At 37.2% G+C, this 288,358-nt stretch overlaps 10 protein-coding genes across 10 annotated transcripts; all 10 read right to left on the reverse strand.

The window, feature by feature from the left end:
- Positions 1-8,320: 8,320 nt before the first annotated feature.
- LOC145715595 (NKG2-A/NKG2-B type II integral membrane protein-like) lies at positions 8,321-18,595 on the reverse strand. The gene is made up of 6 exons (XM_081796026.1): positions 18,409-18,595; positions 18,000-18,077; positions 17,493-17,546; positions 16,860-17,011; positions 8,756-8,859; positions 8,321-8,499 (listed from the first exon to the last, which is right to left on the reverse strand). Exons 1-6 carry the CDS (start codon positions 18,593-18,595, stop codon positions 8,379-8,381), a joined length of 696 nt encoding a protein of 231 aa, XP_081652152.1. The 3' UTR covers positions 8,321-8,378.
- A 10,897-nt stretch (positions 18,596-29,492) lies between these two features.
- LOC145715633 (NKG2-F type II integral membrane protein-like) lies at positions 29,493-47,601 on the reverse strand. The gene is given in 7 exon segments (XM_081796293.1): positions 29,493-29,998; positions 30,255-30,358; positions 45,278-45,429; positions 45,973-46,026; positions 46,515-46,592; positions 46,982-47,176; positions 47,511-47,601. Coding segments are annotated over 7 exon segments (795 nt in total). The 3' UTR covers positions 29,493-29,877.
- Positions 47,602-56,669: 9,068 nt separating this feature from the next.
- On the reverse strand, positions 56,670-73,826 carry LOC132676008 (NKG2-A/NKG2-B type II integral membrane protein-like). Its single transcript, XM_078449196.2, has 7 exons — positions 73,604-73,826; positions 73,198-73,275; positions 72,686-72,738; position 72,295; positions 71,562-71,713; positions 57,047-57,150; positions 56,670-56,790 (listed from the first exon to the last, which is right to left on the reverse strand). The coding sequence occupies exons 1-7, from the start codon at positions 73,788-73,790 to the stop codon at positions 56,670-56,672; spliced, it is 696 nt and encodes a 231-aa protein (XP_078305322.1). The 5' UTR covers positions 73,791-73,826.
- A 10,723-nt stretch (positions 73,827-84,549) lies between these two features.
- Positions 84,550-111,897, reverse strand: LOC144616826 (NKG2-A/NKG2-B type II integral membrane protein-like). The gene is made up of 9 exons (XM_078449195.2): positions 111,828-111,897; positions 106,461-106,608; positions 105,699-105,781; positions 100,589-100,783; positions 100,122-100,199; positions 99,579-99,632; positions 98,906-99,057; positions 85,227-85,330; positions 84,550-84,970 (listed from the first exon to the last, which is right to left on the reverse strand). Exons 1-9 carry the CDS (start codon positions 111,895-111,897, stop codon positions 84,850-84,852), a joined length of 1,005 nt encoding a protein of 334 aa, XP_078305321.2. The 3' UTR covers positions 84,550-84,849.
- A 910-nt stretch (positions 111,898-112,807) lies between these two features.
- Positions 112,808-122,727, reverse strand: LOC132675644 (NKG2-A/NKG2-B type II integral membrane protein-like). Its single transcript, XM_081796027.1, has 6 exons — positions 122,504-122,727; positions 122,095-122,172; positions 121,588-121,641; positions 120,955-121,106; positions 113,473-113,576; positions 112,808-113,222 (listed from the first exon to the last, which is right to left on the reverse strand). Exons 1-6 carry the CDS (start codon positions 122,688-122,690, stop codon positions 113,102-113,104), a joined length of 696 nt encoding a protein of 231 aa, XP_081652153.1. The 5' UTR covers positions 122,691-122,727; the 3' UTR covers positions 112,808-113,101.
- Positions 122,728-133,927: 11,200 nt separating this feature from the next.
- LOC144616825 (NKG2-A/NKG2-B type II integral membrane protein-like) lies at positions 133,928-150,666 on the reverse strand. Its single transcript, XM_078449194.2, has 6 exons — positions 150,480-150,666; positions 150,076-150,207; positions 149,568-149,621; positions 148,939-149,063; positions 134,304-134,407; positions 133,928-134,048 (listed from the first exon to the last, which is right to left on the reverse strand). Exons 1-6 carry the CDS (start codon positions 150,664-150,666, stop codon positions 133,928-133,930), a joined length of 723 nt encoding a protein of 240 aa, XP_078305320.1.
- A 10,473-nt stretch (positions 150,667-161,139) lies between these two features.
- Positions 161,140-188,821, reverse strand: LOC132677306 (NKG2-A/NKG2-B type II integral membrane protein-like). The gene is given in 9 exon segments (XM_078450532.2): positions 161,140-161,768; positions 162,003-162,106; positions 175,644-175,795; positions 176,315-176,368; positions 176,858-176,935; positions 177,323-177,517; positions 179,316-179,409; positions 182,947-183,024; positions 188,711-188,821. Coding segments are annotated over 9 exon segments (987 nt in total). The 3' UTR covers positions 161,140-161,647.
- A 452-nt stretch (positions 188,822-189,273) lies between these two features.
- Positions 189,274-205,043, reverse strand: LOC144616824 (NKG2-A/NKG2-B type II integral membrane protein-like). Its single transcript, XM_078449193.2, has 6 exons — positions 204,841-205,043; positions 204,434-204,565; positions 203,927-203,980; positions 203,283-203,407; positions 189,915-190,018; positions 189,274-189,664 (listed from the first exon to the last, which is right to left on the reverse strand). The coding sequence occupies exons 1-6, from the start codon at positions 205,025-205,027 to the stop codon at positions 189,544-189,546; spliced, it is 723 nt and encodes a 240-aa protein (XP_078305319.1). The 5' UTR covers positions 205,028-205,043; the 3' UTR covers positions 189,274-189,543.
- An 11,240-nt stretch (positions 205,044-216,283) lies between these two features.
- Positions 216,284-232,198, reverse strand: LOC132675551 (NKG2-A/NKG2-B type II integral membrane protein-like). Its single transcript, XM_081796028.1, has 6 exons — positions 231,928-232,198; positions 231,524-231,655; positions 231,016-231,069; positions 230,391-230,515; positions 216,910-217,013; positions 216,284-216,653 (listed from the first exon to the last, which is right to left on the reverse strand). The coding sequence occupies exons 1-6, from the start codon at positions 232,112-232,114 to the stop codon at positions 216,533-216,535; spliced, it is 723 nt and encodes a 240-aa protein (XP_081652154.1). The 5' UTR covers positions 232,115-232,198; the 3' UTR covers positions 216,284-216,532.
- Positions 232,199-249,823: 17,625 nt separating this feature from the next.
- LOC144612719 (NKG2-A/NKG2-B type II integral membrane protein-like) lies at positions 249,824-268,027 on the reverse strand. Its single transcript, XM_078449191.2, has 6 exons — positions 267,574-268,027; positions 267,175-267,252; positions 266,667-266,720; positions 265,991-266,142; positions 250,699-250,802; positions 249,824-250,463 (listed from the first exon to the last, which is right to left on the reverse strand). Exons 1-6 carry the CDS (start codon positions 267,758-267,760, stop codon positions 250,343-250,345), a joined length of 696 nt encoding a protein of 231 aa, XP_078305317.1. The 5' UTR covers positions 267,761-268,027; the 3' UTR covers positions 249,824-250,342.
- Between the last annotated feature and the right edge of the window lie 20,331 nt (positions 268,028-288,358).

A 288,358-nucleotide genomic window follows, 5' to 3' on the forward strand; every position in this document is an offset into this window, starting at 1 on the left:
GCACAGCATATGATGTAGGGCTCGAACTCACAGTGAGATCATGACCCCCGCCAAATTTGGACGCCCAACCAGGAGCCACTCAGGAGCCCCTATTTTAATTATTTGTAACACAGTACCCATTTATCATTACTGATTCATATCATTTAGACCATGTAACAATTCATTGCATAAGAGCGTCTTTCAGTATTGAATATCTTTCTTGGCCAAATATTGTTTTATTTTATAAAAAGTCTTTGGGATGTTTATAGTTAAGTTTAAATTAGCATTTTTACACAAGGTACCTCATCTTGTGTTTTATGAAGAATCAAACTGCTTTCATTTATTGAAATAAATGTATGAGGAATTCCATTTGACCTTTATGGTGTAATGGATTCATTTTAGGGATTTATTTTTAAAGACTGGACCAATGTCGAATATATATAATATATTCTTGATGACAACTGATGACAAATCCAAATCATGTGTTCTTTGTCCTGATGCTTCTGTGATCTCACCTGAAATTATATTCATTTGCAAACCTATGCATAGGTATATGCATGTGTTCTTAATGACTTCTCCACAGGCAAGAATTTGAATATTGTAAGATCTCTAATGTATCTCATACTCTTTCTTCTTGTTACCCTGAATTGTTGGAATGCAGATACCAATGTTCTCTGTGATTTCATTGTATATTAGCTGTGCCTCAGATGCATCCCACCAGCATTTATAATCTCCCACTCACTGGGGTGACTACTAGAAAGGCAGGACCGTGGTGACACATACCTTCTGTTGGCCAGACAGTCATGCATCGTCCAGAGGGAATCAGGTTCCTCCCGTGACCAGACAGTGTCTGTGGTCTTCACAGCCTGCCGGCCCTGTGAGAGCTGAGAGTGAAGCAATAGTGGAAAAAGTAGATTTCTCATCAGTGTGTCACTTCAAATTTGAACAGGAAATTCTTACCCTTGGGCTAATTTGAAGACACTTTATCTCCTCACACACCTCCAGAATGTAGAGGCTTTGAGCTTGCAGTGTGGCATTTCGTTTGTGCCTCAGCAAATGCCTCTGACAAATTTTATGTTCCACGAGATACTGGGGTCAGAGACTTAACCACCCAGGCTGTTCACTTACTTCCATCTGAATGACAAACACTGAGGACTTAGGCCTTATGTAAAATATCTTAGAGGTTTATGTTTTACTTTTAGGCAAATTTGCAACATCTACATATTATGTATTTCTTTTTCTCTTTTTTTTTTTAATTTTTTTTTAACGAGCCACCCAGGGGCCCTGTATTTCTTTTTTTTATGCCCTTGATATGTCATTTCTATTTCACTGAAAATATTCTAAAATCAGCAACCCGTAGACGGGTGTTTAATTATATTTGACACTAAGAGTGAAAAATGACTATGTTTTCAATTTTTTGCCACTGCCATAAAGACATCAATTTCTGAATGGATCTTCTCAAATTCTACCTTCATTTTTAATATACCTACATTCCATTTGTATTATTTGTAAATAGGTTATTAAAGTTTCTCCTGGAAAAAATAAATGCCTGAAGGAATGATAAAACATTGAATAATATTGAGCCATAGCACCATTCCAGAGATTTGAATGTTAAATAATTATTCATGCTATTTACTTATTCATTCTCCAATGGAAACTACGTGTCTGTGTTTAAATAAGAATATTTGCTATAAACAAACAAACAAGCAAAAAACCTAAGTCTAACTGTATAGGAGGAAAATTAATGAATGTTTAACAATTTCACTTAACTCGAAATATTGGTGTAGGGCAGAGAATGTACTTTTAAAGACAATTAAATAACATGAACATCCAGGCAATAAAACTTTACCTCTAATTATATCTAAATTACCCACTTTGCATCAATGGAATTCTTTTCCTTTGTTTTCATTGTTGGATTTGATTTGCTAATAATTTTGGACATATCCATGTGTATGTTTCCTTTGGTGTGTAGTTCTGTTTTTTTTTTGTGTGTTTGGCAAAATGGTTCACAATACTATTTTCATTTTCATGTATTTATTTTTCCAGATGTATAGTTGACATGTGATATTACATTAAGTTCAGGTGTAGACATAATGATTCATCATTTATACACGTTATGCTATGATCATCATGATAACTCATCGTGATCACCCATCACCATACAAAATTCATACAATGGTATGGACTCTATTCCTCCTGCTGTAATTTACATCTCTTTGAATTATTTATTTTACAACTGAAAGTTTATACCAGTTACTTTCTTTCGTTTCTTTCAGCCATCCCTCGTCCCCACTCCCCTACAGAAATCACAGCGTTGGTCTCTCTGTATATGAGTCTATTGTTTTGTTTTTTTATTTGTTGGTTTGTTTTTGTGTCGGCATCATTAGGTAAATCATATGGTATTTGCCTTTCTCTGTCTGACTCATTTCATTTAGCATAAAATCCTCTAGATCCATCAACTGTGTCAAAAATGAGGAAAACGTTTTGAGAAACCTCCATCCTGTTGCCCATTGTGACGATACCAATTTAAATTCTCACCAACAGTGCATAAGATTTCCTTTTCTCCACATGCACACCAATATTTGTTATTTCATGTTTTTGGATTCAGACATGTGGCAGGTGCTATCTCATTGTGGTTTTGATTTATGTTTTCCTGATTAGTGATACTGAGCATCTTTTCACATGTCTGTTGGCGATCTGCATATCTTCTTTCAGGAAATACCTATTCAGGTCCTTGGTCCATTTTTTAATCACGTGTTTGCATTCCTTTTGCATTAAGATGTAGGAATTCTTCATATATTTTGGATATTAACCCCTTGTCGCATATATCATCTCCCATTCGGTAGCTAGCCTTTTTGTTTTGTTGACGGTTTCCTTGGCTGGGGAAATGCGTTGTGGTTTGTCATATTGTTTATTTTTCATTTTGCTGCCATTCTCTATAAAAACTGATCCAAAAGAATACCGATGAGACGATCTCCATGAGTTTATTGCCTATGCTTTCCTTAGGAGATATTGTTTCTGGCCTTACCCTTACCTCTTTAATTCATTTTAGGTTTCTTTTCGGTTTGGTATTAACAAGTAGTCCAGTTTGATTCTTTAACACATAGTTTTCCAGTTTTATAAACACCATTTACTGAAGACTCTCTCTTCCCTTGTGTCCCTTCTTGCCTTCTTGTCACATATCAATTGACCATAGGGCACAGATTAATTTCTGGGCTCTCTATGCCTTTCCTTTGATCTGTATGTCTACTGTTTTCCCATAATGCTTGGATTGCTAGAACTTTGTAGGAGTTTGAAATGTAAGAGCATGTTTCTTCCAGTTTTGTTCCTCTTTCTAATGATTGCTTTGGGTATTCAGAGTTTCTTGTAGTTCCATACAAAGTTTCAGGTAATTTATTCTAGTTCTGTGAAAATGCTATTGGTATTTTCATAATGATTACACTGAATCTATAGGTCATTTTGCATCATTGGGATATTTTCACAATATTATATTTTCCATTCCATAAGCACAGTATATATCTTCTTATTTATTTATTTGTGTCATCCTCAAATTTCTTCTAACAATAGCTTAATTTTCAACATATAAAAATTTCACCTCCTTGATTGAAATATTCTTTGGTAATTGATTCTTATAAATGTAATTATAAATGCGATTGTTTCAATTTCTCTTTCTCACAGATTATTACTACTGTATAACATCCAAAAGATTTCTATATATTAATTTTGTTTCCTGCAACTTGACTGATTTCACCTATTATTTCTAATAGGTTACTTTGGTGTAGTGTCCCATTTTTTTTTCTAGAAAATTAAGTCATCTGCCAATAGTGACTGCTTTGCATTTTCTTTATTAGCATGGATGTCTTTTACTGATTTTTCTTTCCAGATTTCTGTGTCTAGGACCTCCAAGACTGTGTTGAATAAATGGTAAGTGTGGACTTCCTGGTCTTGATCCTGATCTGAAAGGAAAAGCTTTTGGCTCCTCACTGTTGAGAATGATGTTAGTTGCGGGCTTGTAACATATGAACTTTATTATATGGAGGGAAATTCCTTCTCTGCACACTCTGGGAAGTTTTTTCTATAAATGGATATTTAATTCTGTCAAGTGCTTTCTCTGCATCTCTTGAGACGACCACATGATTTTGATGTTTCAGTCAATTAATGTTGTATGTCAAGTTGATGGACTTGCAGGTCTTGAAGTATCCTTGCATAAGTGGAATAACCCATGTAATCATGGTGTTTGAAACTTTTCTTGTATTGTGAAATTCAGTTTGCTAATATTTGAGTGAGGATTGTTGCATGTTGATTAGGGATATTGGCGTATACTGTGGGGTGTGTGTGTGTGTGTGTGTGTGTGTGTGTGTGGTGTGTTTGGTATCCTTGTTTGGTTTTGGTTTGGGTGTAACTCTGTCTATATGGAATGAATTTGGTAACTTTCCATTGTCTCTGCACTGAGTGTGGAACCTGCTTGAGATCCTCTTTCTCTCTCTCTCCTGTTCCTCTCCCTTTTCAAATGCTCTCTCTCTCTCCCCAAGATAAAAATAAATAATTAAATAATATAAAACTAATGTTTTCTTGTTGTTCTGCTTGCATGATTTCTACTACCTGTCTTCCAGCTAGTTGATCCTTCTGCATCACCTAATCTGTTATTGATTCATTCTAATGTCGTTTTAAATTTCCATCGTTGTACTCTTCAGGTCTGATTGTTTGTTTGTTTGTTTTTAATTTTCCATTTCTTTCTTGAAGTTCTCACTGTGTTCATCTACCCTTCTCTTGGGTTTGGTGAGCATGTGGATGACCATTACTTTGAACTGGTTATCAGGTAGATGGCTTTTCTCCATGTTATGTCCATCTTTTTCTGAGATTTTATCTTTTCTTTCATTTGGAACATATTTCTCTATCTCCACATTTTGTTTGACTGCTTCTTTCTATATATAGGTAGGATTCATACAAAGCATTAATCAATGATGCCAAATAATGTAAAATTCACTATGTCTTCTAAAGTTGGAGGTACTTATATCTATTATTCCTGCATTTATTCACATTTATGTTTAAATTAAATAATTTATATTATCCTTTGTTACACAGAAAACATGGGTTCCCATTTTTGGCTTTTAACTTTAATGAAATCTATGCCTCGCAGTGTAAAAAACACCACACTCAAAATGACTCAAAATAATATGGGTACTTAGAATTTACTTTTTATGATATCAGGTATCTAACTATTTCTAATAATGGCAAACCAGGTGACTTAGGAATGACGGATGAATTAGAAATGAACAAAAAGTGAAAATATCTTTGGAATATGATGGCAAGGTGAATTAGTTTTCAAGGACTCTTTTTAAAATAACTTCATTTATTTTGAGGGTGAGAGAGGGAGAGAGAGAAAAGAGGGAGAGGCAGAGAGAGGGAGAGACAGAATCCCAAGCAGGCTCCATGCTGTCAGTGCAGAGCCTGAGGTGAGCTCAGTGTCGTGAACCAGGAGATAATGAACTGAGCAAAATCAGGAGTCAGACACTAAACTGACTCAGCCACCCAGGGGCCTCCATAGATTTATCTCCAACTTTACACCCATTAATTACCAGAAAACAAAATTTTAATATTAGTAAATTTGGGACAAGTGATTTTGAATACACAGCTCCGTCCTCTCTGCATTCCGGGAGCCAAAAATAACAAGCCCAATATGTACAACACCTATGCATATTCTGACAAGGTAGACACAGAGAAAATTACCAATTTGATCTTGATATCCCTGACTTCTGTGTGATTCTTTCTATTCTCAATTTATTCTTAATGATCATCTCGCTAATAATGTTCCATATTTATATATCTCCAGTCGTGTTGGTGGATCCCCTAACCCAAGCTCATAAATAATTTCCATGGCTTCTTATGGGTATAAGTAATAATTTTTGCACTTTTTTATGTATGTATTAGAAATGTAAAAAATACTTTGGGAGAAAACTGGGAGGTGTTCTACATCAGAATGTATTCAGCAGCATCTCTTATATTTCTCCATTCTTTATGGTAACAGATGTATATGTGTGGATGGGATACTTCAACAATGGAAGGGAAAGGACATTTCAATCCCTTCTTCACCTTGGACCCTGTAGGATCCCCAAATCTACTAATCAAACAGGCTATCGTGTCACAGCTTGAAAATCCCCTTCAAATTCTTCAAATCCAAAAGAGACAGTCTTTACATATGTCCAAATAACAGACTTTGTGAGGAGACTGGGGTTCTTGGCCAATAAGGGAAAGAACAGTAATTGTGACTTGATCTCAAAATATGAAACACATATATGGAAGAAATTAGTGTCCATACATGATGTGTCTTGAATTTCTTACCTTTTTGAATGCAGATTTCTTTGGTGTATATGGTCGAAATGATTGTCTGGTTACATTTCTGATATCCTGCTATTTCACTGGGTGGAAGGAAGAAGACAGAACACCAGTTTTTTTGGAAAATGGCCTTTACTGAATATTGGGAAAAGCAAAGTACAAAGAGATCACAGACAGGAAGAACTTAATGTTCTTAGGCTTTATTTCAAGGATCAATAGGCATCATATTGTTTATTTTTATTTATTCCTACATAAGTTGTTACAATTAAGATCATCATGTCACAGGTGATGGCACAAAAGCATCAAGCTCTTAAGCCAAAACGACTGAGATCTAGTGAACACTCATGGGCCAAGTGGAACTGTTCAAATACTCTTCAAGTAACTATGAATAAGATACTATTTCTTATATTCCCTCTTATATTTGTATTAGGGTAGAAATATCTCTGAATCATTATCAAATTACTCAAGTTTGTCTTGAATTCTGGCAACAGCTAAACATTTGACTGACACTGATTTCTGTACACTTTAATTTTTTGTTTCCTCTATTACTGAACATTTTTTTTGCCTCAAAGTATTTTTTAGCACGGTTGTAAAGACTGACAGAAGTGTGTGCATAAAAACATTAAAAAAATAAATCTTTTCCAAAATATCTGAATCCTTATGAGGAAAACAACATGTAAGACACTGGTTATTATCCAATTAGAAACCAATGTCTACCTCGAAATGAGTGTAACCTTTGATAGTGTGGCACCCAGAGAGATTCAGAGAGTGCACTTTGGTTCCATTCTCGGAGGAAGTGGGCTGATCTGAATGGCTCTTACACAGAAACCCTGTGGTTGTTCTATGATAATCCTGGGGGTCCGTTCATTTAGTACTCTCAGCTCCAAATCCACCCTCTGTGCCCTGTTCTCAGATAATGGTGGAAGATCCTATCCATTTACTCTCTTGTCATCTCACAGGAAATTGACCCTTGTCAGTAAAAGACAATGGAGAGACAGTGCAGCTGAAAGGGCTCTTCTTCCTGGCTTCATGGTGTTTTTTCTCCTTTGGCCTCCATGGCTTGGTTGCCAGTGGCAGTCTTGCAGGAAGTCACGTGTATTCGTCCTCCAGCAAGTTCTTGTAGGCAATCTGTCAGTTTCCTGTCTTCTGGTCTTGTCTCCCGATGCTCTGACAGGGAGGTGTTCCTGTGTGCCAGTCACAGCCTGAGATCCTTCCTCACCAAGTTCAGCCCATGGAGTGTGGAGGTGCTCTGTCCCAGGCCATTTCAGTGCACCTGTCAGCCATGAAGCTTTGTGTAGCCACATCTTCAATTACATCTGAATCCCATCTTCAGAGAGTAGGCCTGGCTTCAGTGATCTGTCCTTTAATTCTAGGATATTCTTTGTAATTTTCTTTAACCAGTATCCTTTCCTCTTTGTAAGCTTTCCCTTGTAAGTAGATAATTGTTTACTTCAAGTGTCCCTTGTTTCTGTCTCCTGACTCATTTATGGCTGATAACCTTGTCACCCTGGGTGGTTCATTCCTTTTTTGAGGTCCTTTAAGGGCTAGGACAAATTAATTAACTTGGAAATACAAATGGAATTATTCATTTTGTTGAGAATTTTTACAGTAATGTTATGATTTGTATATATATGTATATATATACATATATATAATTAATTTTACTAAATAACAAAAGCTTAGGAAATAAATAATATATACCTGAGTATATATTTTTTACATTAATATAATTAAATTTGAAAAACAGTTCTATAACACAAAGAATGAAGCCTCAGTTACACTTTGGACTTTGGGTGATATATATGCATTGATGCAGATTCATCCTTGATAACAAATGAAACATTCTAGGGAGTGAGGGTGATAATGGAAGGGGCCATGCACGTGTGCAGACAGGGGCAATAGAGGGTTCTCTGGAACTTCCTTTAAGTTTTGTTGTGAATCTAAAATTACGCTAAAAAATATTATCTTCAAAATGTGCAACGAAAACAATTGTATGGTTGTTGAAGTAATGAGTGATGGATTCCTTATCAATGGTTAAATAGCATTATACCGAAATGAGGTAACTAAAATGCCTGGTGCTTACACACATATGGTCTTATTACTGAGCACGGTGAAAAATAAATTTTTTTTAGACGAAAATCGATATATGGACAATTCTTGTCAATCTCTGAAGATACTGACAACCTGAAATACAGAGCATTATATCTCATTAATCTTACCATAAGATTACTTATATCTCTTACTATGTACCACAGTATTTTGAGGAATGAACCATCCATTTTGACTCATACTTATATATCTCCATCTCAAGATTTCCCATACCATTTTTCTCTGGAAAACCTTCAACTACTGTGTTTATCCGATTGTTCACACATTGTTGTTTTTGTTTCTAAGAACAATTCTTGTGAAGCATAACATCAAAAGTTTTCAAGGGACTTACACTTTGGAAGAAAACGTTAAGGCTTTTGGCTGCACAGATGAACTATGATGGCTTCTATTGGAGCCTCTAATCCATGTTGTAGCAGAGAGTAAATTCAATAAAAACTATGAGAAAACAAATTTTACCGGAAGTCAAATACACGCTCTTATACTCATTTGAAGTCTGTAATAACAAACAAAAGTTCATCCTTTCTTCCTTTATAGAAACTTTCAAATTATAATATAATGTTATGCCCTGGACACGAAACTATAAAATTATCTTAGTAGGATTAAGTGAAGAGGACAAACTGACCGTGAAAACAATTTCAGAGTTTAGAAAATGGACTTAGTAAGTTATGAAATATGTACAGTGGAGATTCAAGTCAGAATCACATTTGTCATCTTCTGGCCTAGGATGCTCCCGTGTCTCCCCACCTGCCCACCCCTGGCTCAGTGATAAGAAGACTGAAGCTGTTACAACTAGGAGAAACTGCAAAGAGCAAGGGTGCTGGCGCCACAGGGGGAGACCTGATCAGCGCTGGGGATGGGGACGGGTACCCATTGAATTTCAGCTCCATGTGCTGATTTCACTTGGAAATGATGAAGAAAACCCATACTTGTCCTGGTCAGAGGTTGTTGTGTTTGTGTCAAGCACTGTGACCCCCATAAATATAATGGAAAGACACTGGATGTGAGAATATAACGGAAGTGTTGACATTAGCTCTCCAACACTCTTAGCTTATGGAAAAAATAGACACACATGGAGAGGAGACCAAGAGGAACCCAGGAGAAAGTAAGAGCACAAGGAGACTTGGGAACTGAGAGTAAAGGTCTGAACAGTCCCCTCCTGCATTCACACACAGGCACTGAGGTCACACTGCAGAACGTGGAAGCTGTACTGACCTGCAGTGTTTGAACACATCTTTTTTTAAAAACAAAACAAAAACAAAAAAACTAGTAATTAACATCAAGGCTTCAAAGTCACAAGGTCATAAAAGAAAGCAGTAAGAACATGGAAAAGTTGAAGAAAACTATCAGCAAACAGACTTTAGTGGAGAAGATGCTGACATAAAGTTTTTACAACAAAACAATATACTAAATCTAGGAAAAATGAAACAATGCATATTTACTACACTATACTTTTAAAAATGTCTACATAAAAAGTTAAGAAATGTGAAGAGAAATTGGAAAATGTCTTCCAATGAAGGGAAAGCATAGGTCAATAGAAACTTCTAATGGGGTCATTGTTGCACATATTAGAAAAAGCATTGAAAAGTCCTATTTATAAAGATATGTAAACTCTACAGAAAACTTAGTTGAAATAAATACATGAACATGTGATGTCAGTAATTTAGCAACTAGGAAAAATCAATAGAGAAATAAAAGTATATGAAGAAACCACAGAGGATCTGAGTGAACAAATACATACCTGAAATGGAAAATTCACTAAATTTTCTCTGCAGAAAATTTGGGATGCGGTAGAAAAGAACTGATGAATTTGGAGGTGTAAAAAAATTTATTTATACCTTAAGATGAGACGGAAAAAAGAGAAGAATTTACAGAATTCAGAGACTTTCAAAACAGTGTCAGGAAAACCAGCGTAGGTCTAAGTAGAATATGAGAGGAACAACAGAGGCAGAAAAAAAAAACAGGACAACAATCTTAAGGCATGACGAATAAACAGCTTACTAATATCATTTAAAATATTTATAGACACCAGAGACTTAACAAACTGCTAACAGAATGAGCACGTACAAATCCACGTCTCATGACATCATAATGAAATGACCAAAGAACACTGGCAAATACAGACAAAGAAATACAAACTCTTGAGGGAAGAGAGTGGATTGTGAAGTGACTTACGTCAGTGTGAAATCAGGGATGGGTGACATGTCTTCACCTCCATTAGCCTTACGCCACATTATCTAGGACAGAATCCGTATCCCTTCCCTGCACACTAGTTCCGACTGGAACAGGACACAAGCAGCAAGATGAAGGGACAGAAAGACACAGACCCTAAATCCCCCATGGAAACAATCCCTTAAAAATATCCAGACACAAACCCACATATAATCGGTCTAATCAGGTTTGATAAGGATGCCAGAACAATTCAATAGGGAAACAATGGATCTTTTCTGAAGGGTGTTTGGAAACTGTCTTCCCACATGCAGAAGAATGAAGTTGGATGTTTACATTTACACCGTATACTAAAATTAACTTGAAATGAACTAAACACATAAATGGAAGATGTAAAACTATAAAGTTCCTCAAAGAGAAAAAAGGGGGGGATAATAAACAGCATTGTAATTGGGAATGATTTCTTGGCTAGGCCACCAAAACCACAGAACACAAAGGAAAGGTCCATTGTAGACAACTGGGCAATATCAACCTGAAACATTCCTTAGCATTAAAAGGCATGATCAGCAATGAAAATACAGAGTGGAGAAAAACACTTGCAAATCATATCTAAAACAAGGGAATCATATTAAAATATACAAGGAATCTACAAGTCAGTAACGACTACAGCAAACACCAAAAATCACAACGAAAAAGTGGGCAAAGTAATGAAATACACAAACTTGCAAGGAATATATACAAATAGTGAAAAATCATATGAAAAGATGCTCAATATCGCTAATGAGCAGAGAAATGCAAATCAAATTCGCTATGAGTTATCACCTTATACTCATTATGATGGATACAACACACACACACACACACACACACACACACACACACACACACAGAAATGTGTCCGGGCGCCTGGGTGGCTCAGTTGGTTAACATCTGAATCTTGGTTTTGGTTCAGGTCATGATGTCACAGTTTGTGGGTTTAGCCCCACATCGGGTTTTGTGTTGATGGCGTAGATCTGGTTTCAGATGCTCTCTCTCTCCCTCCTTCGACACCTCCCCTGCTTGCTCTCTCTCTCTCTATCTCTCTCTCTCTCAAAATAAGTAAATAAACATTTCTTAAAAATGTGTCAGTGAGGAGGTCGAAAAGGAGGAGACCCACACATGGTTGTTGGGAATGTAAATCAGTCAGCCGTTATGAAGACATGTATGGAGTTTCCTCAAGAATTAAAGATACAATTACCACATCATGAATCAGGAATCCCACATGTAGGAAACTATCTAAAAGAATTGAAAGCAAGATCTCAAAGATTATATATATATATATATATATATATATATATCCATGCTCACTGCAGCAATATTCATAAAAGCCACGTGATAGAAGCAGCACAAATGTCCACTGATGGATGAATAGAAAAGAAAGCGTAATATACACATAACACTGTAATATTGTTCAGCTGTAAAAAGGAAGGAAATCCTATCACCTGCTACAATATGGATGAAGCTCCAGGACGTTATGCTAAATGAAATAAGCCAGTCATACATATGAAATAAAAATAAAACTCTATGATTCCACTTATATGAAGTATCCAAAGTAGTAAAAGTGATAGACAGAGCAAGTAGAATAGTGATTGCCCAGGGTTGAGGGGAAAGAGGAGAAGGGGAATTATTGTTCAGTGCCTTGAGTTCCCGTTTTACAAGGTGAAATTTCTAGATATCTTTTGGGCAACAATGTGATAGTTAACACTCCTAACATGTTTGCTTATGTTGGTTAAGATGCATGATCTAGCGAAATGCAATGTAAGATGTGAGACTGTATGATTCCCACTATATGACCATCTGGAAAAAAACAAAATTATGGAGACAGTAAATAGATCAGTGGTTGACAGAGTTTAGGGGGAAGGAAGAATGGATAAGTGGAGCACAGAGCATTTCGAAGGACGGGAAACTATTCTGTATAACTCCATACGTGTCCTTATATATTTTTGCAAACTTTTAAAATGCACAATATCACGAGTAAACCTGAGAGTAAACAATGGACTTTGGGTGATAAAGAGGTGTCAGTACAGGTTTATCAGTTGTAGCAAGTGAACCACCCACTGAGGGATTTATCACATTCTCACATTATCACATTTATCACATTAGCAAAGAAGATCAATTGATGTGATTTCCGTGAAACAGAAGGTAAATGATAAAACTAATATTTATTTTCATTTTAAAAAAACCTTTATAAAAGGTTGACTGGGAGGTTCCTTTGGTTGACTGTCCAACTCGTGATTTGGGCTCAGGTCATGATGTCAGGGTTTGTGAGTTTGAGCTCCGCATTGGGTTCTGCACTGACAGAGAGGAACCTGCTTGGTAGTTTTTCTATCTCCCTCTCTCTCTCTCTCTCTCTCTCTCTCTGTGTGTGTGTGTGTGTCTCTCTCTCTCTGTCCCTCTCCCATGCACTTTCTCTCTCACACAAAATAAATAAATAAATAATAAACATTGAATGAAACCTTTAGAAAGATAGAAATGAATAGGAAACATCCATGCAACGATCCTGAATAGGTAGCATAACTCCGAAAATGAACTTGAATAAATTCACAGTTTAAAAAAGGACAACTTTGTGGGCACCTGGGTAGATCAGTCATTTGTGCTTCTGACTCTTGATTACTGCTCATGGTTCCTGAGATGGAGCTCCAGGTCAGGCTCTGTGCTGACACCATGGACCCTGCTTGGGATTCTCTGCCTCTCTCTCTCTCTCTCTCTCTCTCTCTCTCTCTCTCTCTCTGCCCCTCCCTCTGCTGGCATTCTCACTCTCTCCAAATAAATTAATAACCATTTATAATAAAAAAAGATTATGTTTCAAGTACAAAACAGACATAAAAATACATAAGGACTGGGGCGCCTGGGTGGCTCAGTCGGTTAAGCATCCGACTTCGGCTCAGGTAATGATCTCACGGTCTGTGGGTTCAAGCCCCGCGTCGGGCTCTGTGCTGACAGCTCAGAGCCTGGAGCCTGCTTCCGATTCTGTGTCTCCCTCTCTCTCTTTCCTCCCCCATTCATGCTCTGTCTCTCTCTGTCTCAAAAATAATAAACATTAAAAAAATACATAAGGACATTAATTAAACAGGTGAGAAAGTGCAACATTTGTACCCACACAATATGAAATGCACAATTGCACAAAAATGCAAAGTCATTCAGTGGAGAAAGTACAGTCTTTCCAACAAATGTTCTGCAAACAATGGACTATCAAATATGATTAATGATTATATGCTTTATACTACATTAAAGTGCTCAAAATTGATCACACATAAAAACGTTCAAATATTTTCTAAAAAACGCATGACCTACAGTTGGCCAGAGATTTGATAGAGTACCAAAAACACGATTCATAGAAGAAGAAATTGATGAAGTGTAGTTCATCCAGATAATATCTGATCTTGGAAGAGAAAAGACAGTCATAAACTTGTGAAGAAACACTTACAAACCATACGTCTAATAAAAGACTTGCCGCAAGTGTACATAAAGAATGTTCAAAATACAATGAAAAAAAGTAAAACTATTAGAAAATATTTCAATAGATATGACACCAAACACCATGTATAGATGCCAAGTGAGTACAGAAAAATAGGACCAACACTATTAATCTTAGGAGCATTCAAATGAAAGCCACCCCACACCAGACTTTCTGTTCTGGAAAGATAAAGTGGATAGCCTTTTCCCTAGTCCTCCCACCAATACAGCTACAATCCCTGAGCATTATACATAAGATGACATAAGATTCAGAAAGGTAACGAGAAAGCTGACAGATCGCAGCCCTGGAGACCCGAGGAATGGAATGGTGGTGAGCTCCCTGTAATTTCCCTCTACCTCACGTAGACTGGTGTCAGAGAGCCTAGCAAACCACAGACATCAACAGGTACACACCCAAGTCTCCAAAATATTTTTTCTCTCTGGTCAAAATAAGAGAAAAAAAAAGGCATGCTAGATAAACAGAAAAGTTTTAGACACTAACTGGGTGATTCTAATAAAAAAACCATGGACTACCCACGAAAAGATTCAACAGGCATGCAAGAGAAATCAAGACATTCTCTGATCAAGGAACACTAAGAAAATGTATGACCACCAGACCCACTCTGGAAGAACTGCTAGAGAGAATACATGGTAAAAGAAGGCATTTTGGATCATAAGGAAGAAAGAGAGCACAAACGTAAGAATAAAATTCTTACCAGGTATAATGGACTTTCCTTCACCTCCTGCATTTTTGAAATTGTTTGATATTTGAAGCAAAAATGTCAGTTGAAGCAAAGTTATAACATGCATGTGATTCTCCATGTAAGCAGAGAAATATTTAGGACACTTACAGTATAAATGGGACATGGTAATGGACCATAAAGGCAAGTAAGTCTCTACATTTTACTCGAACTGCTGTGGGCTGTGGTAGACTGTGTAGACTGTGATCTATGAATATACAATCATCTATATAAAGATATATAATATCTATATTACTTATATCAAGGAGATTAGAGCACATGTGTACATATATATATACCTTTATGTATATAAAGTTACTGATGAAGAAAAGACCTACTTTGCTATAAATGATGCTCCGTCAATGAGGTAATGATGTAGAGATATACAACTTTCACTCTTATCTCACAGCCTCAGACATAAAGCATCACAAAAAATAAATTCTAATTGGATCATAAATCATAATGGAAAGTTAAAATATAAAGAAATAAAGAAAAAGGTAAATACAGGAAAATAATACAGGAAATTCTATTCATGAACTTTGGCTAACTTCTGAAATAGGTCCATAATACTCATTGTAACATACAAAACGTTAAGTAGGACCATGGTAACATTAAAATTCTGATCTTTAAAAGACTCCAATATGAGAGTAAAAATGCAGATGCAGGTATTTACATCTTAAAAGCTCAAAAAAGAGCTCAGGTCTAAAATACGAGAAAGACGTCTGAGAAGTGAAAAGAAGACACCGTCCTGGAGAAATGGGCAAGAGACACAACCCAGCACTTCTCATTCTCACCAAAGAGAATAGCCTTGAGATTTACAACCCAGGAAAATGGTACTGTTTCTACCCATCAGAGCCTTTAATTAATTTTCCTGAGACTGATGAGTTTTGGATCAAAGGCCTATTTGGTACAATGTATTTTACACAATAAAATAGAAAAAAGTAGGGGTAATTTAGTATAGTGAAATATACACATATCTATGACTGTGTAATTTGCTGCTAACGCTTACAGAGAAGTGTAGTATAATTATACATGAATATGATTATGTTACACTTACACATTATTATTTTATTATGAAAACCATACATTTATTTTAGATAAATATATAATACGTCGCTATGTGCGATAAATGATTATCAATATGATATGATATCTATATGAAGACATAGAAAAGACTTTTCCTAACATAATTATGCATAATACCCACTTACAAAAAAGGAACTAAATTTCTGAGAATGGTTTTTAAAATGTCATATTCATATGAGAGCAGTAAATATTCACAAACTGTAGAGAAGTGTGTTAATATAGATGGATTACAAGTAGCACCTGGGAGAGAAGGGAGACACACATAAAAATGCACCCTGAATGATTCCATTGATATACAGCCCCAAAATAAGCAGAGATATTTCATAAAAGGAAAATGGGCAGGCCTCATAAAGGCTCTAAACTTCAGTCTCATGATGTAATTTAGAATTGTGTGATTCTAAGTACATTGTAATCAGTGTGCACAATCATATGCCTAGTTTCCTTGATGTGTTGTAAAATGAAATAGTAAAGTTAATTTCAGACAAAAGAGCATTTATAGAAGCACAGGATCCTATGAAAAGCAAGAACTGGAAATTATCAAATGTACATTCAAGGTATAAAAATATAAATAATGTGTCATAGAGTCAAACCATGGAATATTAAAGACTTTAAAAGAAATAAACTACAAATACATATAAAACTATGGATGAATTCTACAAGCATAATATTAATTGCAAGCTTTTCCTTTTTAATTTTTTTAACATTTATTTATTTTTGAGACACAGAGAGAGAGCACGAGCAGGGGAGAATTAGAGAGAGAGGGAGACACAGAACCTGAAGCAGACTCCAGGCTCTGAGCTATCAGCCCAGAGCCCCATGTGGGGCTCAAACACAGGAACCTTGAGATCATGACCTGAGCCGAAGTCGGAGGCTTAATCCACTGAGCCACTCAGGAGCCCCATTTAATGACAAGCTTTTAATAGAATCTGGAAACATCTGAAAACTTACCTTGTCCTCTTCATCATCATAGTAGAGCAGGTTAGATTTCTTAGAAGTACAGGACGTCAAACTCTCCTTCCATGATTTTCTCTCAGTGCTAATGTAATAGCAATTGTTGGAATACGTAAACCACTCTTTCAGACAATGACAACAGAGACATGCTGGAGAGAGATAATACGAGATATTATCCAAAAAGCTTTGAATATTACAAAATGAAAATTTACATACTGTATATGGATACACGTATGTGTACCTACCATATTCATATACCCTCACAAGCTGATAAAGTTAAAACAAAACACACACACACTCAGAGAAGAGTTAGGCTTTCATCTCTTAATTTATGTGCCCAAAAAGGAACCACAAAAATGTCCACATCTACATGTCCTGAGAGTCAGTGAACAAAATCATCTTTATGGAATGATTTATCTTTTATCATGTTATGGAAGGAGGAAATGTGAGGCAATTGTTAACAGCAGGTACCGTGGTTTTGAATGAGTATTTCCCCCTCAGTCCAGAGGTTCATTAAGCGATATTTGAATTCACTTTTTCCAAAAGAATCTGTTATGATCTTTGCCTACTTGAAGATAGAGCTAAGATAGACACGAAACTAATAACACAAGTATGCAAGGGATGGTGTACCTTTCTGGATTGTCGTTTCCAGGGACGTTTTGTTCCGCTCTGATCCTTCAGTAGCTAGAACATTAAAGCAATTCTCAAAAAACATAATATTCAATGAAATAAATCATAATAGTTTGAGTTTCCTAGTTTAAAATTGGGTGTGCTCTTTTACCAGAAAAATTGAATAAAGTAATGAACATGAGGGGGAAACCAATTCAAAAGCTTAAAGAACGAAACCTCACCATCTCTTACAATATTTGGTTTAAGCAATCTCAAGAAATAATGTGTATTTCACCATAAAGTCTCTTGTATGACTTGCCTTTGAGTTATTAAATCCAAATATGTGTTTAATTCTGCCTAAACTTATTCTGTTATTTCTACTTTAGATAAACTCTAAATAATCATTCCACATTTAGAGCACACATGCATTAAAATGAGACAATAAATTCAAAGTGTTACACACTATGTCGAGGAACTAATGATCAGTAAGGTGAAAATTCCCTTTTAGTCATTCAAACACGTACTTACAGGGGATAACAGCTATTGTTACCACAGTGGACATCAGGACGAGGCAGAGGATTCCCAAGATACCAGCAATGAGCTTCTCTGGACATGAAGGTGAGTAATAGGAAGAGAAATGCAAACACTGAGAAAGGATGCCTGGAAATAATCATTTACGAGATATACAACAAGCAAGTAAACCGAAAATGCACTGGGAATCACATACAATAACCTGCACCTCAAACCCATCACTATCATTGGAATCTTCTCTCAGAATATACCAATGCATTCAATTACAATACCATATTCCAACCTCCAGCTCTGGTCCTCACAAATGAAAACTATGTGAGATCACTTCCTACTCTTTCCCTACACCCCTACACCCCAACTTCAAATCCTGAAATAGACATATTTGTCTGTATTAAGTGTTTTTTACCTTTGCAGGGAGAGTTCCTGCCATTCCCTTGAAGGGTCCCAGAAGCATTTTGAAGACTTAATTCTGCATAGGCTATCTCCTCCTCAGTTACTGAAATGGAACTTTTCGTGCCCTTAGGTTGCACTTGCTGTCTTTGTGAGCCCTTAGCATGATGGAGTTCCGCATAAGTCACGCCTTGGTTGTTCATGTCTGCAGCTGAGTAGTGTCAGCTACAATGTGGATGAAACTGCCCTGAAGGTCTTGATCAAGAGTGTGTGTCATGTGCTGACGACATTGCTAGTCCAGTGACACCGTGTGGGGTGCAGGGTGAGGAATACTCCTCATTTGCAGTTGAACAATATAAAATCTGGTACTAACTTGTGCAGAGATTGAAATAAGTGTTTCATGATAGAATAAATGTTTTTTATTTACAATAATAGCATAATACTGATTGGAAAACATGTAAAGCACTAAATTAGTGAAGAAGAAAGGAATTCATGAATAATAGTGTCCTCATTAAAGTAAGGTCAGATTCCACAGACATGTTTCAACACTATTAGAATAACCAGAGTAATTAAAATACTATATTAGGAAAAAAGTGTTGTATCAATTTTGACAATGTTAAAACCCATTACTGGTTAGAAATTAGGTGCTCTAAGATTGGAGAATATTGTTTTTAGTACATATAGGAATTTCCTGTTGCAAACGACTTTTATTTGTGGTTTGAAATTGTGTTTCTAAAAAGGACTGCAGTGCTATCAAAGTGATATTTTACTTTGAACATCTGGGGAGTTCTGAGAATAGTTAAATTTTAGAAGAAATATTTCATATGTTGCAAAATGTTACATGACACACTAAGATTGCCCAGAGCAGGAACAATAGTGAAAACAAAAGGAAACAAAGCATTTTTTAAAAGAGGACTTACCATCAGAAAGTGACAAGTGACTTAATGGCAAAGATATGAAAGCATAAAATGATAAATAAAAGGACAGATCATTTATGGAAGAACACAGTTGTTACAAACGTCTATAAAGATCTACGATTTCAATGGCAGTTAGGGTAACTGCAGTTGTTTAGATATACTAAAACTCACATAAATTTAATTTCAGACCTCAGTCAAGGAACTGTGCAGTCAGTGAAGTCTGGAATTATTCCTGTCTCTCCAAGTACAAAGTATCACCTTTAGAAATTATTTCATTGGGCACCTGGGTGGCTCAGTCAGTTGAGCGGTTGGTCGAGCGACCAACTTTCGCTCAGGTCATGATCTCATGGTTCTTGGGTTCGAACCCCACGCGGGGCTCTGTGCTGACAGCTCATGGTCTGAAGCATGCTTAAGATTCTGTGTCTCCCTCTCTCTGTCCCTCTCCTGCTCATTCTGTGTCTCTCTCTGTCTCTCAAAAATAAATAAACATGAAAAATTAAAAAAAAATAAAAATTAAAAAGATTTCTTTCATGTCTACCTATCTAGTTTAGTAATCTAAAATAGGAATTAAAAGATGTACACTATAACGCATATAAAGCACTTAAACTCAATCTGAGTGGTCTAAGTTCTCAATAATGTGTTAGTGATTTTAATAATTTTTATTAAAACAATTTTTTTGTTTCCTTTTGAGAGAGAGAGACAGAGAGTAATACAGACTGTCAGTGGAGGAGGGTTAGAGAGAGTAAGACAAAAATCTGAAGCAGGCTCCAGCCTCCGTGCTGTAGTACGGAGTCTGAGGTAGGGCTCGAACTCACAGACCGTGTAATCATGACCCCCGCAGACTTTGGACGTCCAACTGACTGAGCCACCCAAGCGCCCCAATTGTAAATATTTTTAACACAGTAACCATTTATCATTACTGATTCATAGCATTTACACCATGTAACAATTCATTGCACAAGAGCGTCTTTCAGTATTGAATATCTTTCTTGGCCAAGTTTTGTTCAATTTTATAAAAAGTCTTTGGATTGTATATAGTTAAGTTTAAATTAACATTTTTACACAAGGTACCTCATCTTGAATTTTATGAAAATCAAACTGGTTTCATTTATTGAAATAACTGTATCAGGAATTCCATTTCACCTTTATGGTATAATGGATTCATTTTAGGGATTTATTTTTAAAGACTGGACCAATGTCGAATATATATAATATATTCTTGATGACAACTGATGACAAATCCAAATCATGTGTTCTTTGTCCTGATGCTTATGTGATCTCACCTTAAATTAATTGATTTGCCTATATTTATAGATATATGCATATGTTCTTAATGACTTCTCCACAGGCAAGAATTTGAATATTGTAAGATCTCTAATGTATCTCATAGTCATTCTTGTTTGTTACCCTGAATTGTTGGAATGCAGATACCAATGTTCTCTGTGATTTCATTGTATATTAGCTGTGCCTCAGGTGCATCCCACCAGCATTTATAATCTCCCACTCACTGGGGTGACTACTAGAAAGGCAGGACCGTGGTGACACATACCTTCTGTTGGCCAGACAGTCATGCATCGTCCAGAGGGAACCAGGTTCCTCTCGTAAGCAGACAGTATCTGTGGTCTTCACAGCCTGCCGGCCCTGTGAGAGCTGAGAGTGAAGCAATAGTGGAAATAGTAGATTTCTCATCAATGTGTCACTTCAAATTTGAACAGGAAATTCGTGCCCTTGGGCTATTTTGAAGACACTTTATCTCCTCACACACCTCCAGAATGTAGAGGCTTTGAGCTTGCGGTGTGGCATTTCATTTGTCCTTCAGCAAATGCTTCTGACAAAGTTTATGTTCCACGAGGTTCTGGGGTCAGAGACTTAACCACCCAGGCTGTTCACTTACTTCCATCTGAATGACAAACACTGAGGACTTAGGCCTTGTGTAATATATCTTAGAAGTTTATGTTTTACTTTTAGGCTAATTTGCTACATCTAGATATTATGTGTCTTTTTCTTATGCCCTTGATATGTCATTTCTATTTCACTGAAAATATTCTAAAATCAGCAACTCGTCGACAGGTGTTTAATTATATTTGACACTAAGAGTGAAAAATGACTACATTTTCAATTTTTTGCGACTGCCATAAAGACATCAATTTCTGAATGGATCTTCTCAAATTCTACCTTCATTTTTAATATACCTACAATCCATTTGTATTATTTGTAAATAGGTTATTAAAGTTTCTGCTGGAAAAAATAAATGCCTGAGGGAATGATAAAACATTGAATAATATTCAGCAATAGCACCATTCCAGAGATTTGAATGTTAAATAATTATTCATGCTATTTACTTATTCATTCTCCAATGGTAACTAGGTGTCTCTATTTAAATAGGAATATTTGTTATCAACAAACAAACAAACAAAAAGCCTAAGTCTAACTCTGTAGGGGAAAATTAATGAGTGTTTCACAATTTCACTTAAAATATTGGTGTAGGGCAGAGAAACTACTTTTAAAAGTGCTTTTAAAACACAATTAGGGGCGCCTGGGTGGCGCAGTCGGTTGAGTGTCCGATTCAGCTCAGGTCACGATCTCGCGGTCCGTGAGTTCGAGCCCCGCGTCAGGCTCTGGGCTGATGACTCAGAGCCTGGAGCCTGCTTCCGATTCTGTGTCTCCTTCTCTCTCTGCCCCTCCCCCCTTCATGCTCTGTCTCTCTCTGTCTCAAAAATAAATAAACGTCAAAAAAAAAAATTAAAAAAAATAAAATAAAATAAAATACAATTAAATAACATGAACATCCAAGCAATAAAACTTTATATCTAAATTACCTACTTTGCATCACTGGAATTCTTTTCCTTTGTGTTCATTGTTGGATTTGATTTGGTAATAATTTTGGGCATATTCACGTGCATGTTTCCTTTGGTCTGTAGTTCTGTTTTGTGTTTGGCAAAATGGGTTGACAATACTATTTTCATTTTCATGTATTTATTTTCCCATGTATAGCTAATATATGACATCACATTAAGTTCAGGTGTAGACATAATGATTCATCATTTATACACATTATGCTATGATCATCATGATAAATCATCGTGATCACCCATCACCATACAAATTAATACAATGGTATGGACTCTATTCTCCATGCTGTAATTTACATCCCTGTGAATTATTTATTTTATAACGGAAAGTTTGTTCCACCTACTTTCTTTCGTTTCTTTCAGCCATCCCTCGTCCCCACTCCCCTACAGAAATCACAAAGTTGGTCTCTCTGTATGTGAGTTTATTGTTTATTTGTTTGTTTCTTTTTGTTTTGACATCATAAGGTAAACATATGGTATTTGCCTTTCTCTGTCTGACTCATTTCATTTAGCATAAAACCCTCTAGATCCATCAACTGTGTCAAAAATGAGGAAAATGTTTGGAGAAACCTCCATCCTGTTGCCCATTGTGACGACACCAATTTAAATTGTCACCAACAGTGCATAAGATTTCCTTTTCTCCACATGCACACCAATATTTGTTATTTCATGTTTTTTGGATTCAGACATGTGGGAGGTGATATCTCATTGTGGTTTTGATTTATGTTTTCCTGATGATTAGTGATACTGAGCATCCTTTACAGGTCTGTTGGCGATCTGCATATCTTCTTTCAGGAAATATCTATTCAGGTCCTTGCTCCATTTTTGAATCACGTGTTTGCATTCCTTTTGCGTTAAGATGTAGGAATTCTTCATATATTTTGGATATTAACCCCTTGTCAGATATATATCATTTGCAAATATCAGCTCCCATTCAGTAGGTAGCCTTTTTGTTTTATTGACCGTTTCCTTGGCTGGGGAAATGCCTGGTGGTTTGTCATATTGTTTATTTTTCATTTTGCTGCCATTCTCTATGAAAACAGATCCAAAAGAATACCGATGAGACGATCTCCATGAGTTTATTGCCTATGCTTTCTTTAGGAGTTATTGTTGCTGGCCTTACCCCTACCGCTTTAATTCATTTTAAATTTCTTTTGGGCTTGGTATAAACAAGTAGTCCAGTTTGATTCTTTAACACATATTTTTCCAGTTTTACAAACACGATTTACTGAAGATTCTCTTTTCCCTTGTGTCCCTTCTTGCCTTCTTGTCACATTTAATTGATCACATAGACACACATTTATTTCTGGGCTTTTTACTCCATTCCTTTGATCTATGTATCTCTTGTTCTATACTGCTTGGATTGCTAAAGCTTTGTAGTAGACTTTGAAATGTAAGAGCATGTTTCTTCCAGTTTTGTTCCTCTTTCTAATGATTGCTTTGGGTATTCAGAGTTTCTTGTGGTTCCGTACAAATTTTCAGGTAATTCATTCTAGTTCTGTGAAAATGCTATTGGTATTTCTTAAGGATTACATTGAATCTATAGGTCATTTTGCATAACTGGGATATTTTCACAATATTATATCTTCCATTCCATAAGCACAGTATATATCTTCCTATTTATTTATTTGTGTCATCCTCACATTTCTTCTAACATTAGCTTAAATTTTAAGCGTGTAAGAATTTCACCTCCTTGGTTAAAATATTCTTTAATAATTGATTTTTATAATTGCAATTACAAATGGGATTGTTGTGATTTCTCTTTCTCACAGATTATTACTACTGTATAAAGTCCAAAAGATTTCTATATATTAATTTTGTTTCCTGCAACTTGACTGATTTCACCTATTAATTCTAATAGGTTACTTTGGTGTAGTGTCTCATTTTTTTTTTCTAGAAAATTAAGTCATCTGCCAATAGTGACTGTTTTGCATTTTCTTTACCAGCATGGATGTCTTTGATTGATTTTTCTTTTCAGATCTCTGTGTCTAGGACCTCCAGTACTGTGTTGAATAAAGTGGTAAGTGTGGACTTCCTGGTCTTGATCCTGATCTGAAAGGAAAAGCTTTTGGCTTTCCCTGTTGAGAATGACGTTAGTTGTGGGCTTGCAATATATGAACTTTATTATATGAAGGGAAATTCCTTCTCTACACACTCTGGGAAGTTTTTACTATAAATGGATTTTTAATTCTGTCAAGTGCTTTCTGTGCATCTATTGAGACGACCACATGATTTTGATGTTTCAGTCAGTTAACGTGGTGTGACAGGTTGATGGATTTGCAAGTCTTGAAGCATCCTTGCATAAGTGGAATAAACCCATGCAATCATGGTGTTTGAACCTTTTCTTGTATTGTGGAATTCAGTTTGCTAATACTTGAGCGAGGACTGTTGCATGTGATCAGGGATATTGGCGTATACTGTGGGGTGTGTGTGTGTGTGTCTGGGTGTGTTTGATTTCCTTGTTTGGTTTTGGTTTCGGGGTAACGCTGTCCATATGGAATGAATTTGGAAACTTTCCATTGTCTTCATTTTTGAGATTAATTTAAGATGCAGAGGTGTCAACTCCCTTGAAAAATTTTTTAGAATTCAGACACCTGGGTAGCTCAGTCAGTTGAGACTCTAACTCGTGATTTCACCTCAGGTCATGATCCCAGGATCAAGGGTAGGAGCCCCATGTCCGGCTCTGCACTGAGTGTGGAACCAGCTTGAGATCCTCTTTCTCAATCTCCCCTGTCCCTCTCCCTTTTCAAATGCTCTCTCTCTCTCCCCAAGATAAAAATAAATAACAATAAAATAAAATAAAACTAATGTTTTCTTGCTGTTGTTCTGCTTGCATGATTTCTACTACATTGTCCTCCAGGTAGATGATCCTTGTGCATCACCCAATCTCTTGTTGATTCATTCTAATGTAGTTTTTAATTTCCATCGTTGTACTCTTCAGGTCTGGTTGTTTCTTTGGTTAAATTTTCCATTTCTTTGTTGAAGTTCTCACTGTGTTCATCTACCCTTCTCGGGTTTGGTGAGCATGTGGATGATCATTACTTTGAACTGAATATCAGGTAGATGGCTTATCTCCGTGTTATGTCCATCTTTTTCTGGGATTTTATCTTTTTTTTTTCATTTGGAACGTATTTCTCTATCTCCTCGTTTTGTTTGACTGCTTCTTTCTATATATAGGTAGGATTAATCCAAAGCATTCATCAATGATGCCAAATCATGTAAAATTCACTAATGTCTTCTGAAGTTGGAGGTACTTACATCTACTATTCCTGTACTTATACACATTTAAGTTTTAAAGTAAACAATTTATATTGTCCTTTGTTACACTTTTAAACATGGGTTCCCATTTTTGGTGTTTAACTTTAATGAAATCTATGCCTAGCAGTATAAAAAACACCACACGCAAAAGACTCAATATAATATGAATAATTAGAGTTTACTCTTTATGATATCAGGTATCTAACTATTTCTAATAATGGCAAACCAAGTGACCTAGGTACGACAGATGAACTAGATATGAAAATATCTTTGGAATATGATGGCAAGGTGAATTAGTTTTCAAGGACTCTTTTTAAAATAACTTCATTTATTTTGAGGGCGAGAGAGGGAGAGAGAGAAAAGAGCGAGAGGCAGAGAGAGGGAGAGACAGAATCCCAAGCAGGCTCCATGCTGTCAGTGCAGAGCCTGATGTGATGTGAGGCTCAGTGTCATGAACCAGGAGATAATGAACTGAGCCAAAATCAGGAGTCAGACACTAAACCGACTGAGCCACCCAGGTGCCCCTAGAGATTTATCTCCAACTTTACATACATTAATTACCAGAACACAAAATTTTAATATTAGTAAATTTGGGACAAGAGAATCTGGATACACAGTTCAGTCCTTTCTGCATTATGGGAGCCAAAGTAATGAGCCCAATATGTACAATACCTATGCATAATCTCACAAGGTAGACACAGAGAAACTTACCAATTTGATCTTGATATCCCTGACTTCTGTGTGATTCTTTCTATTCTCAATTTATGCTTAATGATCATCTCCCTAATAATGTTCCATATTTATATATCTCCAGTGGTGTTGGTGGATCCCCCTAACCCAAGCTCATAAAAAATTTCCATGGCTTCTTATGGGTATAAGTAATAATTTTTGCACTGTTTTAGGCATGTATGTAGAAATCTAAAAAATGCTTTGGGAGAAAACTGGGAGGGGTTCTACATCAGAATGTATTTAGCAGCGTCTCTTATTTTTCTCCATTCTTTATGATAACAGATGCATAGATGTGGATGGGATACTCCAACATTGGAAGGGAAAGGACATTTCAATCCCTTCTTCACCTTGGACCCTGTAGGATCCCCAAATCTACTAATCAAACAGGCTATCGTGTCACAGCTTGAAAATTCCTTTCAAATTCTTCAAATCCAAAAGAGACAGTCTTTACATATGTCCAAATAACAGACTTTGTGAAGACACTGGGGTTCTTGGCCGATAAGCGAAAGAACAGTAATTGCGACTTGATTTCAAAATATGAAACACACATATGATATGGAAGAAATTACTCTAGTGTCCATACATGATGTGTCTTGAATTTCTCACCTTTTTTGATGCAGATTTCTGTGGTGTATATGGTCAAAATGGTTGTCTGATTACATTTCTGATGTCCTGCTATTTCACTGGGGGGAAGGAAGAAGACAGAGCATCAGTTTTATTGGAAAATGGCCTTTATTGAACATTGGGAAAAGCACAGTACGAAGAGATCACAGACAGGAAGAACTGAATGGACTTAGGCTTTATTTCAAGGATCTATCGGCATCATATTGTTTATTTTTATTTATTCCTACATAAGTTGTTACAATTAAGGTCATCATGTCACAGGTGATGGCACAAAAGCATCAAGCTCTTAAGCCAAAACGACTCAGATCTAGTGAACGCTCATGGGCCAAGAGGTACTGTTCAAATACTCTTCAAGTAACTATGAATAAGATACTATCTCTTCCATAATTTCTAGCAGAGGAAACTGAGCCAGAGCAGTTACAAAACTGATCCCCAGGACTACAAGTGTGCACTTAGAAATTTCATGAAGTGACCGCGTTCACTGCCAATGTCCTTACTTTACACCTTTATGCTTATACGTTATTTGTAAGTTGATCAAGGACCGTGGTGAAAGCACCTATACCATTATGTCTGTCACTATAGAAAACTGCTTTATGAGGATTTTCAGCACAGAAGAAAAAGACCCAGTTGGGAAGTTAAGAAAGTACTAAATTTTTAATCCATTTCCCAATCATTTACTTTTGCAAACATATCTTTTAGAAACTATCCATATTTTCTTTTACAAACTTATCTAAATCAAGCAATATAATAGAAAAACATTCCTATGGCTATAATGGTAGATTAGGTTATTTCCAGTGAATCTACATTTCTTCCCTCTGACAACGTTGAAAAGAATACACTCTACAGACAACCACGAGAAGTTGGCCCATGTGACTTGTTTTCACAATATAATGTAAGGATGTGATCACTTGTTTTCACAATGTAATGTGAGTGGGAATGTGATAGCTCATGACTTCAGAGACCAGGCACTAAGAAACACATTTCTGCTAGCTGTTATCTCTGCTATAAAATCATAGACCAGGCAGCCTGATCTTCTCAAAATGAAATCTATACAGGGATCTGAGCTGAATGTGTATGCAGTCCGGAATAAGGTCCAGCCTTGATCAGCTATAACATGTAGTCTGGAGTCAAGTCCAGCCTTGATCAGTTATAACATAGCCAAACAACAAACAGGTAAATGAAAAATTAATGTGTAATTTTCAATGTCATTGCAAACATGGGTACTATGAAACACAACTTTAGTAATTAGTTACAGTTCCCATTAACAACTATATTCAATTCATTTTGAATATTCATATAATTTTTTCTAGAAGACTATAAGGATTATGTACAGAGAATATAAAGAATATGTCTCACTTCACAGATATAAATATATGTGAAATATGAATTTGGTTTGCAAATAATAATCAAGGTTAATCTCTTTCCCTCTTATAATTGAATAAGGGTAGAAATATCTCTGAATCGTCAACAAATTACTCAAGTTTGTCTTGAATTCTGGCAATAACTAAACATTTGACCCACATTAATTTTTGTACATTTTAATTTTTTGTTTTCTCTATTACTGAACATTTTATTTATTTGCCTCAAAGTATGTTTTTGCACGGTCGTAAAGACTGACAGAGGTGTGTGCATGAAAACATTAAAAAATAAATCTTTTCCAAAATATATGAATCCATGTGAGGAAAACAACAAATAAGACACCGGTTATTATCCAACTAGAAAGCCATCTCTACCTCAAAATGAGTGTAACCTTTGATAGTGTGGTACCAAGAGAGATTTGGAGAGTACACTTTGGTTCCATTATCGGAGGGAGTGCGCCGATCTGAATGGCTCTTATACAGCATCCCTGTGGTTGTTCTATGATAACCTCAAGAGGTCGTTCTTTTAGTACTCTCAGCTCCAAATCCACCCTCTGTGCCCTGTTCTCAGATAACAGTGGAAGATCCTATCCATTTTCTCTCTTGTCATTTCACATGAAGTTGACTTTTGTCAGTGAAAGACAATGGAGAGCCAGTGCAGCAGAAAGGGCTCTTCTTCCTGGCTTCATGGTGTTGTCTCTCATTTGGCCGCCATGGCTTGGTTGCCAGTGGCAGTCTTGCAGGAAGTCACGTGTATTCGTCCTCCAGCAAGTTCTTGTAGGCAATCTGTCAGTTTCCTGTCTTCTGGTCTTTCCTCCTGGCGCTCTGACAGGGAGCTCTTCCTGTGTGCCAGTCACAGCCTGAGTCCTTCCTAATCAAGTTCAGCCCATGGAATGTGGAGCTGATCTGTCCCATGCCAATCCAGTGAGTCTGTCATCAGTGAAGCTATGTGTAGCCACATCGTCTTCAATGACATCTGAATCCCATCTTCAGAGAGTAGATCTGGCTTCAGTGATCTGTCCTTTAATTCTAGGATATTCTTTGTAATTTTCTTTAACTAGTATCCTTTCCTTTTAGTAAACTTTCTCTTATAAGTAGACAAATGTTTACTTCAAGTGTCCCCTTGTTTCTGTCTCCTGACTCATTTCAGACTGATAACCTGGTAACCCTGGGTGGTTCAATTCTCATTTGAGGTCCTTTAAGGGTTAGGACAAATTAATTAATTTGGAAATACAAATGGAATTATTCACTTTGTTGAGAATTTTTACAATAATATCATGATTTGTAATATATATATATATATATATATATATATATATATACAGACATATACATATAATTAATGTTACTAAATAGCAAAAGCTTAAGAAACAAATAATATATACCTCAGTATATATTTTTTACATTAATATAATTAAATTTGAGAAACAGTTCTATACCACAAAGAATGAAGCCTCAGGTACACGTTGGACTTTGGGTGATATATATGCATTGATACGGATTCATCCTTGATAAAAAATGAAACGTTTTAGTGAATGATGGTGATAATGGAAGACCCCATGCACGTGTGCAGATAGGGGCAATAGAGGGTTCTCTGGAACTTCCTCTTAGTTTTGTTGTCAATCGAAAATTACACTAAAAAACATTATCTTCAAAATGTGCAACGAAAACAATTGTATGGCTGTTGAAGTAATGAGTGATGGATTCCTTATCAATGGTGAAACTGCATTCTACCAAAATGAGGTAACTACAATGCCTGGTGCTTACAAACATATCGTCTTCTTACTGAGCATGGTGCAAAATTAATTTTTTCTGTACGAAAATCGATATATGGACAATTCTTGTCGATCTCTGAAGATGCTGACAACCTGAAATACAGAGAATTATATCTCATTAATCTTACCATAAGATTACTTATATCTCTTACAATGTACCACAGTATTTTGATGAATTAACCATCCATTTTGTCTCATACTTATATATCTCCATCTCAAGATTTCCCATACCATTTTTCTCTGGAAAACCTTCAACTACTGTGTTTATCCGATTGTTCACACATTGTTGTTTTTGTTTCTAAGAACAATTCTTGTGAGGCATAAAATAAAAAGTTGTCATGGGACTTACACTTCGGAAGAAAACGTTAAGGCTTTTGGCTGCACAGATGAACTATGATGGCTTCCCTGGGAGCCTCTAATCCATGTAGTAATAGAGAGTAAATTCAACAAAAACTATGAGAAAATAAAATTTATTGGGAGTCAAATACAAGCTCTTATACTCATTTGAATTCTGTAATAACACAAAAAGTTCATCCTTTCTTCCTTTGTAGACACTTTCAAATTATAATATAATGTTACACAGTGGACACGAAAGTATAAAATTATCTTAGTAGGACTAAGTGAAGAGGACAAACTGACCGTGAAAACAATTTCAGAGTTTAGAAAAGGGACCAAAGGTTAGTAAGTTATGAAATATGTACAGTGGAGATTCAAGTCAGAAGCACATTTGTCACCTTCTCGCCTAGGATGCTCCCGTATCTCCCCACCTGCCCACCCCTGGCTCAGTGATAAGAAGACTGAAGCTGTTACAACTGGGAGAAACTGCAAAGAGCAAGGGTGCTGGCGCCACAGGGGGAGACCTGATCAGCGCTGGGGATGGGGACGGGTACCCATTGAATTTCAGCTCCATGTGCTGATTTTGCTCAGAAATGATGAAGAAAACCCATACTTGTCCTGGTCAGAGGTTGTTGTGTTTGTGTCAAGCACTGTGACACCCATAAATATAATGGAAAGACACTGGAAGTGAGAATATAACGGAGGAGTTAACATTAGCTCTCCAACACTCTTAGCTTATGGAAAAAAAAGACACACATGGAGAGGAGACCAAGAGGAACCCAGGAGAAAGTAAGAGCACAAGGAGACTTGGGAACTGAGAGTAAAGGTCTGAACAGTCCCCTCCCGCATTCACACACAGGCACTGAGGTCACACTGCAGAACATGGAAGCTGTACTGACCTGCAGTGTTTGAACCATCCTTTCTTAAAAAAACAAACAAACAAACAAACAACTAGTAATTAACATCAAGTCTTCAAAGTCACAAGGTCATAAAGGTAAGCAATAAGAACACCGAAAAATTGAAGAAAACTATCAGCAAACAGACTTCAGTGGAGAAGATGCTGCCATAAAGTTTTACAACAAAAAAACATAGTAAATCTAGGAAAAATGAAACAGAATGCATATATACCAAGCTGTATTTTAAAAAGTGTCTACATAAAAAGTTAAAACATGTGAAGAGAAATTGGAAAATATCTTCCAACAAAGGGAAAGCATATGTGATAGAAACTTCTAATGGGGTAATTGTTGCACATATTAGAAAAAAGCATTGAAAAGTCCTACTTATAAAGATATGTAAACTATACAGAAAACTTAGTTGAAATAATTACAGGAGCATGTGACAGCAGTAATTTAGCAAGTAGGAAATATCAATAGACAAATAAAAGTATATGAAGAAACCACAGAGAATCTGAGTGAACAAATACATACCTGAAATGGAAAATTCACTAAATTTTCTCTACAGAAAATCTGGGATGCGATAGAAAAGAAATGATGAAATTGGAGGGGTAACAAAATTTATTTATATCTTGGGTTGAGACAGAAAAAAGAGAAGAATTTACAGAATTCAGAGACTTTCAAAACAGTGTCAGGAAAGCCACTTTCAGGCTAAGTAGAACGTGAGAAGAAAAGAGGCAGAAAAAAAAAAACAGGACAACAATCTTAAGGTACAACGAATGAACAGCTTACAATAATATTTAAAATATTTATAGACACCAGAGACGTAGCAACTGCTAACAGAATGAGCACGTACAAATCCACGTCTCATAACATCATAATGAAATGACCAAAGAACACTGGCAAATACAGACAAAGAAATAGTCTTGAGGGAACAGAGTGGATTGTGAAGTGACTTAAGTCAATGTGAAAATCAGGGATGGGTGACACGTCTTCCACCTCCATCAGCCTTACGCCACATTATCTACCACAGAATCCATACCCCTGCCCTGCACAATGGTTCCGACTGGAACAGGATACAAACAGCAAGATGAAGGAAAAGAAAGACACAGATCTTAAATCCCCCATGGAAACAATCCCTTAAAAATATCCAGATACAAACCCACGTATAATCGGTCTAATCAGGTTTGATAAGGATGCCAGAACGATTCAATAGGGAAACAATGGACCTTTTCAAAGGGTGTTTGGAAACTGACTACCCATATGCAGAAGAATGAAGTTGGATGTTTACACTTACACTGCATACTAAAATTAACTCCAAATGAACTAAAGACATAAATGTAAGATGTAAAACTATAAAGTTCCTCAAAGAAAGAAGAGCGGATATTAAACAGCATTGTATTTGGCAATGATTTCTTGGCTATGCCACCAAAACCACAGAACACAGAGGAAAAGTCCATTGTAGATAAGTGGGCAATATCAACCTGAAACATTTCTGTGCATTAAACGGCATGATCAGCAATGAAAATACAGAGTGGAAAAAAAACACTTACAAATCATATATCAAACAAGGGAATCATATCTAAAATACGTAAGGAATCTACAAGTCAGTAATGACTACAGCAAACACCAGAAACACAATTAAAAAATGGGTAAAGAAATGAAATACACAAAGTTCCAAAGAATATCTACAAGTGGTAAAAATCATATGAAAAGATGCTCAATATACCTAATGAGTAGAGAAATGCAAACCAAATTCACGATGAGTTATCACCTTACACTCATTGTGATGGATGCAACATGTACACACACACACACACACATACACACACAAATGTGTCGGGGCACCTGGGTGGCTCAGTTGGTAAAGTCCGAATCTTGGTTTTGGTTGAGGTCATGATCTCACAGTTTGTGGGTTTAGCCCTGCATCGGGCTTTTGTTGATGGCATGGATCTGCTTTCAGATGCTCTCTCTCTCCCTCCTTCGGCACCTCCACTGCTTGCTCTCTCTCTCTCTCTCTCTCTCTCAAAATAAATAAATAAACATTTCTTAAAAGTGTGACAGTGAGAGGGTCGAAAAGGAGGAGACTCACACACGGTTGTTGGGAATGTAAATTGGTCAGCCCCTATGAAGACGTGTAGGGAGCTTCTTCATTTAATTAAAAATACAATTACCATATGAATCAGCAATCCCACATGTAGGAAACTATCTAAAAGAATTGAAAGCAAGAAATCAAAGATATATATATACACCCATGCTCACTGCAGCATATTCATTAGAGCCACGGGGTAGAAGCCACCCAAATGTCCACTAAGGGATGAATGGAAAAAAAAGCTTGGTATACACATAACACTATAGTATTATTCAGCTGTAAAAATGAGGGAAATCCTATGACCTACTACAGTATGGATGAAACTCCAGGACATTATGCTAAGTGAAATAAGCCAGTGATGCATACGAAGTAAAAAATAAAACTGCATGATTCCACTTATATGAAGTATCCAAAGTAGTAAAAGTGATAGACAGAGCAAGTAGAATAGTGATTGCTCAGGGTTGAGGGGAAAGAGGAGAAGGGGAATTATTGTTCAGTGAGTTGAGTTCCCGTTTTACAAGGTGAAGTTTCTATATATCTTTTGGGCAACAATGTGATAGTTAACACTCCTAACATGTGTGCTTACGTTGGTTAAGATGCATGATCTAGTGAAATGCAATGTAAGATGTGAGACTGTATGATTCCCACTATATGACCATCTGGAAAAAACAAAATTATGGAGACAGTAAAGAGATCAGTGGTTGACAGGGTTTAGCGGTAAGGAAGGATGGGTAAGTGGAGCACAGAGCATTTTGAAGGACAGGAAACTATTCTGTTAACTCCATACGTTATATTTTTGCAAACTTTTAAAATGCACAACATCAAGAGTAAACCTGAGAGTAAACAATGGACTTTGGGTGATAAAGATGTGTCAGTACAGGTTTATCAGTTGTAGCAAGTGAACCGCCCATGGAGGGATTTTGAAAAAGAGAGAGTCTACGAACTGCTTGTGCATTAACACACAGACAGTAGGGGAATGCAGAAAACCTCTGTGCTATGTCTGAGTTTTGCTATGAAACTAAAACTTCTCTAACAAAGTAGTCTATTTTTTTAACATGGGTAATGTGGTAAATGTTGTTTTGTTGTGTTTTGTTTGCAACAGCTTAAGAATAAAATGAAAGGCAAGCCAACAAAAATAGGTGATCATAGCAAGAGAAAGAGAAAAACAACTCAGTATATTTAGGAAAATAACAATATGATTAATAGATAAGTTTCACCAGGAAAATACTTAAAAAAACAAAACAACAACAACAAAACCAACTCCCTGCACACACACATAAAAATCCAAAACAAAAGAAAACAAAGCAAAAAGACCTGTCAAACAAGAATTATAATTCAGCAAAGCTGTCTTTCAGGAAGAAAAGATGCATAAAGACCCCACATCAAACACAAAACTTAACAATTTTTCTTAGTACACCTGCCTTTCAGAAATGTTCTTCAAGCTAAAAGTAACTGATGTAGATGGTAATGCATACCCACGAGGAGGAATAGAGATCAGCAGAAATGATAGATGTGTCAGTAAATTTCAAAACCTGTGTATTTTTCTCTCTGAATTTTGTTGAGAAAGAAGATTATCAAGGCCATTCTTATAACACTGTATGGTCGGGTGTATACCATATACCTTATATTTTTTAGCAGTTATAAATGTTTGTGTTGCAAAGTCACCACGAATGCCTCATCTCAGGTCTCTAATGTGAAATCATGAAAGCAGAGAAGGTACGTTGATGAATAACTGGTGTTCAGTAACCAGTGCTAGCTGGCCTCATTACAACGTGGGTAGAAGGATGGATTTCCCGTTCTCTCTGAAAGCAGATTGTTCCTATGAAAACTTTCCGAAGCTGAAATGGTGTAAAGTGAAAAAGCAAATAACATTGATTTACATGGAAAAATGATTGAGCATTTCCTGATATAAAAAGCAACCACCCCCCCCAAAACCCATAACACATATAACCTCCTTAGGCTTTTCTGACACCTCAAGACACGCCTTGTGAGTGGATACAAAAGATAAATTGAGATGAAGCACAGTCACTCAAAAATACAGTTCAAACCTATCCTTGATACTGATATACAGATTATATAGTTTCTGAGAAATGAACTTGACAGGACGAATCTTGCTGCTTGGGGTGTGAGCTGGCACTAAACAGTAAAACTAGCCCTGAACACAATTTTCACTTTTTGCCTTTTGTCCTAAACACAAAAATCCCCTTCAGATTTCTGTTGTTCAGCAAAAACTGGTATTGGTGTAGGGCTTTCAGAGAAGCAAAGTGAGGTAATCCAAATTTTTGGAAAGTTGAGGCATACCTATAATAGATGGTGGAAAGGAGCTTGTTAGTGGCAATTTAATGTATTTTATTGGAAATTAGTCAGGATTCATGGGGCGTAGATGACAATCAGTTAATTGTATATGTGTAAAGAGTGCCTTTAGCAAGATGGAGACTAGGAGGTCATAATGCTCATCTGCCCACAAAATCAGTCAGAACAGTAACTAAACAACTCCAAACTAAAAATGGCTCAGGGAAAGCTCTAAACAACAAAGAAACACCAAAAATCTGGTGCCGATCAAAAATACAGGATGGTCCCATGGAAAGAAAAGGAAGCATTTGGCCTGCATCACCCAACCCTGCAGCTGAGAGCCACTTGGCACCTGGAGGAATCCCCTCATGGAGAGTCACCTCATGGAAAGAAGGGGAGCAGGAGAACCCACTAAGCTTCAACTATGGGGATGTCTGCAGCTTTTGCAACAGAAGGGGCCTGTCCATTCTAATCCCAGTTGTTTGAGCAGCCCAGAGTGTGCCCTCTACACCTCCTCCCAGAGGATGGAGGTGTTGCTATGATGAGACTTGCCTTCAAGGGCTCCAATTCTGCTCTTAGGGATTGGTGGCCATAGCACGTCATGTATACAAGACTAGAACTGCGTCTGATTTTTGCCCACTCTTGGTCCCAGCTTAGGGCATTGTGTCACATTACTGGGGCTATTTCCTGAAACCTGACCCCAGATCCTAAGGTGTGCCTTAACTGCCACTATGGGTGCAGATATTTGCTGCCTTGAGCCCCACTCACCATGTTCCATTTAATACCCTGTGTCTTCATTGCCAAGGATGCTCTTGCTGTTTGGAAACCCAAAACCTCCCAGGCCTAGACACTGAACTGCCATGGCTAACACCTGAAGACTTTTCTCCACCTATGGTAGCTCAAGGCTCTGACCCTTCATTGGTAGGCCAAGTCACCACTGCCTTGAGTCTCTTCTCTCCGGTCCAAATGTAGGGCTCTGAATCATCATTGCTGCTGCTATACCGCTACATCCCCAGACACACTTTCAGCGTCCATTGAAAGCCTTAGCTGTCATTGGAGACCAAGAATCTAGAGGTCTGTGTCCAGATCCCTGGGTCCTGACACATGGCTTTCACAAGCCACCACTGGATCATGCTGCTGCTATCTTGGACTTGCCACTTGGGACAGAGTGGAAACTTGGACTCCCCATCCCCAGCATATGCTACTACCACACACTGCCCATGGCCCCAGTCACCAATGAACCTTGTCATCCAGGGCCTCTGTACTTGCTACAATCCTCTGCTAGCCAGAGTCGCAATGGTGAGCCACTGAGACACAGGTACATTTTGCGTGGAATATCTACACATGTCTACAACTGAGACCCCAGCACCACAGCCACAACAAATGAACCTATGCACCAAAAGCCAATTGCTTTGGTAGTTCCATCTGTGCCTGATCTTGGGCAACAGATCCAATACTGCTGTGAAGGCTCAGAGGTCAGCTTGCCATACCAGACCCCAAAAAGGATCATCTCACAAGATCTTCTTCCTGTAGAAAGCAGGAGACAAAGGGATGACATTCTGAAAGTGGTCAAAGGGGAAAAAAATCAACCAAGAATCCCTTACTCAGCAAAGCTGTCATTCAGAAATGAAGAAGAGATAGACCTCCCGGCATCCGAGAAGATGGTGCATCAAACTTTCGCCACAGATGGCAGTCTGGGGAAAGCAGCAGCATGACTCCAGTGGTGGTTGTTAAAGCCATGTGTCAGAAGACATTAGACATGCCCTACAGAAATGTTAATTGGATTTCATTAAATTGAAACAAAAAGACAAAAATTGGTGACATTAAAATATATAACAAATATAAAATCACTGGTATAGACCAAAGGAAAAAGACCCTTGACTTTGGCGTAGGCAATGATTTCAGGGATAAGATATAAAAATCACAGCAAAAGAAACTAAAAAATAAAAGAGGGACTGCATTAAACTAGAGACCTTGTGCCCAGCAAAGAAAAGAATCAAATAGTTGAAGGATCACGGAGAGAAGAGAAGAAAATATCTGTAAAGCAATATCAGATAAGGGACTAATATCCAATATATATAAAGAACTCATACAACAGAATAAAAACAAAGAGAGAAATCCAATGTCAAAAATGGGCTAAGTGCCTCAGTATACATTTTTCTGAAGGCATACAAATGGCCAATAAGTACATGAAAGGTGTTCAATATCAAGAATCAGGGAAATGCAATTCTTTGGGATTGCAATTCCTCCAGTCCTTTGGAGGAAATGTAAATTGGTTCTGCCACAATGGAAAATAGCATGTCACTCTTACGTATGTGTTTCAGAGAGTGATCAGTGGGGCACCTGGGTGGCTCATTCGGTTGAGTGTTCAACTTCAGCTCAGGTCACGATCTCCTTGTTCATATGAATGAGCCCTACATCAGGCTCCGTGCTGAAAGCTCAGAGCCTATAGCTTCCTGTAGATTCTGTGTCTCCCTCTCTCTCTGCCCCTCCAGACCTCAAAAATAATAAACATTAAAATTTTTTTCAAAATAAACAAAGTAAGTGATCAGTATCTCAAAGGTATAGCTGTACACCCATGCTCATTGCAACATTATTTGCAATAGCCAAGAAATGGAAGGAGCCCGAGTATCTGGGAACCAGCATAAGTTGTAGAAATTGTGATATATATACAAGTACAGACACACAGACACACACATATCCTCACACTGAAATATTATTTAACCAGGAGAAAGAAAGAAATCTTGCCATTTGTAACAAATGGATGGACCTTGAAGGCATTATGGTAAGGGACAAAAATCACACAGAAATAGACAAATACTGCATTGTCTTTCGCATGAAATCTAATAGACTGAACTGGTAAAAACAAAGATTAGAATGTGTTTATCAGGGACTGTGGGTTGGGGGTTTGTGAAGATGTTTAAGACCACAAATTTACGGGACTCCTGGGTGGTTTAGTCGGTTAAGCGTCTGACTTCAGTTCAGGTCATGATCTCATGGTTTCTGAGTTTGAGCCCCACATCGGGGTCTGTGTTGACAGCTTAGAGCCTAGAGCCTGATTCAGGTCTTGTGTCTCCCTCTCTCTCTGCTCCTCCACCAATCATGTCTGTCTCTCTCCCCCTTTCTCAAAAAATAAACATTGAAATTTAAAAAAAAAGAATACAAATTTACAGCTAGTAGATAATTTTTGGAGGTGTAATGTACAACATAGTGATTACAGACATCATTGCTGTATTATAAACTTCAAAGTTGCTAAGACGAATTCTTAGCTTCTCTCAACACATACAAAAAATGATAAATATGTGACATGAAAAGGTGGTATCTAACATGGCCACAGTAATGATATGGCAAAACATAAATTTATCAAATGAACATATTGTCAGCATTAAATGTATGCAATGTTAGATGCCAATATCATCTCCACAAAAACAAACAAAAGATAGATTTGTAATACCTACAACGATTGCTAAGGAAATAACTTAAGAATATACTAAAGACAACAATAGAGGAAGTAAAATGCAACACTAATGTAGCATGTGTTTAATACAAAAGATATGAGGTAATGTGGACGAGGCAAACAAGAGATAAGTATAGAATAAAGAGGAAATGGGATACTTAAATCCAAATTTCCCAGTAATTATACTCATGTGAATTAAATAAATATTCCAATTATAAGATAGAAAGTGTCATCCTGAATAAAAGACTAATACTCACCTATACGCTGTCTGTAACAGACACACTCAAAGACACAAATAGGTGAAAATAAAGGGATAACAAAAAGTAGACCCTACTAACAGTAAGCAAAGATGTGAGCAGAAATGGCTGTTCTAATATCAAAGCAGCTGTTAAAACAAGAAATAGTAATAGAAAGTACAAGAAACATTTCCAAATGTAAAGCCTGTCAATATAAGAGGAAGATCAAACAATTAAAAACATATATTATTTACCTAAGAACAGAACCCTTAAACACAGGAAATAGAAACTGACAGAATTAGAAAGGTAAACAAACAATTCAATGAGTATAGCTGAAGACTGAAATCTCTTCCTTCAGTAAGACCAGGTTGTCACAAAAGCAGGACGACTGTGGAAGACTGTCAAAACAGTGGAACCAGCTTGACTTAACCGACATATATAGAAAGTATTCTAGGTCATCCATAGGGATCAAAAAGTTTAAGGACAGAAGCATGGAAATATTCAAAGTATTTCCTCTGAAGACAAGGAAATAAATGAGAAGAAACAATGGAAAGAAATCTGGGAAATTTCCTAACATGTGGGAAGTGAGAGACTTCTGAAACATGTACAGTTCAAAGATGAAATCTTGGAAAGTTATCTTGTCCTGGATGAGAGAAATTACCTTGTACTGGATGATAATAAACTGAGAATACATCAAAGCTTTTAGGATGAAGCTAAAGTAGTGTTTACAGACAATGGGTACCTTTGTCAATCACACAAAAAGGAAGAATGTTATCAATGCACGATCTCAATTGCTTCCCTCTCAAGCAGCAATAAGAGAGGAGCCAGGTAAGGTTATAGAAGGAAGAAATGACACACATACATTTAGCTAAAAGCTGATTGTGAAGGATGTATAGTAGAATAACTCAAAGCAGCCCCAAATGACCAATACCCAAATATCCAAGAGCATCCGCAATAGAATGGGCGAATGCAACGTAGGACAATCGGACAACAGAACAGCAAAGAGATGTGGACCACTGACAACTTCATGCAGCTACATATGGATGAACCACACAAGTTTGGCTTCACCTGAAAATGCTAAAAATAAAATATGCATACTCTCTGATTCCATTTCTATAAAGTGTTTTTAAAAGCCAGACAAGAAGTTGATAGGGGCATTTCGCAGTGTTGGTAATATTCATTTTCTCATTCCATGTAGTGTGACACTGAAAACTCGGCCCTCTGTTGGCACGTGTACCATGTGACCCATCTGTATGTGCCTTGTACCACAGTAAAAGTATCAAAGGAAAATATTATGAAGAAATGCAAATATATTTAAAACTAGAGGGAACATTGGAAAAAGTCCTACCAAATACACAGTGTGAACCAAAAGAACTACAAAAAAATATCAGAAGTGTCTTAAAATTTCTAATACAGGGGGCGCCTGGGTGGCTCAGTCTGTTAAGCGTTCAACTTGGGCTCAGGTCGCGATCTCGCCGTGAGAGAGTTCAAGACCCCCCTGCCCCCACCCCCCCATCGGGCTCTGTGCTGACATCTCAGAGCCTGGAACCTGCTTCCAATACTGTATCTCCCTCTCTCTCTGCCCCTTCCCTGTTCACGCTCTGTCTCTCTCTGTCTCAAAAATAAATAAATGTTAAAAAAATTTTTTTAATAAAATTTCTAATACAATTTTGTCTGTAATTCAGAAAACTTTTCACACTCACTTAGAAAGTATTTAGATGTTTATGAATAAAGAAAAATGTAATGCCAGTTTAAAAAGCAAAAAGAAATCATTGTAGGGTCAGAAAAGGAGGCTAATAAAATATGTGTCATATAGATTTTGATGGGAATACTAAAAAGAGAAGGAAATTACATATCAGGACAATGATAAGTAGATTTATTGAAGTAGTGCCATTTGTAATTACATTTGAAATGCCATAAAGAATCTTCATTTATCACATTAGCAAAGATCAATTGATGCGATTTCCGTGATACAGAAGGTAAATGATAAAACTAATATTTATTTTTATTTTTAAAAAACCTTTCTAAAGGGGTGCCTGGGCAGTTCATTGGTTGAGTGTCCAACTCTTGATTTGGGCTCAGGTCATGATTCAGGGTTTAGAGTTTGAGCTCCGCATTGGGTTCCGCACTGACAGAGCAGAACCTGCTGGGAAGTTATTCTGTCTCCATCTCTCTCTCTCTCTCTCTCTCTCTCTCTCTCTGACCCTCTCCCATGCACTTTCTCTCTCACACAAAATAAATAAATAAATAATAAACATTAAATAAAACGTTTAGAAAGATAGAAATGAATAGGAAACATCCATGCAACGATCCTGAATAGGTAGCATAGTTCTGAAAGTGAACTTGAATAAATTCACCGTTTAAAAAAGGACAATTTTGCGGGCGCCTGGCTAGATCAGTCATTTATGCCTCTGAGTCTTGATTACTGCTCATGGTTCCTGAGATGGAGCCCTAAGTCAGGCTCTGTGCTGACACCATGGACCCTACTTGGGATTCTCTGCCTCTCTCTTTCTCTCTCTGCCCCACCTCTGCCTGCATTCTCACTCTCTCAAAATAAATTAATAAACATTTAAAGTAAAAAAGATGATCTTTCAAGTACAAAACAGACATAAAAATACATAAGGACATTAATTAAACAGATGAGAAAGGCAACATTTGTACCCACACAATACGAAATGCACAATTCCACCAAAATGCAAAGCCATTCAGTGGAGAAAGTAGAGTCTTTTCAACACATGTTCTGGAAACAATGGACTATCAAATATGATTAATGATTATATACTTTTTACTACATTAAAGTGCTCAAAATTGATCACACATAAAAACGTTCAAATGTTTTATAAAAAACACATGACCTACAGTTGGTGAGAGATTTTTTAGACAGAATGTCAAAAGCATAATCTATAAAAGAAGAATTGATGAAATGTAGTTCATCAAGATAATATCTGCTCTTTGAAGAGATAAGAAAGTCATAAACTTGTGAAGAAACATTTACAAAGCAAATATCTAATAAAAGACTTGTCGCCAGGGTACATAAAGAATGCTCAAAATACAATGAAAAAAGGTAAAATTATTAGCAAAAATTTTCAGTAGATACTTCACCAAACACCATGTATAGATGGCAAGTGAGTACAGGAAACGATGCTGAACACTATTAACTTTAGGAGCGTTCAAAATAAAACCACCACAGACAAGATTCCTGTTCTGGAAAGAAAGAGTGGATAGACTTTTCCCTAGTCCTCCCACCAATACAGCTACAATCTCTGAGCATTATACATAAGATGACATAAGATTTAGAAAGGTAATGAGAAAGCTGACAGATCCCAGCACCGGAGACCCGAGGAATGGCATGGTGGTGAGCTCCCCGGAATTTCCCTCTACCTCACATAGACTGGTGTCAGAGAGCCTAGCAAACCACAGACACCAACAGGTACACACTCAAGTCTCCACAATGTTTTTTCTCTCCAGTCAAAATAACACAAAAATGGCTGCTAGGAAGACAGAAAAGTTGTAGACACTAACTGCGTGATTCTAAAAACAAAACAAAACAAAACAAAAACAAAAAGAAAACATTGTTTTTTGATAAAAAAAAAATAATAAAACCCATTGACTATCCACCAGAAAAATCAACAGGCATGCAGGGGAAATCAAGACATTCTTCGATGAAGAAAATTGAGAAAATGTATCACCACCAGACCCACTCTGAAGGAACTCCTAAAGAGAAGAAATGGCAAAAGAAGGCATCTTGAATCATCAGGAAGAAAGAGAGAACAAAAGAAAGAATAAAACTCTTATAGGTATAATGGACTTTCCTTCACTGTGTTCTCTAAATTGTTTGATATTTGAAGCAAAATATCAGTTGGAGCAAAATTATAAATTCCATGTGATTCTCAAAGTAAGTAGAGAAATATTAGGACACATTATAATTGGGACACGGTAAGGGGCCATAAAGGCAAGTAAGTCTCTACATTTTACTCCAACTGCTGTGGGTTGTGACAGACTGTATAGACAGTGACCTGTGAATATGTAATTATCTATATGAAGATATATAATATCCATATTTTTTATATAAAGGAGATTAGAGCATATGTGTACATACAGAACTTCATGTATATAAAGTTATTTATGAAGATGAGACCTACTTTGCTCTAAATGATGCTCCGTCACAGAGGTAATGATGTAGAAAACTATAACCTTCACTTTTATCTCACAGCATCAGAAATATAGCATCACAAAAAATAAATTCTAACTGGATCATAAACATAATGAAAAGTTAAAAGACAAAGAAATAAAGAAAAAGGTGAGTCCAGGAAAATAATATAGGACATAATACTCATGAACTATCACTAACTTCTGAAATAGGTCCATAGTAATGATTGTAACACACCAAGTGCTAAGTAGGACTATGGTAACATTAAAATTCTGATCATTCTAGAGGGAGAGAAAGGGACATAAAGAAGGAAGTGGGGAAATAGAAAAGAAAAGAAGATTGACCAAAGAAACTATGCGGCTTAAGGTATTATGCTGAGTGAAATAGTCAGAGAAGGACAGATATCATATGTTTCCACTCATACTTGGATGTTGAGAAACTTAACAGAAGACCAAGGTGGAAGGGAAGGGGGAAAAATAGTTACAAACAGAGAGAGAGGGAGGCAACTCACAAGAGACTCTTAAATCCAGAGAACAAACTAGGGGTGGGTATCGCGGTGGGGGAGAGAGAAAAATGGGTGATGGGCATTGAGGAAGGCACTTGCTAGGATGAGCACTGGGGGGTTGTATGTAAGCAATCAATCATGGGAATCTACCCCCAAGACCAAGTGCACACTCTATACAATGTATGTTAGCCAACTTGACAATAAATTATATCAAAAAGTAAATAAATACAATCCTGAGCATTAAAAGACTCCATTATGAGAGTAAAAATGCATGTCACAAATATTTTCATCTTAAAAACTCGAGAAAGAGCTCATATCTAAAATATGACAAAGGCTTTTAAGAGGTGAAAAAAGGCACCATCCTGGAGAAACGGGCAAGAGACACAGCCCAGTACTTCTCTTTCTCACAAAAGAGAATGGCCTTAAGATTTACAACCCAGAAAAATGGTACTGTGTATAACCATCAGAAATTATTAATTACTTTTACTGAGACTACTGAGATTTGGGTCAAAAGACTAGTTGGTACAATGGATATTTACACAATACAATAAAAGATGTTTGGAAAATTTAATATATTGAAATTTCCACATGTCAATGACTGTAAAATTTCAGACTAATGCTTACAGGAAAGTGTATTACAATTATACATAAATATAATTATGTTGTATTTATAGGTTATTATTTTATTATGAAAACCATAACATTTATATTACATAAATCTGCTCTGTAAGATGTAGTTATATATAATAAAGGATTATAAATATGGTATGTGGAGGAAGATATAGGAAAGACTTTTCATAACACAATTATTCATAATACCCACATAATAAAAAGTAACTAAATTACTGAGAATGGTTTTGAAAATGTCATATTCATATAAGAGGGTTGAAATTTCACAAACTATAGACAAATGTGTTAATATACATGGATTACAAATACCATCTGACAGAGAAAGGAGACACATGTAAAAATGCACACTGAATGATTCCATTGGTATAAAGCCCCCAAATAGGCAGAAATATCTCATAAAATTAAAATGGGCAGGACTGGTAAAGGCTGTAAACTTCTGTCCCATGATGTGATTGGTATTTGTGTAATTCTACATATTTTGTAATCAATTTGCACAAATGCCTAATTTCCTTGATATGTTGTCAAATTAAATGTAAAGTTTGTTTCAGGAAAAAGAGAATTTCTAGAGACACAGGGTTCTATGAAAAGTAAGAACTGGAAATTATCAAATGTACATTCAAAGTATAAGAATATAAATAATGTGTCATACAGTCAACATGTGGAATATTAAAGACTTTAAAATAAATAAACTACAAATACATATGTCACTATGGATGAACTCTACAAGCGTAATAGTCACTCACAAGCTTTTAATAGAATCTGGAAACATCTGAAAACTTACTTTGTCCTCTTCATCATCATAGTAGAGCAGGTTAGAGTTCTTAGAAGCACAGGACGTCAAACTCTCCTTCCATGATTTTCCCTCAGTGCTAATGTAATAGCAATTGTTGGAATATGTAAACCACTCTTTCAGACAATGACAACAGAGACATGCTGGAGAGAGATTATGAGATATCCAAAAAGCTTTCACTATTAAAAAATGAAAATTTACGTACTGGATACACATAAATGTACGTAACATATTCATATACCCTCACAAGCTGGTAAAATTAAAGCAAAACACACACACACACACACACACACACACACACACATACACACACACACTGAGAGAAGAGACAGACTTTCATCCCCTAATTTATATGCCCATATAAAGGAACCACAACAATGTCCAACTCTACATGTCCTGAGAATCACTGAACACGAACATCTTTATGGAATGACTTATCTTTTATCATGTTATAGGAGGAGAACATGTGAGGCAATTGTTAACAACGGGTGAGCTGATTTTAAATGAGTATTTCTTCACATTGTTGCCTAAGAAGTTATACTCTCCTAGAATCATTATTTCTGAAAGTTCATTAAACGATTTTCTAATTCACTTTTTCCAAAAGAATCTGTTATCATCTTTGCCTACTTGGAGATAGAGCTAGATAGACACTAAACTAATAACAAAATTTTCAAGGGATGTTGTACCTTTCTGGATCTTTGTTTCCAGGGACGTTTTGTTCTGCTCTGGTCCTTCAGTAGCTTGAACATTAAAATAATCTTGAAGAAATATAACATGAAATTAAGTGATCACAATAAGTTGAGTTTCTTAGTTTGAAATTTGGTATATTATTTAGAATTAGAAAATGCTGCAATAAAATTGATTTTACCAGTAAAAATTTAATAAAGTAGTGAACATGAGGGGGGGAAATAATTCAAAAGCTTAATGAACCAAACTTCACCATCTCTTACAGTATTTGGTTTAACCAATCTCAAGAATTCATTTGTATCTATCAATAAAGTCTCTCAAATAACTTGCCTTGAAGTTATAAAAATTCTGAGGAGTGTTTAATACTCCCTTAAACATCGTGTGGTATTTTTACTTTAGATAAATTCAGAATAACTATTCCACATTTAGAAATGCGTACATTAAAATTGGATAATACAATTCCATATGTTATATAATATTTCAAAGAACTGATGATATTAACATGAAAAACTCCCTATTAGTCATTCAAACACTGACTTACAGGGAATAACGTTTATTTTTACCACAGTGGACATCAATCATCAGCAGATGATTCCCAGAACCTCAGCAATGTACCTCCCTGGACAAAAGAGAAATGAAAACACTGACAAAAGATGCATGGAAATAATCATTTAGGAAATTTACAAACAAGAGAAGCAACAACCTGCAGGGAATCAAATGTACAAACTCGGACACCAAACCTATATCTACCATTGTAATCTTCACTTAGAATATACCATTGCATTGACAGTCAACATACTACTCCATGACAGGTTGGCAAACAGTGTGGATTGTAACACCAGAACAAAGTGAGTCCCCAGACTTCAAGGACACTACCACATTCCAACTTCCAGTTCTAATCCTCACAAATGAAAACTACGTGAGATCATTTCCTACTCTTTCCCTACACCTGTGCACCCCAACTTCACATCCCGAAACAGATATACCTGTCTGTATTAAATGTTTTACCTTTGCAGAGATAGTTCTTGTCAGTCCCTTGAAGCTCCTGAGAAGCAACTTGAAGATTGAATTCCGCATGGGCCGTTTCCTGCTCAGTTACTGAAATGGATCTATTAATGCTCTTAGGTTTCACTCGTCGTCTTTGTGACTCCTTAACCTGACTGAGTTCTGCCCAGGTTAGTCTTGGGTTGTTCGTCTCTGCAGCTGAGTAGTGTCAGGCACAGTGCTGAATGGAACTGCCCTGAAGGTCTTGATCAAGAGTGTGTGTCATGTGCTGACGACATTGCTAGTACAGTGACACCAGGTGGGGTGCAGGGTGAGGGATACTGCTCATTTGAAGTGGAACAATGTAAAATCTCGCTCCACTTCCCTTAGAGCTTAAATAAGTATTTCGTGACAGAATAACAGGGTTTTACACTGACACAATGTTTGACACTGTAGTAATGGTTGGGAAAGTGTAAACAATACATAAGTGAAGAAGAAAATAATTCAAGGATAATACTGACCTCATTAATGTAAGGTCAGATTCCAGGGATACCTTGGAACACTATTAGAATAGCCAGATTAAAATTAAAGGCTGTATTAGAGAAATACTGTTGCACCATTTTTTGTGACGATTGAAAATCCATTATTGGTTAAAAATAGAGTGCTGTAAGATTAGGAAATACTAGTTTTAGCACATATAGGAATTTCCTGTAACAAGTGACTTTTCTTAGGGGATTTAGATTTCTTTACTAAAGGGTAACATAATGCTATCAAGTGATATTTTATGTTGAAAATTGTGGAATTCTGAGATTCATTGAATTTTAAAAGGACTATTTTATACATTGCAAAACATTATGTGACACATTAACTTATCCAAAGCATGAACAATGGTGAAAACAAACAAACAAAACAACAACAACAACAACAACAAAACCAGTATTTTTAAAAAGCACTTATTTAGCACCTGAAAAAGGATGTTGATTTCATGGCAAAAATATGAAAGTATGAAATGATAAATAAAAGTGTAGATCATTTATGGAAGGACACACTTGGTGCAAACTTCTAGAAAGATCTATGATATCAAAGGCAGTGAGAGTAGCTTTAGTTCTAGAGGAGTGGTAAGGAATCACATAAATGTAATTTCATACTTCAGTCAATGAGGTCTGCAGTCCATCAGCTCTGTAATTACTCCTGGCTCTCAAACTTACAAAGTATCACCTTTTAAAAGTTACTTCATGGGTGGGAGGAGTTAAGGTGTTGGAATGGCATGGAGACTGAGTTTGTCTTATCCCTAAAATGCAGCTAGAGAAGCACCAGATCATTTAGAACGCCTAGGAAATTGATCTTAATGCAACAATCTGCATAACCTGAGGCACAGAAGTCGGCGGTTATGCAGGGCAGAGAGGTGAACTGAGGGGAGAAAAGATGAAGAGAGTAGGGAGCCATTTTCATGGAGAGAAGACAGAGAGAAAGAAAGGGGGAGAATGTGGTGCATTGGGATCCTGAAAGAAAAGCACTCCCCCCTGAAAGTAGCTGGAAAAAAGAGACAGAAAGAGTGAAAATACGCGTAGGGGACTGAACAAGAAATCTGTCCCCCAAAGCCACTGACAGGGGGAAAGGAGAGGTAGTCAGTACTGCCAGGTTTCTATAAACAGTAAAGCAGAGTCTGTCGTTTCAGAGCTCAGAGCCTGGTGGTGCTCTGGTGAGGAAGTGGGGCGAATCCCCAGGAGCAGGCAGTGCTGTCTGAACGGTCTATGTGCTCTACAGAGAGAAGCTGTTCCCCTGCTTGGAGTGCAGTTGGTAGGGGCCATATAGCTTCACTGGGGGCAAAGGTCCCAGAGGACCTCAGAGAAGAGCTACATTTGCTGGTAATGGGACAAAGATGCCAGAGTGCAACAAAAATCTGGAGCTAGCTGTGTGTTATGATTTCCCATAATCTTTGAACCTCTGCCGCTGTGCAATCACATGAACATTTTCTGAGGCAAGCCGGCACCCGGCTATTGCTCAGCAACACCCTCCCCCAGAGAGTCAGTGCAGATTGAAGCAAGGGGTCTCTGAAACGTGGGGTTCTGAAACACAACCCTGTCTTAGATAAAACTCTGGAGAGAGGTTTCACCTGGAAGGTGGACAGCTAGACATGGACAGGGTAGAGGTGTAGAGTGGGCGGAGGTCTGCAGCCAAGGAGGGGTGCTTGCTAGTGGGGCAGTGAGAGAACAAATCCCTGTGCCAAAGAATGACACTGGGTGAACCCATTTCCACCTTTCCCACACATGCACATGGGTGATACACTGATCCACCACGGTAACCTAAGCACTGCCACCTAGTGGAGAATGGAGCCATTACAGCAACCCTGCCCAACTGTGCCCTCCAAGCACACCCCCCAGAAGACCAGCACAAGTCACTCCACCTGCTTAGTGCATGAAATAGAGGAGGCTTCATCGTTTCAGTTCTAGGGGAAACTGAATGTCACTTCATTTGGGTTTCATTGTGTTTGCTGGTTCACTTGTTTGCTCATTTTCGTTGCTTCTGTTATAGCTTAAATTTGTTTCCCTTTTATTTTCTTTCTTTTTCTTGGATACAGAAAAAAAATAGTTCTATTTTAAATTTGTTTTTTTTTTATTTTTTAAGTTCCTATTTTATATCGTTTTTGTATTTTATTTTATTCTACTTTATTATATATTGTTTTTAATTTCTAAAAATTTTTCTTACTTTTTCTCCTTTCCTTTCCCTTTCCTCTCTATTCTACCGAGACGTTTTTCAACACGCAAATCAAAACACACCTAGGATCTAGCTTCCTTCTTTGGCTTTTTGTTTTCTTTTAAAATTTTAATTTTAAATTTTTATTTTCTTAATTTTTTTCTTCCTTCAAAGTGACAAAACAAAGTACTTAACCCCAAAAGGAAGATATGACAGCCACAGACTTAGTCAACACACACAAAAGTAAGATGTCTGAACTAGAATTAAGAACCACGAATGTGAATACTAGCTGGGGTTGAAAAAGCATAGAAGACATCTGAGAATCCTTTCTGCAGAGATAGAAATAAATCCTAGTCAGGCTGATAGTAAAAATGCTACAACCGCGATTCAAAATGAATGCATGTCACGATGGCAAGGCTGCATAAGGCAGTGAAGCGAATCAGTGTCATAGAAGATAATATTATGGAGGATAAGGAAGCAGAAGAAAGAGAGAACAAAGGCAATGAGCAGGATACAAGACTTGGAGAGCTCAGTGACTTAGTAAAAAGGAATAACATCCAAAGCAGAAGAGTCCCAAAACATGAAGAGAGAGAGAAAGGGGCAGAAAGTTTAGATGAGCAACATACCAGAACACTTTGCTAATCTGGGAAGGACACAGTTGTCAAAATCCAGGAAGCACAGAGACCTCCCATTAGATTCCACAAAAACTGAACATCACCAAGGCATATCTTAGTAAATTTCACGAAATACACTGACAAGGAAAGAATTGTGAAAGCAGCAAGGGAAAAAAGTCCTTACCCTATCAGGGAAGACATATCAAGTTTGCAGCTGACGTATCCACATAAAGTCTGCAGACCCAGAAGGACTGATGGGATGTATTTAATGTGGTGAATCAGAAATTTATGCAGTCAAGACTTCTTTATCCAGCAAGACTGTCATTCAAAATAGAAGGAGTGATAAAGAGTTTCCCAGAGACACAAAAAATAAAAAAGTTCATGACAACTAAACCAACCCTGCATGAAATTTTAAGCGGGACTCTTTGAGTGGAGAAAAGACAAAACAAAACAAAAAAGACCAAAAGCAACAAAGACTAGAAAGGACCAGAGAACATCACCAGCCCCATCAACTCTAGAAGTAACACAATGGTACTAAATTCATATCTTTCAGTACTCACTCTAAGTGGATAAGGACTAAATGCTCCAATCACAAGACATAGGGTATCAGAATGGATAAGAAAACAAGGAATATGCTTCTTACAAGAGACTCATTTTAGACCTAAAGTCATCTACAGATTAAAATAAGGGGCTGGAGAAGCATCTATCACGCTAATGGTCATCAAAAGAAGCCAGGAGTAGCTGACTTACATCAGACAAACTAGATTTAAAAATAAAGTCTGTAACAAGAGTTGAAGGGCATTAAACCATTATTAAAGGGGTCTATCCACCAAGAAGATCTAACAATTGTAAATGCATATTCCCCCAATGTGGTAGCACCCAAATATATAAATCAATTAATTACAAACATAAATTTCATTGGCGATAATACCATAAGAGTAGGGGACTTCAACACCCACATCTTACAGTAATAAACAAATCACGTAAGCAGAAAATCAACAAGGAAACACTGGCTTTGAATGACACGCTGGACCAGATGGACTTAACAGATACATTCAGAACATTTCATCCTAAAGTAGCAGAACACACATTCTTCTCGAGTACACATGGAACATTCTCCAGAATAGATCACAGCCTGGGTCACAAGTCAGCCCTTAACAAGTACAAAAACATTGAGACCAATACTGTGCATATTTTCAGACCACAACACTAGGAAACTTGAAATCGATCATAAGAAAAACTTTGACAAGACCATACATACTTGGAGATTAAAGAACATCCTACTAAAATATGGATGGGTTCTCCACGAAATTAAAGAGGAAACAAAAAAGTACATGGAAGACAATGAAAATGAAAACAAGATATTCCAAAACCTCTGCGATGCAGCAATGGTTATAAGAAGGAAGTACATAACAATCCAGGCCTTCCTGAAGGAGGAAGAAAGGTCTTAAATACACAACCTAAAGTTACACCTAAAAAGGCTGGATAAAGAACAGCAAATAAAGTCCAAAAGCAGTGGGAGAGGGGAAATAAAAAAGATTAGAGCAGAAATCCATGATACTTACATTAAAAAAAAGAACAGATCAAGGAAAGCAGGAAATTGTTCTTGAAGGATTACCAAAATTGATAACCCCGTAGCCAGACTGGTCAAAAAGAAACACGGAAAGAACCCAAATATAATCACAACTGGAAGAGGAGATATTACCACCAACACCACAGAAATACAAACAATAATAAGAGAATATTATGAGCAATTATATGCAAACAAATTGGACAATCTAGAAGAAATGGACAAATGTCCTAGAAATAGTTAAACTACTAAAACTGAAACAGGAAGAAAAGAAAATTTTGAACAGACCCATAAGCAGGAAAGTAATTGCTTCAGTAATCAAAAATCTCCCACAAACAAGGTTCCAGGACTGGCTCCTTGTCCAGGGGAATTCTGCAAAACATTAAAGAAGAGTTAACCCTTATTCTTTTGAATCTGTTCCAAAAAATAGAAATGGAAGGGAAACTTCCAAACTCATTCTACAAGGCCAACATTACTTTGATTCCAAAACCAAAGACCCCTCTAAAACGAAGAAATCCCAACCAATTTCCTTAGTGAACATGGATGCAAAAACTCTCAAAGAAATACTAGCAAATTGGATCCAGCAATACATTAAAAGAATTATTCACCCTGATCAACTGGGATTGATTCCTGGATGCAGGTCTAGTTCAATACTGCAAGTCAATCAATATTTTACATCACATTAAGAAAAGAAATGATAAGAACTGCATGATTCTCCCAATAGATACAGAAAAAACCCTTTGACAAAATGCAGCTCCCATTCTTGATATAAGCCCTCAAAAATATAGGGATAGAAGGAACATACCTGAAAATTGTAAAGGCCATATTCGAAAGACCCACAGCTAACAATGTTGTCAATGTGGGAAAAACTGAGACCTTTTCCCCTAAGGTCAGAGAGAACGACAACGATCTCCACGGTCACCATTGTCATTCACTATAGTGTTGGAAGTCCTAGCTTCAGCAGTCAGACAGCAAAAAGAAGTAAAATCATCCAAATAGGCAAAGAGGAAGTTAGACTTTCACTCTTCTCAGCTGAAATGATACTTTCTGTGAGAAATCCAAAAAATCCCACCCAAAAACTGCTAGAACTGATACATGAATTCAGCAAAGTGCCAGGATATCAAATCAATGGATCTCTAATATATTGCATATTCATTCTGCTTTGTTACCCTGAGTTGTTGGAATAAAGATACCAAAGTCTCTGTGATGGGATTGCTGATTATTTGTGCCTCAGGTGCATCCCACCAGCATGTATAATCTCCCACTCACTAGAGAGACAGGACAGTGGTGACACATGCCTTCTTATGGGTATAGGTAATGATTTTTGCACTGTTTTTTGTATGTATTTAGAAACTTAAATATACTCGGGGAGAAATGGTAGGTGTTCTACATCAGAATGCATTTAGCAGCATCTCTCACTTTTCTCCATTCTTTATGGTAACAGACGCATATGTGTAGATGGGATATTCCAACATTGGAAGAGGTAGGGCATTTCAGTCCCTTCTTCACCCTGGACTCTGTAGGATCCCCAAATCTAGAATTCAAACAGGCTATCTTGTCACAGCTCGACAGTCCCCTGTGTATTCTTCAATTCCAAAAGACACAGCCTATACAGATGCCCTAATAGCACACTTTGTGAGGAGACTGGGGTTCTTGAGCATTAAGGGAAGGCACAGTAATTGCACCTTGAATTCAAAACACGAAACACAGACACAGAAAAAATTACTCTAGTGTCCACACATGATGTGCGTTGAATTTCTCCCCTTTTTTAAATGCAAATTTCTTTGATATATGATCAAAATGGTTGCCAGGTAGCATTTCTAATGCCTGACTATTTCACTGGGTGAAAGGAAGAAGACAGTTATAGGGCTTTGGTTTTATGGAAAATGGCCTTTATTGGACATTGGCAAAAGCAAAATATGAAGAGATCACAGACAGCAATAATGTCATGTGCTTGGGGTTTACTTTAAGGATCTGTAGGCTTTATATCATTTATTATTATTTATTCCTCAGAACAGCCCTATGAAGTTACTACAATTAAGACCATCATGTCACAGGTGATGTTGCAAAAGCATCAATTTCTTAAGCCAAAACCACTGAAATCTAGTGACTACTTGTGTCAAGAGGTACTGTTCAAATACTCTTCAAGTAAATATGAATAAGATACTATTTCCATCATATATTCCAGCAGAGAAAACAGCCAGAGCAGTTATGTAACTGAGTCCCAGGGCTAGGAGTGGGCACTTAGAAATTCCATGAAGTGACCGGTTTCAATGCCAATGTCCTTTCACTTTATAATTTTCTGCTTATAACTTATTTCCCCAAAGACCATGTTGAAAACATCTATACTATCATGTCTGTCACTGTATAAAACTGATTTACAAGGATATTTGGCACAGAAGACAGAAAAAAACAAATGGGAACTTAAGAGAGTACTCAATTTTTAATCTATTTCCAAACAATTTCCTTTACAAACTTATCTATCTCATGAAGTATTATTAAAAAAAAAATTCCTATGGCTATAATGGTAGATTAGGTTACTTTCAGTGAATCTACATTTCTTCCCTCTGACCACTGTGAAAGAGTGTAGTCTACAGACAACAAACGATAAGTTTGCCCCCGTGACTTGTTTCACAATATAACGTGTGTGGGAATGTGATAGGTTATGAGTTCAGAGACCAGGCACTGAGAAACACATTTCTGCCAGTTGCTATCTCTGCTATGCAAGATCATATACCAGGACCTGAGCTGCATCTGTATGTAGTCTGGAGTCAAGTCCGTAAATGCCCAGAATTGATCAAGCCTAACAGAGCCAAACCACAAACAGGTGAATGAAAATTAGATCCTGAATTTTCAATGTCATTGCAATCTTGGGTTGTATGAAACACAACTTTAGCGATTAGTTACAGCTACCATAAACAATTATATTCATTTCCTTTTGAATATTCACATATTTTTTCTAGAAGAGTGTAGGGAATACGTAGAGAGAATACAAAGAATATGTCTATCTTCACAGATATAAATGCATATGAAATATGAATTTATTTTGCAAGTAATAACCGAGTTTAATTTCTTTCCCTGTTATAATTGAATTAGGGTAGGAATATCTGTGAATCATTATCTGATTACTCACGTTTGTCTTGAAATCTGGCAATAACGAGCCATTTGACCTACACAAATATCTGTAGATTTTAATTTTTGGTTTTCTTATGTAACATTTTATGTTTTGCATCAAAGTGTTTTTTTAATTTTTTTATTTATTTTTATTTTTTTAATGTGAAATTTATTGTCTAATTGGAAGCTAGGTGAAATAAGTCACACAGAGAAAGACAACAAAGTGTTTTTAGCATGGCTGTAAAGACTGACAGAAGTGGGTACATAAAAAATGGAAAAAAACTAAATGTCATCCAAAATACATGAACCCAGTAAGGAAAACAACATATAAGAAAAGGTATCAAAGGGCACTGGTTATTATCCAATTAGAAACCAATCTCTACCTCGAAATGAGTGTAACCTTTGATTGTGTGGCACCAAGAGAGATTCAGAGAGTATACTTTGGTTCCATTCTTGGAGGAAGTGGGGCCGATCTGAATGGCTCTTATACAGCGAACCTGTGGTTGTTCCATGATAACCCCGAGGGGCCGTTCATTTAGTACTCTCAGCTCCAAGTCCACCCTCAGTGCCCTGTTCTCAGACAACGGTGTAAGATCCCATCCATTCTCTCTCTTGTCATCTCACATGAAGTTGACTTTTGTCGGTAAGAGACAATGGAGAGACAGTGCAGCAGAAAGAGCTCTTCTTCCTGGCTTCATGGTGTTGTGTCTCCTTTTCTGCCATAGCCTGGTTGCCAGTTGCAGTCCTACAAGAAGTCCTGTGTACTGGTCCTCCAGCAACTTTCTGTAGCCAGTCCGTCAGTTTCTTGTCTTCTGGTCTTTCCTCCTGATGTTCTGACAGGGAGTTCTTCCTGTTTGCCAGTCACAGCCTGAGATCCAGCCTCACCAAGTTCAGCCCGAGGAGTGTGGATCTGCCCTGCCCCAGGATAATCCAGTGAGCATGTCTGCCATGAAGCTGTGTGCACCCACATCGTCCTTGATGACATCTAAATCCCATCTTCAGAGAGCAGACCTGGCTTCCCAGTGATCTCTCCTTTAATTCTAAGATATTCTTTGTAATTTTATTGAACTTAGTAGTCTTTCCTCTTAGTAAGCTTTCCTTTACAAGTAGATAATAATTGTTTACCTCAACTTCCTTCCTTGTTTCTGTCTCCTGACTCAATTCTGACTGATACCCTTGTCACCCTGGAGTGTTCAAGCCTCATTTGGGGCCCTTAAAGGGCTAGATAAATCAGCTAATTTGGAAATATAAATGGAATTATTCACTGTAGTGAGAATTGTACACTAATGTTATGATTTGTAATTAATATATATTTTATTCTACTAAATAGCAAAGCATAAGAAATAAATAACATATACCGAGTATATTTTTTTACACTAATATAATGAAATTTGAGAACAGTTCCATAACACCAAGAATGAAGCCTCAAGTACTCTTTGGGCTTTGAGTGATATATATGCATTGATGCGGATTCATCCTTGGTAAGAAATGAAACATTCTAGTGAGTGATGTTGGTAATGGGAGAGACCATGCACATGTGCAGACAGGGACAATCCAGGAAGTCTCAGGAGCTTCTTCTTAATTTTGTTGTGAGCCTAAAATTACACTAAAAATATTATCTTAAAAATGTGCAAAGAAAATAATCATATGGGTTTTGAAATAATGAGAGATGTATTCTTTATAAATGGTGAAATAGCATTATACCAAAATGAAGTAACTAAAATGCCTGGTGCTTACAAACATACGGTCTTATTACTGAGCAGGGTGCAAAATAAGGTTTTTTTGCATGAAAATCGAAATATGGACAATTCTTGTCACTCTCTGAAGATACTGACAACCTGAAATACAGAGAATTATATCTCATTAATCTTACCATAAGGTTGCTTATATCTCTTACTAGGTACCATAGTATTTTAATGAATAAACCATCCATTTTGACTCATACTTAAATATCTCAATCTCAATATTTCTCATACCATTTTTCTCTGGAAACACTTCAACTACTGTGTTTATCTGATTGTTCACACATTGCTGTTTTTCTTTCTAAGAACTATTCTTGTGAGGCATAAAATAAAAAGTTGTCAGGAGACTTACAGTTCAGAAGAAAATGTTAAGGCTTTTGGCTGCACAGATGAACTATGATTTCTTCTCTGGGAGCCTCTAACCCATGTAGTAGCAGAGAGTAAATTCAACAAAAACTATGAGAAAATAAAATTTATTGGGAGTCAAATACAAGCTCTTATACTCACTTGAATTCTGTAATAACACATAAAAGTTCATCCTTTCTTCCTTTCTAGACACTTTCAAATTATAATATAATGTTACACGGTGGACACAAAAGTATAAAATTGTCTTAGTAGGACTAAGTGAAGAGGACAAACTGACCGTGAAGACAATTTCAGAGTTGAGAAAATGGATCACAGGTTAATAACTTATGAAATAGGTACATTGGAAAAAATCCTGGAGATTCAAGGAGGAAGCACATCCGTCATCTTCTCGCCTAGGATGCTCAGTGTCTCCCCACCTGCCCACCCCTGGCTCAGTGATCAAGAAGACTGAAATGTTACAACTGGGAGAAGCTGCAAAGAGCAAGGGTGCTGGTGCCATAGGTGGAGACTTGATCAGCAGTAATTAACATCAAAGGTAAAAGTCACAACGTCATAAAAATAAGCAATAAGAATTTGGAAAACATTGAACAAAACTATCAGTAGACAGACTTCAGCGGAGAAGATTCTGCCATAAATGTTTGGCAACAAAAAATAGTAAATCTAGGAAAAATGACATGCAATGCATGTTTACTGAGGTATATGTTTAAAAAGTGTCTACCTAACAAGTAAAAAAAATATAGAGAAATTTAAAAATGTCTTCCAACGAAAGGAAAGCATAGGTCAATAGAAACGTCTGCTGGGATAAGTTGTTCCACGTATTAGAACAAAAGTAATTAAAAGTAATATTTAGGGGCACCTGGTTGGCTCAGTCGGTTGGGCGTCTGACATCAGCTCAGGTCATGATCTCACAGGCCGTGAGTTTGAGCCCCGCATCTGGCTCTGTGCTGACAGCTCAGAGCCTGGAGCCTGCTTCCCAGTCTGTGTCTCCCTCTCTCTCTGCACCTCACCTGCTCATGCTCTGTCTCTCTCTCTCTCTCAAAAATAAATAAAAGCATTCAATTTTTTTTAAATAATAAAAATAAAAATCATATTTATAAATATATGAAAACTATAAAGAAAACTTAGTTGAAATAATTGCATGAACATGTGATGGCAGCAATTTAGCAAGTAGGAAATATCAATAGAGAAATAAAACTATATGAAGAAACCACAGAGGATCTCAGTGCATAAATCCATACCGGAAATGGAAAATCCACTCAAGTAGAAAAAAACTGATGAATTTGAAGGAGGAACAAAATTTATTTATACCTTAGGATGAGAGAGAAAAAAGAGAAGAATTTACACAATTCAGAGACTTTCAAAACACTATCAGGAAAGCCAGTGTAAGTCTAAGTAGAATATGAGAAGAACGACAGAGGCAGAAAAAAACAGGACAACAATCTTAAGGCACGACGACTGAACAGGTTATTAATATCATTGAAAATATTTATAGACACCAGACTTAGCAAACTGCTAACAGAATGAGCACGTACAAACCCATGTCTCATGACACCATAATGAAATGACCAAAGAACACTGGCAAATACAAAGAAATACTCTTGAGGGAAGAGAGTGGATTGTGAAGTACTTAAGTCAGTGTGAAAATCAGGGATGGGTGACACATCTTCCACCTCCATCAGCCTTACTCCACATTATCTAGGACAGAATCCATTTCCCTGCCCTGCACACTAGTCCAACTGGAACGGGATACAAGCAGCAAGATGAAGGAACAGAAAGACACAAACCCTAAATCCCCCAAAGAAACAATCCCTTAAAAATATCCAGACACAAACCCATGTGTATGCAGTCTAATCAGTTTTGATAAAGGTGCCAGGACCATTCAATAGGGAGAGACAGAATCTTTTACAAAAGGTGTTGGGAAACTGACTTCCCACATGCAGAAGAATGAAGCTGGATGTTCCCATTTACACCGTATACTAAAATTAACTCCACCAAAACCAGACCACAAAGGAAAAGTTCATTGTAGACAAATGGGCTATATCAACCTAAACATTTCTGGGCACTAAAGGGCATGATCAACGATGAAAAGACAGAGTGGAAAAAACACTTGCAAATCATATATCAAACAGGGAATCACATCTAAAATATATGATTAGTCTACAATTTAGTACCAATATCAAACACCAAAACACAGTTAAAATGTGGACAGAGAAATTTAAAAAACATATTTCCAAAGCAATATATATTGTGAAAAATCACATGGAAAGATGCTAATGATCAGAGAAATGCAAATCAAAATCATGATGAGTTATTACCTCATACTCATGAGGATCGATTTTATATATAAAAAAAAAAAGCTCAGGTGCCTGGGTGGCTTAGCTGGTTAAGTTTCCAACTCTTGGTTTTGACTCAGGTCATGATCTCACATTTGTGGGCTTGAGCCCCACATGAGGCTCTGTGTTGACGATGCAGAGCCAGCTTCAGATGCTCTCCCTTCCCTCCGTCTCCACCTGCCCTGCTTGCTCTCTCTCTTTCTCTCTCTCTCACAACAAATAAATAACATTTTTTAAAAAAGGGTCAGTGAGGAGGTCGACAAGGAGGAGACTACACACTGTTGTTGGGCATGTAAATCGGTCACCGTTATGAAGAAGAGAATGGAGCTTCTTCAAGAAATTGAAAATACAATTACCACATGAATCAGCAATCCCACAGGTAGGAAACTATCTAAAAGAATTGAAAGCAAGATCTCAAAGATATATATACACCCATGCTCGCTGCAGCATTATTCATTAGAGCCACAGGGCAGAAGCCACCCAAATGTCCACTGATGGATGAATGGAGAAAGAAAGCGTGGTATACACATAACACTGTAGTATTATTCAGTTGTAAATGGAAGGAAATCTATCACCTGCTACAACATGCATGAAATTCCAGGACATTATGCTAAGTGAAATAAGCCAGTCATACACATGAAAAAAAAAAAACAAACAAAAAAACCTGTTTGATTCCACTTATAGAAAGTATCCAAAGTAGTAAAAGTGATAGAAACAAGTAGAATAGTGGTTGCTCAGGTTGAGGGGAAAGTGTTGAAGGAGAATTATTGTGCAGTGAGTTGAGTTCCAGTTTTACAAGGGGAGAGCTCTAGATATCCTTTGCAACAATGTGATAGTTGGCACTCCTAACTTAAACTGGGTGCTTCAACTGGTTACGATGGATGATCTAGTTAAATGCAATGTAAGAAGTGCGAGAGTATAGGATTCCCCCTATATGACACTCTGGAAAAAACAAAATCATGGAGACAGTAAAGTGATCAGTGGTTGCAGGGTTTAGGGGGAAGGAAGGATGGATGGGGGTGCACAGAGGATTTTGAAGGACGGGAAACTATTCTGTAGAACTCCATAATGTTTGATACATGTCACTATCTACTTTTCCAAACGCATAAAATGCCCAACCTCAAGAGTAAGCTTTGAAGTAAACTATGGTCTTTGGCTGATAAAGATGTGTCACTACAGGTGTATCAGTTGTAGCAAGTGAACCACCCCACCGAGGGCTTTTGAAAATGAGACAGTCTATGAACTGCTCCTGCATTGACACATAGACAGTAGGGGAATACAGCATATATCGGTGCTATGTCTGAGTTTTGCTATGAACCTAAAACTGCTCTAAGACACTAGGCTATTTTTTTAACATGGGTAATGTGTTAAATTCTATGTTATGCGGTTATGGTATATTCTGCAACAGCTTAAAAAATAAAATCAAAGTCAAACCCACAAAAAAGGTGATCTTGACAAGGGCAGGAGAAAAGCAACCCATTATATTTACGTAAATAACAATATGATTAAAAGATGAGCTCTCACTGGAAAAATAGTGAAAAAAAAAGAAAGAAAGAAACCCACTACTTGTGAGCACACACACACACACACACACACACACACACACAACAAACAAACAAACAACCAAAACAAAGCAAAAATACCTGTCAAACAGGAATTATACATTCAGAAAATAGCTTTTCAGAAAACAAGATGCATAAAGATCCCACATCAAACACAAAAATGAACAGAATTTATTTTTACTACACCTGCCTTTCAACAATGTTTTTCAAGCTACAAGTAAAATGACACTAGACAGTAACGCATATCCACAAGAAGGGATAGAGATCAACAGAAATGATAAATATGTCGGTAAATGTTTAGATCTGCGTATGAATTTTCCTCTCTGAATTTCTTGAAAAGATAAGATAATTTGCAGCCATAATTATAACACTGCATGGTGGGATCTATACTATAAACCTTTTATTTTTAGCATTTGTTAATGTGTGTGGTACAAAGTCTCCACGAATGCTTCCCTTCAGGTTTCCAATGTGAAAGCACGAAAGCAGAGAAGGTAAAGAGATGCATAGTTTGTGTTCAGAAATCAGTGCAAGTTGGCTTCAGTACAGCACTGTCAGAAGTACAGATTTCCCCTCTCTCTGACAGTAGATTGTTCCTGTGAAAACTTTACTAAGTTGAAATAGTGTAAATTGAAATAGCGTTAATTTACACGAAAATATTGCTGAGCATCCCTGTGCCAAAAATTCATCACCACCCCCAAAACACAAAACAAAAAAAAAACTCCCTTAGGCTTTTCTGATACCTCAAGACAAGCCTTGTGAATGGAGAGGTACAGAAAGTAAATTGAGATGAAGCACAGACACTCCAAAATACAGTTCAAACCTACGCCTGATACTGATATACAGAGTTGATTGTTTTTTGAGAAATAAACTCGACAGGAACAGTCTTGCTGCTTGGGGTGTGAGCTGCTTCTCTAACAGTACAACTAGCCCTGAACACAATTTTCACTTTTCACCTTTTCTCCTGAAAGGGAAAATCCCCTTCAGATTTCTGTTCTTCAGCAAAATCTGGTACTAGTGTAAGTTTTTCCCAAAAGCAAAGTGACATGATGGAAATTTTTGAAAGGTTGAGGCATACCTGTGATAGGTGGTGGCAAAGGAGCTATGTTGGTGCTCATTTAATATATTGTATCAGAAATTAGTCAGGATTCATGTGACATAGATGGCAATCAGTTAATGATACATGTGTAAAGAGTGCCATTAGCAAGATGGAGACCGAGGAGGTCATAATGCTCACCTGCCCACAAAATCAGTCCGAACCATAACTCAACAACTTCAAGCTAAACACGGCCCAGGGAAAGCTCTTGACAACAAAGAAACACCACAAATCGGGTGCTGATCAAAAGTCCAGGATGGTCCCATGGAAGAAAAAGGAAGTGTTTTGCCTGCATCACTCAACCCTCCAGCTGAGAGCCCCTTGGCTCCTGGAGGAATCCCCTCAGGGGAAGTCACTTCATGGAGAGAAGGGGAGCAGGAGAACCCAGCAAGCTTCCACTCCATGGTTGGCTACAGCTTTTGCAACAGAGGTGCCCCATCTAGGCTGATCCCACTTGATGGAGCTGCCCAGAGGGCCCCCTCTATATCTATTCTCAAAGGCTAGAGCTGTTGCTATGGTAAGGCTTGCCTTGAGGGGCTCCAGATCTTCTCTTAGAAATTGTTTGCCACAGCACCTCACCTATACAAGACTAGAGCTGCCTCTGATGCCTGCCTACTCCTGTCCTTGGTTGGGGCTTTGTCTCACATCACTGGAGCTGGTTCCTGATTCCTGTTCCCAGACCCTAGGATGTGCCTTAACTGCCACTGTTGGTGCATACTTTTGCTTGATCCCCACTCACCATGTTCCATTTCATGACCCCGAGTCTTCATTGTAAAGGATCCTCCTGCTATTCAGAACCCAACACCTCCCAGGCCTGGACTCTGAAGTGCCATCACTAACACCTGAAGACTTTCTTCCACCCATGGCAGCTCAAGGCTCTGACCCTGCATGGGTAGGCCAAGTCACCACTGCCTGGAGTCCCATCTCTTTGGTTCCATTTTAGGGCTCTGAGCCTTATTTCTGGTACCATACTGTTGCATCCCAAGACATACTTTCAGCTTCCACATCGCAGCTTAAGCTCTCCTTCGGGGCTCTGTGGATAGGGGTCTGTGTCCAGATCCCTGTATCCTGACACATGGTTTTCACAATCCATGAATGGATCATGCTGCTGCTATCTAGGGACTGCCACTTGGGACAGAGTTGCAACTTTGACTCACCATCTCCAGTATATGCTATTAACACCTACTGCCCACTGGCCCCCAAGCCACCAGTAAACCTTCTCATCCATGGCCTGTGGGACCGCTACAATCCCCTGGTAGCCATAGTCACAATGGTGAGCCCCTGAGAACCAGGTCCGGTTTCCCTGGAATATCTACACACGTCTCCTCCCTAGTGCCACAGCCACAAGTGAACCTATGCACCAAGACCCAGTTGCTATGATAGTTCCATGTGTGCCTGATCTTGGACAACAGCTTCAATAGTGCTTTGAGGGCTCTGAGGTCAGCATGCCATACCAGACACCAAAAAGGAACATCTCAAAAGGTCTTCGTCCCATAGAATGACAGAAAGTAGGATGACATTTTGAAAGTGGTCAAAGGGAAAAAAACTGTCAACCAAGAATACCTTACATAGCAAGGCTGTCATTCAGAAATGAAGACGAGATAAAGACTCTCCTAGCACCCTAGAAAATGGTGTGTCAACATATCAATTCTCATCCAAGATGGCAGTCAGGTGAAAGCAGCAGCATGATTCCAGTGGTGGTTGCTGAAGCCAGGTGTCAGAAGAAATTAGACCTGCCCCATGGAAATGCTAAAGGGTATTCATTCAGCTGAAACAAAAAGACAAAATTGGTAACATAAAAACATATAAAATATATAAAATCACTGGTAGAGACAAAAAGAAAAAGATCCTAGACTTTGGTGTATGTAATGAGCTCAGGGATAAGTCATCAACCACAGGAAACAAAAACTAAAATAAAAAAGCAGGACTGCTGTAAACTAAAGGCCTTATGTCCAGCAAAGGGAAGAATCAAAACGTTGAGAGATCATGGACAGAAGAGAAGAAAATCTTTGTAAACCAGTATCAGAGAAGGGACTAATATCCAATATATATAAAGAACTCAAACGACAGAATCAAAACAAAGAGAGAAATCTAATTTAAAAAATGGGCCAAGGGCCTCAGTATACATTTTGGTGAAGACATATGAATGGCGAATAAGTACATGAAAGGTGCTCAAAATTGCTCATCAGGGAATGCAAATGAAGTCCACAATGAAATGTCACTTCACACCTGTTAGAGGCTTTTTCTGAAAGGTAAGAGAGAATTGATATGGTGAGGATGTGAAGAAAATGGAATCCTTTGGAGGAAATGAAAATTGGTGCTGCCACAGTGGAAACTAGTACGGCTGGTTTTCAGTAATGTCACTCTTACATACGTATTTAATACAACTCATCATTGGGGCAGTCGGTGGCTCATTTGGTTGTGTTGGACTTTGGCTCTGGTCATGATCTCCCCCTTCGTGGGTTCAAGCCCTGTATCGGGCTCTGTGCTGAAAACTGCAAGCTTAGAGCTTAGAATCTGTGTCTCCCCCTTTCTCTGCCACTGCCCCCTCTCAAAAATCAATAAACATTAAAACATTTTTTAAAATAAATGAAGGAACTGATCAATATCTCAAAGGTCTATCTACACCCCATGCTCATTGCAGTATTATTATCAATAGCTGAGAAATGGAAGGAACCTAAGTATCTGCCAATCGACATAAAGAAGGTGTGATATGTATACACGTACGTACATATATACACATACATCCACACATACACTGCAATATTATTTAACAGGTGAAAGAAGGAAATCTTGCCATTTGTAACAAAACGATGGACCTTGAAGGAATTATGTTAACTGACAAAAGTCAGACAGAGAGAGACAAATATTGTATTGTCTTACTTACATATGAAATTTTAAAAACTGAACAGGCAGAAAGAAAGAGTAGAATATGTTTTTCAGGAATGTAGTTTGAGGGTTTGGTAAGATGTTTAAGAATAGAAATTTACGGGGCTCCTGGATGGCTTAGTGCATTTAGCATCCGACTTTGGCTCAGGTCAAGATCTCACAGTTCGTGAGTTTGAGCCCCGCCTCAGGTTCTGTGCTGACAGCTCAAAGCCTGGAGCTTGCTTCAGATTCTGTGTCTCACTCTCTCTCTGTCCCTCAAAAAATAAATAAACATTAAAAAAATTTTAAAAAAGAAGACAAATTTACAACCAATAGATAATTTTGGAGGTCTAATGTGCAGCATAGTAATTAATGACAACATTACTGTGTTATAAACTTCAAAGTTTCTAGGACTAATTCTTAGCTGTCCTCAACCACACAAAGAATGACAAATATGTGACATAACAAGGGTGTTATCTAACATGGCCATAGTGATCATAAGGCAATATGTAAATTTATCAAATGAACACACTATTGGCCTTAAATGTATGCAATGTTAGATGTCTAACAATGTTAGATGTTTTTATCTCCATGAAAACAAACAAAAGATAGGTTTGTAATACCTACAACTCCTAAGGAAATAACTTCAGAATATAGCTAACACATCAATAGAGGCATTAAAATGGAACACTGATAGAATATATGTTTAATACAAAAGATTTGAGGTAAAGTGGAAGAAGAAAACAAGACATACATAGAGAATAAATAGCAAATTGTATATGTAAATTCACTTATCTCAGTAATTACACTCATGTGAAGTAAACATATTACAATTATAAGATAAAGCGCCATCCCGAATAAACGCTCAATATCCATCTATATGCTCTCCATAACAGACACACTGTAGATTCAAAGGCACAAATAGGTGAAAATAAAAGGAGAGCAAAAGATAGACCCTACAAATAGCAACCAAAGAAGTGAGCTGAAATGGCTGTTGTAATATCAAAGTAGCTGTTAAAACAAGAAATAGTAGTAGAAATTAAAAGAAACATATCCAAATGTTAAGGCTGTCAAAAGAGGAGGAAGATAACACAATTATAAACATCATTATTCACCTAACAACAGAACCCTGAAACACATGAAATAGAAACTGACAGACTTAGGATTAATAAATTAATGAGTATACTTGAAGATCGAAATGTCTGCCTTCAGTAAGTAAGAACAGCTTGTCGCAACATCAGGAGGACTATGGAAGACTGTCAAAACTCTAAGAACCAGCTTGACATAACTGACATATATAGAAAGTGTTCTACATCATAAATTTAGGATCAAAAATTTTAAGGATGGAAATATTCAAAGTATTTTCTCTCAAGACTAAAATAAAATGAGAAGAAGCAATGGAAAGGAATCCGGAAAATTTCCAAACATGTGGAAAGTGATACACTTCTGAAACTTTACAGTTGAAAGATAAAATCTTTGAAAATATCTTGTACTGGATGACAGAAATTCCTTTGTACTGGATGATAATAAACTGAGCATACATCAAAGTTTTTAGGATGAAACTAAAGTGGTGTTTAGAGCCAATTTGTACCTTTGTCAATTATGCTGAAAAGGAAGAATGTTATCAACGCATGATCTAAGTTGCTTCCCTCTCAAGAAGCAAGAAGAGAAGAGCCAGTAGTTCAAATATGAGACACATACGTTTAGCTAAAAGTTGATCATGAAGGATGGATCATAGAATAACTCAAAGTAGCCCCAAATGGACCAATACCCAAATATCCAAGAGCTTCCGCAATAGAATTGGTGTGCACATTGTAGGGGAATCCGACAACAGACCAGCAAAGGGATGTGGACAATTTATAACTTCATGCAGCTATGAGGATGAATCAGACAAGTGTACCTTCACCTGAAAATGCCAAAATACAATATGCATACCATATGATTCCATGTATAAAACTGTTCTTGAAATGCAGAAAAGACCTTGACAGGGGCATAGTGCAGTCCTGGTAATATTAATTTTCTCATTCCATGCAATGGTGACTCTGAATATTCAGCTGTCTGTTGACATTTATAGCATATGATACATCTGTGTGTTGTTAATTGTACCACAATAAAATTATCTAGGAGAATATTATGAAGTAATTCAGATATATTTGCAATTAGACATAACGTTCAAAAAAAACCTACTAAACATAACTTGTGAAAACCAAAAGAAAAAGAAATAGGAATATCAGAAGTGTCTTACAGCCTCTAATATAATTTTATCTGTGATTCAGAAAACTTTTCACACTCTGTTACAGAGTATTTAGATGTTTATGAATAGAGAAAATTGAAATACCAGTTAAAAGAAATCATTGTAGGGTCAAAAAAGGAGGATAATAAAATAAGTGTCTTATACATTTTGATGGGAATACGATAAAAAAACCAAAATTACATGTCAGGGCATTCATAAATAGGTCTGACAATATATAAAAATAATGGACTCAGATACAAGTAGAGTTATTCAAGTAGCACCATGTTGTATTTACTTTTGAAATGCCATAATCATAATCTGTCACATTGGCAATGAAGATCAATTGATGTGACTTCTCTGAGGCACAAGGCACCTGAAAAAAAAAATATTTATTCTTACTTTTGAAAAGCCTTTAGAAAGGAGTGCCTGGGTGGTTCCATTGATGGAGCGTCCAACTCTTGATTTTGGCTCAGGTCACGATCTCAAGGTTTATGAATTTGAACCCCACATTGGGCTCTGCACTGACAGCGTGGAGCATGCTTGGAATTTTCTCTCTCTCTCTCTCTCTCTCTCTCTCTCTCTCTCTCCCTCTCTGTCCCTCCCTTGTGCACTTTCTCTCTCACACAAAATAAATAAATAAATAAATATAACATAAAAAATAACTTTTAGGGGGCGCCTGAGTGGCTCGGTCGGTTAAGCGGCTGACTTTGGCTCCGGTCATGATCTCGCAGTCTGTGGGTTCAAGCCCCGTGTCAGGCTCTGTGCTGAAGGCCTGGAGCCTGGAGCCTGCTTTGGATTCTGTGTCTCCCTCTCCCTCTGCCCCTCCCCCCCTCATGCTCCTGTCTCTCTCTCTCTCTCTCTCCCTCAAAAATAAATAGACATTAAAAGATTTAAAAAAAATAATAACTTTTAGAAAGATAGAAATGAATGGTAAATCCATGCAAAGACTCTGAATAGATATGTTAAGTCTGAAATTGAACTTATATCAACTCACTGTTTAAAAAAGGGCAATTGGGGGACACCTGGTAAGATCAGTCAGTTGTGCTTCTGACTCTTGATTACTGCTCGGGTCTTGATCTCATGGCTCCTGAGAGGGAGCCCCATGTCAGGATCTGTGCTGACACCATGGACCTCTCTCTCACTGCCCCTCTGCCGCTTGACTTGTCAGTTGCTCAAAGTAAATAAATAAACATTTAAAGCAAAAGGAAGATCTTTCAAGCATGAAACTAACAAAAAATACATGAAGACATTAGTTAAACAGATGAGAGTGTGCAAAATTTGTACCCACACCATATGAAATGCAGAGTTCCACAAAAATGCAGTCATTCGGTGGAAAAACCATAGTCTTTTCAACAAATGTTGGGGAAACAATGACGTATCAAATCTTATTAATAATCATATACTTTATACTATATCTAAAAATGCTCAAAATAGATCACACATAATTGAAAACAAAACCTTTTAAGAGATGTTATAACAAATGCACAACCTACAGTGGGACAGAGATTTTAGACAGAACACCAAAACCATGATCCTTAAAAGAAGAAATTGATGAAGTGTAGTTCATCAAGATAATCTCTGCTCTTCGAAGAGAAACAGAGGTCATAAGCCAGTTAAAAAAAATTTTCAAATCATGCATCTGCTAGAAGACTTGCCGCCAGGGTACAACAAAGAATTCTCAAAATACAATGAAACAAATTAAAATTGTTAGCAAAACAGTTCAATAGGTACTTCACCAAGCACCATGTGTATATGGCAAATGAGTATAGGAGCTGATGCTCAACATCATTACCTTAGGAGTATTCAAATTAAAACCACCCCAGACCACACTTCCTGTTCTGGAAAGATAGACTGGATAGCCTTTTCCCTAGTCCTCCCACCAATACAGATACAATCCCTGGACATAATTCATAAGACGACAGAAAAGTCAGAAAGATAAGGAGAAAGCCGACAGATCCCAGCCCTGGAGACCCAAGGAATGACATGGTGGTGAGCTCCCCAGAATTTCCCTCTACCTCACATAGGCTGGTGTCAGAGAGCCTAGCAAACCACAGACACCAACACCTACACACCCAAGTCTCCACAATGTTTCTTCTCTCCAGTCAAAATAACAGGAAAACAGGCATGCTAGATAAGCAGAAAAGTTTTAGACACTAACTGGGTGATTCTAATAAAAAACCATGGACTACCCACCAAAAGAATCAACACACATGCAAGAGAAAGAAGACATTCTCCGATTAAGGAACACTAAGAAAATGTATGACCACCAGACCCACTCTGAAAGAACTGCTAGAGAGAATACATGGTAAAAGAAGGCATTTTGGATCCTAAGGAAGGAAGAGAGGACAAATGTAAGAATAAAATTCTTACCAGGTCTAATGGACTTTCCTTCACCTCCTGTGTTTTCGAAATTGTTTGATATTTGAAGCAAAAGTATCAATTGAAGCAAAGTTATAACATGCAGTGATTCTCCATGTAAGCAGAGAAATATTTAGGCCACTTGTAGTATAAATGGGACACGGTAATGGACCGTAAAGGCAAGTAAGTCTCTACATTTTACTCGAACTGCTGTGGGTTGTGATAGACTATGTAGACTGTGATCTATGAATATCCAATCATCTATATAAAGATACATAATATCTATATTACTTATATCAAGGAGATTAGAGCACATGTGTACATATATATAACTTTATGTATATAAAGTTACTGATGAAGAAAGGACCTACTTTGCTATAAATGATGCTCCGTCAATAAGGTAATGATGTAGATATATACAACTTTCACTCACAGCCTCAGACATATAGCATCACAAAAGATAAATTCTAATTGGATCATACATCATAATGAAAAGTTAAAAAATAAAGAAAGAAAAAGGTAAATACAGGAAAATAATATAGGATATTCTATTCATGAACTTTGGCTAACTTCTGAAATAGGTCCATAATACTCATTGTAACATACAAAAAGCTAAGCAGGACCATGGTAACATTAAAACTCTGATCCTTAAAAGACTCCAATATGAGAGTGAAAATGCAGATGCAGGTACTTGCATCTTAAAAGCTCGAAAAAGAACTCAGATCTAAAATATGACAAAGACTCCTGAGAAGTGAAAAGAAGACACCGTCCTGGAGAAATGGGCAAGAGACACAACCCAGCACTTCTCATTCTCACAAAAGAGAAGAGCCTTGAGATTTACAGCCCAGGAAAACAGTCACTGAATAACCATCAGAACTTATTAATTAATTTTTCTGAGACTACTGATCAAACGACTTTTAGATCAAAGGCCTATTTGGTATAATATATTTTACACAATAAAATAAAAAAAATGTAGGCATAAATTTTTATATTGAAATATACACATATCTATGACTATGCAATTGCATACTAATGCCTACAGAGAAATGTAGCATAATTATACATGAATACAATTATGTTACATTATACATTATTATTTTATTATGAAAACCATACATTTATATTACGTAAATATATAATATGTCGCTATGTGCAATAAATGATTATCAATATGATATGTGGAGGAAGACATAGAAAAGACTTTTCCTAACATAATTATTCATAATACCCACATACGAAAAAGGAACTAAATTTCTGAGAATGGTTTTTAAAATGTCATATTCATATGAGAGCAGTGAAAATTCACAAACTATAGACAAGTGTGTTAATATAGATGGATTACTAGTAGCACCTGGGAGAGAAGGGAGACACACATAAAAATGCACCCTGAATGATTCCATTGATATACAGCCCCAAAATAAGCAGAGATATTTCATAAAAGGAAAATGGGCAGGCCTGATAAAGGCTCTACACTTCTGACTCATGATGTAATTTAGAATTGTGTGATTCTAACTCTATTGTAATCAGTGTGCACAATCATATGCCTAGTTTCCTTGATGTGTTGTAAAATGAAATAGTAAAGTTAATTTCAGACAAAAGAGCATTTCTAGAAGCACAGGATCCTATGAAAAGCAAGAACTGGAAATTATCAAATGTACATTCAAGGTATAAAACTATAAATAATGTGTCAGAGAGTCAAACCATGGAATATTAAAGACTTTAAAAAATAAACTACAACTACATATAAAACTGTGGATGAATTCTACAAGCATAATATTAATTGCAAGATTTTTCTTTTTATTTTTTAACATTTATTTATTTTTGAGACGCAGAGAGAGAACATGAGCAGGGGAGAATTAGAGAGAGAGGGAGACAAGAATCTGAAGCAGACTCCAGGCTCTGAGCTGTCAGCACAGAGCCCACTGTGGGGCTCAAACTCACAAAACTTGAGATCATGACCTGAGCCGAAGTCAGAGGCTTAATCCACTGAGCCACTCAGGAGCCCCATTTAATGACAAGCTTTTAATAGAATCTGGAAACATCTGAAAACTTACCTTGTCCTCATCATCATCATAGTAGAGCAGGTTAGAGTTGTTAGAAGCACAGGATGCCAAACTCTCGTTCCATGATTTTCCCTCAGTGCTAATGTAATAGCAATTGTTGGAATATGTAAACCACTCTTTCAGACAATGACAACAGAGACAGGCTGAGGAGAGATTATGAGATATTATCCAAAGCGCTTTGAATATTACAAAATGAAACTTTACATAGTGTATATGGATACACATATTGTAAGGGTTAAATTGTAGTGTAGGGCTAATGCTTAGCTTGAAAAATAACAGCTTTGTGTTGACATTGAAGGTTAAGAGATAACAGCCTTGCTTTACTCTTATAAATTACGCCTCATACTCTTGTAAATTAGGCTTCACCAATTAAGGAAGCAAAAGTTCAAAGAAAAGAGCATCAGAGGCAGGGTCAAGGAGATCCACTGGTTGCAACTTAGAGGCAGAAAGTCTAAAGTAAACACCTCATTAGGCAACTGTTTCTAACTCATCTGGAAATTGTTTCTTTGTTCTGTTCCCAGGTGATGATAAAATGATGTGATCCGTTATAAAAACTCTGTACCCCGGCTGTTCGGGGCCGCACTCTTATCAAGAGTGTTGGTCCCGATCGGTCGGCCTTGCCTCTCATTGTAATAAACTTTGTTGTGACTGTCACTGGTGCCCGTAGCATTCTGTTTCAGGAGTCGTGTGTATGCAACAATATGTGTACATACCATTCGTAGACCCTCACAAGCTGGTAAAATTAAACACACACACACACACACACGCACACACACACACTCAGAGAAGAGTCAGGCTTTCGTCCCCTAATATATGTGCCCATATGAAGCAACCACAAAAATGTCCATGTATACATGTCCTGAGAGTCAGGGAACACAACCATCTTTATGGAATGATTTACCTTTTATCATGTTGTAGAAGGAGGAAATGTGAGGCAATTGTTAACAGCAGGTACGGTGATTTTGAATGAGTATTTCTCCATCAGTTCTGAAAGTTCATTAAGTGATTTTTGAATTCACTTTTTCCCAAAGCATCTGTTATCATCTTTGCAAACTTGAAGACAGAGCTCAAAGAGACACGAAACTAATAACAGAATTTTGCAAGGGATGTTGTACCTTTTGGATCCTTGTTTCCAGGGACGTTTTGTTCCGCGCTGGTCCTTCAGTAGCTAGAACATTAAAGCAATTCTCAAAAAAATAATATTCAATGAAATAAATCATAATACTTTGAGTTTCCTAGTTTAAAATTGGGTGTGCTCTTTTACCAGAAAAATTGAATAAAGTAATGAACATGAGGGGGAAAACAATTCAAAAGCTTAAAGAACGAAACCTCACCATCTCTTACAATATTTCCTTGAAGCAATCTCAAGAATTAATGTGCATTTCACCATAAAGTCTCTTGTGTGACTTGCCTTTGAGTTATTAAATCCAAATATGTGTTTAATTCTCCCTCAATTTAATCTGTTATTTCTACTTTAGATAACCTCTAAATAATTATTCCACACTTAGAGCATGCATTAAAAATGCATTAAAATGAAATAATAAATTCAAAGTGTTTACACACTATCGAGGAACTAATGATCAGTAAGGTGAAAAATTCCCTTTTAGTCATTCAAACACGTACTTACAGGGAATAACAGCTATTGTTACCACAGTGGACATCAAGACGAGGCAGAGGATTCCCAAGATACCGGCAATGAGCTTCTCTGGACATGAAGGTGAGTAGTAGGAAGAGAAAGGCAAACACTGAGAAAGGATGCCCGGAAGCAATCATTTAGGAGATTTGCAAACAAGAGAACCCACAATGCGCAGGGAATCACATACAATAACCTGCACCTCAAACCCATCACTATCATTGGAATCTTCTCTCAGAATATACCAATGCTTTCAATTACAATACCATATTCCAACCTCCAGCTCTGGTCCTCACAAATGAAAACTATGTGAGATCACTTCCTACTCTTTCCCTACACCCCTACACCCCAACTTCAAATCCTAAAACAGACATACTTGTCTGTATTAAATGTTTTTTACCTTTGCAGGGAGAGTTCTTGCCATTCCCTTGAAGGGCCCGAGAAGCATTTTGAAGACTTAATTCTGCATAGGCTATCTCCTCCTCAGTTACTGAAATGGAACTTTTCGTGCCCTTAGGTTGCACTTGCTGTCTTTGTGAGCCCTTAGCATGATGGAGTTCCGCATAAGTCACGCCTTGGTTGTTCATGTCTGCAGCTGAGTAGTGTCAGCTACAATGTGGATGAAACTGCCCTGAAGGTCTTGATCAAGAGTGTGTGTCATGTGCTGACAACATTGCTAGTCCAGTGACACCGCGTGGGGTGCAGGGTGAGGGATGCTACTCATTTGCAGTTGAACAATATAAAGTCTGGTACTAACTTGTGTAGAGATTGAAATAAGTGTTTCATGATAGAATAAATGTTTTTTATTTATAATAATAGCATAATAATACTGATTGGAAAATATGTAAAGCACTAAATTAGTGAAGAAGAAAGGAATTCATGAATAATAGTGTCCTCATTAAAGTAAGGTCAGATTCCACAGACATATTTCAACACTATTAGAATAACCAGATTAATTAAAATGCTGTATTAGAAGAAAAGTGTTGTATCAATTTTGACAATGTTAAAACCCATTACTGGTTAGAAATTAGGTGCTCTAAGATTGGAGAATATTGTTTTTAGCACATATAGGTATTTCCTGTTGCAAACGACTTTTATTTGTGGTTTTAAATTGTGTTTCTAAAAAGTAATGCAGTGCTATCAAAGTGATATTTTATTTTGAACATCTGGGGAGTTCTGAGAATTGTTAAATTTTAGAAGAAATATTTCATATGTTGCAAAATGTTACAAGACACACTAAAATTATCCAAAGCAGGAACAAGAGTGAAAACAGAAAGAAACAAAGCATTTTTTAAAAGAGGACTTAACATCAGAAAGTGACAACTGACTTAATGGCAAAGATATGAAACCATAAAATGATAAATAAAAGGGCAGATCATTGATGGAAGAACACAGTTGTTACAAACTTCTAGAAAGATCTACGATTTCAAACGCAGTTAGGGTAACTCCAGTTGTTTAGTTATACTAAAACTCACATAAATGTAATTTCAGACGTCAGCCAAGGAACTGTGCAGTCAGTGAACTCTGGAATTACTCCTGTCTCTCCAAGCACAAAGTATCAGCTTCGGAAATTATTTCATGGGGCACCTGGGTGGCTCAGTCAACTGAGAGATTGGTCGAGCGACCAACTTTTGCTCAGGTCATGATCTCATGGTTCGTGGGTTCGATCCCCACGCGGGGCTCTGTGCTGACAGCTCATAGTCTGGAGCATGCTTCAGATTCTGTGTCTCCCTCTCTCTGTCCCTCTCCTGCTCATTCTGTGTCTCTCTCTCTCAAAAATAAACAAACATGAAAAATTAAAAAAAATAAAAATTAAAAAGATTTATTTCATGTCTAACTATGTAGTTTAGTAATCTAAAATAGGAATTAAAATATGTACACTATAACGCATATAAAGCACTTAAACTCAATCTGAGTGGTCTAAGTTCTCAATAATGTATTAGTGATTTTAATTATTTTTATTAAAACAATTTTTTTGTTTCCTTTTGAGAGAGAGAGACAGAGAGTAAGACAGACTGTGAGTGTGGGAGGGTTAGAGAGAGTAAGACACACAATCTGAGGCAGGCTCCAGGTTCCGTGCTGTTAGCACGGAGTCTGATGTAGGGCTCGAACTCACAGACTGTGAGATCATGATCCCCGCAGACTTTGGACGCCCAACCGACTGAGCCACCCTGACACCCCCAATTTTAATTATTTTTAACACAGTAACCATTTATCATTACTCATTCATAGCATTTAGACCATGGAACAATTCATTACACAAGAGCGTCTTTCAGTATTGAATATCTTTCTTGGCCAAGTTTTGTTCAATTTTATAAAAAGTCTTTGGATTGTTTATAGTTAAGTTTAAATTAGCATTTTTGCGCAAGGTAACTCATCTTGTGTTTTATGAAGAATCAAACTGCTTTCATTTATTGAAATAACTGTATCAGGAATTCCATTTCACCTTTAGGGTATAATGGATTCATTTTAGGGATTTATGTTTAAAGACTGGACCAATGTCGAATATATATAATATATTCTTGATGACAACTGATGACAAATCCAAATCATGTGTTCTTTGTCCTGATGCTTCTGTGATCTCACCTGAAATTATATTGATTTGTAAACCTATGCATAGGTATATGCATGTGTTCTTAATGACTTCTCCACAGGCAAGAATTTGAATATTGTAAGATCTCTAATGTATCTCATAGTCATTCTTGTTTGTTACCCTGAATTGTTGGAATGCAGATACCAATGTTCTCTGTGATTTCATTGTATATTAGCTGTGCCTCAGGTGCATCCCACCAGCATTTATAATCTCCCACTCACTGGGGTGACTACTAGAAAGGCAGGACCGTGGTGACACATACCTTCTGTTGGCCAGACAGTCATGCATCGTCCAGAGGGAACCAGGTTCCTCTCGTGACCAGACAGTGTCTGTGGTCTTCACAGCCTGCCGGCCCTGTGAGAGCTGAGAGTGAAGCAATAGTGGAAAAAGTAGATTTCTCATCAATGTGTCACTTCAAATTTGAACAGGAAATTCTTACCCTTGGGCTATTTTGAAGACACTTTATCTCCTCACACAGCTCCAGAATGTGGAGGCTTTGAGCTTGCAGTGTGGCATTTCGTTTGTCCTTCAGCAAATGCCTCTGACAAAGTTTATGTTCCACGAGGTTCTGGGGTCAGAGACTTAACCACCCAGGCTGTTCACTTACTTCCATCTGAATGACAAACACTGAGGACTTAGGCCTTGTGTAAAATATCTTAGAAGTTTGTGTTTTACTTTTAGGCAAATTTGCTACATCTAGATATTACGTATTTCTTTTTTCTTATGCCCTTGATATGTCATTTCTATTTCACTGAAAATATTCTAAAATCAGCAACCCGTAGACGGGTGTTTAATTATATTTGACACTAAGAGTGAAAAATGACTACGTTTTCAATTTTTTGCGACTGCCATAAAGACATCAATTTCTGAATGGATCTTCTCAAATTCTACCTTCATTTTGAATATACCTACATTACATTTGTATTATTTGTAAATAGGTTATTAAAGTTTTTGCCGGAAAAAATAAATGCCTGTAAGAAAGATAAAACATTGAATAATATTGAGCCATAGCACCATTCCAGAGATTTGAATGTTAAATAATTATTCATGCTATTTACTTATTCATTCACCAATGGTAACTAGGTGTCTGTATTTAAATAGGAATATTCGTTATAAACAAACAAACATACAAAAAGCCTAAGTCTAACTCTGTAGGGGAAAATTAATGAGTGTTTAACAATTTCACTTAACTCAAAATATTGGTGTAGGGCAGAGAAACTACTTTTAAAAGTACTTTTAAAAGACAATTAAATAACATGAACATCCAAGCAATAAAACTTTATATCTAAATTACCTACTTTGCATCACTGGAATTCTTTTCCTTTGTGTTCATTGTTGGATTTGAATTGGTAATAATTTTGGGCATATTCACGTGCATGTTTCCTTTGGTCTGTGGTTCTGTTTTGTTTTGTGTTTGGCAAAATGGGTTGACAATACTATTTTCATTTTCATGTATTTATTTTCCCGGATGTATAGTTGACAAAAGATATCACATTAAGTTCAGGTGTAGACATAATGATTCATCATTTATACACGTTATGCTATGATCATCATGATAAATCATCGTGATCACCCATCACCATAGAAAATTCATACAATGGAATGGACTCTATTCTCCATGCTGTAAGTTACATCCATGTGAATTATTTATTTCATAACGGAAAGTTTGTACCACCTACTTTCTTTCGTTTCTTTCAGCCATCCCTCGTCCCCACTCCCCTACAGAAATCACAAAGTTGGTCTCTCTGCATGTGAGTCTATTGGTTTGTTCATTTGTTGGTTTGTTTTTGTTTTGACATCATTAGGTAAATCGTATGATATTTGCCCTTCTCTGTCTGACTCATTTCATTTAGCGTCAAACCCTCTAGATCCATCAACTGTGTCAAAAATGAGGAAACTGTTTTGAGAAACCTCCATCCTGTTGCCCATTGTGACGACACCAATTCAAATTCTCACCAACAGTGCATAAGATTTCCTTTTCTCCACATGCACACCAATATTTGTTATTTCATGTTTTTTGGATTCAGACATGTGGCAGGTGCTATCTCATTGTGATTTTGGTTTATGTTTTCCTGATGATTAGTGATACTGAGCATCTTTTCACATGTCTGTTGGCGATCTACATATCTTCTTTCAGGAAATACCTATTCAAGTCTCAGGTCCATTTTTTAATCATGCGTTTGGATTCTTTTTGTGTTAAGATGTAGGAATTCTTCATATATTTTGGATATTAACCCCTTGCCGGATATATCATTTGCAAATATCATCTCCCATTCAGTAGGTAGCCTTTTTGTTTTGTTGATGGTTTCCTTGGCTGGGCAAATGCCTTGTGGTTTGTCATATTGTTTATTTTTCATTTTGCTGCCGTTCTCTATGAAAACAGATCCAAAAGAATACCGAGGAGAACGATCTCCATGAGTTTATTGCCTATGTTTTCTTTAGGAGTTATTGTTTCTGGCCTTACCCCTACCGCTTTAATTCATTTTAGGTTTCTTTTGGGTTTGGCATAAACATGTAGTCCAGTATTATTCTTTAGCACAATATTTTCCAGTTTTATAAACACCATTTACTGAAGACTCTCTTTTCCCTTGTGTCCCTTCTTGCCTTCTTGTCACATTTAATTGATCACATAGACACAGATTTATTTCTGGGCTTTTTACTCCATTCCTTTGATCTACGTGTCTTGTGTTCTATACTGCTTGGATTGCTAAAGCTTTGTAGTAGACTTTGAAATGCAAGAGAATGTTTCTTCCAGTTTTGTTCCTGTTTCTAATGATTGCTTTGGGTATTCAGAGTTTCTTGTAGTTCCATACAAACTTTCAGGTATTTTATTCTAGTTCTGTAAAAATGCTATTAGTATTTTTATAATGATTACATTGAATCCATAGGTCATTTTGCATAATCGGGATACTTTCACAATATTATATCTTCCATTCCATAAGCACAGTATATATCTTCCTATGTACTTACTTGTGTCATCCTCAAATTTCTTCTAACAATAGCCTAAATTTTCAGCGTGTAAGAATTTCACCCCATTGGTTAAAATATTCTTTGGTAATTGATTCTTATAAATGCGATTATAAATGGGATTATTTAATTTCTCTTTCTCACAGAATATTACTACTGTATAAAGTCCACAAGATTTCTATATATTAATTTTGAGTCCTGCAACTTGACTGATTTCATGTATTCGTTCTAATATGTTACTTTGGTGTAGTGTCTCATTTTTTTGTCTAGAAATTAAGTCATCTGCCAATAGTGACTGTTTTGCATTTTCTTTATTAGCATGAATGTCTTTGACTGATTTTTCTTTCCAGATTTCTGTGTCTAGGACCTCCAGTACTGTGTTGAATAAAGTGGTAAGTGTGAATTTCCTGGTCTTGATCCTGATCTGAAAGGAAAAGCTTTTGGCTTTTCACTGTTGAGAATGATGTTAGTTGTGGGCTTGTAATATATGAACTTTATTATATGGAGAGAAATTCCTTCTCTACACACTCTGGGAAGTTTTTTCTATAAATGGATGTTTAATTCTGTCAACTGCTTTCTCTGCATCTCTTGAGACTACCACATGATTTTGATGTTTCAGTCAGTTAATGTGGTGTGACAGGTTGATGGATTTACAGGTTTTGAAGCATCCTTGCATAAGTGGAACAAACCCATGCAATCATGCTGTTGGAACCTTTCTTGTATTGTGGAATTCAGTTTGCTAATACTTGAGTGAGGATTGTTGCATATCAGGGATATTGGCGTACTGTGGGGTGTATGTGTGTGTGTGTGTGTGTGTGTGTGTGTGTGTGTGTTTGTTTGGTTTCCTTGTTTGGTTTTGGTTTCGGGGTAACACTGTCCATATGGAATGAATTTGGAAACTTTCCATTGTCTTCAGTTTTGAGACTAATTTAAGATGCAGAGGTGTCAACTCCCTTTAAAAGTTTTGTAAAATTGGGACTCCTGGGTAGCTCAGTCAGTTGAAACTCTAACTCGTGATTTCAGCTCAGGTCATGATCCCAGGATCAAGGGTAGGAGCCCCACGTCTGGCTCTGCACTGAGTGTGGAACCAGCTTGAGATCCTCTTTCTCAATCTCTCCTGCCCCTCTCCCTTTTCAAACGCGCTCTCTCTCTCCCCAAGATAGAAATAAATAACAATAAAATAAAATAAAACTAATGTTTTCTTGCTGTTGTTCTGCTTGCATGATTTCTACTACATTGTCTTCCAGGTAGATGATCCTTCTGCATCACCTAATCTGTTATTGATTCATTCTAATGTAGTCTTTAATTTCCATCATTGTACTCCTCAGGTCTGATTGTTTCTTTGGTTAAATTTTCCATTTCTTTGTTGAAGTTCTGTGTTCATCTACCCTTCTCTTGGGTTTGGTGAGCATGTGGATGATCATTACTTTGAACTGGTTATCAGGTAGTTGGCTTATCTCTGTGTTATGTCCATCTTTTCCCGAGATTTTATCTTTTTTTTTTCATTTGGAACGTATTTCTCTATCTCCTCGTTTTGTTTGACTGCTTCTTTCTATATATAGATAGGATTAATCCAAAGCATTCATCAATGATGCCAAATCATGTAAATTTCACTAATGTCTTCTGAAGTTGGAGGTACTTACATCTATTATTCCTGTATTTATACACATTTACGTTTTAAATTAAACAATTTATATTCTCCTTTGTTACACGTAGACACATGGGTTCCCATTTTTGGTGTTTAACTTTAATGAAATCTATGCCTAGCAGTATAAAAAACACCACACTCAAAATTACTGAAAATAATATGGGTAATTAGAGTAATTAGAGCTTACTTTTTATGATATCAAGTATCTAATATTTCTAATAATGGCAAACCAGGTGACCTAGGTACGACGGATGAACTAGATATGAAAATATCTTTGGAATATGATGGCAAGGTGAATTAGTTTTCAAGGACTCTTTTTAAAATAACTTCGTGTATTGTGAGGGTGAGAGAGAGAGAGAGAGAGAGAGAAAAGAGGGAGAGGCAGAGAGAGGGAGAGACAGAATCCCAAGCAGGTTCCAAGCTGTCAGTGCAGAGCCTGATGTGATGTGAGGCTCAGTGTCATGAACCAGGAGATAATGAACTGAGTCAAAATCAGGAGTCAGACATAAACCGACTGAGCCACCCAGGTGCCCCTAGAGATTAATCTCCAACTTTACACCCATTAATTACCAGAACACAAAATTTTAATATTAGTAAATTTGGGACAAGGGAATCTGGATACACAGCTCAGTCCTTTCTGCATTATGGCAGCCAAAGTAATGAGCCCAATATGTACAATACCTATGCATAACCTCACAAGGTAGACACAGAGAAAATTACCAATTTGATCTTGATATCTTTGACTTCTGTGTGATTCTTTCTACTCTCAGTTTATTCTTAATGATCATCTCCCTAATAATGTTCCATATTTATATATCTCCAGTCGTGTTGGTGGATCCCCTAACCCAAGCTCATAAATAATTTCCATGGCTTCTTATAGGTATAAGTAATAATTTTTGCACTGTTTAAGGCATGTATGTAGAAATGTGAAAAATGCTTTGGGAGAAAACTGGGAGGGGTTCTACATCAGAATGTATTTAGCAGCGTCTCTTATTTTTCTCCATTCTTTATGGTAACAGATGCATATGTGTGGATGGGATACTCCAACATTGGAAGGGAAAGGACATTTCAATCCCTTCTTCACCTTGGACCCTGTAGGATCCCCAAATCTACTAATCAAACAGGCTATCGTGTCCAGCTTGAAAATCCCCTTCAAATTCTTCAATTCCAAAAGAGACAGTCTTTACATATGTCCAAATAACAGACTTTGTGAGGAGACTGGGGTTCTTGGCCGATAAGGGAAAGAACAGTATTTGAGACTTGATTTCAAAATATGAAACACATATATGGAAGAAATTACTCTAGTGTCCATACATGTTGTGTCTTGAATTTCTCACCTTTTTTGATGCAGATTTCTGTGGTGTATGTGGTCAAAATGGTTGTCAGATTACATTTTTGATATGCTACTATTTCACTGGGGGGAAGGAAGAAGACAGAGCATCAGTTTTATTGGAAAATGGCCTTTATTGAACATTGAGAAAAGCACAGTACGAAGAGATCACAGACAGGAAGAACTTAATGGACTTAGGCTTTATTTCAAGGATCAATAGGTATCATATTGTTTATTTTTATTTATTCCTACATAAGTTGTTACAATTAAGGTCATCATGCCATAGGTGATGGCACAAAAGCATCAAGCTCTTAAGCCAAAACGACTCAGATCTAGTGAACGCTCATGGGCCAAGAGGTACTGTTCAAATACTCTTTAAGTAATTATGAATAAGATACTATTTCTTCCATGTTTTCTAGCAGAGGAAACTGAGCCAGGGCAGTTACAAAACTGATCCCCAGGACTACAAGTGTGCACTTAGAAATTTCATGAAGGACTGCCAATGTCCTTACTTTACACCTTTATGCTTATACCTTATTTGTAAGTTGATCAAGGACCGTGGTGAAAGTACCTATACCATTATGTCTGTCACTGTAGAAAACTGCTTTATAAGGATTTTCAGCACAGAAGAAAAAGACCCAGTTGGGAAGTTAAGAAAGTACTAAATTTTTAATCCATTTCCCAATCACTTACTTTTGCAAACATATCTTTTAGAAACTATCCATATTTTCTTTTACAAACTTATCTAATTCAAGCAATATAATAAAAAAAAAAACATTCCTATGGCTATAATGGTAGATTAGATTATTTTCAGTGAATCTACATTTCTTCCCTCTGACAACATTGAAAAGAGTACACTCTACAGACAACCACGAGAAGTTGGCCCATGTGACTTGTTTTCACAATATAATGTAAGGATGTGATCACTTGTTTCACAATGTAATGTGAGTGGGAATGTGACAGCTCATGACTTCAGAGACCAGGCACTAAGAGACACATTTCTGCTAGCTGTTATCTCTGCTATAAAATCATAGACCAGGCAGCCCGATCTTCTCAAAATGAAATCTATACAGGGATCTGAGCTGAACGTGTATGCAGTCCGGAGTAAGGTCCAGCCTTGATCAGCCATAACATGTAGTCTGGAGTGAAGTCCAGCCTTGATCAGTTATAACATAGCCAAACAACAAACAGGTAAATGAAAAATTAATGTGTAACTTTCAATGTCATTGCAAACTTGGGTACTATGAAACACAACTTTAGTAATTAGTTATAGTTCCCATTAACAACTATATTCAATTCATTTTGAATATTCATATAATTTTTCTAGAAGACTATAAGGATTATGTACAGAGAATATAAAGAATATGTCTCACTTCACAGATATAAATATATGTGAAATATGAATTTGGTTTACAAATAATAATCAAGGTTAATCTCTTTCCCTCTTATAATTGAATAAGGGTAGAAATATCTCTGAATCATCGTCAAATTACTCAAGTTTGTCTTGAATTCTGGCAATAACTAAACATTTGACCCACACTAATTTCTGTACATTTTAATTTTTTGTTTTCTCTATTATTGAACATTTTATTTATTTGTCTCAAAGTATTTTTTAGCATGGTCGTAAAGACTGACAGAGGTGTGTGCATGAAAACATTAAAAAAATAAATCTTTTCCAAAATATTTGAATCCATGTAAGGAAAACAACAAATAAGACACCGGTTATTATCCAACGAGAAAGCAATCTCTACCTCAAAATGAGTTTAACCTTTGATAGTGTGGTACCAAGAGAGATTTGGAGAGTACACTTTGGTTCCATCATTGGTGGAAGTGGGCCGATCTGAATGGCTCTTATTGAGCACCCCTGTGGTTGTTCTATGATAACCTCAAGGGGCCGTTCATTTAGTACTCTCAGCTCCAAATCCACCCTCAGTGCCCTGTTCTCAGATAACGGTGGAAGATCCTATCCATTTTCTCTCTTGTCATCTCACATGAAATTGACTTTTGTCAGTAAAAGACAATGGAGAGCCAATGCAGCAGAAAGGGCTCTTCTTCCTGGCTTCATGGTGTTGTCTCTCCTTTGGCCGCCATGGCTTGGTTGCCAGTTGCAGTCTTGCAGGAAGTCACATGTATTCGTCCCACAGCAAGTTCTTGTAGGCAATCTGTCAGTTTCCTGTCTTCTGGTCTTTCCTCCTGGCGCTCTGACAGGGAGGTCTTCCTCTTTGCCAGTCACAGCCTGAGATCCTTCCTCATCAAGTTCAGCCCGTGGAGTGTGGAGCTGATCTGTCCCAGGCCAATCCGGTGAGCCTGTCATCCGTGAAGCTGTGTGTAGCCACATCGTCTTCAATGACATCTGAATCCCATCTTCAGAGAGTAGATCTGGCTTCAGTGATCTGTCCTTTAATTCTAGGATATTCTTTGTAAGTTTCTTTAACTAGTATCCTTTCCTTTTAGTAAGATTTCTCTTATAAGTAGATAAATGTTTACTTCAAGTGTCCCCTTGTTTCTGTCTCCTGACTCATTTCTGACTGATAACCTCATCACCCTGGGTGGTTCAATCCTCATTTGAGGTCCTTTAAGGGTTAGGACAAATTAATTACTTGGAAATACAATGGAATTATTCACTTTGTTGAGAATTTTTACAATAATATTATGATTTGTAAGATACATATATATATATATATATATATATATATATAATTAATGTTACTAAATAGCAAAAGCTTAAGAAACAAATAATATATACCTCAGTATATATTTTTTACATTAATATAATTAAATTTGAGAAAAAGTTCTATACCCCAAAGGATGAAGCCTCAGGTACACGTTGGACTTTGGGTGATATACATGCATTGATACGGATTCATCCTTGATAAAAAATGAAACATTCCAGTGAATGATGGTGATAATGGAAGACCCCATGCACGTGTGCAGACAGGGGCAATAGAGGGTTCTCTGGAACTTCCTCTTAGTTTTGTTGTGAATCGAAAATTACACTAAAAAACATTATCTTCAAAATGTGCAACGAAAACAATTGTATGGCTGTTGAAGTAATGAGTGATGGATTCCTTATCAATGGTGAAACAGCATTCTACCAAAATGAGGTAACTAAAATGCCTGGTGCTTACAAACATATCGTCTTCTAAATGAGCACGGTGCAAAATAAATTTTTTTTGTACGAAAATCGATATATGGACAATTCTTGTGGATCTCTGAAGATACTGACAACCTGAAATACAGAGAATTAAATCTCATTAATCTTACCATAAGATTACTTATATCTCTTACTATGTACCACAGTATTTTGATGAATAAACCATCCATTTTGACTCATGCTGATATATGTACATCTCAAGATTTCCCATACCATTTTTCTCTGGAAAACCTTCAACTACTGTGTTTATCTGATTGTTCACACATTGCTGTTTTTGTTTCTAAGAACAATTCTTGTGAGGCATAAAATAAAAAGTTGTCATGGGACTTACACTTCGGAAGAAAATGTTAAGGCTTTTGGCTGCACAGATGAACTATGATGGCTTCCCTGGGAGCCTCTAATCCATGTAGGAGCACGGAGTAAATTCAATGAAAACTGTGAGAAATAAAATTATTGGGAGTCAAATACAAGCTCTTATACTCATTTGAATTCTGTAATAACACATAAAAGTTCATCCTTTCTTCCTTTGTAGACACCTTCAATTTATAATATAATGTTACACAGTGGACACGAAAGTATAAAATTTTCTAAGTAGGACTAAGTGAAGAGGACAAACTGACCGTGAAAACAATTTCACAGTTTACAAAATGGATCACAAATTAATAACTTATGAAATATGTACATTAGAAAAAATCCTGGAGATTCAAGTCAGAAGCACATTTGTCATCTTCTTGCCTAGGATGGTCCCGTGTCTCCCCACCTGCCCACCCCTGGCTCAGTGATAAGAAGACTGAAGCTGTTACAACTGGGAGAAACTGAAAAGAGTAAGGGTGCTGGCGCCACAGGGGGAGACCTGATCAGCACTGGGGATGGGGACGGGCACCCATCCATGTTTCAGCTCCAAGTGCTGATTTCGCTCGGAAATGAAGAAAACCCATACTTGTACTGGTCGGAGTTTGCAGTGTTTGTTTCAAGCACTGTGACCCCCATAAATATAATGGAAAGACACTGGAAGTGAGAATATAACGGAGGAGTTGACATTAGCTCTCCAACACTCTTAGCTTATGGAAAAAATAGACACACATGGAGAGGAGACCAAGAGGAACCCAGGAGAAAGTAAGAGCACAAGGAGACTTGGGAATTGAGAGTAAAGGTCTGAACAGTCTCCTCCCGCATTCACACACAGGCACTGAGGTCACACTGCAGAACGCGGAAGCCGTAGTGACCTGCAGTGTTTGAACACATCCTTTCTTAAAAAAAAAAAACAAAAAAACAAACAAAAAAAAAACTAGTAATTAACATGAAGGCTTCAAAGTCACAAGGTCATAACAGTAAGCAATAAGAACACTGAAAATTTGAAGAAAACTATCAGCAAACAGACTTCAGTGGAGAAGATGCTGCCATAAAGTTTTTACAACAAAAAAAACATAGTAAATCTAGGAAAAATGAAACAATGCATATTTACTAAACTATTTTTAAAAAGTGTCTAAATAGAAAGTTAAAAAATGTGAGAGAAATTGGATAATGTCTTCCAATGAAGGGAAAGCATATGTCAATAGAAACTTCTGATGGGGTAATTGTTGCACATATTAGAAAAAAACATTGGAAAGTCCTACTTATAATGATATGTAAACTATACAGAAAACTTAGTTGAAATAATTACAGGAGCATGTGATGGCAGCAATTTAGCAAGTAGGAAATATCAATAGAGAAATAAAAGTATATGAAGAAATCACAGAGAATCTGAGTGAACAAATACATACCTGAAATGGAAAATTCACAAAATTTTCTCTACAGAAAATCTGGGATGCGATAGAAAAGAACTGATGAAATTGGAGGAGTAACCAAATTTATTTGTATCTTAGGATGAGACAGAAAAAAGAGAAGAATTTACAGAATTCAGAGACTTTCAAAACAGTGTCAGGAAAGCCAGTTTTGGCCTAAGTAGAATATGAGAAGAACAGAGGCAGAAAAGAAAAAACAGGACGTAATCTTAAGGCAAGACGAATGAACACCATACTAATATCATTTAAATATTTATAGACACCAGAGATGTAGCACCTGCTAAGAGAATGAGCACGTACAAATCCACATCTCATGACATCATAATGAAATGACCAAAGAACACTGGCAAATACAGACCAAGAAACAGTCTTGTGGGAACAGAGTGGATTGTGAAGTGACTTAAGTCAGTGTGAAAATCAGGAATGGGTGACACGTCTTCACCTCCATCAGCCTTACGCCACATTATCTACCACAGAATCCATACCCCTGCCCTGTACACTAGGTCCGACTGGAACGGGATACAAGCAGCAAGATGAAGGAAAAGAAAGACACATACCCTAAACGCCCCATGGAAACAATCCCTTAAAAATATCCAGACACAAATGCAGGTATAATCAGTCTAATCAGGTTTGATAAGGATGCCAGAAGGATTCAATAGGGAAACAATGGACCTTTTACAAAGGGTGTTTGGAAACTGACTACCCATATGCAGAAGAATGAAGTTGGATGTTTACATTGACACTGTATACTAAAATTAACTCCAAATGAACTAAAGACATAAATGTAAGATATAAAACTATAAAGTTCCTCAGAGAAAGAAGGGGGGATATTAAACAGCATTGTATTTGGCAATGATTTCTTGGCTCTGCCACCAAAACCACAGAACACAGAGGAAAAGTCCATTGTAGATAAGTGGGCAATATCAACCTGAAACATTTCTGTGCATTAAACGGCATGATCAGCAATGAAAATACAGAGTGGAAAAAAACACTTGTAAATCATATATCAAACAAGGGAATCATATCTAAAATACATAAGGAATCTACAAGTCGGTAATGACTACAGCAAACACCAGAAACACAATTTAAAAATGGGCAAAGAAATGAAATACACAAAGTTCTAAAGAATATATACAAATGGTGAAAAATCATATGAAAAGATGCTCAATATCGCTAATGAGCAGAGAAATGCAAATCAAATTCACGATGAGTTATCACCTTATACTCATTATGATGGATGCAACACACACACACACACACACACACACACACACACAAATGTGTCGGGGCACCTGGGTGGCTCAGTTGGTAAAGTCCGAATCTTGGTTTTGGTTGAGGTCATGATCTCACAGTTTGTGGGTTTAGCCCTGCATCAGGCTTTTGTTGATGGCGTGGATCTGCTTTCAGATGCTCTCTCTCTCCCTCCTTCGGCACCTCCCCTGCTTGCTCTCTCTCTCTATCTCTCTCTCAAAATAAATAAATAAACATTTCTTAAAAGTGTGTCAGTGAGGAGGTCGAAAAGGAGGAGACTCACACACGGTTGTTGGGAATGTAAATCAGTCAGCCGTTATGAAGACATGTATGGAGTTTCCTCAAGAATTGAAGATACAATTACCACATCATGAATCAGGAATCCCACATGTAGGAAACTATCTAAAAGATTTGAAAGCAAGATCTCAAAGATATATATACACCCATGCTCACTGCAGCATTATTCATTAGAGCCATGGGGCAGAAGCCACCCAAATGTCCACTAAGGGATGAATGGAGAAAGAAAGCGTAGTATACATATATACATAACACTCTAGTATTATTCAGCTGTAAAATGAAGGAAATCCTATCACCTACTACAGTATGGATTAAACTCCAGGACATTATGCTAAGTGAAATAAGCCAGTCATACATACGAAGTAAAAAATAAAACTGCATGATTCCACTTATATGAAGTATCCAAAGTAGTAAAAGTGATAGAGCAAGTAGAATAGTGATTGCTCAGGGTTGAGGAGAAAGAGGAGAAGGGGAATTATTGTTCAGTGAGTTGAGTTCCAGTTTTACAAGGTGAAATTTCTAGATATCTTTTGGGCAACAATGTGATAGTTAACACTCCTAACATGTGTGCTTACGTTGGTTAAGATGCATGATCTAGTGAAATGCAATGTAAGATGTGAGACTGTATGATTCCCACTATATGACCATCTGGAAAAAAACAAAATTATGGATACAGTAAAGAGATCAGTGGTTGACAGGGTTTAGGGGGAAGGAAGGATGGATAAGTGGAGCACAGAGCATTTTGAAGGACAGGAAACTATTGTGTATAACTCCACACGTGTCCTTATATATTTTTGCAAACTTTTAAAATACACAACATCAAGAGTACCTGAAAGTCAACTATGGACTTTGGGTGATAAAGAGGTGTCAGTACAGGTTTATCAGTTGTAGCAAGTGAACCACCCACTGAGGGATTTTGAAAATGAGAGAGTCTATGAACTGCTTCTGCATTGACACAAAGACAGTAGGGGAATGCAGAAAACCTCTGTGCTATGTCTGAGTTTTGCTAGGAGACTAAAACTTCTCTAACAAAGTACTCTATTTTTTTAACATGGGTAATGTGGTAAATGCTGTTTTGTTGTGTTTTGTTTTGTTTGCAACAGCTTAAGAATAAAGTGAAAGGCAAGCCAACAAAAATAGGTGATCATAGCAAGAGAAAGAGAAAAACAACTCAGTATATTTAGGAAAATAACAATATGATTAATAGATAAGTTTCACCAAGAAAATACTAAAAAAACAAAACAACAACAACAAAAAAAACCCAACTCCCCGCACACACACATAAAAACCCAAAACAAAAGAAAACAAAGGAAAAAGACCTGTCAAACAAGAATTATAATTCAGCAAAGCTGTCTTTCAGGAAGAAAAGATGCATAAAGACCCCACATCAAACACAAAACTTAACAATTTTTCTTAGTACACCTGCCTTTCAGAAATGTTCTTCAAGCTAAAAGTAACTGATAGATGGTAATGCATACCCCCAAGAAGGAATAGAGATCAGCAGAAACGATAGATGCGTCAGTAAATTTCAAAACCTGTGTATTTTTCTCTCTGAATTATGTTGAGAAAGAAGATTATCAAGGCCATTCTTATAACACTGTATGGTCGGATGTATACCATATGCCTTATATATTTTAGCAGTTACTAATATTTGTGTTGCAGTCACCACGAATGCCTCATTTCAGGTCTCTAATGTGAAATCATGAAAGCAGAGAAGTTACGTTGATGAATAACTGGTGTTCAGTAACCAGTGCTAGCTGGCTTCATTACAACGTGGGTAGAAGAATGGATTTCCCGTTCTCTCTGAAAGCAGATTGTTCCTATGAAAACTTTCCGAAGCTGAAATGGTGTAAAGTGAAAAAGCAAATAACATTGATTTACATGGAAAAATGATTGAGCATTTCCTGATATAAAAAGCAACCACCCCCCAAAACCCATAACACATATAACCTCCTTAGGCTTTTCTGACACCTCAAGACACGCCTTGTGAGTGGATACAAAAAATAAATTGAGATGAAGCACACTCAAAAATACAGTTCAAACCTATGCTTGATACTGATACACAGAGTATATAGTTTCTGAGAAATGAACTTGACAGGACGAATCTTGCTGCTTGGGGTGTGAGCTGACACTAAACAGTAAAACTAGCCCTGAACACAATTTTCACTTTTTGCCTTTTGTCCTAAACACAAAAATCCCCTTCAGATTTCTGTTGTTCAGCAAAAACTGGTATTGGTGTAGGGCTTTCAGAGAAGCAAAGTGAGATAATCCAAATTTTTGGAAAGTTGAGGCATACCTATAATAGGTGGTGGAAAGGAGCTTGTTAGTGCTAATTTAATATACTTTAGTGGAAAGTAGTCAGGATTCATGGGGCGTAGATGACAATCAGTTAATTGTATATGTGTAAAGAGTGCCATGAGCAAGATGGAGACTAGGAGGTCATAATGCTCATCTGCCCACAAAATCAGTCAGAACAGTAACTAAACACCTTCAAACTAAAAACGGCTCAGGGAAAGCTCTAGACAACAAAGAAACACCAAAAATCTGGTGCCGATCAAAAATCCAGGATGGTCCCATGGAAAGAAAAGGAAGCATTTGGCCTGCATCACCCAACCCTGCAGCTGAGAGCCACTTGGCACCTGGAGGAATCCCCTCATGGAGAGTCACCTCATGGAAAGAAGGGGAGCAGGAGAACCCACTAAGCTTCAACTATAGGGATGTCTGCAGCTTTTGCAACAGAAGGGGCCCGTCCATTCTAATCCCAGTTGTTGGAGCAGCCCAGAGTGTGCCCTCTACACCTCCTCCCAGAGGCTGGAGGTGTTGCTATGATGAGACTTGCCTTCAAGGGCTCCAATTCTGCTCTTAGGGATTGGTGGCCATAGCACGTCGTGTATACAAGACTAGAACTACATCTGATTTTGCCCACTCTTGGTCCCAGTTTAGGGCATTGTGTCACATTACTGGGGCTGTTTCCTGAGACCTGACTCCAGATCCTAAGGTGTGCCTTAACTGCCACTATGGGTGCAGATATTTGCTGCCCTGAGTCCCACTCACCATGTTCCATTTAATACCCTGTGTCTTCATTGCCAAGGGTGCTCTTGCTATTTGGAAACCCAAAACCTCCCAGGCTTAGACTCTGAACTGCCATGGCTAACACCTGAAGACTTTTCTCCACCTATGGTAGCTCAAGGCTCTGACCTTTCATTGGTAGGCCAAGTCACCACTGCCTTGAGTCTCTTCTCTCCGGTCCAACTGTAGGGCTCTGAATCCCCATTGCTGCTGCTATACCGCTACATTCCCAGACACACTTTCAGCTTCCACACTAAAACCTTAGTTGTCATTAGAGACCAAGAATCTAGAGGTCTGTGTCCAGATCCCTGGGTCCTGACACATGGCTTTCACAAGCCACCACTGGATCATGCTGCTGCTATCTTGGAACTGCCACTTGGGACAGAGTGGAAACTTGGACTCCCCATCCCCAGCATATGCTACTACCACACACTGCCCATGGCCCCAGTCACCAATGAATTTTGTCGTCCAGGGCCTCTGTACTTGCTACATTCCTCTGCTAGCCAGAGTCGCAATGGTGAGCCCCTGAGACACAGATACAGTTTGCATGGAATATCTACACATGTCTCCAACCGAGACCCCAGCGCCACAGCCACAACAAATGAACCTATGCACCAAAAGCCAATTGCTTTGGTAGTTCCATCTGTGCCTGATCTTGGGCAACAGATCCAATACTGCTATGAAGCCTCTGAGGTCAGCTTGCCATACCAGACCCCAAAAAGGATCATCTCACAACTGAAATATTTCACACTGAAATATTATTTAACCAGGAGAAAGAAAGAAATCTTGCCATTTATAACAAATGGATGGTCCTTGAAGGCATTATGATAAGGGACGAAAATCACACAGAAATAGATAAATATTGCATTGTCTTTCGCATGAATTCTAATAGACTGAACTGGTAAAAACAAAGATTAGAATGCGTTTATCAGGGACTGTGGGTTGGGGGTTTGTGAAGATGTTTAAGACCACAAATTTACGGGACTCCTGGGTGGTTTAGTCGGTTAAGCATCTGACTTCAGTTCAGGTCATGATCTCATGGTTTCTGAGTGTGAGCCCCACGTCGAGTTCTGTGTTGACAGGTTAGAGCCTAGAGCCTGCTTCAGGTCCTGTGTCTCCCTCTCTCTCTGCTCCTCCACCGATCATGTCTGTCTCTCTCCCCCTTTCTCAAAAAATAAACATTGAAATTAAAAAAAAAAAGAATACATATTTACAGCTAGTAGATAATTTTTGGAGGTGTAATGTATAACATAGTGATTACAGACATCATTGTTGTATTATAAACTTCAAAGTTGCTAAGACGAATTCTTAGCTTCTCGCAACACATACAAAAAATGATAAATATGTGACATGAAAAGGTATTATCTAACATGGCCATAATAATCATATGGCAAAACATAAATTTATCAAATGAACATATTGTCAGCATTAAATGTATGCAATGTGAGATGCCAATACCATCTCCATAAAAACAAACAAAAGATAGATTTGTAATACCTACAACGATTGCTACGGAAATAACTTAAGAATATACTAAAGACAACAATAGAGGAAGTAAAATGCAACACTAATGTAGCATGTGTTTAATACAAAAGATAGGAGGTAATGTGGAAGAGGCAAATAAGACATAAGTATAGAATAAAGAGCAAATGGGATACCCAAATCCAAATATCCCAGTAATTATACTCATGTGAATTAAATAAATATTCCAATTATAAGATAGAAAGTGTCATCCTGAATAAAAGACTAATACCACTTATACGCTGTCTGTAACAGACACACTGTAGACTCAAAGACACAAATAGGTGAAAATAAAGGGATAACAAAAAGTAGACCCTACTAACAGTAAGCAAAGATGTGAGCAGAAATGGCTGTTCTAATATCAAAGCAGCTGTTAAAACAAGAAATAGTAATAGAAAGTACAAGAAACATTTCCAAATGTTAAGCCTGTCAATAAAAGAGGAAGATCAAACAATTATAAACATACATTATTTACCTAAGAACAGAACCCTTAAACACAGGAAATAGAAACTGACAGAATTAGAAGGGTAAATAAACAATTCAATGAGTATAGATGAAGACTGAAATCTCTTCCTTCAGTAAGTAAGATCAGCTTGTCACAAAAGCAGGAGGACTATGGAAGACTGTCAAAATAGTGGAACCAGCTTCACATAACTGACATATATAGAAAGTGTTCTAGGTCATCCATAGGGATCAAAAAGTTTAAGGATGGAAGCATGGAAATATTCAAAGTATTTCCTCTGAAGACAAGGAAACAAATGAGAAGAAACAATGGAAACAAATCTGGGATATTTCCTAACATGTGGAAAGTGAGAGACTTCTGAAACATGTACAGTTCAAAGATGAAATCTTGGAAAGTTATCTTGTCCTGGATGAGAGAAATTACCTTGTACTGGATGATAATAAACTGAGAATACATCAAAGCTTTTAGGATGAAGCTAAAGTAGTGTTTACAGACAATGGGTACCTTTGTCAATCACACACAAAGGAAGAATGTTATCAATGCATGATCTCAATTGCTTCCCTCTCAAGCAGCAATAAGACAGGAGTCAGGTAAGGTTATAGAAGGAAGAAATGACACACATACATTTAGCTAAAAGCTGATTGTGAAGGATGTATAGTAGAATAACTCAAAGCAGCCCCAAATGAGCAACACCCAAATATCCAAGAGCATCCACAATAGAACGGGCGAATACAATGTAGGACAATCGGACAACAGAACACAAAGAGATGTGGACCATTGACAATTTCATGCAGCTACATATGGATGAACCACACAAGTTTGGCTCCGCCTGAAAATGCTAAAAAATAAAATATGCACACTCTATGATTCCATTTCTATAAAGTGTTTTTAAAAGGCAGACAAGAAGTTGATAGGGGCATTTTGCAGTGTTGGTAATATTCATTTTCTCATTCCATGTAGTGGTGACACTGAAAACTCGGCCACCTGTTGGCACGTGTACCATGTGACCCATCTGTATGTGCCTTGTACCACAGTAAAAGTATCAGAGGACAATATCATGAAGAAATGCGAATATATTTAAAACTAGACAGAACATTGGAAAAAATCCTACCAAATACAACATGTGAACCAAAGGAACTAGAAAAAAAAAATCTCAGATGTGTCTTAAAATTTCTAATACAGGGGGCGCCTGTTTGGCTCAGTCTGTTAAGCGTTCAACTTAGGCTCAGGTCGCTGTCTCGTGGTAAGTGAGCTTGAGACCCCCTTCCCCTCCCCCTCACCCACCCACCGGGCTCTGTGCTGACAGCTCAGAGCCTGGAACCTGCTTCCAATTCTGTGTCTCCCTCTCTCTCTGCCCCTCCCCTGTTCATGCTCTGTCTCTGTCTCAAAAATAAATAAATGTTAAAAAAAATTTTTTTAATAAAATTTCTAATGCAATTTTGTCTGTAATTCAGAAAACTTTTCACACTCATTTAGAAAGTATTTAGATGTTTATGAATAAAGAAGAATGTAATGCCAGGTTAAAAAGCAAAAAGAAATCATTGTAAGGTCAGAAAAGGAGGCTAATAAAATATGTGTCATATACATTTTGATGGGAATACTAAAAAGAGAAGGAAATTACATATCAGGACAATGATAAGTAGATTTATTGAAGTAGTGCCATTTGTATTTACATTTGAAATGCCATAAATAATCTTCATTTATCACATTAGCAAAGAGGATCAATTCATGTGATTTCCATGATACAGAAGGCAAATGATAAAACTAATATTTATTTTTATTTTTCAAAAACCTATCTAACGGGGTGCCTGGGCAGTTCATTGGTTGAGTGTCCAACTCTTGATTCGGGCTCAGGTCATGATATCAGGGTTTGTGAGTTTGAGCTCCACATTGGGTTCTGCACTGACAGAGCAGAACCTGCTGGGAAGTTTTTCTGTCTCCATCTCTCTCTCTCTCTCTCTGACCCTCTCCCATGCACTTTTTCTCTCACACAAAATAAATAAATAAATAAATAAATAAATAAATAAATAAACATTAAATAAAACGTCTAGAAAGATAGACATGAAAAGGAAACATCCATGCAACGATCCTGAATAGGTAGCATAACTCTGAAAATGAACTTGAATAAATTCACCGTTTAAAAAGGACAATTTTGCGGGCACCTGGGTAGATCAGTCGTTTATGCCTCTGAGTCTTGATTACTGCTCATGGTTCCTGAGATGGAGCCCTAAGTCAGGCTCTGTGCTGACACCATGGACCCTACTTGGGATTCTCTGCCTCTCTCTTTCTCTCTCTGCCCCACCTCTGCCTGCATTCTCACTCTCTCAAAATAAATTAATAAACATTTAAAGTAAAAAAGATGATCTTTCAAGTACAAAACAGACATAAAAATATGTAAGGACATTAATTAAACAGATGAGAAAGGCAACATTTGTACCCACACAATACAAAATGCACAATTCCACCAAAATGCAAAGTCATTCAGTGGAGAAAGTAGAGTGTCTTCAACAAATGTTCTGGAAACAATGGGCTATCAAATATGATTAATGATTAATGACTTTATACTACATTAAAGTGCTCAAAATTGATCACACATAAAAAAGTTCAAATGTTTTATAAAAAACGCATGACCTACAGTTGGTGAGAGATTTTTTAGACAGAATGTCAAAAGCATAATCCATAAAAGAAGAATTGATGAAATGTAGTTCATCAAGATAATATCTGCTCTTTGAAGAGATAAGAAAGTCATAAACTTGTGAAGAAACATTTACAAAGCAAACATCTAATAAAAGACTTGCCACCAGGGTACATAAAGAATGCTCAAAATACAATGAAAAAATGTAAAATTATTAGCAAAAATTTTCAGTAGATACTTCACCAAACACTATGTATAGATGGCAAGTGAGTACAGGAAACGATGCTGAACACTACTAAATTTAGGAGCATTCAAAATAAAACCACCACAGACAAGATTCCTGTTCTGGAAAGAAGGAGTGGTTAGACTTTTCCCTATTCCTCCCACCAACGCAGCTACAGTCCCTGGGCATTATACATAAGATGACACAAGATTCAGAAAGGTAATGAGAAAGCTGACAGGTCCGAGCCCTGGAGACCCAAGGAATGACATGGTGATGAGCTCCACGGAATTTCCCTCTACCTCACATAGACTGGTGTCAGAGAGCCTAGCAAACCACAGACACCAACAGGTACACACCCAAGTCTCCACAATGTTTTTTCTCTCCAGTCAAAATAACACAAAAATGGCTGCTAGGAAGACAGAAAAGTTGTAGACACTAACTGCTTGATTCTAAAAACAAAACAAAACAAAACAAACACAAAAACAAAAACAAAACATTGTTTTTTGATAAAAAATAATAAAACCCATTGACTATCCACCAAAAAAAAATCAACAGGCATGCAGGGGAAATCAAGACATTCTTCGATGAAGAAAATTGAGAAAATGTATCACCACCAGACCCACTCTGAAAGAACTCTTAAAGAGAAGAAATGGCAAAAGAAGGCATCTTGAATCATCAGGAAGAAAGAAAAAAAGAAAGAATAAAACTCTCATAGGTATAATGGACTTTCCTTCACTGTGTTCTCTAAATTGTTTGATATTTGAAGCAAAACTATCAGTTGGAGAAAAATTATAAATTCCATGTGATTCTCAAAGTAAGTAGAGAAATATGAGGACACAGTATAATTGGGACACGGTAAGGGGCCATAAAGGCAAGTAAGTCGCTACATTTTACTCCAACTGCTGTGGGTGGTGACAGACTGTATAGACAGTGACCTGCGAATATGTAATTATCTATATGAAGATATGTAATATCCATATTTTGTATATAAAGGAGATTAGAGCATATATATACATATAGAACTTCATGTATATAAAGTTATTTATGAAGATGAGACCTACTTTGCTCTAAATGATGCTCCGTCACAGAGGTAATGATGTAGAAAACTATAACCTTCACTTTTATCTCACAGCATCAGAAATATAGCATCACAAAAAATAAATTCTAACTGGATCATAAACATAATGAAAAGTTAAAAGACAAAGAAATAAAGAAAAAGGTGAGTCCAGGAAAATAATATAGGACATAATACTCATGAACTATCACTAACTTCTGAAATAGGTCCATAGTAATGATTGTAACACACCAAGTGCTAAGTAGGACTATGGTAACATTAAAATTCTGATCATTCCAGAGGGAGAGAAAGGGAAATAAAGAAGGAGGTGGGGAAAAAGAAAAGAAAAGAAGATTGACCAGACAAAGAAACTATGCAGCTTAAGGTATTGAGGAAGGCACTTGCTAGGATGGGCACTGGGGGGTTGTATGTAAGCAATCAATCGCGGGAATCTACCCCCAAAACCAAGGGCAAACTCTATACAATGTATGTTAGCCAACTTGACAATAAATTATATTAAAAAATAAATAAATACAATTCTGGTCATTAAAAGACTCCATTATGAGAGTAAAAATGCATGTCACAAATATTTTCATCTTAAAAACTCGAGAAAGAGCTCATATCTACAATATGACAAAGGCTTCTAAGATGTGAAAAAAAGGCACCATCCTGGAGAAACGGGCAAGAGACACAGCCCAGTACTTCTCTTTCTCACAAAAGAGAATGCCCTTAAGATTTACAACCCAGAAAAATGGTACTGTGTATAACCATCAGAATTTATTAATTACTTTTACTGAGACTACTGAGATTTGGATCAAAAGACTAGTTGGTACAATGGATATTTACACAATACAATAAAAAAATGTAGGGAAAATTTAACATATTGAAATTTCCACATGTCAATGACTGTGCAATTTCATACTAACTCTTACAGGGAAGTGTATTACAATTAAACATAAATATAATTATGTTGTATTTATAGGTTACTATTTTAATATGAAAACCATAACATTTATATTACATAAATATGCTCTATAAGATGTAGTTATATATAATAAAGGATTATAAATATGATACGTGGAGGAGGATATAAGAAAGACTTTTCATAACACAATTATTCATAATACCCACATAATAAAAAGGAACTAAATTACTGAGAATGGTTTTGAAACTGTCATATCAATATAAGAGAGTAGTGAAATTTCAAACTATAGACAAATGTGTTAATATAGATGCATTACAGATAGCATCTGACAGAGAAAGCAGACACACATAAAAATGCAAACTGAATGATTCCATTGATATAAAGCCCCCAAATAGGCAGAAATATCTCATAAAATGAAAATGGGCAGGACTGGTAAAGGCTCTAAACTTCTGTCCCATGATGTGATTGGTATTTGTGTAATTCTACACATTTTGTAATCAATTTGCACAAATGCCTAATTTCCTTGATATGTTGTCAAATTAAAAGTAAAGTTTGTTGCAGGAAAAAGAGCATTTCTAGAGACACAGGTGTCTATGAAAAGTAAGAATTGGAAATTATCAAATGTACATTCAAGGTATAAGAATATAAATAATTGTCATAGAGTCAACATGTGGAGTACTAAAGACTTTAAAATAAACTACAAATACATATGTCACTATGGATGAACTCTACAAGCATAATAGTCACTCACAAGCTTTTAATAGATCTGCAAACATCTGAAAACTTACCTTGTCCTCTTCATCATCATAGTAGAGCAGGTTAGAGTTCTTAGAAGCACAGGACGTCAAACTCTCCTTCCATGATTTTCCCTCAGTGCTAATGTAATAGCAATTGTTGGAATACGTAAACCACTCTTTCAGACAATGACAACAGAGACACGCTGGAGAGAGATTATGAGATATTATCCAAAAAGCTTAGAGAATTACAAAATGAAAATTTGCAGACTGTATATGGATACACATATGTGTACATAACATATTCATATACCCTCACGAGCTGGTAAAATTAAAGCAAAACACACACACACTCTCTCAGAGAAGAGTCAGGCTTTCATCCCCTAATTTATATGCCCATATAAAGGAACCACAAAAATGTCCAACTCTACATGTCCTGAGAATCACTGAACACAACCATCTTTATGGAATGATTTATCTTTTATCATGTTATAGGAGGAGAACATGTGAGGCAATTGTTAACAATGGGTGCGGTGATTTTAAATGAGTATTTCTTCATATTGTTGCCTAAGAAGTTATACTCTCCTAGAATCCTTAATTCTGAAAGTTCATTAAGCGATTTTCCAATTCACTTTTTCCAAAAGAATCTGTTATCATCTTTGCCTACTTGGAGATAGAGCTAGATAGACACTAAACTAATAACAGAATTTTGCAAGGGATGTTGTACCTTTCTGGATCTTTGTTTCCAGGGAGGTTTGGTTGTGCTCTGGTCCTTCAGTAGCTTGAACATTAAAATAATCTTCAAGAAACATAACATTAAGTTAAGTGCATCAGAATAATTTGAGTTTCTTAGTTTGAAATTTGGTATATTATTTAGAATTGGAAAACGCTGCAATAAAATTGATTTCACCAGTAAAAATTAAATAAAATAATGAACAATAGGGAGGAACATAATTCAAAAGCTTAATGAACCAAACTTCACCATCTCTTACAGTATTTGGTTTAACCAATCTCAAGAATTCATTTGTATCTATCAATAAAGTCTCTCAAATAACTTGCCTTGAAGTTATAAAAATTCTGAAAAGTGTTTAATACTCCCTTAAACATCGTGTGGTATTTTTACTTTAGATAAATTCAGAATAACTATTCCACATTTAGAGCATGTGTCCATTAAAATGAGATAATAAAATTCCATATGTTATATAATATTTCAAGGACTGATGATATTAACGTTAAAAACTCCCTATTAGTCATTCAAACAGTGACTTACAGGGAATAACGTTTATTTTTACCACAGTGGACATCAAGACAAGGCAGATGATTCCCAGAACCTCAGCGATGTACCTCCCTGGACACAAGAGAAATGAAAACACTGACAAAAGATGCATGGAAATAATCATTTAGGAAATTTACAAACAAGAGAAGCAACAACCTGCAGGGAATCAAATGTACAAACTCGGACACCAAACCTATATCTACCATTGTAATCTTCACTTAGAATATACCATTGCATTGGCAGTCAACATACTACTCCATGACAGGTTGGCAAACAGTGTGGATTGTAACACCGGAACAAAGTGAGTCCCCAGACTTCAAGGACACTACCATATTCCAACTTCCAGTTCTGATCCTCACAAATGAAAACTACATGAGATCATTTCCTACTCTTTCCCTACAACCCTGCACCCCAACTTCACATCCCGGAACAGATATACCTGTCTGTATTAAATGTTTTACCTTTGCAGAGACAGTTCTTGTCAATCCCTTGAAGCTCCTGAGAAGCAACTTGAAGATTGAATTCCGCATGGGCCATTTCCTGCTCAGTTATTGAAATGGATGTATTAATGTTCTCAGGTTTCACTCGTCGTCTTTGTGACTCCTTAACCTGACTGAGTTCTGCCCAGGTTAGTCTTGGGTTATTCGTCTCTGCAGCTGAGTAGTGTCAGGCACAGTGCTGAATGGACCTGCCCTGAAGGTCTTGATCAAGAGTGTGTGTCATGTGCATTGCTAGTACAGTGACACTGGGTGGGGTGCAGGGTGAGGGATACTGCTCATTTGAAGTGGAACAATGTAAAATCTCGCTCCACTTCCCTTAGAGCTTAAATAAGTATTTCGTGACAGAATAACAGGGTTTTACAATGACACAATGTTTGACACTGTAGTGATGGTTGGGAAAGTGTAAACAATACATAAGTGAAAGAAAAAAATTCAAGAATAATACTGACCTCATTACTGTAAAGTCAGATTCCAGGGACACCTTGCAACACTATTAGAATAGCCAGATTAAATTAAAGGCTGTATTAGAGAAATACTGTTGCACCATTTTTTGTGACGATTGAAAATTCATTATTGGTTAAAAATACAGTGCTGTAAGACTAGGAAATACTAGTTTTAGCACATATAGGAATTTCCTGTAATAAGTGACTCTTCTTTGGGGATTTAGATTTCTTTACTAAAAGGTAATACAATGCTATCAAGTGATATTTTATCTTGAAAATTGTGGAATTCTGAGGTTTGTTGAATTTTAAAAGGACTAATTTATATGTTGCAAAACATTATGTGACACACTAAACTTATCCAAAGCATGAACAATGGTGAAAACAAACAAACAACAACAACAACAAAACCCATAATTTTAAAAAACAGTTATTTAACATCTGAAAATGGCAATTGATTTCATGGCAAAATATGAAAGTATAAAATGATAAATAAAAGTGTAAATCATTTATGGAAGAACACACTTGGAGCAAATTTCTAGAAAGATCTATGATTTCAAAGGCAGTGAGAGTAGCTTTAGTTCCAGAGGAATGGTAACGAATCACATAAATGAAATTTCATACTTCAGTCAATGAGGTCTGCAGTCCATCAACTCTGTAATTACTCCTGGCTCTCAAATTGACAAGTATCACCTTTTAAAAGTTACTTCATGGGTGGGAGGAGTTAAGGTGTTGGAATCGCATGGAGACGCTAATTTTGTCTCATCCCTGAAATGCAGCTAGAGAAGCACCAGACCATTTAGAACACCTAGGAAGTTGATCTGAGGAGTGTAGCAACAACCTGCATAACCTGAGGCACAGAAGTCGGCGGTTATGCAGGTCAGAGAGGTGAACTGAGGGGAGAAAAGATGAAGAGAGTGAGGAGCCATTTCATGGAGGGAAGACAGAGAGAAAGAAAGGGGGAGAATGTGGTGCATTGATTCCTGCAAGAAAAGCACTCCCCCCTGAAAGTAGCTGGAAAAAAGAGACAGAAAGAGTGAAAATACTCGTAGGGGACTAAACAAGAAATCTGTCCCCCAAAACCACTGACAGGGGGAAAGGAGAGGTAGTCAATACTGCCAAGTTCCTATAAACAGTAGAGCAGAGTCTGTCGTTTCAGAGCTCAGAGCCTGGTGGTGCTCTGGTGAGGAAGTGGGGCAAATCCCCAGGAGCAGGCAGTGCTGTCTGAACGGTCTATGTGCTCTACAGAGAGAAGCTGTTCCCCTGCTTGGAGTGCAGTTGGTATTGGCTATATAGCTTCACAGAGGGCACAGGTCCCAGCGGACCATGAGAGCAGCTACATTTGCTAGTACTGGGACAAAGATGCCCGAGTGCAACAAAAACCTGGAGCTAGCTGTGTGTTGTGAGTTCCCATAATCCCTGAAACTCTGCCACTGTGCAATCACATGAACATTTTCTGAGGCAAGCTGGCACCTGGCCATTGTTTAGCAACACCCCCCCCCCACACACACACCGAGAGTCAGTGAAGATTGAAGCAAGGGGTCTCTGAAACGTGGGGTTCTGAAACACAACCCTGTCTGAGATAAAACTCTGGAGAGAGATTTCACCTGGAAGGTGGACAGCTTAGACATGGACAGGGTAGAGGTGTAGAGTGGGCGGAGGTCTGCAGCCAAGGAGGGGTGCTTGCTAGTGGGGCAGTGAGAGCACAAGTCCCTGTGCCAAAGACTAGGACACTGGGTGAAGCCATTTCCACCACTCCCACACATGCACATGGGTGCCACACTGATCCACCCCAGTAACCTAAGCACTGCCACCTAGTGGAGAATGGAGCCATTACATCAAGCCCAGCCCAACTGTGCCCTCCAAGCACACCCCTCAGAAGACCAGCACAAGTCACTCCACCTGCTTAGTGCATGAAATAGAGGAGGCTTCATCATTTCAATTCTAGGGGAAACTGGATGCCACTTCATTCGGGTTTCATTCTGTTTGCTGGTTCACTTATTTGCTCATTTTCGTTGCTTCTGTTATATCTTAAATTCCCACCCCCCCTTAATTTTCTTTCTTTTTATTGGATACAGAAAATAAATAGTTTTATTTTTAACTTGTTTTTTTATTTTTTAAGTTCCTATTTTAGATCATTTTTGTATTTTATTTTATTCTACTTTATTAGATATATTTTTAATTTCTAAATTTTTTTCTTACTTTTTCTGCTTTCCTTTCCTTTTCCTCTCTATTGTACCGAGATTTTTTTCAACATGCAGATCAAAACACTTCTAGGATCTAGCTTCCTTTATTTGATTTTTTGTTTTATTTTCAATTTTTAATTTTACTTTTTTATTTTCTTAATTTTTTTCTTCCTTCAAAATGGCAAAACAAAGAACTTAACCCCAAAAGCGAGAACAGGAAGATATGACAGTCACAGACTTAGTCAACACACACAAAAGTAAGATGTCTGAACTAGAATTAAGAACCACGATAATGTGAATACTAGCTGGGGTGTAAAAGTGTAGAAGACATCTGAGAATCCTTTCTGCAGAGATAGAAATAAAACCTAGTCAGGCTGTTAGTAAAAATGCTACAACCGCGATTCAAAATGAATGCATGCCACGATGGCAAGGCTGCGTAAGGCAGTGAAGTGAATCAGTGACATAGAAGATAAAATTATGGAGGATAATGAAGCAGAAAAAATAGAGAACAAAGGCAATGAGCAGGATACAAGACTTGGAGAGCTCAGTGACTTAGTAGAAAAGAATAACATCCAAAACAGAGGAGTTCCAAAAGATGAAGAAATAGAGAAAAGGGCAGAAAGTTTAGTTGAGCAAAATACCAGAACACTTCCTACTCTGGGAAGGACACAGATGTCAAAATCCAGGAAGCACAGAGACCTCCCATTAGATACTACAAAAACTGACCATCACCAAGGCATATCTTAGTAAAATTCACCAAAAACACCGACAAGGAAAGAATTGTGAAAGCAGCAAGAGAAAAAAGTCCTTACTCTATAAGAGAAGACACATCAAGTTTGCAGCTGACATATCCACATAAACGTTGCAGACCTGGAAGGATATATTCAACGTGCTGAATCAGAAAAATATGCAGTCAAGACTTCTTTATCCAGCAAGAATGTCATTCAGAATAGAAGGAGTGATAAAGAGTTTCCCAGAGACACAAAAAATAAAAGAATTCATGACAAGTAAACGAACCCTGCATGAAATTTTAAGCGGGACTCTTTCAGTGGAGAAAAGACAAAACAAAACAAAAAAGACCAAAAGCAACAAAGACTAGAAAGGACCAGAGAACACCACCAGCAACATCAACTCTAGAAGGAACATAATGGGACTAAATTCATATCTTTCAGTACTCACTCTAAGTGGAATAGGACTAAATGCTCCAATGACAAGACATAGGGTATCAGAATGGATAAGAAAACAAGGTATATGCTTCTTACAAGAGACTCATTTTAGACCTAAAGTCATCTACAGATTAAAATAAGGGGATGGAGAACCATCTATCATGCTAATGGTCATCAAAAGAAGCCTGGAGTAGCTGACTTATATCAGACAAACTAGATTTAAAAATAAAGACTGTAACAAGAGTTGAAGGGCATTAAACCATTATTAAGGGGTCTATCCACCAAGAAGATCTAACAATTGTAAATGCATATTCCTACAATGTGTGAGCATCCTAATATATATATCAATTAATTACAAACATAAATTTCATTGGCGATAATACCATAAGAGTAGAAGACTTCAACACCCACATCTTACAGTAATAAACAAATCATGTAAGCAGAAAATCAACAAGGAAACACTGGCTTTGAATGACACGCTGGACCAGATGGACTTAACAGATACATTCAGAACACATCATCCTAAAGTAGCAGAACACACATTCTTCTCGAGTGCACATGGAATATTCTCCAGAATAGATCACATACCGGGTCACAAATCAGCCCTCAACAAGTACAAAAGCATTGAGACCATACTGTGCATATTTTCTGACCACAACTCTATGAAACTTGAAATTAATCACAAGAAAACTTTTGAAAAGACCATAAATACTTGGAGATTAAATAACATCCTACTAAAATATGGATTAATTTTAATCCACGAAATTAAAGAGGAAACTAGAAAGTACATGGAAGACAATGAAAATGAAAGCAAGATATTCCAAAACTTCTGTGATGCCGCAATGGTTATAAGAAGGAAATACATAACAATCCAGGCCTTCCTGAAGGAAGAAGAAAGGTCTTAAATATACAACCTAAAGTTACACCTAAAAAGGCTGGATAAGGAACAGCAAATAAAGTCCAAAGGCATCGGAAGAGGGGAAATAAAAAGATTAGAGCAGAAATCCATGATATTGAAGTAAATAAAAAGAACAGAATTAACAAAATTGATAAACCCATAGCCACAGTTGTCAAAAAGAAACACGGAAAGAACCCAAATAAATTCACAAATGGAAGAGGAGATATTACCACCAACACCACAGAAATACAAACAATAATAAAAGAATATTATAAGCAATTATATGCAAACAATATCGACAATCTAGAAAAATGGGCAAATGCCTAGAAATATTTAAACTACTAAAACTGAAACAGGAAGAAAGGAAAAATTTGAACACACCCATAAGCAGGAAGGAAATTGATTCAGTAATCAAAAATCTCCCAACAAATAAGATTCCAGGACTGGCTGTTGTCCGGGGAATTCTGCAAAACATTAAAGAGGAGTTAACCCTTATTCTTTTGAATCTGTTCCAAAAAATAGAAATGGAAGGGAAACTTCCAAACTCATTCCACAAGGCCAACATTACCTTGATGCCAAAACCAAAGACCCCTCCAAAATGAAGAATTCCCAGCAATTTCCCTAGTGAACATGGATGCAAAAACTCTCAATGAAATACTAGCAAATTGGATCCAACAATACATTAAAAGAATTATTGACCCTGATCAACTGGGATTGGTTCCTGGGTGCAGGTCTAGTTCAATACCTGCAAGTCAATCAATATTTTACATCACATTAAGAAAAGAAATGATAAGAACTGCATTATTCTCCCAATAGATGCAGAAAAAACCCTTTGACAAAATGCAGCTCCCATTCTTTTTTTTTTTTAAATTTTTTTTTTTCAACGTTTTTATTTATTTTTGGGACAGAGAGAGACAGAGCATGAACGGGGGAGGGTCAGAGAGAGAGGGAGACACAGAATCGGAAACAGGCTCCAGGCTCCGAGCCATCAGCCCAGAGCCCGACGCGGGGCTCGAACTCACGGACCGCGAGATCGTGACCTGGCTGAAGTCGGACGCTTAACCGACTGCGCCACCCAGGCGCCCCAATGCAGCTCCCATTCTTGATAAAAGCCCTCAAAATATAGGGATAGAAGGGACATACCTGAAAATCATAAGGGGCATATGTGAAAGACCCACAGCTAATATCGTCGTCAATGGGGACAAACTGAGACCTTTCCCCCTACGGTCAGGAACACGACAACGATGTCCACGGTCACCACTGGCATTCACTATAGTGTTGGAAGTCCTAGCTTCAGCAATAGACAGCAAAAGGAGAAAAAATCACCCAAATAGGCAAAGAGGAAGATAAACTTTCACTCTTCTCAGATGAAATGATCCTTTATGTGAGAATCCAAAAAATCCCACCAACAAAACTGCTAGAACTGATCCATGAATTCAGCAAAGTGGCAGGATATAAAATCAATGTACAGAAATCAGTTGCATTTCCATATAGCAATAATGAAGCAGCAGAAGGAGAAATAAAGGAGTCGATCCCATTTACAATTGCACCTCAAACCATACCATACCTAGCAATAAGCCTAACAAAAGAGGTGAAAAATCTATATAGGGAAAACTATAGAAAGCTTATGAAAAAAATTGAAGAAAACACACACAAAAAGGAAAGACATTCCATGCTCATGGATTGGAAAAACAAATATTGTTAAAATGTTGATAGTAGCCAAAGCAATCTCCAAATATGATGCAACCCCTAGCAAAGTAACATCAGCAGTCTTCACAGAGGTAGAACAAGCAATCTAAAATTTGCATGGAATCAGAAAAGACCCAAATAGGCAAAGCAATCCTGAAGAAGAAAACCAAAGCAGGAGGCATCACAATCCCAGACTTCAAGCTGTATTACAAAGCTGTAATCATCAAGACAGTATGGCACTGGCACCAAAACAGACATATATATCAATGGAACAGACTAGATCACGCAGAAATGGACCTACAAATATATGGCCAACTAATCTTTGACAAAGCAGGAAAGACTATCCAATGGAAAAAAGACAGTCTCTTTAGCAAATGGTATTGGGAAATTGGGCAGAAATATGCATAAGAATGAACGTGGACCACTTTCTTACAGCATACACAAAAATAAACGCAAAATGAATGAAAGATGTGAATGTGAGACAGAAAACCAAAGTCCTAGAGGAGAAAACAGGCAACATCCTCTTTGATCTGAGCCTCAGCAACTTCTAACTTGACATGTCTGGGGAAGCAAGGGAAACAAAACACAAATGAACCACTGGGACTTCCTCAAGAGAAAAAGCTTGTGTACAGCAAAGGACATAATCAGAAAAACTGAAAGGCAACTGACACAATGGGAGAGGATATTTGCAAAGGACATATTGCTTAAAGGGTTAGTGTCCAAAATCTATAAAGAACTTCTCAAACTCAACACCCAAAACCCGAATAATCTAGTGAAGAAATGGGCAAAAGACATGAAGAGACACCTTTCTGAAGAAGACATCCAGATGGCTAACAGATACGTGAAATGATGCTCATCACACATCATCAGGGAAATACTAATGAAAACCACAATGAGATAGCACCTCACACCTATCAGAATGGTTAAAATTCACACCACAGTCAAAAAAAGATGTTGGCAAGGATGTGGAGAAACAGGAACTCTTCTGCACTGCTCGTGGGAATGCAAACTGGTGCAGCCACTCTGGAAAACAATATGGAGGTAACCCAAAAAATAAAAAAATAGAACTACCCTATAACCCAGCAATTGCACTACTAGGTATTTATTCAAAGGATACAGAAGTGCTGATTCCTAGGGGCTCTCGTGCCGTAATGTTAATCCTCAATAGCCAAAGTATGGAAAAGAGCCCAAATGACCATCGACTGATGAATGAAGATGTGCCATATATATATGTGTGTATACACACACACACACACATATATATATATATATATATATATATATATATATATACAGTAGAATATTCATATTATTCGGTGATCACAAAGAATAAAACCTTGCCATTGGCAACAATGTAGATGGAAGTAGAGTGTCTTATGCTTAGCAAAATAAGTCCGTCACAGAAAGACAAATATCACAGGCTTTCACTCATATGTGAAGTTTAAGGAAGAAAACAAATGAACATAGAGGGAAGGGAAGCAAAAATAATCTAAAAAACAGGTGGGACATAAACCATAAGAGACTCTTAAATGCAGAGCACAAATTGATGGTTTTTGCAGGGGTGTTTGGTATGGGGATGGGCAATGGGCATTAAGGAGGGCACTTGTTGGGATGACCACTTGTGCTATATATAAATGTTGAATCCCTCAATTCTATTCCTGAAATCATTATTAACTATATGTTAACTAACTTGGATTTAAATTTAAAAAATGATTATAAACAATAAAATAATAAAATAAAATAAAATAAAATAAATAATTACTGGAAGCAATAAACACTAAAATAAAACATTAAAACTATAAACAGTTGATTCCTGTCTAGCTATCTGGTTGCTAATCTAAAATGGGAATTAAAATAGGTAAAATATAATGCATATAAAACACTTAAACTCAATATGACTGTTCCAAGGTCTCAATAATATGTAGTTATTTTAATTATTTTTTAACACAATAACCATTTATCGTTACTGACTCATGTCCTTTAGGACATGGTACATAATTCACGAACCAGGAGTGTTTCTCAGTATTGAATATCTTTCTTGGACAAGTTTTGTTCAATTTAATAAAACGTCTTTTATTATTTATAGATAAGCTTAATTTAGCATTTTACAGAAGGCATCTCATCTTATCTTTTATGAAAAATCAAACTGCTTTCATTTATCAAAGTAAATTTTTGAGGAATTATGTTTGGACTTTATGACACAAAATGGATTTATTTTAAGCATCTATTTTTAAAGCCAGGGCAAATTAAATAACATATACTCTAAATTGATTACAAATCCATACGAAATATTCCTCGTCATGATGCCATGTGATGTCAATAAAAATGGTACAAACCCAATTATGTATATGCATATGCTCTGAGTTACTCCTCCACAGGCAACAATTTGAATATTGTAGATCTCTAATATATTGCATATTCATTCTGCTCTGTTACCCTGAGGTGTTGGACTAAAGATACCAATTTCTCTGTCATGGTATTGCTGATTAGTTGTGCCTCAGGTGCATCCCACCAGCATTTGTAACCTTCCACTCACTAGAGAGACAGGACAGTGGTGACACATGCCTTCTTATGGGTATAGGTAATAATAGTATTTTTTCACACTGCTTTTTGTATGTATTTAGAAATGTAAAATATACTTGGGAAGAAAATGGGAGGTGTTCTACATCAGAATGTATTTAGCGGCATCTCTCACTTTTCTCCATTCTTTATGGTAACAGATGCATATGTGTAGATGGGATATTCCAACATTGGAAGATAGGGCATTTCAGTCCCTTCTTCTCCCTGCACACTGTAGGATCCCCAAATCTAGGATTCAAACAGGCTATTATGTCACAGATTGACAATCCCCTTTGTATTCTTCAATTCCAAAAGACACAGCCTATACAGATGCCCAAATAACACACTTTGTGAGGAGACTGGGGTTCTTGAGCAATAAGGGAAAGGACAGTAATTGCAACTTGATTTCAAAAAAACATGAAACACAGACATGGAAAAAATTACTCTAGTGTCCACACATGATGCGCATTGAATTTCTCCACTTTTTAAAATGCAAATTTCTTTGATATATGATCAAAATGGTTGCCAGATAGCATTTCTGATGCCTGGCTGTTTCACTGGGTGAAAGGAAGAATACAGTTATAGGGCTTTGGTTTTATGAAAAATGGCCTTTATTGGACATTGGGAAAAGCAAAATATGAAGAGATCACAGCAACTACTTCATGTGCTTGGGCTTTATTTTAAGGATCCATAGGCATTATATTATTTATTATTATTTATTCCTCAGAACAGCCCTATGAAGTTGCTACAATTAAGACCATCATGTCACAGATGATGACACAAAAGCATCAATTTCTTAAGCCAAAACCACTGAAATCTTGTGAATACTTGTATCAAGAGGTACTGTTCAAATACTCTTCAAGTAAATATGAATAAGATACTATTTCCATCATATATTCTGCAGAGAAAACAGCCAGAGCAGTTATGTAACTGAGTCCCAGGGCTAGGAGTGTGCACTTAGAAATTCCATGAAGTGACCGGTTTCAATGCCAATGTCCTTTCACTTTATAATTTTCTGCTTATAACTTATTTGATCAAAGACCACCGTGAAAATATCTATAGTATCATGTCTGTCACTATATAAAACTGATTTACAAGGATATTTGGCACAGAAGACAAAAAAACCAAATGGGAAGTTAAGAGAGTATAAATTTTTAATTTATTTCCAAACAATATCCTTTACAAAATTATTCTCTCATGAAGTATTATTAAAAAAAAAAAATCCTATGGCTATAATGGTAGATTAGGTTACTTTCAGTGAATCTACATTTCTTCCCTCTGACCACTGTGAAAAGAGTGTAGTCTGCAGATAACAAATGATAAGTTTGCCCACGTGACTTGTTTTCACACTATAATGTGTGTTGGAATGTGATAGGTTATGAGTTCAGAGACCAGGCACTAAGAAACACATTTCTGCTAGTTGCTATCTCTGTTATGCAAGATCATATACCAGGATCTGAGCTGCATCTGTATGTAGTCTGGAGTCAAGTCCATAAATGCCCAGACTTGATCAACCCTAACAGAGCCAAACCACAAACAGGTGAATGAAAATTAGATGCTTAATTTTCAATGTCATTGCAACCTTGGGTTGTATGAAACACAACTTTAGCAATTACTTACAGCTACCATAAACAATTATATTCAATTCCTTTTGAATATTCATATAATTTTTCTACAAGAGTGTAGGGAACAGGTAGAGACAATACAAAGAATGTGTCTATCTTCACAAATATAAATGCATATGAAATATGAATTTATTTTGCAAGTAATAACCGAGTTTCATTTCTTTCCCTGTTATAATTGAATTAGGGTAGGAATATCTGTGAATCATTATCTGATTACTCACATTTGTCTTGAATTCTGGCAAGAAGTAGCCATTTGACCTCCACAAATATCTGTACATTTTAATTTTTGGTTTTCTTATGTAACATTTTATGTTTTGCATCAAAGAGCTTTTTTATTTTTTAATTTATTTTTATTTTTTTAAATGAAATTTATTGTCAAATTGGAAGCTAGGTGAAATAAGTCACACAGAGAAAGACAACACAGTGTTTTTTAGCATGGCTGTAAAGACTGACAGAAGTGGGTACATAAAAATGGAAAAAATTAAATTTCATCCAAAATATATGAACCCAGTTGAGGAAAACAACATATAAGAAAAGGTATCAAAGGACACTGGTTATTAGCGATTAGAAACCAATCTCTACCTTGAAATAAATCTAATCTTTGATAGTGCTGCACTAAGACAGATTGAAAGAGTACACTTTGGTTCCATTTTCGGAGGAAGTGGGGCCGATCTGAATGGCTTTATACATCGACCCTGTTGTTCCATGATAACCCCAAGGGGCCGTTCATTTAGTACTCTCAGCTCCAAATCCACCCTCAGTGCCTTGTTCTCAGATAACGGTGGAAGATCCTATCCATTTTCTCTCTGGTCATCTCACATGAAGTTGACTTTTGTCAGTAAAAGACAATGGAGACACAGTGCAGCAGAAAGGGCTCTTCTTCCCGGCGTCATGGTGTTGTCTCTCCTTTGGCCGCCATGGCTTGGTTGCCAGTTGCAGTCTTGCAGGAAGTCACGGGTATTCGTCCTCCAGCAGGTTCTTGTAGGCAATCTGTCAGTTTCCTGTCATCTGGTCTTTCCTCCTGATGCTCTGACAGAGAGTAACTCCTGTGTGCTAGTCACAGTCTGAGATCCTTCCTCACCAAGTTCAGCTCGTGGAGTGTGGAGGTGCCCTGCCCCAGAAAAATCCAGTGAGCATGTCTTCCATGAAGCTGTGTGCACCCACATTGTCCTCAATGACATCTAAATCCCATCTTCAGAGAGCAAACCTGGCTTCCCAGTGATCCCTCCTTTAATTCCAAGATATTCTTTGTAATTTTATTGAACTTAGTAGCCTTCCTCTTAGTAAGCTTTCCCTTACAAGTGGATAATAACTGTTTACCTCAACTTCCTTCCTCGTTTCTGTCTCCTGACTCAATTCTGACTCATACCCTTGTCACCCTGGGGTGTTCAATCTTCATCTGAGGCCCTTAAAGGACTAGAACAAATCAGCTAATTTGGAAATCGAAATGGAATTATTCACTGTATTGAGAATATTACACTAATATTATGATTTGAAATTTATATATAATTATTTTACTAAATAGCAAAACATAAGAAATAAATACTATATACAGAGTATATTTTTTACACTAATATAATTACATTTGAGAACAGTTCCATAACACCAAGAATGAAGCCTCAAGTACTCTTTGGACTTTGGGTGATATATATGCATTGATGCGGATTCATCCTTGGTAAGAAATGAAACATTCTAGTGAGTGATGTAGATAATGGGAGAGGCCATGCGCATGTGCAGACAGGGACAATACAGGAAATCTCAGAAGCTTCTTCTTAATTTTGTTGGGAACCTAAAATTACACTAAAAACATTATCTTAAAAATATGCAGAATAAATAATCACATGGGTTTAGAAATAATGAGAGATGTATTCTTTATAAATGGTGAAATAACATTATACCAAAGTGAAATAACTAGAATGCCTGGTGCTTACAAATATATGGTCTTATTACTGAGCAGGGTGCATAATACATTTTTTTTACTGGAAAATTGAAATATGGACACTTCTTGTCACTCTCTGAAGATGCTGACAACCTGAAATACAGAGAATTATATCTCATTAATCTTACCGTAAGATTACTTACGTCAAAATACCATAGTATTTTGATGAATAAACCATCCATTTTGACTATTACTTATATATCTCAATCTCCATATTTCTCATACCATTTTTCTCTGGAAAAACTTCAACTACTGTGTTTATCCGATTGTTCACACATTGCTCTTTTTGTTTCTAAGAACAATTCTTGTGAGGCATAAAATAAAAAGTTGTCAGGAAACTTACACTTCGGAAGAAAATGTTAAGGCTTTTGGCTGCACAGATGAACTATGATTTCTTCTCTGGGAGCCTCTAATCCATGTAGTAGCAGAGAGTAAATTCAACAAAAACTGTGAGAAAATAAATTTTATTGGAAGTCAAATACTAGCTCTTACACTCTTTTGAATTCTGTAGTAACAAATAAAAGTTCTTTCCTTCTAACTTTATAGAAACTTTCAAATTATAATATAATGTTACACACCGGACACATAAGTATAAAATTATCTTAGTAGGACTAAGTGAAAAGGACAAACTGACCGCAAAAACAATCAGAGTTTAGAAAATGGATCCAAGCTTAATAACCTATGAAATATGGTCTGTGGAAATTCAAGTCAAAAACACACGTGTAATCTTCTCGCCTAGGATGTCCCCGAGCCTCCCCACCTGCCCACCACTGGCTCAGTGATCCAGAAGATTGTAGCTTTTACAGTTGGGAGAAGCTGCAAAGAGCAACGGTGTTGGTGCCACAGGGGGAGACCTGATCAGCACTGGGGATGGGGATGGGTACCCACTGATGTTTCAGCTCCAAGTGCTGATTTTGCTCCATAATGATGAAGAAAACCCATACCTGATCTGGTCAGAGGTTGTGGTGTTTGTGTCAAGCACTGTGACCCCCATAAATATAATGGAAACATACTGGATGTGAGAATATAACGGAAGAGTTGACATTAGCTCTCAACACTCTTAGCTTATGGAAAAAATATACACACATGGAGAGGAGACCAAGAGGAAGCCAGGAGAAAGTAAGAATACAGGAGACTTGAGAACTCTTAGCAACATTATGAACAGTCCCTCTCACAATCACAGACACAGGCACAGATGTCACACTGCAGAAGGTGAGTCCATACTGACTTGCAATATTTGAACATATTCTTTCAAAAAAAAAATAGTAATTAACATCAAAGGTAAAAGTCACAAGGTCATAAAAATAAGCAATAAGAATTTGGAAACAATTGAACAAAACTATCAGCAGACAGATTTAGTGGAGAAGATTCTGCCATAAATGTTTGGCAAAAAAAAAATAGTAAATCTAGGAAAAATGACATACAATGCATGTTTCTGAATTATATTTTTAAAAAGTGTCTACCTAAAAAGTAAAAAAATATGAAGAGAAATTTAAAAATGTCTTCCGACGAAAGGAAAGCATAGGTCAATAGAAACGTGTGCAAGGGGGCGCCTGGGTGGCTCAGTCGGTTGAGTGGCCGACTTCAGCTCAGGTCATGATCTCGCGGTCCGTGAGTTCGAGCCCCGCGTCGGGCTCTGGGCTGATGGCTTGGAGCCTGGAGCCTGCTTCCGATTCTGTGTCTCCCTCTCTCTCTGCCCCTCCCCCGTTCATGCTCTGTCTCTCTCTGTCTCAAAAATAAATAAAACGTTAAAAAAAAAAAAAAAAAAGAAACGTGTGCAGGGATAAGTTGTTGCACATATTAGAACAAAAGTATTTAGAAGTCATATTTATAAATATATGAAAACTATAAAGAAACCTTAGTTGAAATAATTGCATAAACATGTGATGGCAGCAATTTAGCAAGTAGGAAATACCAATAGAGAAATAAAACTATATGAAGAAACCATAGAGAATCTCAGTGCATAAATCCATACCGGAAATGTAAAATCCAATCAAGTAGAAAAAAACTGATGAATTTGAAGGAGTAACAAATTTATTTATACCTTAGGATGAGAGAGAAGAAAGAGAACAATTTACAGAATTCAGAGACTTTCAAAACAGTATCAGGAAAGCCGGCTTAGTTCTAAGTAGAATATGAGAAGAACAACAGAGGCAGAAAAAAAAAAAAAACAGGACAACAATCTTAAGGCACAACGAATGAACAACTTACTAATATCATTTATAATATTTATAGACACCAGAGACTTAGCAAATTGCTAACAGAATGAGCACGTACAAATCCACGTCTCATGACATCATAATGAAATGACCAAAGAACACTGGCAAATACAGACAAAGAAATACTCTTGAGGGAACAGAGTGGATTGTGAAGTGACTTAGTCAGTGTGAAAATCAGGGATGGGTGATACGTCTTCCACCTCCATCAGCCTTACGCCACATTATCTAGACAGAATCCATATCCCTGCCCTGCACACTAGTTCCGAATGGAATGGGATACAAGCAGCAAGATGAAGGAACAGAAAGACACAGACTCTAAATCCCCCATGGAAACAATCCCTTAAAAATATCCAGACACAAACCGAGGTATAATCGGTCTAGCCAGCTTTGATAAAGGTGCCAGGACCATTCAGTAGGGAAAGACAGAATCTTTCACAAAGGGTGTTGGGAAACTGACTTCCCTCCCACATGCAGAAGATTGAAGCTGGATGTTTCCATTTACACCGTATACTAAAATTAACTCAAAGTGGACTAAAGACATAAATGTAAGGTGTAGAAGTTCCTCAAAGAAAAATTGGGGGCAAAATAAACAACACTGTATGTGGCAATGATTTCTTGGCTCTGCCACCAAAACCAGACCACAAAGGAAAAGTCCATTGTAGATAAATGTGTGATATCAACCTAAACATTTCTGTGCAACAAAGGGCATGATCAACGATGAAAAGACAGAGTGGAAAAAACACTTGCAAATCATACATCAAACAGGGAATCACATCTAAAATATAAAATTAATCCACAAGTTAGTACCAACAACAGCAAACACCAAAACACAATTAAAAAAATTGGCAAAAAATTAAAAAAGCATATTTCCAAAGACAATATAAATTGTGAAAAATCATATGGAAAGATGCTAATGATCAGAGAAATGCAAATCATCATGATGAGTTATCACCTCATACTCATTAGGATGGATGGTATAAAAAAAATCTCGAGGTGCCTGGGTGGCTTAGTTGGTTAAGTTTCCAACTCTTCGTTTTGACTCAGGTCATGATCGCACATTTGTGGGTTTGAGCCCCGCATCAGGCTCTGTGTTGACATGCAGAGCCAGCTTCAGATGCTCTCCCTTCCCTCCGTCTCCACCTGCCCTGCTTGCTCTCTCTCTTTCTCTCTCTCTCAAAACAAATAAATAACATTTTTAAAAAAAGGGTCGGTGAGGAGGTCGACCAGGAGGAGACTACACACTGTTGTTGGGCATGTAAATCGGTCACCGTTATGAAGAAGAGAATGGAGCTTCTTCAAGAAATTGAAAATACAATTATCACATGAATCAGCCATCCCACATGTAGGAAACTATCTAAAAGAATTGAAAGCAAGATCTCAAAGATATATATACACCCATGCTCACTGCAGCATTATTCATTAGAGCCACAGGGCAGAAGCCACCCAAATGTCCACTGATGGATGAATGGAGAAAGAAAGTGTGGCATACACCTACCAGTGTAATATTATTCAATTGTAAATGGAAGGATATCCTATCACCTGCTACAATATGCATGAAATTCCATGACATTATGCTAAGTGAATAAGCCACTCATACACATGAAAAAAAAAAAAAAAAAAAACTCTTTGATTCCACTTATAGAAAGTATCCAAAGTAGTAAAAGTGATAGAAACAAGTAGAATAGTGGTTGCTCAGGTTGAGGGGAAAGTGTTGCAGGAGAATTATGGTGCAATTGAGTTCCAGTTTTACAAGGGGAGAGCTCTAGATATCCTTTGCAACAATGTGATAGTTAGCACTCCTAACTTAAACTGGGTGCTTCAACTGGTTACGATGGATGATCTAGTTAAATGCAATGTAAGATGTGTGAGAGTATAGGATTCCCGCTATATGACACTCTGGAAAAAACAAAATTATGGAGACAGTAAACTGATCAGTTGTTAACAGGGTTTAGGGGGTAGGAGGATGGATAGGGTGCGCACAGAGGATTTTGAAGGACGGGAAACTATTCTGTAGAACTCCATAATGTTTGATACATGTCACTATATACTTTTCCAAACGCATAAAATGCCCAACCTCAAGAGTAAGCTTTGAAGTAAACTATGGTCTTTGGCTGATAATGATGTGTCACTGCAGGTGTATCAGTTGTAGCAAGTGAACCACCCCACTGAGGGCTTTTGAAAATGAGACAGTCTATGAACTGCTCCTGCATTGACACATAGACAGTAGGGGAATACAGCACATACCGGTGCTATGTCTGAGTTTTGCTATGAACCTAAAACTGATCTAAGACACTAAGCTATTTCTTTAACATGGGTAATGTGTCAAATTCTATGTTATGGGGTCATGGTATTTTCTGCAACAGCTTAAAAAAGAAAATCAAAGTCAAACCCACAAAAAGAGGTGATCTTGAGAAGGGCAGGAGAAAAGCAACTCATTATATTTACGTAAATAACAATATGATTAAAAGATGAGCTCTCACTGGAAAAATAGTGAAAAAAAAAAAAGAAAGAAAGAAACCACCCCCCACACACACACACAAATCAAATAAACAAACAACCAAAACAAAGCAAAAATACCTGTCAAACAGGAATTATACATTCAGAAAATAGTTTTTTAGAAAACAAGATGCATAAAGACCCCACATCAGACACAAAAACGAACAGAATTTATTCTTACTACACCTGCCTTTCAACTATGTTCTTCAAGCTACAATTAAAATGACACTAGATGGTAACGCATATCCGCAAGAAGAATTAGAGATCACCAGAAATGATAAGTAGGTCGGTAAATGTTTAGATCTGCGTGTGTATTTTCCCCTCTGAATTTCTTGAAAAGATAAGATAATTTGCAGCCATAATTATAACACTGCATGGAGGGATCTATACTATAAACCTTATATTTTTAGCATTTGTTAATGTGTGTGGTACAAAGTCTCCATGAACGTTTCCCTTCAGGTTTCCAATGTGAAAGCATGAAAGCAGAGAAGGTAAAGAGATGCACAGTTTGTGTTCAGAAACCAGTGTGAGCTGGCTTCAGTACAGCAATTTGAGAAGTACAGATTTCCACTCTCTCTGACAGTAGGTTGTTCCTTTGAAAACTTGCCTAAGCTGAAATAGTGTAAATTGAGGAGGCAAATAGCATTAATTTACATGAAAAAATTGCTGAGCATCCCTGTTCCAAAAATTCACCACCACCCTCAAAACACAAAACACAAAAAATAACGTCCCTTAGGCTTTTCTGATACATCAAGACATGCCTTGTGAATGGAGAGGTACAGAAAATAAATTGAGATGAAGCACAGACACTCAAAAATACAGTTCAAACCTACGCCTGATACTGATATACAGAGTGGATTGTTTTTTGAGAAATGAACTTGACAGGAACAGTCTTGCTCCTCGGGCTGTGAGCTGCTTCTCTAACATTAAACTAGCCCTGAACACAATGAAAGAATTGCTATGGAGAATACATGGTAAAAGAAGGCATTTTGGATCATACGGAAGAAACAGAGGACAAACGTAAGAACAAAATTCTTACCAGGTCTAATGGACTTTCCTTCACCTCCTGTGTTTTCGAAATTGTTTGATATTTGAAGCACAAGTGTCAGTTGAAGCAAAGTTATAACATGCATGTGATTCTCCATGTAAGCAGAGAAATATTTACGACACTTATAATATAAATGGGACATACATTACCATAAATGGTAATGGACCATAAAGGCAAGTAAGTCTCTACATTTTACTCGACCTGCTGTGGGTTGTGATAGACTGTGTAGACTGTGATCTATGAATATACAATCATCTATATAAAGATATATAATATCTATATTACTTATATCAAGGAGATTAGAGCACAGGTGTATATATATATATATAAAACTTTATGAATATAAAGTTACAGATGAAGAAAAGACCTACTTTACTATAAATGATGCTCCATCAATGAGGTAATGATGTAGAAATATATAACTTTCACTCTTATCTCACAGCCTCAGACATATAGCATCACAAAAAATAAATTCTAATTGGATCATAAATCATAATGGAAAGTTAAAATATAAAGAAATAAAGAAAAAGGTAAATACAGGAAAATAATACAGGAAATTCTATTCATGAACTTTGGCTAACTTCTGAAATAGGTCCAATAATACTCATTGTAATGTACAAAACGCTAAGTAGGACCCTGGTAACATTAAAATTCTGATCATTAAAAGACTCCAATAGGAGAGTGAAAATGCAGATGCAGGTATTTGCATCTTAAAAGCTCAAAAAAGAGCTCAGGTCTAAAAAATGACAAAGACTTCTGAGAAGTGAAAAGAAGACACCATCCTGGAGAAATGGGCAAGAAACACAACCCAGCACTTCTCATTCTCACAAAAGAGAATAGCCTTGAGATTTGCAACCCAGGAAAATGGTACTGTTTCTAACCATCAGAGCCTTTAATTAATTTTCCTGAGACTGCTGAGTTTTGGATCAAAGGCCTATTTGGTACAATGTATTTTACACCATAAAATAGAAAAATGTAGGGATAATTTAGTATAGTGAAATATACACATATCTATGACTGTGCAATTCCATACTAATGCTTACAGAAAAATGTAGCATGATTATACATGAATACAATTATGTTACATTATACATTATTATTTTATTATGAAAACCATACATTTATTTTACATAAATATATTATATGTCGCTATGTGCAATAAATGATTATCAATATGATATGTGGAGGAAGACATAGAAAAGACTTTTCCTAACATAATTATGCATAATACCCACTTACAAAAAAGGAACTAAATTTCTGAGAATGGTTTTTAAAATGTCATATTCATATGAGAGCAGTGAATATTCACAAACTGTAGACAAGTGTGTTAATATAGATGGATTACAAGTAGCACCTGGGAGAGAAGGGAGACACACAAAAAAATGCACCCTGAATGATTCCATTGATATACAGCCCCAAAATAAGCAGAGATATTTCATAAAAGGAAAATGGGCAGGCCTCATAAAGGTTCTAACCTTCAGTCTCATGATGTAATTTAGAATTGTGTGATTCTAAGTACATTGTAATCAATGTGCACAATCATATGCCTAGTTTCCTTGATGTGTTGTAAAATTAAATAGTAAAGTTAATTTCAGACAAAAGAGCATTTATAGAAGCACAGGTTCCTATGAAAAGCAAGAACTGGAAATTATCAAATGTACATTCAAGGTATAAAAATATAAATAATGTGTCATAGAGTCAAACCATGGAATATTAAAGACTTTAAAAGAAATAAACTACAAATACATATAAAACTATGGATGAATTCTACAAGCATAATATTAATTGCAAGCTTTTCCTTTTTAATTTTTTTAACATTTATTTATTTTTGAGACACAGAGAGAGAGCACGAGCAGGGGAGAATTAGAGAGAGAGGGAGACACAGAACCTGAAGCAGACTCCAAGCTCTGAGCTATCAGCCCAGAGCCCCATGTGGGGCTCAAACACAGGAACCTTGAGATCATGACCTGAGCCGAAGTTGGAGGCTTAATCCACTGAGCCACTCAGGAGCCCCATTTAATGACAAGCTTTTAATAGAATCTGGAAACATCTGAAAACTTACCTTGTCCTCTTCATCATCATAGTAGAGCAGGTTAGATTTCTTAGAAGTACAGGACGTCAAACTCTCCTTCCATGATTTTCTCTCAGTGCTAATGTAATAGCAATTGTTGGAATACGTAAACCACTCTTTCAGACAATGACAACAGAGACATGCTGGAGAGAGATAATACGAGATATTATCCAAAAAGCTTTGAATATTACAAAATGAAAATTTACATACTGTATATGGATACACGTATGTGTACCTACCATATTCATATACCCTCACAAGCTGATAAAGTTAAAACAAAACACACACACACTCAGAGAAGAGTTAGGCTTTCATCTCTTAATTTATGTGCCCAAAAAGGAACCACAAAAATGTCCACATCTACATGTCCTGAGAGTCAGTGAACAAAATCATCTTTATGGAATGATTTATCTTTTATCATGTTATGGAAGGAGGAAATGTGAGGCAATTGTTAACAGCAGGTACCGTGGTTTTGAATGAGTATTTCCCCCTCAGTCCAGAGGTTCATTAAGCGATATTTGAATTCACTTTTTCCAAAAGAATCTGTTATGATCTTTGCCTACTTGAAGATAGAGCTAAGATAGACACGAAACTAATAACACAAGTATGCAAGGGATGATGTACCTTTCTGGATTGTCGTTTCCAGGGACGTTTTGTTCCGCTCTGATCCTTCAGTAGCTAGAACATTAAAGCAATTCTCAAAAAACATAATATTCAATGAAATAAATCATAATAGTTTGAGTTTCCTAGTTTAAAATTGGGTGTGCTCTTTTACCAGAAAAATTGAATAAAGTAATGAACATGAGGGGGAAAACAATTCAAAAGCTTAAAGAACGAAACCTCACCATCTCTTACAATATTTCCTTTAAGCAATCTCAAGAATTAATGTGCATTTCACCATAAAGTCTCTTGTATGACTTGCCTTTGAGTTATTAAATCTAAATATGTGTTCAATTCTGCCTAAACTTATTCTGTTATTTCTACTTTAGATAAACTCTAAATAATCATTCCACATTTAGAGCACACATGCATTAAAATGAGACAATAAATTCAAAGTGTTACACACTATGTTGAGGAACTAATGATCAGTAAGGTGAAAATTCCCTTTTAGTCATTCAAACACATACTTACAGGGGATAACAGCTATTGTCACCACAGTGGACATCAGGACGAGGCAGAGGATTCCCAAGATACCAGCAATGAGCTTCTCTGGACATGAAGGTGAGTAATAGGAAGAGAAATGCAAACACTGAGAAAGGATGCCTGGAAATAATCATTTACGAGATATACAACAGGCAAGTGAACCGAAAATGCACTGGGAATCACATACAATAACCTGCACCTCAAACCCATCACTATCATTGGAATCTTCTCTCAGAATATACCAATGCATTCAATTACAATACCATATTCCAACCTCCAGCTCTGGTCCTCACGAATGAAAACTATGAGATATCACTTCCTACTCTTTCCCTACACCCCAACACCCCAACTTCAAATCCTAAAATAGACATATTTGTCTGTATTAAATGTTTTTTACCTTTGCAGGGAGAGTTCTTGCCATTCCCTTGAAGGGCCCGAGAAGCATTTTGAAGACTTAATTCTGCATAGGCTATCTCCTCCTCAGTTACTGAAATGGAACTTTTCGTGCCCTTAGGTTGCACTTGCTGTCTTTTTGAGCCCTTAGCATGATGGAGTTCCGCATAAGTCACGCCTTGGTTGTTCATGTCTGCAGCTGAGTAGTGTCAGGTACAACGTGGATGAAACTGCCCTGAAGGTCTTGATCAAGAGTGTGTGTCATGTGCTGACGACATTGCTAGTCCAGTGACACCGGGTGGGGTGCAGGGTGAGGGATACTCCTTATTTGCAGTTGAACAATATAAAGTCTGGTACTAACTTGTGTAGAGATTGAAATAAGTGTTTCATGATAGAATAAATGTTTTTTATTTACAATAATAGCATAATAATACTGATTGGAAAACATGTAAGGCACTAAATTAGTGAAGAAAGGAATTCATGAATAATAGTGTCCTCATTAAAGTAAGGTCAGATTCCACAGACATATTTCAACACTATTAGAATAACCAGATTAATTAAACTGCTGTATTACAACAAAGTGTTGTATCAATTTTGACAATGTTAAAACCCATTACTGGTTGAAAATTAGGTGCTCTAAGATTGGAGAATATTGTTTTTAGTACATATAGGAATTTCCTGTTGCAAACGACTTTTATTTGTGGTTTTAAATTGTGTTTCTAAAAAGTAATGCAGTGCTATCAAAGTGATATTTTACTTTGAACATCTGGGGAGTTCTGAGAATTGTTAAATTTTAGAAGAAATATTTCATATGTTGCAAAATGTTACATGACACACTAAGATTGCCCAGAGCAGGAACAATAGTGAAAACAAAAGGAAACAAAGCATTTTTTAAAAGAGGACTTACCATCAGAAAGTGACAACTGACTTAATGGCAAAGATATGAAAGCATAAAATGATAAATAAAAGGACAGATCATTTATGGAAGAACACAGTTGTTACAAACGTCTATAAAGATCTACGATTTCAATGGCAGTTAGGGTAATTCCAGTTGTTTAGATATACTAAAACTCACATAAATTTAATTTCAGACCTCAGTCAAGGAACTGTGCAGTCAGTGAAGTCTGGAATTACTCCTGTCTCTCCAAGTACAAAGTATCAGCTTCAAAAATTATTTCGTGGGGCACCTGGGTGGCTCAGTCAACTGAGCGGTTGGTTGAGTGACCAACTTTCGCTCCGGTCATGATCTCATGGTTCCCGGGTTCGAACCCCACGCGGGGCTCTGTGCTGACAGCTCATGGTCTGAAGCATGCTTAAGATTCTGTGTCTCCCTCTCTCTGTCCCTCTCCTGCTCATTCTGTGTCTCTCTCTGTCTCTCAAAAATAAATAAACATGAAAAATTAAAAAAAAATTAAAAAGATTTCTTTCATGTCTAGCTATCTAGTTTAGTAATCTAAAATAGGAATTAAAAGACATACACTATAACGCATATATAGCACTTAAAATCAATCTGATTGGTCTAAGTTCTCAATAATGTGTTAGTGATTTTAATAATTTTTATTAAAACAATTTTTTTGTTTCCTTTTGAGAGAGAGAGACAGAGAGTAAGACAGACTGTGAGTGGGGGAGGTTTAGAGAGAGTAAGACACACAATCTGAAGCAGGCTCCAGGCTCCGTGCTGTAGCACGGAGTCTGAGGTAGGGCTCGAACTCACAGACCGTGAGATCATGACCTCCGCAGACTTTGGACGCCCAACTGACTGAGCCACCCAAGCGCCCCAATTGTAAATATTTTTAACACAGTAACCATTTATCATTACTGATTCATAGCATTTACACCATGTAACAATTCATTGCACAAGAACATCTTTCAGTATTGAATATCTTTCTTGGCCAAGTTTTGTTCAATTTTATAAAAAGTCTTTGGATTGTATATAGTTAAGTTTAAATTAACATTTTTACACAAGGTACCTCATCTTGAATTTTATGAAAATCAAACTGCTTTCATTTATTGAAATAACTGTATCAGGAATTCCATTTCACCTTTATGGTATAATGGATTCATTTTAGGGATTTATGTTTAAAGACTGGACCAATGTCGAATATATATAATATATTCTTGATGACAACTGATGACAAATCCAAATCATGTGTTCTTTGTCCTGATGCTTCTGTGATCTCACCTTAAATTAATTGATTTGCCTATATTTATAAGTATATGCATATGTTCTTAATGACTTCTCCACAGGCAAGAATTTGAATATTGTAAGATCTCTAATGTATTTCATAGTCATTCTTGTTTGTTACCCTGAATTGTTGGAATGCAGATACCAATGTTCTCTGTGATTTCATTGTATATTAGCTGTGCCTCAGGTGCATCCCACCAGCATTTATAATCTCCCACTCACTGGGGTGACTACTAGAAAGGCAGGACCGTGGTGACACATACCTTCTGTTGGCCAGACAGTCATGCACGTCCAGAGGGAACCAGGTTCCTCTCGTAACCAGACAGTATCTGTGGTCTTCACAGCCTGCCGGCCCTGTGAGAGCTGAGAGTGAAGCAATAGTGGAAAAAGTAGATTTCTCATCAATGTGTCACTTCAAATTTGAACAGGAAATTTGTGCCCTTGGGCTATTTTGAAGACACTTTATCTCCTCACCTCCAGAATGTAGAGGCTTTGAGCTTGCAGTGTGGCATTTCGTTTGTCCTTCAGCAAATGCTTCTGACAAATTTTATGTTCCACGAGGTTCTGGGGTCAGAGACTTAACCACCCAGGCTGTTCACTTACTTCCATCTGAATGACAAACACTGAGGACTTAGGCCTTGTGTAAAATATCTTAGAAGTTTGTGTTTTACTTTTAGGCAAATTTGCTACATCTAGATATTACGTATTTCTTTTTCTTATGCCCTTGATATGTCATTTCTATTTCACTGAAAATATTCTAAAATCAGCAAGTCATCGACAGGTGTTTAATTATATTTGACTCTAAGAGTGAAAAATGACTACGTTTTCAATTTTTTGCGACTGCTATAAAGACATCAATTTCTGAATGGATTTTCTCAAATTCTACCTTCATTTTGAATATACCTACAATCCATTTGTATTATTTGTAAATAGGTTATTAAAGTTTCTGCTGGAAAAAGTAAATGCCTGTGATAAGGATAAACATTGAATAATAATGAGCAATAACACCATTCCAGAGATTTGAATGTTAAATAATTATTCATGCTATTTACTTATTCATTCTCCAATGGTAACTAGGTGTCTGTATTTAAATAAGAGTATTTGTTATCAACAAACAAACACACAAAAAGCCTAACTCTGTAGGGGAAAATTAATGAGTGTTTAACAATTTCACTTAACTCAAAATATTGGTGTAGGGCAGAGAAACTACTTTTAAAAGTACTTTTAAAAGACAATTAAATAACATGAACATCCAAGCAATAAAACTTTATATCTAAATTACCTACTTTGCATCACTGGAATTCTTTTCCTTTGTGTTCATTGTTGGATTTGATTTGGTAATAATTTTGGGCATATTCACGTGCATGTTTCCTTTGGTCTGTGGTTCTGTTTTGTTTTGTGTTTGGCAAAATGGGTTGACAATACTATTTTCATTTTCATGTATTTATTTTCCCGGATGTATAGTTGACAAAAGATATCACATTAAGTTCAGGTGTAGACATAATGATTCATCATTTATACACGTTATGCTATGATCATCATGATAAATCATCGTGATCACCCATCACCATAGAAAATTCATACAATGGAATGGACTCTATTCTCCATGCTGTAAGTTACATCCATGTGAATTATTTATTTCATAACGGAAAGTTTGTACCACCTACTTTCTTTCGTTTCTTTCAGCCATCCCTCGTCCCCACTCCCCTACAGAAATCACAAAGTTGGTCTCTCTGCATGTGAGTCTATTGGTTTGTTCATTTGTTGGTTTGTTTTTGTTTTGACATCATTAGGTAAATCGTATGATATTTGCCCTTCCCTGTCTGACTCATTTCATTTAGCATCAAACCCTCTAGATCCATCAACTGTGTCAAAAATGAGGAAACTGTTTTGAGAAACCTCCATCCTGTTGCCCATTGTGACGACACCAATTCAAATTCTCACCAACAGTGCATAAGATTTCCTTTCCTCCACATGCACACCAATATTTGTTATTTCATGTTTTGGATTCAGACATGTGGCAGGTGCTATCTAATTGTGATTTTGATTTATGTTTTCCTGATGATTAGTGATACTGAGCATCTTTTCACATGTCTGTTGGCGATCTGCATATCTTCTTTCAGGAAATACCTATTCAGGTCTTAGGTCCATTTTTTATCATGCGTTTGCATTCTTTTTGTGTTAAGATGTAGGAATTCTTCATATATTTTGGATATTAACCCCTTGCCGGATATATCATTTGCAAATATCATCTCCCATTCAGTAGGTAGCCTTTTTGTTTTGTTGATGGTTTCCTTGGCTGGGCAAATGCCTTGTGGTTTGTCATATTGTTTATTTTTCATTTTGCTGCCGTTCTCTATGAAAACAGATCCAAAAGAATATCGATGAGAAGATCTCCATGAGTTTATTGGCTATGCTTTCTTTAGGAGTTATTGTTGCTGGCCTTACCCCTACCGCTTTAATTCATTTTAGGTTTCTTTTGGGTTTGGCGTAAACATGTAGTCCAGTATTATTCTTTAGCACATAGTTTTCCAGTTTTATAAACACCATTTACTGAAGACTCTCTTTTCCCTTGTGTCCCTTCTTGCCTTCTTGTCACATTTAATTGATCACATAGACACAGATTTATTTTTGGGCTTTTTACTCCATTCCTTTGATCTATGTGTCTCGTGTTCTATACTGCTTGGTTTGCTAAAGCTTTGTAGTAGACTTTGAAATGCAAGAGAATGTTTCTTCCAGTTTTGTTCCTGTTTCTAATGATTGCTTTGGGTATTCAGAGTTTCTTGTAGTTCCATACAAACTTTCAGGTATTTTATTCTAGTTCTGCAAAAATGCTATTAGTATTTTTATAACGATTACATTGAATCCATAGGTCATTTTGCATAATCGGGATACTTTCACAATATTATATCTTCCATTCCATAAGCACAGTATATATCTTCCTATGTATTTACTTGTGTCATCCTCAAATTTCTTCTAACAATAGCCTAAATTTTCAGCGTGTAAGAATTTCACCCCATTGGTTAAAATATTCTTTGGTAATTGATTCTTATAAATGCGATTATAAATGGGATTATTTAATTTCTCTTTCTCACAGAATATTACTACTGTATAAAGTCCACAAGATTTCTATATATTAATTTTGTGTCCTGCAACTTGACTGATTTCACGTATTCGTTCTAATATGTTACTTTGGTGTAGTGTCTCATTTTTTTGTCTAGAAATTAAGTCATCTGCCAATAGTGACTGTTTTGCATTTTCTTTATTAGCATGAATGTCTTTGACTGATTTTTCTTTCCAGATTTCTGTGTCTAGGACCTCCAGTACTGTGTTGAATAAAGTGGTAAGTGTGGACTTCCTGGTCTTGATCCTGATCTGAAAGGAAAAGCTTTTGGCTCTTCACTGTTGAGAATGATGTTAGTTGTGGGCTTGTAATATATGAACTTTATTATATGGAGAGAAATTCCTTCTCTACACACTCTGGGAAGTTTTTTCTATAAATGGATGTTTAATTCTGTCAACTGCTTTCTCTGCATCTCTTGAGACGACCACATGATTTTGATGTTTCAGTCAGTTAATGTGGTGTGACAGGTTGATGGATTTGCAGGTCTTGAAGCATCCTTGCATAAGTGGAACAAACCCATGCAATCATGGTGTTTGAACCTTTCTTGTATTGTGGAATTCATTTTGCTAATACTTGAGTGAGGATTGTTGCATTATGATCAGGGATATTGGCGTATACTGTGGTGTGTGTGTGTGTGTGTGTGTGTGTGTGTGTGTGTTTGTTTGGTTTCCTTGTTTGGTTTTGGTTTCGTGGTAACACTGTCCACGTGGAATGAATTTGGAAACTTTCCATTGTCTTCAGTTTTGAGACTAATTTAAGATGCAGAGGTGTCAACTCCCTTTAAAAGTTTTGTAGAATTGGGACTCTGGGTAGCTCATTCAGTTGAGACTCTACCTCGTGATTTCAGCTCAGGTCATGATCCCAGGGTCAAGGGTAGGAGTCCCATGTCCGCCTCTGCACTGAGTGTGGAACCTGCTTGAGATCCTCTTTCTCTCTCTCTCCTGTCCCTCTCCCTTTTCAAATGCTCTGTCTCTCTCGCCAAGGTAAAAATAAATAAAAATTAAATAAAATAAAACTAATGTTTTCTTGTTGTTGTTTTGCTTGCATGATTTCTACTACCTTGTCTTCCAGGTAGTTGATCCTTCTGCATCCCCCAATCTGTTATTGATTCATTCTAATGTCATTTTAAATTTCCATCATTGTACTCTTCAGGTCTGATTGTTATTATTTTTTTTTAATTTTCCATTTCTTTGCTGAGGTTCTCACTGTGTTCATCTACTCTTCTCTTGGGTTTGGTGAACATGTGGATGACCATTACTTTCAACTGGTTATCAGGTAGATGGCTTATCTCCGTGTTATGTCCATCTTTTTCTGACATTTTATCTTTTTTTTCATTTGGAACATATTTCTCTATCTCCTAGTTTTGTTGAATGCTTTTTCTATATATAGGTAGGATTAATCCAAAGCATTCACCAATGATGCCAAATCATGTAAAATTCACTAATGTCTTCTGCAGTTGGAGGTACTTACATCTATTATTCCTGTATTTATACTCATTTATGTTTTAAATTAAATAATTTATATTGTCTTTTGTTACACGTTTAAACATGGGTTCCTTTTTTTGGCATTTAACTTTAATGAAATCTATGCCTAGCAGTATAAAAAACCAAACTCAAATGACTCAAAATGATATGGGTACTTAGAATTTACTTTTTATGATATCAAGTATTTAACTATTTCTAATAATAGCAAACCAGGTGACCTAGGAACGACAGATGAATTAGAAATGAACAAATAGTGAAAATATCTTTGGATAATGATGGCAAGGTGAATTAGATTTCAAGGACTCTTTTTAAAATAACTTCATTTATTTTGAGGGTGAGAGAGGGAGAGAGAGAAAAGAGGGAGAGACAGAGAGAGGGAGAGACAGAATCCCAAGCAGTCTCCATGCTGTCAGTGCAGAGCCTGATGTGAGGCTCAGCGTCATGAACCATGAGATAATGAACTGAGCCAAAATCAGGAGTCAGATATAAACCGACTGAGCCACCCAGGTGCCCCTATAGATTTATCTCTAACTTTACACCCATTAATTACCAGAAAACAAAATTTTAATATTAGTAAATTTGGGACAAGAGATTTTGAATACACAGCTCAGTCCTTTCTGCATTCCGGGAGCCAAAATAACGAGCCCAATATGGACAATACCTATGCATATTCTCACAAGGTAGACACAGAGAAAATTACCAATTTGATCTTTATATCCCTGACTTCTCTATGATACTTTCTATTCTCAATTTATTCTTTTTTTAAAAATTTTTTTAATGTTTATTTATTTATGACAGAGAGAGAGACAGAGCATGAGCAGGAGAGGGGAAGAGAGAGAGGCAGACACAGAATCCGAAGCAGGCTCTAGACTCTGAGCCATCAGCACAGAGCCCGATGCGGGACTCGAACTCACAGACCATTAGATCATGACCTTAGCTGAAGTCGGACGATCAACCGACCGAGCCACTCAGGCACCCCTATTCTCAATTTATTCTTAATGATCATCTCCCTAATAATGTTCCATATTTATATATCTCCAGTGGTGTTGGTGGATCCCCTAACCCAAGCTCATGAATAATTTCCATGGTTTCATATGGGTATAGGTAAAAATTTTTGCACTGTTTTATGTATGTATTTAGAAATGTAAAAAATACTTTGGGAGAAAACTTGGAGGTGTTCTACATCAGAATGTATTTAGCAGCATCTCTTATTTTTCTCCATTCTTTATGGTAACAGATGCATACGTGTGGATGGGATACTCCACCATTGGAAGGGAAAGGGCATTTCAATCCCTTCTTCATCTTGGACCCTGTAGGACCCCAAATCTACTAATCAAACAGGCTATCATGTCATAGCTTGAAAATCCCCTTCAAATTCTTCAATTCCAAAAGAGACAGTCTTTACTTACGTCCAAATAACACCATTTGTGAGGAGACTGGGGTTCTTGGCCAATAAGGGGAAAGAACAGTTATTGCGACTTGATTTCAAAATATGAAACACATATATGGAAGAAATTACTCTAGTGTTCATACATGATGTGTATTGATTTTCTCACTTTTTGAATGCAGATTTCTTTGGTGTATATCGTCAAAATGATTGTCAGATTACATTTCTGATGTCCTGCTATTTCACTGGGTGGAAGGAAGAAGACAGAACACCAGTTTTATTGGAAAATGGCCTTTATTGAATATTGGGAAAAGCAAAATATGAAAAGATCACAGACAGGAAGAACTTAATGTTCTTAAGCTTTATTTCAAGGATCTATAGGCATCATATTGTTTATTTTTATTTATTCCTACATAAGTTGTCACAATTACGATCATCATGTCACAGGTAATGGCACAAAAACAACAAGCTCTTAAGCCACAACGACTGAGATCTAGTGAACACTCATGGGTCAAGAGGTACTGTTCAAATACTCTTCAAGTAACTGTGAATAAGATACTATTTCTTTCATATTTCTTAGCAGAGGAAACTGGGCCAGAGCAGTTACGTAACTGAGCCCCAGGACTACAAGTATGCACTTAGAAATTTCATGAAGTGACTGTGTTCACTGCCAATGTCCTTACTTTCTACCTTTATGTTTATACCTTATTTGTAAATTGATCAAGGACCGTGGTGAAAGCACCTATACCATTATGTCTGTCAGTATAGAAAACTGCTTTATAAGGACTTTCAGCACAGAAGAAAAAAATCCAGATGGGAAGTTAAGCAAGAACCAAATTTTTAATCTATCTCCCAATCATTTTCTTTTGCACACTTATCTTTTGCAAACTATCTATTTTTTCTTTTGCAAACTTATCTATTCAAGCAATATAATAAAAAACATTCCTATGGCTATAATGGTAGTTTAGGTTATTTTCAGTGAATCTACATTTCTTCCCTCTGACCACTTTGACAAGAGTATACTCTACAGACAGCCATGAGAAGTTGCCCATGTGACTTGTTTTCCCAGTATAATGTAAGGATGTGATCACTTGTTTTCACAATATAATGTGAGAGGGAATGTGATAGCTCATGAGTTCAGGGACCAGGCACTAAGAAACACACTTCTGCTGTTATCTCTGCTACAAAAGATCATATATCAGGCAGCCCGGTCTTCTCAAAATGAATCTATACAGGGATCTGAGCTGAACGTGTATGCAGTCTGGAGTAAGGTCCAGCCTTGATCAGCTATAACAAGTAGTCTGGAGTCAAGTCCAGCCTTGATCAGCTATAACATAACCAACCACAAACAGGTAAATGAAAAATAATTGCTTAATTTTCAATGTCACTGCAAACTTGGGTAGTATGAAACACAAATGTAGTAATTAGCTACAGCTCTCAACAACTATATTCAATACATTTTGAATATTCATATAATTTTTCTAAAAGACAATAGGATTATGTACAGAGAATATAAAGAATATGTCTATATTCACAGATATAAATATATGTGAAATATGAATTTGGTTTTCAAGTAATAATCGACTTTACTCTCTCTCCCTCTTATAATTGAATTAGGGTAGAAATATCTCTGAATCATTATCAAATTACCCAAGTTTGTCTTGAATTCTGGCAATAACTAAACGTTTGACCGACACTGATTTCTGTATATTTTAATTTTTTGTTTTCTCTATTATTGAACATTTTATTTTTTTTGCCTCAAAGTATTTTTTGGCACAGTTGTAAAGACTGACAGAGGTGTGTGCATAAAAACATTAAAAAAATAAATCTTTTCCAAATTATCTGAATCCATGTGAGGATAACAGCAAATAAGACACTGGTTATTATCCAGTTAGAAACCAATGTCTACCTTGAAATGAGTGTAACCTTTGATAGTGTGGCACCAAGAGAGATTCGGAGAGTGCACTTTGGTTCCATTCTCAGAGGAAGTGGGCCGATCTGAATGGCTCCTATACAGCAACCCTGTGGTTGTTCTATGATAACCTCAAGGGGCCGTTCATTTAGTACGCTCAGCTCCAAATACACCCTCAGTGCCCTGTTCTCAGATAACAGTGGAAGATCCTATCCATTTTCTCTCTTGTCATCTCACATGTAATTGACTTTTGTCAGTAAAAGACAATGGAGAGCCAGTGCAGAAAGGGCTCTTCTTCCTGGCTTCATGGTGTTTTCTCTCCTTTGGCCGCCATGGCTTGGTTGCCAGTTGCAGTCTTGCAGGAAGTCACATGTATTCGTCCCACAGCAAGTTCTTGTAGGCAATCTGTCAGTTTCCTGTCTTCTGGTCTTTCCTCCTGACGCTCTGACAGGGAGCTCTTCCTGTTGCCAGTCACAGCCTGATATCCTTCCTCACCAAGTTCAGCCCGTGGAGTGTGGAGCTGATCTGTCCCAGGCCAATCCAGTGAACCTGTCAGCCGTGAAGCTGTGTGTAGCCACATCGTCTTCAATGATATCTGAATCCCATCTTCAGAGAGTAGGCCTGGCTTCAGTGATCCATCCTTTACTTCTATGATATTCTTTGTAATTTTCTTTAACCAGTATCCCTTCCTCTTAGTAAGCTTTCCCTTATAAGTAGATAAATGCTTACTTCAAGTGTCTGTTGTTTCTGTCTACAGACTCAATTCTGACTAATAACCTTGTCACCCTGGGTGGTTCAATCCTCATTTGAGGTCCTTTAAGGGCTAGGACAAATTAATTAACTTGGAAATACAAATGGAATTATTCATTTTGTTGAGGATTTTTACAATAATATTATGATTTGTAATATATATATACATATATATAATTAATTTTACTAAATAGCAAAAGCTTAAGAAACAAATAATATATACCTGAGTATATATATTTTTTTACATTAATATAATTAAATTTGACAAACAGTTCTATAACACAAAGAATGAAGCCTCAGGTACACGTTGGACTTTGGGTGATATATATGCATTGATTCAGATTCGTTCTTGATAACAAATGAAACATTTTAGGGAGTGATGGTGATAATGGGAGGGACCATGAACGTGTGCAGACAGGGGCAATAGAGGATTCTCTGGACCTTCCTCTTAGTTTATTGTGAATCAAAAATTACACTAAAAACATTATCTTCAAAATGTGCAACGAAAACTATTGTATGGCTGTTGAAGTAATGAGTGATGGATTCCTCATAAAAGGTGAAAGAGCATTCTACCAAAATGAGGTAACTAAAATGCCTGGTGCTTACACACATATGGTCTCATTACTGAGCAGGGTACAAAATAAATTTTGTTTGTATCAAAATTGAAATATGGGCAACCGTTGTCACTCTCTGAAGATGCTGACAACCTGAAATACAGAGAATTATACCTCATCAATCTTGCCATAAGATTGCTTATATCTCTTACTAGGGACCATAGTATTTTGAGGAATGAACCATCCATTTTGACTCATACTTATATATCTCAATCTCAAGATTTCCCATACCATTTTCTCTGGAAAAACTTCAACTACTGTGATTATGCGACTGTTCACACATTGCTGTTTTTGTTTCTAAGAACAATTCTTGTGAGGCAAAAAATCAAAAGTTGTCAGGAGACTTACACTTTGGGAGAAAATGTTAAGGCTTTTGGCTGCACAGATGAACTATGATGGCTTCTCTGGGAGCCTCTAATCCATGTAGTAGCAGAGAGTAAATTCAACAAAAACTATGAGAAAACAAATTTTATTGGAAGTCAAATACAAGCTCTTATAATCGTTTGAATTCTGTAATAACAAATAAAAGTTCATCCTTTCTTCCTTTATAGACACTTGCAAATTATAATATAATGTTATGCACTGGACAGTAAAGTATAAAATTATGTTAGTAGGACTAAGTGAAGTGGACAAACTGACCATGAAAACAATTTCAGAGTTTAGAAAATGGATCAAAGGTTAGTAACTTATGAAATATGTACAGTGGAGATTCAAGTCAGAAGCACATTTGTCACCTTCTCACCTAGGATGCTCCCGTGTCTCTCCACCTGCCCACCCCTGGCTCAGTGATCCAGAAGATTGTAGCTTTTACAGTTCGGAGATGCTGCAAAGAGCAATGGTGCTGGCGCCACAGGGGGAGACCTGATCAGCACTGGGGATGGGGACGGGCACCCATTCATGTTTCAGCTCCAAGTGCTGATTTCTCTCGGAAATGATGAAAGAAACCCATACCTGTCCTGGTCGGAGTTAGCAGTGTTTGTTTTAAGCACTGTGACCCCCATAAATACAATGGAAAGACACTGGATGTGAGAATATAACGGAGGAGTTGACATTCGCTCTCCAACACTCTTAGCTTATGGAAAAAATAGACACACATGGAGAGGAGACCAAGAGGAACCCAGGAGAAAGTAAGAGCACAAGGACACTTGGGAACTGAGAGTAAAGGTCTGAACAGTCCCCTCCCGCATTCACACACAGACACTGAGGTCACACTGCAGAACATGGAAGCTGTACTGACCTGCAGTGTTTGAACACACCCTTTCTTTAAAACAAAAACAAAAACAAAACAAAACAAAAAAAAAAACACTAGTAATTAACATCAAGGCTTCAAAGTCAAAGGTCATAAAAGTAAGCAATAAGAACACTGAAAAATGGAAGAAAACTATCAGCAAACAGACATCAGTGGAGAAGATGCTGCCATAAAGTTTTTACAACAAAAAACATAGGAAATCTACGAAAAACGAAACAGAATGCATATTTACTAAACTATATTTTAAAAAGTGTCTAAATAGAAAGTTAAAAAATGTGAAGAGAAATTGGAAAATATCTTCCAATGAAGGGAAAGCATATGTCAATAGCAACTTCTAATGGGCTAATTGCTGCACATATTAGAAAAAAGCATTGAAAAGTCCTTCTTATAAAGATATGTAAACTATACAGAAAACTTAGTTGAAATAATTACAGGAGCATGTGATGGCAGTAATTTAGCAAGTAGGAAATATCAATAGAGAAATAAAAGTATATGAAGAAGCCACAGAGAATCTGAGTGAACAAATACATACCTGAAATGGAAAATTCACGAAATTTTCTCTAAAGAAAGTCTGGGATTAGATAGAAAAGAACTGATGAACTTGGAGGAGTAACAAAATTTATTTATTTCTTAGGATGAGACGGAAAAAAAGAGAGGAATTTACAGAATTCAGAGACTTTCAAAACAGTGTCAGGAAAGCCAGCGTAGGTCTAAGTACAATATGAGAAGAACGGAGGCAGAAAAAAAAACAAGACAGCAATCTTAAGGCACGACGAATGAACAGCTTACTAATATCATTTAAAATATTTATAGACACCAGAGATGTAGCAACTGCTAACAGAATGAGCACATACAAATCAACATCTCATGACATCATAATAAAATGACCAAAGAACACCGGCAAATACAGACAAAGAAATAGTCTTGAGGGAACAGAGTGGATTGTGAAGTGACTTAAGTCAGTGTGAAAATCAGGGATGAGTGACACGTCTTTCACCTCCATCAGCCTTACGCCACATTATCTGCCACAGAATCCATACCCCTGCCCTGCACACTATTTCCGCCTGGAATGGGATACAAGTAACAAGATGAAGGAACAGAAAGAGACAGACCCTAAGCCCCCCATGGAAACAATCCCTTAAAAATATTCAGTCACAAACCATGTATAATCAGTCTAATCAGTTTTGATAAGGATATCAGAACGATTCAAAAGGGAAACAACGGATCTTTTACAAAGGGTGTCTGGAAACTGACTACCCACACGCAGAAGAATGAAGTTGGATGTTTACATTTACACTGTATACTGAAATTAACTCCAAATGAACTAAGGACATAAATGTAAGATGTAAAACTATAAAGTTTCTCAAAGAAAAAAGGGGGTATATTAAACAACATTGTATTTGGCAATGATTTCTTGGCTATGCCACCGAAACCACACAGCACAGAGGAAAAGTCCATTGTAGATAAGTGGGCAATATCAACCTGAAACATTTCTGTGCATTAAACGGCATGATCAGCAATGAAAATACAGAGTGGAAAAAAACACTTGCAAATCATATCTCAAACAAGAAAATCATATCTGAAATACATAAGGAATCTACAAGGCGGTAATGACTACAGCAAACACCAGAAACACAATTAAAAAAATGGACAAATAAATGAAATACACAAAGTTCCAAAGAATATATACAAATGGTGAAACATCATATGAAAAGATGCTCAATATCGCTAATGAGTAGAGAAATGCAAATCATTTTCACGATGAGTTATCACCTTATACTCATTATGATGGATGGAACACACACACACACACACACACACACACACACACACATACACACAATTGTGTTGGGGCACCTGGGTGGCTCAGTTGGTAAAGTCCGAATCTTGGTTTTGGTTGAGGTCATGATCTCACAGTTTGTGGGTTTAGCCCTGCATGGGCTTTTGTTGATGGCGTGGATCTGCTTTCAGATGCTCTCTCTCTCCCTCCTTCGGCACCTCCCCTGCTTGCTCTCTCTCTCTATCTCTCTCTCAAAATAAATAAATAAACATTTCTTAAAAATGTGTCAGTGAGGAGGTCGAAAAGGAGGAAACTCACACACGGTTTTTGGGAATGTAAATTGGTCAGCCCCTATGAAAACGTGTATGGAGCTTCTTCAAGAAATTAAAAATACAATTACCATATGAATCAGCAATCTCACATGTAGGAAACTATCTAAAAGAATTGAAAGCAAGATCTCAAAGATATATATACACCCATGCTCACTGCAGCATTATTCATTAGAGCCACGGAGAAGTCACCCAAATGTCCACTAAGGGATGAATGGAGAAAGAAAGCATAGTATACATATATACATAACACTGTAGTATTATTCAGCTGTAAAAATGAAGGAAATCCTATCACCTACTACACTATGGATGAAACTCCAGGACATTATGCTAAGTGAAATAAGCCAGTCATACATACGAAATAAAAAATAAAACTGTATGATTCCACTTATACGAAGTATCCAAAGTAGTAAAAGTGATAGAGCAAGTAGAATAGTGATTGCTCAGGGTTGAGGGGAAAGAGGAGAAGGGGAATTATTGTTCAGTGAGTTGAGTTCCCATTTTACAAGGTGAAATTTCTAGATATCTTTTGGGCAACAATGTGATAGTTAACACTCCTAACATGTGTGCTTATGTTGGTTAAGATGCATGATCTAGGGGCGCCTGGGTGGCGCAGTCGGTTAAGCGTCCGACTTCAGCCAGGTCACGATCTCGCGGTCCGTGAGTTCGAGCCCCGCGTCAGGCTCTGGGCTGATGGCTCAGAGCCTGGAGCCTGTTTCCGATTCTGTGTCTCCCTCTCTCTCTGCCCCTCCCCCGTTCATGCTCTGTCTCTCTCTGTCCCCAAAATAAATAAAAAAACATTGAAAAAAAAAAATTAAAAAAAAAAAAAAAAGATGCATGATCTAGTGAAATGCAATGTAAGATGTGAGACTGTATAATTCCCACTATATGACCATCTGGAAAAAAACAAAATTATGGAGACAGTAAAGAGATCAGTGGTTGACAGGGTTTAGGGGGGAAAAGCATGGATAGGTGAAGGACAGAGGATTTTGAAGGATGGGAAACTATTCTGTATAACTCCATACGTGTCCTTATATATTTTTGTAAACTTTTAAAATGCACAACATCAAGAGTACCTGAAAGTAAACTATGGACTTTGGGTGATAAAGAGGTGTCAGTACAGGTTTATCAGTTGTAGCAAGTGAACCACCCACTGAGGGATTTTGAAAATGAGAGAGTCTACGAACTGCTTGTGCATTGACACACAGACAGTAGGGGAATGCAGAAAACCTCTGTGCTATGTCTGAGTTTTGCTATGAAACTAAAACTTCTCTAACAAAGTAGTCTATTTTTTTAACATGGGTAATGTGGTAAATGTTGTTTTGTTGTGTTTTGTTTGCAACAGCTTAAGAATAAAATGAAAGGCAAGCCAACAAAAATAGGTGATCATAGCAAGAGAAAGAGAAAAACAACTCAGTATATTTAGGAAAATAACAATATGATTAATAAATAAGTTTCACCACGAAAATACTTTAAAAAACAAAACAACAACAACAAAAAAAAAAAACCAACTCCCCGCACACACACATAAAAACCCAAAACAAAAGAAAACAAAGCAAAAAGACCTGTCAAACAAGAATTATAATTCAGCAAAGCTGTCTTTCAGAAAGAAAAGATGCATAAAGACCCCACATCAAACACAAAACTTAACAATTTTTGTTAGTACACCTGTCTTTCAGAAATGATCTTCAAGCTAAAAGTAACTGATGTAGATGGTAAGGCATACCCACAAAGAGGAATAGAGATCAGCAGAAACGATAGATGCGTCAGTAAATTTCAAAACCTGTGTATTTTTCTCTCTGAATTTTGTTGAGAAAGAAGATTATCAAGGTCATTATTATAACACCGTATGGTTGGATGAATACCATATGCCTTATATTTTTTAGCAGTTACTAATATTTGTGTTGCAAAGTCACCACGAATGTTTCATTTCAGGTCTCTAATGTGAAATCATGAAAGCATAGAAGGTTCGTTGATGAATAACTAGTGTTCAGTAACCAGTGCTAGCTGGCCTCATTACAACGTGGGTAGAAGGATGGATTTCCCGTTCTCTCTGAAAACAGATTGTTCCTATGAAAACATTCTGAAGCTGAAATGGTGTAAAGTGAAAAAGCAAATAACATTAACTTACATGGAAAAATGAGCATTTCCTGATATAAAAAGCAACCAGCCTCCCATAACCCATAACACATATAACCTCCTTAGGCTTTTCTGACACCTCAAGACACGCCTTGTGAGTGGATACACAAAATAAATTGAGATGAAGCACAGACACTCAAAAATACAGTTCAACCCTATGCTTGATACTGATACACAGAGTATATAGTTTCTGAGAAATGAACTTGACAGGACGAATCTTGCTGCTTGGGGTGTGAGCTGACACTAAACAGTAAAACTAGCCCTGAACACAATTTTCACTTTTCGCCTTTTGTCCTAAACACAAAAATCCCCTTCTGATTTCCGTTGTTCAGCAAAAACTGGTATTGGTGTAGGGCTTTCAGAGAAGCAAAGTGAGGTAATCCAAATTTTTGGAAAGTTGAGGCACACCTATAATAGGTGGTGGAAAGGAGCTTGTTAGTGGTAATTTAATATATTTTATTGGAAATTAGTCAGGATTCATGGGGCGTAGATGACAATCAGTTAATTGTATATGTGTAAAGAGTGCCATGAGCAAGATGGAGACTAGGAGGTCATAATGCTCATCTGCCCACAAAATCAGTCAGAACAGTAACTAAACAACTTCAAACTAAAAACTGCTCAGGGTAAGCTCTAGACAACAAAGAAACACCAAAAATCTGGTGCCGATCAAAAATCCAGGATGGTCCCATGGAAAGAAAAGGAAGCATTTGGCCTGCATCACCCAACCCTGCAGCTGAGAGCCACTTGGCACCTGGAGGAATCCCCTCATGGAGAGTCACCTCATGGAAAGAAGGGGAGCAGGAGAACCCACTAAGCTTCAACTATGGGGATGTCTGCAGCTTTTGCAACAGAAGGAGCCCGTCCATTCTAATCCCAGTTGTTGGAGCAGCCCAGAGTGTGCCCTCTACACCTCCTCCCAGAGGATGGAGGTGTTGCTATGATGAGACTTGCCTTCAAGGGCTCCAATTCTGCTCTTAGGGATTGGTGGCCATAGCACGTCATGTATACAAGACTAGAACTGCGTCTGATTTTTGCCCACTCTTGGTCCCAGCTTAGGGCATTGTGTCACATTACTGAGGCTGTTTCCTGAGACCTGACCTCAGATCCTAAGGTGTGCCTTAACTGCCACTATGGGTGCAGATATTTGCTGCCTTGAGCCCCACTCACCGTATTCCATTTAATACCCTGTGTCTTCATTGCAAAGGATGCTCTTGCTATTTGGAACCCCAAAACCCTCCAGGCCTAGACACTGAACTGCCATGGCTAACACCTGAAGACTTTTCTCCACCTATGGTAGCTCAAGGCTCTGACCCTTCATTGGTAGGCCAAGTCACCACTGCCTTGAGTCTCTTCTCTCCGGTCCAACTGTAGGGCTCTGAATCTCATTGCTGCTGCTATACCGCTACATACCCAAACACACTTTCAGCTTCCACACTAAAGCCTAAGCTGTCATTGGAGACCAAGAATCTAGAGGTCTGTGTCCAGATCCCTGGGTCCTGACACATGGCTTTCACAAGCCACCACTGGATCATGCTGCTGCTATCTTGGAACTGCCACTTGGGACAGAGTGGAAACTTGGACTCCCCATCCCCAGCATATGTTACTACCACACACTGCCCATGGCCCCAGTCACCAATGAACCTTGTCATCCAGGGCCTCTGTACTTGCTACAATCCTCTGCTAGCCAGAGTCGCAAGGGTGAGTCCCTGAGACACAGGTAGAGTTTGCGTGGAATATCTACACATGTCTCCAACCGAGACCCCAGCGCCACAGCCACAACAAATGAACCTATGCACCAAAAGCCAGTTGCTTTGGTAGTTCCATCTGTGCCTGATCTTGGGCAACAGATCCAATACTGCTACGAAGGCTCTGAGGTCAGCTTGCCATACCAGACCCCAAAAAGGATCATCTCACAAGATCTTCTTCCTGTAGAAAGCAGGAGACAATGGGATGACATTCTGAAAGTGGTCAAAGGGGAAAAAAAATATCAAACAAGAATGCCTTACTCAACAAATTGTCATTCAGAAATGAAGAAGAGATAAAGACTTTCCCGGCATCCTAGAGGATGGTGTATCAAAGTTTCAACTCTTGCCACAGATGGCAGTCAAGGGAAAGCAACAGCATGACTCCAGTGGTGGTTTTTAAAGCCATGTGTCAGAAGAAATTAGACATGTCCTACAGAAATGCTAAAAGGAATTCATTCAATTGAAACAAAAAGACAAAAATTGGTAACATTAAAATATATAACAAATGGAAAAACATTGGTATAGGCAAAAGGAAAAAGACCCTTGACTTTGGTGTAGGTAATGATTTCAGGGATAAGTCAGAAAAATCACAGCAAATCTAAAAAAGAAAAGAGGGACTGCATTAAACTAGAGACCTTCTGCCCAGCAAAGGAAAGAATCAAATAGTTGAGAGATCATGGAGAGAAGAGAAGAAAATATCTATAAACCAATATCAGATAAAGGACTAATATCTAATATATATAAAGAACTCATACAACAGAATAAAAACAAAGAGAGAAATCCAATGTAAAAAATGGGCTAAGTGCCTCAGTATACATGTTTTTGAAGACATACAAATGGTCTTTGTATGTATATTGTATGTACATTGTATGTATATTGTCTTTGTATGTATATTGAACATGGTTGTTCAATATCAAGAATCATGGAAATGCAATCCTTTGGGATTGCATTTCCTCCAGTCCTTTGGAGGAAATGTAAATTGGTTCTGCCACAATGAAAAATAGTACGTCACTCTTACATATGTGTTTACAGGAAGTGATCAATCGGGCACCTGGGTGGCTCACTCGGGAGAGTGTTCAACTTCAGCTCAGGTCATGACCTCCTTGTTCATATGGATGAGCCCCATATTGGGCTCTGTGCTGAAAGCTCAGACCTATAGCTTCCTTTAGATTCTGTGTCTCCCTCTCTCTCTGCCCCTCCAGACCTCAAAAATAATAAACATTAAAATTTTTTTCAAAATAAACAAAGTAACTGATCAGCATCTCAAAGGTATAGCTGCACGCTCATGCTCATTGCAACATTATTTGCAATAGCCAAGAAATGGAAGGATCCTGAGTATCTGGCAACCGGCATAAAGTTAAAGAGTGTGATATATATACACGTACAAACACAAGACACACACGTACACTCACAGTGAAATATTATCTAGCCAGGTGAAAGAAGGAAATCTTGCCATTTGTAACAAATGGATGGACCTTGAAGGCATTATGGTAAGGGACAAAAATCACACATCAATAGACAAATATTGTATTGTCTTTCTCATGAAATCTGATAGACTGAACTGGTAAAAACAAAGATTAGAATGCGTTTATCAGGGACTGTGGGTTGATGGTTTGTGAAGATGTTTAAGAATACAAATTTACGGGACTCCTGGGTGGTTTGGTCGGTTAAGCATCCGACTTCGGTTCAGGTCATGATCTCAGGGTTTCTGAGTTTGAGCCCCACGTCAGGTTCTGTGCTGACAGCTTAGAGCCTAGAGCCTGCTTCAGATTCTGTGTCTCCCTCTCTCTCTGAACTTCCACCACTCATGTCTGTCTCTCTCCCTCTTTCTCAAAAAAGAAATAAACATTGATTTTTTTTAAAAAAAGAATACAAATTTATAGCTAATAGATAATTTTTGGAGGTGTAATGTACAACATATGATTACAGACAACATTGCTGTATATTAAACTTCAAAGTTGCTAAGACTAATTCTAAGCTTCTCTCAACACATACAAAAAATGATAAATATGTGACATGAAAAGGTGTTATCTAACATGGCCATAGTAATCATATGGCAATACATAAATTTATCAAATGAACAGATTGTCAGCATTAAATGTGTGCAATGAGAGATGCCAACATCATCTCCACAAAAACAAACAAAAGATAGGTTTGTAATACCTACAACTATTGCTAAGGAAATAACTTAAGAATATACTAAAGACAACAGTAGAGGAAGTAAAATGGAACACTAATGTAGCATATGTTCAATACAAAAGATGTGAGGTAAAGTGGAAGAGGAAAACAAGACATAAGTATAGAATAAATAGCAAATGCGATACCTAAATCCAAATATCCCAGTAATTATACTCATGTGAATTAAATAAATATTCCAATTATAAGATAGAAAGTGTCATCCTGAATAAGAGAGTAATATCGACCTATATACTGTCTGTAACAGACACACTGTAGATTCAGACACAAAGAGGTGAAAATAAAGGGATAACAAAAAGTAGACCCTATTACCAGTAAGCAAAGATGTGAGCAGAAATGGCTGTTCTAATATCAAAGCAGCTGTTAAAACAAGAAATATTAATAGAAAGTACAAGAAACATTTCCAAATGTTAAGCCTGTCAATATAAGAGGAAGATCAAACAATTAAAAACATACATTATTTACCTAAGAACAGAACACTTAAACACAGGAAATAGAAACTGACAGAATTAGAAGGGTAAGTAAACAATTCAATGAGTATAGCTGAAGACTGAAATCTCTTCCTTCAGTAAGACCAGCTTGTCACAAAAGCAGGAGGACTATGGAAGACTGTCAAAATAGTGGAACCAGCTTCACATAACTGACATATATAGAAAGTGTTCTAGGTCATCCATAGGGATCAAAAAGTTCAAGGATGGAAGCATGGAAATATTCAAGGTATTTCCTCTGAAGACAAGGAAACAAATGAGAAGAAACAATGGAAAGAAATCTGGGAAATTTCCTAAAATATGGAAAGTGAGAGACTCCTGAAACATGTACAGTTCAAAGATGAAATCTTGGAAAGTATCTTGTACTGGATGAGAGAAATCACCTTGTACTGGATGATAATAAACTGAAAATACATCAAAGCTTTTAGGATGAAGCTAAAGTAGTGTTTACAGACAATGGGTACCTTTGTCAATCACACACAAAGGAAGAATGTTATCAATGCACGATCTCAATTGCTTCCCTCTCAAGCAGCAATGAGAGGAGCCAGGTAAGGTTATAGAAGGAAGAAATGACACACATACATTTAGCTAAAAACTGATCGTGAAGGATGTATAGTAGAATAACTCAAAGCAGCCCCAAATGACCAACACCCAAATATCCAAGAGCATCCACAATAGAATGGGCGAATGCAACCTAGGACAACCCGACAACAGAACAGCAAAGAGATGTGGACCATTGACAACTTCATGCAGCTACATATGGATGAACCACACAAGTTTGGCTTCGCCTGAAAATGCTAAACATAAAATATGCATACTCTATGATTCTATTTCTATAAACCGTTTTTAAAAGGCAGACAAGAAGTTGGTAGGGGCATTTCGCAGTGTTGGTAATATTCATTTTCTCGTTCCACGCAGTGGTGACACTGAAAACTCGGCCATCTGCTGGCACGTGTACCATGTGACCCATCTGTATGTGCCTTGTACCACAGTAAAAGTATCAGAGGACGATATTATGAAGAAATGCGAATATATTTAAAACTAGATGGAACATTGGAAAAAATCCTACCAAATACAACGTGTGAACCAAAAGAAATAGATATAAAAATATCAGAAGTGTCTTAAAATTTCTAATACAGGAGGCGCCTGGGTGGCTCAGGCTGTTAAGCATCCGACTTCAGCTGAGGTCGCGATCTCGCGGGTGCGTGAGTTCGAGCCCTGTGTAGGGCTCTGTGCTAACAGCTCAGAGCCTGGAGCCTGTTTAGGATTCTGTGTCTCCCTCTCTCTGTGCCCCTCCCCCGTTCATGCTCTGTCTCTCTCTGTCTCAAAAATAAATAAACGTTAACATATTGAAAAATATATAAAATTTCTAATACAATTTTTTCTGTAACTCAGAAAAATTTTCACACTCAGTTAGAAAGTATTTAGATGTTTATGAATAAAGAAAAATGTAATGCCAGCTTAAAAAGCAAAAAGAAATCATTGTAGGGTCAGAAAAGGAGGCTAATGAAATATGTGTCATATACTTTTTGATGGGAATACTAAAAAAAGAAGGAAATTACATATCAGGACAATCATAAGTAGATTTATTGAAGTAGTGCCCTGTTGTATTTACATTTGAAATGCCATAAATAATCTTCATTTATCACATTAGCAAAGAAGATCAATTGATGTGATTTCCGTGATACAGAAAGTAAATGATAAAACTAATATTTATTATTTTTAAAAAACCTTTCTAAAGGGGTGCCTGGGCGGTTCATTGGTTGAGTGTCCAACTCTTGATTTGGGCTCACGTCATGATGTCAGGGTTTGTGAGTTTGAGCTCCGCATTGGGTTCTGCACTGACAGAGAGGAACCTGCTGGGAAGTTATTCTGTCTCCATCTCTCTCTCTCTCTCTCTCTCTGTCCCTCTCCCATGCACTTTCTCTGTCACACAAAATAAATAAATAAAAAATAAACATTACATAAAACCTTTAGAAAGATATAAATGAATAGGAAACATCCATGCAACGATCCTGAATAGGTAGCATAACTCTGAAAATGAACTTGAATAAATTCACCGTTTAAAAAAGGACAATTTTGTCGGCACCTGGCTAGATCAGTCATTTGTGCTTCTGACTCTTGATTACTGCTCATGGTTCCTGAGATGGAGCCCCAGGTCAGGCTGTGTGCTGACACCATGGACCCTGCTTGGGATTCTCTGCCTCTCTCTCTCTCTCTGTGCCTCCCTCTGCTTGCATTCTCACTCTCTCAGAATAAATTAAGAAACATTTAAAATAAAAAGGATGATTTTTAAAGTACAAAACAGACATAAAAATACATAAGGACATTAATTAAACAGATGAGAAAGGGCAACATTTGTACCCACACAATATGAAATGCACAATTACACAAAAATGCAAAGTCATTCAGTGGAGAAAGTAGAGTCTTTTCAACAAATGTTCTGGAAACAATGGAGTATCAAATATGATTAATGATTATATACTTTATAATACACTAAAGTGCTCAAAATTCATCACACATAAAAAAGTTCAAATGTTTTATTACAAACGCATGACCTACAGTTGGCCAGAGATTTGATAGAGATCCATAGAAGAAGATATTGATGAAGTGTAGTTCGTCAAGATAATATCTGCTCTTGGAAGAGAAAAGACAGTCATAAACTTGTTAAGAAACATTTACAAACCACGCATCTAATAAAAGACTTGCCGCCAGGGTACATAAAGAATTCTCAAAATACAATGAAAAAAAAGTAAGACTATTAGCAAAATGTTTCAATAGATACGTCACCAAACACCATGTATAGATGGCAAGTGAGTACAGGAAAATAGGTCCAACACTATTAATCTTAGGAGCATTCAAATGAAAGCCACCCCAGACCAGACTTTCTGTTCTGGAAAGATGGAATGGATAGACGTTTCCCTACTCCTGCCACCAATACAGCTACAATCCCTGAGCGTTATACATAAGATGACATAAGATTCAGAAAGGTAATGAGAAAGCTGACAGATCCCAGCCCTGGAGACCCGAGGAATGACGTGGTGGTGAGCTCTCCGGAATTTCCCTCTACCCCACGTAGACTGGTGTCAGAGAGCCTAGCAAACCACAGACACCAACAGGTACACACCCAAGTCTCCACAATGTTTTTTCTCTCCGGTCAAAACAACAGAAAAAAAGGCATGCTAGGAAGACAGAAAATTTTAGACACTAATTGGGTGATTCTAATAAAAAAAAAACACTGTTTTTTTTATTAAAAAAATAAAAAAAAATAAAATGCATTGACTATCCACCAAAAAAATCAACAGGCATGCAGGGGGAAATCAAGACATTCTCCGATAAAGGAAAACTGAGAAAATGTATCACCACCAGACCTGCTCTGACAGAACTCCTAAAGAGAAAAATTGGTAAAAGAAGGCCTCTTGAATCATCAGGAAGAAAATGAGAACAAAAGAAAGAATAAAACTCTCATTAGGTCTAATGGACTTTCCTTCACTGGGTTTTCTAAATTGTTTGATATTTGAAGCAAAATTATCAGTTGAAGCAAAATTGTAACATCTATGTGATTCTCAATGTAAGTAGAGAAATACTTAGGGCACTTACAGTATAAATAGGACATGGTAAGGGTCCATAGAGGCAAATAAGTCTCTGTGTTTTACTCAAACTGCCGTGAGTTGTGATGGGCTGTATAGACTGTGATCTATGAATATACAATTATCTGTATAAAGATATATAATATCTATATTCTTTATATGAAGGAGATTAGATCATATGTGTACCTATATACAACTTTAGGTATATGAAGTTGTTTATGAAGAAAAGACCTACTTTGCTATAGGATGCTCTGTCAATAAGATCATAATTTAGAAAAATATAACCTTCACTTTTATCTCACAGCATCAGAAATATAGCATCACTAAAAATAATTTCTAATTGGATCATAAACCATAATTAAAACCATAAGGCATCCTTAAAACCATAAAGAAATAAAGAAAAAGGTAAATTCAGGAAAGTAATGTAGGACCATATGTAACATATGTATGAACATATGTATGAACATATGTAAATACAATTATGGTATATTTATACACTTTTATTTTATTATGAAACCAATAACATTTATATAACTTAAATATACTATGTAATACGTCACTATGTGTAATAAATGATTATACATATGATAGGTGGAGGAAGACAAAGAAAAGACTTTTCCTAACATAATTATTCATAATACCCACATGGGAAAAAGGAACTAAATTTCTGAGAATGGTTTTTAACATGTCATATTCATAGGAGAGCAGTGAAAATTCTCAAACTATAGACAAGTGTGTTACTATAGATGGATTACAAGTAGCACCTGGGAGAGAAGTGAAGCACACATAAAAATGCACCCTGAATGATTCCATTGATAAAATCCCCAAAATAAGCAGAGATATTTCATAAAATGAAAATGGGCAGGCCTGATAAAGGCTCTAAACTTCTGTCTCATGATGTAATTTAGAATTGTGTGATTCTAAGTCTATTGTAATCAATGTGCACAATCATACGCCTAGTTTCCTTGATGTGTTGTAAAATGAAATAGCAAAGTTAATTTCAGACAAAAGAGCATTTCCAGAAGAACAGGTTTCTATGAAAAGCAAGAACTGGAAATTATCAAATGTACATTCAAGGTATAAAAGTATAAATAATGTGTCAGAAAGTAAAACCATGGGATATTAAGGACTTTAAAAGAAATAAACTACAAATACATAAAACTATTGATGAATTCTGGAAGCATAATATTAACTGACAAGCATTTAAAAATTTTTTTTAATGTTTATTTATTTCTGAGAGACAAAGAGAGAGCATGAGCAGGGGAGAAGCAGAGAGAACAGGGAACTCATCTGAAACAGGCTTCAGGCTCTGAGCTGTCAGCCTGACAGAGCTTGATCTGGGACTCGAACTCACCAACCTTGAGATCATGACCTGAGTAGAAGTCAGATGTTTAATAGACTGAGCCACCCAGGCGCCCCATTAACTGACAAGCTTTTAATAGAATCTGGAAACATTTGAAAACTTACCTTGTCCTCTTCATCATCATAGTAGAGCAGGTTAGAGTTCTTAGAAGCACAGGACGTCAAACTCTTGTTCCACGATTTTCCCTCAGTGCTAACGTAATAGCAATTGTTGGAATACGTAAACCACTCTTTCGGACAATGACAACAGAGACACGCTGGAGAGAGATTATGAGATATTATCCAAAAAGCTTTGAATATTACAAAATGAAACTTTACATAGTGTATATGGATACACATATGTGTACATAACATTCGTAGACCCTCACAAGCTGGTAAAATTAAAACAAAACACACACACACACACACACACACACACACACACACTCAGAGAAGAGTGAGGCTTTCATCCCCTAATTTATGTGCCCATATAAAGCAACCACAAAAATGTCCATCTATACATGTCCTGAGAGTCACTGAACAAAATCAGCTTTATGGAATGATTTATCTTTTATCATGTTATAGGAGGAGGAAATGTGAAGCAATTGGTAACAATGGCTATGGTGATTTTAAATGAGTATTTCTTCATATTGTTGTCTAAGAAGTAACACTCTCCTATAATCATTATTACCTACCTTAAGATAGAGATAGGAAGACACTAAACTAGTAGTAGAATTTTGCAAGGGATATTGTACCTTTCTGGATTGTTGTTTCCAGGGATGTTTTGTTCTGCGCTGGTCCTTCAGTAGCTAGAACATTAAAACAATTCTCAAAAAACATAATTTTAAATAAAATAAATCATAATATGTTGAGTTTCTTAGTTTGAAATTGGGTGTGCTATTTTACCAGACAAATTTAATAAAATAATGAACATGAGGGGGGAAATACTTCAAAAGCTTAAAGAACCAAACCTCACCATCTCTTACAATATTTGGTTTAAGCAATCTCAAGAATTAATGCATATTTCACCAAAAAGTCTCTTGTATGACTTGCCTTTGAGTTATTAAATCCAAATATGTGTTTAATTCTCCCTGTATTTATTCTCTTATTTCTACTTTAGATAACCTCTAAATGATCATTCCACACTTAGAGCACACATGCATTAAAATGAGATAACAAATTCAAAGTGTTACACACTATGTCGAGGAACTAATGATCAGTAAGGTGAAAAATTCCCTTTTAGTCATTCAAACACGTACTTACAGGGGATAACAGCTATTGTTACCACAGTGGACATCAAGACGAGGCAGAGGATTCCCAAGATACCGGCAATGAGCTTCTCTGGACATGAAGGTGAGTAGTAGGAAGAGAAATGCAAACACTGAGAAAGGATGCCTGGAAACAATCATTTACGAGATATACAAGCAAGAGAACCGACAATGTACAGGGAATCACATACAATAACCTGCACCTCAAACCCATCACTATCATTGGAATCTTCTCTCAGAATATACCAATGCATTCAATTACAATACCATATTCCAACCTCCAGCTCTGGTCCTCACAAATGAAAACTATGTGAGATCACTTCCTACTCTTTCCCTACACCCCTACACCCCAACTTCAAATCCTAAAACAGACATACTTGTCTGCATTAAATGTTTTACCTTTGCAGGGAGAGTTCTTGCCATTCCCTTGAAGGGCCCGAGAAGCATTTTGAAGATTCAATTCTGCATAGGCTATCTCCTCCTCAGTTACTGAAATGGACCACTTCGTGCCCTTAGGTTGCACTTGCTGTCTTTGTGAGCCCTTAGCATGATGGAGTTCCGCATAAGTCACGCCTTGGTTGTTCATGTCTGCAGCTGAGTAGTGTCAGCTACAATGTGGATGAAACTGCCCTGAAGGTCTTGATCAAGAGTGTGTGTCATGTGCTGACGACATTGCTAGTCCAGTGACACCGTGTGGGGTGCAGGGTGAGGAATACTCCTCATTTGCAGTTGAATAATGTAAAATCTGATACTAGCTTCCACAGAGCTTGAAATAAGTGTTTCATTATAGAATAAATGTTTTTTTACAATAATAGCGTAATAATACTGATTGGAAAACATGTAAGGCACTAAATTAGTGAAGAAGAAAGGAATTCATGAATAATACTGTCCTCGTGAATGTAAGGAGTTTCCACAGGCATATTTCAACAGTATTAGAATACCCAGGTTAAAATTTAAATGTTGTATTAGAAACAAAAGTGTTGCACCAATTTTTTGACAATGTTAAAGCCATTATTGGTTAAAAATGAAAGGCTCTAGACGGGAGAATATTATTTTTAGCATATATTGGAATTTCCTGTTGCAAATGACTTTGATTTAGATATCTTTACTAAAATATTGCTATCAAAGCAATATTTTATTTTGAACATCTATGGAGTCGTGAGAATCGTTAAATTTTAGAAGAAATATTTTATATGTTTCAAAATGTTACATGACACACTAAAATTACCCAAAGCAGGAACAATGGTGAAAACAGAAAGAAACAAAGCATTTTTTAAAAGCGGACTTAACATCAGAAAGTGACAACTGATTTAGTGGCAGAAATATGAAATCATAAAATGATAAATAAAAGGGTAGATCATTTATGAAAGCACACATTTGTCACAAGCTTCTAGAAAGTTCTATGTTTTCAAAGGCAGTGATGGCAGCTCTAGGTGTATAGTTATGCTAATAAATCAGAGAAATGTAATTTCAGACTTCAGTCAAGGAGCTGTGCAGTCAGTGAACTCTGGAATTATTCCTGTCTCTCCAAGTACAAAGTACCACCTTTAAAAATTATTTCCTGTCTAGCTATCTGGTTTACTAATCTAAAATAGGAAATAAAATATGTAAAATATAATGCATATAAAGCAGTTAAACTCAATCTCTCTGTTGTAGAGTCTCAATAATATATTAGTTATTTTTTTTTTTAACACCATAACCATTCATCATTACTGATTCACATCGTTAGACCATGGAAGATAATTCATCACACAGGAGTGTCTTTCAGTATTGAGTAACTTTCTTGGCCAAGTTTTGTTCAATTTTATAAAAATTCTTTGGATTCTTTACAGTTAAGTTTAAAATAACATTTTACAGAGAGTACCTCACTTGCATTTTATGAAAAATCAAACTGCTTTCTTTTATCGAAGTGAATGTGTGAGGCATTACATTTAACCATAAAGGTCATAAAGATATATCATAAAGATATAACGGATTCATTTTAAGAATCTATTTTTGAAGGCTGGGTGAACATTGAATAATGTGTAACACATCCTTGATGACAATTGATGCCAAATCCAAATTAAGTGTCCTGTGTCATGATGCTTATGTGACCGCACCTGAAATTCTATTGACATGCAAACCCAATTTTGCATATGCATATGCTCTTCACGACTTCTCTACAGGTAAGAATTTGAATATTTTCAGATCTCTGATATATTTCATGCTCATTCTTGTTTGTTACCCTGAATTGTTGGAATACAGATACCAATGTTCTCTGTGATTTCATTGTATATTAGCTGTGCCTCAGGTGCATCCCACCAGCATTTATAATCTCCCAATCACTGGGGTGACTACTAGAAAGGCAGGACCGTGGTGACACATACCTTCTGTTGGCCAGTCACGCATCGTCCAGAGGGAACCAGGTTCCTCTTGTAAACAGAAAATATCTGTGGCCTTCACAGACTGCTGGCCCCGTGGGACCTCCGAGTGAGGCAATAGTGGAAAAAGTAGATTTCACATCAATGCGTCACTTCAAATTTGAACAGGAAATTCTTACCCTTGGGCTATTTTGAAGACACTTTATCTCATCACACACCTCCAGAAGCTTTGAGCTTGCGGTGTGTCATTTAGTTTGTGCCTCAGCAAAGGCCTCTGACAAATTTTATGTTCCACAAGACATTGGGGTCAGAGACTTGACCCCCAGGTTGTTCCCTTGTTTCCACCCGCATGACAAACACTGAGCATTTAGGTAGGCCTTGTGTAAAACATCTTTGATGTTTAAGTTTTATTTTTAGGCAAGGTTGCTACATCTACATATTGTATGCTTCTTTTTCTTATGCCCTTGATGTGTCATTTCTATTATACTGAAAATATTCTAAAATCATCAACCTGTCCACAGGTATTTAATTATATTTGACACTAATAGTGAAGAATGACTACATTTTCAATTTTTTTTAACTGCCATAAAGACATCAATTTCTGGATTTATCTGATCAATTTTTCTACCTTTGTTTTTAATATATCTACATTCTATTTGTAATGTATGTAAATAAGTTATTGAAGCTTCTGCTGGAAAAAATAAATGCCTGTGGGAAGGATAAAACATAAAATAATATTGAGCAGCAGCACCATGCCAGAGATTTGAATATTAAATAATTATTCATGCTATTTACTTATTCATTGTCCAATGGTAACTAGGTGTCTGTATTTAAATAAGAATATTTGTTATAAATAAAAAAAGCCTAAGTCTTACTATGTAGGCGAAAAATTAATGAATGTTTAACTATTTCACTTAACTCAAAATACTGGGGCAGGGCAGAGAAAATACTTTTAAAAGACAATTAAATAACATGAGCATCCAAGCAATAAAACTTTATATCTAAATTACCTACTTTGCATCAATGGAATTCTTTTGCTTTTTGCCATTGTTGGATTTGATATGCTAATAATTTTGGGTATATTTACCTATATGTTTCTTTTGGTCTGTAGTTCTGTTTTGTTTTGTTCTTTGTAAAATGGGTTGACAATACTATTTTCATTTTCATGTATGTATTTTTCATGCTGTATAGTTAACATAGGATATTACATTAAGTTCAGGCATAGACATAATCATTCATCATCTATACCCATTATGCTATCATCATCGTGATAAATCAGCATGATCACCCATCACCATACAAAATTAATATAATAGTATTGACTATATTCTCTATGTTGTAATTTACTGTGGGAAATAAGCTTAGAAATCCCTTGGGCTTACACCAATGGGTTAACAAGGCATAAAGAAATACAAAGCCAAAGGACACTCACATGTGAGTTTGGGTAAACAAGACAAGGCAACCATGAATAGGGAAGTGCAAAGGCAACCCAGAATAGAGAGGGGGTGCAGGGCCCCTGGAATAGAGAGGGAGGGGCAAAGGCCCCAAAATAGGGAGAGGCAAAGGCACCAATATAGAACGTAGGTATATGAAATAAACAAGATTAGATATTCAGGGTGGAAATACCCCCAATTTAGTACTAGAGCAGAAAGATGCTTTCACAAGAAGAAAGGGCCAAGTTAGGTAAACAGGTAAGTTGGGTTATAGATCTCAGTGCTCCAGGTGAAGCAGCCCAGAGCAGAGATGATTAACAAAAAAAAAAGGCGCCTTGTTAACTCTGAGGGTATTTCCCCTACCTGCCTCATCCCCTAGACTAGCTAAGATATACAGAGGTGATGCCTCATGTCCGCTGTAAACAACCTTCCTCCCGACTGCCAGACGCCCAGATTTTGTTTTGTTTTAACCCAAACCCCTAACCCCAAATATCTTCAAGAACCCCTTTCCCTCACGTCCACAAGTTAATGTTCCCAGATTCACTGTCTCTTTGTGCACATCCGTCACCATGTTTGTAAGCCTTCTGATTGTAATAAAAATGGGGCAAGGACCCTTATTCGGAGCTCTTGTGTTTTCCTGGACATTAGCCATCTCTCATTTTACATCCTGTGTCCCCCTCTCTTGCTAGACAAGAGAGAACTTCAGACCCAGAGTCTACAACAATTTACATCCCTGTGAATTATTTATTTTACAGCTGAAAGTTTGTGCCACTTACTTTCTTTCATCCATCCCTTGTCCCCACCCCCCTACGGAAATCAACACCTTTGGTCTCGGTATATGAGTCTATTTATTTTGTCTGTTTCTTTGTTTTTGATTCAACATCATTAGGTAAATCATATGGTATTTGCTTTTCTCTGTCTGCTTCATTTCATTTAGCATAAAACCCTCTTGGTCCATCAATGGTGTCAAAAAATGAGAAAAGTTTGTGAGGAACCTCCATATTGTTACCCATTGTGACTATATCAATTTAAAATCCCACCAACAGTCCGTACAATTCCCTTTCTCCACATTCACACCAATATTTGTTATTTCATGTGTTTTTGATTCAGACATGTGTGAGGTGCTATCTCATTATGGTTTTGATTTAATTTTCCTGATGATAAGTGATACTAAGCATCTTTTCACATGTCTGTTGGTGATCTGCATGTCTTCTTTTAGGAAATATCTATTCAGGTCCTTGGTCCATTTTTTAATCACGTGTTTATATTCCTTTTGTGTTAAGATGTAGGAATTCTTCATATATTTTGGATATTAACCCCTTGTCCAATATATCATTGGCAAATATCATCTCCCATTCAGTAGGTTGCCTTTTCGTTTTGTTGACAGTTTCCTTGGCTGGGCAAATGCCTTGTGGTTTGGTATATTTATTTTTCATTTTGCTGCCATTCTCTATGAAAACAGAACCAAAAGAATAATGATGAGAACTGTCTCCATGAGTTTATTGCCTATGCTTTCTTTAGAAGTTATTTTTTCTGGTCTTACCCCTACCTCTTTAATTCATTTTAGGTTTCTTTTGGGTTTGGTATAAGCAAGTAGTCAAGTTTGATTCTTTAACACATATTTTTCCAGTTTTATAAACACCATTTACTGAAGACTCTCTTTTCCCTTGTGTCCCTTCTTGCCTTCTTGTCACATTTAACTGATCACATACACACAGATTTATTTCTGGGCTTTTTACTCCATTCCTTTGATCTATGTGTCTATTGTTGTCCCATACTGCTTGGATCGCTAGAGCTTTGTAGTAGATTTTGAAATATGTTTCTTCCAGTTTTGTTCCTCTTTATGATGATTGCTTTGGGTATTCAGAGTTTCTTGTGGTTCCATACAAACTTTGAGGTATTTATTCTCGTTCTATAAAAATGCCATTAGTATTTTCATAATGATTACATTGAATCTATACATCATTTTGCATAATATGGATATTTTCACAATATCATATCTTCCATTCCATAAGCACAGTATATATCTTCTTAGTTATTTCTTTGTGTCATCCTCAAATTTCTTCTAACAATAGCTTAAACTTTCAGCGTGTAAGAATTTCACCTCCTTGGTTAAAATATTCTTTGGTAATTGATTCTTATAAATGCAATTATAAATGTGATTGTTTTAATTTCACTTTCTCATAGTTTGTTACTACTGTATAGAAGTGCAACAGATTTCTCTTTATTTTGTATCCTGCAATTTAACTGATTTCATTTATTAGTTCTAATATGTTTCTTTGGTGTAGTGTCTCAGTATATTTTTTTTTCTAGAGAATTATGTCATCTGCAAATAGTGACTGCTTAGTACTTTCTTTATCAGCATGGGTGTCTTTTATTTATTCTTCTCTGATTTCTGTGTCTAGGACCTCCAGTATCGAATAAAAGTTGAATAAATGCTGTAAGAGTGGACTTTCTCATCTTGATCCTGATGTGAAAGGAAAAGCTTTTGGCTTTTCACTGTTGCAGATGATGTTAGTTGTAGGTTTGTAAGATATGAACTTTATTATATGGTGGGACATTCCTTCCCCACACACATTCTGTGAAGTATTTATTATAAATGAATGTTGAATTTTGTCAAGTGCTTTCTCTGCATCTATTGAAATTATCATATGAGTTTGATTTTCAGTCAGTTAATGTGGTGTGTCAAGTTGATGGGTTTGCAGGTCTTGAACCATCCTTGCATAAGTGGAATAAACCCATGTAATCATGGTGTAAGATCCTTTTCTTGTATTGTGGAATTCAGTTTGTTAATATTTGGGTGAGGATTGTTGCATGTTGATCAGGGATATTGGCGTATAATGTGGTGTGTGTGTGTGTGTGTGTGTGTGTGTGTGTTTGTGTGTGTTTGTGTTGTGTCCTTGTTTGGTTTTGATTTCAGGGTAATGCTGTCTATATGGAATGGATTTGGAAACTTTCCACTGTCATCAGTTTTGACTAATTTAAGAAGAAGATGTATTAACTCACTTTAAAAGTTTTGTAGAATTGAGGCACTGGGGTAGCTCAGTCAGTTGAGACTCTAACTCGTGATGTGAGCTCAGGTCCTGATCCCAGTGTCAAGGGATCGAGCCCCACATCTGGCTCTGCACCGAGCATGGAACCTGTTTCAGATTCTCTTCCTCTCTCTCTCTCTCTCTCTCTCACACCTGTCCCTCTGCCTATTCATGCATTCTTTTTCTCTCTAAACAATAGAAGTAAATAAAAATAAAATAAAATATAATTAATTCTTTGTTGTTGTTCTGTTTGCATGATTTCTACTACCTTGTCTTCCAGGTAGATGATCCTTTCTGCATCACCTAATCTGTTATAGATTCATTCTAGTGTATTTTTAAACTTCCATCATTGTACTCTTCAAGTCTGATTGGTTCTTTTTTCTATTTTCCATTTCTTTGTTGAAGTTCTCACTGTGTTCATCTACCCTTTTCTTGGGTTTGGTGAACATGTTTATGATCCTTCCTTTGAACTGGTTATCAGGTACGTTGCTTATCTCCATGTTATTTCAATCTTTTTCTGAGATTTTATCTTATTCTGGCATTTGGAACATAGTCTTCTATCTCCTCATTTTGCTTCACTGTTTCTTTCTATGTATAGGTAGGATTCGAACAAAACATTCATTAATGATGCCAAATAATGTAAAATTCACTAATGTCTTCTGAAGTTGAATGTCTTATATCTATTATTCCTGTATTTGTACACATTTATGCTTTTCATTACATAATTGATAATGTTCTTTGTTGCATGTAGCAATGTGGGTACCCATTTTTGGCATTTAACACTAATGAAGGTCTATGCCTAGCAGTATAAAAGACAACACACTCAAAATTACTCAAAACAATATGGGTAGTTAGAATTTACTTTTTATGATATAAAGGTATATATTTAACTGTTTCTAATAATGGCAAACCAAGTGACCTAAGAGAGATGGATGAATTGGAAGTCAAAAAAAGTGAAAATATGTTTGAAATATGATGGCAAAGTGAATTTGTTATCAAGGATTATTTTTTAAAATGAATATATTTATGCTGGAGGGGGGAGAGGCAGAGGGAGAGGGAGAGAGAGAAAGGAAGAGAGAGAGAATCCCAAGCAGGCCCTGTGCTGTCAGCGCAGAGCCTGACGAGCTACTCGATATCATGATCCATGAGATAGTGAACTGAGCCAAAATCAAGTGTCAGACACTAAACCGACTGAGCCACCCAGGTGCCCCTCTAGTTTTCTCTCCAACTACATGCATTAATTACCAGAAAACAGAATTTTCAGATTAGTACCTTTGGTGCAAGAGATTAGGGATACACAGCTCAGTCCTTCCTGCATTCTCCTTGGCAATGGCTGCCTACAAAGAATACATTTTCTGCTCTGTTCCAACAAAAGTCACTTTTAAAAGGGCACCATCTTCCTCTGAATTTACTACTAAATGGGTAATTTAATTCTGGCATCCAAATAACAAGTCCATTATGTTCGATACCTATGGATATTCTCCCAAAGGTAGACACAGAGAAAATTACCAATTTGATCTTTATATCCCTGACTTCTCTGTGACTCTTTCTATTCTCAATCTATTCTTGATTAGCAGCTCCCTAATAATGTTCCATACTTATATATCGCCAGTGGTTTTTGTAGATCCCCTAACCCAAGCTCAAGAATAATTCCCATGGTTTCTTATGGGTACAGGTAATAATTTAGGCACTGTTTTTTGTATGTATTTAGACATGTTAAACATGCTTTGGAAGAAAATGGGAGGTGTTCTACATTAGAATGTATTTAGCAGCATCTCTTAAATTTCTCCATTCTTAGTGGTAATAGATGCATATGTGTGGATGGGATACTCCAACATTGGAAGGGAAAGGACATTTCGGTCCCTTCTTCCCCTTGGACCCTGAAGGATCCCCGAATCTAGGAATCAAACAGGTTAGCATGTCACAGTTTAAAAATCCCTTTCAAATTCTTCAATTCCAAAAGAGACAGTCTTTGCATATGCCCAGATAACACACTTTGTGAGGAGACTGGGGTTCTTGACCAATAAAGGAAACAACAGTAATTGCAATTCTGCTTATACCTTATTTGATCAAGGACCATGGTGAAAGCATCTATACCCCCGTTTTTCACACTGTCCAAAACTGCTTTACAAGGATTTTGGGCACAGAAGCAAAAAATCCAGATGGGAAGGGAAGAGAGTACTAAATTTTAAATCTATTTTCCAATAATTTTCTTTTACAGACTTATCTATCTCATGAAATGTAATAAAAAAAAATCCCTATGGCTACAATGTTAGATTAGGTTATTTTCAGTGAATCTACATTTCTTCCCTCTGACCACTTTGAAAAGAGTATACTCTATAGACAACCATGAGAAGTTGGGCCATGTGACTTGTTTTCACAATATAATGTAAGGATGTGATCACTTGTTTCACAATATAATGAGAGTGGGAATGTGATATCTTATGAATTCAGAGACTGGGCAATAAGAAACCCATTTCTGCTAGCTGTTACCTCTGGTATAAGAGATCATATACCATGTAGCCTGGTCCTCTAAGAATGAAATCTATAAAGAGATCTGAGCTGAATCTGTACGTAGTCTGCAGTCAAGTGCATGCACGCCCAGCCTCAATCAACCTTATCATAGCCCAACCACAAACAGGTGAAAGAAAAATAAATGCTTAATTTTCAATGTCATTGTAATCTTGGGTTGTATGAAACACGACTTTAGTAATTAGTTACAGCTACCATTAACAATTATTCATATTGAATGTTCATATAATTTTTCTAGAAGAGCATAAGGATTATGTACAGAGAAAATAAAGAATATGTCTATCTCCACAAACAAAAGTATATATGAAATATGAATTTCTTTTGCAAGTAATAATCGAGTTTAAACTCTCTCCTTCTTATAATTGATTTGGGCTGGAAATATCTCTGAGTCATTATCAAATTACTTAAGGTTATCTTGAATCCTGGCAATAACTAGCTGTTGGACCCATGAAAATATCTGTCGATTTTAATTTTTTGTTTTCTCCATTTAGCATTTTATTTTTTGCATTGTTGTAAAGACTGACAGAAGTGTGTGCATAAAAACATTAAAAAAACTAAATCTCTTCCAAAATATCTGAACCCAGGTAAGGAAAACAACATATAAGACACTGGTTATTATCCAATTAAAAACCAATCTCTACCTTGAAATGAGTGTAACCTTTGATCATGTGGCACTAAGACAGATTGGGAGAGTACACTTTGGTTCCATTCTCGGAGGAAGTGGGGCCGATCTGAATGGCTCTTATACACCAACTCTGTGGTTGTTCTATGATAATCCCGAGGGGCCGTTCATTTAGTACGCACAGCTCCAAATCCACCCTCAGTGCCCTGTTCTCAGATAACGGCGTAAGATCCTATCCATTTTCTCTCTGGTCATCTCACATAAAATTGACTTTTGTCGGTAAGAGACAATGGAGAGACAGTGCAGCAGAAAGGGCTCTTCTTCCTGGTTTCATGATATTTTCTCTCCTTTGGCCACTATGGCTTTGTTGCGAGGTGCATGCTTGCAAAAAGTCCTGTGTATTCGTCCTCCAGCAAGTTCTTAGAGCCAATCTGTCAGTTTCCTGCCTTCTGGTCTTTTCTCCTGATGCTCTAACAGGGAGTTGCTCCTGTTTGCCAGTCACAGCCTGAGATCCTTCCTCACCAGGTTCAGCCCGTGGAGTGTGGAGCTGCTCCGTCCCAGGCCATTTCAGTGAGCATGTCAGCCGTGAAGCTGTGTGTAGCCACATCGTCTTCAATGGCATCTGAATCCCATCTTAAGAGAGTAGACCTGGCTTCAGTGATCCGTCCTTTAATTCTATGATATTATTTGTAATTTTCTTTATTTTAGTAGGCTTTCCTCTTTGTAAACTTTCCCTTCCAAGCAGATAGTAATTGTTTACCTCAACTTCCCCTTGTTTCTGTCTCCTGCCTTAATTCTGACTCATACCTTTGTCACCCTGGGTTGCTCAATCCTCATTTGAGGCCTTTTAAGGGCTAGGAGAAATCAATTAAGTTGGAAATGTAAGTGGAATTACTGACTTCATTCAGAATTTTACAATAATATTATGATTTGTAACTTATATATAATTTGTTTTACTAAATAGCAAAAGCTTAAGAAATGAGTAACATATACCTGAGTATATTTTTTTACATTAATATAATTAAATTGGAGAAACAGTTCTGTGACACCAATGGTGAAGTCTCAGGTACACTTTGGCCTTTGGGTGATATATATGCATTGATGTGGATTCATTCTTTAAAATTTTTTTATGTTTATTTATTTTGGAGAGATAAAGACAGAGACAGAGCCTGATTGGGGGAGGGGGCAGAGAGAGGGAGACACAGAATCTGCAGCAGGCTCCAGGTTCCGAGCTGTCAGCACAGAACCTAACGCAGGGCTCAAACCCACAAACCGTGAGATCATGACCTGAGACGAAGTTGGACGCTTAACCGACTGTGCCACCCAGGCGCCCCAATGAAGACTCATCCTTGATAAGAAATGAAACCTTCTAGTGAGTGATAGTGATAATGGGAGAGTCCATGGATGTGTGCAGACAGGGACAATATAGGAAATCTCTGTACCTTCCTCTTAATCTTGTTGTGAACCTAAAATTACACTAAAAACCATCTCTTAAAAATATGCAGAGAAAATGATTGGATGGTTTTTGAAGTAATGAGAGATGTATTCTTTATAAATGATGAAATAGCATTATGCCAAAATGAAGCAACTAAAATGCCTGGTGCTTACAAACATACAGTCTTATTCCAAAGCAGCGTGCAAAACCAAATGTTTTAAAATAAAAAGAGAAATATGGACATTTCTTGTCACTCTCTGAAGATACTGACAACCTGAAATAGAAAGAAGTATACCTCATTAATCTTGACAATATATACCGGGGTATTTTGTTTAATAAACCATTAACTTGACTAATAGTTCTATATCTCAATCCGAATATTTCCCATACTATTCTTCTATGGAAAAACATCAACAACTCTGTTTATCTTATTCTACACATATTGCTCTGTTTCTTTCAAAGATTAATCCTTGTAAGGCATAAAATACAAAGTTGTCAAGAAACTTACACTTTGGAAGAAAATGTTAAGGCTTTTGGCTGCACAGATGAACTATGATGGCTTCTCTGGGAGCCTCTAATCCATATAGTATAAGAGTGTAATTTCGACAAAAACTATGAGAAAATAAATTTCATTAGAAGTCAAATACAAGCTCTTATACTCAATTAATTCTGTAAAAACAAATAAAAGTTCATCTTTTCTTCCTTTATAGAAGCTTTCACATTATAATATAATGTTATGCACTGGACACTAAAGTATAAAATTATCTTAGTAGGATTAAGTGAAGAGGACAAACTGACCGTGAAAACAATTTCAGAGTTTAGAAAATGGATCACAGGTTAATAACCTATGAAATATGTACGTTGGAAAAAATCCTGGAGATTCAAGTCAGAAGCACATTTGTCACCTTCTCGCTTAGGATGCTCCCGTGCCTCCCCACCTGCCCACCCCTGGCTCAGTGATAAGAAGACTTCAGCTGTTACAACTGGGAGAAGCTGCAAAGAGCAATGGTGCTGGGAGACCTGATCAGCACTGGGGACGGGGACAGGTACCCATTGATGTTTCAGCTCCAAGTGCTGATTTTGCTCGGTAATGATGAAGAAAACCCATTCTTGTCCTGGTCAGAGCTTGCGGTGTTTGTGTCAAGCACTGTGAGCCCCATAAATATAATGGAAAGACACTGGATGTGAGAATATAACGAAGAGTTGACATTGGCTCTCTAACACTCTTAGCTGATGGAGAAAATATGCGCAGATGGAGAGGAGACTAAGAGGAACCCAGGAGAACGTAAGAGCACAGGAGGTCAGAGAATTGATAGTAAAGTTATGAACAGTCCCCTCCCACACTCAGACACACGGGTGCAGACCTCACATTGTGGAAGGTGGAAGCCTACTGACCTGCAGTGTTTGAACACATCATTTCTAAAAAACAACCTAGTAATTAACATCAAAGCTACAAAGTCACATGGTCATAAAGTAAGCAATAAGAATTGGGAAAAATTGAACAAAACTATCAGCAGGAGACTTTAGTGGAGAAGATTCTGCCATAAAGTTTTTGCACACAAAAAACTAGTAAATCTAGGGGTGCTTGGGTGGCTCGTCGGTGAAGCGTCCAGCTTCGGCTCGGGTCATGATCTCCCAGGTGGTGAGTTTAAGCCCCGCGTGGGGCTCTGTGCTGACAGCTGAGAGCCTGGAGCCTGTTTCAGATTCTGTGTCTCCCTCTCTCTCTGTCCTTCCCCTGCTCACACACACACACACACACACACACACACTCTGTCTCAAAAATAAATAAAACATAAGAAAAAAATTAAAAATAATAAATCTAGGAAAAATTAAATAATGCATGTTTCTTAAATGATATTTTAAAAAGTGTCTATCTAAAAGTTAAAAATATGATGAGAAATTGCAAAATGTCTTCCAACAAAGGGAAAGCATAGGTCAATAGAAACTTCTACTGGGATAAGTTGTTGTACATATTACAAAAAAAAGTATTTAAAAGTCATATGTATTGTACATACTACAAAAAAAGCATTTAAAAGTCATATTTATGAATATATGTAAACTACACAGAAAACTTAGTTGAAATAATTACATGAACATGTGATGGCAGAAATATAGCAAGTAGGAAAGATCAATAGAGAAATAAAACTATATGAAGAAACCACAGAGAATCTGAGTGAACAAATACATACCTGAAATGGAAAATTCACTAAATTTCCTCTACAGAAGATCTGGGATGCAATAGAAAAGAACTGATGAAATTGGAGGAGTAACAAAATTTATTTATATCTTTGGATGAGACAGAAAAAAGAGAAGAATTTGCACAATTCAGAGACTTTCAAAACAGTATCATGAAAGCCAGCATAGGTCTAAGTAGTATATGAGAACAGCAGAGGCAGAAAAAAACAGGACAACAATCATAAAGTGCAACGAATGAACACCTTACTAATATCATTTAAAATATTTATAGACACCAGAAACTTAGCAAACTGCCAACAGAATGAACATGTACGAATCCATGTCTCATGACATCATAATGAAATGACCAAAGAACACTGGCAAATACAGACAAAGAAATACACTTGAGGGAAGAGAGTGGATTGTGAAGTCACTTAAGTCAGTGTGAAAATCAGGGATGGGTGACACGTCTTCCACCTCCATCAGCCTTACGCCACATTATCTACCACAGAATCCATACCTCTGCCCTGCACACTAGTTCCGACTGGAACGGGATACAAGCAGCAAGATGAAGGAACAGAAAGAGACAGACCCTAAACCCCCCATGGAAACAATCCCTTAAAAATATCCAGACACAAACCATGTATGATCAGTCTAATCAGTTTTGAATAAGGTACCAGGACCATTCAGTAGCGAAAGACAGCATCATTCAAAAAGGGTGTTTGGAAACTGACTACCCACATGCAGAAGAATGAAGCTGGATGTTTATATTTACACCACACACTAAAATTAACGCAAAATGGACTAAAGACATAAATATAAGTTGTAAACCTATAAAGTTCCTCAGAGAAAAAATGGGGGAATATAAGCAACATTGTATTTGGCAACGATTTCTTGGCTATGGCACCAAAACCACAGAGCACAAAGGAAAAGTCCATTGTAGACAAATGGGCGATATCAACCTAAAACATTACTGTGCATTAAAGGGAATGATCAACAATGAAAAGACAGAGTGGAAAAAACACTTGCAAATCATATATCAAACAAGGGAATCATATCTAAAATATATAAGGAATCTACAAGTCACTAACGACAACAACAAACACCGAAACACAAAGAAAATTGGGAAAAGAAATTAAACAGGCATATTTCCAAGGAAACATACAAATGGTGAAAAATCATATGCAAAGATGCTCAATATCGCTAATGATCAAAGAAATGCAAATCAAATCACCATGAGTTGTCTCCTCATACTCATTAGGATGGATGCTATAAAAAAAAAAATGTGTCGGGACGACTGGGTGGCTCAGCTGGTTACCATCTGACTCTTGGTTTTGGCTCATGTCATTGTCTCACAGTTTTTGGATTTGAGCCCCACATTGGGCTCTATGTTGATGGCGCAAAGCTGGCTTCAGTTGCTCTCTCCCTCCCTCCCTCCATCCACACCTCCCGTGCTTGCTCTCCTCTCTCTCTCTCTCTCTCCCTCTCTCAAAATAAATAAATAAATACATATTTTTAAAAAATGTTTCAGTGTGGAGGTTGAAAAGGAGGAGACTCACACACTGTTGTTGGGAATGTAAATCGGTCAACCGTTATGAAGAAGTGTATGGAGCTTCTTTAAGAAATTAAAAATGCAATTACCACATGGATCAGCAATCCCACATGGAGGAAACTAAAAGAATTGAAAGCAAGATCTCGATGATAGGTGCACACCCATGCTCAGTGCAGCATTATTCATAACAGCCATGTGATAGAAGCAGCCCAAATGTCCACTGATGGATGAATGGAGAAAGAAAGCGTAGTATACACACAACACTGTAATATTATTCAGCCAGAAAAAGGAAGGAAATCCTACGACCTACTACAATATGGATGAAACTCCAGGACATTATGCTAAGTGAAATAAGCCAGTCATACATACAAAGTAAAAATAAAACTGTATGATTCCACTTATATGAAGTATCCAAAGTAGTTAAAGTGATAGAGCAAGTAGAATAGTGATTGCTCAGGGTTGAGGGGAAAGAGGAAAACAGGAATTATTGTTCAGTGAGTTGAGTTCCAGTTTTACAAGCAGAAAGTTCTAGATACCTTTTGGGCAACAATGTGATAGCACTCCTAACCTGTGTGCTTAAATTGGTAAGGTGCATCATCTAGTTAAAGGCAAGTGTAAGATGCGAGATAGTGTAAGATTCCCACTATATGACAATTTTGAAAAAGCAAAATTATACACACAGTAAATAGATCAGTGGTTGACAAGGTTTAGGGGGAAGGAAGGATGGATAGGGGGAGCACAGAGGATTTTGAAGGAAGTGAAACGCTTCTGTATAACTCCATAATGGTTGATACGTGTCATTCTATACTTCTCCAAACTCCTAAAATGCACAGCATCAAGAGTAAACCTAGAACCACCCCACTGAGGGCTTTTGGAAATGAGAGAGTCCATGAACTGCTTGTGCACTGACACATAGATAGTAGGGGAATACAGCATATATCTGTGCTATGTCTGAGTTTTGCTATGAACCTAAAACCGCTCTAAGAAAGTAGTCGATTTCTTGAACATGGGTAATGCGGTAGATTTTACATTATGTGGGGTTTTATTTTGCAACAGCTGAAAAATAAAATGAAAGGCAAACAAACAGAAAGAAGTGATCTTGACAAAAAGCAAGGGAAAAACAACTCATTATATTTAGGAAAATAGGAATGTGATTAAAAGAGGAGTTTTCACCAGAAAAATACTGAAAAAAAAACAACGAAGCAAACCCATGCCTGCACATACACATGAAAAACAAAAAACACCACCTGTCAAACAAGAATTATAAATTCAGCAAAACAGACTTTCACAGAAGAAGATGCATAAAGACCCCACATCAAACACAAAACCAAACAGGGTTTCTACTTAGGACACCTGCTTTTCAACAATGTCTTTCAAGCTGCAAGTAAATGATGCTAGATGGTAATGCATATCCACAAGAAAGAATAGAGATCAGCAGGAATGATAAATATGTCGGTAAAATTTACAATCTCTGTGTGTATTTTCCTTTCTGAGTAGCTTTAAAAGATAAGATATTTGAGGCCATAATTATAGCAGTCACTGTATGGTGGGATCTATAGCATAAACCTTATAGTTTTTAGCATTTGTTCCTTTTTGTGGTACAGTCTCCACAAATGCTTCATTTCAGGGACCCAATATGAAATCATGAAAGCAGAGAAGGTAAAGATGTGCACCATTTGTGTTCAGAAACCAGGACTAGCTTTCTTCTGGACAGCACTGGTAGAAGTACATGTTTCTCGTTCTCTCTGAAAGTAGATTGTTCCTTATGAAAACTTTCCTAAGCCCAGGTGGTATAAATTGAAAAAGCAAGTATCGTTAATTCACATGGGAAGATTGTTGAGCTTTCCCTGATGCAAAAAATAACCAGCGCCCAAAAACCCAAATCACAAAAGATACCCTCCTTAGGCTTTTCTGACACCTCAAAACACACCTTGTGAGTGGATGCACAAAATAAATTGAGATGAAGCACAGACACTCAAAAATACAGTTCAAACTTCTGCTTGATACTGATATCCAGAGTATATAGTTTCTGAGAAATGAACTTGACAGGACGAATCTTGCTGCTTGGGGTGTGAGCTGACACTAAGAGTAAAACCAGTACTGAGCACAATTTCCACTTTTCACCTTTTCTCCTAAAAACAAAAGTCCCCTTCAGATTTCTCCTCTTCAGCAAAAACTGGTACTAATGTAGTTCTTTCACAAAAGCAAAGTGAAGTCATGAAACTTTCTGGAAAGTTGAAGCATACCCGTAACACGTGGTGGGAACGGAGCTATGTTAGTGCTAATTTAATATATTTTATTGGAAATTAGTCAGGATTTATGTGACGTAGATGACAATCAGTTAATGATACACGTATAAAGAGGGCCATCAGCAAGAAGGAGACCGAGGAGGCCATAATGCTCATCTGCTCAAAAAATCAATTGGAACAATAAACCAACAACTTCAAGCTAAACACGGCTCAGGGAAAGCTCTAGACAACAAAGAAGTCGCAAAAATCAGGTGCTGATCAAAAATCCAGGATGGTCCCGTGGAAAGTAAAGGAAGCATTTGGCCTGCCTCACCCAACCCTCCAGCTGAGAGCCACTTGGCTCCTGGAGGAATCCCCTCAGGGGAAGTCACCTCATGGAGAAGAGGGGAGCAGGAGAACCCAGCAAGCTTCAACTATGTGCATGCGTTCAGCTTTTGCAGCAGAGGTGCCTCACCAATGCTGATCCCACTTCATGCACCAGCCCAGAGCCCCCTCTACACCTATTCTCAGAGGCTGGAGCTGTTGCAACAGTGACGGTTGCCTTGAGGGACTCTTCTCTTAGGGATTGGTTGCCATAGCTCCTCATCTGTAGGAGACTAGAGCTGCCTCTGATTTTTGCCCACTCCTGTCCTAGTTGGGGCTTTGTCTCACACTACTGGGGCTGTTTCCTGACCCCAACGTCTTAATATGTGCCTTAGGTGCAACTAGTGGTGCATATGTTGCTGCCCTGAGCCCCACTCACCATGTTCCATTTTATGACCCTGTGTCTTCATTGTAAAGGATGCTCCTGCTATTCGGAACCCCCAAACCTCCCAGGCCTTGACTCTGAACTGCCATAGCTAACACCCGAAGACTTTTCTCCGCCTATGATGGCTCAAGGCTCTGACCCATCAATGGTAGGCCAAGTCACCACTGCCTTGAGCCCCATCTCTTCGGTCCCACTGTAGGGCTCTGATGCTTCATTGCTGCTACTATACTGCTGCATCCCAAGACACTTTCAGTTTCCACATGACCACTTAAGCTGTCATTCGAGGCCATGTGGCTAGAGGTCTGTGTCCAGATCCCTGGGTCCTGATACATGGCTTTAACAAACCACGATGGATCATTCTGCTGCTCTCTAGTGACTGCCACTTGGGACAGACTTGAACCTTTGACTCACCCTCCCCACTATATGTTGCTACCACACGCTGACCACTGGCTCCAAGCCACCACTGTACCTTGTCATCCAGGGCCTGTGTAACTGCTATATTCCTGTGCCAGTCAGAGTTACAACAGTGAGCCCCTGAGACCCAGGTATAGTTGCCATGGAATATCTACACATGTCACCTCCCTAGTGCCACAGCCACAACAAGTGAACTTATGTACCAAGACCCAGTTGCTATGGTAGTTCCGTGTGTCCTGGTCTTGGGCAACAGCTTCAAAAGTGCTTTGAGGGCTCTGAGGTCAGCATGCCATACCAGACACCAAAAAGGAACATCTCACAAGATCTTCTTCCCATAGAATGACAGAAGAAAGCGGGATGACATTTTGAAAGTGGTCAAAGGGAAAGAAACAGTCAACCAAGAATACGTTACTCAGCAAATCTGTCATTTAGAAATGAAGAAAAGATAAAGACTTTCCCAGCATCCTAGAGGGCGGTGTGTCAATGTATCGACACTCGCCCCATATTGCAGTCAGGGGAAAGCAGCAGGATGAAGCCTGTGGTGGTTAAAGTCAGGTGTCAGAAGAAATTAGACCTGCCCTATGCAAATGTTAAAGAGAATTCATTAAGCTGAAACTAAGAGGCAAAAATTGGTCACATAAAAAATATAAAAAATATAAAATCACTGGGAGAGACAAAAGGGAAAAGATCCTTGACTTAGGTAATGGTTAGGTAATGAACTCAGGGATAAGCCCTCAAAATCACAGGCAACAAAAACTAAAATAAAAAAAAACAGGACTGCTTTAAATGAAAGACCTTCTGCCCAGCAAAGGAAAGAATCAAATAATTGAGAGATCATGGACAGAAGAGAAGAAAATATCTGGAATCCAATATCAGATAAGGGGCTAATATCACATGTATATAAAGAACACAAACAATGAAATAAAAGCAAAGAAAGAAATCTAATATAAAAATGGGCCAAGGGCCTCAGTATACATTTTTCTGAAGACATGCAAATGGCCAATAGGTACATGAAAGGTGCTCCAAATCACTGATCAGGGTAGTACAAATCAAAAGCACAATGACATATCACCTCACACCTGTAAGAGGCTCTTTCCAAAAGATAAGAGAGAATTAATGTGGTGAGGATGTGAAGAAAATGAAATCCTTTGGGGGAAATGTAAACTGGTGCTGCCACAAAGGAAAATAGTATGGCAGTTTTTCAGTAATGTCACTTTTACATACGTATTTAAAGGAACTGATCAGTGGGGCACCTGGGCGGCTCCTCAGGTTGAGTGTTCGACTTTGGCTTTGGTCATAATCTTGTTTGTGGGTTCAAGTCCCCTATTGGGCTCTGTGCTGAAGCTCCAAGCCTGGAATGTGCTTTGGATACTGTGTCTCCCTGTCTCTCTGACCCTCCCCCTCCACTCAAAAATAAATAAACATTAACATTTTTCAAAATAAATAAAGGCACTGATCAGTTCCTCAAAGGTTTATCTGCACACCCATGCTCGTTGCAACATTATTCCCAATAGCCGAGAAATGAAAGGAACCTAAGTATCTGCCAACTGACATATAATTAAAGAAAGTGTGATATATATACACGTACATACCCATATACACACACATACACACACAAACACTGAAATATTATTTAAGCAGGTAACAGAAGAAAATCTTGCCATTTGTGGGCAAATGGAAGGGCCTTGAAGGCATTATGTTGAGTGACAAAACTCAGAGAGAGACCAATATTGTATTGCCTTACATATGAAATCTAAAAAACTGAACTGGTAAAAACAAAGAGTAGAATGTGTTTATCAGGAGTTGTGGGTTGGGAGGTTTCAGAAGATATTTAAGAATACAAATTAACGGGGCTCCTGGGTGGCTTAGTCAATTAAGCACCCAACTTTGGCTCAGGTCATGATCTCACGGTTTCTGAGTTTGAGTCTCATGTCGGGTTCTGTGCTGACCGCTCAGACCTTGGAGCTTTCTTCACATTCTGTGTGTGTGTGTCTCTCTCTCTGACCCTCAGGCGCTCATGTCTGTCTGCCTGTCTCTCTTTCTCAAAAAATAAACATTAAAAAAGTTTCTTAAAGAATACAAAATTATAACTAGCAGATAACAATTGTTGGAGGTCTAATATACAATGTAGTGATTACAGACAACATTACTGTTTTATAAACTTTGAAGTTGCTGAGACTAATTCTTAGCTGTCCTCAACACACACAAAGAATGATAAACATGTGACATGACAAAGGTGTTACCTAACATGGCCACAGTAGTCATATGGCAATACATAAACTTATCAAAGGAACACATTGTAGACCTTAAATGGATACAAGGTTAGACGTCAATTTCATCTCCATAAAAACAAGCAAAAGATTTGTAATACCTACCACTCCTACTAAGGAAAAAGCTTAAGAATATAGCTAAGACATCAATAGAGGAATTAAAATGGAACACTAATATATGTTTAATACAAACGATATCAGGTAAAATGGAAAAAGAACACAAGACATAAATATAGAGTAAATAGCGAATGGTATACTTAAATCCAACTATCCCAGTAATTGCATTCATGTGAATTCAATAAATATTCCAATTAGAAAATAGAAAGTGTCCTGAATAAAAGAGTAGCATCCATCTATATGCTCCCTGTTGGACACATGGTAGATTCAAAGGCAAAATTGGGAGAAAATAAAAGGATACCAAAAAATAGACCCTACAAGGAGTGATCAGAAATGGCCAATAACAAAGCCAATATTCTAATGACAAAGTAAGGTTAAAACAAGAAATATTAGTAGAAATTAGAAGAAACATTTCAAAATGTTAAGGCTGTCAATATGAGGAAGATAAAACAATTATAAACATACATTATTCACCTAACAACAGAATCCTTAAACACATGGAATAGAAATGACAGAATTAGAAGGATAAATAGACAACTCAATGAGTTTACTTGAAGACTGAAACCTTTTCCTTCAGTAAGTAAGACCAGCTATTCACAAAATCAGGAAGACTAAGGAAGACTGTCAAAATACTAGGAACTAGCTTGACGTAACTGACGTACATAGGAAGAGTTCCAGGTCATCGATAGGGGTCACAAATTTTGAGGATGGAAATATTCAAAGTATTTTCTCTGAAGACAAAGAAATCAATGAGAAGAAACAATGGAAAGAAATCCAGGAAATTTCCAACACGTGGAAAGTGATAGACTTCTGAAAAATTTACCTTTCAAAGATGAAATCTTTGAAAATATCTTGTGCCGGATGACAGAAATTACCTTGTACTGGTTGATAATAAACTGAGAATACATCATAACTTTTAGGATGAAACTAAAGTCGGGTAGAGACAATTTTGACCTTCGTCAATTACACTACAAAGGAAGAACATTATAAATGCATGGTCTAAGTTGCTTCCCTCTCAAGAAGCAAGAAGAGAAGGGCCACTTAAGGTTATAGAAGGAAGAAATGATACACATACGTTTAGCTAAAACCTGACTGTAAAAGATGTATAGTAGAATAAATCAAAGAAGCCCCAAATGGATCAATACCCAAATATCCAAGAACGTCAGCAATAGAATCGGTGAATACATTGTAGTAGAATCCGGCAACAGAACAACAAAGACATGTGGACAATTTACAACTGGTGCAGCTATAGGGATGAATCACACAAGTTTACCTTCACCTGAAAATGCCAAAAATTCAGTATGCATACCGTATGATTCCATGTATATAAACCGTCTTTAAAATGCAGAAAAGAACTTGTTAGTGGCATTTTGCAATGCTGGTAATATTCATTTTCTCATTCCATGCAATGGTCACACTGAAAACTCAGCCCGTCTATTGGCATGTACAGCTGTGATCCATCTGTATGTACATTATACCACAATAAAAACTATCAGAGGAGAATATTATGAAGAAATGCAAATATATTGAAATGTGATTCCTCTGATGAAGAAGGCACCTGAAAAAACTAATATTTATTCTCATTTTTAAAAAGCCTTTAGAAAGGGGCACCTGGGTGGCTCCATTGGTTGAGCATCCAACTCTTGATTTTGGCTCAGGTCATGATCTCAATTTGTGAGTTGCAGCCCTGCATCGGGCTCTGTGTTGACAGCGGGAACCTGCTTGGAATTTTCTCTCTCTTCCTTTCCCTCTCTCTGTCCCTCTCCTGTCCACTTCCCTCTCACACAAAATAAATAAATAAATGTAAACATTTTTAAAAAACTTTAGAAAGATACAAATGAATAGGAAACATCCAGGAAGATCCTGAACAGATAAGATAACTGGGTAGATCAGTCAGTTGTGCTCCTGCCTAGGTCATGCCTAGGTCATGATCGGATTGTTCCTGAGATGGAGCCCCGGGTCAGGCTCTGTGCTGAGCCCGTGCCCCTCCCACTCATTTGCATTCTCACTGTCTCAAAATAAATACATAAACATTTAAAATAAAAAGGAAGGTCTTTTTTTAAAAAAATTAAGCTTTATTTATTTGTGTGTGAGTGTGACAGACAGACAGAGAGAGAGAGAGAGAGAGAGTTAGTGGGGGAGGAGCAGAGAGAGGGAGACAGAGAATCCGATGCAACCTCCAGGCTCTAACAGTCAGCACAGAGCCTGACGCGGGGCTCAAACCCATGAACCGCGAGATCATGACCTGAGCCAATGTCGGACGCCCTAATGACTGAGCCACCCAGTCACCCCCGGGAAGGTATTTAAATTATGAAACTAACATAAAAAAAAAAACATAAGGACATTAATTAAACACATGAGAAAGTGCAAAATTTGTACCCAAACAATACGAAATGCAGATTTCCAAAAAATGCATATTCATTGGAATAGTATAGTCTTTTCAATAAAGGCTGTGGAAACAATGGAGTATTAAATACTATTAATAATTATATATTTTATACTATATTTAAAATGCTCAAAATTGATCACATATAATTGAAAACAAAACCTTTCAAGACGTATTGTAAAAAGTGCATGACGCACAGTTGGGCAGAGATATTTTAGACAAAATACCAAGAACACAATCCATAAAAGAAGAACTTGATGAAGTGTAGTTCTTCAAGATAATGTCTGCTCTTTGAAGAGAAAAGAAAGTCATAAACTTGCGAAGAAACATGTACAAATCATACATCTAATAAAAGGCTCCCCGCCAGGGTATGTAAAGAATTCTCAAAATACAATGAAACAAAGTAAAAATATTACCAAAATATTTCTATAGATACTTCACCAAACACCATGTAGACATGGCCAATGAGTACAGGAAAAGATGCTCAACACCATTAGTCTTAGGAGCATTCAAATGAAAACCACCCCAGACCAGACTTTCTGTTCTGGAAAGATAGACTGGATAGACTTTTCCCTATTCCTCCCACCAATACAGCTACAATCCCTGGGTATTATTCATAAGACAACATAGAGTCAGAAAGATAACGAGAAAGACGACAGATCCCAGCCCTGGAGACCCAAGGAATGACATGGTGGTGAGCTCTCCGGAATTTCCCTCTACCTCACACAGACTGGTGTCAGAGAGCCTAGCAAACCACAGACACCAACAGATACACACCCAAGTCTCCAAAATATTTTTTCTCTCTGGTCAAAATGACAGATAAGAGGCATTCTAGAAAGACAGAAAAGTTTTAGACACTAACTGGGTGATTCTAATAAAAAACCATTGACTATCCACCAAAAATATCAATAGGCATCCTAATCAAGACTTTGTCTGATAAAGGAAAACTAAGAAAATGTATCACCACCAGACCCACTCTGAAAGAACTCCTAAAGGGAATATATGGTAAAAGAAGGCATTTTGTCTCATGAGGAAGAAAGAGAGAACAAAAGTAAGAATAAAATTCTTACTAGGTTAATGGACTTTCCTTCACCTCCTGTGTTTTCGAAATTGATATTTGAAGAAAATTATCAGTAGAAGCAAAATTATAAATTCCATGTGATTCTCAAAGTAAGTAGAGAAATAGAACACTTGGAGTATAATTGGGACATGGTAAGGGGTCATAAAGGCAAGTAAGTCTCCACATTTTACTCAAACTACTGTGGGTTGTGATGGACTGAATAGACTGTAAGATTTACAACCCAGAAAAATGGTACTGTGTATAACCATCAGAACTTATTAATTAATATTACTGACACGACTGAGATTTGGATCAAAAGACTAGTTGGTACAATGTATATTTACACAATACAATAAAAAATGTAGGAAAATTTAATATATTGAAATTTAAACATGTCAATGACTGTGCAATTTCAGATTAACGCTTACAGGGAAGTGTATTATAATTATACATAAATATAATTATGTTGTATTTTTAGGTTATTATTTTATTATGAAAACCATAACATTTATATTACATAACTATGCTCTGTAAGATGTAGTTATATATAATAAAGGATTATAAATATGATATGTGGAGGAAGATATAGAAAAGACTTCATAACACAATTATTCATAATATCCACAAATGTAAAAGGAACTAGATTTCTGAGAATGGTTTTTAAACTGTCATATTCATATAAGAGAGTAGTGAAATTTCACAAACTAAGACAAATGTGTGAATATAGATGGATTACAAATACCATCTGACAGAGAAAGGAGACACACATAAAAATACACACTGAATGATTCCATTGATATAAGTCCCCAAATAAGCAGAAATATTTCATAAAATGAAAATGGGCAGGCCTGATAAAAGCTCCAAACTTCTGTCCCATGATGTGATTGGTATTTGTGTGATTCTAGTTTCCTCAATGTGTTGTAAAATTCAATGTGAAGTTTATTTCAGGAAAAAGAGAATTTCTAGAGACACAGGTTTCTATGAAAAGTAAGAACTGGAAATTATCAAATGTACATTCAAGGTATAAGAATATAAATAGTGTGTCTTAGAGTCAACATGTGGAGTATTAAAGACTTTAAAATAAACTACAAATACATATGTAACTACGGATGAACTCTACAGACATAATATTCACTCACAAGCTTTTAATAGAATCTGGAAACATCTTGAAAACTTACCTCATCCTCTTCATCATCATAATAGAGCAGGTTAGAATTCTTAGAAGCACAAGACGTCAAACTCTCGTTCCATGATTTTCCCTCAGTGCTAATGTAATAGCAATTGTTGGAATACGTAACCCACTCTTTCGGACAATGACAACAGAGACATGCTGGAGAGAGATTATGAGATATTATCCAAAGAGCTTTGAATATTACAAAATGAAAATTTACATACTGTACATGTATACACATATGTATACATAACATATTCATAGACCCTCACAAGCTGGTAAAATTAAAGCAAAGCACACACACACACTCAGAGAAGAGTCAGACTTTCATCCCCTAATTTATGTGCCCATATAAAGCAACCACAAAAATGTCCACCTCTGCATGTCCTAAGAATCACTTACACAACCATCTTTATGGAATGATTTATCTTTTATCATGTTATAGGAGGAGAAAATGTGAGGCAATTGTTAACAACTGGTACGGTGATTTTAAATGAGCATTTCTTCATATTGTTGCCTAAGAAGTAATAGTCTCCTAGAATCATTATTTCTGAAACTTCATTAAGCGATTTTCTAATTCACTTTTTCCAAAAGAATCTGTTATCATCTTTGCCTACTTGGAGATAGAGCTAAAATAGACAGTAGACTAATAACAGAATTTTGCAAGGGATGTTGTACCTTTCTGGATCTTTGTTTCCAGGGACATTTTGTTCTGCTCTGGTCCTTCAGTAGCTTGAACACTAAAGTAATCTTCAAGAAACATAACATTAAATTAAGTGGATCGCAATAATTTGAGTTTCTTAGTTTGAAATTTGCTATATTATATAGAATTAGAAAACGCTGCAATAAAATTGATTTTACCAGTAAAAATTTAATAAAGTAATGAACATGAGAGGAGGAAAATAATTCAAAAGCTTAATGAACCAAATTTCACCATCTCTTACAGTATTTGGTTTAACCAATCTCAAGAATTCATTTGTATATATCAATAAAGTCTCTCACATAACTTGACTGTGAGTTATAAAAATTCTGAAAAATGTTTAACATTCCCTACAATTATGTGTTATTTCTACTTTAGATAAATTCAGAATAACTATTCCACATTTAGAGCATGCATCCATTAAAATGAGATAATAAAATTCCATATGTTATATAATATTTCAAAGAACTGATGATATTAACGTGAAACACTCCCTATTAGTCATTCAAACACTGACTTACAGGGAATAACGTTTATTTTTACCACAGTGGACATCAAGACAAGGCAGATGATTCCCAGAACCTCAGCAATGTACCTCCCTGGACACAAGAGAAATGAAAACACTGACAAAAGATGCATAGAAATAATCATTAGGAAATTTACAAACAAGAGAAGCAACAACCTGCAGGGAATCAAATGTAAACCCTTGGACCCCAAACCCATATCTACCATTGTAATCTTCACTTAGAATATACCACTGCATTGGCAGTCAACATACTACTCCATGACAGGTTGGTAACACTCCGGATTGTAACACTGGAACAAAGTGAGTCCCCAGACTTCAAGGACACTACCATATTCCAACTTCCAGTTCTGATCCTCACAAATGAAAACTATGTGAGATCATTTCCTACTCTTTCCTTATACCTCTGCAGCCCAACTTCACATCCCGAAACAGATATACCTCTCTGTATTAAATGTTTTACCTTTGCAGAGATAATTCTTGTCAATCCCTTGAAGCTCCTGAGAAGCAACTTGAAGATTGAATTCCGCATGGGCCATTTCCTGCTCAGTTATTGAAATGGATGTATTAATGTTCTCAGGTTTCACTCACCCTCTTTGTGACTCCTTAACCTGACTGAATTCTGCCCAGGTTAGTCTTGGGTTATTCGTCTCTGCAGCTGAGTAGTGTCAGGCACAGTGCTGAATGGAACTGCCCTGAAGGTCTTGATCAAGAGTGTGTGTCATGTGCATTGCTAGTACAGTGACACCGGGTGGGGTGCAGGGTGAGGGATACTGCTCATTTGAAGTGGAACAATGTAAAATCTCGCTCCACTTCCTTTAGAGCTTAAATAAGTATTTCGTGACAGAATAACAGGGTTTTACAATGACACAATGTTTGACACTGTAGTGATGGTTGGGAAAGTGTAACAATACATAAGTGAAGAAGAAAAGAATTCAAGAATAATACTGACCTCATTACTGTAAAGTCAGATTCCAGGGACACCTTGCAACACTATTAGAATAGCCAGATTAAATTAAAGGCTGTATTAGAGAAATACTGTTGCACCAATTTTTGTGACAATTGAAAATCCATTATTGGTTAAAAATAGAGTGCTGTAAGACTAGGAAATACTAGTTTTAGCACATATAGGAATTTCCTGTAATAAGTGACTCTTCTTTGGGGATTTAGATTTCTTTACTAAAAGGTAATACAATGCTATCAAGTGATATTTTATCTTGAAAATTGTGGAATTCTGAGATTTGTTGAATTTTAAAAGGACTAATTTATATGTTGCAAAACATTATGTGACACACTAAACTTATCCAAAGCATGAACAATGGTGAAAACAAACAAACAACAACAACAACAAAACCCATAATTTTAAAAAGCAGTTATTTAACATCTGAAAATGGCAATTGATTTCATGGCAAAATATGAAAGTATAAAATGATAAATAAAAGTGTAAATCATTTATGGAAGAACACACTTGGAGCAAATTTCTAGAAAGATCTATGATTTCAAAGGCAGTGAGAGTAGCTTTAGTTCCAGAGGAAAGGTAACGAATCACATAAATGAAATTTCATACTTCAGTCAATGAGGTCTGCAGTCCATCAACTCTGTAATTACTCCTGGCTCTCAAATTGACAAGTATCACCTTTTAAAAGTTACTTCATGGGTGGGAGGAGTTAAGGTGTTGGAATCGCATGGAGACGCTAATTTTGTCTCATCCCTGAAATGCAGCTAGAGAAGCACCAGACCATTTAGAACACCTAGGAAGTTGATCTGAGGAGTGTAGCAACAACCTGCATAACCTGAGGCACAGAAGTCGGCGGTTATGCAGGTCAGAGAGGTGAACTGAGGGGAGAAAAGATGAAGAGAGTAAGGAGCCATTTCATGGAGGGAAGACAGAGAGAAAGAAAGGGGGAGAATGTGGTGCATTGGGATCCTGCAAGAAAAGCACTCCCCCCTGAAAGTAGCTGGAAAAAAGAGACAGAAAGAGTGAAAATACTCGTAGGGGACTAAACAAGAAATCTGTCCCCCAAAACCACTGACAGGGGGAAAGGAGAGGTAGTCAATACTGCCAAGTTCCTATAAACAGTAGAGCAGAGTCTGTCGTTTCAGAGCTCAGAGCCTGGTGGTGCTCTGGTGAGGAAGTGGGGCAAATCCCCAGGAGCAGGCAGTGCTGTCTGAACGGTCTATGTGCTCTACAGAGAGAAGCTGTTCCCCTGCTTGGAGTGCAGTTGGTATTGGCTATATAGCTTCACAGAGGGCACAGGTCCCAGCGGACCATGAGAGCAGCTACATTTGCTAGTACTGGGACAAAGATGCCCGAGTGCAACAAAAACCTGGAGCTAGCTGTGTGTTGTGAGTTCCCATAATCCCTGAAACTCTGCCACTGTGCAATCACATGAACATTTTCTCAGCAAGCTGGCACCTGGCCATTGTTTAGCAACACCCCCCCCACACACACACACCGAGAGTCAGTGAAGATTGAAGCAAGGGGTCTCTGAAACGTGGGGTTCTGAAACACAACCCTGTCTGCGATAAAACTCTGGAGAGAGATTTCACCTGGAAGGTGGACAGTTTAGACATGGACAGGGTAGAGGTGTAGAGTGGGCGGAGGTCTACAGCCAAGGAGGGGTGCTTGCTACTGGGGCAGTGAGAGCACAAGTCCCTGTGCCAAAGACTAGGACACTGGGTGAAGCCATTTCCACCACTCCCACACATGCACATGGGTGCCACACTGATCCACCCCAGTAACCTAAGCACTGCCACCTAGTGGAGAATGGAGCCATTACATCAAGCCCAGCCCAACTGTGCCCTCCAAGCACACCCCTCAGAAGACCAGCACAAGTCACTCCACCTGCTTAGTGCATGAAATAGAGGAGGCTTCATCATTTCAATTCTAGGGGAAACTGGATGCCACTTCATTCGGGTTTCATTCTGTTTGCTGGTTCACTTACTTGCTCATTTTCGTTGCTTCTGTTATATCTTAAATTCCCACCCCCCCTTAATTTTCTTTCTTTTTATTGGATACAGAAAATAAATAGTTTTATTTTTAACTTGTTTTTTTATTTTTTAAGTTCCTATTTTAGATCATTTTTGTATTTTATTTTATTCTACTTTATTAGATATATTTTTAATTTCTAAATTTTTTTCTTACTTTTTCTGCTTTCCTTTCCTTTTCCTCTCTATTGTACCGAGATTTTTTTCAACATGCGGATCAAAACACTTCTAGGATCTAGCTTCCTTTATTTGATTTTTTGTTTTATTTTCAATTTTTAATTTTACTTTTTTATTTTCTTAATTTTTTTCTTCCTTCAAAATGGCAAAACAAAGAACTTAACCCCCAAAGCGAGAACAGGAAGATATGACAGTCACAGACTTAGTCAACACACACAAAAGTAAGATGTCTGAACTAGAATTAAGAACCACGATAATGTGAATACTAGCTGGGGTTGTAAAAGTGTAGAAGACATCTGAGAATCCTTTCTGCAGAGATAGAAATAAAACCTAGTCAGGCTGTTAGTAAAAATGCTACAACCGCGATTCAAAATGAATGCATGCCACGATGGCAAGGCTGCGTAAGGCAGTGAAGTGAATCAGTGACATAGAAGATAAAATTATGGAGGATAATGAAGCAGAAAAAATAGAGAACAAAGGCAATGAGCAGGATACAAGACTTGGAGAGCTCAGTGACTTAGTAGAAAAGAATAACATCCAAAACAGAGGAGTTCCAAAAGATGAAGAAATAGAGAAAAGGGCAGAAAGTTTAGTTGAGCAAAATACCAGAACACTTCCTACACTGGGAAGGACACAGATGTCAAAATCCAGGAAGGACAGAGACCTCCCATTAGATTCTACAAAAACTGACCATCACCAAGGCATATCTTAGTAAAATTCACCAAATACATTGACAAGGAAAGAATTGTGTAGCAGCAAGAGAAAAAAGTCCTTACCCTATAAGAGAAGACACATCAAGTTTGCAGCTGACATATCCACATAAACTTTGCAGACCTGGAAGGATATATTCAACGTGCTGAATCAGAAAAATATGCAGTCAAGACTTCTTTATCCAGCAAGACTGTTATTCAGAATAGAAGGAGTGATAAAGAGTTTCCCAGAGACACAAAAAATAAAAGAATTCATGACAAGTAAACGAACCCTGCATGAAATTTTAAGCGGGACTCTTTCAGTGGAGAAAAGACAAAACAAAACAAAAAAGACCAAAAGCAACAAAGACTAGAAAGGACCAGAGAACAGCACCAGCAACATCAACTCTAGAAGGAACACAATGGTACTAAATTGATATCTTTCAGTACTCACTCTAAGTGGAAAAGGACTAAATGCTCCAATGACAAGACATAGGGTATCAGAATGGATAAGAAAACAAGGCATATGCTTGTTACAAGAGACTCATTTTAGACCTAAAGTCATCTGCAGATTAAAATAAAGGATGGAGAACCATCTATCATGCTAATAGTCATCAAAAGAAGCCTGGAGTAGCTGACTTACATCAGACAAACTGGATTTAAAAATAAAGACTGTAACAAGAGTTGAAGGGCATTAAACCATTATTAAGGGGTCTATCCACCAAGAAGATCTAACATATGTAAATGCATATTCCTACAATGTGGGAGCACCCAAATATATAAATCAATTAATTACAAACATAAATTTCATTGGCGATAATATCACAAGAGTAGGGGACTTCAACACCCACATCTTACAGTGATAAACAAATCACGTAAGTAGAAAATCAATAAGGAAACACTGGCTTTGAATGACACGCTGGACCAGATGGACCTAACAGATACATTCAGAACACATCATCCTAAAGTAGCAGAATGCACATTCTTCTCGAGTGTACATGGAATATTCTCCAGAATAGATCACATACTGGGTCACAAATCAACCCTCAACAAGTACAAAAACATTGAGACCATACTGTGCATATTTTCTGACCACAACTCTATGAAACTTGAAATTAATCACAAGAAAACTTTTGAAAAGACCATAAATACTTGGAGATTAAATAACATCCTACTAAAATATGGATTAATTTTAATCCACGAAATTAAAGAGGAAACTAGAAAGTACATGGAAGACAATGAAAATGAAAACATGATATTCCAAAACTTCTGTGATGCCGCAATGGTTATAAGAAGGAAGTACATAACAATCCAGGCCTTCCTGAAGGAAGAAGAAAGGTCTTAAATATACAACCTAAAGTTACACCTAAAAAGGCTGGATAAGGAACAGCAAATAAAGTCCAAAGGCAGCGGAAGAGGGGAAATAAAAAATTAGAGCAGAAATCCATGATATTGAAGTAAATAAAAAGAACAGAATTAACAAAATTGATAAACCCATAGCCACAGTTGTCAAAAAGAAACACAGAAAGAACCCAAATAAATTCACAAATGGAAGAGGAGATATTACCACCAACACCACAGAAATACAAACAATAATAAAAGAATATTATAAGCAATTATATGCAAACAATTCGGACAATCTAGAAAAATGGGCAAATGCCTAGAAATATTTAAACTACTAAAACTGAAACAGGAAGAAAGGAAAAATTTGAACACACCCATAAGCAGGAAGGAAATTGATTCAGTAATCAAAAATCTCCCAACAAATAAGATTCCAGGACTGGCTGTTGTCTGGGGAATTCTGCAAAACATTAAAGAGGAGTTAACCCTTATTCTTTTGAATCTGTTCCAAAAAATAGAAATGGAAGGGAAACTTCCAAACTCATTCCACAAGGCCAACATTACCTTGATGCCAAAACCAAAGACCCCTCTAAAATGAAGAATTCCCACCAATTTCCCTAGTGAATATGGATGCAAAAACTCTCAACGAAATACTAGCAAATTGGATCCAACAATACATTAAAAGAATTATTCACCCTGATCAACTGGGATTGGTTCCTGGGTGCAGGTCTAGTTCAATACCTGCAAGTCAATCAATATTTTACATCACATTAAGAAAAGAAATGATAAGAACTGCATGATTCTCCCAATAGATGCAGAAAAAACCCTTTGACAAAATGCAGCTCCCATTCTTGATAAAAGCCCTCAAAATATAGGGATAGAAGGGACATACCTGAAAATCATAAAGGCCATACATGAAAGACCCACAGCTAATATCGTCGTCAATGGGGACAAACTGAGACCTTTCCCCCTACGGTCAGGAACACGACAACGATGTCCACGGTCACCACTGGCATTCACTATAGTGTTGGAAGTCCTAGCTTCAGCAATAGACAGCAAAAGGAGAAAAAATCACCCAAATAGGCAAAGAGGAAGATAGACTTTCACTCTTCTCAGATGAAATGATCCTTTATGTGAGAAATCCAAAAAATCCCACCAACAAACTGCTAGAACTGATCCATGAATTCAGCAAAGTGGCAGGATATAAAATCAATGTACAGAAATCAGTTGCATTTCCATATAGCAATAATGAAGCAGCAGAAGAAGAAATAAAGGAGTCGATCCCATTTACAATTGCACCTGAAACCATAACATACCTAGCAATAAGCCTAACAAAAGAGGTGAAAAATCTATATAGGGAAAACTATAGAAAGCTTATGAAAAAAATTGAAGAAAACACACACAAAAAGGAAAGACATTCCATGCTCATGGATTGGAAAAACAAATATTGTTAAAATGTTGATAGTAGCCAAAGCAATCTCCAAATATGATGCAACCCCTAGCAAAGTAACATCAGCAGTCTTCACAGAGGTAGAACAAGCAATCTAAAATTTGCATGGAATCAGAAAAGACCCAAATAGGCAAAGCAATCCTGAAGAAGAAAACCAAAGCAGGAGGCATCACAATCCCGGACTTCAAGCTGTATTACAAAGCTGTAATCATCAAGACAGTATGGCACTGGCACCAAAACAGACATATATATCAATGGAACAGACTAGATCATGCAGAAATGTACCTACAAATATATGGCCAACTAATCTTTGACAAAGCAGGAAAGACTATCCAATGGAAAAAAGACAGTCTCTTTAGCAAATGGTGTTGGGAAATTGGGCAGAAATATGCATAAGAATGAACGTGGACCACTTTCTTACAGCATACACAAAAATAAACGCAAAATGAATGAAAGATGTGAATGTGAGACAGAAAACCAAAGTCCTAGAGGAGAAAACAGGCAACATCCTCTTTGATCTGAGCCTCAGCAATTTCTAACTTGACATGTCTGTGGAAGCAAGGGAAACAAAACACAAATGAACCACTGGGACCTCCTCAAGAGAAAAAGCTTGTGTACAGCAAAGGACTCAATCAGAAAAACTGAAAGGCAACTGACACAATGGGAGAGGATATTTGCAAAGGACATATTGCTTAAAGGGTTAGTGTCCAATATCTATAAAGAACTTCTCAAACTCAACACCCAAAACCCGAATAATCCAGTGAAGAAATGGGCAAAAGACATGAAGAGACACCTTTCTGAAGAAGACATCCAGATGGCTAACAGATACGTGCAATGATGCTCATCACACATCATCAGGGAAATACTAATGAAAACCACAATGAGATAGCACCTCACACCTATCAGAATGGTTAAAATTCACAACACAGTCAACAAAAGATGTTGGCAAGGATGTGGAGAAAGAGGAACTCTTCTGCGCTGCTGGTGGGAATTCAAACTGGTGCAGCCACTCTGGAAAACAGTATGGAGGTTCCTCAAAAAAATAAAAAATAGAACTACCCTACAACCCAGCAATTGCACTACTAGAGATTTACTCAAAGGATACAGAAGTGCTGATTCACAGGGGCTCTTGTACTATAATGTTAATTCACAGTAGCCAAAGTATGGAAAGAGCCCAAATGACCATCGACTGATGAATGAAGATGTGCCATATATATGTATACATATACAGTAGAATATTCATATTATTCGGTGATCAAAAAGAATGAAACCTTGCCATTTGCAACAATGTAGACGGAAGTAGAGTGTATTATGCTCAGCGAAATAAGTCAGTCACAGAAAGACAAATGTCTTAAGATTTCACTTCTATGTGAAGTTTAAGAAAGAAAACAAACAAACTTAGAGGGAAGGGAAACAAAAACAAGCTAAAAACAGACAGGGAGACAAACTGTAAGAGACTCTTAAATATAGAGAACATATTGAGGGTTTTTGGAGGGGTGTGGGGTGTGGGGATGGGCTAAATGGGCAATGGGCATGAAGGAGGGCACTCGTTGGGGTGAGCACTTGTGCTATATATAAGCGTTGAATCCCTCAATGCTATTCCTGAAATCATTATTAACTATATGTTAACTAATTTGGATTTAAATTTAAAAAATAATTATAAAAAATAAATAAAATAAAATAGAATAAAATAATTACTGGAAGCAATAAACACTAAAATAAAACATTAAAACTATAAACAGTTGATTCCTGTCTAGCTATCTGGTTGCTAATCTAAAATGGGAATTAAAATAGGTAAAATATAATGCATATAAAACACTTAAACTCAAAATGACTGTTCCAAGTTCTCAATAATATGTAGCTATTTTAATTATTTTTTAACACAATAACCATTTATCGTTACTGACTCATGTCCTTTAGGATATGGTACATAATTCACAAACCAGGAGTGTTTTTCAGTATTGAATATCTTTCTTGGACAAGTTTTGTTCAATTTAATAAAAAGTCTTTTATTATTTATAGATAAGCTTAATTTAGCATTTTACAGAAGGCATCTCATCTTACATTTTATGAAAAATCAAACAGCTTTCATTTATCAAAGTAAATTTTTAAGGAATTATGTTTGGACTTTATGACACAAAATGGATTTATTTTAAGCATCTATTTTTAAAGCCAGGGCATATTAAATAACATATACTCTAAAATTGATTACAAATCCAATGAAATACTCCTCGTCATGATGCCATGTGATGTCACAATAAAAATGGTACAAACCCAATTATGCATATGCATATGCTCTGAGTTACTCCTCCACAGGCAACAATTTGAATATTGTAGATCTCTAATATATTGCATATTCATTTTGCTTTGTTACCCTGAGTTGTTGGACTAAAGATACCAATTTCTCTGTGATGGGATTGCTGATTAGTTGCGCCTCAGGTGCATCCCACCAGCAATTATAATCTCCCACTCACTAGAGAGACAGGACAGTGGTGACACATGCCTTCTTATGGGTATAGGTAATAATAGTATTTTTTCGCACTGTTTTTTGTATGTATTTAGAAATGTAAAATATACTTGGGAAGAAAGTGGAAGGTGTTCTACATCAGAATGCATTTAGCGGCATCTCTCACTTTTCTCCATTCTATATGGTAACAGATGCATATGTGTAGATGGGATATTCCAACATTGGAAGGGATAGGGCATTTCAGTTCCTTCTTCACCCTGGACCCTGTAGGATCCCCAAATCTAGAGTTCAAACAGGCTATCTTGTCACAGCTCGACAATCCCCTGTGTATTCTTCAATTCCAAAAGACACAGCCTATACAGATGCCCAAATAACACAGTTTGTGAGGAGACTGGGGTTCTTGAGTATTAAGGGAAGGCACAGTAATCGCACCTTGAATTCAAAACACGAAACACAGACACAGAAAAAATTGCTCTAGTGTCCACACATGACGTGTATTGAATTTCTCCCCTTTTTAAAATGCAAATTGCTTTGATGTATATGCTGAAAATGGTTGCCAGATAGCATTTCTGATGCCTGGCTGTTTCACTGGGTGAAAGAAAGAAGACAGTTACAGGGCTTTGGTTTTATGGAAAATGGCCTTTATTGGACATAGGGAAAAGCAAAATATGAAGAGATCCCAGACAGCAAGAACGTCATGTGCTTGGGCTTTATTTTAAGTATCCGTAGGCATTATATTATTTATTCCTCAGAACAGCCCTATGAAGTTGCTACAATTAAGACCATCATGTCACAGGTGATGATGCAAAAACATCAATTTCTTAAGCCAAAACCACTGAAATCTAGTGACTACTTGTGTCAAGAGGTACTGTTCAAATACTCTTCAAGTAAATATGAATAAGATACTATTTTTATCATATATTCCAGCAGAGAAAACAGCCAGAGCAGTTATGTAACTGAGTCCCAGGGCCAGGAGTAGGCACTTAAATTCCATGAAGTGACCGGTTTCAATGCCAATGTCCTTTCACTTTACAATTTTCTGCTTATAACTTATTTCATCAAAGACCATGGTGAAAACATCTATACTATCATGTCTGTCACTGTATAAAACTGATTTACAAGGATATTTGGCACAGAAGACAAAAAAAAAAAAAAAACGAATGGGAACTTAAGAGAGTACTCAATTTTTAATCTATTTCCAAACAATTTCCTTTACAAACTTATCTATCTCATGAAGTATTATTAAAAATAATTCCTATGGCTATAATGGTAGATTAGGTTGCTTTCAGTGAATCTACATTTCTTCCCTCTGACCACTGTGAAAAGAATGTAGTCTACAGACAACAAATGATAAATTTGCCCCCGTGACTTGTTTCACAATATAACGTGTGTGGGAATGTGATAGGTTATGAGTTCAGAGACCAGGCACTGAGAAACACATTTCTGCCAGTTGCTATCTCTGCTATGCAAGATGATATACCAGGACCTGAGCTGCATCTGTATGTAGTCTGGAGTCAAGTCCGTAAATGCCCAGACTTGATCAACCCTAACAGAGCCAAACCATAAACAGGTGAATGAAAATTAGATGCTGAATTTTCAATGTCATTGCAACCTTGGGTTGTATGAAACACAACTTTAGCGATTACTTACAGCTACCATAAACAATTATATTCAATTCCTTTTGAATATTCACATAATTTTCCTAGAAGAGTGTAGGGAATATGTAGAGAGAATACATATTCTCTATCTTCACAGATATAAATGCATATGAAATATGAATTTATTTTGCAAGTAATAACCGAGTTTAATTTCTTTCCCTCTTATAATTGAATTAGGGTAGGGATATCTGTGAATCATTTTCTAATTACTCACGTTTGTCTTGAATTCTGGCAATAACGAGCCATTTGACCTCCACAAATATCTGTAGATTTTAATTTTTGGTTTTCTTATGTAACACTTTATGTTTTGCATCTAAGTGGTTTTTTATTTTTTATTTACTTTTATTTTTTTAATATGAAATTTAGTGTCAAATTGGAAGCTAAGTGAAATAAGTCACACAGAGAAAGACAACAAAGTGTTTTTTAGCATGGCTGTAAAGACTGACAGAAGTGGGTACATAAAAAATTGAAAAAAACTAAATGTCATTCAAAATACATGAACCCAGTTGAGGAAAACAACATATAAGAAAAGGTATCACAGGACACTGGATATTATCCAATTAGAAACCAATCTCTACCTCAAAATAAATCTAATCTTTGATAGTGCTGCACTAAGACAGATTCAGAGAATACACTAGAGTTCCATTCTTGGAGGAAGTGGGGCTGATATGAGTGGCTCTTACACAGAAACCCTGTGGTTGTTCCATGTTAACCCCGAGGGGCCGTTCATTTAGTACTCTCATCTCCAAATCCACCCTCAGTGCCCTGTTCTCAGATAACGGTGCAAGATCCTATCCATTTTCTCTCTTGTCATCTCACATGAAGTTGACTTTTGTCAGTAAAAGACAATGGAGAGCCAGTGCAGCAGAAAGGGCTCTTCTTCCTGGCTTCATGGTGTTGTCTCTCCTTTGGCCGCCATGGCTTGGTTGCCAGTTGCAGTCTTGCAAGAAGTCCTGTGTATTTGTCCTCCAGCAACTTTTTGTAGCCAGTCCGTCAGTTTCCTGTCTTCTTGTCTTGCCTTCTACTGCTCTGACAAGGAGTTCTTACTGTCTGCCAGTCACAGCCTGAGATCCTTCCTCACCAAGTTCAGCCTGAGGAGTGTGGAGCTGCCCTGCCCCAGGACAATCCAGTGAGCATGTCTGCCACGAAGCTGTGTGTGGTCACTTCGTCCTCGATGACATCTAAATCCCATCTTCAGAGAGCCACCTGGCTTCCCAGTGATCCCTCCTTTAATTCTAAGATATTCTTTGTAATTTTATTGAACTTAGTAGCCTTTCCTCTTAGTAAGCTTTCCTTTACAAGTAGATCATAATTGTTTACCTCAACTTCCTTCCTTGTTTCTGTCTCCTGACTCAATTCTGACTGATACCCTTGTCACCCTGGAGTGTTCAAGCCTCATTTGGGGCCCTTAAAGGGCTAGAACAGATCAGCTAATTTGGAAATATAAATGGAATTATTCACTGTAGTGAGAATTTTACACTAATGTTATGATTTGTAATTAATATATATTTTATTCTACTAAATAGCAAAGCATAAGAAATAAATAACATGTACCAAGTATATTTTTTTTACACTAATATAATTAAATTTGAGAACAGTTCCATAACACCAAGAATGAAGCCTCAAGTATTCTTTGGGCTTTGGGCGATATATATGCATTGATGTGGATTCATCCTTGGTAAGAAATGAAACATTCTAGTGAGTGATGTTGATAATGGGAGAGGCCATGCACATGTGCAGACAGGGACAATCCAGGAAATCTCAGGAGCTTCTTCTTAATTTTGTTGTGAGCCTAAAATTACACTAAAAATATTATCTTAAAAATGTGCAAAGAAAATAATCATATGGGTTTTGAAATAATGAGAGATGTATTCTTTATAAATGGTGAAATAGCATTATACCAAAATGAGGTAACTAAAATGCCTGGTGCTTACAAACATATGGTCTTATTACTGAGCAGGGTGCAAAATAATTTTTTTTTGCAAGAAAATCAAAATATGGACAATTCTTGTCACTCTCTGAAGATACTGACAACCTGAAATACAGAGAATTATATCTCATTAATCTTACCATAAGATTGCTTATATCTCTAACTAGGTACCATAGTATTTTAATGAATAAACCATCCATTTTGACTCATATATCTCAATCTCCATATTTCTCATACCATTTTTCTCTGGAAAAACTTCAACTACTGTGTTTATCCGATTGTTCACACATTGCTGTTTTTCTTTCTAAGAACAATTCTTGTGAGGCATAAAATAAAAAATTGTCAGGAGACTTACACTTCGGAAGAAAATGTTAAGGCTTTTGGCTGCACAGATGAACTATGATTTCTTCTCTGGGAGCCTCTAACCCATGTAGTAGCAGAGAGTAAATTCAACAAAAACTATGAGAAAATAAAATTTATTGGGAGTCAAATACAAGCTCTTATATTCATTTGAATTCTGTAATAACACATAAAAGTTCATCCTTTCTTCCTTTCTAGACACTTTCAAATTATAATATAATGTTACATGGTTGACACAAAAGTACAAAATTATCTTAGTAGGACTAAGTGAATTGAACAAACTGACTGTGAAGACAATGTCAGAGTTTAGAAAATGAATCACAGATTAATAACTTATGAAATAGGTACATTGGAAAAAATCCTGGAGATTCAAGGAGGAAGCACATCCGTCACCTTCTCGCCTAGGATGCTCAGTGTCTCCCCACCTGCCCACCCCTGGCTCAGCGATCAAGAAGACTGAAATGTTACAACTGGGAGAAGCTGCAAAGAGCAAGGGTGCTGGTGCCATAGGTGGAGACTTGATCAGCAGTAATTAACATCAAAGGTAAAAGTCACAACGTCATAAAAATAAGCAATAAGAATTTGGAAAACATTGAACAAAACTATCAGTAGACAGACTTCAGCGGAGAAGATTCTGCCATAAATGTTTGGCAACAAAAAATAGTAAATCTAGGAAAAATGACATGCAATGCATGTTTACTGAGGTATATGTTTAAAAAGTGTCTACCTAAGAAGTAAAAAAAAATATAGAGAAATTTAAAAATGTCTTCCAACGAAAGGAAAGCATAGGTCAATAGAAACGTCTGCTGGGATAAGTTGTTCCACGTATTAGAACAAAAGTAATTAAAAGTAATATTTAGGGGCACCTGGTTGGCTCAGTCGGTTGGGCGTCTGACATCAGCTCAGGTCATGATCTCACAGGCCGTGAGTTTGAGCCCCGCATCTGGCTCTGTGCTGACAGCTCAGAGCCTGGAGCCTGCTTCCCAGTCTGTGTCTCCCTCTCTCTCTGCACCTCACCTGCTCATGCTCTGTCTCTCTCTCTCTCTCTCAAAAATAAATAAAAGCATTCAATTTTTTTTAAATAATAAAAATAAAAATCATATTTATAAATATATGAAAACTATAAAGAAAACTTAGTTGAAATAATTGCATGAACATGTGATGGCAGCAATTTAGCAAGTAGGAAATATCAATAGAGAAATAAAACTATATGAAGAAACCACAGAGGATCTCAGTGCATAAATCCATACCGGAAATGGAAAATCCACTCAAGTAGAAAAAAACTGATGAATTTGAAGGAGGAACAAAATTTATTTATACCTTAGGATGAGAGAGAAAAAAGAGAAGAATTTACACAATTCAGAGACTTTCAAAACACTATCAGGAAAGCCAGTGTAAGTCTAAGTAGAATATGAGAAGAACGACAGAGGCAGAAAAAAACAGGACAACAATCTTAAGGCACGACGACTGAACAGGTTATTAATATCATTGAAAATATTTATAGACACCAGACTTAGCAAACTGCTAACAGAATGAGCACGTACAAACCCATGTCTCATGACACCATAATGAAATGACCAAAGAACACTGGCAAATACAAAGAAATACTCTTGAGGGAAGAGAGTGGATTGTGAAGTACTTAAGTCAGTGTGAAAATCAGGGATGGGTGACACATCTTCCACCTCCATCAGCCTTACTCCACATTATCTAGGACAGAATCCATTTCCCTGCCCTGCACACTAGTCCAACTGGAACGGGATACAAGCAGCAAGATGAAGGAACAGAAAGACACAAACCCTAAATCCCCCAAAGAAACAATCCCTTAAAAATATCCAGACACAAACCCATGTGTATGCAGTCTAATCAGTTTTGATAAAGGTGCCAGGACCATTCAATAGGGAGAGACAGAATCTTTTACAAAAGGTGTTGGGAAACTGACTTCCCACATGCAGAAGAATGAAGCTGGATGTTTCCATTTACACCGTATACTAAAATTAACTCCACCAAAACCAGACCACAAAGGAAAAGTTCATTGTAGACAAATGGGCTATATCAACCTAAACATTTCTGGGCACTAAAGGGCATGATCAACGATGAAAAGACAGAGTGGAAAAAACACTTGCAAATCATATATCAAACAGGGAATCACATCTAAAATATATGATTAGTCTACAATTTAGTACCAACATCAAACACCAAAACACAGTTAAAATGTGGACAGAGAAATTTAAAAAACATATTTCCAAAGCAATATATATTGTGAAAAATCACATGGAAAGATGCTAATGATCAGAGAAATGCAAATCAAAATCATGATGAGTTATTACCTCATACTCATTAGGATCGATTTTATATATAAAAAAAAAAAGCTCAGGTGCCTGGGTGGCTTAGTTGGTTAAGTTTCCAACTCTTGGTTTTGACTCAGGTCATGATCTCACATTTGTGGGCTTGAGCCCCACATGAGGCTCTGTGTTGACGATGCAGAGCCAGCTTCAGATGCTCTCCCTTCCCTCCGTCTCCACCTGCCCTGCTTGCTCTCTCTCTTTCTCTCTCTCTCACAACAAATAAATAACATTTTTTAAAAAAGGGTCAGTGAGGAGGTCGACAAGGAGGAGACTACACACTGTTGTTGGGCATGTAAATCGGTCACCGTTATGAAGAAGAGAATGGAGTTTCTTCAAGAAATTGAAAATACAATTACCACATGAATCAGCAATCCCACAGGTAGGAAACTATCTAAAAGAATTGAAAGCAAGATCTCAAAGATATATATACACCCATGCTCGCTGCAGCATTATTCATTAGAGCCACAGGGCAGAAGCCACCCAAATGTCCACTGATGGATGAATGGAGAAAGAAAGCGTGGTATACACATAACACTGTAGTATTATTCAGTTGTAAATGGAAGGAAATCTGCTACAACATGCATGAAATTCCAGGACATTATGCTAAGTGAAATAAGCCAGTCATACACATGAAAAAAAAAAAAAAAAAAAACCTGTTTGATTCCACTTATAGAAAGTATCCAAAGTAGTAAAAGTGATAGAAACAAGTAGAATAGTGGTTGCTCAGGTTGAGGGGAAAGTGTTGAAGGAGAATTATTGTGCAGTGAGTTGAGTTCCAGTTTTACAAGGGGAGAGCTCTAGATATCCTTTGCAACAATGTGATAGTTGGCACTCCTAACTTAAACTGGGTGCTTCAACTGGTTACGATGGATGATCTAGTTAAATGCAATGTAAGAAGTGCGAGAGTATAGGATTCCCCCTATATGACACTCTGGAAAAAACAAAATCATGGAGACAGTAAAGTGATCAGTGGTTGCAGGGTTTAGGGGGAAGGAAGGATGGATGGGGGTGCACAGAGGATTTTGAAGGATGGGAAACTATTCTGTAGAACTCCATAATGTTTGATACATGTCACTATCTACTTTTCCAAACGCATAAAATGCCCAACCTCAAGAGTAAGCTTTGAAGTGAACTATGGTCTTTGGCTGGTAAAGATGTGTCACTACAGGTGTATCAGTTGTAGCGAGTGAACCACCCCACCGAGGGCTTTTGAAATGAGACAGTCTATGAACTGCTCCTGCATTGACACATAGACAGTAGGGGAATACAGCATATATCGGTGCTATGTCTGAGTTTTGCTATGAACCTAAAACTGCTCTAAGACACCAGGCTATTTTTTTAACATGGGTAATGTGTTAAATTTATGTTATGCGGTTATGGTATTTTCTGCAACAGCTTAAAAAATAAAATCAAAGTCAAACCCACAAAAAAGGTGATCTTGACAAGGGCAGGAGAAAAACAACTCATTATATTTAGGTAAATAACAATATGATTAAAAGATGAGCTCTCACTGGAAAAATAGTGAAAAAAAAAGAAAGAAAGAAACCCACTACCTGTGAGCACACACCCACACACACACACACACACAACAAATAAACAAACAACCAAAACAAAGCAAAAATACCTGTCAAACAGGAATTATACATTCAGAAAATAGTTTTTCAGAAAACAAGATGCATAAAGACCCCACATCAAACACAAAAATGAACAGAATTTATTTTTGCTACACCTGCCTTTCAACAATGTTTTTCAAGCTACAAGTAAAATGACACTAGACAGTAACGCATATCCACAAGAAGGGATAGAGATCAGCAGAAATGATAAATATGTCGGTAAATGTTTAGATCTGCGTATGAATTTTCCTCTCTGAATTTCTTGAAAAGATAAGATAATTTGCAGCCATAATTATAACACTGCATGGTGGGATCTATACTATAAACCTTTTATTTTTAGCATTTGTTAATGTGTGTGGTACAAAGTCTCCACGAATGCTTCCCTTCAGGTTTCCAATGTGAAAGCACGAAAGCAGAGAAGGTAAAGAGATGCATAGTTTGTGTTCAGAAATCAGTGCAAGTTGGCTTCAGTACAGCACTGTCAGAAGTACAGATTTCCCCTCTCTCTGACAGTAGATTGTTCCTGTGAAAACTTTACTAAGTTGAAATAGTGTAAATTGAAATAGCGTTAATTTACACAAAAATATTGCTGAGCATCCCTGTGCCAAAAATTCACCACCACCCCCAAACACAAAACAAAAAAAAACTCCCTTAGGCTTTTCTGATACCTCAAGACAAGCCTTGTGAATGGAGAGGTACAGAAAGTAAATTGAGATGAAGCACAGACACTCCAAAATACAGTTCAAACCTACGCCTGATACTGATATACAGAGTTGATTGTTTTTTTGAGAAATAAACTTGACAGGAACAGTCTTGCTGCTTGGGGTGTGAGCTGCTTCTCTAGCAGTACAACTAGCCCTGAACACAATTTTCACTTTTCACCTTTTCTCCTGAAAGGGAAAATCCCCTTCAGATTTCTGTTCTTCAGCAAAATCTGGTACTAGTGTAAGTTTTTCCCAAAAGCAAAGTGACATGATGGAAATTTTTGAAAGGTTGAGGCATACCTGTGATAGGTGGTGGCAAAGGAGCTATGTTGGTGCTCATTTAATATATTGTATCAGAAATCAGTCAGGATTCATGTGACATAGATGGCAATCAGTTAATGATACATGTGTAAAGAGTGCCATTAGCAAGATGGAGACCGAGGAGGTCATAATGCTCACCTGCCCACAAAATCAGTCCGAACCATAACTCAATAACTTCAAGCTAAACACGGCCCAGGGAAAGCTCTTGACAACAAAGAAACACCACAAATCGGGTGCTGATCAAAAGTCCAGGATGTTCCCATGGAAGAAAAAGGAAGTGTTTTGCCTGCATCACTCAACCCTCCAGCTGAGAGCCACTTGGCTCCTGGAGGAATCCCCTCAGGGGAAGTCACCTCATGGAGAGAAGGGGAGCAGGAGAACCCAGCAAGCTTCCACTCCATGGATGGCTACAGCTTTTGCAACAGAGGTGCCCCATCTAGGCTGATCCCACTTGATGGAGCAGCCCAGAGGGCCCTGTCTACATCTATTCTCAGAGGCTGGAGCTGTTGCCATGGTAAGGCTTGCCTTGATGGGCTCCAGACCTTCTCTTAGAGATTGTTTGCCACAGCACCTCACCTATACGAGATTAGAGCTGCCTCTGATGCCGGTCTACTCCTGTCCTTGGTTGGGGCTTTGTCTCACATCACTGGGGCTGGTTCCTGATTCCTGCTCCCTGGTCCTAGGTGTGCCTTAACTGCCACTGTTGGTGCATACTTTTGCTTGATCCCCAATCACTATGTTCCATTTCATGACCCCGAGTCTTCATTGTAAAGGATCCTCCTGCTATTCAGAACCCAACACCTCCCAGGCCTGGACTCTGAAGTGCCATCACTAACACCTGAAGACTTTCTTCCACCTATGGCAGCTCAAGGCTCTGACCCATCATGGGTAGGCCAAGTCACCACTGCCTGGAGTCCCATCTCTTTGGTTCCATTTTAGGGCTCTGAGCCTTATTTCTGGTACCATACTGTTGCATCCCAAGACATACTTTCAGCTTCCATATCGCAGCTTAAGCTCTCCTTCGAGGCTCTGTGGACAGGGGTCTGTGTCCAGATCCCTGTATCCTGACACATGGTTTTCACAAACCATGAATGGATCATGCTGCTGCTATCTAGGGACTGCCACTTGGGACAGAGTTGCAACTTTGACTCACCATCTCCAGTATATGCTATTAACACCTACTGCCCACTGGCCCCCAAGCCACCAGTAAACCTTCTCATCCATGGCCTGTGGGACCGCTACAATCCCCTGGTACCCATAGTCACAATGGTGAGCCCCTGAGAACCAGGTCCGGTTTCCCTGGAATACCTACACACGTCTCCTCCCTAGTGCCACAGCCACAAGTGAACCTATGCACCAAGACCCAGTTGCTATGATAGTTCCATGTGTGCCTGATCTTGGACAACAGCTTCAATAGTGCTCTGAGGGCTCTGAGGTCAGCATGCCATACCAGACACCAAAAAGGAACATCTCCAAAGGTCTTTGTCCCATAGAATGACAGAAAGTAGGATGACATTTTGAAAGTGGTCAAAGGGAAAAAAACTGTCAACCAAGAATACCTTACTCAGCAAGGCTGTCATTCAGAAATGAAGACGAGATAAAGACTTTCCTAGCACCCTAGAAAATGGTGTTTCAACATATCAATTCTCACCCCATATGGCAGTCAGGTGAAAGCAGCACCATGATTCCCGTGGTGGTTGCTGAAGCCAGGTGTCAGAAGAAATTAGACCTGCCCCATGGAAATGCTAAAGGGAATTCATTCAGCTGAAACAAAGAGACAAAATTGGTAACATAAAAACATATAAAATATATAAAATCACTGGTAGAGACAAAAGGAAATAGATCCTAGACTTTGGTGTATGCAATGAGCTCAGGGATAAGTCATCAACCACAGGAAACAAAAACTAAAATAAAAAAGCAGGACTGCTGTAAACTAAAGGCCTTATGTCCAGCAAAGGGAAGAATCAAAACGTTGAGAGATCATGGACAGAAGAGAAGAAAATCTTTGTAAACCAGTATCAGAGAAGGGACTAATATCCAATATATAGAGAGAAATCAAATGATAGAATAAAAACAAAGAGAGAAATCTAATTTTCAAAATGGGCCAAGGGCCTCAGTATACATTTTGGTGAAGACATACGAATGGCGAATAAGTACATGAAAGGTGCTCAAAATTGCTCATCAGGGAATGCAAATCAAGTCCACAATGAAATGTCACTTCACACCTGTTAGAGGCTTTTTCTGAAAGGTAAGAGAGAATTGATATGGTGAGGATGTGAAGAAAATGGAATCCTTTGGAGGAAATGTAAATTGGTGCTGCCACAGTGGAAACTAGTATGGCTGGTTTTCAGTAATGTCACTCTTACATACATATTTAACACAACTCATCAGTGGGGCAGTCGGTGGTTCATTTGGTTTTGTTGGACTTTGGCTCTGGTCATGATCTCCCCCCTTCGTGGGTTCAAGCCCTGTATTGGGCTCTGTGCTGAAATCTGCAAGCTTAGAGCCTGCTTTGGAATCTGTGTCTCCCCCTTTCTCTGCCACTCCCCCCTCTCAAAAATGAATAAACATTAAAACATTTTTTAAAATAAATGAAGGAACTGATCAGTATCTCAAAGGTCTATCTACACCCCATGCTCATTGCAATATTATTAGCAAGAGCTGAGAAATAGAAGGAACCTAAGTATCTGCCAACCAACATAGTTAAAGAAGGTGTGATATATATATACGTACGTACATATATACACACACAACCACACATACACTGCAATATTATTTAACAGGTGAAAGAAGGAAATCTTGCCATTTGTAACAAAACGATGGACCTTGAAGGAATTATGTTAACTGACAAAAGTCAGACAGAGAGAGACAAATATTGTATTGTCTTACTTACATACGAAATTTAAAAAACTGAACAGGCAGAAAGAAAGAGTAGAATATGTTTTTCAGGAATGTAGTTTGAGGGTTTGGGAAGATGTTTAAGAATAGAAATTTACGGGGCTCCTGGATGGCTTAGTGCCTTTAGCATCCGACTTTGGCTCAGGTCAAGATCTCACATTTTGTGAGTTTGAGCCCCACGTCAGGTTCTGGGCTGACAGCTCAAAGCCTGGAGCTTGCTTCAGATTCTGTGTCTCACTCTCTCTCTGGCCCTCACTCTCCCATGTCTCTCTGTCTCTCTCTGTCCCTCAAAAAATAAAGAAACATTTTAAAAATTTTTTAAAAAGAAGACAAATTTACAACCAATAAATAATTTTGGAGGTCTAATGTGCAGCATAGTAATTAAAGACAACATTATTGTGTTATAAACTTCAAAGTTTCTAAGACTAATTCTTAGCTGTCCTCAACCACACAAAGAATGACAAATATGTGACATAACAAAGGTGTTATCTAACATGGCCATAGTGATCATAAGGCAATATGTAAATTTATCAAATGAACACATTATTGGCCTTAAATGTATGCAATGTTAGATGTCTAACAATGTTAGATGTTTTTATCTCCATGAAAACAAACAAAAAATAGGTTTGTAATACCTACAACTCCTAAGGAAATAACTTCAGAATATAGCTAACACATCAATAGAGGCGCATTAAAATGGAACACTGATAGAATATATGTTTAATACATAAGATTTGAGGTAAAGTGGAAGAAGAAAACAAGACACACATAGAGAATAAATAGCAAATTGTATATCTAAATTCACTTATCCCAGTAATTACACTCATGTGAATGAAACATATTCCAATTATAAGATAAAGTGTCATCCCGAATAAAAGCGCAATATTGATCTATATACTCTCTGTAACAGACACACTGTAGATTCAAAGGCACAAATAGGTGAAAAGAAAAGGATAGCGAAAGATAGACCCTGCAAAGAGCAACCAAAGAAGTGAGCAGAAATGGCGGTTCTAATATCAAAGTAGCTGTTAAAACAAGAAATAGTAGTAGAAATTCAAAGAAACATATCAAAATGTTAAGGCTGTCAATAGAGGAGGAAGATAAAACAATTATAAACATTATTATTCACCTAACAACAGAACACTGAAACACATGAAATAGAAACTGACAGACTTAGGATTAATAAATTAATGAGTATACTTGAAGATTGAAATCTCTTCCTTCAGTAAGTAAGAACAGCTTGTCGCAAATCAGGAGGACTATGGACAACTGTCAAACCTCTAAGAACCAGCTTGACATAACTGACATATATAGAAAGTGTTCTACATCATAAATTTAGGATCAAAAGTTTTAAGGATGGAAATATTCAAAGTATTTTCTCTCAAGACTAAAAAAAAAAAATGAGAAGAAGCAATGGAAAGGAATCCGGAAAATTTCCAAACATGTGGAAAGTGATACACTTCTGAAACTTTACAGTTGAAGGATAAAATCTTTGAAAATATCTTGTACCGGATGATAGAAAATCCTTTGTACTGGATGATAATAAACTGAGCATACATCAAAGTTTTTAGGATGAAACTAAAGTGGTGTTTAGAGCCAATTTGTACCTTTGTCAATTATGCTAAATAGGAAGAATGTTACCAACGCATGATCTAAGTTGCTTCCCTCTCAAGAAGCAAGAAGAGAAGAGCCATAGTTCAAATATGAGACACATACGTTTAGCTAAAAGTTGATCGTGAAGGATGGATCGTAGAATAACTCAAAGTAGCCCCAAATGGGCCAATACCCAAATATCCAAGAGCTTCCACAATAGAATTGGTGTGCACATTGTAGGGGAATCCGACAACAGACCAGCAAAGAGATGTGGACAATTTATAACTTCATGCAGCTATGGGGATGAATCAGATAAGTGTACCTTCACCTGAAAATGCCAAAATACAATATGCATATGGTATGATGCCATGTATATAAACTGTTCTTGAAATGCAGAAAAGAACTTGATAGGGACATTGTGCAGTACTGGTAATATTCATTTTCTCATTCCATACAATGGTGACTCTGAAAACTCAGCTGTACGTTGGCATTTATAGCATATGATCCATCTGTATGTTGTTTACTGTACCACAATAAAATTATCTAGGAGAATATTATGAAGTAATTCAGATATATCTAAAATTAGACATAACGTTGAAAAAAAACCTACCAAACATAACTTGTGAAAACCAAAAGAAAAAGAAATAGGAATATCAGAAGTGTCTTACAGCCTCTAATATAATTTTATCTGTGATTCAGAAAACTTTTCACACTCTGTTACAGAGTATTTAGATGTTTATGAATAGAGAAAATTGAAATACCAGTTAAAAGAAATCATTGTAGGGTCAAAAAAAGGGGATAATAAAATAAGTGCCATATACATTTTGATGGGAATACGATAAAAAAACCAAAATTACATGTCAGGGCATTCATAAATAGGTCTGACAATATGTAAAAATAATGGACTCTGATACAAGTAGAGTTATTCAAGTAGCACCATGTTGTATTTACTTTTGAAATGCCATAATCATAATCTGTCACATTGGCAATGAAGATCAATTGATGTGACTTCTCTGAGGCACAAGGCACCTGAAAAAAAAATATTTATTCTTACTTTTGAAAAGCCTTTAGAAAGGGACGCCTGGGTGGTTCCATTGATGGAGCGTCCAACTCTTGATTTTGGCTCAGGTCATGATCTCAAGGTTTGTGAATTTGAACCCCACATTGGGCTCTGCACTGACAGTGTGGAGCATGCTTGGAATTCTCTCGCGCTCTCTCTCTCTCTCTCTCTGTCTCTCTCTCTCTCTGTCTCTCTCCCTCTCTGTCCCTCCCTTGTGCACTTTCTCTCTCACACAAAATAAATAAATAAATATAACATAAAAAAATAACTTTTAGGGGGCGCCTGAGTGGCTCAGTCGGTTAAGCGGCCGACTTTGGCTCCAGTCATGATCTCCCAGTCTGTGGGTTCAAGCCCCGTGTCAGGCTCTGTGCTGAAGGCCTGGAGCCTGGAGCCTGCTTTGGATTCTGTGTCTCCCTCTCCCTCTGCCCCTCCCCCACTCATGCTCCTGTCTCTCTCTCTCTCTCTCTCTCTCTCAAAAATAAATAGACATTAAAAGATTTTAAAAAATAATAACTTTTAGAGAGATAGAAATGAATGGTAAATCCATGCAAAGACCCTGAATAGATATGTTAAGTCTGAAATTGAACTTGTATCAACTCACTGTTTAAAAAAGGGCAATTGGGGGACACCTGGTAAGATCAGTCAGTTGTGCTTCTGACTCTTGATTACTGCTCTGGTCTGGATCTCATGGCTCCTGAGAGAGAACCCCATGTCAGGATCTGTGCTGACACCATGGACCTCTCTCTCACTGCCCCTCTGCCGCTTGACTTGTCAGTTGCTCAAAGTAAATAAATAAACATTTAAAGCAAAAGGAAGATCTTTCAAGCATGAAACTAACAAAAAATACATGAAGACATTAGTTAAACAGATGAGAATGTGCAAAATTTGTACCCACACCATATGAAATGCAGAGTTCCACAAAAATGCAGTCATTCGGTGGAAAAACTATAGTCTTTTCAACAAATGTTGGGGAAACAATGACGTATCAAATCTTATTAATAATCATATACTTTATACCATATCTAAAAATGCTCAAAATAGATCACACATAATTGAAAACAAAACCTTTTAAGAGATGTTATAACAAATGCACAACCTGCAGTGGGGCAGAGATTTTAGACAGAACACCAAAACCATGATCCTTAAAAGAAGATTGATGAAGTGCAGTTCATCTAGATAAACTCTGCTCTTCGAAGAGAAACAGAGGTCATAAGCCAGTTAAAAAATATTTACAAATCATGCATCTGCTAGAAGACTTGCCACCAGGGTACATAAAGAATTCTCAAAATACAATGAAACAAAGTAAAATTATTAGCAAAACAGTTCAATAGGTACTTCACCAAGCACCATGTGTATACGGCAAATGAGTACAGGAGCTGATGCTCACCCTAGTAGCCTTAGGAGTATTCAAATTAAAACCACCCCAGACCACACTTCCTGCTCTGGAAAGATAGACTGGATAGCCTTTTCCCTAGTCCTCCCACCAATACAGCCACAATCCCTGAGCGTTATACTAAGATGACATAAGATTCAGAAAGGTAACGAGAGTCTACGGCCATACCACCCTGAACGCGCCCGATCTCGTCTGATCTCAGAAGCTAAGCAGGGTCGGGCCTGGGTAGTACTTGGATGGGAGAAAGGTAACGAGAAAGCTGACAGATCCCAGCCCTGGAGACTCGAGGAATGGCATGGTGGTAAGCTCCCTGGAATTTCCCTCTACCTCACATAGACTGGTGTCAGAGAGCCTAGCAAACCACAGACACCAACACCTACACACCCAAGTCTCCACAATGTTTCTTCTCTCCAGTCAAAATAACAGGAAAACAGGCATGCTAGATAAGCAGAAAAGTTTTAGACACTAACTGGGTGATTCTAATAAAAAACCACGGACTACCCACCAAAAGAATCAACACACATGCAAGAGAAATCAAGACATTCTCCGATCAAGGAACACTAAGAAAATGTATCACCACCAGACCCACTCTGAAAGAATTGCTAAAGAGAATACATGGTAAAAGAAGGCATTTTGGATCCTAAGGAAGGAAGAGAGGACAAACGTAAGAATAAAATTCTTACCAGGTCTAATGGGCTTTCCTTCACCTCCTGTGTTTTCGAAATTGTTTGATATTTGAAGCAAAAGTATCAGTTGAAGAAAAGTTATAACATGCATGTGATTCTCCATGTAAGCAGAGAAATATTTAGGCCACTTGTAGTATAAATGGGACACGGTAATGGACCATTAAGGCAAGTGAGTCTCTACATTTTACTCAAACTGCTGTGGGTTGTGATAGACTATGTAGACTGTGATCTATGAATATACAATCATCTAGATAAAGATATATAATATCTATATTACTTATATCAAGGAGATTAGAGCCCATGTGTACATATATATATAACTTTATGTATATAAAGTTACTGATGAAGAAAAGACCTACTTCGCTATAAATGATGCTCCGTCAATGAGGTAATGATGTAGATATATACAACTTTCACTCTTATCTCACAGCCTCAGACATAAAGCATCACAAAAAATAAATTCTAATTGGATCATAAATCATAATGAAAAGTTAAAAAATAAAGAAAGAAAAGGTAAATACAGGAAAATAATATAGGATATTCTATTCATGAACTTTGGTAACTTCTGAAATAGGTCCATAATACTCATTGTAACATACAAAAAGCTAAGCAGGACCATGTCAGTTAATGGGGCGCCTGGGTGGCTCAGTCTATTAAACATCTGAAGTCGAGGCTTAATCCACTGAGCCACTCAGGAGCCCCATTTAATGACAAGCTTTTAATAGAATCTGGAAACATCTGAAAACTTACCTTGTCCTCTTCATCATCATAGTAGAGCAGGTTAGAGTTGTTAGAAGCACAGGACGTCAAACTCTCCTTCCATGATTTTCTCTCAGTGCTAATGTAATAGCAATTGTTGGAATACGTAAACCACTCTTTCAGACAATGACAACAGAGACATGCTGGAGAGAGATTGTGAGATATTATGCAAAAAGCTTTGACTATTACAAAATGAAACTTTACATAGTGTATATGGATACACATATGTGTACATAACATTCGTAGACCCTCACAAGCTGGTAAAATTAAAACAAAACACACACACACACACACACACACTCAGAGAAGAGTCAGGCTTTCATCCCCTTCTTTATGTGCCCATATAAAGCAACCACAAAAATGTCCATCTATACATGTCCTGAGAGTCAGGGAACACAACCATCTTTATGGAATGATTTACCTTTTATCATGTTGTAGAAGGAGGAAATGTGAAGCAATTGTTAACAGCAGGTATGGTGATTTTGAATGAGTATTTCCTCATCAGTTCTGAAAGTTCATTAAGCGATTTTTGAATTCACTTTTTCCCAAAGAATCTGTTATCATCTTTGCCTACTTGAAGATAGAGCTAAAATAGACACTAAACTAATAACAGAATTTTGCAAGGGATGTTGTACCTTTCCGGATCCTTGTTTCCAGGGATGTTTTGTTCCACTCTGGTCCTTCAGTAGCTAGAACATTAAAGCAATTCTCAAAAAACATAATATTCAATGAAATAAATCATAATAATTTGAGTTTCCTAGTTTAAAATTGGGTGTGCTCTTTTACCAGAAAAATTGAATAAAGTAATGAAAATGAGGGGGAAAACAATTCAAAAGCTTAAAGAACGAAACCTCACCATCTCTTACAATATTTGGTTTAAGCAATCTCAAGAAATAATGTGTATTTCACCATAAAGTCTCTTGTATGACTTGCCTTTGAGTTATTAAATCCAAATATGTGTTTAATTCTGCCTAAACTTATTCTGTTATTTCTACTTTAGATAAACTCTAAATAATCATTCCACATTTAGAGCACACATGCATTAAAATGAGACAATAAATTCAAAGTGTTACACACTATGTCAAGGAACTAATGATCAGTAAGGTGAAAATTCCCTTTTAGTCATTCAAACACGTACTTACAGGGGATAACAGCTATTGTTACCACAGTGGACATCAGGATGAGGCAGAGGATTCCCAAGATACCAACAATGAGCTTCTCTGGAAATGAAGGTGAGTAGTAGGAAGAGAAATGCAAACACTGAGAAAGGATGCCTGGAAATAATAATTTACAAGATATACAACAAGCAAGTAAACCGAAAATGCACTGGGAATCACATACAATAACCTGCACCTCAAACCCACCACTATCATTGGAATCTTCTCTCAGAATATACCAATGCATTCAATTACAATACCATATTCCAACCTCCAGCTCTGGTCCTCACAAATGAAAACTATGTGAGATCACTTCCTACTCTTTCCCTACACCCCTACACCCCAACTTCAAATCCTAAAACAGACATACTTGTCTGCATTAAATGTTTTACCTTTGCAGGGAGAGTTCTTGCCATTCCCTTGAAGGGCCCGAGAAGCATTTTGAAGACTTAATTCTGCATAGGCTATCTCCTCCTCAGTTACTGAAATGGAACTTTTCGTGCCCTTAGGTTGCACTTGCTGTCTTTTTGAGCCCTTAGCATGATGGAGTTCCACATAAGTCACGCCTTGGTTGTTCATGTCTGCAGCTGAGTAGTGTCAGCTACAATGTGGATGAAACTGCCCTGAAGGTCTTGATCAAGAGTGTGTGTCATGTGCTGACGACATTGCTAGTCCAGTGACACCGGGTGGCGTGCAGGGTGAGGGATACTCCTCATTTGCAGTTGAACAATATAAAATCTGGTACTAAATTGCGTAGAGATTGAAATAAGTGTTTCATGATAGAATAAATGTTTTTTATTTACAATAATAGCATAATACTGATTGGAAAACATGTAAAGCACTAAATTAGTGAAGAAGAAAGGAATTCATGAATAATTGTGTCCTCATTAAAGTAAGGTCAGATTCCACAGACATGTTTCAACACTATTAGAATAACCAGAGTAATTAAAATACTATATTAGGAAAAAAGTGTTGTATCAATTTTGACAATGTTAAAACCCATTACTGGTTGAGAATTAGGTGCTCTAAGATTGGAGAATATTGTTTTTAGTACATATAGGAATTTCCTGTTGCAAACGACTTTTATTTGTGGTTTTAAATTGTGTTTCTAAAAAGTAATGCAGTGCTATCAAAGTGATATTTTACTTTGAACATCTGGGGAGTTCTGAGAATTGTTAAATTTTAGAAGAAATATTTCATATGTTGCAAAATGTTACATGACACACTAAGATTGCCCAGAGCAGGAACAATAGTGAAAACAAAAGGAAACAAAGCATTTTTTAAAAGAGGACTTACCATCAGAAAGTGACAACTGACTTAATGGCAAAGATATGAAAGCATAAAATGATAAAAGGACAGATCATTTATGGAAGAACACAGTTGCTACAAACGTCTATAAAGATCTACGATTTCAATGGCAGTTAGGGTAACTCCAGTTGTTTAGATATACTAAAACTCACATAAATTTAATTTCAGACCTCAGTCAAGGAACTGTGTAGTCAGTGAAGTCTGGAATTATTCCTGTCTCTCCAAGTACAAAGTATCACCTTCAGAAATTATTTTGTTGGGCACCTGGGTGGCTCAGTCAGTTGAGCGGTTGGTCGAGCGACCAACTTTCGCTCAGGTCATGATCTCATGGTTCTTGGGTTCGAACCCCACGCGGGGCTCTGTGCTGACAGCTCATGGTCTGAAGCATGCTTAAGATTCTGTGTCTCCCTCTCTCTGTCCCTCTCCTGCTCATTCTGTGTCTCTCTCTGTCTCTCAAAAATAAATAAACATGAAAAATTAAAAAAAAATAAAAATTAAAAAGATTTCTTTCATGTCTACCTATCTAGTTTAGTAATCTAAAATAGGAATTAAAAGACGTACACTATAACGCATATAAAGCACTTAAACTCAATCTGAGTGGTCTAAGTTCTCAATAATGTGTTAGTGATTTTAATAATTTTTATTAAAACAATTTTTTTGTTTCCTTTTGAGAGAGAGAGACAGAGAGTAAGACAGACTGTCAGTGGAGGAGGGTTAGAGAGAGTAAGACACAAATCTGAAGCAGGCTCCAGCCTCCGTGCTGTAGTACGGAGTCTGAGGTAGGGCTCGAACTCACAGACCGTGTGATCATGACCCCCGCAGACTTTGGACGCCCATCTGACTGAGCCACCCAAGCGCCCCAATTGTAAATATTTTTAACACAGTAACCATTTATCATTACTGATTCATAGCATTTACACCATGTAACAATTCATTGCACAAGAGCGTCTTTCAGTATTGAATATCTTTCTTGGCCAAGTTTTGTTCAATTTTATAAAAAGTCTTTGGATTGTATATAGTTAAGTTTAAATTAACATTTTTACACAAGGTACCTCATCTTGAATTTTATGAAAATCAAACTGCTTTCATTTATTGAAATAACTGTATCAGGAATTCCATTTCACCTTTATGGTATAATGGATTCATTTTAGGGATTTATGTTTAAAGACTGGACCAATGTCGAATATATATAATATATTCTTGATGACAACTGATGACAAATCCAAATCATGTGTTCTTTGTCCTGATGCTTCTGTGATCTCACCTTAAATTAATTGATTTGCCTATATTTATAGATATATGCATATGTTCTTAATGACTTCTCCACAGGCAAGAATTTGAATATTGTAAGATCTCTAATGTATTTCATAGTCATTCTTGTTTGTTACCCTGAATTGTTGGAATGCAGATACCAATGTTCTCTGTGATTTCATTGTATATTAGCTGTGCCTCAGGTGCATCCCACCAGCATTTATAATCTCCCACTCACTGGGGTGACTACTAGAAAGGCAGGACCGTGGTGACACATACCTTCTGTTGGCCAGACAGTCATGCACGTCCAAGGGAACCAGGTTCCTCTCGTAACCAGACAGTATCTGTGGTCTTCACAGCCTGCCGGCCCTGTGAGAGCTGAGAGTGAAGCAATAGTGGAAAAAGTAGATTTCTCATCAATGTGTCACTTCAAATTTGAACAGGAAATTCGTGCCCTTGGGCTATTTTGAAGACACTTTATCTCCTCACCTCCAGAATGTAGAGGCTTTGAGCTTGCAGTGTGGCATTTCGTTTGTCCTTCAGCAAATGCTTCTGACAAATTTTATGTTCCACGAGGTTCTGGGGTCAGAGACTTAACCACCAGGCTGTTCACTTACTTCCATCTGAATGACAAACTCTGAGGACTAAGGCCTTGTGTAAAATATCTTAGAAGTTTATGTTTTACTTTTAGTCAAATTTGCTACATCTAGATATTATGTGTTTCTTTTTCTTATGCCCTTGATATGTCATTTCTATTTCACTGAAAATATTCTAAAATCAGCAACTCGTCAACAGGTGTTTAATTATATTTGACACTAAGAGTGAAAAATGACTACATTTTCAATTTTTTGCGACTGCCATAAAGACATCAATTTCTGAATAGATCTTCTCAAATTCTACCTTCATTTTTAATATAACTACAATCCATTTGTATTATTTGTAAATAGGTTATTAAAGTTTCTGCTGGAAAAAATAAATGCCTGAGGGAATGATAAAACATTGAATAATATTCAGCAATAGCACCATTCCAGAGATTTGAATGTTAAATAATTATTCATGCTATTTACTTATTCATTCTCCAATGGTAACTAGGTGTCTGTATTTAAATAGGAATATTTGTTATCAACAAACAAAAAAACAAAAAGCCTAAGTCTAACTCTTTAGGGGAAAATTAATGAGTGTTTAACAATTTCACTTAAAATATTGGTGTAGGGCAGAGTAACTACTTTTAAAAGTACTTTTAAAACACAATTAGGGGCTCCTGGGTGGCACAGTCGGTTGAGTGTCCGATTCAGCTCAGGTCACGATCTCGCGGTCCGTGAGTTCGAGCCCCGCATCAGGCTCTGGGCTGATGGCTCAGAGCCTGGAGCCTGCTTCCGATTCTGTGTCTCCTTCTCTCTCTGCCCCTCCCCCCTTCATGCTCTGTCTCTCTCTGTCTCAAAAATAAATAAACGTCAAAAAAAAATTAAAATAAATAAAATAAAATAAAACACAATTAAATAACATGAACACCCAAGCAATAAAACTTTATATCTAAATTACGTACTTTGCATCACTGGAATTCTTTTCCTTTGTGTTCATTGTTGGATTTGATTTGGTAATAATTTTGGGCATATTCACGTGCATGTTTCCTTTGGTCTGTGGTTCTGTTTTGTTTTGTGTTTGGCAAAATGGGTTGACAATACTATTTTCATTTTCATGTATTTATTTTCCCAGATGTATAGCTGATATATGACATCACATTAAGTTCAGGTGTAGACATAATGATTCATCATTTATACACATTATGCTATGATCATCATGATAACTCATCGTGATCACCCATCACCATACAAAATTCATACAATGGTATGGACTCTATTCTCCATGCTGTAATTTACATCCCTGTGAATTATTTATTTTATAACGGAAAGTTTGTTCCACCTACTTTCTTTCGTTTCTTTCAGCCATCCCTCGTCCCCACTCCCCTACAGAAATCACAAAGTTGGTCTCTCTGTATGTGAGTTTATTGTTTATTTGTTTGTTTCTTTTTGTTTTGACATCATAAGGTAAACATATGGTATTTGGTTTCTCTGTCTGACTCATTTCATTTAGCATAAAACCCTCTAGATCCATCAACTGTGTCAAAAATGAGGAAAATGTTTGGAGAAATCTCCATCCTGTTGCCCATTCTGACGACACCAATTTAAATTGTCACCAACAGTGCATAAGATTTCCTTTTCTCCACATGCACACCAATATTTGTTATTTCATGTTTTTTGGATTCAGACATGTGGGAGGTGATATCACATTGTGGTTTTGATTTATGTTTTCCTGATGATTAGTGATACTGAGCATCCTTTACAGGTCTGTTGGCGATCTGCATATCTTCTTTCAGGAAATATCTATTCAGGTCCTTGCTCCATTTTTGAATCACGTGTTTGCATTCCTTTTGTGTTAAGATGGAGGAATTCTTCATATATTTTGGATATTAACCCCTTGTCAGATATATATCATTTGCAAATATCATCTCCCATTCAGTAGGTAGCCTTTTTGTTTTCTTGATGGTTTACTTGGCTGGGCAAATGCCTTGTGGTTTGTCATATTGTTTATTTTTCATTTTGCTGCCATTCTCTATGAAAACAGATCCAAAAGAATACCAATGAGAACCATCTCCATGAGTTTATTGCCTATGCTTTCTTTAGGAGTTATTGTTGCTGGCCTTACCCCTACCGCTTTAATTCATTTTAGGTTTCTTTTGGGTTTGGTATAAACAAGTAGTCAAGTTTGATTCTTTAACACATATTTTTCCAGTTTTACAAACACGATTTACTGAAGACTCTCTTTTCCCTTGTGTCCCTTCTTGCCTTCTTGTCACATTTAATTGATCACATAGACACACAGATTTATTTCTGGGCTTTTTACTCCATTCCTTTGATCTATGTGTCTCTTGTTCTATACTGCTTGGATTGCTGAAGCTTTGTAGTAGACTTTGAAATGTAAGAGCATGTTTCTTCCAGTTTTGTTCCTCTTTCTAATGATTGCTTTGGGTATTCAGAGTTTCTTGTGGTTCCGTACAAATTTTCAGGTAATTCATTCTAGTTCTGTGAAAATGCTATTGGTATTTCTTAAGGATTACATTGAATCTATAGGTCATTTTGCATAACTGGGATATTTTCACAATATTATATCTTCCATTCCATAAGCACAGTATATATCTTCCTATTTATTTATTTGTGTCATCCTCACATTTCTTCTAACATTAGCTTAAATTTTAAGCGTGTAAGAATTTCACCTCCTTGGTTAAAATATTCTTTAATAATTGATTTTTATAATTGCAATTACAAATGGGATTGTTGTGATTTCTCTTTCTCACAGATTATTACCACTGTATAAAGTCCAAAAGATTTCTATATATTAATTTTGTTTCCTGCAACTTGACTGATTTCACCTATTAATTCTAATAGGTTACTTTGGTGTAGTGTCTCATTTTTTTTTTCTAGAAAATTAAGTCATCTGCCAATAGTGACTGTTTTGCATTTTCTTTACCAGCATGGATGTCTTTGATTGATTTTTCTTTTCAGATCTCTGTGTCTAGGACCTCCAGTACTGTGTTGAATAAAGTGGTAAGTGTGGACTTCCTGGTCTTGATCCTGATCTGAAAGGAAAAGCTTTTGGCTTTCCCTGTTGAGAATGACGTTAGTTGTGGGCTTGCAATATATGAACTTTATTATATGAAGGGAAATTCCTTCTCTACACACTCTGGGAAGTTTTTACTATAAATGGATTTTTAATTCTGTCAAGTGCTTTCTGTGCATCTATTGAGACGACCACATGATTTTGATGTTTCAGTCAGTTAACGTGGTGTGACAGGTTGATGGATTTGCAAGTCTTGAAGCATCCTTGCATAAGTGGAATAAACCCATGCAATCATGGTGTTTGAACCTTTTCTTGTATTGTGGAATTCAGTTTGCTAATACTTGAGCGAGGACTGTTGCATGTGATCAGGGATATTGGCGTATACTGTGGGGTGTGTGTGTGTGTGTCTGGGTGTGTTTGATTTCCTTGTTTGGTTTTGGTTTCGGGGTAACGCTGTCCATATGGAATGAATTTGGAAACTTTCCATTGTCTTCATTTTTGAGATTAATTTAAGATGCAGAGGTGTCAACTCCCTTTAAAAGTTTTGTAGAATTCAGACACCTGGGTAGCTCAGTCAGCTGAGACTCTAACTCGTGATTTCACCTCAGGTCATGATCCCAGGATCAAGGGTAGGAGCCCCACGTCCGGCTCTGCACTGAGTGTGGAACCAGCTTGAGATCCTCTTTCTCAATCTCTCCTGTCCCTCTCCCTTTTCAAATGCTCTCTCTCTCTCCCCAAGATAAAAATAAATAACAATAAAATAAAATAAAACTAATGTTTTCTTGCTGTTGTTCTGCTTGCATGATTTCTACTACATTGTCCTCCAGGTAGATGATCCTTCTGCATCACCTAATCTCTTATTGATTCATTCTAATGTAGTCTTTAATTTCCATCGTTGTACTCTTCAGGTCTGATTGTTTCTTTGGTTAAATTTTCCATTTCTTTGTTGAAGTTCTCACTGTGTTTATCTACCCTTCTCGGGTTTGGTGAGCATGTGGATGATCATTACTTTGAACTGAATATCAGGTAGATGGCTTATCTCTGTGTTATGTCCATCTTTTTCTGGGATTTTATCTTTTTTTTTTTTCATTTGGAACATATTTCTCTATCTCCTCGTTTTGTTTGACTGCTTCTTTCTATATATAGGTAGGATTAATCCAAAGCATTCATCAATGATGCCAAATCATTAAAATTCACTAATGTCTTCTGAAGTTGGAGGTACTTACATCTACTATTCCTGTACTTATACACATTTAAGTTTTAAAGTAAACAATTTATATTGTCCTTTGTTACACTTTTAAACATGGGTTCCCATTTTTGGTGTTTAACTTTAATGAAATCTATGCCTAGCAGTATAAAAAACACCACACGCAAAAGACTCAATATAATATGAGTAATTAGAGTTTACTCTTTATGATATCAAGTATCTAACTATTTCTAATAATGGCAAACCAAGTGATCTAGGTACGACAGATGAACTAGATATGAAAATATCTTTGGAATATGATGGCAAGGTGAATTAGTTTTCAAGGACTCTTTTTAAAATAACTTCATTTATTTTGAGGGCGAGAGAGGGAGAGAGAGAAAAGAGCGAGAGGCAGAGAGAGGGAGAGACAGAATCCCAAGCAGGCTCCATGCTGTCAGTGCAGAGCCTGATGTGATGTGAGGCTCAGTGTCATGAACCAGGAGATAATGAACTGAGCCAAAATCAGGAGTCAGACACTAAACCGACTGAGCCACCCAGGTGCCCCTAGAGATTTATCTCCAACTTTACACCCATTAATTACCAGAACAAAAAATTTTAATATTAGTAAATTTGGGACAAGAGAATCTGGATACACAAGTCAGTCCTTTCTGTATTATGGGAGCCAAAGTAATGAGCCCAATATGTACAATACCTATGCATAATCTCACAAGGTAGACACAGAGAAACTTACCAATTTGATCTTGATATCCCTGACTTCTGTGTGATTCTTTCTATTCTCAATTTATTCTTAATGATAATCTCCCTAATAATGTTCCATATTTATATATCTCCAGTGGTGTTGGTGGATCCCCCTAACCCAAGCTCATAAATAATTTCCATGGCTTCTTATGGGTATAAGTAATAATTTTTGCACTCTTTTAGGCATGTATGTAGAAATGTAAAAAATGCTTTGGGAGAAAACTGGGAGGGGTTCTACATCAGAATGTATTTAGCAGCATCTCTTATTTTTCTCCATTCTTTATGATAACAGATGCATATGTGTGGATGGGATACTCCAACATTGGAAGGGAAAGGACATTTCAATCCCTTCTTCACCTTGGACCCTGTAGGATCCCCAAATCTACTAATCAAACAGGCTATTGTGTCGCAGCTTGAAAATCCCTTTCAAATTCTTCAAATCCAAAAGAGACCGTCTTTACATATGTCCAAATAACAGACTTTGTGAGGAGACTGGGGTTCTTGGCCGATAAGCGAAAGAACAGTAATTGCGACTTGATTTCAAAATATGAAACACACATATGATATGGAAGAAATTACTCTACTGTCCATACATGATGTGTCTTGAATTTCTCACCTTTTTTGATGCAGATTTCTGTGGTGTATATGGTCAAAATGGTTGTCTGATTACATTTCTGATGTCCTGCTATTTCACTGGGGGGAAGGAAGAAGACAGAGCATCAGTTTTATTGGAAAATGGCCTTTATTGAACATTGGGAAAAGCACAGTACGAAGAGATCACAGACAGGAAGAACTTAATGGACTTAGGCTTTATTTCAAGGATCTATCGGCATCATATTGTTTATTTTTATTTATTCCTACATAAGTTGTTACAATTAAGGTCATCATGTCACAGGTGATGGCACAAAAGCATCAAGCTCTTAAGCCAAAACGACTCAGATCTAGTGAACACTCATGGGCCAAGAGGTACTGTTCAAATACTCTTCAAGTAACTATGAATAAGATAGTATTTCTTCCATAATTTCTAGCAGAGGAAACTGAGCCAGAGCAGTTACATAACTGAGCCCCAGGACTACAGGTGTGCACTTAGAAATTTCATGAAGTGACCACGTTCACTGCCAATGCCTTACTTTACACCTTTATGCTTATACCTTATTTGTAAGTTGATCAAGGACCGTGGTGAAAGCACCTATACCATTATGTCTGTCACTATAGAAAACTGCTTTAGGATTTTCAGCACAGAAGAAAAAGACCCAGTTGGGAAGTTAAGAAAGTACTAAATTTTTAATCCATTTCCCAATCATTTACTTTTGGAAACATATCTTTTAGAAACTATCCATATTTTCTTTTACAAACTTATCTAAATCAAGCAATATAATAAAAAAACATTCCTATGGCTATAATGGTAGATTAGGTTATTTTCAGTGAATCTACATTTCTTCCCTCTGACAACGTTGAAAAGATTATACTCTACAGACAACCACGAGAAGTTGGCCCATGTGACTTGTTTTCACAATATAATGTAAGGATGTGATCACTTGTTTTCACAATGTAATGTGAGTGGGAATGTGATAGCTCATGACTTCAGAGACCAGGCACTAAGAAACACATTTCTGCTAGCTGTTATCTCTGCTATAAAATCATAGACCAGCCAGCCCGATCTTCTCAAAATGAAATCTATACAGGGTTCTGAGCTGAATGTGTATGCAGTCCGGAGTAAGGTCCAGCCTTGATCAGCTATAACATGTAGTCTGGAGTCAAGTCCAGCCTTGATCAGTTATAACATAGCCAAACCACAAACAGGTAAATGAAAAATTAATGTGTAATTTTCAATGTCATTGCAAACTTGGGTACTATGAAACACAACTTCAGTAATTAGTTACAGTTCCCATTAACAACTATATTCAATTCATTTTGAATATTCATATAATTTTTTCTAGAAGACTATAAGGATTATGTACAGAGAATATAAAGAATATGTCTCACTCCACAGATATAAATATATGAGAAATATGAATTTGGTTTGCAAATAATAATCAAGGTTAATCTCTTTCCCTCTTATAATTGAATAAGGGTAGAAATATCTCTGAATCGTCAACAAATTACTCAAGTTTGTCTTGAATTCTGGCAATAACTAAACATTTGACCCACACTAATTTTTGTACATTTTAATTTTTTGTTTTCTCTATTACTGAACATTTTATTTATTTGCATCAAAGTATTTTTTAGCACGGTCGTAAAGACTGACAGAGGTGTGTGCATGAAAATATTAAAAAAATAAATCTTTTCCAAAATATTTGAATCCATGTGAGGAAAACAACAAATAAGACACCGGTTATTATCCAACTAGAAAGCCATCTCTACCTCAAAATGAGTGTAACCTTTGATAGTGTGGTACCAAGAGAGATTTGGAGAGTACACTTTGGTTCCATTATCGGAGGAAGTGCGCCGATCTGAATGGCTCTTATACAGCATCCCTGTGGTTGTTCTATGATAACCTGAAGGGGCTGTTCATTTAGTACTCTCAGCTCCAAATCCACCCTCTGTGCCCTGTTCTCAGATAACAGTGGAAGATCCTATCCATTTTCTCTCTTGTCATCTCACATGAAGTTGACTTTTGTCAGTAAAAGACAATGGAGAGCCAGTGCAGCAGAAAGGGCTCTTCTTCCTGGCTTCATGGTGTTGTCTCTCATTTGGCCGCCATGGCTTGGTTGCCAGTTGCAGTCTTACAGGAAGTCACGTGTATTCCTCCTCCAGCAAGTTCTTGTAGGCAATCTGTCAGTTTCCTGTCTTCTGGTCTTTCCTCCTGGCGCTCTGACAGGGAGCTCTTCCTGTGTGCCAGTCACAGCCTGAGTCCTTCCTAATCAAGTTCAGCCTGTGGAGTGTGGAGCTGATCTGTCCCATGCCAATCCAGTGAGCCTGTCAGCCGTGAAGCTGTGTGTAGCCACATCGTCTTCAATGACATCTGAGTCCCATCTTCAGAGAGTAGATCTGGCTTCAGTGATCTGTCCTTTAATTCTAGGATATTCTTTGTAATTTTCTTTAACTAGTATCCTTTCCTTTTAGTAAACTTTCTCTTATAAGTAGATAAATGTTTACTTCAAGTGTCCCCTTGTTTCTGTCTCCTGACTCATTTCAGACTGATAACCTGGTCACCCTGGGTGGTTCAATCCTCATTTGAGGTCCTTTAAGGGTTAGGACAAATTAATTAATTTGGAAATACAAATGGAATTATTCACTTTGTTGAGAATTTTTACAATAATATCATGATTTGTAATATATATATATATATATATATATATATACAGACATATACATATAATTAATGTTACTAAATAGCAAAAGCTTAAGAAACAAATAATATAGGGGCGCCTGGGTGGCGCAGTCGGTTAAGCGTCCGACTTCAGCCAGGTCACGATCTCGCGGTCTGTGAGTTTGAGCCCCGCCTCAGGCTCTGGGCTGATGGCTCGGAGCCTGGAGCCTGTTTCCGATTCTGTGCCTCCCTCTCTCTCTGCCCCTCCCCTGTTCATGCTCTGTCTCTCTCTGTCCCAAAAATAAATAAAAAACGTTGAAAAAAAAAAAAAGAAACAAATAATATATACCTCAGTATATATTTTTTACATTAATATAATTAAATTTTAGAAACAGTTCTATACCACAAAGAATGAAGCCTCAGGTACACGTTGGACTTTGGGTGATATTTATGCATTGATACGGATTCATCCTTGATAAAAAATGAAACGTTTTAGTGAATGATGGTGATAATGGAAGACCCCATGCACGTGTGCAGACAGGGGCAATAGAGGGTTCTCTGGAACTTCCTCTTAGTTGTTGTGAATCGAAAATTACACTAAAAAACATTATCTTCAACATGTGCAACGAAAACAATTGTATGGCTGTTGAAGTAATGAGTGATGGATTCCTTATCAATGGTGAAACTGCATTCTACCAAAATGAGGTAACTACAATGCCTGGTGCTTACAAACATATCGTCTTCTTACTGAGCATGGTGCAAAATTAATTTTTTCTGTATGAAAATCGATATATGGACAATTCTTGTCGATCTCTGAAGATACTGACAACCTGAAATACAGAGAATTATATCTCATTAATCTTACCATAAGTTTACTTATATCTCTTACAATGTACCACAGTATTTTGATGAATTAACCATCCATTTTGTCTCATACTTATATATCTCCATCTCAAGATTTCCCATACCATTTTTCTCTGGAAAACCTTCAACTACTGTGTTTATCCGATTGTTCACACATTGTTGTTTTTGTTTCTAAGAACAATTCTTGTGAGGCATAAAATAAAAAGTTGTCATGGAACTTACACTTCGGGAGAAAATGTTAAGGCTTTTGGCTGCACAGGTGAACTATGATTGCTTCTCTGGGAGCCTCTAATCCATGTAGTAATAGAGAGTAAATTCAACAAAAACTATGAGAAAATAAAATTTATTGGGAGTCAAATACAAGCTCTTATACTCATTTGAATTCTGTAATAACACAAAAAGTTCATCCTTTCTTCCTTTGTACACACTTTCAAATTATAATTTGAAATATATAATTTCAATTCATTATAATTCAATTCATTATAATTATATAATGTTACACAGTAGACACGAAAGTATAAAATTATCTTAGTAGGACTAAGTGAAGAGGACAAACTGACCGTGAAAACAATTTCAGAGTTTAGAAAAGGGACCAAAGGTTAGTAAGTTATGAAATATGTACAGTGGAGATTCAAGTCAGAAGCACATTTGTCACCTTCTCGCCTAGGATGCTCCCGTGTCTCCCCACCTGCCCACCCCTGGCTCAGTGATAAGAAGACTGAAGCTGTTACAAGTGGGAGAAACTGCAAAGAGCAAGGGTGCTGGCGCCAAAGGGGGAGACCTGATCAGCGCTGGGGATGGGGACGGGTACCCATTGAATTTGAGCTCCATGTGCTGATTTCGCTCGGAAATGATGAAGAAAACCCATACTTGTCCTGGTCAGAGGTTGTGGTGTTTGTGTCAAGCACTGTGACCCCCAAAAATATAATGGAAAGACACTGGAAGTGAGAATATAACGGAGGAGTTAACATTAGCTCTCCAACACTCTTAGCTTATGGAAAAAAAAGACACACATGGAGAGGAGACCAAGAGGAACCCAGGAGAAAGTAAGAGCACAAGGACACTTGGGAACTGAGAGTAAAGGTCTGAACAGTCCCCTCCCGCATTCACACACAGGCACTGAGGTCACACTGCAAAACGTGGAAGCTGTACTGACCTGCAGTGTTTGAACACATCCTTTCTTAAAAAAACAAACAAACAAACAAACAACTAGTAATTAACATCAAGGCTTCAAAGTCACAAGGTCACAAAGGTAAGCAATAAGAACACCGAAAAATTGAAGAAAACTTTCAGCAAACAGACTTCAGTGGAGAAGATGCTGCCATAAAGTTTTACAACAAAAAAACATAGTAAATCTAGGAGAAATGAAACAGAATGCATATATACCAAGCTGTATTTTAAAAAGTGTCTACATAAAAAGTTAAAACATGTGAAGAGAAATTGGAAAATATCTTCCAACAAAGGGAAAGCATATGTCATAGAAACTTCTAATGGGGTAATTGTTGCACATATTAGAAAAAAGCATTGAAAAGTCCTACTTATAAAGATATGTAAACTATACAGAAAACTTAGTTGAAATAATTACAGGAGCACGTGATGGCAGTAATTTAGCAAGTAGGAAATATCAATAGAGAAATAAAAGTATATGAAGAAACCACAGAGAATCTGAGTGAACAAATACATACCTGAAATGGAAAATTCACTAAATTTTCTCTACAGAAAATCTGGGATGCGATAGAAAAGAAATGATGAAATTGGAGGGGTAACAAAATTTATTTATATCTTGGGTTGAGACAGAAAAAAGAGAAGAATTTACAGAATTCAGAGACTTTCAAAACAGTGTCAGGAAAGCCACTTTCAGGCTAAGTAGAACGTGAGAAAAAAAGAGGCAGAAAAAAAAAAAACAGGACAACAGTCTTAAGGTACGATGAATGAACAGCTTACTAATAATATTTAAAATATTTATAGACACCAGAGACGTAGCAACTGCTAACAGAATAAGCACGTACAAATCCATGTCTCATGACATCATAATGAAATGACCAAAGAACACTGGCAAATACAGACAAAGAAATAGTCTTGAGGGAACAGAGTGGATTGTGAAGTGACTTAAGTCAATGTGAAAATCAGGGATGGGTGACACGTCTTCCACCTCCATCAGCCTTACGCCACATTATCTACCACAGAATCCATACCCCTGCCCTGTACAATGGTTCTGACTGGAACAGGATACAAGCAGCAAGATGAAGGAAAAGAAAGACACAGATCTTAAATCCCCCATGGAAACAATCCCTTAAAAATATCCAGATACAAACCCACGTATAATCGGTTTAATCAGGTTTGATAAGGATGCCAGAACGATTCAATAGGGAAACAATGGACCTTTTCAAAGGGTGTTTGGAAACTACCCACATGCAGAAGAATGAAGTTCGATGTTTACACTTACACTGCATACTAAAATTAACTCCAAATGAACTAAAGACATAAATGTAAGATGTAAAACTATAAAGTTCCTCAAAGAAAGAATGGCGGATATTAAACAGCATTGTATTTGGCAATGATTTCTTGGCTATGCCACCGAAACCACACAGCACAGAGAAAAGTCCATTGTAGATAAGTGGGCAATATCAACCTGAAACATTTCTGTGCATTAAACAGCATGATCAGCAATGAAAATACAGAGTGGAAAAAAAACACTTACAAATCATATATCAAACAAGGGAATCATATCTAAAATACGTAAGGAATCTACAAGTCAGTAATGACTACAGCAAACACCAGAAACACAATTAAAAAATGGGTAAAGAAATGAAATACACAAAGTTCCAAAGAATATCTACAAATGGTAAAAATCATATGAAAAGATGCTCAATATACCTAATGAGTAGAGAAATGCAAATCAAATTCACAATGAGTTATCACCTTACACTCATTGTGATGGATGCAACATGCACACACACACACACACACACACACATACACACACAAATGTGTCGGGGCACCTGGGTGGCTCAGTTGGTAAAGTCCGAATCTTGGTTTTGGTTGAGGTCATGATCTCACAGTTTGTGGGTTTAGCCCTGCATCGGGCTTTTGTTGATGGCGTGGATCTGGTTTCAGATGCTCTCTCTCTCCCTCCTTCGGCAACTCCCCTGCTTGCTCTCTCTCTCTATCTCTCTCTCAAAATAAATAAATAAACATTTCTTAAAAATGTGACAGTGAGAGGGTCGAAAGGAGGAGACTCACACACGGTTGTTGGGAATGTAAATTGGTCAGCCCCTATGAAGACGTGTATGGAGCTTCTTCAAGAAATTAAAAATACAATTACCATATGAATCAGCAATCCCACATGTAGGAAACTATCTAAAAGAATTGAAAGCAAGAAATCAAAGATATATATATACACCCATGCTCACTGCAGCATTATTCATTAGAGCCACGGGGTAGAAGCCACCCAAATGTCCACTAAGGGATGAATGGAAAAAGAAAGCTTGGTATACACATAACACTATAGTATTATTCAGCTGTAAAAATGAGGGAAATCCTATCACCTACTACAGTATGGATGAAACTCCAGGACATTATGCTAAGTGAAATAAGCCAGTCATGCATACGAAGTAAAAAATAAAACTGTATGATTCCACTTATATGAAGTATCCAAAGTAGTAAAAGTGATAGACAGAGCAAATAGAATAGTGATTGCTCAGGGTTAAGGGGAAAGAGGAGAAGGGGAATTATTGTTCAGTGAGTTGAGTTCCCGTTTTACAAGGTGAAATTTCTAGATATCTTTTGGGCAACAATGTGATAGTTAACACTCCTAACATGTGTGCTTATGTTGGTTAAGATGCATGATCTAGTGAAATGCAATGTAAGATGTGAGACTGTATGATTCCCACTATATGACCATCTGGAAAAAACAAAATTATGGAGACAGTAAAGAGATCAGTGGTTGACAAGGTTTAGCGGTAAGGAAGGATGGGTAAGTGGAGCACAGAGCATTTTGAAGGACAGGAAACTATTCTGTTAACTCCATACGTTATATTTTTGCAAACTTTTAAAATGCACAACATCAAGAGTAAACCTGAGAGTAAACAATGGACTTTGGGTGATAAAGATGTGTCAGTACAGGTTTATCAGTTGTAGCAAGTGAACCGCCCATGGAGGGATTTTGAAAATGAGAGAGTCCACGAACTGCTTGTGCATTGACACACAGACAGTAGGGGAATGCAGAAAACCCCTGTGCTATGTCTGAGTTTTGCTATGAAACTAAAACTTCTCTAACAAAGTAGTCTTTTTTTTTAACATGGGTAATGTGGTAAATGTTGTTTTGTTGTGTTTTGTTTTGTTTGCAACAGCTTAAGAATAAAATGAAAGGCAAGCCAACAAAAATAGGTGATCATAGCAAGAGAAAGAGAAAAACAACTCAGTATATTTAGGAAAATAATATGATTAATAGATAAGTTTCACCAGGAAAATACTTAAAAAAACAAAACAACAACAACAACAAAAAAAACAACTCCCCGCACACACACATAAAAACCCAAAACAAAAGAAAACAAAGCAAAAAGACTTGTCAAACAAGAATTATAATTCAGCAAAACTGTCTTTCAGAAAGAAACGATGCATAAAGACCCCACATCAAACACAAAACTTAACAATTTTTCTTAGTACAACTGCCTTTCAGAAATGATCTTCAAGCTAAAAGTAACTGATGTACATGGTAATGCATACCCACGAGGAGGAATAGAGATCAGCAGAAACGATAGATGTGTCAGTAAATTTCAAAACCTGTGTATTTTTCTCTCTGAATTATGTTGAGAAAGAAGATTATCAAGGCCATTCTTATAACACTGTATGGTCGGGTGTATACCATATGCCTTATATACTTTAGCAGTTACTAATATTTGTCTTGCAAAGTCACCACGAATGCTTCACTTCAGGTCTCTAATGTGAAATCTTGAAAGCAGAGAAGGTACGTTGATGAATAACTGGTGTTCAGTAACCAGTGCTAGCTGGCCTCATTACAACGTGGGTAGAAGGATGGATTTCCCGTTCTCTCTGAAAGCAGATTGTTCCTATGAAAACTTTCCGAAGCTGAAATGGTGTAAAGTGAAAAAGCAAATAACATTGATTTACATGGAAAAATGACTGAGCATTTCCTGATATAAAAAGCAACCACCCCCCCAAATCCCATAACACATATAAACTCCTTAGGCTTTTCTGACACCTCAAGACAGGCCTTGTGAGTGGATGCACAAAATAAATTGAGATGAAGCACAGACACTCAAAAATAAAGTTCAAACCTATGCTTGATACTGATAACACAGAGTATACAGTTTCTGAGAAATGAATTTGACAGGACGAATCTTGCTGCTTGGGGTGTGAGCTGACACTAAACAGTAAAACTAGCCCTGAACACAATTGTCACTTTTTGCCTTTTGTCCTAAACACAAAAATCTCCTTCAGATTTCTGTTGTTCAGCAAAAACTGGTATTGGTGTAGGGCTTTCAGAGAAGCAAAGTGAGATAATCCAAATTTTTGGAAAGTTGAGGCATACCTATAATAGGTGGTGGAAAGGAGCTTTTTAGTGCTAATTTAATATACTTTAGTGGAAAGTAGTCAGGATCCATGGGGCGTAGATGACAATCAGTTAATTGTATACGTGTAAAGAGTGCCATGAGCAAGATGGAGACTAGGAGGTCATAATGCTCATCTGCCCACAAAATCAGTCAGAACAGTAACTAAACACCTTCAAACTAAAAACGGCTCAGGGAAAGCTCTAGACAACAAAGAAACACCAAAAATCTGGTGCCGATCAAAAATCCAGGATGGTCCCATGGAAAGCAAAGGAAGCATTTGGCCTGCATGACCCAACTCTGCAGCTGAGAGCCACTTGGCACCTGGAGGAATCCCCTCATGGAGAGTCACCTCATGGAAAGAAGGGGAGCAGGAGAACCCACTAAGCTTCAACTATGGGGATGTCTGCAGCTTTTGCAACAGAAGGGGCCAGTCCGTTCTAATCCCAGTTGTTGGAACAGCCCAGAGTGTGCCCTCTACACATCCTCCCAGAGGCTGGAGGTGTTGCTATGATGAGACTTGCCTTCAAGGGCTCCAATTCTGCTCTTAGGGATTGGTGGCCATAGCACGTCGTGTATACAAGACTAGAACTGCGTCTGATTTTTGCCCACTCTTGGTCCCAGCTTAGGGTATTGTGTAATATTACTGGGGCTGTTTCCTGAGACCCGACCCCAGATCCTAAGGTGTGCCTTAACTGCCACTATGGGTGCAGATATTTGCTGCCTTGAGCCCCACTCACCATGTTCCATTTAATGACACTGTGTCTTCATTGCAAAGGATGCTCTTGCTGTTTGGAACCCCAAAACCCTCCAGGCCTAGACTCTGAACTGCCATGGCTAACACCTGAAGACTTTTCTCCACCTACGGTAGCTCAAGACTCTGACCCTTCATTGGTAGGCCAAGTCACCACTGTCTTGAGTCTCTTCTCTCCGGTCCAACTGTAGGGCTCTGAATCTCATTGCTGCTGCTATACCGTTACATCCCCAGACACACTTTCAGCTTCCACTTCAAAGCCTTAGCTGTCATTGGAGACCAAGAATCTAGAGGTCTGTGTCCAGAACCCTGGGTCCTGACACATGGCTTTCACAAGCCACCACTGGATCATGCTGCTGCTATCTTGGAACTGCCACTTGGGACAGAGTGGAAACTTGGACTCCCCATCCCCAGCATATGCTACTACCACGCACTGCCCATGGCCCCCAGCCACCAATGAACCTTGTCATCCAGAGCCTCTGTACTTGCTACAATCCTCTGCTAGCCAGAGTCACAATGGTGAGACCCTGAGACACAGGTACAGTTTGCATGGAATATCTACACATGTCGCCAAACGAGACCCCAGTGCCACAGCCACAACAAATGAACCTATGCACCAAAAGCCAGTTGCTTTGGTAGTTCCATCTGTGCCTGATCGTGGGCAACAGATCCAATACTGCTAAGAAGGCTCTGAGGTCAGCTTGCCGTACCAGATCCCAAAAAGGATCATCTCACAAGATCTTCTTCCTGTAGAAAGCAGGAGACAATGGGATGACATTCTGAAAGTGGTCAAAGGGGAAAAAAAAATATCAACCAAGAATGCCTTACTCAGCAAAGCTGTCATTCAGAAAAGAAGTAGAGATAAAGACTTTCCCGGCATCCTAGAGGATGGTGTATCAAAGTTTCAACTCTCGTCACAGATGGCAGTCGGGGGAAAGCAGCAGCATGACTCCAGTGGTGGTTGTTAAAGCCATGTGTCAGAAGACATTAGACATGCCCTACAGAAATGCTAAAGGAATTCATTCAATTGAAACAAAAAGACAAAAATTGGTGACATTAAAATATGTAACAAATATAAAATCACTGGTATAGGCAAGAGGAAAAAGACCCTTGACTTTGGTGTCGGTAATGATTTCAGGGATAAGTCATAAAAATCACAGCAAAAGAAACTAAAAAAGAAAAGAGGGACTGCATTAACTAGACACCTTCTCCCAGCAAAGGAAAGACATAGTTGAGAGATCATAGAGAGAAGAGAAGAAAATATCTGTAAACCAGATCTGTAAAATCTGTAACAGAATAAAAACAAAGAGAGGAATCCAATGTAAAAAATGGGCTAAGTGCCTCAGTATACATTTTTCTGAAGACATACAAATGGCCAATAAGTACATGAAAGGTGTTCAATATCAAGAATCATGGAAATGCAATCCTTTGGGATTGCAATTCCTCCAGTCCTTTGGAGGAAATGTAAATTGGTTCTGCCACAATGGAAAATAGTATGTCACTCTTACATATGTGTTTACAGGAAGTGATCAGTGGGGCACCTGGGTGGCTCATTCAGTTGAGTGTTCAACTTCAGCTGAGGTCATGATCTCTTTGTTCATATGGATGAGCCCCACATCAGGCTCTGTGCTGAAAGCTCAGAGGCTATAGCTTCCTTTAGATTCTGTGTCTCCCTCTCTCTCTGCCCCTCCTCCCCTCAAAAATAATAAACATTAAAATTTTTTTCAAAATAAACAAAGTAACTGATCAGCATCTCAAAGGTATAGCTGCACACCCATGCTCATTGCAACATTATTTGCAATAGCCAAGACATGGAAGGAGCCTGAGTATCTGGCAACCGGCATAAAGTTAAATGCATACACGTACAAACACACAGGCACACACACACACTCACAGTGAAATATTATTTAACCAGGTGAAAGAAAGAAATCTTGCCATTTGTAACAAATGGATGGACCTTGAAGGCATTATGGTAAGGGACGAAAATCACACAGAAATAGACAAATATTGCATTGTCTTTCGCATGAAATCTAATAGACTGAACTGGTAAAAACAAAGATTAGAATGCGTTTATCAGGGACTGTGGATTGGGGGTTTTTGAAGATGTTTAACAACACAAATTTATGGGACTCCTAAGTGGTTTAGTCAGTTAAGCGTCCGACTTTGGTTCAGGTCATGATCTCACGGTTTCTGAGTTTGAGCTGTGCTCAAACAGGTTCTGTGCTGACAGTTTAGGACCCAGAGCCTGATTCAGATTCTTTGTCTCCCTCTCTCTCTGAACTTCCACCGCTCGTGTCTGTCTCTCTCCCTCTTTCTCAAAAAATAAATAAACATTGAATTTTTTTAAAAAAAGAATACCTATTTATAGCTAGTAATCATTTTTGGAGGTGTAATGTACAACATATGCTTACAGACAACATTGCTGTATTATAAACATCAATGTTGCTAAGACGAATTCTTAGCTTCTCTCAACACATACAAAAAAATGTTAAATATGTGACATGAAAGGGTGTTATCTAACATGGCCATAGTAATCATATGGCAATACATAAATTTATCAAATGAACAGATTGTCAGCATTAAATGTATGCAATGTGAGATGCCAATATCATCTCCACAAAAACAAACAAAAGATAGATTTGTAATACCTACAACGATTGCTAAGGAAATAACTTAAGAATATACTAAAGACAACAATAGAGGAAGTAAAATGGAACACTAATGTAGCATATGTTGAATAAAAAAGATATCAGGTAAAGTGGAAGAGGAAAACAAGACATAAGTATAGAATAAAGAGCAAATGGGATACCTAAATCCAAATATCCCATTAATTATACTCATGTGAATTAAAAAATATTCCAATTATAAGATAGAAAGTGTCATCCTGAATAAAAGAGTAATATCCACCTATATGCTGCCTGTAACAGACACACTATAGTTTCAAAGACACAAAGAGGTGAAAATAAAGGGATAACAAAAAGTAGACCCTACTAACAGTAAGCAAAGAGGTGAGCAGAAATGGCTGTTCTAATATCAAAGCAGCTGTTAAAACAAGAAATATTAATACAAAGTAAAAGAAACATTTCCAAATGTTAAGGCTGTCAATACAAGAGAAACATCAAACAATTATAAACATACATTATTTACCTAAGAACAGAACCCTTAAACACATGAAACAGAAACTGACAGAATTAGAAGGAGAAATAAACAATTCAATGGATATAGCTGAAGACTGAAATCTCTTCCTTCAGTAAGTAACCAGCTTGTCACAAAAGTAGGAGGACTGTGGAAGACTGTCAAAACTGTGGAACCAGCTTGACTTAACTGACATATATAGAAAGTGTTCTAGGTCATCCATAGGGATCAAAAAGTTTAAGGATGGAAGTATGGAAAGATTCAAAGTATTTCCTCTGAAGACAAGGAAATAAATGAGAAGAAACAATGCAACGAAGTCTGGGAAATTTCCTAACATGTGGAAAGTGAGTGACTATGAAACATTTACAGTTCAAAGATGAAATCTTGGAAAGTTATCTTGTACTGGATGAGAGAAATTACCTTGTGCTGGATGAAAATAAACCTAAAATACATCAAAGCTTTTAAGATGAAGCTAAAGTAGTGTTTACAGACAATGGGTACCTTTGTCAATCAAACACAAAGGAAGAATGTTATCAATGCATGATCTCAATTGCTTCCCTCTCAAGCAGCTATAAGACAGGAGCCAGGTAAGGTTATAGAAGGAAGAAATGACACACATACATTTAGCTAAAAGCTGATCATGAAGGATGTATAGTAGAATAACTCAAAGCAGCCCCAAACGACCAACACCCAAATATCCAAGAGCATCCGCAATAGAATGGGCGAATGCAACATAGGACAATCCGACAACAGAACAGCAAAGAGATGTGGACCATTGACAACTTCATGCAGCTACATATGGATGAACCACACAAGTTTGGCTTCGCCTGAAAATGCTAAAAATAAAATATGCATACTCTCTGATTCTATTTCTATAAAGTGTTTTTAAAAGGCAGACAAGAAGTTGGTAGGGGCATTTCGCGGTGTTGGTAATATTCATTTTCTCATTCCACGCAGTGGTGACACTGAAAACTCGGCCATCTGTTGGCACGTGTACCATGTGACCCATCTGTATGTGCCTTGTACCACAGTAAAAGTATCAGAGGACGATATTATGAAGAAATGCGAATATATTTAAAACTAGACGGAACACTGGAAAAAATCCTACCAAATACAACCTGTGAACCAAAAGAAATAGATATAAAAACATCAGAAATGTCTTAAAATTTCTAATACAGGGGGCGCCTGGGTGGCTCAGTCGGTTAAGCCTCCGACTTCGGCTCAGGTCACGATCTCGAGGTGCGTGAGTTCGAGCCCCGGGTCAGGCTCTGGGCTGATGGCTCGGAGCCTGGAGCCTGTTTCCGATTCTGTGTCTCCCTCTCTCTCTGCCCCTCCCCCGTTCATGCTCTGTCTCTCTCTGTCCCAAAAATAAATTAAAAAAAAACGTTGAAAAAAAAAAAACCATACATCTAATAAAAGACTTGCCGCCAGGGTACATAAAGAATGCTCAAAACACAATGAAAAAAAGTAAAACAATTAGCAAAATATTTCAATAGATACGTCACCAAACACCATGCATAGATGGCAAGTGAGTACAGGAAAATAGGTCCAACACTATTAATCTTAGGAGCATTCAAATGAAAGCCACCCCAGACCAGACTTTCTGTTCTGGAAAGATAGAGTGGATAGCCTTTTCCCTAGTCCTCCCACCAATACAGCTACAATCCCTGAGCATTACACATACGATGGCATAAGATTCAGAAAGGTAACGAGAAAGCTGACAGATCCCAGCCCTGGAGACCTGAGAAATGCATGGTGAGCTCTCCGGAATTTCCCTCTACCTCACATAGACTGGTGTCAGAGAGCCTAGCAAACCACAGACAGCAACAGGTACACACCCAAGTCTCCAAAATATTTTTTCTCTCTGGTCAAAATAACAGAAAAAAAAGGCATGCTTGATAAACAGAAAAGTTTTAGACACTAAACTGGGTGATTCTAATAAAAAAAAACACTGTTTTTTTTTATTAAAAAAAATAAAATAAATAAAAGGCATTGACTATCCACCAAAAAAAAAATCAACAGGCATGCAGGGGGAAATCAAGACATTCTACGATAAAGGAAAACTGAGAAAATGTATCACCACCAGACCTGCTCTGACAGAACTCCTAAAGAGAAAAATTGGTAAAAGAAGGCCTCTTGAATCATCAGGAAGAAAATGAGAACAAAAGAAAGAATAAAACTCTCATTAGGTCTAATGGACTTTCCTTCACTGGGTTTTCTAAATTGTTTGATATTTGAAGCAAAATTATCAGTTGAAGCAAAATTGTAACATCCATGTGATTCTCAATGTAAGTAGAGAAATATTTAGGGCACTTACAGTATAAATAGGACACAGTAAGGGTCCATAGAGGCAAATAAGTCTCTGTGTTTTACTCAAACTGCCGTGAGTTGTGATGGGCTGTATAGACTGTGATCTATGAATATACAATTATCTGCATAAAGATATATAATATCTATATTCTTTATATGAAGGAGATTAGATCATATGTGTACCTATATACAACTTTAGGTATATGAAGTTGTTTATGAAGAAAAGACCTGCTTTCCTATATGATGCTCTGTCAATAAGATCATAATTTAGAAAAATATAACCTTCACTTTTATCTCACAGCATCAGAAATATAGCATCACTAAAAATAATTTCTAATTGGATCATAAACCATAATTAAAACCATAAGGCATCCTTAAAACCATAAAGAAATAAAGAAAAAGGTAAATCCAGGAAAGTAATAGAGGAAATCATATTCATGAACTTTGGCTAACTTCTGAAATAGATCCCTAATAATCATTGTAAGACACAAAACGCTAAGTAGGACCATGGGAACATTAAAATTCTGATCATTAAAAGACTCCAATATGAGAGTAAAAATGCATGTCACAAGTACTTGCATCTTAAAATCTCAAAAAAGAGCTCGTATCTAAAATATGACAGCGACTTTTAAGAAGAGAAAAGAAGACACTGCCCTGGAGAAATGGGCAAGAGACACAACCCAGCATTTCTTATCCCATAAAACGGAATCGCCTTAAGCTTTACAACCCAGGTAAATGGTATTGTTTATAACCATCAGAACTTACTAATTAATTTTATGGAGTTTGGGATCAAAGGATGATTTGCTATAATGTACATTTACACAATAAAATAGAAAAATGTAGAGATAATACAATATATTGAAATATACACATATCCATGACTGTACAAGCTCATACTAATGGTTACAGGGTAGTGTAGTATGAACATATGTAAATACAATTATGGTATATTTATACACTTTTATTTTATTATGAAACCAATAACATTTATATAACTTAAATATACTATGTAATACGTCGCTATGTGTAATAAATGATTATACATATGATAGGTGGAGGAAGACAAAGAAAAGACTTTTCCTAGCATACTTATTCATAATACCCACATACGAAAAAGGAACTAAATTTCTGAGAATGGTTTTTAACATGTCATATTCATAGGAGAGCAGTGAAAATTCTCAAACTATAGACAAATGTGTTAATATAGATGGATTACAGGTAGAACCTGGGAGAGAAGGGAGACACACATAAAAATGCACCCTGAATGATTCCATTGATAAAATCCCCAAAATAAGCAGAGATATTTCATAAAATGAAAATGGGCAGGCCTGATAAAGGCTCTAAACTTCTGTCTCATGATGTAATTTAGAATTGTGTGATTCTAAGTCTATTGTAATCAATGTGCACAATCATACGCCTAGTTTCCTTGATGTGTTGTAAAATGAAATAGTAAAGTTAATTTCAGACAAAAGAGCATTTCCAGAAGAACAGGTTTCTATGAAAAGCAAGAACTGGAAATTATCAAATGTACATTCAAGGTATAAAAGTATAAATAATGTGTCAGAAAGTAAAACCATGGGATATTAAGGACTTTAAAAGAAATAAACTACAAATACATAAAACTATTGATGAATTCTGGAAGCATAATATTAACTGACAAGCTTTTAAAATTTTTTTTTAATGTTTATTTATTTCTGAGAGACAAAGAGAGAGCATGAGCAGGGGAGAAGCAGAGAGAACAGGGAACTCATTATCTGAAACAGGCTTCAGGCTCTGAGCTGTCAGCCTGACAGAGCTTGATCTGGGACTCGAACTCACCAACCTTGAGATCATGACCTGAGTAGAAGTCAGATGTTTAATAGACTGAGCCACCCAGGCGCCCCATTAACTGACAAGCTTTTAATAGAATCTGGAAACATTTGAAAACTTACCTTGTCCTCTTCATCATCATAGTAGAGCAGGTTAGAGTTCTTAGAAGCACAGGACGTCAAACTCTTGTTCCACGATTTTCCCTCAGTGCTAACGTAATAGCAATTGTTGGAATACGTAAACCACTCTTTCGGACAATGACAACAGAGACACGCTGGAGAGAGATTATGAGATATTATCCAAAAAGCTTTGAATATTACAAAATGAAACTTTACATAGTGTATATGGATACACATATGTGTACATAACATTCGTAGACCCTCACAAGCTGGTAAAATTAAAACAAAACACACACACACACACACACACACACACACACTCAGAGAAGAGTCAGGCTTTCATCCCCTAATTTATGTGCCCATATAAAGCAACCACAAAAATGTCCATCTATACATGTCCTGAGAGTCACTGAACAAAATCAGCTTTATGGAATGATTTATCTTTTATCATGTTATAGGAGGAGGAAATGTGAAGCAATTGGTAACAATGGCTATGGTGATTTTAAATGAGTATTTCTTCATATTGTTGTCTAAGAAGTAACACTCTCCTATAATCATTATTACCTACCTTAAGATAGAGATAGGAAGACACTAAACTAGTAGTAGAATTTTGCAAGGGATATTGTACCTTTCTGGATCGTTGTTTCCAGGGATGTTTTGTTCTGCTCTGGTCCTTCAGTAGCTAGAACATTAAAACAATTCTCAAAAAACATAATATTAAATAAAATAAATCATAATATGTTGAGTTTCTTAGTTTGAAATTGGGTGTGCTATTTTACCAGACAAATTTAATAAAATAATGAACATGAGGGGGGAAATACTTCAAAAGCTTAAAGAACCAAACCTCACCATCTCTTACAATATTTGGTTTAAGCAATCTCAAGAATTAATGCATATTTCACCAAAAAGTCTCTTGTATGACTTGCCTTTGAGTTATTAAATCCAAATATGTGTTTAATTCTCCCTGTATTTATTCTCTTATTTCTACTTTAGATAACCTCTAAATGATCATTCCACACTTAGAGCACACATGCATTAAAATGAGATAACAAATTCAAAGTGTTACATAATATGTCGAGGAACTAATGATCAGTAAAGTGAAAAATTCCCTTTTAGTCATTCAAACACGTACTTACAGGGGATAACAGCTATTGTTACCACAGTGGACATCAAGACGAGGCAGAGGATTCCCAAGATACCGGCAATGAGCTTCTCTGGACATGAAGGTGAGTAGTAGGAAGAGAAATGCAAACACTGAGAAAGGATGCCTGGAAACAATCATTTATGAGATATACAAGCAAGAGAACCGACAATGCACAGGGAATCACATACAATAACCTGCACCTCAAACCCATCACTATCATTGGAATCTTCTCTCAGAATATACCAATGCATTCAATTACAATACCATATTCCAACCTCCAGCTCTGGTCCTCACAAATGAAAACTATGTGAGATCACTTCCTACTCTTTCCCTACACCCCTACACCCCAACTTCAAATCCTAAAACAGACATACTTGTCTGCATTAAATGTTTTACCTTTGCAGGGAGAGTTCTTGCCATTCCCTTGAAGGGCCCGAGAAGCATTTTGAAGATTCAATTCTGCATAGGCTATCTCCTCCTCAGTTACTGAAATGGAACACTTCGTGCCCTTAGGTTGCACTTGCTGTCTTTTTGAGCCCTTAGCATGATGGAGTTCCGCATAAGTCACGCCTTGGTTGCTCATGTCTGCAGCTGAGTAGTGTCAGCTACAATGTGGATGAAACTGCCCTGAAGGTCTTGATCAAGAGTGTGTGTCATGTGCTGACGACATTGCTAGTCCAGTGACACCGTGTGGGGTGCAGGGTGAGGAATACTCCTCATTTGCAGTTGAATAATGTAAAATCTGATACTAGCTTCCACAGAGCTTGAAATAAGTGTTTCATTATAGAATAAATGTTTTTTTACAATAATAGCGTAATAATACTGATTGGAAAACATGTAAGGCACTAAATTAGTGAAGAAGAAAGGAATTCATGAATAATACTGTCCTCGTGAATGTAAGGAGTTTCCACAGACATATTTCAACAGTATTAGAATATCCAGGTTAAAATTTAAATGTTGTATTAGAAACAAAAGTGTTGCACCAACTTTTTGACAATGTTAAAGCCATTATTGGTTAAAAATGAAATGCTCTAGACGGCAGAATATTATTTTTAGCATATATTAAAATTTCCTGTTGCAAATGACTTTGATTTAGATATCTTTACTAAAATATTGCTATCAAAGCAATATTTTATTTTGAACATCTATGGAGTCGTGAGAATCGTTAAATTTTAGAAGAAATATTTTATATGTTTCAAAATGTTACATGACACACTAAAATTACCCAAAGCAGGAACAATGGTGAAAACAGAAAGAAACAAAGCATTTTTTAAAAGCGGACTTAACATCAGAAAGTGACAACTGATTTAGTGGCAGAAATATGAAATCATAAAATGATAAATGGAGGGGTTCCGGAAGATGGCGGCGTAGGAGGACGCGGGGCTCACAGCGTGTCCTGCCGATCACTTAGATTCCACCTACACCTGCCTAAAGAACCCAGAAAACCGCCAGGGGATTAGCAGAAGGGAGTCTCCGGAGTCAAGCGCAGACTAGAGGCCCACGGAAGAGGGTAGGAAGGGCGGCGAGGCGGTGCGCGCTCCACGGGCTGGCGGGAGGGAGCCGGGGCGGAGGGGCGGCTCGCCGGCCAAGCAGAGCCCCCGAGTCTGGCTGGCAAAAGCGGAGGGGCCGGACAGACTGTGTTCCGACAGCAAGCGCGACTTAGCGTCTGGGAGGTCATAAGTTAACAGCTCTGCTCGGAAAGCGGGAAGGCTGGAGGACAAAGGGAGGGAGAGCTGCTGAGCCCCCGGACGGCAGAGCTCAGCTTGGCGGGGAACAAAGGCGCCAGCGCCATCTCCCCCGCCCATCCCCCAGCCAAAATCCCAAAGGGAACCAGTTCCTGCCAGGGAACTTGCTCGCTCCGCGCAAACACCCAACTCTGTGCTTCTGCGAAGCCAAACTTCCGGCAGCGGATCTGACTCCCTCCCGCTGCCACAGGGCCCCTCCTGAAGTGGATCACCTAAGGAGAAGCGAGCTAAGCCTGCCCCTCCAGCCCCCGTGCACCTTGCCTACCCACCCCAGCTAATACGCCAGATCCCCAGCAACACAAGCCTGGCAGTGTGCAAGTAGCCCAGACGGGACACGCCACCCCACAGTGAATCCCGCCCCTAGGAGAGGGGAAGAGAAGGCACACACCAGTCTGACTGTGGCCCCAGCAGTGGGCTGGGGGCAGACATCGGGTCGGACTGCGGCCCCGCCCACTAACTCCAGTTATACACCACAGCACAGGGGAAGTGCACTGCAGGTCCTCACCACTCCAGGGACTCTCCAAAATGACCAAACGGAAGAATTCCCCTCAGAAGAATCTCCAGGAAATAACAACAGCTAATGAACTGATCAAAAAGGATTTAAATAATATAACAGAAAGTGAATTTAGAATAATAGTCATAAAATTAATCGCTGGGCTTGAAAACAGTATACAGGACAGCAGAGAATCTCTTGCCACAAAGATCGAGGGACTAAGGAACAGTCATGATGAGTTGAAAAACGCTTTAAACGAATTGCAAAACAAAATGGAATCCACGATGGCTCGGCTTGAAGAGGCAGAGGAGAGAATAGGTGAACTAGAAGATAAAGTTATGGAGAAAGAGGAAGCTGAAAGAAAGAGAGATAAAAAAATCCAGGAGTATGAGGGGAAAATTAGAGAACTAAGTGATACACTAAAAAAAAATAATATACGCATAATTGGTATCCCAGAGGAGGAAGAGAGAGGGAAGGGTGCTGAAGGGGTACTTGAACAAATTATAGCTGAGAACTTCCCTGAACTGGGGAAGGAAAAAGGCACTGAAATCCAAGAGGCACAGAGAACTCCCTTCAGACATAACTTGAATCGATCTTCTGCACGACATATCATAGCGAAACTGGCAAAATACAAGGATAAAGAGAAAATTCTGAAAGCAGCAAGGGATAAACGTGCCCTCACATATAAAGGGAGACCTATAAGACTCGTGACTGATCTCTCCTTTGAAACTTGGCAGGCCAGAAAGGCTTGGCACGATATCTACAGTGTGCTAAACAGAAAAAATATGCAGCCGAGAATCCTTTATCCAGCAAGTCTGTCATTTAGAATAGAAGGAGAGATAAAGGTCTTCCCAAACAAACAAAAACTGAAGGAATTTGTCACCACGAAACCAGCCCTACAAGAGATCCTAAGGGGGATCCTGTGAGACAAAGTACCAGAGACATCACTACAAGCATAAAACATACAGACATCACAATGACTCTAAACCCATATCTTTCTATAATAACACTGAATGTAAATGGATTAAATGTGCCAACCAAAAGACATAGGGTATCAGAATGGATAAAAAAACAAGACCCATCTATTTGCTGTCTACAAGAGACTCATTTTAGATCTGAGGACACCTTTAGATTGAGAGTGAGGGGATGGAGAACTATTTATCATGCCCCTGGAAGCCAAAAGAAAGCTGGAGTAGCCATACTTATATCAGACAAACTAGACTTTAAATTAAAGGCTGTAACAAGAGATGAAGAAGGGCATTATATAATAATCACAGGGTCTATCCACCAGGAAGAGCTAACTATTATAAATGTCTATGCGCCAAATACCCGAGCCCCCAGATATATAAAACAATTAACTCATAAACATAAGCAACCTTATTGATAAGAATGTGGTCATTGCAGGGGACTTTAACACCCCACTTACAGAAATGGATAGATCATCTAGACACACAGTCAATAAAGAAACAAGGGCCCCCTTTTGGGATGAGCACTGGGTGTTGTATGGAAACCAATTTGACAGTAAATTTCATATATTAAAAAATAAAAAAAAAAAAAAAAAAAAAAAAAAAAAAGAAACAAGGGCCCTGAATGATACATTGGATCAGATGGACTTGACAGATATATTTAGAACTCTGCATCCCAAAGCAACAGAATATACTTTCTTCTCGAGTGCACATGGAACATTCTCCAAGATAGATCATATACTGGGTCACAAAACAGCCCTTCATAAGTTTACAAGAATTGAAATTATACCATGCATACTTTCAGACCACAATGCTATGAAGCTTGAAATCAACCACAGGAAAAAGTCTGGAAAACCTCCAAAAGCATGGAGGTTAAAGAACACCCTACTAATGAATGAGTGGGTCAACCAGGCAATTAGAGAAGAAATTAAAACATATATGGAAACAAACGAAAATGAAAATACAACAATCCAAACGCTTTGGGATGCAGCGAAGGCAGTCCTGAGAGGAAAATACATTGCAATCCAGGCCTATCTCAAGAAACAAGAAAAATCCCAAATACAAAATCTAACAGCACACCTAAAGGAAATAGAAGCAGAACAGCAAAGGCAGCCTAAACCCAGCAGAAGAAGAGAAATAATAAAGATCAGAGCAGAAATAAACAATATAGAATCTAAAAAAACTGTAGAGCAGATCAACGAAACCAAGAGTTGGTTTTTTGAAAAAATAAACAAAATTGACAAACCTCTAGCCAGGCTTCTCAAAAAGAAAAGGGAGACGACCCAAATAGATAAAATCATGAATGAAAATGGAATGATTACAACCAATCCCTCAGAGATACAAACAATTATCAGGGAATACTATGAAAAATTATATGCCAGCAAATTGGACAACCTGGAAGAAATGGACAAATTTCTAAACACCCACACTCTTCCAAAACTCAATCAGGAGGAAATAGAAAGCTTGAACAGACCCATAACCAGCGAAGAAATTGAATCGGTTATCAAAAATCTCCCAACAAATAAGAGTCCAGGACCAGATGGCTTCCCAGGGGAGTTCTACCAGACATTTAAAGCAGAGATAATACCTATCCTTCTCAAGCTATTCCAAGAAATAGAAAGGGAAGGAAAACTTCCAGACTCATTCTATGAAGCCAGTATTACTTTGATTCCTAAACCAGACAGAGACCCAGTAAAAAAAGAGAACTACAGGCCAATATCCCTGATGAATATGGATGCAAAAATTCTTAATAAGATACTAGCAAATCGAATTCAACAGCATATAAAAAGAATTATTCACCATGATCAAGTGGGATTCATTCCTGGGATGCAGGGCTGGTTCAACATTCGCAAATCGATCGTGATACATCACATTAACAAAAAAAAAAGAGAAGAACCATATGATCCTGTCAATCGATGCAGAAAAGGCCTTTGACAAAATCCAGCACCCTTTCTTAATAAAAACCCTTGAGAAAGTCGGGATAGAAGGAACATACTTAAAGATCATAAAGGCCATTTATGAAAAGCCCACAGCTAACATCATCCTCAACGGGGAAAAACTGAGAGCTTTTTCCCTGAGATCAGGAACACGACAGGGATGCCCACTCTCACCGCTGCTGTTTAATATAGTGCTGGAAGTTCTAGCATCAGCAATCAGACAACAAAAGGAAATCAAAGGCATCAAAATTGGCAAAGATGAAGTCAAGCTTTCGCTTTTTGCAGATGACATGATATTATACATGGAAAATCCGATAGACTCCACCAAAAGTCTGCTAGAACTGATACATGAATTCAGCAAAGTTGCAGGATACAAAATCAACGTGCAGAAATCAGTTGCATTCTTATACACTAACAATGAAGCAACAGAAAGACAAATGAAGAAACTGATCCCATTCACAATTGCACCAAGAAGCATAAAATACCTAGGAATAAATCTAACCAAAGATGTAAAAGATCTGTATGCTGAAAACTATAGAAAGCTTATGCAGGTAATTGAAGAAGATATAAAGAAATGGAAAGACATTCCCTGCTCATGGATTGGAAGAATAAATATTGTCAAAATGTCAATACTACCCAAAGCTATCTACACATTCAATGCAATCCCTATCAAAATTGCACCAGCATTCTTCTCGAAACTAGAACAAGCAATCCTAAAATTCATATGGAACCACAAAAGGCCCCGAATAGCCAAAGTAATTTTGAAGAAGAAGACCAAAGCAGGAGGCATCACAATCCCAGACTTTAGCCTCTACTACAAAGCTGTCATCATCAAGACAGCATGGTATTGGCATAAAAACAGACACATAGACCAATGGAATAGAATAGAAACCCCAGAACTAGACCCACAAACGTATGGCCAACTCATCTTTGACAAAGCAGGAAAGAACATCCAATGGAAAAAAGACAGTCTCTTTAACAAATGGTGCTGGGAGAACTGGACAGCAACATGCAGAAGGTTGAAACTAGACCACTTTCTCACACCATTCACAAAAATAAACTCAAAATGGATAAAGGACCTGAATGTGAGACAGGAAACCATCAAAACCTTAGAGGAGAAAGCAGGAAAAGACCTCTCTGACCTCAGCCGTAGCAATCTCTTACTCGGCACATCCCCAAAGGCAAGGGAATTAAAAGCAAAAGTGAATTACTGGGACCTTATGAAGATAAAAAGCTTCTGCACAGCAAAGGAAACAACCAACAAAACTAAAAGGCAACCAACGGAATGGGAAAAGATATTTGCAAATGACATATCGGACAAAGGGCTAGTATCCAAAATCTATAAAGAGCTCATCAAACTCCACACCAGAAAAACAAATAACCCAGTGAAGAAATGGGCAGAAAACATGAATAGACACTTCTCTAAAGAAGACATCCGGATGGCCAACAGGCACATGAAAAGATGTTCAACGTCGCTCCTTATCAGGGAAATACAAATCAAAACCACACTCAGATACCACCTCACGCCAGTCAGAGTGGCCAAAATGAAGAAATCAGGAGACTATAGATGCTGGAGAGGATGTGGAGAAACAGGAACCCTCTTGCACTGTTGGTGGGAATGCAAATTGGTGCAGCCGCTCTGGAAAGCAGTGTGGAGGTTCCTCAGAAAATTAAAAATAGACCTACCCTATGACCCAGCAATAGCACTGCTAGGAATTTATCCAAGGGATACAGGAGTACTGATGCATAGGGGCACCTGTACCCCAATGTTTATAGCGGCACTCTCAACAATAGCCAAATTATGGAAAGAGCCTAAATGTCCATCAACTGATGAATGGATAAAGAAATTGTGGTTTATATACACAATGGAATACTACGTGGCAATGAGAAAAAATGAAATATGGCCTTTTGTAGCAACATGGATGGAACTGGAGAGTGTAATGCTAAGTGAAATAAGCCATACAGAGAAAGACAGATACCATATGGTTTCACTCTTATGTGGATCCTGAGAAACATAACAGAAACCCATGGGGGAGGGGAAGGAAAAAAAAAAAAAAAAAAGAGGTTAGAGTGGGAGAGAGCCAAAGCATTAGAGACTGTTAAAAACTGAGAACAGGGGCGCCTGGGTGGCGCAGTCGGTTAAGCGTCCGACTTCAGCCAGGTCACGATCTCGCGGTCTGTGAGTTCGAGCCCCGCGTCAGGCTCTGGGCTGATGGCTCGGAGCCTGGAGCCTGTTTCCGATTCTGTGTCTCCCTCTCTCTCTGCCCCTCCCCTGTTCATGCTCTGTCTCTCTCTGTCCCAAAAATAAATAAAAAACGTTGAAAAAAAAAACAAAAACAAAAAAAAAAAACAAACAAAAAACTGAGAACAAACTGAGGGTTGATGGGGGGTGGGAGGGAGGGCAGGGTGGGAGGGAGGGCAGGGTGGGTGATGGGTATTGAGGAGGGCACCTTTTGGGATGAGCACTGGGTGTTGATGGAAACCAATTTGACAGTAAATTTCATATATTAAAAAATAAAAAAATAAAAAAATAAAATTTAGAAAAATGCAAAAAAAAAAATATATAAATAAAATGATAAATAAAAGGGTAGATCATTTATGAAAGCACACATTTGTCACAAGCTTCTAGAAAGTTCTATGTTTTCAAAAGCAGTGATGGCAGCTCTAGGTGTATAGTTATGCTAATAAATCACAGAAATGTAATTTCAGACTTCAGTCAAGGAGCTGTGCAGTCAGTGAACTCTGGAATTACTCCTGTCTCTCCAAGTACAAAGTACCACCTTTAAAAATTATTTCCTGTCTAGCTATCTGGTTTACTAATCTAAAATAGGAAATAAAATATGTAAAATATAATGCATATAAAGCAGTTAAACTCAATCTCTCTGTTGTAGAGTCTCAATAATATATTAGTTATTTTATTTTTTTAACACCATAACCATTCATCATTACTGATTCACATCGTTAGACCATGGAAGATAATTCATCACACAGGAGTGTCTTTCAGTATTGAGTAACTTTCTTGGCCAAGTTTTGTTCAATTTTATAAAAATTCTTTGGATTCTTTACAGTTAAGTTTAAAATAACATTTTACAGAGAGTACCTCACTTGCATTTTATGAAAAATCAAACTGCTTTCTTTTATCGAAGTGAATGTGTGAGGCATTACATTTGACCATAAAGGTCATAAAGATATATCATAAAGATATAACGGATTCATTTTAAGAATCTATTTTTGAAGGCTGGGTAAACATTGAATAATGTGTAACACATCCTTGATGACAATTGATGCCAAATCCAAATTAAGTGTCCTGTGTCATGATGCTTATGTGACCGCACCTGAAATTCTATTGACATGCAAACCCAATTTTGCATATGCATATGCTCTTCACGACTTCTCTACAGGTAAGAATTTGAATATTTTCAGATCTCTGATATATTTCATGCTCATTCTTGTTTGTTACCCTGAATTGTTGGAATACAGATACCAATGTTCTCTGTGATTTCATTGTATATTAGCTGTGCCTCAGGTGCATCCCACCAGCATTTATAATCTCCCAATCACTGGGGTGACTACTAGAAAGGCAGGACCGTGGTGACACATACCTTCTGTTGGCCAGTCACGCATCGTCCAGAGGGAACCAGGTTCCTCTTGTAAACAGAAAATATCTGTGGCCTTCACAGACTGCTGGCCCCGTGGGACCTCCGAGTGAGGCAATAGTGGAAAAAGTAGATTTCACATCAATGCGTCACTTCAAATTTGAACAGGAAATTCTTACCCTTGGGCTATTTTGAAGACACTTTATCTCATCACACACCTCCAGAAGCTTTGAGCTTGCGGTGTGTCATTTAGTTTGTGCCTCAGCAAAGGCCTCTGACAAATTTTATGTTCCACAAGACATTGGGGTCAGAGACTTGACCCCCAGGTTGTTCCCTTGTTTCCACCTGCATGACAAACACTGAGCATTTAGGTAGGCCTTGTGTAAAACATCTTTGATGTTTAAGTTTTATTTTTAGGCAAGGTTGCTACATCTACATATTGTATGCTTCTTTTTCTTATGCCCTTGATGTGTCATTTCTATTATACTGAAAATATTCTAAAATCATCAACCTGTCCACAGGTATTTAATTATATTTGACACTAATAGTGAAGAATGACTACATTTTCAATTTTTTTTAACTGCCATAAAGACATCAATTTCTGGATTTATCTGATCAATTTTTCTACCTTTGTTTTTAATATATCTACATTCTATTTGTAATGTATGTAAATAAGTTATTGAAGCTTCTGCTGGAAAAAATAAATGCCTGTGGGAAGGATAAAACATAAAATAATATTGAGCAGCAGCACCATGCCAGAGATTTGAATATTAAATAATTATTCATGCTATTTACTTATTCATTGTCCAATGGTAACTAGGTGTCTGTATTTAAATAAGAATATTTGTTATAAATAAAAAAAGCCTAAGTCTTACTATGTAGGCGAAAAATTAATGAATGTTTAACTATTTCACTTAACTCAAAATACTGGGGCAGGGCAGAGAAAATACTTTTAAAAGACAATTAAATAACATGAACATCCAAGCAATAAAACTTTATATCTAAATTACCTACTTTGCATCAATGGAATTCTTTTGCTTTTTGCCATTGTTGGATTTGATATGCTAATAATTTTGGGCATATTTACCTGTATGTTTCTTTGGTCTGTAGTTCTGTTTTGTTTTGTTCTTTGTAAAATGGGTTGACAATACTATTTTCATTTTCATGTATTTATTTTTCATGCTGTATAGTTAACATGTGATATTACATTAAGTTCAGGTGTAGACATAATCATTCATCATTTATACACATTATGCTATCATCATCGTGATAAATCAGCATGATCACCCATCACCATACAAAATTAATATAATAGTATTGACTATATTCTCTATGTTGTAATTTACTGTGGGAAATAAGCTTAGGAATCCCCTGGGCTTACACCAATGGGTTAACAAGGCATAAAGAAATACAAAGCCAAAGGACCCTCTCACGTGATTTTGGGTAAACAAGACAAGGCAACCATGAATAGGGAGGTGCAAAGGCAACCCAGAATAGAGAGGGGGTGCAGAGCCCCCGGAATAGAGAGGGAGGGGCAAAGGCCCCAAAATAGGGAGGGGCAAAGGCACCAATATAGAACGTAGGTATATGAAATAAACAAGATTAGATATTCAGGGTGGAAACACCCCCAATTTAGTACTAGAGCAGAAAGATGCTTTCACAAGAAGAAAGGGCCAAGTTAGGTAAACAGGTAAGTTGGGCTATAGCTCGCAGTGCTCCAGGTGAAGCAGCCCAGAGCAGAGATGATTAACAAAAAAAAAAAGGTGCCTTGTTAACTCTGAGGGTATTTCCCCTACCTGCCTCATCCCCTAGACTAGCTAAGATATACAGAGGTGATGCCTCATGTCCGCTGTAAACAACCTTCCTCCCGACTGCCAGGCGCCCAGATTTTGTTTTGTTTTAACCCAAACCCCTAACCCCAAATATCTTCAAGAACCCCTTTCCCTCACGTCCACAAGTTAATGTTCCCAGATTCATTGTCTCTTTGTGCACATCCGTCACCATGTTTGTAAGCCTTCTGATTGTAACAAAAATGGGGCAAGGACCCTTATTCGGAGCTCTTGTGTTTTCCTGGACATTAGCCATCTCTCATTTTCCATCCTGTGTCCCCCTCTCTTGTTAGAAAAGAGAGAACTTCAGACCCAGAGTCTACAACAATTTACATTCCTGTGAATTATTTATTTTACAGCTGAAAGTTTGTGCCACTTACTTTCTTTCAACCATCCCTTGTCCCCACCCCCCTACAGAAATCAACAGCTTTGGTGTCTCTGTATATGAGTCTATTTATTTTGTCTGTTTATTTGTCTGTTTCTTTGTTTTTGATTAGACATCATTAGGTAAATCATATGGTATTTGCTTTTCTCTGTCTGCTTCATTTCATTTAGCATAAAACCCTCTTGGTCCATCAACGGTGTCAAAAAATGAGAAAAGTTTTTGAGGAACCTCCATATTGTTACCCATTGTGACTATATCAATTTAAAATCCCACCAACAGTCCGTACGATTCCCTTTCTCCACATTCACACCAATATTTGTTATTTCATGTGTTTTTGATTCAGACATGTGTGAGGTGCTATCTCATTATGGTTTTGATTTAATTTTCCTGATGATAAGTGATACTGAGCATCTTTTCACATGTCTGTTGGTGATCTGCATGTCTTCTTTTAGGAAATATCTATTCAGGTCCTTGGTCCATTTTTTAATCATGTGTTTATATTCCTTTTGTGTTAAGATGTAGGAATTCTTCATATATTTTGGATATTAACCCCTTGTCCAATATATCATTGGCAAATATCATCTCCCATTCAGTAGGTTACCTTTTTGTTTTGTTGACAGTTTCCTTGGCTGGGCAAATGCCTTGTGGTTTGTCATATTGTTTATTTTTTATTTTGCTGCCATTCTCTATGAAAACAGAACCAAAAGAATAATGATGAGAACTATCTCCATGAGTTTATTGCCTATGCTTTCTTTAGGAGTTATTGTTTCTGGTCTTACCCCTACATCTTTAATTCATTTTAGGTTTCTTTTGGGTTTGGTATAAGCAAGTAGTCAAGTTTGATTCTTTAACACATATTTTTCCAGTTTTATAAACACCATTTACTGAAGACTCTCTTTTCCCTTGTGTCCCTTCTTGCCTTCTTGTCACATTTAATTGATCACATACACACAGATTTATTTCTGGGCTTTTTACTCCATTCCTTTGATCTATGTGTCTATTGTTGTCCCATACTGCTTGGATTGCTAGAGCTTTGTAGTAGATTTTGAAATATGTTTCTTCCAGTTTTGTTCCTCTTTATGATGATTGCTTTGGGTATTCAGAGTTTCTTGTGGTTCCATACAAACTTTGAGGTATTTATTCTCGTTCTATAAAAATGCCATTAGTATTTTCATAATGATTACATTGAATCTATACATCATTTTGCATAATATGGATATTTTCACAATATCATATCTTCCATTCCATAAGCACAGTATATATCTTCTTAGTTATTTCTTTGTGTCATCCTCAAATTTCTTCTAACAATAGCTTAAACTTTCAGCGTGTAAGAATTTCACCTCCTTGGTTAAAATATTCTTTGGTAATTGATTCTTATAAATGCAATTATAAATGTGATTGTTTTAATTTCACTTTCTCATAGTTTGTTACTACTGTATAGAAGTGCAACAGATTTCTCTTTATTTTGTATCCTGCAATTTAACTGATTTCATTTATTAGTTCTAATATGTTTCTTTGGTGTAGTGTCTCAGTATATTTTTTTTTCTAGAGAATTATGTCATCTGCAAATAGTGACTGCTTAGTACTTTCTTTATCAGCATGGGTGTCTTTTATTTATTCTTCTCTGATTTCTGTGTCTAGGACCTCCAGTATCGAATAAAAGTTGAATAAATGCTGTAAGAGTGGACTTTCTCATCTTGATCCTGATGTGAAAGGAAAAGCTTTTGGCTTTTCACTGTTGCAGATGATGTTAGTTGTAGGTTTGTAAGATATGAACTTTATTATATGGTGGGACATTCCTTCCCCACACACATTCTGTGAAGTATTTATTATAAATAAATGTTGAATTTTGTCAAGTGCTTTCTCTGCATCTATTGAAATTATCATATGAGTTTGATTTTCAGTCAGTTAATGTGGTGTGTCAAGTTGATGGGTTTGCAGGTCTTGAACCATCCTTGCATAAGTGGAATAAACCCATGTAATCATGGTGTAAGATCCTTTTCTTGTATTGTGGAATTCAGTTTGTTAATATTTGGGTGAGGATTGTTGCATGTTGATCAGGGATATTGGCGTATAATGTGGTGTGTGTGTGTGTGTGTGTGTGTGTGTTTGTGTGTGTTTGTGTTGTGTCCTTGTTTGGTTTTGATTTCAGGGTAATGCTGTCTATATGGAATGGATTTGGAAACTTTCCACTGTCATCAGTTTTGACTAATTTAAGAAGAAGATGTATTAACTCACTTTAAAAGTTTTGTAGAATTGAGGCACTGGGGTAGCTCAGTCAGTTGAGACTCTAACTCGTGATGTGAGCTCAGGTCCTGATCCCAGTGTCAAGGGATCGAGCCCCACATCTGGCTCTGCACCGAGCATGGAACCTGTTTCAGATTCTCTTCCTCTCTCTCTCTCTCTCTCTCTCACACCTGTCCCTCTGCCTATTCATGCATTCTTTTTCTCTCTAAACAATAAAAGTAAATAAAAATAAAATATAATATAATTAATTCTTTGTTGTTGTTCTGTTTGCATGATTTCTACTACCTTGTCTTCCAGGTAGATGATCTTTTCTGCATCACCTAATCTGTTATAGATTCATTCTAGTGTATTTTTAAACTTCCATCATTGTACTCTTCAAGTCTGATTGGTTCTTTTTTCTATTTTCCATTTCTTTGTTGAAGTTCTCACTGTGTTCATCTACCCTTTTCTTGGATTTGGTGAACATGTTTATGATCCTTCCTTTGAACTGGTTATCAGGTATGTTGCTTATCTCCATGTTATTTCAATCTTTTTCTGAGATTTTATCTTATTCTGGCATTTGGAACATAGTCTTCTATCTCCTCATTTTGCTTCACTGTTTCTTTCTATGTATAGGTAGGATTCGAACAAAACATTCATTAATGATGCCAAATAATGTAAAATTCACTAATGTCTTCTGAAGTTGAATGTCTTATATCTATTATTCCTGTATTTGTACACATTTATGCTTTTCATTACATAATTGATAATGTTCTTTGTTGCATGTAGCAATGTGGGTACCCATTTTTGGCATTTATCACTAATGAAGGTCTATGCCTAGCAGTATAAAAGACAACACACTCAAAATTACTCAAAACAATATGGGTAGTTAGAATTTACTTTTTATGATATAAAGGTATATATTTAACTGTTTCTAATAATGGCAAACCAAGTGACCTAAGAGAGATGGATGAATTGGAAGTCAAAAAAAGTGAAAATATGTTTGAAATATGATGGCAAAGTGAATTTGTTATCAAGGGTTATTTTTTAAAATGAATATATTTATGCTGGAAGGGGGAGAGGCAGAGGGAGAGGGAGAGAGAGAAAGGAAGAGAGAGAGAATCCCAAGCAGGCCCTGTGCTGTCAGCGCAGAGCCTGACGAGCTACTCGATATCATGATCCATGAGATAGTGAACTGAGCCAAAATCAAGTGTCAGACACTAAACCGACTGAGCCACCCAGGTGCCCCTCTAGTTTTCTCTCCAACTACATGCATTAATTACCAGAAAACAGAATTTTCAGATTAGTACCTTTGGTGCAAGAGATTAGGGATACACAGCTCAGTCCTTCCTGCATTCTCCTTGGCAATGGCTGCCTGCAAAGAATACATTTTCTGCTCTGTTCCAACAAAAGTCGCTTTTAAAAGGGCACCATCATCCTCTGAATTTATTACTAAATGGGTAATTAATTCTGGCATCCAAAATAACAAGTCCATTATGTTCGATACCTATGGATATTCTCCCAAAGGTAGACACAGAGAAAATTACCAATTTGATCTTTATATCCCTGACTTCTCTGTGACTCTTTCTATTCTCAATCTATTCTTGATTAGCAGCTCCCTAATAATGTTCCATACTTATATATCGCCAGTGGTTTTTGTAGATCCCCTAACCCAAGCTCAAGAATAATTCCCATGGTTTCTTATGGGTACAGGTAATAATTTAGGCACTGTTTTTGTATGTATTTAGACATGTTAAACATGCTTTGGAAGAAAATGGGAGGTGTTCTACATTAGAATGTATTTAGCAGCATCTCTTAAATTTCTCCATTCTTAGTGGTAATAGATGCATATGTGTGGATGGGATACTCCAACATTGGAAGGGAAAGGACATTTCGGTCCCTTCTTCCCCTTGGACCCTGAAGGATCCCCGAATCTAGGAATCAAACAGGTTAGCATGTCACAGTTTAACAATCCCTTTCAAATTCTTCAATTCCAAAAGAGACAGTCTTTGCATATGCCCAGATAACACACTTTGTGAGGAGACTGGGGTTCTTGACAAATAAGGGAAACAACAGTAATTGCAACTTGATTTCTTTTTTTTTTTTTTTTTTTTTATTTATTTTTGGGACAGAGAGAGACAGAGCATGAACGGGGGAGGGGCAGAGAGAGAGGGAGACACAGAATCGGAAATAGGCTCCAGGCTCCGAGCCATCAGCCCAGAGCCTGACGCGGGGCTCGAACTCACGGACCGCGAGATCGTGACCTGGCTGAAGTCGGACGCTTAACCGACTGCGCCACCCAGGCGCCCCTGCAACTTGATTTCAAAACAGGAAACACATATACAGAAAAAAATTACTCTAGTGCACATACATGATGCATATTGAATTTCTCATCTTTTTTAAGTGCAAATTTCTTTAATGCATGTGATCAAAATCATTGTCAAATTACATTTCTGGTGCCTGGCTCTTTCACTGGCTGGAAAGAAGAAGACAATTATAGAGCTTTGGTTTTATTGGAAAATGGCCTTTATTGAACATTGGGAAAAGCAAAATATGAAGAGATCACAGACAGCAAGACCTTCATGTGCTTGGGCTTTATTTTAAGGATCTGTAGGCATTATATTATTTATTATTATTTGTTCCTCAGAACAGCCTATGAAAGTGTTATAATTCAGATTATCACAACACAGGTGATGGCAAAAAATCATCAAGATCTTAAGCCGAAATACCTGAGAGATAGTGAATACTTATGGGCCAAGAAGTACTGTTCAAATAATCTTCAAGTAACTATGAATAAGATCCTCTTTTTATCATATTTTCCTTCAGAGGAACCTGAGCCAGAGCAGTTCTGTAACTGAGCCCCAGGGCTAAGAGTGTGCACTTAGAAATTACATAAAGTGACCAGTTTCACTGTCAATGTCCTTAGACTTTATTTCATTCTGCTTATACCTTATTTGATCAAGGACCATGGTGAAAGCATCTATACCCCCATGTTTGGCACTGTACAAAACTGCTTGACAAGGATTTTGGGCACAGAAGCCAAAAATCCAGATGGGAAGGGAAGAGAGTACTAAATTTTAAATCTATTTCCCAGTAATTTTCTGTTACAAGCTTATCTATCTCATGAAATGTAATAAAAAAAATCCCTATGGCTACAATGTTAGATTAGGTTATTTTCAGTGAATCTACATTTCTTCCCTCTGACCACTTTGAAAAGAGTATACTCTACAGACAACCATGAGAAGTTGGCCCATGTGATTTGTTTTCACAATATAACGTAAGGATGTGATCACTTGTTTTCACAATATAATGTGAGTGGGAATGTGATATCTTGTGAATTCAGAGACCAGACAATAAGAAACCCATTTCTGCTAGCTGTTACCTCTGGTATAAAAGATCATATACCATGTAGCCTGGTCCTCTAAGAATGAAATCTATAAAGAGATCTGAGCTGAATCTGTACGTAGTCTGCAGTCAAGTGCATGCACGCCCAGCCTCAATCAACCCTATCATAGCCCAACCACAAACAGGTGAAAGAAAAATAAATGCTTAATTTTCAATGTCATTGTAATCTTGGGTTGTATGAAACACGACTTTAGTAACTAGTTACAGCTACCATTAACAATTATTCAATTCATTTTGAATGTTCATATAATTTTTCTAGAAGAGCATAAGGATTATGTACAGAGAAAATAAAGAATATGTCTATCTCCACAAATAAAAGTATATATGAAATATGAATTTCTTTTGCAAGTAATAATCGAGTTTAAACTCTCTCCTTCTTGTAATTGATTTGGGCTGGAAATATCTCTGAATCATTATCAAATTACTCGTTTATCTTGAATTCTGGCAATAACTAGCTGCTGGACCCATGCAAATGTCTGCCGATTTTAACTTTTTGTTTTCTCCATTATTTATCATTTTATTTTTTGCATTGTCGTAAAGACTGACAGAAGTGTGTGCATAAAAACATTAAAAAAACTGAATCTCTTCCAAAATATCTGAACCCAGGTGAGGAAAACAACATATAAGACACTGGTTATTATCCAATTAGAAACCAATCTCTACTTTGAAATGAGTGTAACCTTTGATCGTGTGGCAGCAAGACAGATTGGGAGAGTACACTTTGGTTCCATTCTCGGAGGAAGTGGGGCCGATCTGAATGGCTCTTATACACCAACTCTGTGGTTGTTCTATGATAATCCCGAGGGGCCGTTCATTTAGTACTCTCAGCTCCAAATCCACCCTCAGTGCCCTTTTCTCAGATAACGGTGTAAGATCCTATCCATTTTCTCTCTGGTCATCTCACATGAAATTGACTTTTGTCGGTAAGAGACAATGGAGAGACAGTGCAGCAGAAAGGGCTCCTCTTCCTGATTTCATGATATTTTCTCTCCTTTGGCCACTATGGCTTTGTTGCGAGGTGCATGCTTGCAAGAAGTCCTGTGTATTCGTCCTCCAGCAAGTTCTTATAGCCAATCTGTCAGTTTCCTTTCTTCTGGTCTTTTCTCCTGATGCTCTAACAGGGAGTTGTTCCTGTTTGCCAGTCACAGCCTGAGATCCTTCTTCACCAGGTTCAGCCCGTGGAGTGTGGAGCTGCTCTGTCCCAGGCCAATCCAGTGATCATGTCAGCCGTGAAGCTGTGTGTAGCCACATCGTCTTCAATGGCATCTGAATCCCATCTTCAGAGAGTAGACCTGGCTTCAGTGATCCGTCCTTTAATTCTATGATATTCTTTGTGATTTTCTTTATTTTAGTAGGCTTTCCTCTTCGTAGACTTTCCCTTCCAAGCAGATAGTAATTGTTTACCTCAACTTCCCCTTGTTTCTGTCTCCTGCCTTAATTCTGACTCATACCTTTGTCACCCTGGGTTGCTCAATCCTCATTTGAGGCCTTTTAAGGGCTAGGAGAAATCAATTAAGTTGGAAATGTAAGTGGAATTACTCACTTCATTCAGAATTTTACAATAATATTATGATATCTAACTTATATATAATTTGTTTTACTAAACAGCAAAAGCTTAAGAAATGAGTAATATATACCTGAGTATATTTTTTTACATTAATATAATTAAATTGGAGAAACAGTTCTGTGACACCAATGTGAAGTCTCAGGTACACTTTGGACTTTGAGTGATATATATGCATTGATGTGGATTCATCCTTTAACATTTTTTTTATTTTTATTTGTTTTGGAGAGAGAGAGAGACAGAGCCTGATTGGAGGAGGGGCCAGAGAGAGAGGGAGACACAGAATCCGCAGCAGGCTCCAGGTTCCGAGCTGTCAGCACAGAACCTAACGCGGGGCTCAAACCCACAAACCGTGAGATCATGACCTGAGACGAAGTCGAACGCTTAACTGACTGTGCCACCCAGGCGCTCCAATGCAGACTCATCCTTGGTAAGAAATGAAACTTTCTAGTGAGTGATGGTGATAATGGGAGAGTCCATGGATGTGTGCAGACAGGGACAATATAGGAAATCTCTGTACCTTCCTCTTAATCTTGCTGTGAACCTAAAATTACACTAAAAACCATCTCTTAAAAATATGCAGAGAAAATGATTGGATGGTTTTTGAAGTAATGAGAGATGTATTCTTTATAAATGATGAAATAGCATTATGCCAAAATGAAGCAACTAAAATGCCTGGTGCTTACAAACATACAGTCTTATTCCAAAGCAGGGTGCAAAACCAAATTTTTTTAAATAAAAATAGAAATATGGACATTTCTTGTCACTCTCTGAAGATACTGACAACCTGAAATAGAAAGAATTATACCTCATTAATCTTAACAATATATACCGGGGTATTTTGTTGAATAAACCATTAACTTTGACTAATAGTTACATATCTCAATCCGAATATTTCCCATACTATTCTTCTATGGAAAAACATCAACAACTCTGTTTATAAGATTCTACACATATTGCTCTGTTTCTTTCAAAGATTAATCCTTGTAAGGCATAAAATACAAAGTTGTCAAGAAACTTACACTTTGGAAGAAAATGTTAAGGCTTTTGGCTGCACAGATGAACTATGATGGCTTTTCTGGGAGCCTCTAATCCATATAGTATAAGAGTGTAATTTCGACAAAAACTATGAGAAAATAAATTTCATTAGAAGTCAAATACAAGCTCTTATACTCAATTAATTCTGTAAAAACAAATAAAAGTTCATCTTTTCTTCCTTTATAGAAGCTTTCAAATTATAATATAATGTTATGCACTGGACACTAAAGTAAAAATTATCTTAGCAGGACTAAGTGAAGAGGACAAACTGACCGTGAAAACAATTTCAGAGTTTAGAAAATGGATCACAGGTTAATAACTTATGAAATGCGTACATTGGAAAAAATCCTGGAGATTCAAGTCAGAAGCACATTTGTCATCTTCTCGCCTAGGATGCTCCCGTGCCTCCCCACCTGCCCACCCCTGGCTCAGTGATAAGAAGACTGCAGCTGTTACAACTGGGAGAAGCTGCAAAGAGCAATGGTGCTGGGAGACCTGATCAGCACTGGGGATGGGGACAGGTACCCATTGATGTTTCAGCTCCAAGTGCTGATTTTGCTCGGTAATGATGAAGAAAACCCATTCTTGTCCTGGTCAGAGCTTGCGGTGTTTGTGTCAAGCACTGTGAGCCCCATAAATATAATGGAAAGACACTGGATGTGAGAATATAACGAAGAGTTGACATTGGCTCTCTAACACTCTTAGCTGATGGAGAAAATATGCGCAGATGGAGAGGAGACTAAGAGGAACCCAGGAGAACGTAAGAGCACAGGAGGTCAGAGAATTGATAGTAAAGTTATGAACAGTCCCCTCCCACACTCAGACACACGGGTGCAGACCTCACATTGTGGAAGGTGGAAGCCTACTGACCTGCAGTGTTTGAACACATCCTTTCTAAAAAACAACCTAGTAATTAACATCAAAGCTACAAAGTCACATGGTCATAAAGTAAGCAATAAGAATTGGGAAAAATTGAACAAAACTATCAGCAGGAGACTTTAGTGGAGAAGATTCTGCCATAAAGTTTTTGCACACAAAAAAATAGTAAATCTAGGGGTGCTTGGGTGGCTCGTCGGTGAAGCGTCCAGCTTCGGCTCGGGTCATGATCTCCCAGTTGGTGAGTTTAAGCCCCGCGTGGGGCCCTGTGCTGACAGCTCAGAGCCTGGAGCCTGTTTCAGATTCTGTGTCTCCCTCTCTCTCTGTCCTTCCCCTGCTCACACACACACACACACACACACACACACTCTGTCTCAAAAATAAATAAAACATAAGAAAAAAATTAAAAATAATAAATCTAGGAAAAATTAAATAATGCATGTTTCCTAAATGATATTTTAAAAAGTGTCTATCTAAAAGTTAAAAAATATGATGAGAAATTGCAAAATGTCTTCCAACAAAGGGAAAGCATAGGTCAATAGAAACTTCTACTGGGATAAGTTGTTGTACATATTACAAAAAAAAGTATTTAAAAGTCATATTTATTGTACATACTACAAAAAAAGCATTTAAAAGTCATATTTATAAATATATGTAAACTACACAGAAAACTTAGTTGAAATAATTACATGAACATGTGATGGCAGAAATATAGCAAGTAGGAAAGATCAATAGAGAAATAAAACTATATGAAGAAACCACAGAGAATCTGAGTGAACAAATACATACCTGAAATGGAAAATTCACTAAATTTCCTCTACAGAAGATCTGGGATGCGATAGAAAAGAACTGATGAAATTGGAGGAGTAACAAAATTTATTTATATCTTTGGATGAGACAGAAAAAAGAGAAGAATTTACACAATTCAGAGACTTTCAAAACAGTATCATGAAAGCCAGCATAGGTCTAAGTAGTATATGAGAACAGCAGAGGCAGAAAAAAACAGGACAACAATCATAAAGTGCAACGAATGAACACCTTACTAATATCATTTAAAATATTTATAGACACCAGAAACTTAGCAAACTGCTAACAGAATGAACATGTACGAATCCATGTCTCATGACATCATAATGAAATGACCAAAGAACACTGGCAAATACAGACAAAGAAATACACTTGAGGGAAGAGAGTGGATTGTGAAGTCACTTAAGTCAGTGTGAAAATCAGGGATGGGTGACACGTCTTCCACCTCCATCAGCCTTACGCCACATTATCTACCACAGAATCCATACCTCTGCCCTGCACACTAGTTCCGACTGGAACGGGATACAAGCAGCAAGATGAAGGAACAGAAAGAGACAGACCCTAAACCCCCCATGGAAACAATCCCTTAAAAATATCCAGACACAAACCATGTATGATCAGTCTAATCAGTTTTGATAAAGGTACCAGGACCATTCAGTAGCGAAAGACAGCATCATTCAAAAAGGGTGTTTGGAAACTGACTACCCACATGCAGAAGAATGAAGCTGGATGTTTATATTTACACCACACACTAAAATTAACGCAAAATGGACTAAAGACATAAATATAAGTTGTAAACCTATAAAGTTCCTCAGAGAAAAAATGGGGGAATATAAGCAACATTGTATTTGGCAACGATTTCTTGGCTATGCCACCAAAACCACAGAGCACAAAGGAAAAGTCCATTGTAGACAAATGGGCGATATCAACCTAAAACATTACTGTGCATTAAAGGGAATGATCAACAATGAAAAGACAGAGTGGAAAAAACACTTGCAAATCATATATCAAACAAGGGAATCATATCTAAAATATATAAGGAATCTATAAGTCACTAACGACAACAACAAACACCGAAACACAAAGAAAATTGGGAAAAGAAATTAAATAGGCATATTTCCAAGGAAACATACAAATGGTGAAAAATCATATGCAAAGATGCTCAATATCGCTAATGATCAAAGAAATGCAAATCAAATCACCATGAGTTGTCTCCTCATACTCATTAGGATGGATGCTATAAAAAAAAAATGTGTCGGGACGACTGGGTGGCTCAGCTGGTTACCATCTGACTCTTGGTTTTGGCTCACGTCATTGTCTCACAGTTTTTGGATTTGAGCCCCACATTGGGCTCTATGTTGATGGCGCAAAGCTGGCTTCAGTTGCTCTCTCCCTCCCTCCCTCCATCCACACCTCCCGTGCTTGCTCTCCTCTCTCTCTCTCTCTCTCTCTCCCTCTCTCAAAATAAATAAATACATATTTTTAAAAAATGTTTCAGTGTGGAGGTTGAAAAGGAGGAGACTCACACACTGTTGTTGGGAATGTAAATCGGTCAACCGTTATGAAGAAGTGTATGGAGCTTCTTCAAGAAATTAAAAATGCAATTACCACATGGATCAGCAATCCCACATGGAGGAAACTAAAAGAATTGAAAGCAAGATCTCGATGATAGGTGCACACCCATGCTCAGTGCAGCATTATTCATAACAGCCATGTGATAGAAGCAGCCCAAATGTCCACTGATGGATGAATGGAGAAAGAAAGCGTAGTATACACACAACACTGTAATATTATTCAGCCAGAAAAAGGAAGGAAATCCTACCACCTACTACAATATGGATGAAATTCCAGGACATTATGCTAAGTGAAATAAGCCAGTCATACATTCAAAGTAAAAATAAAACTGTATGATTCCACTTATATGAAGTATCCAAAGTAGTAAAAGTGATAGAGCAAGTAGAATAGTGATTGCTCAGGGTTGAGGGGAAAGAGGAAAACAGGAATTATTGTTCAGTGAGTTGAGTTCCAGTTTTACAAGCAGAAAGTTCTAGATACCTTTTGGGCAACAATGTGATAGCACTCTTAACCTGTGTGCTTAAATTGGTAAGGTGCATCATCTAGTTAAAGGCAAGTGTAAGATGCGAGATAGTGTAAGATTCCCACTATATGACAATTTTGAAAAAGCAAAATTATACACACAGTAAATAGATCAGTGGTTGACAAGGTTTAGGGGGAAGGAAGGATGGATAGGGGGAGCACAGAGGATTTTGAAGGAAGTGAAACTCTTCTGTATAACTCCATAATGGTTGATACGTGTCATTCTATACTTCTCCAAACTCCTAAAATGCACAGCATCAAGAGTAAACCTAGAACCACCCCACTGAGGGCTTTTGGAAATGAGAGAGTCCATGAACTGCTTGTGCACTGACACATAGACAGTAGGGGAATACAGCATATATCTGTGCTATGTCTGAGTTTTGCTATGAACCTAAAACCGCTCTAAGAAAGTAGTCGATTTTTTGAACATGGGTAATGCGGTAGATTTTACGTTATGTGGGGTTTTATTTTGCAACAGCTGAAAAATAAAATGAAAGGCAGACAAACAGAAAGAAGTGATCTTGACAAAAAGCAAGGGAAAAACAACTCATTATATTTAGGAAAATAGGAATGTGATTAAAAGAGGAGTTTTCACCAGAAAAATACTGAAAAAAAAAAACAACGAAGCAAACCCATGCCTGCACACACACGAAAAACAAAAAACACCACCTGTCAAACAAGAATTATAAATTCAGCAAAACAGACTTTCACAGAAGAAGATGCATAAAGACCCCACATCAAACACAAAACCAAACAGGGTTTCTACTTAGGACACCTGCTTTTCAACAATATCTTTCAAGCTGCAAGTAAATGATGCTAGATGGTAATGCATATCCACAAGAAAGAATAGAGATCAGCAGGAATGATAAATATGTCGGTAAAATTTACAATCTCTGTGTGTATTTTCCTTTCTGAGTAGCTTTAAAAGATAAGATATTTGAGGCCATAATTATAGCAGTCACTGTATGGTGGGATCTATAGCATAAACCTTATAGTTTTTAGCATTTGTTCCTTTTTGTGGTACAGTCTCCACAAATGCTTCATTTCAGGGACCCAATATGAAATCATGAAAGCAGAGAAGGTAAAGATGTGCACCATTTGTGTTCAGAAACCAGGACTAGCTTTCTTCTGGACAGCACTGGTAGAAGTACATGTTTCTCGTTCTCTCTGAAAGTAGATTGTTCCTTATGAAAACTTTCCTAAGCCCAGGTGGTATAAATTGAAAAAGCAAGTATCGTTAATTCACATGGGAAGATTGTTGAGCTTTCCCTGATGCAAAAAATAACCAGCGCCCAAAAACCCAAATCACAAAAGATACCCTCCTTAGGCTTTTCTGACACCTCAAAACACACCTTGTGAGTGGATGCACAAAATAAATTGAGATGAAGCACAGACACTCAAAAATACAGTTCAAACTTCTGCTTGATACTGATATCCAGAGTATATAGTTTCTGAGAAATGAACTTGACAGGACGAATCTTGCTGCTTGGGGTGTGAGCTGACACTAAGAGTAAAACCAGTACTGAGCACAATTTCCACTTTTCACCTTTTCTCCTAAAAACAAAAGTCCCCTTCAGATTTCTCCTCTTCAGCAAAAACTGGTACTAATGTAGTTCTTTCACAAAAGCAAAGTGAAGTCATGAAACTTTCTGGAAAGTTGAAGCATACCCGTAACACGTGGTGGGAACGGAGCTATGTTAGTGCTAATTTAATATATTTTATTGGAAATTAGTCAGGATTTATGTGACGTAGATGACAATCAGTTAATGATACACGTATAAAGAGGGCCATCAGCAAGAAGGAGACCGAGGAGGCCATAATGCTCATCTGCTCAAAAAATCAATTGGAACAATAAACCAACAACTTCAAGCTAAACACGGCTCAGGGAAAGCTCTAGACAACAAAGAAGTCGCAAAAATCAGGTGCTGATCAAAAATCCAGGATGGTCCCGTGGAAAGTAAAGGAAGCATTTGGCCTGCCTCACCCAACCCTCCAGCTGAGAGCCACTTGGCTCCTGGAGGAATCCCCTCAGGGGAAGTCACCTCATGGAGAAGAGGGGAGCAGGAGAACCCAGCAAGCTTCAACTATGTGCATGCGTTCAGCTTTTGCAGCAGAGGTGCCTCACCAATGCTGATCCCACTTCATGCACCAGCCCAGAGCCCCCTCTACACCTATTCTCAGAGGCTGGAGCTGTTGCAACAGTGACGGTTGCCTTGAGGGACTCTTCTCTTAGGGATTGGTTGCCATAGCTCCTCATCTGTAGGAGACTAGAGCTGCCTCTGATTTTTGCCCACTCCTGTCCTAGTTGGGGCTTTGTCTCACACTACTGGGGCTGTTTCCTGACCCCAACGTCTTAATATGTGCCTTAGGTGCAACTAGTGGTGCATATGTTGCTGCCCTGAGCCCCACTCACCATGTTCCATTTTATGACCCTGTGTCTTCATTGTAAAGGATGCTCCTGCTATTCGGAACCCCCAAACCTCCCAGGCCTTGACTCTGAACTGCCATAGCTAACACCCGAAGACTTTTCTCCGCCTATGATGGCTCAAGGCTCTGACCCATCATTGGTAGGCCAAGTCACCACTGCCTTGAGCCCCATCTCTTCGGTCCCACTGTAGGGCTCTGATGCTTCATTGCTGCTACTATACTGCTGCATCCCAAGACACTTTCAGTTTCCACATGACTGCTTAAGCTGTCATTCGAGGCCATGTGGCTAGAGGTCTGTGTCCAGATCCCTGGGTCCTGATACATGGCTTTAACAAACCACGAATGGATCATTCTGCTGCTCTCTAGTGACTGCCACTTGGGACAGACTTGAACCTTTGACTCACCCTCCCCACTATATGTTGCTACCACACGCTGACCACTGGCTCCAAGCCACCACTGTACCTTGTCATCCAGGGTCTGTGTGACTGCTATATTCCTGTGCCAGTCAGAGTTACAACAGTGAGCCCCTGAGACCCAGGTATAGTTGCCATGGAATATCTACACATGTCACCTCCCTAGTGCCACAGCCACAACAAGTGAACTTATGTACCAAGACCCAGTTGCTACGGTAGTTCCATGTGTGCCTGGTCTTGGGCAACAGCTTCAAAAGTGCTTTGAGGGCTCTGAGGTCAGCATGCCATACCAGACACCAAAAAGGAACACCTCACAAGACCTTCTTCCCATAGAATGACAGAAGAAAGCGGGATGACATTTTGAAAGTGGTCAAAGGGAAAGAAACAGTCAACCAAGAATACGTTACTCAGCAAATCTGTCATTTAGAAATGAAGAAAAGATAAAGACTTTCCCAGCATCCTAGAGGGCGGTGTGTCAATGTATCGACACTTGCCCCATATTGCAGTCAGGGGAAAGCAGCAAGATGAAGCCTGTGGTGGTTAAAGTCAGGTGTCAGAAGAAATTAGACCTGCCCTATGCAAATGTTAAAGAGAATTCATTAAGCTGAAACTAAGAGGCAAAAATTGGTCACATAAAAAATATAAAAATATAAAATCACTGGGATAGACAAAAGGGAAAAGATCCTTGACTTAGGTAATGGTTAGGTAATGAACTCAGGGATAAGCCCTCAAAATCACAGGCAACAAAAACTAAAATAAAAAAAAACAGGACTGCTTTAAATGAAAGACGTTCTGTCCAGCAAAGGAAAGAATCAAATAATTGAGAGATCATGGACAGAAGAGAAGAAAATATCTGGAATCCAATATCAGATAAGGGGCTAATATCACATGTATATAAAGAACACAAACAATTAAATAAAAGCAAAGAAAGAAATCTAATATAAAAATGGGCCAAGGCCTCAGTATACATTTTTCTGAAGACATGCAAATGGCCAATAGGTACATGAAAGGTGCTCCAAATCACTGATCAGGGTAGTACAAATCGAAACCACAATGAGATATCACCTCACACCTGTAAGAGGCTCTTTCCAAAAGATAAGAGAGAATTAATGTGGTGAGGATGTGAAGAAAATGAAATCCTTTGGGGGAAATGTAAACTGGTGCTGCCACAAAGGAAAATAGTATGGCAGTTTTTCAGTAATGTCACTTTTACATACGTATTTAAAGGAACTGATCAGTGGGGCACCTGGGGGGCTCCTTAGGTTGAGTGTTCAACTTTGGCTTTGCTCATAATCTTGTTTGTGGGTTCAAGTCCCCTACTGGGCTCTGTGCTGAAGCTCCAAGCCTGGAATGTGCTTTGGATTCTGTGTCTCCCTGTCTCTCTGACCCTCTCCCTCCTCTCAAAAATAAATAAACATTAAACATTTTTCAAAATAAATAAAGGCACTGATCAGTTCCTCAAAGGTCTATCTGCACACCCATGCTCATTGCAACATTATTCCCAACAGCCGAGAAATGAAAGGAACCTAAGTATCTGCCAACTGACATATAATTAAAGAAAGTGTGATATATATACACGTACATACCCATATACACACACATACACACACAAACACTGAAATATTATTTAAGCAGGTAACAGAAGAAAATCTTGCCATTTGTGGGCAAATGGAAGGGCCTTGAAGGCATTATGTTGAGTGACAAAACTCAGACAGAGAGAGACAAATATTGTACTGCCTTACATATGAAATCTGAAAAACTGAACTGGTAAAAACAGAGTAGAATGTGTTTATCAGGAGTTGTGGGTTGGGGGGTTTCAGAAGATATTTAAGAATACAAATTAACAGGGCTCCTGGGTGGCTTAGTCAATTAAGCACCCAACTTTGGCTCAGGTCATGATCTCACGGTTTCTGAGTTTGAGTCTCATGTCGGGTTCTGTGCTGACCGCTCAGACCCTGGAGCTTTCTTCACATTCTGTGTGTGTGTGTCTCTCTCTCTGACCCTCAGGTGTTCATGTCTGTCTGTCTGTCTCTCTTTCTCAAAAAATAAACATTAAAAAAGTTTCTTAAAGAATACAAAATTATAACTAGCAGATAACAATTGCTGGAGGTCTAATATACAATGTAGTGATTACAGACAACATTACTGTTTTATAAACTTTGAAGTTGCTGAGACTAATTCTTAGCTGTCCTCAACACACACAAAGAATGATAAACATGTGACATGACAAAGGTGTTACCTAACATGGCCACAGTAGTCATATGGCAATACATAAACTTATCAAAGGAACACATTGTAGACCTTAAATGGATACAAGGTTAGACGTCAATTTCATCTCCACAAAAACAAGCAAAAGATTTGTAATACCTACCACTCCTACTAAGGAAAAAGCTTAAGAATATAGCTAAGACATCAATAGAGGAATTAAAATGGAACACTAATATATGTTTAATACAAACGATATCAGGTAAAATGGAAAAAGAACACAAGACATAAATATAGAGTAAATAGCGAATGGTATACTTAAATCCAACTATCCCAGTAATTGCATTCATGTGAATTCAATAAATATTCCAATTAGAAAATAGAAAGTGTCCTGAATAAAAGAGTAGCATCCATCTATATGCTCCCTGTTGGACACATGGTAGATTCAAAGGCAAAATTGGGAGAAAATAAAAGGATACCAAAAAAATAGACCCTACAAGGAATGATCAGAAATGGCCAATAACAAAGCCAATATTCTAATGACAAAGTAAGTGTTAAAACAAGAAATATTAGTAGAAATTAAAAGAAACATTTCAAAATGTTAAGGCTGTCAATATGAGGAAGATAAAACAATTATAAACATACATTATTCACGTAACAACAGAATCCTTAAACACATGGAATAGAAATGACAGAATTAGAAGGATAAATAGACAACTCAATGAGTTTAGTTGAAGACTGAAACCTTTTCCTTCAGTAAGTAAGACCAGCTATTCACAAAATCAGGAAGACTAAGGAAGACTGTCAAAATACTAGGAACTAGCTTGACGTAACAGACGTACATAGGAAGAGTTCCAGGTCATCGATAGGGGTCACAAATTTTGAGGATGGAAATATTCAAAGTATTTTCTCTGAAGACAAAGAAATCAATGAAAAGAAACAATGGAAAGAAATCCAGGAAATTTCCAACACGTGGAAAGTGATAGACTTCTGAGAAATTTACCTTTCTTCTTTTTCTTTTTATTTTTTTTTTTAATTTTTTTTAACTTTTTATTTATTTTTGAGACAGAGAGAGACAGAGCATGAACAGGAGAGGGGCAGAGAGAGAGGGAGACACAGAATCGGAAGCAGGCCCCAGGCTCTGGGCCATCAGCCCAGAGCCCGACGCGGGGCTCGAACCCACGGACCCACGGACCGTGAGATCGTGACCTGAGCCGAAGTCAGATGCTCAACCAACTGAGCCACCCAGGCGCCCCAAAATTTACCTTTCAAAGATGAAATCTTTGAAAATATCTTGTGCCGGATGACAGAAATTACCTTGTACTGGTTGATAATAAACTGAGAATACATCATAACTTTTAGGATGAAACTAAAGTCGGGTAGAGACAATTTTGACCTTCGTCAATTACACTACAAAGGAAGAACATTATAAATGCATGGTCTAAGTTGCTTCCCTCTCAAGAAGCAAGAAGAGAAGGGCCACTTAAGGTTATAGAAGGAAGAAATGATACACATACGTTTAGCTAAAACCTGACTGTAAAAGATGTATAGTAGAATAAATCAAAGAAGCCCCAAATGGATCAATACCCAACTATCCAAGAACGTCAGCAATAGAATCGGTGAATACATTGTAGTAGAATCTGACAACAGAACAACAAAGACATGTGGACAATTTACAACTGGTGCAGCTATAGGGATGAATCACACAAGTTTACCTTCACCTGAAAATGCCAAAAATTCAATATGCATACCGTATGATTCCATGTATATAAACCGTCTTTAAAATGCAGAAAAGAACTTGTTAGTGGCATTTTGCAATGCTGGTAATATTCATTTTCTCATTCCATGCAATGGTCACACTGAAAACTCAGCCCGTCTATTGGCATGTACAGCTGTGATCCATCTGTATGTACATTATACCACAATAAAAACTATCAGAGGAGAATATTATGAAGAAATGCAAATATATTGAAATGTGATTCCTCTGATGAAGAAGGCACCTGAAAAAACTAATATTTATTCTCATTTTTAAAAAGCCTTTAGAAAGGGGCACCTGGGTGGCTCCATTGGTTGAGCATCCAACTCTTGATTTTGGCTCAGGTCATGATCTCAATTTGTGAGTTGCAGCCCTGCATCGGGCTCTGTGTTGACAGCGGGAACCTGCTTGGAATTTTCTCTCTCTTCCTTTTCCTCTCTCTGTCCCTCTCCTGTCCACTTCCCTCTCACACAAAATAAATAAATAAATGTAAACATTTTTAAAAAACTTTAGAAAGATACAAATGAATAGGAAACATCCAGGAAGATCCTGAATAGATAAGATAACTCTGAAAATGAACTTGTATAAACTTACCGTTTAACAAAGGACAATTTAGGGGCCAACTGGGTAGATCAGTCAGTTGTGCTCCTGCCTAGGTCATGATCGGATTGTTCTTGAGATGGAGCCCCAAGGCAGGCTCTGTGCTGAGCCCGTGCCCCTCCCACCCATTTGCATTCTCACTGTCTCAAAATAAATACATAAACATTTAAAATAAAAAGGAAGGTCTTTTTTAAAAAAAATTAAGCTTTATTTATTTGTGTGTGAGTGTGACAGACAGAGAGAGAGAGAGAAAGAGAGAGTTAGTGGGGGAGGAGCAGAGAGAGGGAGACAGAATCCGATGCAACCTCCAGGCTCTAACAGTCAGCACAGAGCCTGACGTGGGGCTCCAACCCATGAACAGCGAGATCATGACCTGAGCCAATGTCAGACGCCCAAATAACTGAGCCACCCAGTCATCCCCGGGAAGGTATTTAAATTATGAAACTAATATAAAAAAAAAACATAAGAACATTAATTAAACACATGAGAAAGTGCAAAATTTGTACCCACACAATACGAAATGCAGATTTCCAAAAAATACACATTCATTGGTATAGTATAGTCTTTTCAATAAAGGCTGTGGAAACAATGGAGTATTAAATACTATTAATAATTATATACTTTATACCATATTTAAAATGCTCAAAATTGATCACACATAATTGAAAACAAAATCTTTCGAAAAAAAAATTTTTTTTAACGTTTATTTATTTTTGAGACAGAGAGAGACAGAGCATGAACGGGGGAGGGGCAGAGAGAGAGGGAGACACAGAATCGGAAGCAGGCTCCAGGCTCTGAGCCATCAACCCAGAGCCTGACACGGGGCTCGAATTCACGGACCGCGAAATTGTGACCTGAGCTGAAGTCAGTCGCTTAACGGACTGAGCCACCCAGGCGCCCCAAAAACAAAATCTTTCAAGACGTATTATAAAAAGAGCATGACCTACAGTTGGGCAGAGATATTTTACACAAAATACCAAGAACACAATCCATAAAAGAAGAACTTGATGAAGTGTAGTTCATCAAGATAATGTCTGCTCTTTGAAGAGAAAAGAAAGTCATAAACTTGTGAAGAAACATGTACAAATCATACATCTAATAAAAGGCTTGCCACCAGGGTACGTAAAGAGTTCTCAAAATACAATGAAACAAAGTAAAAATATTACCAAAATATTTCTATAGATACTTCACCAAACACCATGTGGACATGGCCAATGAGTACAGGAAAAGATGCTCAACACCATTAGTCTTAGGAGCATTCAAATGAAAACCACCCCAGACCAGACTTTCTGTTCTGGAAAGATAGACTGGATAGACTTTTCCCTATTCCTCCCACCAATACAGCTACAATCCCTGGGTATTATTCATAAGACAACATAGAGTCAGAAAGATAATGAGAAAGATGACAGATCCTAGCCCTGGAGACCCAAGGAATGACGTGGAGGTGAGCTTCCCGGAATTTCCCTCTACCTCACATAGACTGGTGTCAGAGAGCCTAGCAAACCACAGACACCAACAGGTACACACCCAAGTCTACAAAATATTTTTTCTCTCTGGTCAAAATGACAGATAAAAGGCATGCTAGAAAGACAGAAAAGTTTTAGACACTAACTGCGTGATTCTAATAAAAAACCATTGACTATCCACCAAAAATATCAATAGGCATCCTAATCAAGACTTTGTCTGATAAAGGAAAACTAAGAAAATGTATCACCACCAGACCCACTCTGAAAGAACTCCTAAAGGGAATAAATGGTAAAAGAAGGCATTTTGGATCATAAGGAAGAAAGAGAGAAGAAAACTAAGAATAAAATTCTTACTAGGTTAATGGACTTTCCTTCACCTCCTGTGTTTTCAAAATTGTTTGATATTTGAAGCAAAATTATCAGTTGAAGCAAAATTATAAATTCCATGTGATTCTCAAAGTAAGTGGAGAAATAGAACACTTAGAGTATAATTGGGACATGGTAAGGGGTCATAAAGGCAAGTAAATGTCTACATTTTACTCAAACTGCTGTGGGTTGTGATGGACTATATAGACTGTGATCTATGAATATATACTTCTCTATATAAAGATATATAATATCTATATTATTTATCTAAAGGAGATTAGAGAATATTTATACATATATAACTTTATGTATATAAAATTATTGATGAAGAAAAGACCTACTTTGCTATAAATGATGCTCCATCACAGAGGTAATGATGTAGAAAAATATAACCTTCACTTTTATCTCAGCATCAGAAATATAGCATCACAAAAAATAAATTCTATTTGGATGATAAACCATAATTAAAAGTTAAAACATAAGTAAATAAAGAAAAAGGTAAATGCAGGAATATAATAGAGGAAATTATATTCATGAACTTTCGCTAACTCCTCAAATAGGTCCGTAATAATCATTGTAACACACAAAATGCTAAGTAGGACCATGGTAACATTAAAGTTCTATTCATTCCAGAGAGAGAGAAAGGAAAATGAAGAAGGAGGTGGGGAAAAAGAAAAGAAAAGAAAATTGACCAAAGAAACTATACGGCTTAAGGTACAATGCTGAGTGAAATAATTCAGTCAGAGAAGGACAGATATCATGTTTTCACTCATATGTGGATGTTGAGAAACTTAAGAATAGACCGTGGTGTAAGGGAAGAGGAAAAAAATAGTTACAAACAGAGAGGGAAGGAGGCAACCCACAAGACACTCTTAAATACAGAGAACAAACTAAGGGTGGATAGTGGGGTGGGGGATAGAGGAAAATGGGTGGTGGGCATTGAGGAGGGCACTTGCTGGGATGAGCATTGGGTATTGTATGTAAGCCAATTTGGCAATAAATTATATTTAAAATAAATAAATAAATAAATAAATAAATAAATAAATAAATAAAAATTCTGATCATTAAAGACTCCAGTATGAGAGTGAAAATGCAGATACAGGTATTTGCATCTTAAAAGCTCAAAAAAGAGATCATATCTGAAATATGACAAAGACTTCTAAGAAGTGAAAAGAAGACACCATCCTGGAGAAATGGGCAAGAGACACAACCCAACACTTCTCATTCTCACAAAAGAGAATAGCCTTGAGATTTACAACCCAGGAAAATGGTACTGTTTCTACCCATCAGAACTTTTAATTCATTTTTCTGAGACTGCGGAGTTTTGGATCAAAGGCCTATTTGGTACAATGTATTTTACACAATAAAATAGAAAAAATATAGGGATAATTTAGTATAGTGAAATATACACATATCTATGACTGTGCAATTTCCTACTAATGCTTACATGGAAGTGTAGTATAATTATACATAAATACAATCATTTTACATTTATACATCATTATTTTATTATGAAAACCACATTTATATTACATAGTTATATATATTATATTATGTAGTTATATATATGTTATGTAGTTATATATATCTGTAGGTATATATAATAAATGATTATGATATGTTGAGGAAGACATAGAAAAGGATTTTCATAAAATTTTATTCATAATATCCACATATTAAAAAGGAACTAAATTTCTGAGAATGGTTTTTAAAATGTCATATTCATATAAGACAGCGTGAAATTTCACAAACTATAGACAAATGTGTTTATATAGACACATTACAGATAGCATCTGGGAGAGAAGGGAGACACACATAAAAATGCACATTGAATGATTCCATTGATATAATGCTCCAAATAAACAGAGATATTTCATAAAATGAAAATGGGCAGGCCTGAAAAAGGCTCTAAACTTCTGTCTCATGATGTAATTTGTAACTGTGTGATTCTAACTATTTTGTAATCATGTGCACAATCATATGCCTAGTTTCCTTGATGTGTTGTAAAATTAAATGCAAAGTCTATTTCAGGAAAAAGAGCGTTTCTAGAAACACGGGTTTCTATGAAAAGTAAGACCTAGAAATTATCAAATGTACATTAAAAGTATAAAAATATAAATAATGTGTCATAGAGTCAAACCATGGAATATGAGACTTTAAAATGAATAAACTATAAATACATATGTAACTATGGATGAACTCTACAAGCATAATATTAACTCACAAGCTTTTAATAGAATCTGGAAACATCTTGAAAACTTACCTCGTCCTCTTCATCATCATAGTAGAGCAGGTTAGAGTTCTTAGAAGCACAAGACATCAAACTCTCGTTCCATGATTTTCTCTCAGTGCTAATGTAATAGCAATTGTTGGAATACGTAACCCACTCTTTCGGACAATGACAACAGAGACACGCTGGAGAGAGATTATGAGATATTATCCAAAGAGCTTTGAATATTACAAAATGAAAATTTACATACTGTACATGTATACACATATGTATACATAACATATTCATAGACCCTCACAAGCTGGTAAAATTAAAGCAAAACACACACACACACACACTCAGAGAAGAGTCAGGATTTCATCCCCTAATTTATGTGCCCATATAAAGCAAACACAAAAATGTCCATTTCTACATGTCCTGAGAGTCACTGAACAAAACCACCTTTATGGAATGATTTATCTTTTATCATGTCATAGGAGGAGGGAATGTGAGGCAATTGTTAACAACGGGTACGGTAATTTTAAATGAGTATTTCTTAGTGTTGTTGCCTGAGAAGTAATACTCTCCTATAATCATTATTTCTGAAAGTTCATTAGGCGATTTCCTAATTCACTTTTCCCAAAAGAATCTATTATCCTCTTTGCCTAGTTGAAGATAGAGTTAAAATACACACGAAACTAATATCAGAACTTTGCAACGGATGTTGTACCTTTGTGGATCCTTGTTTCCAGGGATGTTTTGTTCTGCTCTGGTCCTTCAGTAGCTAGAACATTAAAGCAATTCTCAAAAAACATAATATTCAATGAAATAAATCATAGTAATTTGAGTTTCTTAGTTTAAAATTGGGTGTGCTATTTTACCAGACAAATTTAATAAAGTAATGAACAGGAGAAAGGAAAGACTTCAAAAGATTAAAGAACCAAACCTCACCATCTCTTACAATATTTGGTTTAAGCAATCTCAAGAATTAATGAGTATTTCACCATAAAGTCTCTTCTATGACTTGCCTTTGAGTTATTGAATCCAAATATATGTTTAATTCTCCCTAAATTTATTCTCTTATGTCTACTTTAGATAAAATCTAAATAATCATTCCACACTTAGAGCACACATGCATTAAAATGAGATAATAAATTCAAAGTGTTACACAATATGTCGAGGAACTAATGATCAGTAAGGTGAAATATTCCCTTTTAGTCATTCAAACACGTACTTACAGGGAATAACAGCTATTGTTACCACAGTGGACATCAAGACGAGGCAGAGGATTCCCAAGATACCGGCAATGAGCTTCTCTGGACATGAAGGTGAGTAGTAGGAAGAGAAATGCAAACACTGAGAAAGGATGCCTGGAAACAATCATTTAGGAGGTATACAAGCAAGAGAACCGACGATGCACAGGGAATCACATACAATAACCTGCACCTCAAACCCATCACTATCATTGGAATCTTCTCTCAGAATATACCAATGCATTCAATTACAATACCATATTCCAACCTCCAGCTCTGGTCCTCACAAATGAAAACTATGTGAAATCCTACTCTTTCCCCACACACCTGCACCCTACTTTCACATCCTAAAACAGATATACCTGCTTGTATTAAGTGTTTTACCTTTGCAGGGAGAATTCTTGCCATTCCCTTGAAGGTCCCGAGAAGCATTTTGAAGATTCAATTCTGCATAGGTTATCTCCTCCTCAGTTACTGAAATGGAACTCTTCATGCCCTTAGGTTTCACTTGCTGTCTTTTTGAGCCCTTAGCATGATGGAGTTCCACATAAGTCACGCCTTGGTTGTCCATGTCTGCAGCTGAGTAGTGTCAGCTACAATGTGGATGAAACTGCCCTGAAGGTCTTGATCAAGAGTGTGTGTCATGTGCTGATGACATTGCTACTACAGTGACACCGGGTGGGGTGCAGGGTGAGGGATGCCACTCATTTGCAGTTGAATAATGTAAAATCTGGTACTAACTTCCACAGAACTTGAAATAAGTGTTTCATGATAGAATAAATGTTTTTTTTATTTACAATAATAGCACAATAATACTGATTGGAAAACATGTAAAGCACTAAATTAGTGAAGAAGAAAGGAATTCATGAATAATAATGTCCTCATGAATGTAAGGACAGTTTCCACAGACATATTTCAACACTATGAGAATAACCAGGTTAAAATTAAAATGCTGTATTAGAAACAAAAGTGTTGCACCATTTTTTGACAATGTTTAAGCCATTATTGGTTAAAAATTAAGTGCTCTAAGAAGGGAGAATATTATTTTTAGCACATGTAGGAATTTCCTGTTGCAAATGACTTTTATTTGTGGTTTTAAATTGTGTTTCTAAAAAGTAATGCAGTACTATCAAAATGATATTTTATTTTGAACATCTGGTTAGTTCTGAGAATTGTTAAATTTTAGAAGAAATATTTCATATGTTGCAAAATGTTACATGGCACAATAAGTTATCCAAAGCAGGAACAACAGTGGAAACAGAAAAAAAACAAAAAACAAAAAACAAAAAACCGTTTTTAAAAGAAGACTTAATGAACATCAAACAGTGACAACTGATTTAATGTCAAAGATATGAAAACTTTATGATAAATAAAAGGGTAGATCATTTATGGAGGAACACAATTGTTACAAACTTCTAGAAAGATCTTATTTCAAAGGCAGTGAGGGTAGACTCTAGTTGTACAGTTATACTAATAAATCACGTAAATGTAATTTCACACTTCAGTCAATGAGCTCTGCAGTCAGTGAACTCTGGAATTACTCCTGGCTCTCAAAGTGCAAAGTATCAAGTTTAAAAATTCTTTCATGATGAGGCGCCTGGGTGGCTTGGTCAGTTAAGTGTCCAACTTCGGCTGAGGTCATGATCTAATGGTTCATGGGTTGGAGCCGTGCACTTGGTTCTGTGCTGACAGCTCAGAGCCTGGAGCCTGCCACAGATTCTGTGTCTCCCCCTCTCTCTGCTCTTCCCCCACTCGCGCTCTATGTCTCTCAAATATAAAAAATTGCTAAAAAAAATTTTAATTATTTCGTGTCTAGCTATCTAATTTACTAATCTAAAATAGGAATTAAAATATGTAGAATGTGATGCATATAAAGCACTTAAACTCAATCTGACTGTTCTAAGATCTCAATAACATATTAGTTATATTAATTATTTTTAACACAATAATTGTTTATCATTAGTGATTCATATCATTTAGACCATGTAACATAATTCATTAGACAGGAGTGTCTTTCAGTATTGAGCATCTTTCTTGGCCAAGTTTTGTTCAATTTAATAAAAAGTCTTTGGATTGTTTATAGTTAAGTTTAAGTTAGCATTTTTACAGAAGGTACCTCATTTTGCATTTTATAAAAGATCAAACTGCTTTCATTTATTGAAGTAAATGTATGAGGAATTACATTTGACCTATATGATATAATGGATTCATTTTAAGAATCTATTTTTAAAGGCTGGGTAAATATCAAATAATATGTAATATATCATTGATGACAATTGATGACAAATCCAAATTAAATGTCCTTCGTCATGATGTTTATTTGATCTCACCCGAAATTATATTGATTTACAAACCCAATTATGCATATGAATATGCTCTTAATGACTTCTCCACAGGCAAGAATTTGAATAATGTAAGATCTCCAACATGTTTCATGCTCATTCTTGTTTGTTACCCTGAATTGTTGGAATGCAGATACCAATGTTCTCTGTGATTTCATTGTATATTAGCTGTGCCTCAGGTGCATCCCATCACCATTTATAATCTCCCACTCACTGGGGTGACTCCTAGAAAGGCAGGACCGTGGTGACACATACCTTCTGTTGGCCAGTCACGCATCGTCCAGAGGGAACCAGGCTCCTCTTGTAAACAGAAAAATATCTGTGGTCTTCACAGCCTGCCAGCCCTGTAAGAGCTCAGAGTGAGGCAATAATGGAAAAAGTAGATTTCCTATCAATGTGTCACTTCAAATTTGAACAGGAAATTCTTACCCTTGGGCTATTTTGAAGACACTTTATCTCCTCACACACCTCCAGAATGCAGAGGCTTTGAGCTGGCAGTGTGTCATTTAGTTTGTCCCTCAGCAAATACCTCTGACAAATTTTATGTTCCACGAGATACTGGGGTCAGAGACTTAACCACCCAGGCTGTTCACTTGCTTCCCTCTGAATGACAAACACTGAGGATTTTGGCCTTGTGTAAAATATCTTAGATGTTTAAGTTTTACTTTTAGACAATTTTGCTACATCTTGACACTATGTACTTTTTCTTCTGTCCTTATTATGTCATTTCCACTATACCAAAAATATTCTAAAATCATCATCCTATCGACAGATATTTAATTATATTTGACACTAATAGAGAAGACTGACTACATTTTCCATTTTATTGTAACTGTCATAAAGACATCAATTTCTGAATTTATCTTATCAATTTTCTACCTTAGTTTTTAATATAGCTACATTCTATTTTTATTATTTGTAAACAAGTTTAAGTTACTGCTAAAAAAAAAACAAATCCTGTGGGAAAGATAAAATATTAGACAATATTGAACAATAGCACTGTATGAGATATTTGAATATTAAATAATTATTCATTTTATTTATTTGTTCCTCTTCCAATGATAACTAGGTGTCTGCATTTTAATGGGAATATTTGTTGGAAATGAAAAAAAGCCTAAGTCTAACTATGTAGAGGATAATTAACAAATGTTTAAAAATTTCACTTAACTCAAAATATTGGAGTAGGACAGAGAAAGTACTTTTTTATTTTTTTAATGTTTATTTTTGAGAAGGCAGGGGTAGGGGTGGAGAGAGAAGAAGACACAGAATCCGAAGCAGGCTCCAGGCTCTGAGCTGTCAGCACAGAACCCAACGCAGGGCTTGAACCCACCAACCAGGAGACCATGACCTGAAGTTGGATGCATAACCAAGTGAATCACCGAGGCGCTCCTCTCATTGTGGTTTTGATTTGCATTTTCTAGATCATTAGTAATGTTAAGCATCTTTTTATGTGTCTATTGCCTATCTGTTTATCTTCTTTCAAAGAATATCTATTCAGGTCCTCAGTCCATTTTTAATCACTTGTATAGGTTCCTTTGGTGTTGAGCTGTAGAAATTCTTCATATATTTTAGACTTTAACCTCTTCTCAGATATATCATCTGCAAATATCATCTCCCATTCAGTAGGCTGCCTTTTTGTTTTGTAGGTAGTTTCCTTGGCTGGGCAAAATCTTTGTAGTTTGATGTATTATTTTCATTTTGTCGCCATTTCTATGAAGACAGACCCAAAAGAATAAAGATGACACCTACCTCCAACAGTTTATTACCTACACTTTCTTTAGGAGTTTTATGGTTTCAGGTCTTACATCTATGTCTTTAATTCATTTTACATTTATTTTTGTGTATGTTGTAAAGAAACAGTCCAGTTTTGTTCTTTAACACATAGTTTTCCAGGGTTTTTTAATTACTATTTACTGAAGACTCTCTTTCCCCCTTTGTCTCTTCTTGCCTTCTTTGTCATATATTAATTGACCATATGGACAAAGGCTTATTTCTGGGCTTTCTGTTCCATTCCTTTGTTCTATGTGTCCATTGTTGTGCCATACTGATTTGATTGCTAGAGCTTTGTAGTATAGTTTGAAATGTAAGGCCATGTCTCTTCCAGTTTTGTTCGTCTTTCTAATGATTGTTTCGAATATTCACAGTTTCTTGTAGTTCTATACAAACTTTTAGGTAATTTATTCTAGTTCTGTGAAAATGTTATTGGTGTTTTCTGTGGGGGGCCGGGCCCCAGCGCCAGGCTGAGACCGGGTCGAGCAACGTTCCCTGTTGACTTAGCCAACCCGGTGGTTCCCCCTCCCATTCCCCCACTTTCAAGGGCATACAAAAGCCTTGTCAAGGCTGAGAAAGTTAATTCCTGAAGCCTGTGGTCTGCAGGTGTTGGCAGTAATGCTACCTCCCTTTTTCTACCCCGAGTCAGATAGAAACAAACATGGGAACTGTGTTTTGCTAGCAATCTATCATCAAGGTCTTGTGACCCGTTCAGAAAGTTCACAAGGTACACAGAACTAAATGTTTGGCTGGTAGTGATCATGTGAAACCTGTTTATTCTTAGAATGACCTGATCCATAAGAGTCTTACATTATAAAAGATTGTGTACAGCAACAATAAAGCCGTCACTTGGGCCATCAGCCCAGGGGACCCTACTGTTCCCAAACTTTCTCTTCTCTTTTTTTCTTGCATTCCCCTACCCTCAGGACCCTGACCTCGGTGTTTGTCGCGCCAGTTGCGACAGTTTTCATAAAGGATTACATTGAATCTATAGGTCATTTTGCATAATATGGACATTTTCACAATATTAAATCTTCCACTCCATAAGCATAGTATATATTTCCCATTTATTTATTTGTATCAATTCAAATTTCTTCTATCTATGGCCTATGGGTTTGGAGTATAGGAACTTTACCTCCTTGGTTAAATTTATTCTTAAATAATGTATTCTTATAAATGCAATTATAAATGCAATTGTTTCCTTAATTTCTCTTTCTCACAGTTTTTTTACTAGTGCATAGAAATCTAATGATTTCTGTATATTAATTTTGTACCCTACAACTTATCTGATTTAATTCATTAGTTCTAACAGGTTTTTTTTGGTGGAGTCTGTCAGTTTTTTATCTGGAGAATCATGTCATTTGCAAATAGTGGCTATTTTGCATTTTCCTTATAAATTTGGGTGTCTTTTATTTCTTTTTCTTTTCAGATTTCTGTGCCTAGGACCTCCAGTACTATGTTGAATAAAAGGGATATGAGTGGACTTCCTTGTCTTGATCCTGATCTGACAGGAAAAGCTTTTGGTTTTCCATTATTGAAAATGTTGTTAGTTGTGGGCTTGTAATATATGGCCTTTATTCTCTGGAGGTGTAGTCCCTCTCTACACTCTTTGTTGGGGTTTTTACCATAAATCAATGTTGAATTTAGTTGAATGCTTTCTCTGCATCTGTTGAGATTACCACATGATTTTGACCTTTCAGTCAGTTAATATGGTGTGTCAAGTTGTTTGATTTGCAGATACTGAACCATTCTTGCATATATGGAATAAACCGCACTTGATCATGCCGTATGATGTATGGTGGAATTCTGTTTGCTAATATTTTGGTGAGAATTTTTGAATGCACATCAGCAATATTGGCCTAAAATATTCTTTGTGTGTGTGTGTTGTGTCCTTGCTTTGTTTAGATATCAAGGTAATGTTGTCCATGCAGAGGTAATTTGGAACTTTTCATTTGTCTTAAATTTTGGGACTAATTTGACAAGTGGTTTAAGTCTTGTTTAAAAGTTTGGCAGAAAAGGGCATATTTCATTCTTTCTCATTGCCACGTAGTACTCCATTGTGTATATAAACCACAGTTGCTTTATCCATTCATCAGTTGGTGGACATTTAGGCTCTTTCCATTGGCTATTGTTGAAAGTGCTGCTATAAACATTGGGTACAAGTGCCCCTATGCATCAGCACTCCCGTATCCCTTGGGTAAATTCCTAGCAGTGCTATTGCTGGGTCATAGGGTAGATCTATTTTTAACTTTTTGAGGAACCTCCACACTGTTTTCCAGAGCGGCTATACCAGTTTGCATTCCCACCAACAGTGCAAAGGGGTTCCCGTTTCTCCACATCCTCTCCAGCATCTAAAGTCTCCTGATTTGTTCATTTTAGCCACTCTGACTGGCGTGAGGTGATATCTGAGTGTGGTTTTGATTTGTATTTCCCTGATGAGGAGCGATGTTGAGCATCTTTTCATGTGCCTGTTGGCCATCTGGATGTCTTCTTTAGAGAAGTGTCTATTCATGTTTTCTGCCCATTTCTTCACTGGATTATTTGTGTTTTGGGTGTGGAGTTTGGCGAGTTCTTTATAGATTTTGGATACTAGCCCTTTATCTGATATGTCATTTGCAAATATCTTTTTCACATTCCGTTGGTTTCCTTTGCAGTGCAGAAGATTTTTATCTTCATGAGGTCCCAATAGTTCATTTTTGCTTTTAATTCCCTTGCCTTTGGCAGATAGAACTGAAGTTAAGCTAAGTGAAATAAGTCATACAGAGAAAGACAGATACCATATGTTTTCACTTTTATGTGGATCCTGAGAAACTTAACAGAAGACCATGGGGGAGGGGAAGGAAAAAAAAAAGTTGGAGAGGGAGGGGGCCAAACCATAAGAGACTCTGAAAAACTGAGAATAAACTGAGGGTTGATGGAGGGTGGGAGGGAGGGAAGGTGGGTGATAGGCATTGAGGAGGACACCTGTTGGGATGAGCACTGGGTGTTGTATGGAAACCAATTTGACAATAAATTTCATATTAAAAAAATAAAATAAAAAATAAAAGTTTGGTAGAATTCACCAATAAATCTTCATGTATGTGCCAAGCAGTTTTCTTTTTTTTTTTAATTTTTTTTTAACATTTATTTACTTTTGAGAGAGAGAGAGAGCACAAGCAGGGGAGAGGCAGAGAGAGAGGGAGACACAGAATCTGGAGCAGGTTCCAGGTTCTGAGCTGTCAGCACAGAGCCTGACATGGGATTCGAACTCACTGCGAGATCATGACCTGAGCTGAAGTCAGATGCTTAACTGACTGAGCCACCCAGGCACCCCTGTGCCAAGCCGTTTTCAAACTACTGCCTGTGAGCTGGGACTCAATGCAAGTGAATTTTTCATGGACCCTTTGAGAGCAAAGTCTTGCTTTCCTGTAATATTTTAGGGTAAACCCAGCTAAATTTCAAAGCCAGATGTGATGGGGGCTCACCATCCCACTGCAGATCCTCAGGGTAGGGGGATGATCAGTGCAGAGCTTTCTCCCCTCACTTTCCTAAAGGTTCTCAGTGCCTGTAGATCTCTCCAAGTTGTGGATCACCACACTGGGGGTAAGGATCAAGATCAGGCCACATGTGTTGTCTTTCCTACCCTCTTGATGTGACTTTTCCTTCATATCTTAACTGTGTGGAGCTGTTCTTCTGGTTCTTAGGTCATTCTCCAAATGTAGTTGCAGATCTGCTGTGTGTCATAGAAGGAGGTCAGCTCAGAATCCTCCTACTCCACCATCTTAGTACAGACCATAGAATTTATATCATCAGTTCTTATCTCGTACCAAGGAAAGGGGAGATGTTTATTTATACTGCCTAAGGATATTCAATTTCACCATAATCTTTAGGAGACTGAGTTTGGACAAACTAGTTCTCTAAAATCTAGAAAATGGAATTTAAAACCATATATATGTCATTGAAATATGAACAAATATTTGAAACTTTTATAACAATTACTAAAGCTGGCTAACCATAAGAGCATTTCAACTAATTATATTTTATTATATTTCCATAAAATAACTATCAATCAATTTTTCTCTATTAGCCACATAATAGGATTACAACAAATAAAGGATTAATTAATGATGCCAAATAATGTAAAATTCACTAATGTCACTTAAAATTTGAGTTACTTATATTTATTATTCCTATGGTTATACACATTGCTGTTTTCAATTAAATCATTTTATCTATCTATCTAGTTATGTAGATCTAATGTCCTTTGTTACATGTAAAACTATGGGCTCACATTTTTGGCATGTAACTTTAATAAAATCTATGCCAGGTAAACATTACTTCAAATAATAAAGGTAATGAAAATTTACTTTTTATCACATAAATGTATATAAATATTTAACCTATGATTTCTAATAATGGAAATTACCTAGTGACCTAAAAGGAATGGATAAATGGAAATCAATAAAATGTGAAAGTATCTTTATTATACCATAGCAAAGTGAATTCATTTCAAAGATTGTTTTCAAAAGGAAATATTTAATTGCTAACTCACTCTAACTAAAGAAAATATTTAGGGATATTCTAATGATAGAACATCTATTCTAAGTGAAACTTGCATACACCAAAAGGAAAGATGAGTTGAAGAAAATAAGTTATGTGGATATATCTAAATTGTTCTTGCGTGGATAAAATAAAGATGATAATGTTTGTAATTATAAATATATATCCATATTAGTATTCATTGAGCAAATACAGCATTTCAAGTAAATACAAGTGAGGGTATATAGGTCTTTTCACTGTTTGAGAATGGGTAAAGGTACTAATTTCTTAGACTCTACTGAATAAAAAAATGGATGCTGTAAAGTGTAGGGCAATGTAAAAGGATATTTTAAAAGCATATTAAATTACCAAGTTCTTACAGAAGAAAGTTAAAATAAGTTACTTATGGTGAAAGATAAGAAAACAAAGAAAAAGTAGAGTTCAAAGCAGCGGTAGTGTTTATCTCAAATTAAATGATAATCATCTAATACTTAACAATTACTTATGTCGATACAACTTACACGAGATGAAATATATAAGTAAAACTTATGTAATTGCAATGTTAATATAAATAGAGTAATTTTAACTTCAATTCCAAGAGTGTTTGTATTTAAATAACTGTTGTTTTAATGAATTCTTCCTCAACAGAAGTAAACAGAACCATGAAAATATAAACATGTAAAAAAATCATGCCACATAAGCCAGCAGAAAACTACTCTCGCTAATGTACTGTCACAATACAAGACAAGAACCACTGTTACAAATACTGGGCGTATTTCATAAGAATAGATCGAGTATGCAAAGCATTAGCAATGTTTCATAAAACCTGTATATACTTAATAATACAAGTTTGGGACACCTGGATGATTCAGTTGGTTCAGTAGTGGATTCTTGATTTTGGCTCAGGTTATCATATCATGGTTCGTGAAGCTGAGCCCCTTATTGGGCTGTGCTCTGACAATGCGGAGCCTGCTTGGGATTCTCTCTACCCCCTGGCTCTCTGCCCCTCCCTCATTTGGGCTTTCAAAATGAATAAATAAACTTAAAAAAAATACAAGTTCAAGATAGATTTGAAAAGAGGGAAGATAAACAATCATAAATAGAGATTTAGACAACTCTATCTCCCTGCTTATCAAACAAGCAGATAATATCAGGCTATTGCAAGACATAAACTAGACAAGTAATACTTATGTGCACTCATACAGAAACGCTATTTAGTAGTATAGAATACTCCTATTTTTAAAGTCACATGGAACCTTTCCAAAAATTTTCCAAAATACAAAATAAACTCACATTTCCAAGTATATTAATGTAGAATATATTCATATATTAACTTGTGATGTTACCGCATTCGACACTAGACAATCTTGGCAACTAGGCACGTGTGCCTGAATATTTACATTTAGTTTTTAATAATTAGAAATAAATAAAACTTTAATATTGGTTCCACAGTCACACTAGCCATGTCTGACACAAATATAGACCATTTCCAGTTTCATAGAAAATTCTCTAACTATGGTTCACCTAAAATAGAAGTCAATAACCAACAATTTGCTTTTTGCTTGTTTGTTGATTTGTTTAATTTTTTTAATGTCTATTTATTATTTTTGAGAGGCAGAGAGACAGAGCGTGAGCAGGGAAGGGGCAGAGAGAGAGAGGGAGACCCAGAATCCGAAGCAGGCTCCAGGTTCCGAGCTGTCAGCACAGAGCCTGATGAAAGGCTCGAACTCACAAACCATGTGATCATGACCTGAGCCGAGGTCGGATGCCCAACCAACTGAGCCACCCAGGTGCCCCAAACAATTTGAAAATCCTTGTGTGGTTTAACTCATTAATATATTTCTAATTAACATATGAGCAAATATATGATCACAATAAATGTTTAAACTTTTTATATGAATTACAAGAGAAATATAACAGCAAAATTTTGTGAAATATTATCTCTAGTATGTATATTACAAAAGAGACAGAGCAGAAATCTGAGCATATATCATAAGAAACTAAATCCATGAAAGCAAAAATTAGGTGAAATTAAATCCAAATGAAATAGATGAAAGAAAACAATAAAGAGTAGAAAATTATGAAAAAGAACAAAACTGCAGTAGTGAGCATCAGAAAAAGATATACTGATGAAAAGATAAAACAGATAAGACCATCAAAGAAAAAATAAAGATCAAATATTTATATCTTGATTAACCTTGGGAATACATTATTGTTTTTACTGGTAGATTTTATCATTTATGTGAAATAGAAAATTCCTAGAAAAGGCAAATTGGCAAACTGAAATACAAATAAAGAAACCAGGGCAAACCCACCAGATATTAAAGAAATTGAGTTCATTATATAAAGCTTCATATAGAAAAATTATACTCAGAAGCTCAGATACCATCAATGACACTTAAAAAAATATTGATCACCTCCCCGACCCATTGTAAACACTGGGAGACACTGTTGCAAACTTTGCTTTGAATAGGCAAGCTGCAGAGAAATTAACAGAAGATTGTCTTTCATATTTACTTAGATATTTACAACTTTTCATGCCTTTCTTACCTTTCCAAATACCCAGTTTTCTATCTGGTACTATAATCTTTAAGCCTGAAGAATTTCCCTCCTTTATCACTTCTTGCAATGCAGGCCTGCTGGTGGTGGATGTTCCGAGTTGCTTTTTAAGAATGTCTTAATCCATTTTCATTCTGGAAGATGATTAATGATATCGAGTTCTGGGTCAGCAGGTTTTCTTCTGGAGATGAATATTCTCTTATCTTATAAATGTCATTATTTCTTTTGTCATACAAAGTGCTGTTATTACCTCATTTCTCTCAAGATTTTCTTCTTATCTCTTTCAGAAATGTGACTACAATGTACTCACTTGTGATTTCATTTTTGTTTACCTTATTTCGATTTTGTTGGGCTTCCTGAATTTAACTTGGTGTTTTTTCAACAAATTTGAAATCGTTTCAGCCATTATTTCTTCACATATTTGTCTGCCAAATGTTTCCCTCCCCTTGTAAGATCCTAGTAGGCTGGGTCATAACTTTTGATATTATCACATTCATCTCTTTTAAAAATTACTTTAGTTCCCCTGTCAGATCAGATTATTGTTCTTATCCAACCAGAGCACTTGGGGGAGCACAAGCTAATTTTTTAAACATTTTTCTTCAATGTTACTTATTTTTGAGAGACAGAGACACGGCGTGAACAGAGGAGGAACAGAGAGGGGGGGAGACACAGAATCCGAAGCAGGCTCCAGGCTCTGAGCTGTCAGCACAGAGCCCGACACCGGGCTCGAACTCACCAACCATGAGATCATGACCTGAGCCGAAGTCAGTTGCTTAGCCGACTGAGCCACCCAGGTGCCTCCACAAGTTAAAGTTTTAAACGTTTCATTAGTAAGAGGCACAAAAAACAAACAAAAACAAAAACAAAAACAAAAACAAAAACAAAAACAAAAAAAAACCAGTGCTTGTAATTATGGGAAGACCATCATGAAATGGAGGGCAGAACAACAGTTTTTAGAGCTAATGTCTGTTATCTCCAACTTTACATTCTTTATTTACTAGAAGACAAAATTTTCATTACTAAATTTGTTACACGAGATTTGGCAAACACAACTCAGTCCTTCCTGCCTTCTCCTTGGAACTGAGTGCCTGCAACGAAAACATTTTCTGCTCAGTAAATTTTAAATGTTTTTAACGTTGATTTATTTTTAAGACAGAGAGAGACAGAGCATGAACGGGGGAGGGGCAGAGAGAGAGGGAGACACAGAATCGGAAGCCGGCTCCGGGCTCTGAGCCATCAGCCCAGAGCCCAACGCGGGGCTCGAACTCACGGACCGTGAGATCGTGACCTGAGCTGAAGTTGGATGCTCAACCGACTGAGCCACCCAGGCGCCCCCTGCTCAGTAAATTTTAAAAGGGTGCCATCTTCCTCTGAATTTAGTACTGAAATGGGTACTGTTTAACTCTGGGATCCAGAAAACAAGCTCACTGTGTTCATAACCTAATGTATATTCTCAGAAGGTTAGGCAGAGAAAACTGTCATTTGGATCTTTATATCCCTGACTTCTCCGTGACTCTGTCCTGAATTCACTTCTTACTAGCAGACCTGCGTTATTATTTTATATAATGGAAAGATTTAAATATATATAAATAGATATCTCACCTCCCCAACCCATTGTAAATTCTGGAAGACACTTTTTCTAAAGCTACAAACATTTATAGTTTTGTTTTTATTGAAATAAATTAAGTTTGAATAATTGATTTACTTGAAGGTTTCCTATGTATTTATAACAGCAATATAATTCTGAATCCCATGGTCTCATATCTGAAGGAGTTTACTATTGCTAGTTGTCAAATTTTAAATAAATTATTTAGATGAATATACTGAAATAACTTAGTTTGTTCCAAAATTGCTTTTTTTCCTATTATTTTTTTTAATTTACCTCCAAATTAGTTAGCATATAGTGCAACAATGATTTCAAGAGTAGATTCCTTAATGCACCTTACCCATTTAGCCCGTCTCCCCTCCCACACCCCCTCCAGAAACCCTCTGTTTGTTCTCCATATTTAAAAGTCTCTTGTATTTTGTCCCTCTCTATGTTTTTATATTATTTTTCCCTTCCCTTATGTTCATCTGTTTTGTCTCCTAAAGTCCTCACAAGAGTGAAGTCATATGATACTTGTCTTTCTCTGACTAATTTCGCTTAGCATAATACCCTCCAGTTCCATCCACATAGTTGCAAATGACAAGATTTCATTCCTTTTGATTGCCGAGTAATACTCCATTGTGTGTGTATATATATATATATATATATATATATATATATATATATATATATCGCATCTTCTTTATCCATTCATTCATCAATGGACATTTGAGCTCTTTCCATACTTTGGCTATTGTTGATAGTGCTGCTATAAACATGGGGATGCATGTGTCCCTTCGAAACAGCATACGTGGATGCCTTGGGTAAATACCTAGTAACACAGTTGCTGGGTCATAGGGTAATCCTATTTTTAATTTTTGAGGAACCTCCATACTGTTTTTCAGAGTGGCTACACCAGCTTGCATTCCCACCAACAATGCAAAAGAGATCCCCTTTCTCCGCATCCTTGCCAACATCTGTTGTTGACTGAGTTGTTAATGTTAGCCACTCTGACAGGTGTGAGGTGATATCTTATTGTGGTTTTGATCTGTATTTCCCTGATGATGAGTGATGTTGAGCATTGTTTCATGTGTCGGTTGGCCATCTGGATGTCTTCTTTGGAGAAATGTCTATTCATGTCTTTTGCCCATTTCTTCACTGGATTATTTGGTTTTTTGGTTGTTGAGTTTGATAAGTTCTCTATAGATTTTGGATACTAACCCTTTATCTGATATGTCGTTTGCAAATATCTTCTCCCATTCCATCAGTTGCCTTATAGTTTTGCTGATTGTTTCCTTTGCTAAAAAAAGTTAAAAAAAAAAAAGATAAAGGAAAGGACCCATATAAATAAAATCAAGGATGAAAGAGGAGAGGTCACAACCAACACAGCAGAAATAAAAACAATAATAAGAGAATATTGTGAGCAATTATATGCCAATAAAATGGGCAATCTGGAAGAAATGGACAAATTCCTAGAAACATATACACTCCCAAAACTGAAACAGGAAGAAATAGAAAATTTGAACAGACCCATAACCAATAAAGAAATTTAATTAGTAATCAAAAATCTGCCAAAAAACAAGAGTCCAGGGCCAGATGGCTTTCCAGGGGAGTTCTACCAAACATTTAAGGAAGAGTTAACACCTATTCTTTTGAAGCTGTTCCTAAAAAATAGAAATGGGAGGAAAATTTCCAAACTCTTTCTATGAATCCAGAATTATATTGATTCCAAAACCAGACAGAGACCCCACTAAAAAGGAGAACTATACACCAATTTCCCTGATGAACATGGATGCAAAAAACCTCCACAAGATATTAGCCAACTGGATCCAACAATACATTAAAAAAATTATTCACCATGACCAAGTGGGATTTATACTTGGGGATGTAGGTTTGGTTTAATATCTGCAAAACACTTAATGTGATTCATCACATCAATAAAAAAAAAAGACAAGAACAACATGATCCTCTCAATAGATGCAGAGAAAGCATTTGACAAAATACAGCATCCTTTCCTGATCAAAACCCTCAAGAAAGTAGGGATAGAAGGATCATACCTCAAGATCATAAAAGCTATATATGAACGACCCAACGCTAATATCCTCAATGGGGAAAAACTGAGAGCATTCCCCCTAAGGTCAGGAACAAGACAGGGATGTCCACTCTCACCACTGTTATTCACCATAGTATTGGAAGTCTTAGCCTCTGCAATCAGACAACACAAAGAAATAAAAGGCATCCAAATCAGTCAGGAGGAGGTCAAACTTTCACTCTTCGCAGATGACATGATACTATATATGGAAAACCCAAAATATTCCACCAAAAAATTTGTATAACTGATTCATGAATTCAGCAAAGTTGCAGGATATGAAATCAAAGCACAGAAATCGGTTCCATGGAGGGTATTATGCTAAGCGAAATTAGTCAGAGAACGACAAATATCATATGACTTCCCTCATGTGAGGACTTTAAGAGACAAAACAAATGAACATAAGGGAAGGGAAACAAAAATAATGTAAAAACAGAGAGGGGGACAAAACATAAGAGACTCTTAAATGTGGAGAACAAACAGGGTTACTGGAGGGGTTGTGGGAGGCGGGATGGGCTAAATGAGTAAGGGGCATTAAGGAATCTGCTCTTAAAATCATTGTTGCACTATATGCTAACTAATTCGGATGTACATTTTAAAAACTAAAATTCAAAAAAGAAGAAGAAATGAAGAGTTCCCCAGATAAACAAAAACTAAAGGATTTTGTGACCACTAAATCATCCCACCAAGAAATATTAAAAGGGACTCTTTGAGTGGGAGAGAAAGACCAAAAGTGACAAAACTAGAAAGGAACAGAAAAAATTTCCAGACACAATGACTTAGCAGGTAATAAAATGGCATTAAATTCATATCTATCAATAATCACTCTGAACGTAAATGGACTAAATTCTCCAATCACAAGACACAGGGTAGAAGAATGGATACAAAAACCAAGACCCATCTCCATGCTGCCTACAAGAGAATTTTACTGTAGTTATTTTATTTTATTTTATTTTATTTTATTTTATTTTATTTTATGTTTATTTATTTTGAGAAAGAAAGAGAAAGAGAGCAAGAGAGAGAGAGAAATGGCAGAGAGAGAGAGGGAATCCCAAGAAGGCTTCATGCTGTTGGTGCAGAGCTGGATGTGAGGCTCAATCTCATGAACTGTGAGATGGTGACCTGAGCTAAAACCAAGAATTGGATGTCCAACTGACTGAGCCACCTTGGAGCCTCCAAGAGACTCATTTTAGAGCTAAAGACATCTGTAGATGAAAAGTGCAGGGATGGAGAACCAATTACCATACCAATGGATGTCAAAAGACAGCTAAAGTAGCCATACTTGTACCAGACATATTAGATTTTAAACCAAAGACAAGAGAGAAGAGCACCATATCATAATAAACAGGTCTATCCAAAAAGAAGATCTAACAATTGTAAATATTGATGCCCCACATAAACATGGAAGCACTCAAATATATAAAATAACTAGTAACAAACATGAAGGAACTCATTGCTAATGATACAAAAATAGCAGGGGACACCTCATACAACAATGGACAGATCTAAGCAGTAAATCAACAAGGAAACAACGGCTTTGATGACACACTGGACCAGATTAACTTCACGGATATATTCTGAACATTTTATCCTAAAGTAACAGAATATGCATCCTATTCAAATGCACATGGAACATTCTCTAGAAGAGGTCACATACTGGATTACAGTATGGTTGTATTGTAATATGAGTACTGACTCAACCACTACAGAAAGATTAAGACCACACCATGCATATTTTCAGACCACAACCCTATGACACTTGAAGCTAATCACAAGAAAAATTTAGAAAGATCACAGATAGATGGAGGTGAAAGAATATCCTACCAAAGAATGAATGGGTCAACCCAGATATTAAAGGATAAATAAAAATATACATGGAAACGAATGACAATGAAAACATGGCAGTCCAAAAGCCTTTGAGACGCAACAAAAACAGGCATAATAGGGAAGTATAGAGCAATACAAGTCTACTTCAGGGGCAAGAAACATCAGGGCAAGAAAAATCTCAAATAACCTAACCTTAATCTAAATGAGCTAGAAGAAGAACGAGAAATGAAGCCTAAAGCCATCAGGAGAAGGGAAATAATAAAGATTAGAACAGAAATAGGATATAGAAAAAAACAAGCAAGCAAGCAAACAAACAAACAAACTGTAGAACAGACCAATGAAACCAGGAGCTTGTTATAAGAAAGGATTAATAAAATGGATAAACCCCTACCCAGACTTATTAAAAAGAAAGAGAAAGGGACAAAGTAAACAAAATCATAAATGAGAGAGGAAAGATTGCAACCTGCCGGAGGCCAGTTCCAGCAACCAGCGGTTCCGGAAGGAAGAACGGCGTCGGTGAAAAGAAAACAAAACTAAAATAAAAAACTAGAAAATAAAAAACTAAAACTAAAATAAAAATGGACACAGACAACAGCAGAGTGTTGAACTGGCCAATTTATTGCAGCAAACGTGTCATTACATATGCTAGTGATTTCCTTGTAACATATGTCATCTATGTTTTTCTAACATTACCTAATTTTGAAAATGTTCCTATGTGTAAACAACCTTCAAGAAATAACATGGCGATTTTCCTCTAATGTTCCCGCATACCTTTGGATTATTGATTAATTTCTTACATTATCCCATGATGCATCTGCGTGTATCTATAATCTACAAAGCATATGCTTTGCTGTTCTTGTGAAAGGCCCTCCATGTCTCAACACCTCAAGTGGAACAGTTACAGGGACATGACCTAACCACATGAGGCCAAAAGAACAATGTGTTTGCCTCAGTCCGAGGTGCCAGGAAGGGGCCGAAAAAGCCTTAGAAACCCATGCCTCACACGTTCTCAGAAGGACAATGCACCTAGGAACCAATGAACCATTCTGTACCTTAACCGACTAGGTTCAGTCATCATCTGGAATGCCTCTGGGGGGCCAGGTGGGCCTAGGGGTTGAAGTCACCTGTGTCCAGAGATACACTCCTTAGTTGCCGGAGTGAGGCTTTCAAATCCATATGTGTCTCCTTTACAGGCCATCTTTGCTGGCCAAGGTATGAAGCTATCCTTCCTGTAAGTAGAGGAGTCTCCATAGGGGATGGCAAGGGCTAAACGTAAGGCCGCACAATTTCTTGCGGAACCTTATTTTCTTCCTTAATGGTTCTTTTCCCAGGGGGCCTGTCGAGGGCAATTCCCCAACAGACAATACCCCAAGTACTTAAGGCCAAATTACCTAAAAATGGGAGTACAAGAAGCTTCACTGTCAGTGGCCCGCCCTGCAGTCACCAATCCGTCCACAGCCGGGGCCCTGCCACTCAGGTTGGGATAGCTCGGCTTCCAGCAGCAACCATCACCACAGAAATACAAATAATTATAAAAGAATATTATGAAAAGCTATATGCCAACAAATTGGGCAATCTTAAAGAAATGGATACATTCCTAGAAATATAAACTACCAAAACTGAAACAGGAAGAAATAGAAAATTTGAACACATCCATAACCAGCAAAGATATTAAATTAGTATTAAAAAAATGTCACAATAAACAAAAGCTCAGGGACAGATGGCTTCCCAAGGAAATTCTGCCAAACATTTAAAGAAGAGTTAATACCTACCTATTCTTCTCAAGCTGTTCCAAAGAATATACATGGAAGAAGAGCTTCCAAAGTCATTCTACAAGGCCAAGATTACCATGATTCCAAAACCCGACAAAGACTGCGCTAAAAAAGCGAATTACAGGTCAATATCCCTGACGAACATGAATGCAAAAAATTCTCATCAAAATACTGGAAAATTGAATCCAACAGTACATTAAAAGAATCACTCACCACAATCAACATTTATTCCTGGGCTATAAGGGTGGTTTCAAATCCATCACGTGATACACCACGTTAATAAAAGTAAGGATGAGAACCTTAGGATTCTCTCAATAGATGCAGAAAAAGCATTCGACAAAGTATACTAGCCATTCTCAATAAAAGACCTCACAAATAGCTGTAGAGGGACATACCTCAACATCATTAAGGCTCTGTATGAAAGAACCATAACTAATATCATCCTCAATGGGAAAAACTGACAGCTTTTACTCTGTGGCCGGGTGCACTCTCACGATTGTCATTTAACATAGTACTGAAAAGTCCTAACTCAGAATTCAGACAACAAAAAGAAATAGAAGACATCCAAGTCAGCAAGGAAAAAGTCAAACGTTCACTATTGGCCGACATCATGACACTGTAGGTAGAAACTCAGAAGGACTGCACCAAAAAACTGCTAGAACTGATACATGTATTCAGCAAAGTAGCAGGAGACAAAATCACCCTGCAGAAATCTGCTGCATTTTTATACACCAGTAATGAAGCAGCAGAAAGAAAACTGAAGAAATAGATCCCATTTACAATTGCACCCAAAACAATAAAATAACTAGGAATAAACCTAACCAAAAAGGTAAAAGGTCTCTACTCTGAAAACTATAGAACACATATGAAAGAAATTGAAGATGACACCCCCCCCCAAAAAAATGGATAAACATTCCATGCTTATGAATCGGAAAGAGAAATATTAAAATCTCTATAGTACCCAAACCAAAGCAATCTACAGATTTAATGTAATTCCTATCAAAATACCATCAGAATTTTTCACAGAAATAGGACAAACAACCCTAAAATTTGTGGGGGACCACAAAGACCTCTAATCATAAAAACAATCTTGAAAAAGCAAAGCAAAGCTAGAGACATAACAATTTTGGACTTGAAGTTATATTATAAAGCTGTAGTGATCAAGACAGTATGGACTGGCATAAAAACAGGCACATAAATCAATGGAACAGAACAGAAAACCCAGAAATCGACCCATCACTATATGATCAACTTCTTCAAAGCAGGGAAGACTACCCAATGAAAAAAAGACAACCTTTTCCACCAGTGGTATTGGGAAAACTGGACAGCAACATGCAGAAGAATGAAACTGGACCACTTTCTTACACCATAAACAAAAACAAATTCAAAATGGATTCGTGTCCTAAGTGTGAGACAGAAAACCATAAAAATTCTATAGAAGAACACAGGCAGCAACCTTGTTGACTAAGGCCACAACAAATTCTTGCTAGACACATCTCTGCAGGCAAGGGAAACAAAAGCAAAAATGAATTACTGAGACTTCATCAAGATAAAGGCTTCTTCTGTACAGTGAAGGGAGTAACCAACAAAATTAACAGGCAGCCTTTGGAATGGAGAGATAGTTGAAAATGACATCTCTGATAAAGGGTTAGTATTCAAAATCTATAAAGAACTCATCAAACTCAACACCCGAAAAACAAATAATCTAGTGAAGAAACAAGCAGAAGACATGAATAGACATTTTTCCAAAGGAGACACACAAATGACTAACAGACGTATTAAAAGGTGCACAATGGAACTTATAATTAGGAAAATACAAATCAAAATTCCAATGAGATATGATCTCACATCTGTCAGAATGGCTAAAATTAACAATACAGAAATCAGTAGATGTTGGCGAGGATGCAGAGAAAGGGGAGCCGTCTTAAACTGTTGGTGGGAATGCAAACTGGTGCATCCACTCTGGAAAACAGCAGAAAGTTAAAAATAGAACTACCTTACAACCCAGCAATTACACTAGTAGGTATTTATCCAAATAATTAAAAAAATACTGATTTGAAGGGGTACATGCACTTCAATGTTTATAACTGCACTATCAACAATGGCCTAATTAGGGAAAGAGTTCAAATATCCATCAACTGACAAATAGACAAAGAAGATGTGGTATGTACATAAAATGGAATATTACTCAACAACCAACATGAATGAAATCTTGCCATTTACAATGACATGGATGGAACTAGAGTGTACTATGCTAAGCAAAATATGTCAATTGGAAATATAAATACCACATGATTTCATTCATATGTGGAATTTAAGTAACAAAACAGATGAACATTGCGGGGGTGGGGGGGAGAAGACCATCAAACAGACTCTTAACTTTAGAGAACAGACTAAGGATTGCTGGAGGGGTGGTGGGCAGGGGGATGGGTTAAATGGGTGATGGGTATTAAGAAGGGCACTTGTGATGACCACTGGATGTTGTATGTAAGTGATGAATCACAAAATTCTTCTACTGAAACTAATATTATACTGTATGTTAATTAACTGGAAATAAATACAAACATACATACAAACATACATATATACAGTATCCAAAATATATAAGGAATCCTATAAGCCAGTAACAACAACAAAAACCAAATAACCCAATGGAAAAATGGGCAAAAGTATAGAATACTTTTTCCAAAGAAAATATATAAATTCA

This window comes from Panthera onca, chromosome B4 (genome assembly GCF_046562875.1).
Source record: "Panthera onca isolate mPanOnc1 chromosome B4, mPanOnc1 haplotype 2, whole genome shotgun sequence".
NCBI classification, from domain to species: domain Eukaryota; kingdom Metazoa; phylum Chordata; class Mammalia; order Carnivora; family Felidae; genus Panthera; species Panthera onca.

Coding starts and splice junctions, on each gene's coding strand:
- LOC145715595 (XM_081796026.1), bottom strand. CDS start 18,595: ATGAACAACCAAGGCGTGACTTATGCGGAACTCCATCATGCTAAGGGC. Junction 18,078..18,408: donor CAGGAACTCTCCCTGCAAAG/GTAAAAAACACT, acceptor CTTCATGTCCAG/AGAAGCTCATTGCTGGTATC. Junction 17,012..17,492: donor GGAAACGACAATCCAGAAAG/GTACACCATCCC, acceptor ATCTCTCTCCAG/CATGTCTCTGTTGTCATTGT.
- LOC132676008 (XM_078449196.2), bottom strand. CDS start 73,790: ATGAACAACCAAGGCGTGACTTATGCGGAACTCCATCATGCTAAGGGC. Junction 73,276..73,603: donor CAAGAACTCTCCCTGCAAAG/GTAAAAAACATT, acceptor CTTCATGTCCAG/AGAAGCTCATTGCCGGTATC. Junction 57,151..71,561: donor ATGATGATGATGAGGACAAG/GTAAGTTTTCAG, acceptor ATTTTCTCATAG/TTTTTGTTGAATTTACTCTC.
- LOC144616826 (XM_078449195.2), bottom strand. CDS start 111,897: ATGGAACAACAGGGTCGATGTATAAAGCCATTCAGATCGGCCCCACTT. Junction 99,058..99,578: donor GGAAACAAAGATCCAGAAAG/GTACAACATCCC, acceptor ATCTCTCTCCAG/CGTGTCTCTGTTGTCATTGT. Junction 84,971..85,226: donor TTAACATTTTCTTCCGAAGT/GTAAGTCCCATG, acceptor TCTGTATTTCAG/GTTGTCAGTATCTTCAGAGA.
- LOC132675644 (XM_081796027.1), bottom strand. CDS start 122,690: ATGAACAACCAAGGCGTGACTTATGCGGAACTCCATCATGCTAAGGGC. Junction 121,642..122,094: donor GACAATAGCTGTTATCCCCT/GTAAGTATGTGT, acceptor TTAATGTTCTAG/CTACTGAAGGATCAGAGCGG. Junction 121,107..121,587: donor GGAAACGACAATCCAGAAAG/GTACATCATCCC, acceptor ATCTCTCTCCAG/CATGTCTCTGTTGTCATTGT.
- LOC144616825 (XM_078449194.2), bottom strand. CDS start 150,666: ATGAACAACCAAGGCGTGACTTATGCGGAACTCCATCATGCTAAGGGC. Junction 149,622..150,075: donor AACAATAGCTGTTATCCCCT/GTAAGTACGTGT, acceptor TTAATGTTCTAG/CTACTGAAGGACCAGCGCAG. Junction 134,049..134,303: donor TTAACATTTTCTCCCAAAGT/GTAAGTCTCCTG, acceptor TCTGTATTTCAG/GTTGTCAGCATCTTCAGAGA.
- LOC144616824 (XM_078449193.2), bottom strand. CDS start 205,027: ATGAACAACCAAGGCGTGACTTATGTGGAACTCCATCATGCTAAGGGC. Junction 203,981..204,433: donor AACAATAGCTGTTATCCCCT/GTAAGTACGTGT, acceptor TTAATGTTCTAG/CTACTGAAGGACCAGAGTGG. Junction 190,019..203,282: donor ATGATGATGAAGAGGACAAG/GTAAGTTTTCAG, acceptor ATTTTCTCATAG/TTTTTGTTGAATTTACTCTC.
- LOC132675551 (XM_081796028.1), bottom strand. CDS start 232,114: ATGAGCAACCAAGGCGTGACTTATGCGGAACTCCATCATGCTAAGGGC. Junction 217,014..230,390: donor ATGATGATGAAGAGGACAAG/GTAAGTTTTCAA, acceptor ATTTTCTCATAG/TTTTTGTTGAATTTACTCTC. Junction 216,654..216,909: donor TTAACATTTTCTCCCGAAGT/GTAAGTTCCATG, acceptor TCTGTATTTCAG/GTTGTCAGTATCTTCAGAGA.
- LOC144612719 (XM_078449191.2), bottom strand. CDS start 267,760: ATGGACAACCAAGGCGTGACTTATGTGGAACTCCATCATGCTAAGGGC. Junction 266,721..267,174: donor AACAATAGCTGTTATTCCCT/GTAAGTACGTGT, acceptor TTAATGTTCTAG/CTACTGAAGGACCAGAGCAG. Junction 266,143..266,666: donor GGAAACAAGGATCCACAAAG/GTACAACATCCG, acceptor ATCTCTCTCCAG/CGTGTCTCTGTTGTCATTGT.